This window comes from Dreissena polymorpha, chromosome 12, assembly GCF_020536995.1.
Source record: "Dreissena polymorpha isolate Duluth1 chromosome 12, UMN_Dpol_1.0, whole genome shotgun sequence".
Classification (NCBI taxonomy): Eukaryota; Metazoa; Mollusca; class Bivalvia; order Myida; family Dreissenidae; genus Dreissena; species Dreissena polymorpha.
In genome coordinates, this window is record NC_068366.1 from 5,605,768 (window position 1) to 5,894,125 (window position 288,358).

Genomic DNA, 288,358 nt, shown 5'->3' on the forward strand with positions numbered 1-288,358 from the left:
TTATTTATTTATTTATTTATTTATCTATTTATTTATGAATTTATTTATTTTTATTTATTTATTTATTTATTTATTTATTTATTTATTTATTTATTTATTTATTTATTTATTTATTTATTTATTTATGTATATATATATATGAAGAAATGACTTAAACTCGATACCATTTCAGTGGAAAACAATAATTTCCACACTCTTTGATTAAATCACATAAAGACAGTTCTGACATCACTGTATTTATTTGAAGCTCAAACCTCGTTTAAGCAATATAGTAAGGCTACATTGTACAACAGTTTACTTCCAAAGCCCATTTGGTATATCTTATGAAATATATTTGCCCCGATGCTTATATAACGGTATACCAGAAATGTGGAATACATAAACAAATAATCGATCTATCCCCCAGCAATTATTTGTTAAATGCTCGACGGTAGGAATGAAGTAAAACTATCATCTGTATAAATGTGCATGAAATAGTCCTTTTCACGTTTTGATTAGTTGACATAATTGGAAAACAAACATTTCATTTTTTTTTCTTGTAGTTATGTGCATGGAAACAATAATTTTGAACATTTACCATGCTTTAAAATATGTATTGAATACATCTTTTGACGATATAAAAACCTGAATAATATAAAGCGTTACAGACGCATAACGATTGCATAATTGTTAAGATCTGTTGTTATCGTTATCTTTTTTGACATTAAGATTATTGCTTTTATAAAGTATAAAATACGTAAATAATAAGTAAGCCCAGATGGCCGAGTGGTTGAAGCGCAAGCGTTTTACTCTAATGGCGGTGGTTCGAGCCATGTTGAGAATTTTTTTTCGGTCTTTAAATTTATTTTTATTTCTAAAGTACCTATATTGTTTGCATTCTTGTAGTAAGAATTCGCATTAAAAGCGATTAAATTATACTACATGTGAACATAAAGTTATACAGGTCTAAGACGTATAACAACCCAAAACAATGATCAATATCTGGTTCATGTGAATGTTTTATTTTTCAGTCATGTTTATCTTTTGTTTTGTTTATGTTTGTAAATTTAATGTCGTATACAACGCGCCATGTTGCTGCACTTAAGCACATTGCGTAAACAGTGATGTCTAAATGGCCCCTATACTGAAGTTGAGTTAGAGTCTAAATGAAAGTTTGATTATATTAAGGCATATGGTTTGTATCAGTATGATGGCTGTCCTTCTGTGGCAACTGAAATTAAAAGTATGTATGTATTGTTGTAAATGTTAGGGATAGAATTTGCTTGACAAGACTTCGCTTCTGCAGAACGCACACTAACTATTGAAGAAGGTAGATATAAACACCAGGAGGCGAACAAGAATGTACAAGGTGTAATATGGGTGTAATTGAGAATGAAAAACATATAAATGTGCCCAATATATATAGAGATTTAAGAAAACTGTTTTAGAGGATATGTGTTCATGTCAGTGTAAGATCGTTTGTTATTTCGCGAGTGATCATAGAAAAATATTATTTTTCTATGATCACGAGTGAAATAACAAACGATCTTACACTCCCATTAACACATTTTCTGTTTCTTTGAAGGCAAGCGTAGATAATACTTAGATTTCTTGTATACCTAATTTCTGCACTGAAATAACAGCAGTGAAAATAAACAAATTGTTATTTTCACCGATGAAAATAACACATTTTCGGAACTCCTTTTTCAATTTTTAGATTATCATTAATAATTTTATATATATTTTCTATGAGCACGAGGGAATTAAAATCGACATTCCACCGAATCGAACAAATTTTCTGTTTATTTTATGCTTTTTCGCTGTTAATTTACTTTGTCAAAGAGTTAACCTGGAGAATTGTGCTGGTATAATGACGTCATTTCGTCACACTAATTACGTCATTTTATGTTTTGAAATGTATTGTGGCACGCCACGGGAGAAAGCGTAACTTTTCGGCGAAAGGGAAACAGCTGTTAATTATTTTCTTTAAAAAGGGGCATACGATAAGGTAAACATTATTTAACCTAGCTTTATTTACTAGAATGGCCCTCGATCTAAGATCTAGTCACAATAAGTATTACGTATATATGAGCCATGTTTTGTGAAAACTTGGCTTAATGCATGTGCGTAAAGTGTCATCCCAGATAAGCCTATTCAACCCGCACAGGTTAATCAGGGACGACACTTTCCGCCTAAACTTGATTTTCGGTAAGGAAGGACTTCATTGGAACTACAAATTCCATAAAGGCGGAAAGTGTCGTCCCTGATTAGCCTGTGCGGACTGCTGTTGCTGCTCAGGTCGAATCTAAATGATCTTGCTTTAAAAGTTGAATCTGATGCGTTTGATGTGAAGGTGACACATCGGATTGTCCATTTTAAGAAACTCATTTTATCTTCAGATGCTTTATGCTAACAGGTTAACACCCCACCATATCAAACTCTATAATTTTTAATTTCGTAGATAGTGTGGTCAATATGAGTGGCATCCATGCTTTTGAACCATCAACCAATTCGTTGATTTTTCCAGCAATTGTGACAACGCGTTTGATAAGCGTTTTCTACTCGTTAGCTACATAGTCCGCCAATAAAACCAAGAAACCTTGCGTGACTTCATAGCGGACTGGGTAGCCTTTGAAAAGACTGTGCGGATGCGCAGGCTGGTCTGGAGCCATCATAGCCGAAAATGGCATTCAAAGATTAAATGTCGCATTTCGCGGCTCAAATTGGAAATGCAATACCTGTTTGGTTTACAATGGAAATATATTATGGTAAATGAACATACACAAACGATAAAAAATATTAGATTCCGGCTTTCCTGCAATTGCACAAGTTGATTTCATGTGTGCAATTTATAAATGTCAGAGCAATTTATTTATTACAGTGAGTGCGCAATTAGGAGAAATTGACATGAACAATCCTGATATCGGCAAATTCAGCAGGGGTATTGCATATCTAGTGACGTTATAAAACGTTTAACATTCGTTCAGCCAAAATTGAGTCGCATACGAATTGACATATAGAACATTGACCAGTAGCGTTTAATAGCAAATGAAAACATAATATTATGGTTGCCAAGGAACATTACAGTTGCCATGAAAAAATGAATGTGTCGTTAATATTGCATTCGGCATTTTGAATCATGTTACTACAGGCATTTTGAATAATAAGCAATATTTTCATCGAATAAGTAAGATGTAAAAAAAGCTGCAAAGTTAATCATGATTCCTGAAAACCGATGTCAATATAGTAACAATAAATTGAATGAGTTCGCTGCATTTAAAGGATATTAAAATCGAGACCCTTGGTTCGATTGGCTCGACAAGTTGAGTTTGTATGGATGAATTAGTGTCCGTCCGCGTTAATGACGCTTGTCATCCAGGTTGTAAATTGTATGATAAATAATGGCATAACATGATAAGTGTGTCTGTTTGTGTTAATTATTAATGATCATATTTGAGGCATTTACATTTAATGAAATATTATCAAAGCCTTGTGTGATAACAAAGACTATGAAATAGTCTGGTATTATTTGCTTAGATGAACATACCTATTCTTTGTATAAAACGGTTCTATATGCGGTTTTCTCAACCAATGCATAAGGAAATGCACGCACAATGCGAAATTCCACCACTGTACAGTTCAAGCAGACCGTGATGTGTACCTTAACCCTTTTATGCCTAGTGGACTCTCCCATCCATCTCAATTGGATCATTTTTTTTTCAAAAATTAGGGATGATTAGTATATTTATTTCTATATTTAGAATATTTCTTACAGAAATCCCTTAAAGCAAACAGCGCAGACCGTGATGAGACGCCGCATCATGCTGTTTGTCAATGCCTTTTTTCTAGACGCTAGGCATAAATGGGTCAATGTAAAACAATCTTCTCCTTTCATACTTGCAAATTTAAGAAAGCATTTTTTCAATAAAATGGTCAACATACTCTGCGCCAGAAATCCTAGTATTATGTCATGTTATTTATTACAATATGACAACATATGCTAATAAAGCTAATAGTTTTATCCGCTATAAATACATGGACTTTCAATATTTGCATTTGTTTTTTGTTTAAACAATATAATTTCGCCCACAAAACGGTATGAGTGTCGCAAAATTATTAGTATAATTCAACTGCATCATTGAGTCGGAGTCCCAGGGGCGTTCCTATGTATATGGCAGTACGCCCGTGCGTATAATTCAGTTTCAAACTTAAAAAATTGAAAACTCTTACAATTCGAAAAATGCAATAAAAAGTGAGTGCTAAGGGGGGTAGGGGTATAATTTTGTAAACAAGCAAACAAGACGTCCACTTTAAGAAATTAACAGTGGATACAAAACACAACTCAGTCTTAACTCCAAACATACGAAGTAAAGTCGTTTTTCACTGATGAGGGGAAGTCATCACTGTGTACACTTTACTCGCTTTACGACTGTGTTGTCGCCCTTCAATTTTTTGGGAACCAATATTCAGACACGGGTACCAGATTATGTATACAAGGCGCAATTTGTCAAAATGTCGGCGAATGCTCCGTTTTGTCGAGATGTTTTTAGAGATAGTGTCAGCGAAACATGTTCATTAGAAGATACTCAGAAGCTCGCTCTTTTGACAGATAAGTGGGGTAATGTTCACAGCTTTACATTTCCCTTAAGATAAATCGATTTATAGCTCTACCCGTTCTAAAATTTGAAATGTATATCTGAAATCTAGGATTTCTTTGAATTTTCACAATTCTGGACGTTCAAATCATGAAAGAATAATAGGGCGAAATTGTTCTCCACTATTTAGTTCATATATTAAATATCAATGACAATACGAAGTACTTTCCCCTATAGCGCAATCGGTTAGCACGTCGTCATTTTGTCCCATGATTGACCTGAAGGACAGTGGTTTGATCCCTACTTGAACCTTTCACTTTACTTTTTTTTCTTCTAATATAACCATTTACTAGTTTATTGTTCATTTTTAATCTCAGTAGAAAAATATAATTAACTTAACTATATACTTTTTCATGGTCGACAGTATATTTGCCGTTCACAATGTTTAATGAAATATTTGCATTTATCGGTCTTTTTCAAGCAAGACAGTGATGATTAAAATTGCCAAAACGTGGCTGAAAGATAACACCAAAACGCACAATCTAAAATGAACTTTCACAAATTCTAGACCCCAGATCATGAGGGGATGACCCCCTCCCGCACTTACCCCCCACTCGCAGCATCGCTGTTCGATCGTGCGTATAGCTGAAATAGCCTCAGGAACGCCCCGAATTCAACTTCTGGTATGTCACTTCTTCTGTAATGTTTTTTTCTAGTTTCAATATTAGTAAGGACAATTAACTACGCTGAATTAATAACCTGAGCATGATCCCGGTAAAAATGAATGCACACGCAGGTTCATAAAAAATATTGTTTATTATACAAGAACAGGCAATACATGTAGTAATAATGATCAATTTTGAATTACTTCATTGATTCATTATTTCGTATTGATAACCTGGAGTGGATATCTTCATTACCTTTTAACAAAAGTCAAATCAGTTGTGCAAAAAGCATACGTCAAAAATGAGGACATGACTAGCTTATATTGACGTATGAAATTAAATTATTTTGCAATTGAACAATTACCATTTCATTACCTAAATTATGTGTTCAGCATCGAATATTAGAAAACACACACAACACAAGACCGGACGTAAGTTTTGTCCTATTATAAACATTTGTTCTGGAACGCCTTGGTATATAACGTCACCAATGTAACCGTGACGTCATACGCAGTTGTCCTCTAACACGGGCATGCGGATGAACAGGCTACTGTGTGACCACTGAAATGCACGTATTAAGATATTTCAAAGTAATTTGAATTAAGATCGATATTACCAATTCCTTTGTACAATTTAGATATTCGTTGATTATTAATTTTGAGATTTCTTTAAAATAAAAATTCGTCGATGTATATCAATATTATATGGGTTGCACTCTGTGAAAAGGGGGTTTAATTAATGTGCGTATAGTGTCGTCCCGGATTAGCCTGTGCAGTCCGCACAGGCTAATCAGGGACGAAACTTTTCGCTCTTATGATATTTTCTGTTTAAAGAAAGTATCTTCTTAGAAGAAATGCAGTTAAGACGGAAAGTGTTGTCTCTGATAAGCCTGTTCGGACTGCACAGGCTTATCTGGGACGACACTATACGCACATGCATTAAACCCCCCCCCCTTTTTACAGAGCGAGGCTCATATGTAATGAATCATTAAATAATCCATATATTCGTATAAATTTGTATTTATATAACACACAACCGCGTACCATATAACACCCACAATGTCCCTGTTGTATAGTGATTTATCATCAACTAATACGCCAGTTATCAGTCCAGTAAATGCAAAGAGGCCACAGTTCCCAGTGATTTCCGATTAGATTTAAATATATAATTTACTAGAACTGCATCTTTTATGTCCTATTTATTCCATCTGACTTTTTTCGTTAATATAAAATGAACGAAGCAACATTTTACCACATAGAATATTAAAAATCCGTCGTCGTTCGTCCTTCTACACATTGGCGCATGTGCTGTGCTGACCACTAGTCGGTACTCCGATGTTAAAATGATAATCTCAACAAGACGTGCACAGCTACTTACAGACAGATTGCCTCGCATCCGTACCACAGCGTCCGTCCGTCCGTCGTGCAGACTGGGTCAATGTCAGTGCGCACGCATTCGCATGTGCTTAAGGGCTGGTTGCTAGGCTCCGTGTTGAAGTTCGCCGGATCGCCGGGGTTGTATCTCATCGTCGGTGTCTGTCGGTCACAGAGAAAGCACACGTCCGAATGAGCCTCGCTATGGTAAAACGGGGCTTAGAGCATGTGCGTAAGGTGTTGTCCCAGAATAGTCTGTGCAGTCCGCACAGGCTAATCAGGGACGACACTTTCCGCTTATTCTGGATTTCCGTTATGAAGAGACTTCATTTTAACGAGAAATCCCATAAAAGCGGAAACCATTGTCCCTGATTACTCTGTGCGAACTGCACGGGGTAATTTGGGACGGTCCTTTATGCACATGCATTTAAACCCCGTTTTCTCAGATCGAGGTACACATATCTTGCATTGAGCAATGACTTTATGTATACACTATGATATAACGTGATGGTATACAAAGAGGAACAACAATTATGTATACATATGTAATTTAGTAACGTTCGAGATTCAGCAATCAGTGTATGCTAAGACATAAAGTTAGGAGATACAAAGCCGAACACAGGTATTACAGTTACCTTGTTTTTTTAAGCTGAAAAGGGGTTTAATGCATGTGCGTAAAGTTCCGTACCAGATTTGCCTGTTCAGTCCGCAGATGCTAATCAGGGACGACACTTTCTGCCTAAACTGGATTTTTGCTAATAGGAGACTTTCTTTAAACAGAATATATCATAAAAGCGGAAAGTGTTGTCACTGATTAGCCTGTGCGAACTGCACAGGCTAATATGGGACGACACTTTACGCACATGCATTTAATCCCCTTTGCACAGAGCACGGTTCATATATAAACTGTCATTGCATATGTTATTAGATGCGTAGTTATTACGTTATATCGAAATAATTATCTACCCGTTAATTTCTACAAAAACGCCATGTATATAATATAATACTAAACATGTTCAGTAACATGTAATAAATTAAACTAAGATAATTATTAAAAAGCGCAGTTAAAGTCAGTTTTGTAACATATGTTTAAACACAACATTGCATTTCATTCCAACTTCCAGCCTCATTATATATATATATATAGAAGACATGAAAGAGCTATGGATAATTTAACTATCTAATGTCTAATTGTTTATTGATGTCTCCTTCAAACAGCTTAATTTAAACAATATAAAATACATACAGATTTTAAGTCTCAATACAAGATTGATAAAATTGCATAAATAACTGCTTTTCTCCCTAAATGACGAGGTAATTTCAGTAGCAAACGGTCAATGTTTTCTTCAAACAAATTAAAAGTCCAATTAAATCCTAATTGCTTCATGGCTTAATACTATTTTCATGTACCAACCTGTTGTTTTCCCTAGTCTGTATTGAAATCATGGAACTAAAATGAATTGTCTTCTTCGTCTTGATTTGCATTGTTATGCTTTGTGTTTAATGATTAATTTACACTATTTTTTTAGGAAAACGGGGCTAGTGCATGTGCGTAAATTGTCATCGTAGACCAGTCTGTGCAGTCCACGGAGACTAGTCAGGGAAAACACTTTGTAAACATCGTAGACCAGTCTGTGCAGTCCACGGAGAGTAGTCAGGGAAAACACTTTGTAAACAAAAATCCAGTCTAAGCGTAAAATGTCGTTTTCTATTCATATGTGCGGACTGCTTACATATACACGTTTATATCATAGTATGGGTGACGTGCTGTTTAATTAAACAAATAGTTTAACCCGTACTGTCAAAACAGCAATGATACAAGATTATTGTTATCGCTTTCTTAGTCAGATTTATGTTTTGTTTAAAAGGTTTAATATTTATTAAACATTTATTTGCAGATTTAAATAACAAGGCTTAAATAATGTTTTACAGGAGAAAATCCATCGATTTTTTCAACAATATGATAAAGGTCTTAATGTTTTATTTCTTGTATTTGTATTGGACTAAACACTCAGTATGCACTTATGAGTCGTTAATGATAACTAGAAAAGCGGATGATATTATCATTTCATAAAGTTTTGTTTAAAACTGCCAAATGAAGAAATAGAAAAATATTCAATAATCCTTTCGGTGATAAAGCGCATTATTTTATTCGAAGCAAAAACTATTTGAACATCGCACTTGGAAAACGGGGCTTCATGCATGACCGTAAAGTGTCGTCCCAGATTAGCCTGTGCAGTCGCCGATGCTTATCAGGGGAAACTCCTTAACGCCTAAATTGAATTTCTGCTAAGAAGAGACATCCTTTAAACAAAAAATACTATACAAGAGGAAAGTGTCGTCCCTGATCAGCCTGTGTTGACTGCAGGGGCTAATCTGTGCCGACATATTACGCACATGCATTAAACCCCGTCATTTATAATATTGGACTGGTGACGTATTTTGTAAAAATAACACTGAAACATCCGGCAAATGATCGAACTGTTGAAATGTAAGCGCTTTATGTATGGAAAAGTAAAAGTTGTTCAATATTAATATTTACTTTTGAATGTCAAATCGTGCATTTTTGCAACTGATGTTAATTGTGTCTAATATGTTGTAGTTGAAATTATCACTTTAAATATGATATTTTTAGAAAATGCGCATAGTTTTGCTAAACGAATTATTGAAATAAATTCTTAAACAACATTTGTCTCGCAATTAACATGTTTTACATGTCCTCGTTATATTTAACACAATGTCAAACTTGACAATTGTAATGAAAGACATGGCATTTTCGGCGTATCAAATGAGTTAATGTCATATCTGTACTATTAATTTGATCTTTAAAAATGTCGGTAAGACAATTAAATACTTATTAGAATAGTGAATGCAAATCAGACTCGATGCAAGCATTTATTACCTTTATTCTACACGACGGACGTCGAGAGTCGAATTTAAGGGGAAACGAGCAATTAACGATTCGTCATTTGAAATATATTGTGTAAATATAAATAAAAGTGCTTAAACAAAATCGAGTTTATGTTCAGATCACCTCAACCGTGTCGTCAATCGATTCATGTTCTAATCGACTTGAATAATTAATAATTATTGAAGTAAGTTATTTCAAACACAATCAAACACAATCAAATTTGTGTGGATGCCATGCAATCGCTTTGAGCCTCGCTCTGTGAAAAGGGGGTTAAATCCATGTGCCTCAAGTGTCGTCTCAGATTGGCCTGTGCAGTCCGCACTGCTAGTTAAGGACGACACATTCCGACTAAAATGGATTTTGCTGATAAAAGTCTTTCTTTAAACGAAAAATATCAAAAACGCGGAAAGTGTCTTCTCCGATTAGCCAATGCTTACCGTTCAGGGAAATCTGGGATGACACTTTAAATACATGCTTTAAACCCATTTTCACACAGCGCGGCCCTTATATTTGCGTCTCATCAATGTACACAATGTGTCTGACAATCGCGGCCATATGGGACTAGCACGGTGGAATTGATAATGCCCCTTGTTTTATAGTTGAAATCTTGGTTTATTAATTGGTACTGTATGATGCTTTGTTTAAAAAAGCTTTGTAAAGTAAAACGTTTAACAAAGAACAGAACAGTTAAACATGCATTGGTAAAACGCATACTTTTTAGCCGCGTCATGTGAAAAAGGGCCATATGCCATATGAAGCCAGTGTATCTCCTTACCGGACTGTTCTGATGCTAATCTGTTTTTAAATGAGACAACGCAACCATGTGTGCCTTTATAGCGGATAGGGCAGTCCTGACCAGACTAGGCAAACGGGCAGGTTGTTCGGGAGATACGCTTGATGTATATGATATAAGACTCATTTTCGCATGACGAAGCGTATTTTAAGCTAGATTCATCGTTTTGACGGTATTGCATATTAATGAGTATTAAATGCTCACAAAAACGCAGCTTTAATACCGATTATAATCATTATCAAATTGTTTTATTAATAACAAGTGATTGGGTCGTTCAAAATAGATACAATTAAGTAAAATGCTTATACAGTAAGATTTGACCTGCGTCATGCGAAATTATTCCTTAAGCCATATGCGAAGTCTAGTCAGGAGCTATAATGTACGCCATAAACTTACGAAAGGTTTCATATTCTCATTAGTTGACTTGGTATCTCAAGACTAGACTGCGCGGATGCGCTGGCTGGTCGCGAGCTACGTTAGCCGCATATCGCATTAGATTCATTTTCGCATGGCGGGTTCAAAATTTGAAACATTCCTATATATTTACATCCCAAAACTACAGATAACATATATACATAATAACCATACTATACAAGTTTCACAAATACTGGTTTTGAGAATGCATGATTCACTTTATAGCTCGCATCATCAACCTAACACTGGTCTGTTATTCCTGCATATATAAAATAAAGTTACCACATGTACCGTAATCGAATAAATATATGTATAATATTTCTGATAATGGTATGGATTCAATAAACCCATAAAACACGTCCAAAAGGGAACCGAGTACTGCGGTTTCTTTAAACATTTTTTTTCACCTAAATTGCATTTTAATTGTTTACTACTTATTTGAAACGCTCTCCAGTCCTTTTCCTGGCCGTAGAACCAGTACTTGTGGGAGATCTAAAGAACGCTCCTACAGTGGGAATTGAACCCGTGACCTTCCGATTGTAATGCGGAACAATATCCCTTACACCACGGCGACCTGACCTCATAGTACCTTTATCACAATAGGCAAAAAATGATAATATGGCGAAGTCACGTGACTTCGCAGAATTCCAGAACGAGGCTGAACGTGTATCCATTTCGAGGGTAGGGCTAAACCTTTTGCTTTATATCGGGTGAATGTTAATGAGCTAATGGTAAATGATGCATGAATTTGAGTAAATGTCACATGACACAAATGATATCGAGGAGCCAGTTATGTATGGCACGTCGAAGGTCCGTCGGTTGAGGATCCGTCAGTTGGTCGGAATGTTCAATGGCCGCTTTGAAAACCCTGAAGAGGTAACAATACAGTCCAGTCAAACGCGAGTGAGAAGCATGAATAAAGCTTCGTGAAAAACATGAGCCGCGGTCTAGGAAAACAGGCCCTAATGCATATGCGTTAAGTGTCTTCCCAGATTAGCATATGTAGTCCGCCCTGTAATCAAGGAAGACACTTTCTGCTTTTACGGAATTTTTCATTAAATGAAAGTTTCCTCTTAACGAAAATCCAGTTTTGGCGTAAAGCGACGTCCCGGATTAATATGTGCAGACTTAACGCAGATGCACTAAGCCCAACTTTTCCTATAACGAATGTTTCATTCTTAACTTCATTTAAAATTCAAAATATTGTGTTAGTACTCGTGTTCTTAATAATGTCATCAAACGCAATGCGTGTTTAAGCAAACCACAATATACCAGACAAAATACGGGATGAACATGGTCCTATATATCTCACCTGAGTTGCCAATAAACATATTGTTATCAAATATTTCACGACAAATAAGCTTTCACTTGTCTCTCTAAAGTGTTACTAACATGTTTCTTTATTTAGAGTGATAATAAATATGGACTTGTTTTGTAGTCGTTTGAGGTATAATTAGAAAAAAAATTCTTAGCAAGTTTGAGGATTTCCAGATACAAAATTTACTTTTAAGTGTCAACAAACTTTCACCATTTATACCTAGCGTCTAGATAAAATGCCTTGGCAAACAGCGTAGACCCAGATGAGACGCCGCATGATGCGGCGTCTCATCTGGATCTGCGCTGTTTGCTTAAAGGAATTTCTGTACGAAATATTCTAAATATAGAAATTTATATACTAGACATCCCTAAATTTGGAAATAAATTGATCCAATTTAGAAGTATGGGAGAGTCCACTAGGCATAAATGGGTTAAAGTTTATCTTCACTTATACCGTCAGAGCTCACTGTTTAACCTCACATGACCCTGCTTGAAACTGGTTGTAAAAGTTTAATGACGATAGAAAATATATGAGCCGCGTTCTAAGAAAACTGGGCTTAATGCATGTGCGTATAGTGTCATCCCAGATTAGCCTGTGCAGTCAGAACAGGCTAATCAGAGACGACGCTTTCCGCTTTTATGGTATTTTTTGTTTCAAGGAAGTCCCTCCTTACCGAAAATCAAGTTAAGGCGGAAAGTGTCGTCCCTGATTGCCTGTGCGGCCTGCACAGGCTAATCTGGGATGACACGTTACGCACATGCATTAAGCCCAGTTTTCTCAGAACGAGACTCATATAGTATAGAGTGTTAAGTGGTTAGTGTTGGCGACGAATGGCGGACAAAGGTGATCACAAAAACCATACCATATTTTCTAAAAACAAACCCCAAAAATCTAATCAACTTTATACAATGTCGGATTTCTGTTCAAGTAGGTCGGAAACCCTGAAGGTAGTGTACTTTTATTATCGGCCTGTGGTTACAGTCAATCTGTGTAACAATGCAATTATTCAGGACTAATTACATGATAGTTAACATAAACGTGATCATATCGAAAAAGTACTTTATAAGTAGAATATTAGTGTCTGCAATACTTCCGAAGCTCAATTAATTTCAAATGCGCATAACTTCACTGTCAATCAAATCAATAAATTGAATTGAAATCAAACAATGGCGCGTTTGTTACTAAAAGCTGTGCTTTGTGCGTTATATGTCTGTCTCATATTAATATACAAGAATCTAGACAATGTTGAGAATCACAAGTGATCAAACCAATACAGCCATGAAAGTAATCTTTATCACTATATTTATCTTCATTTCCTGAATTATAATGGTATTCCCACATTTTATTATATTTAAACTTATACATGCATGTCATATAAACTGACGACGTTGCAAGGACCATTGTATCGGCCATTGTGTTTAAGTTTACAATGTAAACGACATGACGACGAGGATGATAAATGAGGATGATGATGAGGAGGAGGAAGAGGAGGACACATAAAAGGATGTATATGAATATGATGGTGATGGTGATGATGATGATGCTGCTGCTGCTGCTGATGATGATGATGATACTGGTGATGATGATGATGATGATGATGATGGTGATGGTGATGATGATGATGATGATGATGATGATGATGATGATGATGATGATGATGATGATGATGATGATGATGGTGATGATGATGATGATGATGATGATGATGATGATGATGATGATGATGATGATGATGATGATGATGATGATGATGATGATGATGATGATGATGATGATGATAATGATGATGATGATGATGATGATGATGATAATGATGATGATGATGATGATGATGATGATGATGATGTTGATGATGTTGATGATGATTTCGTTACAAATTGAGTTCACATACCATTGACTGCTGGACGTACTGAGTGGAGAAGTGATGTACGCCTGTACATGGACATTCACCATTGCATGCCTTCTCCTCAAAACTGAAACGAAGAAATATTGTAAATGTTAAAATGTTCATTTATTTTGATAATATTTATTATTGTTAGTGTTTGTGGTCGTAGTTGTACTGGTAGTGGTAGAAGTGCAATAATAATAATAAAAATAAATTCTTATTAATAATAATATTATCATTATATTTTTTAGTATTACTTGATACATTACAAAAGTTCATTGTTGTTGGTGGTGGTGTTGCTGTTGCTGCTGTTTTTGTTGCCGTTAATGTTGTTTTAAGGCTGATCGAGCCGGTTTTTTTAGTAAAGTTATTGTGTTGAAGTTATTACTGATCGACTTGTATTTTTTTCTGTTTGTGTTATATGGCAATTAATATTCAATTTAATAAATTTAATGTATAGTCCATTTCTCTGCAACTCCTGTGATTGTTATGTTTGTTGATTATGGCTGAACACACAAAGCACTTTGAAATCACGTTGTTGTTGTTGTACATATAATTTTGTACATCCACATATATAGTAAAAGTTCTGTAATTGCCGAAGTGCTTTTCATCAAAATATAGACGACACGCATATTACATCCCTAACAGCAAATTATCAAAAATAAAATTAATGATTTAATTTTTTGCTCAAAAGGTCTGATTACTAGCGCACAGTAGCAAACTTCAATTATCACCACGCTCGCAAGTGACTGCATTCGAGTTGAAAGCTGACTTTACGAATATCGATCGCCGATTGGATAAGTTCGGAGGTTAGGAGAATCGGGGGCGGGGTTTACCTCAAATTACCTGTCGCTCAATTGCGACACGCTCCGGGCTGCGACAGTGTGTATTGGAAAATTGAATCAGACATTGACATCGAGAAAACTGGATGTTAACAAATCCCAGCAAGAGGGAGACTGAAAGTCGCTATTCATCTATAATTTCTCAAATTTAAGGCGCGTTTTGGCGTAAGAAAGCGATTTAGTCGCTGACCTCGCCCCCTAGCGCGAGCCTTAAGAATTGGAAAGACATGAGCCTACAAGACTTTCCACACATCACCACGATCATCAATCTTCTCCTCAGCTTGCCCCCAACAAGTGTGTCATGCAAGACTTCCTTCAGCAAATGAAGCTGATAAAGACCAGCAGGAGAAGTCGCATGAAAAGTGACACTCTGAACTCACTGATGACGGTCAAACTCCTGTCAGAGAGCATACAGAATTTTCAACCAGATGAGGCTGTTGAACAAGAGCTGTCAGAAGACAGCGCGCTCGACTATTCAAATGCTTGACAGTATAAAGTAAGCCATCATGGGGAAATTGTTCATATTCAATTAGGTCAAGGTAATATAGTCATATTCTTACTGAAAGAGGACCATAATTGAAATATATTGATCGCTTAGATTTTAAAGAAGTGGTACATTATAGACGATTCTGAGTTCAGGTATATTTTCCACAATCTATTGAACAGTTGTAAAGACATAAAACAAACTAATAAGATTTTTTCCACCATTTAGGGAATAGGGCCGGGTACCTTTGGATTTGGAAAAATCGCGGCTCTTTGACTAAAATTGGAAAAATAGTGTTGTTGTTGTTAACAAATTTTTGAAGCTAACAAATGCTTCAAAATTGAGAATAACAAGAGATGTGTTTTTCAGAAACACAATGCCCCCTACTGCGCCGCATTAAAATAAAATTTATATTTATCATTTGGCAGGTATAGAAATTATCTCCCTTTAAAGCTTGTTACTTCCATTGGATTTTGTTTTTTGACCTTTGACCTTGAAGGATGACCTTGACATTTCACTACTCAAAATGAGCAGTTCTATTAGATACACATGCATGCCAAATATCAAGTTGCTATCTTCGATATTGCAAAAGTAATGGCCAATGTTAAAGTTTTCGGACTGACGCACAGACTGACAGACGACTCACGGACAATTCAACTGCTATATGCCACCCTACCGGGGGCAAAACAAATGTTTTCAGTATTATATTAATCAAGGTTCAACATTAAGTACTGGATGTTAAATTTTAAGATCTTAAAATAAATTTGAACAAGAAATGTGTTTGTCATTAACACAATGACCCCTACTGCGCCGCTTTAAAATAAAATTTATATTTATCAATTGGGAGGTATAGAAATTATCTCCGTTTAAAGCTTGTTTCTTTTATCGGATTTTTTTTTATTTTTGACCTTGAAGGATGACCTTAACCTTGACCTTTAACCACCTTCAAAATGTGCAGCTCAATGAGATACACATGCATGCCAAATATCAAGTTGCTATCTTCGATATTGCAAAAGTTATGACCAAACTGTAACCAAGGTTACAGTTTTGGACAGACAGAATGACAGACAGGCCAAAAACAATAAGCCTAAACGCTAAGTGTTTTTTTCCACATTTTTCGAAACTAAACGCAAGTGTGACGGAATTTCAGACGGTTGATGGAACAGAGTAATGAATTGACAGACAAAAGGCACACATTTCGTCACAAGCCAAATGTGTGTTAACAGTTTTATCATGTACCTTCTTTACGTTCCCAAATAAAACAAGCTGTAACAATCGTTTAAATACAATGATATATAATAATATGTATTAATATGGTATAATATATAATAATATATATTATATATTATATATTATATAGTATATATATATATTATATATAATATATAATATATATTATATATTATATATTATATATTACATAATATTATATATAATATATAACATGTAATATATACTATATAATATATAACATATAATATATACTATATAATATATAATATATTATATAATATATATTATTAAAAGCTTCGCTCTAGTATGGTATGAAATTACTGAGGGTGTATATCCCATACACCATCAGTTACTAACAGTGTAACTAATAATACATAATACTGAAGATGACCATGCATGACACTGCGTGAGTTTATAAAGATTTTTATTAAAAGATGGTTACTGAAATTACGTTTCATTCTTTTGGTCTGTATTTTAAAACATTTGATATTACTTATCATATTAACTAAACAACAACAATCACTTGATAAAATATAAAAACTTAATTCATCCACTTAGCTGTACTGAATAACCACTATTAAACAGTTTACACGTCAGTCTTCTTCTCAAAGTGTATAGCGTAAATACTTCCGTTCTATGTCGCCATTATATTATTGACTTCACTTATTTATATGAAAATATTATATACCATACATATTTAATTCTTAAACTTCAGTAGCAGCACATTTATTGCACGATGCTCATCATATAATTACGTAATACAATTCAACTATTTTAAAATCGTCATCTATATTATACAATGTTTTGAAATGTTCTCAATAAAGCAGATTTCAGTTTCTGTGATTTCGCTGGTGGGTATACCTAATTGTGAAATACGAAGCGTTTGTTTTTATTAAAACTGAAGTCCTAAATACTGCACGCTTAACATGCATGGTATAACACACTGACGCACATGTATACCTAGTGTCAGTGTCAATGATGTTAATAAATTTTAAATGTTTTTAGCCTAGAGGGCTCATTAAACAAGTGATACATTTCGGTAAAAGCAAATTACATATTGCATATGTCATCATTTATAAAGCATACAACATAGTATTTGTTGTCACGTTACTACAAGTTTCTACCTTTCTGCGAACTATTGTAATAAACAGTTCTTCACCTTATTCAAATCTTCCTTCAAGACCTGTGAGAACCTTTTTCTGTTGTCATCCAACATGTTAAGCAGATACCTCATCTGTGCCCGCCTCAATTCCAGCGACTTGGTCCGGCCGCTACTGAACACGGCCCTGATATTTTGATTGATCTGAAATACAAGTATATATAATAGCTGCAGCTAAATATTAGCTACACAATGATAATTCCCAGATATTATGATAGGGCTGTAATGAATAAAATAGCTGCAGCTAAATATTTGTTAAACATTGATCATTCCCGCATATTTTGACTGAGCTGTAATATAATAATATAGCTGCAGCTAAATATTAGCTACACATTGATCATTCCCGCATATTTTGACTGAGCTGCAATATAATAATATAGCTACAGCTACATATTAGCTACACATTGATCATTCCCGGAAATTTTGACTGAGCTGCAATATAATAATATAGCTACAGCTACATATTAGCTACACATTGTTCATTCCCGGATATTTTGATTCAGCTGTAATATAATAATATAGCTACAGCTACATATTAGCTACACATTGTTCATTCCCGCATATTTTGACTGAGCTGTAATATAATAATATAGTTTGAGCTAAATATAAGCTACACATTGATCATTCCCTGATATTCTTACTGGGTTGCAATAGAATAATATAGCTGCAGCTAAATATTAGCTACGCATTGATCGTTCCTTTGATATTTTTACTGGGCTGCAATAGAATAATATAGCTGCAGCTAAAAATAAGCTACACATTGATCGTTCCTTTGATATTTTAAATGAGCTGTAATACAATGATTTAGCTGCAGCGCAGTATTATCTACACAGTTATTATTCCCTGATATTCTGACTGGGCTGGGAGTTAATAGACGGACATAGCTATATATAAATATTAGCTACACATTGAACATTCCCTGATATTCTGGATTGGCTTTAATAGAAGGATAAAGCTGCAGCAAAATATAAGCTACGCATTGATTATTCCCTGATAATCTGACTGGGCTGTAATGGGAGGATATAGCTACAGCTAAATATTAGCTACACATTGATCATCCCCTTATATTCTAACTGAGTAAATAGAATGATATAGCTGCAGCTACATATAAGTTACACATTAATCATTCCCTGAGTGTCTGACTGAGCTGTAATAGAATAATATAACTGCAGCTAAGTATTAGCTACACGGTGATTTTTCACATATATTTTGACTGGGCTGAAAAAGAAGGATATAGCTGCATATAAATATTACATGTAGCTACACAGTCATCATTCCCTGATATTCTGACTGGGCTTTAATAGACGGATAAAGCTGTTGCTAAATATAAGTTACACATTGATCATTCCCTTATATTATGACTTCGTGGTTATGGAAGGATATAGCTGCAGCTAAATAACAGCTACACAGTGAGTATTAACTGATTTTCTTACTGGGCTGTAATAGAATGGTAAAGCTGTGAACAGCTACATATTAGCTACACATTGATCATTTCCTTATATTTTGACTGAGTGAATAGAAAATATATACCGCAGCTACATACTAGTTACAGATTGATCATTCCCTTATTTTGCTGACTGGGCTATGATAGAAGGATATAGCTGCAGCTAAATCTTAGCTACACAGTGATTATTCACTGATGTTTTGACTGTGCTATAAACGAAGGATATAGCTGCATATAAATATTAGCCACACAGTCATTATTCCCTGATTTTCTGGCTGGGCTTTAATAGAAAAATATATCTGAAGCTTAATATTAGCTACACAGTGAGTATACCCTGATTTTCCGACTGGGCTGTAATAGAACGATATATCTGCAGCTAATTTTAGCTAAACATTGATCATTCCCTAATATTCTGACTGGGCTGTAAAAGACGGATATAGCTGCAGCTAAATATTATCTAAACATTGATCATTCCCTGATATTTTGACTGGGCTGTAATATAATGATATAGCTGCACATAAATATTAGCTACACGTTGATTATATCCAGATGTTCTGACTAAGCTGCTTTTAAAGGATATAGCTGATGCTAAATATTAGTTACACATTGATCATTCCCAAATATTCTGACTGCGTTGTAATAGAAGGATATAGTTGTAGCTAAATATTAGCTTTACAGTTATTATATCATGATGTTCTGACTAGGCTGTTATAGAAGGATATAGCTGCAGCTAAATATTAGCTACACATTGATCATTCCTGATTTTTCTGACTAGGCTATAATATAAGGACATAGTTGCAGCTAAATATTAGCTACACATTGATCATTCCTGATTTTTCTGACTAGGCTATAATATAAGGACATAGTTGCAGCTAAATATTAGTTACACATTGATAATTCCCTTATATTATGTCTGCCCTGTAATAGAAGGATATAGTTGAAGCTAAATAGTAGGTACACATTGATCATTACCTGATATTTAGACAGAGCTGTATATAATAATATAGCTGCAGCTAAATATTAGCTAAACATTGATCATTCCCTGATATTTTGACTCTTGCTGTAATAAAAAGATATAGCTGCAGCTAATCATTAGCTAGACAGTCCACACGGACGTGCGTCATACCATTAAATACCATTAAAATAAGCGTGACACTACGTGAACCTATGTGATCATTATTGTAGATAGTTCTTTTATTAGGCTCTCCGGAAGTGCAACTTTCTCTCTTTTCTGCGGCCGCTGATTACTTGGTTCAGAGGGGGTGTGGGGTGGGAGGAAATCATAAATGTTTCACTGTTTGCCTTCAAGATAGTGACGTGAAAAGATTAAATCTTAATACCAAGAAAACCAATTATTTTGTCGCACGCGGTTGCTTTTCAAAAATCGAGAACATGAATATATAAATAAATAATCAAATGAAAATCTGCAGCTTTTATAATTCACCGTACGATTACTTGATGATACAGTTTTCTGAGAACGGTTTCGCTTATATGCATAATTATGTTACACATCAGAGCATAAAATAAGTAATTTTAATTTGTTCAAATTTTGCCCCTGGGGTCAAACTTGACCCTGCCTCACGGGTCACAAAATTGAAAATTCGCTTATATAAGGCCTATTTTGTGAAAATTTTAAAAATCTTCTTGCCCATAACCATTGGACCTAGGGCTACCAAATTTGGTATGTAGTGAAAACTATTAGTCTTCTTCCAAATGTGTTCAAATTATGCCCCTGGGGTTAAATTTGACCCTGCCCCGGGGGGTCACAAAATTGAACATATGCTTATATCAGGCCTATTTTGTGAAAACTTTAAAAATCTTCTTGTCCATTACCATTAGGCCTAGGGCTACACAATTTGGTATGTAGTGAGATTGTATAGTCCCCTACTTAGTTTGTTCAAATTATGCCCCTTGGGTCACATTTGACCCTGCCCTGGGGTCACAAAATTGAACATACGCTTATATAGGGCCTATTTTGTGAAAACTTTAAAAAATCTTCTTGTCCATAACCATTTGACCTAGGGCTATCAAATTTGGTATGTAGTGACATCTAATAGTCCTCTTCCAAGTTTGTTCAAATTATGTCCCTGGGATCAAATTTGACCCTGCCCCGGGGGTCATAAAATGAACATATCCGTATATAGGGCCTATTTTGTGAAAACTTAAAAAAAAATCTTGTCCATTACCATTGGGCCTAGGGCTACACAATTGGTTATGTAGTGAGATTGTATAGTTCTCTACCTAGTGTGTTCAAATTATTCTCCAGGGGTCACATTTGACCCTGCCATGGGAGTCACAAAATTTATTATATGCTTATATAGTGCCTAATTTGTGAAATCTTTAAAACTCTTCTTGTCCTTAACCAATAGGCATAAGGCTACCAAAATTAGTATGTAGTGACATCTAATAACTCTCTACCAAGTTTGTTAGCTCCACTGGCCAGAGGACAGCGGGGCTTATGTCAAGGTCATGTGTCCTTCTTGCGTGCGTGCGTCCGTGCGCTAACGTTTTCTTTAAACATCTTCTTCTCCTAAACTGCAAGTCAAATGCTGATAAAAATTCTCACAAATATTGCTGGGTGAACCTCTTTCAAATTTGTTCAAATTATGCCCCTGGGGTCAAATTTGACACCGCCCCGGGGGTCAATAAATTGAACATATGCTTATATAAAGCCTATTTTGTGCAAACTTCAAAAATCTCCTTTGTCCATAACCATTGGGGCTAGTGCTACCACATTTGGTATGTAGTGACATTAACTAGTTTTCTACTTTGTTTGTTCAAATTATGCCCCTGGGGTCAAATTTGACCCTGCCCCGGGGGTCACAAAAATGAACATATGCTTATTTGAAGCCTATTTTGTGCAAACTTTAAAAATCCTATTGTCCATAACCGTATGGCATAGGGCTACCAAATTTGGTATTTAGTGACATCTAATAGTCCTCTACCAAGTTTGTTCAAATTATGCCCCTGGGATGAAATATGACCGTTCCTCCAGGGTAACATAATTTAACATATGCTTATATTGGGCCTATGTTGTGCAAACTTTAAAAATCTTCTTGTCAATAACCATTGAGCCTAATCCTACCAAAGTTGGTATGTATTAAAATCTCAAAGTTCTCTACCATGTTTTTTTTCAAAATATGCCCCTGAGTTCAAATTTGACCCTGCCCCGGGGGTCACAAAAATGAATATATGCTTAAATAAGGCCTTTTATGTGCAAACTTTAAAAACCTTCTTGTTCATAATTATAGAGGCTGAGCGCCTAGGGCTACTAAATTTGGTATGTAGTGACATATTATTTCCCTGGGCTCAAATTTGACCCTGCCCCGGGGTCACAAATTTGTACATATGCTTATATAAAGCCTCTTTTGTGCAAACTTTAGAAATCTTCCTGTCCATAACCATTTGGCCTAGGGCTACCAAATTTGGTATGTAGTGACATCTTAAAGTTCTCTACTAAGTTTGTTCAAATTATGTCAATGGGACCAAATTTATCCCTTGAAGGCTCCCATTAAAAAGTTGTTCAAGAAAATTTGATTCGTCAAAAAACATGGCCACAGGAAGTTGTTGAACTTTGCATGTGTCACAGGGTATAAATTCATATTTATCGTTAGTAAGTTATTTGTTATTCATGTCGAGTAGTTTTAGGTAGCTCTGATATAAAGTCTGTAGTCTTAGTTATTTTATAGTTAACATATAGTTGAATTTAACCTAATTTAGCACGTGCACGTAGCAACCAATCATACACTTTCCCTCCTTTATTCAGTTGTTTGCTGAAGGTTGCTTCAGACAGCCATTCAATCTTTGATTGAAACATTATATTATTTGTGTAGGACATTTTATATTCCTGCAGGTAACTTATTTGAATCTTTTATTTATTTTATCTGTCAATTGTTTGTATTGTTATTTAAGACATCTGGCGGTTACGTTTGTGTTTATTAGTTATTTATTAAAATAACTTATTGCGAGTAATATTCACACCGCCATGCAACGCTAGTCTTTATTAATGTGTATTTCATTTGAATGCATACATATATTATCTTGATTATATACCTAATTGCATGTATTAATTGTTTCTATTTTAGATACCTTTATCGATCTATTAAAACTTTAAACCTCGATTGATTCGATAGTTTGTCGTCGAACCCAAAGTACGCAAATTGCGCGTAGCTAGGCCGGCAACAATGGCGCCCAACGTTCTTTACTGATCGATCAAATAATATAATTTGGACAATCCGTGTGCACAATCCTTTTACGAGGATCTACACTTGATGACCACATAAGACGTCGTTTAATACCCGGGTTAACGTTAAAGCATGCTAAGGGCCCTCTTCAAGACCGTTACGTCACATCATCAGGACCAAGGACCATTCGTCGCTGGAAGTGTATAAACTGTGTGTGACTTGGTGTATAAACACTGACAATAGTGATTATTTCTCATGACGCATGGCGGTGTGGTGAGCTGTACATTTTATTATTGATTAGTTAGTTCATTTATTTGATAATATTTGATTTATACTATTGTTCACTTTATATTATTATTTTTTTAATTAATGTAAATGTAAATTTTTGTCCAACCTAGGTTAAAGATTTTTTGTTTCAATGCACTAACCATAGGTTGTCCCTTTTAACATACGCCTCTGCATTTGTGTAAACTGTGTTTTCACTGTCACTAATCCGGTTTCAATAACAATAGAAGTACATTAAGTAGTACAATACAGACAGGTAGGCACGTAGATAGCTCAGGTGCTAGCTTAAAGGTCATAATTTGGGATCAAGACAATCAATAAATTTGCTGCCCACTTATAAAAAAGTTTCAACCCATGTAAAATCAAAATTGTCTTTAGTTGTTTCAAACTTACAAAAATTTGAAACAACGCTCACTCATAGTACTTTTATAAATAGGAAATCGTTAAAATCGAGTTATTTCTTACTGAAATTAGACTGATCATCTAATTTCATTGGGAAATACTGGTTTGCGTTTAAGCCCTGTAAGGTAAAATAATCGCGTCGATTTACCGCGTATTCGAGCGAAGAAAAAATAAATCGATGTAGCAATTTAAAAGCGTACACATTCGGTTTGTGGACAGTGCTTTTAAATAATCGATTTATTTGATAACGGGAAAAGAAGTCGCGCAATAATTGATTGCGTATATACTATATTCGTTTGGTAGGAAAAATAGTAATTGCGTTGCGGGTTACACTTGACACTGCGTACACGTGACCAGTGTAATTTTCGGACCGGAAATAGGGTATCGAATCTGTACAGATAGCGATTTGGTTGTATGGTACATAGTATTCAATGATTGTGTGATTGAATATGTATAGATGTACGTGTGTGAGAGTGTATTTGTAAATAGTTGTACGTGTGTGAGAGTGTATTTGTAAATAGTTTAATCAAATTGTTGTGTTCAATTGTTTTATAAATACGCATCTATAGGTGTTATTATTATAATTAAATAAGATTAATTCATCAATTAAATCATAATTTGTGAATTAATTTCACTGAATTTATTTTATTTGTTTGTAGACATTTATTTAGATTTTTGTTGAGTTTGATAAAACTTGAACATTTATTTTGACTTTAGTTTAATCTAATTAACAGTAATTGTTTATTAATTAAGTGATTATTAAATAGAGAGCTAATAAAGAGAAATACATAGTTGAACATTTAATAATAATACCTATTTTTGGTATTCAATAATTGAATGAATGTGTACAAATTTGTGTTATTGTATTGTGTTATATGACATGTAAGGTTACTATTATACATAGGTGTTAAAATTGAATTAGATGTATTGGTCACTATTGAAGTTAATGATTAAGTGTTGTATTATATGTATTTTGTATTATTTTGAGTTGAAAAGAAAGGCAACTGTTGTAAACCGGAAGTTATGAATTGTGAATTTGAAGGTAGATGAAATTGAAGTGTGTGTTTTACAAAGTGTTATTAAAAAAAAGTGCGTACGACTGAAGTGAAATAGTCACTGGGAGAATAGTTTTAATTGTGAATTGTTGCATTGAAAGTAATATTAACGACAAGTGATCAATAGTACTGATTGACATTATGAAATTGAATCTAGAGTGAGTGAAGTTGAACAAATACTAATTACATACTAGTTTTGAATGAATTGTTTTGTGTTGTAAAGTGCAAAGAATACTGTGAGGAGAAATGAATTAAAGAAAAGACTTTGATATCTGCATATGATTCGGATCAATATCATAACTTAGTGCTTAGTGTGAAATTAGTGTGAGTGTGAATAAAACTATTTGAAAATGGATTCTGATAGAGAATTAAGGAGACAAAGAAGGGAGAAACATAAAGAACAACAAACATTAAAGGAACAAGAGTTGAAAAGTCAAAAGGACATTGAAATGCTGAATAAGATAAAGGAACGAGACTCAAAGATTCGTGAAATTCAGCGACAAAGAGATGAATTGATAAAGATGAGAATAGAAAACAAAACAGCCCAACATAGCGATGTGAATGATGCAAATGATGTTAAGCATAAACAATTAAGAAGAGAAACTGTTGGAGAAAGATTACAGCACAACTGTAAAGAAATGGAACATGAAAGGAGGACTGAACTTGACCATGATAATGATGTTGATGGTGCTGTTGGATTAACTGTTGGATTAAAGACTGATGATTACCATGGCAACGATTATGAAAGTGACATGGATTCAATAGATGAGGAACTTAGTTGGTTTACTAAGAAGATCGAGGAAACATTCCAGATACATGCTGATTCTGAGGACAGAATGTTTAAAGAGGGGGTGCGGTGCAGTACTGAAACACTTACACCATCTGAATGTCACGAATGTGAACATGACCACAAAAGTGACATTGATGAAATTACAAGTGATGAAGACGATGATGAAAAAGCACTTAAAGCTGACATAAAAGCAATGAAGCTTCAACAGATGAAATTAAAAAAGGAACTTCATCTGAAAGAGAAAGCAAAAAGATTCAAGGAACAAGAATTATTGAAAGAAACACGTCGTAAACAGAAGGAAGAAAGAATAAGGAAATTGAAATAGACAAAACAAGAATTGCAAGAACATATTATGGAGACACGGAGCACAATTACGTCATTAGACGAGGCATTGGAACATGAAGATATACATCACCGACACAAACATAAAAGAAATGCGGAACGAAGAGTGCTTCCTAATCCACCATTAATGATGAAACCGAGTGTTCCTAAATTTTCGGACCCAACTCAATTTAGAGTATGGAAAATAGAAATCGAAAGTATGATTCGGTCAGAAATTTACCAGAAAGACATACTGAAACAGTGCGTAATAAATGCGATATCTGGAGAATCAAGAAAAGTTTTATCAACATTGAAAGCCACAGCAAACTTAGAAAACATTTTGTCAACGATGGAAAGTAATTTCGGTGATGTAAAAAGCGGACAAAGTGTAATGGAAGAATTTTATCAAGCCAGACAAAATAAAGACGAAGACATAACATCATGGGGTATACGAATTGAAGAAATGATTCAAAGAGCTTTAGAAAAGGGCGAAATACAAGAAAACAAGAAGGATGAACTACTGAAAACAAAGTATTGGAATATTTGAGAAACTCTAAATTAAACAATGCCACCCGAGTGTTCTTTGAAAACTCTCTCACATTTGAAGAGTTACGGAAACGAGTGAGAAGAGAAGAACAGGAAATGACAGTATCACAAGAGAGAAAAGACCATACCAAACAGATCAATACAATGCAACTAGATCAACAATTTAGAATATTGAATGATCTAACAGAGAAATTACAAAGTATGCAAAAACAACTAGATATATTAACACAGGAGAAAGTAGCAAGGAAGGAAAATAGAAGTGAAAATGTGACAAGAGATTACAAGAGATATGATAATAGACCACAATCCGGAAATAGGAGAACGTTTTCACGAGGCAGAGGTTACTCCGGAAACAGAGGACCATATAGAGGCAGACGACCTTTTCCGCAAGATGTTTATCATAGAGACAGCAACTCTCAACATCATTTAAACGGGAATCAGCTCTAATTGATGGGGTCAATGAGGGCTGTAAAGATACCACTATCCCCAAACAGAAACCAGTGGAAAATATTTTTAGTAGAATGGTAGGAGATGCTAACCTATCTACAATTACCATTAACGGAAAAGAGACAACCGCGCTTATTGACAGTGGGTCGCATGTCAGTGTTGTAACTGAAAACTTTTACACCAAAATGACACCAAAGCCAGAACTGATGTCACTAAAAGAATTCGATCTTGAACTAAAAGCAGCTAATGGCACCAACATTCCATATTCTGGATATATACAGGCAACGATTAGAAGCGAAATTTTTGATATGGAAATGGAAACAATTCTTCTTGTTGCACCGGTTAGCGAGAGTCATGGTAGTGCTCATGTCATTATTGGCACAAACATTATTAGACATATGAAAGACATGTGCAGTGATGAATGTCCGGATGATAAATGGAAAGCGGCTTTTCATGCAATACATTTAAACATCGGCAAAGTACTTGCAACCAAATACATAATGTTGCAGCCAAATGAAACCAGGACAGTTGTAGGTCTTCTGCGAAAACTTCACAACACTGAAACAGCAGTAACCGAACAATGCCAAATTGACAGTCATGGGGCTTTGGTATGTCCAAGAGTTGTCTCCATAAATACTCGTGGAAGAACTGCGAGGGTACTTGTGAGATTGTGCAACATATCTGCAAGACCTGTAAAGATAAGAGCAAAACAAGAACTGTGTGAATTACAGGAAGTGAAAGTTCTGCGTGAAGCTCCAATACTGCAACCATCAAGCGCAACCATATCAACTGTCAATACTGAAACAGAAAACAAAACAAAACTAGAGGACATGAACAATGAATATGATGTTGATCTCGACGGAACTGATTTAAGTTCGGAACAAAGGCAAGAGGTATACAAGTTGTTTAGAAAATGGGATACAGTGTTTCCAAAATCAAAATTCGACATCGGACACACAACCGCAGTTAAGCACTCCATCAAACTGACAAATCCAGAACCTTTTAAAGAGCCTTTTCGACGAGTTCCCCCAGCTCTTTTCAATGAAGTCCGAGATCATCTCAAAGAAATGTTAGAAATGGGAGCTATACAAGAATCTCCAAGTTCATGGTCATCGAATTGTGTAATCGTCAGGAAAAAAGATGGAACAATACGATTTTGTACAGATTTTAGAAAACTAAATGCAAACACCAAGAAAGATAGTTATGCAATACCAAAAGTTGAGGACACACTTCATCTGTTAGCAGGATCACGGTACTTTTCAAAGGTGGACTTGAAATGTGGATACTGGCAGGTGGAGTTAGAAGAAAAGGACAAGGAAAAGACAGCGTTTCAAGTGGGTGGACTAGGGTTTTATCAATGTAACCTCCTTCCATATGGACTTTGCAACGCCCCCGCAACCTTTCAAAGATTGATGGAACGCTGTATGGGCGATTTAAATCTTAGAGATTGCCTCATTTATTTGGATGACATCATTATTTTTTCCAAAGATGTCAATACCATGATTGCAAGACTGGACCAAGTGTTCTGTCGTTTGGCTGAATATAACCTCAAGATCAAACCATCAAAATGTGAATTCTTCAAGACAAGAACCACTTACCTCGGCCTTGTTGTATCAGTAGATGGCATAGAAGCAGATCCGGTCAAAATAGAAGCAGTAAAAAATTGGCCAACCCCAAAGTCTGTGAAACAAGTACGCCAATTTCTCGGCTTCGTTGGCTATTATCGGCGATTCATCAAAGGGTTCGCTTCCATTGCAAGGCCATTAAATAACCTGCTGATAGGCCATCCGACTAAACGTACAACACAAAGAAACAACAAAACAATAAAACCAGTTCCATTTCAATGGGGATCCGACCAAAAGACTGCTTTTGAGGAGTTAAAGAAACAGCTTACCAATCCACCTATTTTAGGCTATGCAGACTAGTAATTGCCGTTTATTCTGCACACAGATGCCTCCTCAAAAGGATTGGGTGCTGTACTTTATCAACGCCAAGACGGCCACGAAAAGGTCATAGCCTATGCAAGCCGTTCACTTAAACCGTCAGAGAAGCATTATCCTGCGCACAAGTTGGAATTTTTAGCGCTGAAATGGTCAATGACGGAAAAGTTTCACGACTATCTTTACGGCGCGGAAGTTGAGGTTATAACGGACAATAACCCACTTACCTACGTGCTAACGAGTGCTAAGTTGGACGCGACAGGGCAACGATGGCTTGCTGCATTATCAAACTACACCTTTTCGACACGTTATCGGGCAGGTAAAAACAACGCCGACGCAGATGGGTTAAGCAGGGTGGTAGTGCAACCAGAAACAATAGCTGCTATTACCACTGCCGTAACAGCAGGGATTGAACAAGCGCCCTACTGTTTCAGTACATCCGCACCTGTAAAAGACAAACCTGAGGCTTGTGATCAAGTTCCAGAAGATGTCTTGCCAACATACGCCCTGAGTTCTCACAATTGGAGAAAGTCACAGCTGGCCGACCCAGTAATTTCCAAGGTTATTCATAAATTACAAGCTGGCACAAGACCTTCTGTATCATCTTCCTCAGACTCATGTACCGGTGTTTTGAAATATAGCAGACACTGGCCCAGTCTTGAGTTGAAGGATGGGGTTTTATACCGAAGAACTAAGATATGTGAGCAGGAGTACAGCCAATTAGTTTTGCCAGAAGCATTACGGGAGATAGTGTTTTCAAGCCTGCTTGATGACCTCGGCCACCAAGGACGTGATCGGACACTATCATTATTCAAACAAAGATTCTTTTGGCCTGGCATGGGAAGCTTTGTAAAATACAAGATCAGTAATTGCGCCCGATGCATAATAAGCAAAACTCCAGCCGAAATTAGTTCTCTTGTGAACATTACAACCTCATCACCAATGGAGCTTGTTTGCATAGACTTCTTGAGTTTAGAAAAATCAAAAGGTGGATACGAGCATATTTTAGTTATCACCGATTATTTTACGCGATATGCGCAGGCGTTCCCAACGACAAATCAGACAGCAAGAACAACAGCGAAAGTTTTGTTTGAGAAGTTTTTTGTGCATTACGGCTTTCCGGCGCGTTTACACAGTGATCAAGGTACCAATTTTATGTCTGGCCTTATAAGCGAACTGTGCAAGTTAGCTGGAATTGAACAATCAAGAACAACTCCATAGTACCCTATGGGTAATGGGATGACAGAGAGATTTAACCAGACACTGCTGCACATGTTGTCCACACTCGAGGAGGACAAGAAATCTGACTGGAAGTCGTATGTTGCACCGATGGTTCATGCGTACAACAGCACAATTCATACCAGTACTGGTTTTTCACCGTACTACTTAATGTTCGGACGTCACCCAAGGTTAGAGATCGACGCACTACTTGATTTACCGTCGAACGATAATGAGACGGTGTTCCAGAATGAGTACAGCCGCAAACTTCGCGACAGATTGGCGACTGCGTATAGTCGTGCGAAAGAGAACGCATTTCAAAATGCAGAGAAAAGTAAGAGGGTATATGACACTAAAGCTAGAGCCACTAAAATCATTCCAGGTGATTTGGTTTTAGTAAGAAAAGTGACTCAACGCGGGAAACAGAAAATCGCTGACAAGTGGGAAGATGTGCCATATGTGGTAATTGACCAGCCAAATACTGAAATTCCCGTGTATGACGTCAAGAAGGATCAACCTCACTCTAAACGTATACGTCGTGTCCACAGAAACTTGTTGCTGCCATTGGGAATAACGGAGCAACATCGAAATAAAGAGCAAAAAGCTCCGAGATACGTTATACCGCAACGACGGACACAATCACGTGACAACTATGACGACGGTAGTGTACTCATACGTCGCTCGAACCGCCAACGTAAAGCGCCGAACTTCTACGTTGCGGGTTCGTGTTATATATGAACGGTAAAGACTAACAGTGATATGATAATGTGAAGTGTTTGCTAATAGACAGATGTGTGGCATAAGTTATAGAGGTATTTTAAAAAATGATGTAAATATGTGTCTTTATGAAAATTGCCATATATTGTACTTAAATGTTTGTATAATAAAATTTATGATGGATACGTATCATTTGTTTATGTTATTATGAACAAAAATTTGCAAGTTATTGTACTTGAATGTTTTATAATAAAACTTATGATTGATACCATGTGTTTGTGTTATTGCAAACTTTGGAAGTAGTAAAGTGATGAACGTATATGTTTTATCACCGCGAGTTCTATAAATTTATAGAACATATATAGATTAATGTCGGGACGACATTTCTAAAGCAGGGGGAATATGTAACAGGGTATAAATTCATATTTATCGTTAGTAAGTTATTTGTTATTCATGTCGAGTCGTTTTAGGTAGCTCTGATATAAAGTCTGTAGTCTAAGTTATTTTATAGTTAACATATAGTTATATTTAACCTAATTTAGCACGTGCACGTAACAACCAATCATACACTTTCCCTCCTTTATTCAGTTGTTTGCTGAAGGTTGCTTCAGACAGCCATTCAATCTTTGATTGAAACATTATATTATTTGTGTAGGACATTTTATATTCCTGCAGGTAACTTATTTGAATCTTTTATTTATTTTATCTGTCAATTGTTTGTATTGTTATTTAAGACATCTGACGGTTACGGTTGTGTTTATTAGTTATTTATTAAAATAACTTATTGCGAGTAATATTCACACCGCCATGCAACGCTAGTCATTATTAATGTGTATTTCATTTGAATGCATACATATATTATCTTGATTATATACCTAATTGCATGTATTAATTGTTTCTATTTCAGATACCTTTATCGATCTATTAAAACTTTAAACCTCGATTAATTCGATAGTTTGTCGTCGAACCCAAAGTACGCAAATTGCGCGTAGCTAGGCCGGCAACAAATGTTTATGCGTTTTTGCTTTTTATTCATCATGGGATAAATAAACTATTTTCTTCTCAAACTAAACGTTCATCAAAATACACTTGGAATAACTTTTTTGTCATGATATCTCTTTTAAAGGGGCCTTTTCACAGATTTTGGCATTTTTTTTAACTTATTCATTAAATGCTTTATATTGATAAATGTAAACATTGGATCATAAAAGCTCCAGTAAAAAAATCAAGAAAAAAATTTAAAAAAGGAAAAGAACATTGCCCGGAGCAGGTTTCGAACCAGTGACCCCTGGAGTCCTGCCAGAGTCCTGAAGTAAAAACGCTTTAGCCTACTGAGCTATTCCGCCGAGTACACATTCTTGACGTATTTTATACCTTATATAAGCAATCTTCGTAGTTTCACAAAATTTAACGACAAAAACAGAACTCTCCAAATTATTCAATCGTTTTGCGTTGCAACGCTTTATAATTTTTAGGTTTTAAAATCGTCAAAAGATGCATATAATGGCTATATTAGAGCATGGTTAATGTTCAGTATTACTGTTTCCTCACAAATATCATAACTAAAACGAAAACTTACGAATCTGAAACAACTTTTTTCAATTTTGTCAATTTACCAAAGCGTGAAAAGATCCCTTTAACCTCACGCCATATGCAAGTAGTGTTGCCATGATCGCAACATCTTGATGAATTATCATTCAATTTTGTGTCTCATAAAAATTTACTTTGTTTAACAAACAAACTCTAAAAGTTATCATTCCTACTGCCTTTCGGCACCTCATGAACCTGAAAAACTGGTAACTTTATGTTTTCACAGGCAAATATCTTCTTTGTACAATAAACAATTTTTTCACCACGTTAACAATCCTTCTACACTCACTTATGCCTCAATAATGAAGTAAAGTTCAGGTGATCTACGTCATTAGGTATTTTGCATATGTCATGAACTCTATAAGTAACAGAAACTTTGAAACCTACAAACACTTTTTGGAATTTTGGAAAACGATTCATGATTGAATGAAGGAACTTTCATTAATCATGTAGAACATGCGTAGATTTAATCTTCAGCATATTAAAATATGTGAAATATAAAAAAACGGAAATATATTTTTGAGAGATAAATGTACCTACGTTATAAGCAAAAGACCTGTGCGACGATTCCCGGGCTTTTTAGTCTGTTTAGTTTACACCGTAGTAACGTTTTCCATATATATAAACCTTCACCCTTCCAACTTTAAGCGCCCAGTGGGACGAGGTATAGAATGAAAAAGTCACATGCTTGAGTACATTTCAACCCATGCGCATTGCATGTTTTTTTCGCATAAAAAACAGTGGTGCGATACAGGGCCATCATGGCCCTCTTGTTATTAAAGTTTCTGTCCTGCAAGTGGGATAGTACTCCCGCGTTAAATTTGTGCCTGATATTAATTGTGAACAATATTAAGCATATTGTGCTAAAAACGGTTAACAATATAAACATTTTGTGATTTATATTTTGGAACATGGCAGTGATAATATACCATATACCTCGAACTAACCAAGTTTACATATTTATATTTAGAAAACAAAATTGATACGAGATCTTTCTTGTGGAGGATTCCGGTGAAAGTCGATGTATCACGATTGATGATGTCCAAGAAATATATTGACAATTATTTAAAGGTTACAATTAAGTGTATCTTTTCAGTATTTTTAACAAACGCATATGACAAAATCTTCTTTCGAACGGGCCTGAAGTGTTTTAATCGAAACATGTCTCGAGATTTATAAAACAAAATATTATTTTTATACAGGCATACTTCTTTGGTGTAACACATTAAGTAAAGTTTAGCGTATGACCCGATGTTTGGATTGAATGTATACATGTACCTGAAGACAATTTATTGAATTGAAAACAAAAACCCTCATGCTACGTGGCTTTAATATTAGCAATTGATAAATTGTTATTATACTCAGTGTCCTCATGCACAATGAACAACACTATGCCATATAAGCCTTGACTTCAGATCTGCTCTTATACTCTTAGACATCGAGCTACTGTGCTGAAGATAACGACACCGGGTCAGGTAAACAAGACATCAAGACAAGACCTCAGGTCAAGAAGACGAGACACCGGATATTTAGTGAATACCTTTACATTAACAACGACCGTGTTGTATGCCAATTTATTGTAGCTGATATTAAGACTGTATCATCATATTTTAACCGTGTGAAATTAATATCTTCATCTAAGTGTGCGCTGACTTCTTACATGTATGCTAACGTTCTTCGTAACCTGCACCTTGACATTAAATGGGATTAGTGTTTAGGTCCTACTCCGAAGATGTGAGGTCACATTTTGCTTCAATGGTCCCTGGCGCTCCTGACTTAGCGACAGTATGCATGCATTACAGCAGCATTTTGCATCCGTTTAATTCACTAAGGCAGCATTTTGCATCAGTTTTATTTACTAAGGCAACTTTGATTGCACAACGCCTAGTATCAATGACGGTTATTTGAATCTACAAATAAGCATTTCATTTGGTTAATCGGTATGGACCATAATGGAAATTTTGCAATATAACAGCATTCCGTGACATAATGCAATCGGTTCACTTCAACTCTACAGACGAACAGAAAGATGGAGCTTTTTTAGAAAACACGAAAGACATTTAACGAAAAGGAAGTCGCACACGATTTGCGAAACTTTCTTGTTAAAATTACTGACATTGTGGAACAATAGTTTGATATAAGTAAGGTTCTTCCTTTTTTGTATAGTTTCTTGTAAAATAACTTTTCTTGCAAAATGGCCATACATTCCTACCCGCTGGTGATTCTTCTTACTCGTGCACATGCACCTCTTGCAACCGTACACAATTATTCAAATTAATCCATTATATCTTTTTTACTAAAACTCTGGTAATGCGGAATGGAGTGGATTGATTACTTTGGCACGTGTAGTTGTAATCATATAAAAACGGTTAAATATAATGTTTATTATGTAAAACCAGGAAACATATTAAATTATGGAAACATAATATCAAAAAATTGTTCAACGCATACACTTTTATTCCTTTGTGTTTAATGAATTTTCTTAAAATCAATCCCTATGCCTGATAATGGTACACAGCGTTGTGGTAAGTAAATATATTAAATAGACATTTCTTGAATGAGGTATCTTTTGATGGGTTAAACTGAAACAAAAGTGGACATTATACTCATATATTATTCAAGTACAACATATGTATTATAAGTAACTAATGACACGACTGCACTTCATGAAAATTAGAAAAAAGTTGAAAAATCCAGAGCGTAGTCAATATTAAACAAAAACATTATGAGTACAAATAAGCAATAAAAAGAATATTGTTAGTAATATTAATATATATATATATATATGTATATATTAAAGCAAGATTTTGTGGTATATTGTGTGATATGGTAAGATATCTACGCTTAAGTATATAGTATACCTAAAGTAAATCATCCTCGTTAGACTGGTATTAAACACACGATTCCTTTGAGCCCGACTCATAAGAGTGAGCAACAAAGCAACAATGCATATGCGATATTTTGGTGTCAAAAATTACATGCCACGGAAACCATCATTTATTTTGTTAAAACAACGGAAAACGTTTCCAGTCAGACCGGCCGTGTTCGTTGTACATAAAACACATGAGAAGCTAGGTTAGTAAGTATTTCCAGTTACAATCGTGTATAATTAGTAGCATGATAAGCACTTTGTAAGTAATCGTATCAACGTTACCGTGGACCTTACGTTGGATACATGCCATGCGAACTTTACAACCGTTCTGCCATGGAGGTAGTGCGACAGATTGTTATCTTGTTAGAGCACTTTTAACGCCTGTAAAATCCTTTCCAATGTGAACAATTCATAACTTCCGATTTACCAGATTTCTACGGAATGAAAATATTAATGAAGGAAAATATTTATACAGAAGGCATGCTACACATCACCCTAAACCAATCGAAAAGTAAGGCCGATACAGTGCTGGCGGAAGTGGAAGCTAGATTCAGAGCTTGGCGGAAAACAGTGGAACAGATATTCAACTGCAGAATCATAATTGCGAAAAACCTGCAACACCAACGCTCGTCCATAACTTCATCCACATTAAGAAAGATGTCGACCGCTTGTTGCATGGCAGGTTCTGAAGTGGTTCTACATTGACGAAAAACTGGTGCAAGTCATCCAAGAACTCTACGGAAACGCCAGCAGCCCAGTATTTCTCAATGATGGATGACTTCTTCAGAACATCAGTGGGCGTCCGTCTAGGATATCCGCTCTTCCCCGTTTCATTTATAATAGAATGCATGGTTCTCTCCCAGACAACTACACATCCATCTCCATCGGTGGCATACACATCTCGAACTTGAAATTAGCTGATACAATTGACCTGTTTGGTGGCACCAGCCGTGAACTACAAGACCTCACCAGCAGACTCTATGAAAATGGAGGAGCATACGGATTGGGGTCAGCGCGGAGATGTCTAAGACCATGCTAAATAGCACGAACAACACCAATGTATATATCACCATGAACGGTGAGACGCTAAAACAGGTGGTCAGCTTCAAGTTATTGGAAGCAACCCTGTCCAAGGATGGCACCAGTACCGCTGAGGTCCGAATAAGAATTGCAATGACCATCTCATCAATGTCTGGTTGTAAACACGCAGCTCCATCAGCTTCCCCGCCAGGTACAGGCTCTACAAGTCCCTCGTAGTCTCTATCCTGTTGTACGGATGTGAGACATGGCCGCTCCACGCGGACACAGAACGCAGGATACAGGTCTTTGTATACAAGTGTCTCCGAAGACTGCTCCGCATCTTCTAGCTGGAGCACAAGACCAACGAGTACGTCCGGAACATGACAGCAGCACTTTTTGGCCCACAAGAACCCTTAATGGCACCGTCAAACGGCAAAAGATAGCTTGGTGTGGACACGTCACCAGGCTTGACTCACTGTGTTTAAGGGTACGCTAGAGAGAGATCGCCGTCGCAGCCGTCAGAAGAAGAGCTGGATGGACAAGGTGAAAGAGTGGACGTCCCTGCATATGGATGAGTTATTTACAGCAGCCCACAACATACCGGTCTATCGGAGGATCTTTGTGGTGTCGTTTCTCATTTACTCCCAACGGCCAGACCGGTCATAATGATGATGATGATGTCTGCCATGGAAATTGAAAGACCCCCTTTACGTATAAATCTGAAGCCCAGGGGAAACATTATACATGATTTCATGAACAGGCTTTCATTCGAGTTTCTCGACTATTTGTACAATTGAACTAAGAAGTGTTTCTGTCGCTGGATTAAAATCTCCTTTACTAGCTCTTTTAGATCTTTGCTGTCCTTTGTTTAAACATTGTTCAGTTTTTTAGTTGTTTGCTTGCGAACGACTTAGGTTACTAGACCACGAATTCCGATTCGAAGTGTCTTAGCTACCCTTAACCAACGAACCTGTAAGCAAACGCGCAAAAAGGAGTTTGCGGCGCGGTTTCAGTTCTTGAACTATATTATTTTACCAATTGACACATAATATGAATATCGTGTTAAATGGAATAGTTTTGAACGGATTGTAAATAGTAGAAGTAAAAAAACACACTACATTTGTTCACTATACATGTCGCAGAGCGCTGAGTATGTTTATATTATGAATGGTAAAATAGTCCACTATGTGCTACGTAGTGTATTCTTGCGCACAGGTCATTCATAATCTAAGGCTATCAATAGGTCAGAGAACATGAAATTCACCAATGGGATGTCGAGATTGCAATACACTATCATGCGATAGTGCTTGTAGGAACTTCATCAATGGGATATCGAGATTGCAATACACTATCATGCGATAGTGCTAATTATTATTCGTCAAATATTTATTTTCGTTCCCAACTTATAATAATGTCCAATGTTTAAACAAAATTAAGTTTGATTTACCGAATGCATGAAAAACATGAATATCCAACGCAATCCACGCATACATATTTCGGCTGTTTCGAAATCAAGATAAATATGTTGTTATGACAAAAAGGAGAGTTTTATAGTACCGTGTACTTAACTGACACGTGTAATTTACACTATCATGCGATAGTGCTAATTATTATTCGTCAAATATTAATTTTCGTTTCTTACTAATAATAATGTCCAATGTTTAAACAAAATTAAGGTTGAATTATCGTATGCATGAATACATTAATATCCAACTCAATCCACGCATACATATATCGGCTGTTTCGAAATCAAGATAAATATGTTGTTATGACACAAAGGGGAGTTTTATAGTACCGTGTACTTAACTGACACATGACATTTCCTGTTAAACGCTAATGCATAAAGCTGTATCGAAAACTTCTGACTTCGTTTCGGTAGAATAGTAAGGATTAGCGATTTACTTACATAGTAGGTTCGTAAAAAATATTGGTGAGGGGGGGGGGGGGTGAGGAGTTACACGTTAATGTCAATGCATGAACATGAATGACGATGAAATGTAAAGAACTAAAACGAAGCATAAAATTTCTGGGGAAAAATTCGATAGTGCTAATACATGGAACATCACCAATGGGATGTCGAGATTGCAATACACTTTCACGCGATAGTGCTAATTATTATTCGTCAAATATTAATTTTTGTTCCTAACTAATAATACTGTCCAATGTTTAAACAAAATTAAGATTGAATTACCGTATGCATGAAATACATTAATATCCAACGTAATCCACGCATACATATTTCGTCTGTTTCGAAATCAAGATAAATGCTGTTATGACACAAAGAGGAGTATTATAGTATAACTGACACGTGACATGCCCTGTAAAACGCTAATGCAGTAAAGTTAAATCGATTGGCAATTGGCTTCAAACATTTGCTTACATGGTACGTTCGTAAAAAAATATTGGTGACGGGGGGAGGGGGATGAGACTTTAGACATTTATATGAAAATAAATGAAGATGAAATGGAAAGAAATGAAATAAAAATTAAATTTCTGTCGAATAATAATTAACAAAAAATTAATGTGGTTTGCCTGAGAATTTGTTTAAATGCTCGTTGATACCAATACAGTTATTGGTAGGTGCGGTGGTCGAGTGGTAACACTCTGGTCTACCATTCCAGAGGTCCCCGGTTCAAATCCCGACCGGGGCACTGGAAATTTCAGAAATGCTTCAAGTGTTTTCCACCCAACTAGAGATGTACTGGTATGAAACCCAGGTAATTCTCGCGTGTATCGGTGCTATACACTGAGCACGTACAAGAACCAATGTATCGATTCGCAAAGAGCTAGGGTATCGCACCCGGATTCCTTGTATCCTAATACTGTCTCTTCTGCTTGCTGTCTCTTCAGCAAAACCAAAGGACCCCATTGGAAATAAGTGCTTGCACTTTCATGGGTTATCCTTGACCGCAAGGTCAAAAATAAATACACTATTATTATAATTATGTTGTGATTCATTCTTTGTTAGACTCAAACACATCGACGGATACACTCACGCTAACCACCTGTGAATCAAAATGCAATGTTTGCGTCATGAAAATAGTCCACTGCGTGTTACGTTAAAATCGCATCACACAGCTCTCCTTAAAGGTCACAGGTGCAGGTCAGCCAATAGATGCATTCGCGAAGACGCAGAGTAAATGAAATACACACAGGCGCGCGCATCACAGCAGCTGATGCGGTGAATATGCGACTCGTGACGATTTCTCCTGTCTTCTAAATTGTACGGGTGATAACAATATTCGGCGTAAATGCTAACTTTGAAATAAAGTTAGAAAATTTACGTTTCTAAATAATCAGATTGAAAATTATTGTGTATTTTCCCACTTGTTAGTCACATATCCACCGCATGAACTATGTGTTATTATAGTCAAACCACACAATAGTGTACGTAGAAAAAAATTCTACAGCAGATTATGTGTGTCTTCACACGGCTTTTTATGAGTTTATTTCTTCTCCATCAAAATATTTAGTATGTCTTTGTTTGATTAACATGCAGTTTTCTTTCGCCACATTCAAATCAAACTTTCATAGTCTCGTCATGCGAAAATAGGTCTTATGGCGTTACGGCCAGCGTAGCTTAAGACCAGCTTGCGCAATTGGGAAATCTTGTCAAAGGCGACGCTGTTCGCTATAAAATCACACAAGGAGTAATGGTCTCATTATGCATCTCCGGACCAGACCGCGAGATGCGCATGCTGGGCTATAGCTATGAGGACCGCATATGGCATAAAACCCATTTTCGCATGACGCGGGTCTTTAAAAATATCATTGCGTATTGTAAATGACACATTTAAGAACAAAGCTTTTCAATATAAAATTGAATTTAAACTGTGTTATTAATAGCAATCTGACAAATTAGGGTAGCCTATTCGGGCGTTCAGGAACAATTTCCAGACGGGCTGACCGAGTATGGCAAACATGTGTGGTTAGACAATTAAACGATTTCCCTCTTATCGTGGCACTATACTATTTGTTTGTGTTCTCATCTTGAAAGCAAAACTGTGTGTATCGATAGTTAATTATATATTCCCCGGACGATTAAGTGAACAAGTACTGACCCTGAAATTCTGCGAGATGGATTGTAACGCGTAATTGTAACTGGGTCACAAAATGTGTCGTTTGAACATACAGAGATTAGTCCGGAATTCCTTACACTGAATAGTGATACATCCTTTGCGCTGAGCACAGACACATTGCTGTAGCTAAAGTTCAGAGGTTTTATCTCTTATCAGCCTATGAAATATTCGAATATATTCATGCGTGTCTGCTTGCGTAATATAAAAGTCATTTAAGGTGAAAAGGTGGGTAAAACAGCTACGCCGAAAAGCGCAGTAGTGCTCTATACCCATGTTTAGGTCAGAGTTGTTGACACCGTGTGAACTACAAGGGTAACAAGTAATGCATAAACAACAAAGTACGGGTCAACAGGGCTGTCTTTATGACTACCTGATTCGTGAGTAAAAAGTATTGCTCGCAGATTTATTTTCAGCAATTATGTTATTGTATATTTAGAATTTGTATATGGTGTCAAAAATTAAAAGTTTTGTACAGGGAATTTTCATAATGAAATTACATTCTTAATAAGATAGGTATTCGATATTCCAACAATATTCATTTAATATGATGGCGATTGCAAATTGTCTTAATATTCAGTTCTCATTACCATTTTTATCATACTTTCTATGCTCTCTGAACGTCAAAATGTTGTTGTTATTTTGTCTAAGTTATCTCTATAAAATAAACAGGATGATACAAAGTGCACACACATCTCGACCCGTGCGTTAAGACACACTCTTTATAAATTTGAATGGCTTGTTTTAGTGCGGACGAATACTTGCCTACGTAACGATATGTAGATCTAATTACATCGCCGCAAATGCAGTTACAATGGCTTGCACGGCACATACAATTTTGAGAAAAGTATTTATAGCGATGAGTAAGCAAATTTCCTTTGTTATTTAAAGCCGGGTTTCGTAGACCAAAAACAAGGAGAGTGGCCTTCACCAGTTTTGAAAAAAAGTATAACGATGAGAAAGCAAAATTTCTTTGTTATTTAAGTCGGTTTTCGTAGAACGAAACATGATGAGCGTCACGTTAACCTTTTTAAAACCAGAGACGAAGATTCTGTTATCTATGTCTCTGTTTAAACGATGCATTTGGAGCGAGCTGTACCTTAAAGAAATCGTATAAAATTACGTTATTTTCGGTTAAATTTAAGATTATGAAGTGCACACAGTAGTATGTTTTATTTTGCGACATAAATAAGTACCCAAAATTCTGCTCGCGGAGTGGAAATTGGAAGAGCAGTAAACTTGCACTGTCATCTGAAAGTTGAAAACACGTTTACAGTCATTGGATTGGTCATCAGCATGACAGTTGTTATTTTAAAATGTCATTAAGTGTTGATTGTCAAACAGAAAGGCAGACTAAAGTACTCAAACATATAATGAGAATATGTATAACATGTATATAAGACAGCTTAACAAGGCCCTCAAAAAGACAGCTAAAACCCACGCCACGATTCTTTTGACCTTCAAATGGTAAACTGGACCAGCGTAAATAAACTCTGACGTGCGCACCAGAATATCAAAGGCAAGCAAGCTTCAGGAGGATATTTAAAATGAGATATAAAGCGGACCTAAAGCTCAAACTGTAAACATTCACTTTTGACATTGACCTTTACCCGAATTCACTGATTTATGACTTTAGCACATCGTCTCATCGACCGTACCATATTATCATAGTTTCATGAAGTTATTCAAGGTATAGGAGATATGAAGTAGAAAAATATAGAGGACCGAATATTTTACCTTCAAGTGAAAGTTTGATCTTCCGCCGGTGTGACTTCATCATGCGCGGTGCACATTGTCGCGATGACAATAACAGTTACACACAGTTCATGAACATCCTTCAACGGGTATATGATATCTGAAGAGGACACGAAAATGGACTTTCAAACATTTAACCTTATGGTTTGAACCTTACCTTGAGGCGGCTTGCCATTTTATATATTTATGCACATCGTCTAAATTGCCTTTACATTAAGCAAATTTTAATGAAAATCTTTCAAATGTTCTAGGAGAAATTGCTTTGGCCAAAAAAATAGAGGCTTAATCTTTAAACCTTAAATAAATCCAATGACCGTGAGCAAACTTTTCACACATCGTCTAAAGGACCTCAACACTTAAGGCAAGTTTAACGATAATTTGTCACATTGGATACAAGATATGTACCACAAGAAAATATTATGGACACACTTACGATTTTACTTACTTACTGACCGACTAACGTACGGACGAAGGGCATTTCAGCGGGGGATTTAAAAACAACATACATGTATATTATGGTAGAAAATAACATAAAATTAATATTCGCAATCAAAATAATCCTTCATTAGCTTCGAGCAAGTATATGTGCCTGATGGGATATACAATGTTAGGAACTGTGTTAGCTTCTCCGGGTCACGTGCGATACCCTGGGGTGTAAGTGAATTTCGATTATGAAATCATCAACACATCTTTGTGTCTGGAACGAAGACCTGTTGATAACGTTTAGATCAGCAATCGAGTCACTTATCATTGTTCGAACATTTAGTTCAAATATTGGTACGTCTCCCCTCCGGTACAAATGTAATTTTAATGTGGTTGTAAATATTTGTCTAAAAATATTGTGTTACGATGATCCAGTCTTTTCACCAGACAAAGAGCGATCCAGTTTTATTCCGAAAACAGTTACAATATACTTGTATTCATCCGACCCTTCTTAATTACAATTTCAAGCAGAGAACATTTATTTTAAATAATGACACAGCAAAACTTAATTGGAATTTCATGGACAGGAATATGTGACAGTTTCATTTAACTAGTTGGACGATCGAATGAAACTTCATCTAGTTGAACTGGTTGAAAATCATGTTACCATGCAGGGTGATTTTTGTTAGACTGTTCATTCTGGTGGGGCAAGGGAGTAACGCAAAAATCGTTTTCTCGTAAAAAATAAAACTAGGTATGTCACATACACTCTTGTGTCAGCGACGCATGTTTAGGCTACGATTTATCCTTTAGTCAAAGTTAAGACTTTCTTCCAACCAAAACATCCTCGCTGTATATGCTCAATACTTAAAATTACAAAATGGGTCAGAATTTCACAAAAGTTAACCCAATTACAATTGTTTTCTTTAAAACACATACGCATGAAGGTAATTTAGCTTTCCAATGCTCACGCCACCCTGTTAAAAATTAGTTAATAACCAACAATTTCTGGTACTATGTGTTCTTTAGTGGGACACAGTCAAAAGGGAACAATTTTGGGACTAAAAAGCACACACACAAAACACACTCACACAAGTGGTCGCAGCCAAAATTTTGTCTTTTCTACTTTTATACACATGCATTCATTATTAGTTGACTGAAACATACATTAAAGGCACAACGTTGAAAGAAACTTTAAAATATAATCACACAATATATTTTTATAAACTTCTTTTTGCTTCGTTGCAATTTTCGGGTCTGTATGCTGAAAACCAAATAAACATGTAGGTAAGGCCTAAGTTGGTAACATGCTTTTTTCTGAAAATTGCACTGTAATTCGTCATACCTGAAATACAATCACATGTTATTGCTGCTTTTTCCCCCTAAAATACGTGGCAGGATGTACAAAGTACAGTTTCAGTATGTAAATTGGTTTCGTGATTAACCGGTTACAGACAAAATTTAATTTCATGGAAAAAATGCAGAAATTAAAATTAGTAAAACGAAACGTAATTCAATTCCTAGAGAGCTTAGTAAAAAAATAGTGTCATGGTTAAGCTGGTTATTAATAGACTATAGTAACCATTAACGGACACGTTATCATCAAAACAAAAATATCTAATTACGATAAGGTTGACAAGTTTGCAATCAATATAATGAAACATAGCATTTCATAGTTTTTGATTTTAATAAAATGCATACACTTGATAAAAGGAGCATGTTAGAATCATTATATATATATATATATATATATATATATATATATATATATATATATATATATATATATATATATATATATATATATATATATGTGTGTGTATATATTATTCGTTGAAATTTAAAGAACTGCAGACAGTGAGTGTATGAAATCAATAGTGTTAAACAGCTTGTTCTACGACATTGGCCAGTCATTGAAATCTGTACATATTGGCTGCTTTCAGGGAAAAGATTAGCCTGTGCACACTGATTAGCCTGTGCAATGCGCACAAGCTAATCAAGGAATACACTTTCTGATTTTATTGTGTTTTTCGTGTAAAGAGAGTCTCTGGTACTGGGATGACAAAAAATGCATATGCTTTAAGCCCTGTTTTCCCAAAATGAAGCTTAAATTATCTTTTGTCTTAACGATTTGAAAAAAAAGGATAAAAGTGATAATTAATTCAAAGTTACATCGCTGACAATGCAAATACACAAAATCACTTTTAAATCAAAAAACAACCAAGGAGTTCTAAATTTTTACCTTGTGGAATTTTTAGTAAAAATCTAAAAAGCGACATTTTCACAGTTTGTCATTAAATGCTTAATATTGATAAATGTAACCATTGGATCTTAAAAGCTCCATTAAAAAAAAACAACAGAAGATCACAATTAAAGAAACAAAAACAGTTACCCTCAACTGGGCTCGAACCACTGACCCCTGGAATAAAACTCTATCGTTTAGACACTTCGCCCATCCGTGCTCATACAATGAGGGATGTATTTTATACTTAATATAAGCAATCCTCGTAGTATGAAAAAATATAACGACAATAACAGAACTCTTCAAATTATTAAATCGTTTAATTTTGTCAATTTACCAAAATGTGAAAAGGTCCCTTTAATGTCTTCAGACTTGCAAATTAAATGAGTTCAATACACTGTCAGATCTTACATCATGAATAACTTACAGTTTTAGTGGTTGCCTGTTAGCCTGGGGCCAGTAGATTTATGCCCAGGAAACTCAATTTCAAAATTGGTTACATTTGGGCTAAAAAGCAGGGCAACTAGCTTTTTCAAAGCTTGAACAACTCAATCCAATTAAACATAGAATACAAATTGGCGACTGTGGATCAATTAGGCTTAGGAAATGATTCAATTCCGGCTCACAACAAGAAGTGATGCATTAAAAGTATGCCATGTAGGCAAAATTGTTGCTAAATAATTCAAAGAAAATAAATAAATTATTAGATACACATAACACAACATGTACATGAGTCTAGGCTTGTTATTCTTTAGCAAGGCAACCGAAATTCTGAAGATGGTTGCCAGTGCAGCAACCAATTGCGAAAAAAAGAAACATATTGTTGTTATTTTGTCTAAGTTATCTCTATAACATAAATATAATGATAAACAGTGCACACACATCTCGACCTGTGCTTTAAGACTTACTCTTTATAAATTTGATTGGGTTGTGTTCATTTCAAACTTGCAAAATAAAAAGCTATAACTTAATTATGAAAACTGAGTTGCGTCTAAGATTATGCAATAGCGAACACTTCAGTGCCTTCAGCGCTTTGATTATTGATGCATTTGAGTTATTTAGCAATCACTATATCCGTATCATCATCATAACGTGGCTCGCTTTGAACGTTGTGAACGTTTTGAATGTTTTTCTGCTTCTTTGTTTTGCTTATCATTAGTTTGTTCAAAAATGCTAATTAAATTACTTTTATTAACTTAAAAGGATATGTGTAGTTTATAAGTAATCGGACACTGTGGCCTGTTTTATACGGTTGAATTATATTTACAAACTACGCCAGGACTTTGTGGTCTTACGAAAAAGCACATGTGACATAAGTTTTCAATTAATTATATTTAAGTGTCCGAAAACATAGAGTTATAACGGTAATATAAAAACTATGGCCGAAAATAAACTTATTTATATTAGACTCTTTTGGCGATGTTCTCTTTATTTCCTAAACTGATATATTTCTTTACTAAATTTTCCAAATAAAGTGTAAATTTGAGCTTAAACTATAAAACAGCAAACAAAATATTGATTTTGCTTTCGTTTTTTTTCTGATAAATAATATTAGCAAGACAATAAACATTTTGAATACACATCTCTTCAAGGGAGACCACGTCCCCAATGTGGATTAATTATGTTAACTGTTGAGTCTGTGACACCACATGTCTGCGCATGTGTTGATAAGATTTACACGATAAGATGAATGAAATCTTGTCGCCGGGCGTGAAACCCAGTAACGCTTATCTTTGTTTATTGATAGATCTTTGATCTTCATCACACCTTTTTACTGTCAACAATTGGTGTAAACAAACTGTTCAAAATGATACCTTATGAACATTTAAATGCAAATGTAGTCCAACTTGTTGACGATCTCAAATATTAAGCTACTTTTAATATGGGTAATATTTGGAGCGTACAACGGGCGTAGGACCAAAATTGTGGTGGATAGTTTTCCTTCTTTGTCTATATTGTTGCGAAAGGATTTTGTGCACAACATTCAAGCCCCGATATCAGACAGTTAATATCAACGGATTGCAATAATATTAACATACCTGTGTAGATAATTCATTTCTTGATAATATTCCGCAAGAACAATGTAATGACAATGTCAATTTTGCCCGCCTAGGCAATTTAAATCAACACACTATTCACATTTTCCATTGCTATCGCTGTGCCCGTTGTAAACCGCAAGTAGGTTTTAATCGATAACGTAGCCTATTACATCGTAATGCCTTCTTCTGATTGGTTGATATTTAAATATTTCATAACATGACGAGAGGTCAGTGATTGTATTGCGTTTTTAGAAGTTTAACTGAAACAAATTATGCTTTTTAACTTCAATTCCACGATATTTGAGGTAAAAATGGACTTCTAAACTAAAACTTTATGAGTTGGTAATGTTATTTTGCAATTATAAGCATATTGATGAAAATTTAATTTTTTTCGTATCCACCACGTAAATGGTCGTTCGCCGATAAGACGTTCCAAAGAATTTCGCCCGTATAAAAAGTATCTCTAAATTCTTGGAAACGTCTTATAAATAAGACTAATGCAAAAGGTGAGCAATTAAATACTTATGACGAGTAAATTGTGAAAACAATAACCGTTAACGATATTAAACGGTAGCAATTTAATTTCAGTACATGTTTGTTTCATCATGTCCCTTTATAGAACTGATTTAGACCGTTTTTTTCCAGCAACGTGATACTATTTGCTGCCTTTGTAGACAGCTACAGCGTACATCATTGAATATACATGTTCGCCATGTTAAACCCGTGTTTTAATAGGAGCGCGAAATTGTTGCTGTCGTCTATCAATTTCCTTGCATGGAAAGCGTGCGTGTTGCAAACGACCATGTGCTGTAACTAAATAAAGACTCGCGATCAGAACATGTAGTATTTTAAAATGAAAAAAAAAACGGAATATATACAAACAACTAGAAAGTATTGATCTATTGAAACTTTAGACAAAACAAATACGTCCGATTACCAATCATGCATTGCAGTAGATGTATTTTTAAAGAGCCAGACTTCGTTGTTTGGCAAGTACGTTGGAAAATTACCAGATACGGTCAATACACAAAAATTAATAACAAATGAAATGAAAATACATTTAATTTAATTATATGCGAAAACTATACAGAAATTTACTTAAATGTGGTTCGCTTGATAATTTAATACAATGCTCGTTGATACCAATGCATTTATGATAATAATTATGTTGTACATTCTTTGTTAGTCTCACACACAAAGACACAGATACAGGTTTCTCTACTGAATATCTGCTGAACTAATTCATGTAAATTGAGTTTGACATTAAAAACTTTCAGGCCGTGATACACTTTTGTATAAAACAGTTCACATCTGCCTTTGCCTTAAACTGTAATTTTAATTATGTTTCTTAATCATGTTTTAATTTGAAATTAATATAAAAAACTAAAGGTTACAAAAACAAATTGATTCATTGGTATTTAACTGTTACGGCATTGTTCTCTTTATCAAAGACCTTTCAATATATACAAAGATAAGCGTCATCGGGTTATCGCGGATTTTCGCCCGGAGACGAGATTACAGTCACGTGATCAATGGCTAGGTACAACAAATATTTCGTCTGCATCGAGATCGTCAGTAAGGTGTCGATTGATTCGAAAAATATTAACGGTTATCAACTCAAATGAACGCAACTTGCTGGTGTATTATTCTTTGGTGGTACAGAACACTGATTTATATAATTAAATTAAATTCTTATTTGAAACAAATAAACTGTTACGTATTATTTAAATGAGAATGTATGCGGCATTATCACAAAAACTTCGATGTGTCAATTAAAATAAATCACAACCCAAATTGTTTTATTTAGCAATTTATTCAGGCTCCAGTTTATACAACAATTATTACCGGTATTTAAAGGATGCCTTTGAAATACGGTAAAGTATTTAAATAAAGGAGCGATCATAATCTTATGACAAACAATCAATAAACGGTAGTATTAATTCGATGTTTGTTTTTGAGAGTAATTGCATTGTTTTAATTTTACTTATTATAAGAGCCATTTAACTGTGATAATTTGAATATAGCTGTGAACAACATTTACTTATTTTATAGGGCATCTATTTTTGGTCTACTCTAATTGGATGTTTGTGTTCTTTGAACTCTTAATTGCTTCTAAATTCCAAGCACGATTTTACCAATTATAACACTTTACCACCTACAGAAGCACTTTATTCAAATAAAATTCTATGAGTTTTTAGCATAAGGACTATTTCGTCAGGACTCAAATTCGCCGATTTCTGATTTTGAAAATATAATGCGTCGGTCATTTTCCGATTTGCTTGTAATACTTTTCTGCGGGGGGGGGGGGGGGCTCACTTTGGAGTCATTTGCACGAGGAGGGCCCTGTTTATGATATGCCAATAACCTAGTCATTATTTAGTACTTTGAATTTAGACAGAAATATCGCGGGCAATATGTGGCTTGACAGTGTCCACCACATGCAGATCTTTATCGGTATCTGCCTCGGATTAGCGGTATTTCAATTAACACATGTTGATAAGACACTGCTGTTTGTGACGTTGACACATTTATGACCCTTATTTTCAAACAGATAATCGACAATCTGTTATTTAATTAATACACGTGTCATTCAAGCATAAAAAATGGTTCAGAACTTGCGTTTTAATGTTAAAACCTTACGTTGTACTTAGCTCAAAAACAAAAGAAACAACACGAATGAGATGAAAAAAAAACGAGTTAAATGTTTGAAATTGTTTACGTGATTATTTCGTAGACAAGATATGTCATTATTTTTCGATTTAACTGCCAGGTTTTATTACCATCTTCCGGTTGTAAATCCACTGGTGTCTTACAAGAAGAGATATTCTCAATGTGTAAATGCCCGAGACATTTAAGTATATGTCTTACAAGAAGAGATATTCAAGTGTGTACTAAATATAGTCCTATGTGTTTAGTCTGCGCCTGTAGCAATATGAAAATGAAACAAAATAAGTCCAAAATTAACCAAATCTATCCACAAAACACCACACATTTAGTAAAGTATTTGCGAAAACAACTTCAATGAAATAGATAGATAGATTTATTTCGGCATGGAAAGCATATACACAGTTCACAACATAACATAGAATAAAATAATAAGCAATTATTAAAAACTATATCATGTACAATAAACTAGGACATGCTCACCAAACCAAGGATAACACAAAAAAGAGCAAGCCCTTATTTCCATTGTGGTCCTTATTATTGGTGGCATGACAACAAGAGGCAGACCTTAAACATAACTGTGTTGACCTTAAACATAACTATGTTCATAGTAAAATAATTATTTAATGAAATAAAACATATATATCACCGTTTAAAAGAGATCAAACTAATTATCACAGTAGTGCTCAGAAAATATGACAGGAGCTGGAAACTAAGATCAATTGATAATGTTATCAATTATTGCAACACATAGATATTTTGACAGTTGTAATTTGATGATATGAGGTATCAAGAATTATCTAAATTAAAAATATTGCTAAAATGTATGTTATGAAGTATGAACTAATAATTATTAAAAATAAAAACCTGAGACGAAGTTAATATCTGCTTATTAAAAGTGAAAAGATACACATATATAAAAAATTAAATATTATTCATTAAATGACTTTTAATGGCAACCTTAAAGCCTTCTAACCTGTTGACCTCTGTGAGTGACTCAGGTAAAGAGTTCCAGAGTTTAATGCTGTTAAAAGAAAAGGATTTGGAACCATGACATTTGACCTTGGGTAAACAATACCCACCCTTTTTACTAAGCCTAGTGCTGTAATTATGCATAGAATCTTGGGAAACAAAGTGTTCACTCAAGTAATCTGGAAAAAGGCCATTTCTTATTTTGAAGACATGGCATAACATTTGATTTACTCTCATGTGAACTGGTAACCAGTTGAGGGACTTAAAGTGAGATTGGTCAATATCAAATCTAGAATCAAGGTCAAGAACAAACTTAATTAACTTATTTTGACAGGTTTGTAACTTATTTCTTAAAGACTGAGTTATACTATTATACCAAACAGAACAAGCAAACTCATAATGACACTGAATCAGTGACATTACAAGAAGTTTCTTCGTATGCAAAGTAAGGAAATCTTTCTTACGATAAAGGAATTTTAACCTAGAATTGGCCTTTTTCAAAAGAGACTCAGCCATTGAGCAGAAAGAAAGGTTTTGGTCAAGGGTAATTCCAAGATACTTAACGGATGATGTAGAAGCAATGGGTGTACCATTACAAGATATATCAATGTTAGATTGTGACCTAAGTTTTTGCTTGGACCCAAACACATTTGACTCAGTTTTACCTAAGTGCAATGACAACTTATTGTCGATCAACCATTGGCTAACCAAGTTCATATCATCTGCTAGTGCCTTTTCAACATCAAGTACACTTTTACCAGAAACAAGGATTCCAGAATCATCAGCATATAATAACAATTTATTTTTAACCACAGCTGACAGGTTATACTGGCCTTTGAAGAAAAGGTACCGGAGACATCAACAAGCTGGTTTCTATCCGACAAGTATGATTTGAACCAGTTTAAAACGCTATCACTAAGACCGGATGCACGAAGCTTCATGAGAAGAATTGAGTGGTCGAATGTATCAAACGCCTTCTGTAAATCTAACATAACCATGCCAACAATATTACCTTTATCATTTTCATACCTGATAAAATCTGTTAGGTGAATTAAACAAGTATCCGTGGAGAAGCCACTTCTAAAACCTGACTGAAATTTATACAATAATTTATTATCTTTAAAATAAGATTCAACCTGGTCATAAACTACCTTTTCAATGATTTTAGAAATAACATTTAAAATGGACACAGGTCGGTAATTACCTACAGACAATTTGTCATCTTTTTTATTGAGGGGAACAACTCTTGCCGTCTTAAGATCATCGGAGACTTGACATATATTTCCTTGGAAAAACGAATAGGAAACATATCTGTGAGCTTCACGTACGAATCCTTTAATAGCGTCAGGTAAATAGTGTCCTGAAACCGTTATACTAATTCAGCATTTTTTTCATGGAACGTGAATGCAGTTTTTGAGTTACTTGTTTCCAATTGAATTCACGGTAAAGTGTGTGTTTCAATTTTGACGATTTATAGTTCAGGGTATCGTTTTATCGCAAACTCGGTTACGGTAGTCGTACACAAATGGATGTAAACACATTTGCGAAGTAATGTGATAGTTATAATAGGAAGTGTCACCTTCAATGGTGTCATAGTTAATGTATTTTGCATACATAACACGCGATCGCACATTAGAAATTATAATGTCGTGAACGAAAATTTACTCAAATATTAAGTATCCGTAAATTCAGTTTCAATGTTATACAAAGGAAGATCCTCTGTTAAAGTAAATCAGCAACAGCTCCAACTTGCCCATAAGCACCACCTTCGCCGCCTACATCAACATCACCATCATGGTGTCACTAAAGCACCATAACTCTTATTAGCATTATGCAAGCAACACCAGCATACCAGCGACACAAGCATCTCAAACATTATGACACGTAGCATCTCTTTCATCATAGACAACGACATCACCACCATCTGCACCTCGTGAATCAAAATTAGCACAGTCATCAACAACACCGACATTAGCAGCTTCCTTTCAATTCATATCGACATTCTTACAAATATCAGCAAAATCAACAACAATCAGTAGCATCGCCACAACTGGCCTCATCATCACTACGACAACCTTCAGCATCATCAGCGGCATTAGCATCACAAACACGACATCAGCATCACCACCGTTAACATCAGTATCGCTAACAACAGCACTAGCATCACCACAACCGATATCATCTATAATACTAATTACATCAACATTACCACCAACGATATAAGCATCTCAACCGGCATAATTACCATCAACATCGAAATCAGCATTCCTTCCAACGGCTTCATCATTCCCAACACCGCTATCACCATCACATACACTGATATCATCATGAACACAATAAGCACCACCGGCAACAGAAGCACTTACTCTGGCAGTTTCACCATAGACTGAAGCGTCAACGCCATCGGCATCAGCATAACAACCACTGACTGCTTCATCAATACCACTGAAATCAGCTGCATTTCCATCATCAGCAACACCGCCATCGACAACAGCATCACTACGATTATCATCAGCAACCGCACCACCGATGTCGGTTTCACCATATCCGGCATTAGCACAACCAGTCTCAATAGCACCTCTACCGCAGACATAAACTTCAGGAAGGCATAAATTGGCCCCACTATCGCTAAAATCATTTGCACCACCAACGACACCACTAACCACACAAATCAGCAACACCACCAACCAACACTGTTATCAAAATCACCGCCATGATTATGACATAAACCTCCTTAAGCAGCACTTGTTTACGAATACAACATATAGCGCAAACAATTATGTCAAGTTGGGTTGAAGTATACCACGTGGATGTAGAAACGAAGACTGTAGAGATGTCCCAAAAATAATATTTTGAAATTAAGAACATGCCCCTAACAATCGACGATATGTTAATATGGCACAAACGTCGATGGACAAGAGAACTATTTTAATAAAATCGTGCGCCCTTGATGCATGCACTTGTAAACGTGTGCACTGTGTTTTCGTATGAAATTATTGTTGAGTTGATACGGTTTGGTTTCACACAGTTCACTGGACACGATGTTTTACACTAGCTGATTTATTATGGTTTATATTTGTATGATTAACATGATCCATTTGCCTCTAATTTGTTTTCCCAACATCCCGTCGTTCACTTTTATAGAACATATGATTACTAGAAAATGATAGGTTAACATGCATTAACTGTAATACTATTATAAGTACCTTATGTTGTTTTTATTATAATATGACCAGTATAAATATCGTGTACAGAACAGAAACAATATATGTTAAGCAAACATACAAATATTAATAGTATATTTTACCTATATATTAATATAGTACTTAGACGTATGTTTAATTCAAGAATCCTTAAAAAACAAATATATGTATTAAGTAAATAACAACGAGCTTGTTGTAGTTTAAATGCCCGCAACCAAAGGTTTGTGCAATACCGAACGAATAATTGTATCCATGCTTAACATATAAGTGCAAATAATTATTGTATTGAATTACCGATTGCGTTTGGATGCGTTAAAGATGACGAATTATACTTGAGGTGGTAGGAAAACGCTTGACTTACTTTAATGTCAACATGCGCTGACAACGTGAACCTTTACATTCTTTAAAGGGACCTGTTTACAGATTGTGGCATGTATTGAAGTTTTTCAATAAATGGTTTAAATGGATTTATGTAAACATTGGAACTAAATTGCTATTATAAAACAAAACCAAGAAAAAAAAGAAAGGCGAAAGTAATCCTTAACACGGCTCGAACCACTGACCCTTGGAGCAATCCCCGTAATGTCACAAAATATAACGATATCAACAGAACTCTCCAAATTATTCAATCGTTTCGCGTTGCAATGCTTTATAACTTTTAGGTTTTCAAATTGTAAAAAGATGCTTATAATGGATATTTAGAGCATGGTAAATGTTCAGTATTACTGTTTTTCGCAAATGTCATCACTACAATGAAACTATGCAAATCTGAAACATTTTTTTCAGTGGTTTAAATTTACCGAAACGTGCATAATAATCCCTTTTATACTGGTATACTGTTTTATATTTGCATTAAATTTACAAGGAGTTCTTCCTCATACAAACCATCTTATCAGGTAACGTTAAAATTTAGCTGACAATACGGATTATCTGCTTTTTTAAATATCATCTTAGGGGAAGTGTTAAGAAAAGCGTGTTAATACACTTGCGGTGTGTAACTTAAATATACAAGCTTTAACTGGTTTTCGCTTTAAGTTCGCCGTGGCGGATTGGATATGGTGTCCGCCCAGCAATCGAGAGATCATGGGTTCGAACCCCACTTGGAGCGTTCCTTTCATCTCCCCCAAAGACACCAAGTACTGGTTCTAGTCCCAGGAAACGGACTCGAGAGCGTTTATATTAGCCTACGGCTTTCGATGCAATCGAGTTAACATATATAGGTTTAAACTAACTGGCATATCGAGAACATTATTCTTATGAATCGACATGCATTAAACCTACGAAAAATCCATAATTGCAAGCAGACTTGTATCTGGTAATAATGTTATATTGATATCACGTCAAAACAAATGTTTCTCAATTTACGCCTCCGACGGGATTCAGGCCCATGAATTGAAAAACAGCCAGGTGCAATGAAAATCTTACTACTCTATCGATCAACGATGGGCATGCGTTGAGCGGTACTTGATGTACATGTAATGCATAACAATTTCACAACTACAAATGAGTTGCCCGCGGACGCTGCATTACCCCGGACACAACTATTTCATGACAGACATGTCTACCAATCCGTGATTTGTTCGCTCAATTCAAACACTGACATATGATTTTTTGTTTTGCGGTCATACAACTGATTAAATAGAAATATTGTTATTGTTATCAGTTTACTTGCTCTAGGAGTAGTTTTGCACTGAGGTATTTGTTAATGTCATAGCTTGTCCAGGTAAAGACAGTATATATTTTATGCAGTATTGTGTATAGCGACTACACACGCATCAAAATAAATCACATTAAACCACATCATATTGATGACATGTAAATTACACAGACTCTCTGAATTTATATGTTATGTTATGTTTCAACGTCAATACAAAGTAAGATTTAATCTAGAGGTGAACTGAGTTTATATCTTACGTTGTAGTAAATTTGTTTTCGTTTTTCGCTGCCTACAATTTAAAACCCGTGCAAATTTCGTTATGTGAATCTGGAAAGAGATGTTGATAGTCGGCAAAATAGTATGAACATGATACAATAGGTACGCTTTAATGTTGTATTTACTGTCAACTCTCCATACATAATCTTACTGCTTTATGTACAACCCGCAGGTGAAGAGTGTCATTTTACGTTGGCGTATTATCAATATAGTCATATTTTACCTTCGTGATGCCGAATCTCTTAATACATGTTGATAATCATCTCACATGGGAGCTAATAACAATAGTTGTTGTATCTTGAAAATTCGTTGTGCTGCAAACCTAAATAAAGGGGTAGTAAGTGGTTTTGTGATCGATAATACCATTGCCGCATATAGCGTGACAAAACTGATGGGCTTTAGCAGGTAATTGACTGTCAGCAATTACGGGTCGGCAACTTGATCAAAGTAACCGCCTGGTTAAAACTTGTCTTACTTAACCGGGAAATTAGATCACGATTATACCACGAAAAAATACATTTTCATTTTTATTGCTGTTATTCTTTTCGTACGATTTACTATTACGACGTGGTGTGCACATTCTATTTTCTTATCGATGCCTAGCCAATTTGTTAAAGCCACACAACTTATTCTGCATAGTAAATTTAAGTATAAATAAGAAACATATTTTATCTATGCCAATTAGAATATATCTGCGGATTACATGGTATAAATCCATCTTTTTTGCGCTTTAAAACTTAAAAATAATCGCGTTTGTCGAAATGGACGTATACGTCTACCAATCCTACTTTCGGTTTTAAAAGTGGTACCGCTTGAAAAATAATAAATTACTTGCTAACTAGGCTACATATTTAATTTTATCTATTCCAATTTAAATATATCTGGTGGTTTTAAGGTAAAAATCCGTCTTTTTTGCGCTTTAAAACTTGTAAAACAAAGTGGATATAACATAGTTCAGTTGTGTTCATGCTCCGTTTTGTTTGAGTCATGATGGTATACAGATGCAGTATATTTTACACATTGCTTCAGATGTCCCACTAGTGAGATCCACACCTTTTGTTTAAAAAAATGTCAATGTTAAGTACATCCTAAAGCTGTGTTTTTCGGAAAGGCCCGTTAACAATTACCTTTACCTGTAATGTGTTTATCCTTAAAAGGCTATATTATGTCAGCACGTAAACCCTTCTCTCATTACATTATCACATTAAAAACTGTCATGTCATTGTTATGTCCGCGGCATTTATATCAAGTTACTCAAGTCACGCTTTACAGATGCCAAGCCCGTATACATTTAGCGTTATCCTCAAACCACAGCGTAAGTGCCATTGAAGTTTAATCCTAAAGGGTCAGTATCAATAATATTATAGTTGCATCTTCAAGAGACAGTGTGAACACCAATGTAGTGACATCCTCAAGAGACAGTGTCGGTAACGAAACAGTATTCTTAATTACAAGTGAAGGTGTCAGTACCAGTGAGGTGGCATCATATATTTAATAAATATCATCTAGGATTTAAATTATTATTAATATCATGACTGTACAATTAACTAATCAATATTTAATATATCTGGTCTATTATTCTTTGGCCGCTTAGACAGCTACTGCGATACATTATGAATTCAAATTTGGCTTCATGCCAAGTTGTTTATATACTATGGTAAGTGCTAAATTTTTACTTATTTCGCTACGTATGCGGTCGATGAAAAATAATACTCGATATTTTCCTCTCCCCTTTTAAGAATTGCGGTAAACGATTTATTGTTACTTAGTAAGAAATATTTTATCCGTTTGCCCAAATTAATGTATCCGTTTAAAGACATGAATCAACATATTTTCAACCACGGTCATGATTCCATAACGCAGTGTTATTTGTCCAGTTTTAATTCAAAATTACTTTAATACAATGATTTTAATTCAATGATAGCCTATGAACAAGTTCATGTTTATGTTTGCATTTTATTCATAACAATACCAAACAATACAATTTGCAACAAAGCACTTATATTATCAATATTTGAAACACACAACCAATCAAAGTTTTTAAAAATTCATGCAATATTGATCTTAAACATCTTCATATAACTCAATGATCATGCACTTATGTATTATGACACTCTCAATGAACTGCTTAATGCAGGAATGACATAATAAATGTTTGAAACTGTTTAAACCGTCATGGTTGTTGTCATATTTTAGTTAAACGCCTTAATGAACATTGTAATTATCGAACCATTTGTAAATAAATTGTATTTAATATTTACATTCAGTCGAGAAAAGGGGTCTGGTGGAAAAGAGGGGAGGGAGTGGGCTGCCGTCCATCAGAGTCAATACACGTAGTCTGACCTGGGTAAAAGGGATAGGCATCAACAATCAACATTTATTTTAATGCTAATGGATTATACGTATTTTTCCCAACATAATATAACATACACACCTATGCTTTTACTTCTGTTATCAACAATTGATGTTGGTGGTTGTTAATGGTATTTCAGTACGGAGCAATTTCTTTTAACTTACATAACCTCAACAATTTCATATTTTACCTTATTTTTACATGTGTTCATGTCTTAACTTTGCTGATAGGGAATCCTAATGGTGCCTTTTTTCCATTATGCATAATTATTGAACATGTCGAGATACAAAATGTCTAAGCAAGCAACTCTTTAAATGTTGTTTATGGTAGTGGCGGTGGTTTTGCTGAAGAAAGTGGTTACGGGGGGTGGAAGGAGAAAGCGATAGTTACAGAGGTCGCCATACTGCAGTCGGTCCGGCGATGACGCACATACGTTGTGGTGCAAGTAGTCTCTGCGTATGTTGGTGATGATTGCGTTGGTGTAAGTAGCTTAATAACGAGTGTTATTACTGATTATTTCATATGTAATGTTCACACCTTTTGGGAAATCGATTTCCGTGGTGCTGCGTCTTTAAGGTAGCAATGAATCACCGAAACAGTATGTATTTCGTTGTACTTGAATTTGCGCAGTGGCCGTGTGCAAACATAATATTGCGCTACCATATTTGGATATGTCGCATTAAACGTTTCTATGAATTCTATATTTAGCAAATCAATTTGTTGTGTATTATCATGTATGGCGCTAAAATACTTATTTCGTTATACTTGAATTTGCGCAGTGGCCGTGTGCAAACATAATATTGCGCTACCATATTTGGATATGTCGCATTAAAATTTTCTATGAATTCTATATTAAGCAAAGCAATTAGTTTTGTATTACCATATATGGCGCTAACATATGTGGATATGTCTCATTTCACTTTTCTTTGTATGATTTATTTAGCAATTGTATGGCTATATATGGCGCTACCATATTTGGATGTGTCTAGGTATGCTTTATTCAGCAAAGAAATTATATAGCCATACATGGACTTGTTATAAATAACTTGAATTATGAACCGTGACACTAGGTATAAATTGCATGGACAATTACCGTGTGGATATGTCTGTGCTGACAAATACTCGACTGAAAACAGTGAATTAACGTATACCAGGAGAAATAAACAGTGCGTAACCAGCTAATACTCGTCATCAGAATATGTTTAAGTAAGTGAGTTGTTTAAATATCACAATTTTGTTATTAAAGTTTATTTTATTAAACATATCTATTTCATGGAACATTTAATTACTGGTTCAGGTAGTGATGTGAGCGATAGCCGCCATTCTTCATTTTCTAATGTAAACACAGTGTTGAAACTGTGTAAGAGATTATACTAAGTAACGAATTTTTCCGCGTTTAGTAAAACATGGGCTCAAATGTCGATTGTATGGGTAAGTAATTGTCATAAAAGCATGGGAAACATTGGCAATGTTTATTTAGTTCGTTGAAAAGTTGACTTTGGTGTGGTGTTTTTAATATTCATTTTCTCGCAAAAATCTCGTCTTATTCATAAGTTTATAGTAACGTTTTGGATAGGAACTAATGGCCTTGTAATTCAGGCGCCCATTTGAAGTAGAAAAAAGGCAAATGTTGGGGAAGGAAATTTTACATAAAAACGCTCTACCATAGGAATATCTATTATTCCATTGATAAAATGGTGTGCTATGTTCTAGTTATAAAGCCTGAACATTTTTGTGCAGTTTATTGAAACATTCGCTGTCCGCTATATTGTTTACGGTGTCAAATAATGTCATGACAGTGGAGTATAAACGAAGTTAAAGTTGTGGTCTAGAATAAAGCCCCGTGAATGGCGCGGCTTTGTTTATTAATTAGAATGAGGATTTTCACACAGCTTCATTAATTTCATTAACATTTGTAATTGTTACCTTCATAAGATAGACAATTCATTAGAAGATTTCTTACTCAGAATTGTTTTTATCAGAAGTCGAATTTTACAATATGTAATTTATTCAATAATTTGAAGTATTAAAAAAAGTACAAAATTAAATTCACACGAGAGGTTCCTGAAAACAAGCAAGTCAAATTATTAAGTTGATATTTATCTTTTGTCCTATAATGGTCTAATAATGTTCTTATCAATTATATTATTCAATTTTATTGGACGGCACAGTAGAATTGAAATGTTTTATTCCCTTAATATCAGGATTTCTAAATATGAACGTGATGTCTTTGAATGATTTACATTTTCATTTAACCGGGCTCCAAACTGTAAGCATGAAATACAAATAAAAATACTCCAAGTACAATTATTTCATAAAAATGTAAAATACTAGTCAGGAATAGTGCTGTTTTTCATGTTTTTGTTACATCTAATTAAACTATTGAATTGTTCTTTTGCTTTCGAGGCATTGTTTGTGGCTTAAAAAAGACCATGTAATCAAAAGAAATAATTATAATGAACAGAAATAATGATCAAGTATAATGCTATATAATAGAATATTTCAGTTATGTATGATAGTGATGTATCTGAAGACTTATTTATTTTTAATTTTTGTAAACAGAGTCTTAATTTACCTCGTCCATAGGTATGTGCAGGTCGAGGCCATTCTGGTCCATACCGTAGAAGCACAAATATGAGTTAATATTTTTAGAGAGACATACAAACACATACTTTTACTATGCTTTTATCTAGCTTTTAGGTTAATAAAGAATAACATCGATATTGTACAAATCCACTAAAAACTATAAAAAAAGGAGACAAATAAATAGACATGGCACCAGTGTACTGTAATTGTATATTTATTAGAACATACTTTTGCAACAATTAATTATATTGCGTTGGGTTAATTGTACAAATATTCTAACAACGGACCAATTTTGGAATTCATTGTTTTTGGTGCGTCGTCTGATTTTGGATTTGCCATGATACAAGAGGACTTCTTTTAAGTCCTGGAACACTCGGGATTTTTTTTACACATACAAATATATATATTTCAATTTCAATGAGCAATATATTGAAAGGATTCATTTTTTCTATAAAAATTCTACGAACCCTGTCCTGGCAAGAGAGGATAGGCATATTGACATTATTTATATTCAAAACATTTGTAACATGTTCAACAATTGTTTGGACATACAACCTCAGAAAAGATAAGTTACAAGTACAGTTATAACGATATTATGTCTGCGTTTGAAGGTTTAAGTGTGGTTTGCTGTCTCTTACAGATATATTGCGACAATGGGGTATTTATCTGTTTAGCGATCATAACTTAATTCCATTAAATGTAAAAACACGATAAATTATGTTTCCTTTATTCACGTTATATAGTATATGCAACCATGCTAGTATAAAGAATTGCTTTCCATTTCCAGATAGCAATGCATATCCAAATAATGAAGGCATTGGTGTTACTTGTGCTTATGTGTGTCATTTCTGATCGTGCCTTTGGAAATTCATTTTAACAATATTATTTCAATATTTACATTTTGTAAACTAAATAGAACAGTCACCAAAAATCTCGTATTCGGGGGGGGGGGATTTTAAATGGGAAACGCGTTTTGTTTGTAATCGGCGATATCGCGTTGCTACGGTGACACATTGGAGTTCACAATCACAATTTTATTGTTAACGGGAATTGTTCACAGATTTTGGCATGTTTTGAAGTTTGTTATTTAATGCTTTTGATTGATGAATGTAAACATCGGAACTAAATAGATCATGTATAAAATAAAAATAAAATTAAAAAAAAAAATGAAAAAAAGTAATCCACACCGGGGCTCGAAAACTAACCCTTGGTCCACTCCTCGTTATGTCACAAATTATCACGATAACAACAGAACTCACCAATTTATTCAATCGTTTCGCGTTTGCAACGCTTTATAGTTTTCAGGTTTTTAAATCGTCAAAAGAAGCATTTAATGGATATTTAAGAGCTTGGTAAATGTTCAGTATTAACGTGTCCTCGCAAATATTAAAATTACAACGACAATTTGAAATCTGAAACATGTTTTCAATTTTGTCAATTTACCACAACGTGAACAGGTCCCTTAAAGCAACAATACTAACATTATATGCGTTTACGTTGAACATATACCAGAAATCGATAAATACGTCCTATGGAAAGAATCGAAGGTTAGTCATTCGTTGGGAAGCTTCTAACTATTGTATTTTAGGCTGAGAACGATAAGCAGGCAGAAAGCGAGGCGTTCAATACGAATAAAATACAACTGGGGACCGAAGAGGTGTTAATAGTCACAGCTGCTGATGGAGAAAATCTGGCAACCATTGATGTCTTTGAGGAGGTTGTATCACTTTTCCTAACATTGTAAACAGTTCTTATTGTTTAAATCAAATTGTCAAAGACCTTTCCATGAATTTATACTTTATTTAACAACTTATGAAATTTGATATTGATCACATTGCATGCATTTGTATGTTACAAATGTACTATGTTTTTGAACATGTGTTCTCATGGACTGTATGTCTATTGTATATTGAATAAGGCTATATATCAAACAGAGTTGTATTCTATTTTGTTGTGCATTCGTGCTCTTGTATATTTCAATTAACAGTAATCAATGAACTAAGTAATTACATATTATTTCGTTTTATTTAAGGGATATGAAATCGTGCTAACTCCAGATGGCTCCAAATGTATCCTAAGCCAGGTAAAACTATTTAATAAGTACGACTATTAGATAAATGAATAAACAAATTGTGAAAGTTATTGCATTATTAAACTTCAAGTATTTACAAACCAAAGATTCATACAAATTAATCTAATCTAAATATAATATGTCAAGCAATGTAAATGTGACATGTAAGTTTTAAGATGAAGAAAACATAAAGATTTAAAATCTATAACATGACAAATACGGTGGAAACCATCTTAAACGTCTCCTTCCAATACTGAACTCTTATCCAAACCGGACTACTGTTCCGGTCCAGGTTTATTTCACAACATATGCATAGCAAGAAAATAACCGGAATCCCTAGTTTTACATTATTGTTTTTAATTAACAAACAGTAATTAATAGCTTAAAACCGATCAGGTTTTTGAGGCTCGTACCTTTATCATTGTGTCAAAAGTGGGCGTACTGCGAATTCAAGTGTAAGCAAATTAATAAACACTCTTGAAGTATATTAAAAGTAAACATCTGAAATATGTATGAAGAGAATAAGATATTCGAGAACACGTGTCGCTGTTACGTGTTTGTTATTGAGTTAATTGTTTAAATTTGTTATCTTTCAGCGTACAAAATAAATCATTGTTGTCAAAAACAATAGCGGATGTCAATTTGATTTGTACTTTGAAAATATGCAAGTATCCTAGTTTTGGAACATTTCGTAAGAAACATTATTCATTAAAACGTTGTAATTTATAATTATATGTTGCAACTGAAGCAAACATGAAATTTGTTTGATTTGACAGGACATTATCGTGAATGTTCATGCTGTTTAAGTTAGCAAGAACTTTAATTTAATATGACAACACATATGTTTATGAAGTAGTCTTGAAGTTGTATAAAATGGTGAGTCGGAAGGCATGCCACTGCTTGCCAATCAATTCTGCAATAAACAAAACAACAAATTAACAATGTTGAACAATTTCGTTATTCATAAATCAGCAAAAAAAGAAATCAATGCAGGGCCTTCCTCAGGCAATTTTAGTCTGACTTGGACAAACCTGAGGCAACAAAAAAAGAGTTGCGGTTACATTCCGCTTAGAAACAGGACCCGTACTTCTTTTTTCTCACCATTTTGGGAAAAACTTATTCAATTATGAATGTCAATTTTGGGTTTATAAGCATAGCCATTCCTATATGGTATAACCATTTATGCAATAATATTTTTTCAAATATTTTGCATATTCAAGGAACAAATGCATACACTTCATATATTTTAACCTATTTAAAATCGTAGAATAACAGTTTTACGTAGATTTGCAAACAGAGAAGCTGCATTGCATGTATATTTTTAAGAGCCTAAATGCAACAGATAACAATAAAATGTCATTTTGCTTGTGTTTCGTAAAACAATCACATGTGAGAGGGTGGTTCCCTTCCTAAGACCCATCACTTCAAGGACTGGGGCGCCTGAAAATCCTGGTGAAGCCCTTGTTGTAACAATTCACACAACTTAAAAAATTAAAACTTTTTACAGTGTCCTTTTTTGTCAAATTTGGGGCCCAATTCCGATTATCGTTTTCCCTAATTTTATAGTTATTGTAAGTAAAAAAACAACAATAACTAATTTTCACAATTTAAGTCAAAACTGTGCAATTTTATCCAATTCAACGGGTCCCGGCCCCATTTTGAATTAGTGAAAAACAACAATACTGATTTATGTTTTATGCAAACATAATAACCATAATGTCTGCCATAGTCAATCATATTTCATGATTTGTTACTAAATAAATGTGAAATGTAGGTTATGTTATATCAGGGGATATATAAAAACGTGCATTAACATTTTAGTTAAATACTAATCCCTGTGTATACTACATTTTGCCCAGTGTTTTTTTAATGCACATTATTTTAATTTCCCAAAAGCACCCACAACTATTATTGTGACACGATGTTCTGCAAACTGAATAATTTACAAAGGTACTTGCAGGCTTTGCTTTTGTTTACCAATTCCAAACACAATTTCTGTTTTTGCTTTCATTAACATGCATGAGTAGAATTTGCTTACGTTTGATGTTGTTTTCTTCTATCTCATTCCTGGTGGTCACCATAGATACCGAGTCCCTAGGTTGCCGTGGGGTGCTGGATTTATTGGATGCATGCAGGGAACTACTGTAGGCATGATGACTGACTGGTGTCCGCCAGGAAGTGCCTAGAAGGTGCAGTCAATATACATCTATGTCAGTTTTTATAATAATTTAAAGTCATGTTTTTTCCACAGGCGTAGTATGTCCTTCTACTCCAAACCATACAATATTATTCTGTAATGTTATTACTATAATAAGTTGGTCTTTATAAGATAAATGGAAACAATAACGTAAGTCACTTTTTTGTTCATATTACCAAATTGCAATAAATGAACTGAAAATGTCAATCATAAATGTGATATGTCAAAATACATAAAAACAATTAGTGTATTCACTTTAGTTTGGTAAATAACACTATCTTAACTGAAAATCATTAAATGCTATTCACTCCGCCATATCCTAAATCTCAAAATGCATACAATTTTCAGTTTATTCACTTCAATTAATAGGTAATATAAAATAATACTATTACATAAAACCTGTAAGTTATTTGCAGGCCTTTTTCTTTCTATTTGGGGAAAAAGTACCTAGCAAAATGGAGATTTTTCGAATCGTGAAATCTTCCAAATTGGGAAGAATTTACATCGACAAAAGCATTATTTGGGCAGGTTTTTTTTAAGTCATTTTGGATAAAAATCATATAAATTATGGTTATACATTTTGTAGGTTGTTTAAAAAATAAAATTGAGATATAGAGTCTAATAATCATAAGCCATAAGACACTTCTTTCTAAAAAAAAAAATAAAAAAAGGGATTTTTTTTTTGAGAATGGGGAAAAAATATCCACTTTTGGCAAGGGGAATGGGTCCGACTATCGGACCCGTAAGATAGGCAAAATAGGCCTGATTTGATAGTTTATAAGACTTAGTTTTTCCATGCCTTTAACCAATTGACAAAGTACACTGAGTGTTAAAGAAGATAAACAACAGGATTATTATACTCAAAGTGAGTATGCGTTTGCAATCTTACTGAATACAGTTCTGGTAGTAAGATACCAGTACATGTACTTAAAGTTACCAGTACATTTTTGGAAAAAAAAATCCCCAAATTTGCCCTTTGGGGAATACATATATGTCAACATTTTGTATTCATTTCTATTTTTGTTAAATTGCTTTGAGGCAAGACAAATCGATGTAATTGTATTATAATAAAAGAAAAAAAAATGAACAAATAGTAAGTTAAGACAAATGTTTTAATACTTTTGGTTTTATATAAATGTATGAGTTACCTACGTGACAAAAACATTTAATTATGCAATGACCAACCGATGTTTTTAAATTGCTGCAAAATATCCAAGTGGTCCAAATCGTCGAACATTTGATGTGCGATATGGTGTTCCGATTCTACTGGTACACAATGTATTGTGCCTGCCAGATACTGCGGAAAGTGGCGTCCGAACTACACTAGGAGTAGGAGTCTCCATGCCTGATCAAAAACATGTAGTTATCATACCATTTTCTGCAAAAGAAAGTCCTATATACAAAGCAAATAAATGTAATTTGACTGCCTGATTTCATAGACTAGGGGCAAATCAAATCTTATGTGAGTGATAGAGCAAAACATGAACAGCTGCAACTGAATTGAGGTAAGTGTTTCTCAGACAGAGAAATAAACTGTCAATTTACAGGCGAGACTGTTCTAAGAGGGAAACATTACAGGCCAGTTGTAAATTTCACTTGCCTGTGAGATAAATAGAAGGTTAAAATGTATGGAATATTTATAAATTTGGATTATTTTAAATGCAGTAAACCATGTTTTTTTCATCATTTTTGTTGTATTTTTTTATATTTTCTAATGTAGTTTTGATAGTAAAACAAAATACATTGAGCCCATGTGTGTGACTTCCTCACAAGATTCTTAAGATATTTTTCCATACCCCACCCACTTTTGAATGTTTGGTTTTTGTTTTTACCCACTTTAATAAAATCGAAATAAAGCATAAACATGACCGAAATTGAATCAAAGATACTAGGCTATTAACAAATTACAAAACATTCTACCATATAAGGTATGATGGGACGAGTCGTTATATATATGGGGCGAGTCGTTATAAAACACGGGGCGAGTCGTTATTGGGCGAGTCGTTAAGGGGGCGAGTCGTTACCAATTCGTTCCATGTACCCCGACTTGGTACCTAAACTAAAAAGTGGGTTTAGCAACAACACGATTCTGAATACGCTGTCAGCTCCAGTGTAATGACCCCTCATGAGTGTGCAAGTAGAGGTTAAAACCTGTTGTTGCGGCTACCATTGCCTTAGAGGCATGAGGGAGAAGGACGAAACGTTAACTATAAAGCTCTTCTTACTTTACTGTTTTTCACTCTTTAACCAACCCTCGCATAATAATCTTGTGTGATTGCAGCTAGGTACAATATAGATGTATCCTTCAGTGCCCTAACTCCTTGATAGACCTTATAAGAACAAAAATCGTGTAGAGGTTTGGGTAAATTACAAGTTCGGTAAATTGTATTTATATATCAGTGCTTTGCTCAGGATTTCTTTCACGCGCCCGGGGGTTGAAAGGGGTGGCTTTGGGAGGGGTGATTTTTTGTTTACTTGACGTGTAAATTGACGTTCTGTGGTGCGTTATAACTCTAAGAAAAACAGCGTCAAAAGACGTCATGTGATGCGCTATGACTCTTCATGAAAAACCCCTAGCTATAAAGTCATTAAAAAAGATATATTTTTTAATTGTTAAAACTTTCCCACATAGATAGTACAATCCTGACTTGAACGATTCCCCAATACATCGTATCAACCCGACTCTATTACTGCATACTCATTGACAAGTTTCTATGCATTACCCGATAATCCTGTTAACGTCATTTTTAAAAGCACTTTCTGGTTAATATTGACGATCAGTTGAAGTATCAACTAAATTTTGGCATAAGTGACTATTTATAGATAAAATTTGATGAAATAGTGCCACTAACCATGCGTAAATCCCCTGACGAAATGTGTGCGTGTTTATACAACGCTCAATACACCCACGCTTTCCCTACAAATGACGCGACGTTGTACATGCTGCATAATTTTTGCGCCCGTTTAATTGGTTCAACACACAATAAATTGACACTGCTTATTTGAAGCAAGAATATGCTTTTAATTGGTTCAACACACAATAAATTGACACTGCTTATTTGAAGCAAGAATATGCTAACGTCGCATTAAGATTTACATTTGGATGTGTGTTTCGGAGTACAAACGGGTAAACAACAACATTCGGGAGTGGGTTTCGGATTACAAATTTAATAACAAAACATTAACAGTCGCGTAATAAATTCAACGATAATTTGTTGAAACGCTTAACGAGTCGAATAAATGTTTTGACAGTGTTATTAGGAAATGCATGATTTCCATGAGAATTACAGCCGTTTGCCATTATCAGTCTTCTAAGTAACTGGCCAAGATTTATATGCCAATTACATGTACGTCACAAGTCGTCTGCATGATTTAACTGCAAGTATTACCTTCCTATGATCGCTGTCGCTCATACAGAGTGTGCGCTCTCATTGGCCAATATTAATTTTCCAATATAACAACGCTCCGCCTTTAGGCGGGCTTTAGTTGGGTAAAGCGACAAAGGATCGTACATCAGCTTTCAAAATTTTCGGCGAAGTCAAAATCGCTTTGATCTTAAGAATCAGCTGCAGTAACTGTCAAAATACACGTTAAATGGCCTGTGAAAAGCACTGTATAGTTAGTTGTGGAGGTTTCGGTAAAATGGATCTTTATAGAGGTATACCTACAATGAGGTGTTAATGACACCTATTATTGGCTTTCATCAGGGGCAAGTATTTGCAAAATGGTGATTAATTTTCAATTGATTAATTAATGCAATGCCTATAGTAAAGAATTAAGGGGCATGAATGATCAACCACTGAACTTTTTAAAAAGAATAATTTTAGGTACCAAACCCAAAAATGTAGATTGAATTTAAAATGTAACTTGATAGAAAGTGAATTTACGATTTTGATTAATTTAGGAAAATGTTTGATTTTTTCACAGTTTGAAAATTAAGGTATTTTCTCTAAACATGATTAAAGAAGGGAAAATTTGATTTTTTCACAGTTTGAAAATGAAGATCATTCTCTCTTTTCTTCAAAGTATCACATTTCAATTATACAATTGGAAATACAAACTAATACACAAAACTTGAGAACAAACAGCGTGTGGCAAGCCTGGGTAATTAATATTAACACTTAACAAATAAATCCCAATTGATTACATCAACTCCGTACATTTTAATCAGATAATTCAATCAGTACCAAACAACTCAATTAGTGTACACGCTTATTGATTAAAGCTGTGATTATCCCTATTTATACCAATTTACCGAAACCTCAAATTAGAAGTTCGATGAAATTTGTTAAAATGTATAATAAATGTACATACATTTATAATTGTTATCTGACAGAGTGATAACAAGAAAAAGCAGTTTTATATATGCTAAACAATGCTTCAAATACAAACAAAGTAGTGTACAAAGTTGACACACGACAATAACTAATTTAACTTCGCTTTTACGTTTTAGAAGTACTTGCATGTGTTACAACACTTAATGTGATGCCACCTTGAACAGTTGTCACATGCCACCGCTCTGGAGTTTTGGTAAACCCGTCGTAGACAAAACAAACAAGGAGGTGCAGGCATTGTGTTAGTCGACTTATCAATTTAAAATTATGGTATACTATAATCATGTATACATCTTTAACTACTAAACTCCGCAGTAACTATTACTCAATCAAAGTTATTACCATTGAAGTAATTAAACAAATCGTGGAATAAATTGATTTATCGCAAATGGTTTCTTGTTTATTTGAAACCATTGTAAACTTTTCGTGCTAATTGTTCACACCTACAAATTAAAAAAAACGCCATTTAATTATCATTTTAATGTTTATTTGCAACCATTGCAAATTTTCCCCACTAATTGTTCACACCTACAAATTAAAAGAAACGCCATTTAATTAGCATTTTAAAGTAAAGTTTGTGTGAAAATCACAAACAGACTAATATGCATATTTATAATATGAAATAAGATTTTTCATAGAAGCACCGCATTTATATTACATATATATAAAATAACATTTTCTTTTGATAGGGCGAGTCGTATAACAATAAATAAACAATAAACTATTCAATATTAACCTTAAAAACAGAAAAGTTATCTGTTTTAAAACTATATTCTTTTTTAAGAAAAGCATTTTAACATATTTCATCAAACTTCTTATTTGCCAAATCTTAAGATATTTGTCTAACCCCACCCGTTTTAACCAACTTAAAACACAATAAAATCGAAATAAAGCATAAACATGACCACAATTAATTGAAAAAAACTAGTCTATTAATAAATTACAAAAAAAATCATGATAGGGCGAGTCGTGATATATGTGGGGCGAGTCGTTATACATGTGGGGCGATTCGTTATAAAACACGAGGCGAGTCGTTATGGGGCGAGTCGGTAAGGGGGCGAGTCGTTACCAGTTCCATCTCTTGCATGGCTATTCAGTGTGCAAATAAACAAGTTTTACGTGGATTTCATGGAAATTAAATTTTTCTATGAAGGTAAACCGTTTGTTTATGATTTGTAAGCATTGGTTTAGAGATTTAGTCATTTGTTTTCTTATGTCACCGGAATAAGAATTTAGATCACAGGAGGTTATAGCTAAGGGTTCTTCTGTTATTGGTCCTCAACCGGCATGTGAACTCAATTTGCATTAAACGTCTTGTTTATTAGACAAAATGAAATTGTGGTCCTCACAATAAGACGTGTTAATAACAAATATAAGTGGTATGATAATGAAATCAGGATTTTTAACCAAGTGGAATCGATTGTTTACATTTCCCACAATTCGCAGTGACACAGACGCTTGTGAGCGAAAAAGAAATGAGTCAAAACGACCACAAAATCGAAACGGTCACCTTTGCACCAGAATGAAACCAGATTGCTCACACAAAAAGAAACACACAAAAACCATTACAACACCAATGCATTTATTTTCGATTGGGGTTCTGTAACCCAAAAGTGACTAAATCCCACGTTCTTTTATTTCAACTATTTTTCTTACAGAGTCGAGTTCTCGTCATACACCAGCAGTCCATTTTTGCAAAAAAAAAATTGTTTAAATGCATACACAACGATGCACATAAGAAGCATCTTTAAACAACTTTGGCAAAATGACAATGGGCTTCTCAGTAAATTTCAAATTATAGCTAAACAATATAGAATAATAGTAAAACTTTGTCATTCACTGGCAGTCATATTGAATATGGATTATCCAAAGAAACTTGTGTGGCATAACTGTGTAATCCGGCCTTTGGTTTAAATAAAAAAAATGTTCATTAATATATAGAAGGAATACACGCGTCTTCTGTTTGGTCTTTTATTTTTATGTATGGAAACACATTTTCCTATGTTAACTCTGCATTTCCAGACATGTGTATTGTTTTGTTCTTTATCCCAAACAATTCATTAAATTTCTTTGCACGTTAAGAACATTTGCTTAAAGGTATTTCTGTCCTTTTGAGCAATCTACCGTCATTCGGCTAGTTGCCCCCATAATAACTGAAAATATTCTCAGCACGCTTAGTAAATCTGACTGGATTTCAGCATTTACTGCTTATATCAGCAAACTAAGTTATGCAATCTAGAAAAAGACCGAGTTTGTTTCCACATTACTTTAACCTGCTGTTTTCATCAATTTTAGATATGGTTTTCCAGACAGTATACTGCAGCAATCTAAACGATCTTGCTCCTTAAAATGTTCTTCTGTCTGCAATATTTTAAAACGTCCCTCGTTCCAAAATCGACGAGTTGTCTATTTTGTATACTGCTGATATATTATGCTGTTTTAAAAACTGAATAATTTCTAAACGTTTTTTCTTAAACGCGAGAGTGCCTGCCTTCAACAGCATCTGTTATAAAGTGTTTTCTCTATTTTCTATTCTGTTCGTTCTGACCGGTTGTGCGTTTCCGAAATAAAATGGCGGCCTCCGCAAATATTCGTGTTGTCGCTGAAACTTTTATGAATGTTAATAAAATTAAGATAAAAAACGGTAAGAAGATTCCAAAAGGGGCCATCACAATTATTTATAAAGCCTCAAACAATGAAATTAAGCGGTTAAAATCAAGTAACAACGGAATCGTGAAGGATATTTCTGTTTCTGAAGGCGATTGTGTGCAAGAAGGGTAAATATAGGTTACAGACCACTATCGTGTACTGTACCACTTTACCTCTTAACAAAGATCTATCAATTAACAAAGATTCATTTTATCACGAGTTCCTGTTTATTATTGTGGATCCAAATAATTCAGTCACGAGACAAACCAGGTCATCCGTTCATCAACAAAAATGGTCAATATCTGCATTTTTGTTCTGAGCAGTCATTCACGCATCGATTGATTTGTACAAAAAGCAATAAATAAAAATGCACCCACACTTTCCCCCAAAAAATATATACAGGAATTTACACAATCATCGTTTCCTCCGGTCTTGTTTATTATCTAGTCTTGTTTATAGTGTTAGGACTTTTAACTATCAAACTCTTCTCACTTTACTTTTTTCTCATTCTTACTTTATCTTCTCACCACCCGTCGCATAATTGTCAAGCTTGACGGCAGCGACGTACGATGTACATGTAGATGTAGGTGCTTTTGCATATTGTGTGTTTTTCTTAAAAATGATTTTATTTTCAGGTTTGTATTGTATGCTAGGGAAGGATGCTCCCACCCGACTGTGATGAAGGACATGTGTGCAGATTGTGGGGCCAATCTCAGAGTGTATGGCATCTAAGTTAGCCCCGTTCTTGGAAAACGGGGCTTAATTCATGTGCTTAAAGTGTTGTCCCAGATAAGGGACACGTGTTTTACGAAAGTTGAGTCCAAATGTGCCGTAATTACTCGGCCTTAACTTGGAAACGACGAATAAATTTATTGTAGACGTACCTGTAAACTAAAACATGTATTAATTTTCTATACAATTATCTTAATTTTTGTAGCTATAGTATTCAAACCATTTTTTATTACAATGTTTTTATTATTTGGCATGTACAGTAGCACACTGCTACCGAGGTGTTGAGCGGTGGTGTCCTGATAAGAATGGAAATTGTCTGCATTTACCTACTAGGCTAAAGTAGTACACGCCGTGGGTATTAGCTAACTCGGCGGAACGCCAAGCGTTTTAGCGAGTACACCTTTTTTTGGGGAAAACTCGTGGACTGTACTGTATAAGCTGCATTTTGATCAAAGAAATACATACTAAAAGAATGGCCCACTTAAATCAATTGATATAGAATGGACTGAAAGCATGTTTTCTTTTTAATCCCATGTGTAGATGTTATCCCATGCATATGAATTCCATGCATACCAACCTAATAAACCTTGCCACTTCTTGTTGACTTGATAAAGGAAACATCTTCTGAAGGTTAATGTTATTGTTGTTGAAGGGAGAACTCAATGTCAGGTGACAGAAAGGAGCAGGTCAGTGCCTCCGTTGCCATGGTGCACAGCATTCCTGAGCTGGTCGTCAGTGAACAGGTAACACCACATTCACTGTAGTGCTCACACTGGCACAAAACATGACAATGAATTTACTAGGAGCTGTTCAAACAGACTTCTTAACAAATATCCCCTTGGCTCAAACTTTTCGTTAGCCAACTTTTTCAGTGAGTAAGAAACAATTAGCCTGACTTAATTATTGAGGAGGTAACATTGACTTCATAACATTGTTGTCCTGACTCAAACTTGCCTGACTCTATTATTGAGGAGGTAACATTTACTTAATAAAAACGTTGTCCTGACTCAAACTCAGCTGACTCTATTATTGAGGAGGTAACATTTACTTCCTAACAGAGTTGTCCTGACTCAAACTCGGCAGACTCTATCATTGATGAGGTAACATTAACTTCATAACAGAGTTGTCCTTGCTCAAACCTTTCTTTTGCCAAATTGACCAGTCTTTGTCAATCATCGTTTCCTAATACTAGTAGCTAAAAAGTTCTCATAGTTTACTGTTTAGATTATAACTATCAGTATAAGTTTGAATGTGTGAAAGAAGAGTTTATAAGTTTCCTTATATGGCTATAGTAAAATATTGTGGACACTCTAGAAGTGTTATTTTTTTTAACCAATCTTCATGTAACGTTCTCAGATCATTTGTTCTAAATATATCTTGACCTATTTCGAAAACGGCTTCAAAAACATCACAACAGTTGCTCAGAGCAGTTCAGTGTCCCAGAAGTCTTAGTTGAGCCACCTTGAGCATTAGACCCTCTTGTTCATGTCAGTATCTGACTTAATCTGTGGTATGCTGTTTTCAGCAAGCGAAGGAGATTGGGAAGGCTGATGAAGAGCGGCACGTAAAGACCAGGAAGCTAGTTCTGCTCATGGACCTCGATCAAGCCCTTGTGCACACCACAAACAACAACATTCCACCAAATCTCAAGGTACTTCTCATGAGCTATCTAATTAATTATTCAAGTTCTTGCAATGATTGTGTGGGATTTTGCCATAGAGGTCACTATTTTAATATTTTGTAGTGAATGGTTTGTTTTTTACATTCTTCCATATACAATTCTTTGTATTTACCAGTACCAGTGCTCAATTTACAAAACTATGTACAGTCGAAACTGACCTAACGGCCACCTGAATTTACCGGTCACCTGCAGACAACGGTCGGTCTGGAATCCCCCCGACGAAAAACACTCTATATTACACTTGAATTCAACGGCCACCTGTCCATAACGGCCAACGGCCACTACATTCCACTCCGAAATTCATGTTTGACCTGAAATCAACGGTCACGCGTCAGTCGTCTCGAGCCGCGAAAATTAAAAACACAGCACATCATGTGTCCGTCTATTTTGCGGTAAAAGCGTCTGATAGCGGTACTTGTCTTTGATATTATAAAAGCGGCCCGCTGCGAGTAAACAAACAATTTGTGCATCCATGACCGGTATGTAAAATTGTTTCACCATTATTATTGAATTTTCATTTTGATTGCATTAAAAGACCAATTGTCTGCAACTCATTTTGCAACCAGTTGTTTATTAAAAATATATTTTATATTCGTTACTTTACATGACTAATCCACTCCTCTAAGCCGAAATGATCCGTAAAACAAAATTGTGTCTTTGTGTCGTATGAACGAATCTGCACTAAAACTAAATTTAGGTTCACATCGTACATGCATGATCAGTTGTTTAACGAAAAGAAGGTTGATATTCAAATGCATTTTTTTTCTCTCTCCGGGATAGAGTTTTAGTATGTTGATGCTGAATTAACAAATATAAGTGTACATTGTATATGAAGTGAAAATACCAAAAATAAACAACGGTTGCGATAGCCAGCTATAAACTGTTAGATGCCCATAATATCACTTTAAACAGGTGACATTAACAATAACAATGTGTATTAATAGCAATTATCGTCTGCATGCATAACGCATTAGCGCGTGAGAAAGTCTATTGATCTGTATCGCTGATTAAGTGTTAAAAACAATATTAAGCTGGCGAGTGTTTTTATAAGAAGGCGATAAGAGGATAAGTGATCAGCTGTAATGGCAAAACATGGACTGATTTGCAACATTTAAAGCGTCTGAAAGCGGTAATTGTCTATGATATTATAAAAGCGGCCCGCTGCGAGTAAACAAATTATAAGGTGTTGAGAAGGGTTTTTTTCCGGGGATAATTGTGGGTGTATCTTCTAAAGAAAATTTATCAGAGTTTATGACTTGTTGAAAGTAATTATCGCTAAATTAAATGACCGCTATTTCTTTGAATTAGAACGGTACAATTACACCGTACTATCGGTTTATGACACCGAATCCGCTTTTTAGACTTTTACGGACGTTACGTCAACGGAACGTGACAAGCTTTATTTACTGAATGAATGAGATGCATGAGAAAACAATTATACCAGCGTTGATAAAGTCATTGTTTAATTGAACATTATGAAATAAAATCAATCTTAAAGATATTATTCTCTATTATTCAATGTACACGCGTAAGTTAATGCTGTTATTATGCTTTGTTAATGCAATGAGCATTTGTTTTACACTGTATGCAAACGACTGGGTGGGGTAACGACGTAGTAATACTACCAACTGACCAACCTTCTTAAAATTGTGATCCGAATTCAACGGTCACCTGTGGACAACGGTCACTTTGATCATTTCCCTTGACTGACCGCTGAATTCAGGTTTGACTGTATATCGAGTCTACTACTTTTCACCAAATTAAATTAGTAACAAAAAATGTGAGTGACGGCTATTTTAAGTTCTCAGTAAAATCATCTAGTAATCAATTATTTATATGATAATGGGGTAAAACTCAATGTATGTTGCTCTGCCGTTGTAACAGTGGCCTAGTGGTGTGACATCTTGTGGGTCAATATGTCTATGGATTGAATGCTGCTGAGACAAGGGCCCGTATTTACCAACCTTTTCTTAGACTTGAGTATAAAGAACAGACTTAGAACCAAGAAAATCTGTTAAGCACTTAAATATATACAGGCTTTAAATTTTGCTTATATCATAAATAAATTGTTCAGAGTGAAAAATTGTGTCATAAAAAGTATTAAATGTAGTGTCATATTGAACTTTATTACAGTATGAGAACGAAACAGTGTTTTTTTAGGCTTAAGTCTAAGAATGGGTTGGTGAATACGGACCCTGAACTGTATCAACTGAAAATCTACACAAAATAAACGTCACAATTAGACTGTTAACACTTCTTTTATCTTGTATGACCTTTCTGTTCTGCAGGATGTAGAGCATTTCCAACTCCCTCACGGCAACAGGATGCTGTGGTACCACACAAGGCTGCGGCCCGGCATCAAAGAGTTCCTGAAGAGAATATCTAAGCTGTACGAACTTCACATCGGCACGTTTGGCGTGAGACTGTACGTGCACACGATCGCTATGATTCTTGACCCCAGTCGGAGTCTGTTCTCCCATCGTATTTTGTCCAGGGACGAGAGCAAACCGCCAATTTGAAGTGAGTAAATGTACGGATATCGTCGCGGGAAATCAAATGGAATATATTGTTCCTCACAAAAATAAAAAAGAGCATTTAATATGTTGTTAAATCTATGTTACCAGACCACACCAAGCGTTGAAATTTTGGCTATTGCTATAAGGAACACTGATTGTGTTTGTGTTAAGTTTATTTTACTAAATATTTCGTTGATTTTGAGTGCTTATGGGGCTTTAAGGATTTGTTAACAAGTTTTTACTCTTGTTGTTTATGTTATTAACAAATCGTTTTAAGGAGTGGTTTCACTAAACTTTTAAGAAGGCAGAGGATTTCCTAAAGGAGGGGGAAATTTGAGTTTATTTTTACCAACCTTGAAAAATCTTTGTTAATGTTTGCTAAAAAAAGAACGGTCATTTGCCTTCCTCCCAGGTCGAAATAAACCCCCTTGTTCCAAGTTAATTGAAAAATATGGTAATGTATGTGAATACCAAGTAAGATGTAAATATACAGCTCTAGAATTATTTATTTATATTCTCTGTATGGGCTTGAAATGACTTGGTTAATTGGCTCATTCTGCCTATTACCCTATATGTTCATGGCTGTAGGCTTGTAACTTTTTATGCCCCTTCTTCGAAGAAGAGGGGGTATATTGTTTTTGGCCTGTCTGTCATTGTATGACGGTGTTTGTCTGTCTGTCTGTCTGTCTGTCTGTCTGTCCCAAAACTTAAACCTTGGTCATAACTTTTGCCACTTGATATTTGGCATGCATGTGTATATCATAGAGCTGCACATTTTGAGTGGTGAAATGTCAAGGTTAAGGTCATCCTTCAAGGTCAAAGGTCAAATATATGGGTCAAAATCGCTCAAAAGGGGGCATAGTGTTTGACAAACACAACACTTGTTGATTGATAAGTTTTCAGTTCAGCTTCACCTGTTCTCTTCCTTGAAACTGATTAATATTCAAAATAAGAAGAGATCAAACATGCATATGAATTTACAGTAGAGCATTATACATGCTGAGCATAATTTTTTTTTGGCTTCTGATATATTTTTTTACTTGTTTACTTATGATTTCGTGTTATCTCATCGGTATTGCAGATGTTAGAAACAATAATATCAGTTATACGTTTTATGTATTTTGAGGCGTAAAAAGGATTTCATAACATATACATTCTCCTTAATACATTGCCTGTCATTGTCTCCATATCAAATTTGTAAGGCCAGTTGATTTGATTGTCAGTTACGTAACAACAATCTGTTTCTTCGGTTTTTGTTCTCAAAAATGGCACAATAGCAGAATTGGTTGTTGGCGTGCACAACAATTGGTTTTGTAGCATCTTTGATTTCTTATGTAACAAGAAAGAGACAAATGTGAGATATTTAAGATCAATTTCAAAGTATATTAATTGATTGTTTGTTTTCACTTTGAACATGTGTCTTCTGTATGTCCTATATTTATGTGATTTACATGAAGTTAATGTTTAATTAACGATTATTGGGAGAGCGAAATATGTATATATATATATACACTATCGGAATAACCAAATAAGCATTTTAAAGCCTACTTGTATAGCAGAATAATTAGCAAGAAGGCAGTGTCATCCGTATTTTTTATCGTGGAGTAAACGGTGTACAAAACACGTTTCTTGAAGAGACAGAAGTCAGAATCACTCCATGTCGTTCATCTTTTTCGCTGCCTTCTGTTCAAGCGTTGATTATTGTTTTCTGCGCTTTATTGCTGATATTATTTGTACAACATCCTTGATGCATACTTCTTCAGTATTTAATTAATAAAATGTGCTATTTTTGATAACCAATGCGCCAATTGTCTAAATAATAAAAACGTGCCACGATATTGATGTAGAGTATATTTGATTACACAGAAACAAGTAAAAATATACTAGTACATTTTTTAATTTGCATTTTTTTGGTAACAATTGAATCAAAATTGATATTTAATTGCAACAACTCATTCAAGGGTGTTCTTTTGATTTTATACTTTAAACGTGTTTTTGATTTTGGTATTTTCCGTAAATCATGTGAAAACACTTCATTATGAAATTGGTAATTTACCAACGGTTTTGAACAATCCGTCATCACATTTTTTCGTTCAAACGGTTTCGACTTTGAATGCAAACTGGTAATACACATAATTCGCATAAATATTTTTTTAAAACACTGAAATAAGATTAATTAATTGTTGCCTGACTACTGAGTGTTGCATGCATTTGAAATTTCGTTTGCAGACAAACAGAAATAATGTGTAACTGGATTATCTCAGTGAAAACAATTATATTATATACCGAAGAAAGGATTCATAAAAACACGGAACACTCAATAAATACATTATATGGGTCGTTACCTTTGGTTTGTGTGCGGTTTTTGTTAAGCATCTAAAGTTGAATTTCATCGTCATCTTGTTCTTAAGTCCAAATAAAAACTTTTCAGCAGATCACATGGTTAAATGATATATTTTCTTGAAACCTGTTTAGACAAAAAACAAAAACAGCATGTTGATTTTTCAGTGAAATGTACATGTAAACTTAACAGAGAATCAATTTAAGCAAAACGAGTTTGTGTATTTCCAAGTTTGTGAGGTCCTTCCGCGCACCCCTAAATTATGGTTAAGAAATTTTCATTCAATGTGAGGCTATATTGTGTGATGCCCCAGAGTGGGTAATATTTAAATAATCAGAAAAGTATTGTGATTTTTTTTATTAAAATGTATTCCATTAATATAACTTACAAGTATCAAACAATAATACAAATTCAACAACAAAAGATGTTCTTCCTTGCAAAATTGATTAAACAGATCCAGAATAGTTATATTAAAATGTTAAAAACTGAAAATGTTAAATATTCAGTATTTAAATGGTGTTATCTGTACTGCAAGACAGTGTTGAAGAGGCATAAACATAAACGCTCACACTCAGCAAGACTTTTCAACAAATGCTTTATGTACCACTTGCTTAAGTGAGGAACACAATTGCTTCATGGTGTGATTTGAAAACATCACATTGCAAGAAGCTCAGAGTCTTTACAAAAACTCTTATTAGTTTTCATAGATCCTGAGAAGATTATAACCATTTTTAAAGCTCTCTTGACTTTATAAAGGAGGGCATCGCCTGTAAGGTGGAAAAATGACACCTTTAAATTGTAACGTTTATCATCATCTTTTTGGTTGCAACACTGGTACACTATGGACCACTCTTTTTACCAAGCCAGTCACACGTTTGAGGCTTATTATCCTGCCATGGTTACCTTTCTGAAATGGTTTCCTAGGTTCACTTGTCATGCATAAAACCCAATATCAGAGTTTAACTGATCAGACATCTAATATTGTGTCCAGGACAATAAAACCCAATTGGACCTATTTCATTCCAACAAATTCACTCAATAACTTAAGTTGTTTCATTTCATTATAAAACAGTTTCTGATTTCACTCGACACACATTTTACACAGACTCCGATTCCATCAATTGTACATCTGACCTAGTTCCAGACTGCATTCATCATAATTCTGAAATATCATTCAATTTCACCTGTGACACATATGATCTTGTTTCCAACTGCATTCGTTCCCAGTTCAACTTCTGTCATCCTGCCTTAATTCATAATTTTACAAATACTGCACCTGACTAGATTCAGTATTCACACATCACCCAAACATGACACCTTGACCCACTTTCAACGCTTCATTCGTCACTACTGGAACTACTTGAGGAGTCACTGGACATAATCTCCACCTCGTTCACGTCCTTGTGACTCTTGAACTCTGACCCCTGGTTGCCATGGAGATGGGAACTCATGGTAGACATCTGATCATCGCCGTGACCCTGCCAGGTCAGCGACCCAAGGTGGGACTGTGGTGTTGGCAGAGAGATTTCTAGAAATTACAATGCATTAATAATACTTGGCCTGTATTCACCAACCCATTCTTAGACCTAAGAATGAAGAATAGACCTCGAACCAAGAAAAAAAAGTCCAGAGTTTGAACATTTACATGCTACCACTGGTGATTATATCATTAATAAAATATTCTACATGAAGAATGATGTACCAGGGTAGATATGGGTGACTCACACCAAGTGTGACTCAAAAGTACAGCAATTTTTTAATATTCTGATTTGAAGTATATTCTTTATTCTGAGACATAAGTCTCAGAATTGTTTGGTGAATACCGGCCCGGGTAAGTTAAAGTGTGTATGTCACAAATTGTTGCGGTTAAAGGATGTTGTAATGTAGTTGATAGGGTGTCAGTCTAGCAGAGGTCCTTTGCTTGATACCCACAGTGGGTGCCTTCTTTAGATCTCTCCAGAGATGCCAAATAATGGTTCTACCAGGAACCAAACTCGATGGCATATTAATAAGCATTAGGTTTTGATGCAATATTGCTAAAATGCAGGCCTTTTTCTGCCTATCTTACCATTCCCCATGCCAAATATGCATATTTTTTCCCAATTCTCAAAAAAAAATCCCCCCCCCCAAAAAAAAAACAACAACAAAACATTTATTTAATAATTTGGAAGAAGTTTCTTTTGACTTATGATTATTACACTCTATATCTTAATTTTTTAAACAACTTACAAAATATATAATCATAATTTATATGATTTTTGTCCAAAATGGCTGGAAAAACCCCTGCCCAAATAATGATTTTGTCGATGAAAATTCTTCCCAATTTGGAAGATTTCCCGACTCAAAAAAACCCATTTTGCTAGGTACTTTTCCCCAAATATACAGAAAAAGGCCTGAAATGAATAGGTTTAAAACCGTTTGTGACACTGAAGATTTCTAAAAACAAGATAACATTAAACTGGTCAGAATCTTTGTTTGTTCAGCGTTTTTTTCCCCAATTGGGAAAGCTATCTGTACCCCTACAATTGGGAATTTTTCGCGTCGTGAAATCTTGGGAAAAAAACGAGTCGCGAAATCAATGAATTGGGTAAAATGATGAATTTGGAATCTTTTAAATTCATCATATCTATCATTAGGGGCTATATTCTGCATCAAAAAGCATTTTAAGCTCTAGGTTTTAACAGAAAAAATACTAGTGATGATATTTTGACAATCATATCATGTCATGTGAAAATTGTGTTATTGCCACTTTAGTAGAAATGTGCTGGTCAATGGATTTTTTTGTCCCATTCTTCGAAGAAGAGGGGGTACATTGTTTTTGGCTGTCTGTCTATCTGTCGGTCATTCTGGATGTCTGTCCAAAACTTTAACCTTGGTTAAAGTTTGGTCATAGTTTTTGCAATATTGAAGATATCATCTTCATATTTGGCATGCATGTGCGTCTCATGAAGCGGCACATTTTGAGTGGTGAAAGGTCATGGTCATCCTTCAAGGTCAAAGGTAAAAAAAACACATTCCAGGGGGAGAAATAATCTTAAAAGGGAGATAATTTCTAAACTTGCCAAATAATAAATAGAAATGTTATTTCAAAGCGGCCCAATAGGGGTCATTGTGTTTCTGACAAACACATCTCTTGTTTTATCTTCTAGTGATAGGCATTATCACTGAGGTTGCATAAAAAATAATATTCATAATTTTGTATAAGCCTTTAAAATCTCACAAGCGCTGGGCAGTCATTTTATGTGTGAACATTTTCAGTGATATCAATTAAAGATTTAAAATAAAAATAATAATAAATTATCAAATTATATGTTTAATTCCAAACAGGTGATAATCAGATCAAAGTCAAACATGTCTCTCCTCACAGTGACACAGGCACAAAATTATACTTAACTCAAAGCAACCTCTCAAACTCTATTGCAAGCGTCGGTACAGTCTGGTCTTCTTTCTTTAATCATTTCCGGTAGTATTTGGCGTTATGACTTATGATGATGTCAAATTAAGATTTGATTTGATGAAGTTAATGATAAAAATTAGTGTTTAGAAAGTTTATTTATGTAAGAAAGACTGGTCTTTAGAATGGAATTATTTCACTGGAAAATCGGAAAAATCAATCACTCGTCACGATTATGTAAACCAGTCACATTTTACACGATGGTTAGAGTTGCGCCCTTTTGAAAAGTTTTGTTTACTTTCTATGCGACCATTTCCGGCAAAAATAAAGGACCACAAAATGAAAGGCTCGATGATTTCAAAAGATATTTCCAGCGAAAATAAAAGGCACTGGCGATTGGGAATGGCATCTAGGATCGTTGGGAACAGTAGATATGAAGATTTCAGTGTTTTTTTCCTTCTGTGGACGGGTCCGATTAACAGAGCCATTCCCAATGACCTACAGACCCGTTTCCAAAATGAACCGGACCCATCCCAATTTTCGGATTTTTTTTTTAAACCTCTATTATAAAATTTTGAGTCAATTGAATCAGCAGATCTCCTAATGCACATCTTTTATTTAGCAATTTAAAAGGGTAAAATAATGTGTAACATAGTCCTATGGGATGACAATGCATACACAACTTCAAGAACACCGATGCAGTTTTCATTTCTGTATTAAACTGTGTTCACAAAGTATTCCTATCAATAAGAAACATTCATTAGTTTTAAGTTCGTAAAATATTCAAGTCCAATAATCAGACATACAGGCCTGCCCCGTAATTCACAACTTAAGCAGTCCAATGTATATCCTAGCTGAATACGAGCTGAACTGATGAAGTACATAAAATATGACCCTCTTTATATCTAAAAAGCAGAAACCAACGTTGCAAGTAAATAATACATATGTGACCCACAACATATGTATAATATCATGTTATAAGTATTATCATATGATAACATACAAATTGTCATGAAGTTGAAACTTATTCACCCAACTAATGTCAATTTCCCAATGGCTTTAACCGGTGGTTGCAACATTTTATCCTTGAATCTATTTCGGTTATTTAATCCGAGTGGAAACCTAAACATTTGTGACTCCTTTTATCATGAGCAACTTTGTAATGTTTCATAAACTATTCACTCATTTATAAAGGACCCATAATTTCGATGTTTATAGAAACCTTAACGGCTTGGTTGAGTGAATTTGATATTGTTACATTTGCCACTGATATACATCTGTTGAGTCTAGCATCTGTTTAACTTTTGTTATCCGAAACTATACCACTTATTTCAAATTCTTATCATAGATATTTGACCTGTTACGATACAAATACAACTAATGAAACACAATCTGTGTTCCGATATAGCATGTACGTTGTAGTTGTTTGTGCAAGGCTGTGAATAAAAGTTTATGTTGCTTTCCTGTGTCATTTAAGCTGACAAAAGTTAAACAAAGTCACTAAAATACCATTCTTCAATTGGTACAATTCACAACTTGATTTTTCCCGATTGGGAGATTTCCCGACTTGTTTTTTCCCCATTTTGGTTATTTCACGACGCAAAAAATTCCCAATGGCATGGGTACCGGACCCGTTCCCAATTGGGTGAAAACAATCATTGGATTTGGAAAGGTCCGGTGCTAAAATTTGGAAGCCTCCGTTAGGCTTTGGGAAAGGTACCGTTCCCCGGTACTAGTTAAAGAAGGAAAAAAACCGCTGATGTTAGTTAGATTGATAAGTTAGGGCCTCTTTTGTAAATCATTACATAAATTTCTAAAAGGGGCATATAGACAGTATGTATAGAGACATATTAAATCTATGCATATTCCTACTTTTCACACATATTTATCAAGAAGAAATATGTAACAGCATACACATACAATAACGCTGGGTAACATTTAATAAAATGAAAACAATGTGAATGTCCAAGTTGGACTTAAACTCATGTCTAATTTACTTTCTAGCTAACCAGCATGAATACAGCCGTTACCTGTGGGACCTGGGTTTCTATTGGTTGCCATGGGTTCCCCATAAGAGCCCTGGGACTGCACAGCAGGCACGTTGTTGGGCATGTCACTCATCTTAGCCAGCCTGCCCCCTCTCATCTCGTAGTCAGTCGGGTATGGCCGTCTCGGGTCACCTGAAACATAAAATGTATTACAATTAAAACGTTGAAAAAAATCATATGTCTAAATACAAAATTCCTCATTTTTTTAAGCTTTAGCATCAACCCATATCAACTGCTTCAGTAAGTATTGACCTAGGCTTACTCAGATTCTCAGTTGAGCATTATATGCTGGTCACATAGTTGTTCGTACTGGTCATGAGAAAAATGAAGTTCATTAGTCTAATATCTGAGTAAATAGCTAAGTAAAACAATATCAAGTTGTTCCAAAATGGGCCTGTGAACATACTCATGGCATAATTTAGCTCCCGTCTTTATTAACATATGAGCCTTGCTATGGGAAAACTAAATGCATGTGCATAAAGTGTCATCACAGATAAGCCTGAGCATTCAGCACAGGCTAATCTTGGGCAACACTTTATGCCTAAACTGGATTTTTGGTAATAAGATACTTTTTTTTTCAATACCATAAAAGCTGAAGGTGAACCCAACAACACACAATGGTGATTGCATTTAACCGTGCTTTTAATAAAGTGAGTTATTTGTCAGGTTAAGTCTCTCATTTAAGTCTTTCTGGCAAAGACACATTTCCATTTCAGGCCATTTTTACATTTATGGACGTGTTGTCGCAGCGGATAACGGTAACCTGAATCATTGTGCCAGTAGTCCAAACTGTTTTCACGAAAAACGATGAATAACAGTCTTGCATGCAGGGTGCTCGGAGGAAACCCTACTTTCAAATTTTGGTTACCCTAACCCAAACTAGGGTTCCTTCTTGTTTCGAAGCACAGCGTAAGGGCAAATAAGTACAAGAAACATACTAGCACACATTTTAATTTCCAATATTCAATTCAGTTGCCATTTAAAGGGGTGTACCTTGATTCGTCCCATCACTAATTCGCCCTATACTGGCTCGCCCCGCCTACAATTCAGTTCGCCCCACCAGGTTTTCACATCGTCTATCTGCGATAACCGATTCGCCCCTACATTAAATAATAGTGCCTTATATATTTACGACATTGATGAGAAGGTGTGAAAATACTATTCGAGTGCCTCGTTATCTTGAATGATTAACATTCGTATGTAACGTTACATATCTTGGAGTAAGAACGTGATAAGATCTTCCTGATTTAATGGATAATCAAATTAACGCAGGAAGCGTTGGCCTTTTATAACGGGGTTGATTTCGAGGTGTTCTTTTATAACCTTTTCATACATTGTTTTATGTTGAATTGAAGATATAGTGGTTAAAATTATATGATAAGCGGATAATCCACGGACGCTAAATGAGAATTATATTATATATGTCCCTGGACAATCCTAGTTAAAAAAATGTTCAAGAAAACAAATCCAATTATCAAGTCCCATTGGCAATAAGGTCGTTTAACGCCGTGTTCTATGAGACTTTCGTCATTAGAAAAAAAAACTTTTTTTAAATAAAAAAAGTCCGATTGCTATGGACATTGACACGTTATATATATATATATATATATATATATATATATATATATATATATATATAGTTGCATTGACACAAAGAAAACTGTTTATTTGTGGGCTGTATATTGATATATTAAGTCCATCCTTAGTAGATAGCCCCTGAGGAGCTGTCTGATCAGGTTGCACTTGATTTGAAAAAAAACGACTCAATGCGTCACTTGGGCAGAATGATTTAACTATTGCGATACATGTACAAGCAAGCATGAACAAACAACTCGATGCGTATATTCATCAGTGTACAAATATATGTGGCCAAAGCTGGGAAAATCAATCCTGTGTTCAAGAAATCACATTTTGCCTTTTGGCAATTTTGGATTCTCTGAACATTGTAGTTCACAAAAATGATATAGATTTTTATTTATCACATTCAAAACTAATTTTATGACCTTCCAAAGTGACCAACCCTACATTTTACCGTCACTCAAAGTTATCATTTAATACAAAAAACAACGAAAACATTCAAACAACAAGCACATTGTTTAATTAAAACAATAATCTTTCCTTTAGTCAAATACATAATTATAGTGCAATAAACTGACAACAGCATTATGGACATTTAAAATGTACCATGTGTGTTGCTATGGTAACCGATCTACATGTTAATAATCACCAGAGCACACAATCATGCCTTTTATAAATCTATGAATTGTATTTTCAATCAAGTGTTTGTTTAAAGGCAAACACAACATTAATTTCACTGTTTTGTAACTAGTTAAACAATAACAATCAATAATTCGTGTGTTCCATGAACAATTTCCTTTTTTTAGTCAGTTACATGTGTATTTATGTATAATGTAACCTCAAACACAACAGAATGGAAAAACACAGCATTGACAAGAGTTGGTTGAAAGTACACTTGGATACTAAATGTTTCAGTAAATGAAATAATCATTATTTATCATTATTTCTGATAGAGAAAAATAAACAAAATAAACAATAACTTAAAAATATTATTTTTTTGTTACTAGGGAAACAATGCAGCAAACAAACCAAAAATATAGGATTTTCATTGTAAAACATAAATAAATACAATATTCACACTGATTTTTTTCAAGTTTTTCGGAAAGGCAGTATGTGTCCATAAGGTGAAAACAATTGCATGGTTACATGGAAAAAATGATTTTTGTTTTGAAAATATGAGATATAGAAAACTTGAAAACAAGCTTGTGCAATTAGAACAACAAACGTTTGCATTGAACATTTCAAAACCTGTATCAACTGACACATTTAGCAATCGTATACATGTTTTAGCTTTCCTAGGAATAGAGGTTTTTTGCATTGTTTGGGGGAAAATATATCACCCAATACATTGGCCAAAATAAACATTGATACATGATGTATGTAATTGTTGTGGCACCATCAGAGAAGATCAGATGCGCATCTTAATGCATCTTCTTTTTTTTTTGGGGGGGGCACAGTCTGTTTTTTTGTTGCGCTTTTCGGACATGTCAAGTTTTTGGTTCATCTATGCGACCGAATTCACGAATGTTTTAAATAAATACCACTGATTGTCCAGATAAAGCCCTTTCGCAAACATTTCTTATGGCAGGTTGTCACAGCTCACATTAACATTCACTTTCCAGACCTTCCTGAGAGTGATTCTGACTACTGGTGAGTCACTAAATTCCCTGCATTCCACAACACCGGTGTGCTCCGCTGACACATGGAAATTGATGAAATTTGGTGACATTTTTTATGTGGTGAAAAAATGTCGTAAGGTAATCCTTCCCGTCTTAGATAACAACAGGATTGGAAGAGTCCCCCACAAGCTGGGGGATGTTGTGGCCCGTCCTTGACGATAACCCCACAGAAGCAGCGACATCAGACAATATTTCTGCGTTGAAGTTTCTGTATCAAGATTACCATTTAATTAAGAAACAATTGCAAAATACAGTTTTCCTATTATCAAATTACTATTTTGTTGTTGTTGTTGTAATAGAAAACTACAAAGTTTAAAGGATGATTTTGCATGGGATTTTGTTTGCCATATCAAGAATTTCATACCAATAAAACAGCTGAAACTATTAAAATGAATATTTATTTTCCTGTTACAAGACATAAAGTACCTACACACTATTTTTAATTGATTTATGTTTTATTATTTTTATATTATATTACATGGCAGAACTATACAACTGGATAGACCTATGGAAATGCAAACAAGGTTTATCAAGAAGGATCATGCAGGTCAAATTCACCATACTGTGATAAGGAATTTACCTCTTCTTTGACTTCCAGATGCCAAAGTGCCAGTCTGGTGTTAACTTTGTATGTCTTAGCAACATAAAGCTTAGTGTGATGATTTTGTGTAAACCTGAAATGTTAAAAAATAATTATTAAAAAAGGTCAGGCTACAATTTAGAATATGTATTTTGTAGTAATTGACTGACTTAAAAATGTTGACTCATTTCAATATATTATTTTAAGAGAATTTTCCTTTTGGGATTGATACCAGAGTAATTTTTTTAAACATATTTACTACATATCAACATGCTTTACCCTTTTGCAATTGCATTACTGCAAACAAATATTTTTAACAACAGGTTTAGCTAAATTAGTTTCTCAACATTAAAAAGAGCTATCAGAAACACAATATCTAAGGGCTTGTTATTACCTACAAGAACTCTCCACAGAAGGTATCAGATGATGTAACACTGGCAGCTCCAAAATGTGGGCAGAATCCCAACAAAGGCACTGACAGTTACAAGTTTATTGAGTGGATTTATAATAAATATACGAGCGTTAAAAATGATCTGTAACTGACCGTCCTGAAAATATTCAAATTATCAATACGCTTATTTAATAATAAGGTTACAAATTATAGATGGTTACCGTGGTAACCATACATACACATCAAACTCATATTCATCTTTAAAACATAACGGTATGCTGTGTGGTGGTTCCAATCAACATATTAACATACAAATGGCATATTAAGATAACATTAATTATCTTAAAACATAGGTATCCTGAAAACAACACAGTGACAATAACAATAGTGTTTATACATCGTTACTTTGACAAACTGCACATCTTACTTAAGGAGTATAAGCTACTCTCGACCTGGTCTCTCTCAGCCTTGGGGGAGGGTTAGCACTGTGACTGCTGTAATATTAATATTTCAAGGTGAAAGTGATGTGCAACAACCAATGTAAAAGTTATTGACAGCCCAAGAGTTTTATCAAAAAGGAAAGAAGAAAATAGAAGCGAGTTGGGCCATCAATGCAGGAAATACACAGGGACAGATACCTTTAAACAAAGATGACCATACCTGGCACAAAGATGTTATAAAACATGCAAGATTCCAATTGATATTTGAACCTTCAATCTCAAAACGTAAAACCAAGTATTATAAACCGGAACTTCTGCGTGTATAACTAGTCACAACCGATACACCACCTTACATACAAGAAATTGGTTACAAAACACTAATTTTATAGACCTGTTACAATGACTATGTTGTTTTTATTTTAGCCGCAACAGTTGTCACACTGAAAGTGAGCATGCTGTTCGCCAAGACCGTATGTGTTGAGGTAGTAGTGAACCTGGCTGACCACAGCATTTGCACCTTTACCATGTGACTGGCCTTCGTCTGCGAGGTAAAACACCTGCTTTCCTGTGAAACAGAAGACTAATAAATAAACTGTAATAACTTACTAGAGATACCCAAATAGTTTGTTTTTTCCAATTAATTAATAGGTGGTTTGAAACATTTAGATAATGCATGGTTATTGTCTGATCATAAAAGATTGATATTAGACGAGAATGATATCCTCCAGACCACACACGCACACAAACACGCACACACACACAACAATAAAAAGTAAATAATCAATTGGTAGTTGATTACATTTAGCCTGATTCAGTTTGTGGGTAGCAATGATATTAAATTAATTCAAATACCAGATCCTTCACAGCTGATTCCATACACCTCACACTTCATCGGGGTCTTGAAAAATAACTTTCCAACCTGTAGAATATCAAATTATTGGTTATTTATCTACATAACACTTTTTTTATTATAATAATTATTAATTAAATTTGTGTTTAAACATATTAAAAAGTCAACCTTAAATTTGTTTTGTTTATCAGCTTCTGACACATGAAGTTCAGACTTTTCAATAAACACAGTATCTGATGTTTTTTAGACAGCTTCTACATCAATATCAATATCAGACTCATCATGGTTTGACTCAAGGTCATTTTCATAATCATCTACCACATCAAACAAATCTTGAGTAGCGGGGTGAGAAGTTTGAATATAAAGTTCATTTACATTCGATAAATCATTTAAATTTAAAAACGAAGTGTCCTGGTCTTGTGAAATTTCACATGGAATAGTGTTGGTGTTAATAAATTGAGACATGATATTTTAAAGTCAAATTTAAATCTTTCACCATTTCATGTAAACAATTCAGTTGCTATCGTACAGTTTACTTCCGGGTCAAACTTGCGAGTCGCGAAAATTTATCACAAAGCCAAAATACACACTTACCTATTTTAAGCATGTGAAAATATCATTTTCGAACCTTCTTCGATTCAAGACATCCATTAGTACAAGATGTCATTTTGATTTCCAGCGTTTAATAGCCATTGAAAACGAACACTACGAGACAGGTTGCGCTACCTGTAAACTGCTCAAACGAAACAGTGTCTTTCAAGGGGAATAATTTGAATTAATTAAGCGGATTACAAACCACCAATTGTGCCAGTGTTTAAAGGACATATTCATGCTATAATGTGGACATTTTCAAAGCATGTCATAAATTATGAGCCGAGAAATTGTTTGAAAAAGACGAAATATCCAGCGCATTTTCGTACAAGATTTTTATCTCGCGATTTCCCGACATAAACATCAGCGTACACAAGACTGATTTTCGCTGACGACGTCACATATTTAAAAAAAATGAAAACATAAGATGATATAATACATACATATATTTACTAAGACTGGATATTACACGTGCAAGTCATCGAACTTGTTGCACCGATCTTCATTGGTCATTTATTTACTGGTCGAAATCCGCGCACGAACAACGACTATTTGAAGTCACTGAATTGGTCCCACTGTGGAGGAAACGTCGGACAGCAGTTCTGCTGTCGACATCTCACCCTCGTTATACAAGTCCCAGAGCCGGAGGTACCACTCGTTCTTTTGTTTAAACTTTAATTTCTCCCGGCGGTACATCGAACCCTCCGCCACCATGACCCGCGTGAGGGTAAACTTGTTGGCGTCGGCATTCAAGAAGGGAATCAGCTCGTAGAAGGGTGGGGTCGTCTCTCGGGCATGCGAGTTCATGCGACGATGCCACCCTTCACAGTCATTGTTCGTGCGCGTGTCGCGTCGGAACCCGTTCCACGTGACGGGTTGGAACGTCGTGGAGTTCACCCACTGATCGAAAATGTATTTCCGCAGCTGCAGAAGCCGCTCATCAGTCAAACTGCCGAAACATGAGTGGAGGACCGGCTCTATTTCCTCCACCGGCACGAATGGCAGCGACATCAGCTCGCGGACGATCTTGTGGATTTCTCCGTGAGGCTTCCTATTGTAGTCAGACTAAAACAAAAAATCAACGGACTATTCAATAGCCTATTAAAATCCTACGAGAGGGGTCTTTTAAAATCAGTGTCCCTACTTTTACTTCCAGCAAACTGCATACCGGTAATACCAGTTCAAGTATTGGACTTCTCACTCTATGTTTGAGTATTTAATGGTTGAGAGTACGGTATTGGAATGTGATTAAAATATGAATAATGGATTCCTCTGTACAAATGTCATGGCTTTAAGTATTTTCCTTTTAAAAAGTTTATACCTGTAAACCGAGACTTCGGGCTTTATTCCAAACAGCCTGTCCCATGTGAAAGTTGCAGCTTCTTATTGCCACTGTCGGCATAGCTTGCCGGAAACCGGACCAGATTGCTTTCTCGAAGTCCGCAACCAGTGTTGTTACTGCCGGAGTTTTTGTCATCAGGTTGAGAATTGTCTTGAATGCCTGCAAGAGTGATCAGAAGGAATTTCAAATATGATACATTGATGGGTAAACACAATGTTTGGAATATTCGTCACCAGGGCTGAATGAGTTAATGTGGCAATTTACAAAACTTGACTAAAATGTGAAATTTTAATATTAAGCAACCTTGAGATTTTTTCGCCAAACGATCTGGGCGATACGATACCCAACTTACCAGGGCATAGTCTTTGGTCATTCTCCTCGTCATTAGGACGAACACCAGAGGGACCTGCTTGACACTGGTTTCGTCAGCGCTGCACAGGAAGGCATGTATCGTAAATAGCTGGGCAAACGGGTCCTTGACAATCTTAAAGTACAGAACAAGAATATCGTAAATCATGTTTTTCTATTGGTAATTGTCTGCTTGTGCCCAAAGACAAAAATTTGTTCTAAGTGAATATTCAATTGAAAAAAATGCCAGTGCGATTCTTATTTCGTCAGTGATTTGTTTCAACCGGGCAAAAATATAGTTACCAGTGTGAAAATCATGCAGATGTTAAGTCTGTCGTGATTAATAAAGTACACTTTCAGTCTTCTTGCTGATATCATATTTATAATTTCAATACACGCCACTTTTCTTTTTCTCAATTAACATAAAATAGTGAAATTACATATAGGATTATGTCAATTGTTTGATGGTCATCAAAAACAGCATTTTAAAGAAAAATGATATTAAGAAAAACTTACCTTAAATGTTCCATCGACGTACCATGTTGGAACATCGGCCATATAGTTGATGGCCTCGTTCTTGCCAAAGACGAGCATTCTTTGCCCGTCCTCGGTTAAGTCTGCTTTAAGGAAACCCTCTGGACGGAAGTTAGTGGCCAACTGTAAAGTAAATGATAAGCTTTTTGTACAAAATCGTTAAGTGTTAAACAAGAATAGCATGACATACATTATAAGAAGTAAGAATGCCCCCTTTTGGACATCGTTTCGATATGGCTCCTTTGGTCGCTGTTGACTTCTTGCTCGGGACACGAGCCGCGTCAGATTGTGCAGTTTGGTTCTGCTGGTTGGCGGTAGGTTAGCATCTCCCAAGCTGAACAAAACATCTTCAGCTATACTGCCGCAAGAGCAAAAGACATTTTTTACAGCTTCGCTCTTGGCCTGAAATCAAAATTAAGAGTCGACCCTTTTCAACAAGAAATTATACACACTTAAAATGCATTGTTGAACATTGATGCCGATGACACTCCTAGATCATACAGTACAGTTTTATTTACCTTGGCAACTATACGCTTTGCCGTCGCCACTCCCTGTTCGCTTTCGTGACCATGAGATACACCCCCAAAGACGAATACACCTTCAGGCTTCTTCACAGTAGCCTTGCAGTACACCGTTTTGTTTCTGACAGAGCACTGCCACTCTCCAATTCTCTGCAACAGTATAAAAAGTTAGGATAAATAAAGATAAATAAAGAAATGATTTAAAAAAAATCTTTGCACAATTACGTATACGTATTTATCTAAATGTCGTAGAAAGTAAATGCTATTTCTTATTAATATGTCCATTATACAAAGATATAAGAAAAACATATTAAAAGTCATTATCAAGCATGACCAACATTAAATAAGTTTGATATGTTAATGAGAACACAAAATGAAAAAGAAATCATTTATCTTTCAAAATACATATAAAATGCGAACTGTTATGCATAGTTTTCATAATTATTACCTTATTTTCATAATTATTATGATCCATGTCTTTACACGTGTATAATATCATATATTATTATAATTGACTAAAAAGCAATTTTATGCTTAAGAGCTTATAAATGTTGTTGTTGTTGTATAAAACTTTCTGCAACATTTTGTGTGTTTGTATCTACATTAAAGTAGTCTACCCGTAAATATCGATGGTTATTAAGCTGGCTACTGATGTCTTGATCTATTTCAAAATTGCGCATTATGGGTGGACTACCTTAAGCCGAGATATATAGCGAAGAGTAAAAGCAATAATAGTATGTCGTTAGTCCCAATTTTAATGTCCAAATACAAAGCATCCTTCGAAAGGAAGCATAACCAGAAGCGTTCCGCATTGTTACTGTACCTTCAATGTCTATGTGTATCCGACATCGTCGACAAGCAAGTCCTTGCATATCTTCGTTGCCTTCTGCAACACCTCGAAAGTTGTCGGCACCTTCTTTGCTAGAGTAGGTTCTTTTTGCCTCGGCGCAGGGATCGGCTTAGACTGCCTCGGCGCAGGAATCGGCTTAGACTGCCTCGGCGCAGGGATCGGCTTAGACTGCCTCGGTGCAGGGATCGGTCTAGATGGTTGGCGCCCATTGATTTTGTCATCGAGAGATCTGAAGAAAAACATACTAAAAATAAATGTAGTAATATGTCCGGTAGACCTAAGTAAACGTCATTTGTTTTGTATGTCACATTTGACTTGAATTTTTTTTATATTGCACTGACAACTTTTCCATGCAATCATCGATTGGCTGAGTCGGCGATGCGGAGATGGGCGTCGTCGGTGGAGATTTTACCGGCGTCGACCGAGATGCGGAAATGGACGTCGTCGGGGGAGATTTTACCGGCATATGACACTTCGCCCATCCGTGCTCATACAATGAGGGATGTATTTTATACTTAATATAAGCAATCCTCGTAGTATGAAAAAATATAACGACAATAACAGAACTCTTCAAATTATTAATTATCAATGAGGGATGTATTTTATACTTAATATAAGCAATCCTCGTAGTATGAAAAAATATAACGACAATAACAGAACTCTTCAAATTATTAAATCGTTTAATTTTGTCAATTTACCAAAATGTGAAAAGGTCCCTTTAATGTCTTCAGACTTGCAAATTAAATGAGTTCAATACACTGTCAGATCTTACATCATGAATAACTTACAGTTTTAGTGGTTGCCTGTTAGCCTGGGGCCAGTAAATTTAAGCCCAGGAAACTCAATTTCAAAAGTTGGTTACATTTGGGCTAAAAAGCAGGGCAACTAGCTTTTTCAAAGCTTGAACAACTCAATCCAATTAAACATAGAATACAAATTGGCGACTGTGGATCAATTAGGCTTAGGAAATGATTCAATTCCGGCTCACAACAAGAAGTGATGCATTAAAAGTATGCCATCTAGGCAAAATTGTTGCTCAATAATTCAAAGAAAATAAATAAATTATTAGATACACATAACACAACATGTACATGAGTCTAGGCTTGTTATTCTTTAGCAAGGCAACCGAAATTCTGAAGATGGTTGCCAGTGCAGCAACCAATTGCGAAAAAAAGAAACATATTGTTGTTATTTTGTCTAAGTTATCTCTATAACATAAATATAATGATAAACAGTGCACACACATCTCGACCTGTGCTTTAAGACTTACTCTTTATAAATTTGATTGGGTTGTGTTCATTTCAAACTTGCAAAATAAAAAGCTATAACTTAATTATGAAAACTGAGTTGCGTCTAAGATTATGCAATAGCGAACACTTCAGTGCCTTCAGCGCTTTGATTATTGATGCATTTGAGTTATTTAGCAATCACTATATCCGTATTATCATCATAACGTGGCTCGCTTTGAACGTTGTGAACGTTTTGAATGTTTTTCTGCTTCTTTGTTTTGCTTATCATTAGTTTGTTCAAAAATGCTAATTAAATTACTTTTATTAACTTAAAAGGATATGTGTAGTTTATAAGTAATCGGACACTGTGGCCTGTTTTATACGGTTCAATTATATTTACAAACTACGCCAGGACTTTGTGGTCTTACGAAAAAGCGCATGTGACATAAGTTTTCAATTAATTATATTTAAGTGTCCGAAAACATAGAGTTATAACGGTAATATAAAAACTATGGCCGAAAATAAACTTATTTATATTAGACTCTTTTGGCGATGTTCTCTTTATTTCCTAAACTGATATATTTCTTTACTAAATTTTCCAAATAAAGTGTAAATTTGAGCTTAAACTATAAAACAGCAAACAAAATATTGATTTTGCTTTCGTTTTTTTCTGATAAATAAAATTAGCAAGACAATAAACATTTTGAATACACATCTCTTCAAGGGAGACCACGTCCCCAATGTGGATTAATTATGTTAACTGTTGAGTCTGTGACACCACATGTCTGCGCATGTGTTGATAAGATTTACACGATAAGATGAATGAAATCTTGTCGCCGGGCGTGAAACCCAGTAACGCTTATCTTTGTTTATTGATAGATCTTTGATCTTCATCACACCTTTTTACTGTCAACAATTGGTGTAAACAAACTGTTCAAAATGATACCTTATGAACATTTAAATGCAAATGTAGTCCAACTTGTTGACGATCTCAAATATTAAAGTCTCGTATAAGGTGGCAAATCCAATTATTATGCATAAAAACTGGTCTATTTTTTAACGCATTTCAGTTACTCTTGCATAAAAAATGATAATATCACAGCTTAGGTGCAACGTTGTCAAGAGTTATGGAAGATATATCCATTTCACAATTTGAAGAAATGTTTACATTTTTGCAATTTCCGTACATTTTCGCGATCTCCGCTTTTCCTCGGCTTCTTTCGTGAAGTACGCATATATTGATGACGTATGGCAAACAACACAATTTCCTCGTAAACAAAGAAAGCCAACATGAGTTCGGTAAGATATTTTTGTGTTACAATATTTTGTTTTACATGAAATTGCATCACGCATACTTGCTTTAGTTTATGTTTCATTTTCTTGACTTAACATTTGCCTTGATTGTAATTACGACTTTGCAGACAAACTAATTTTAAAGAAACTTATTGCAACTGTCAATTCCACGTCGGTGTCCATATATTTTCGGACATTGAATTAAAAAAACCCTGTTCTTATGTCTAGAAAAATGCTTCTTCATAGGCATCGTCTAATTTAGCGGTTGTATAAATCGTTTATATACCCGTAAAGTAGAGCAAGTTGGTAATTAATAAATATGGTTTCATGAATTTGGTGCATTTAAATATCTGTTTTGAAAAAGTATGTACATGTACAACTAGAAAAGCTGTCAGACGAAGCATGCATTCTACAAATACAAGTGCCACAAAGTTTGGTCACCTGATTCAAATGTTATTAAAATGTGTTATCTTTCTATATTCACTTTAGACGTCATCATCAAGCTCAAACAGCATTTTTGACAGTCCTGTGCGTCTAGGAAAAAGGAGAGCCTCCCAAAGAAGAGCATCCCCAAGCACAAGTGCCACAGAGAGCCCAATTCGACCAGGTATATATAGGAAGCTGCTTAAAAAAACTTGGCGGTGGTCCCTTTTTGTCAATTTTATGGACAATAATAGGGATTTCAACTGAAGCAGAAACCTGCGTTTTGATGCAAGTAAACTGCAGTTTTTTTCCGTTTTTAATCCTGCAAAAAAATAGCTTTACATCATTTTACTTCCAAAATGACAAGAAATGATCTTTGTTGCTACAAATAATGCTTTTTTGAAATTTTTTAACCATGAATATGACAAATAAGCTATAACAAAATATTAAACATTCAGAAAAGAACACATTTAAAATTACTTTAGTGTTTTGACCCTAAGAATTTTCATTTGGACCCCTTATATTTGGCAATGGCAGGTAATTTCGACTTCTGGTTTTCACCATATAAGGAAATTCGTGAACAAAATATTTTGTACACATGCCTTTTGACTTTTTCAAACTTTATTCAAAAGCAGTGAATTATAATTGCTACATGCATCATTTGTAAAAAAAATAATTAATATACAACTTAGTTTTTTTTGTAGGTGAAAACTTAAATTCAAAGAAAATTTAAGGTATTTTTAAATACATAGGACATACATAGTCGTATGTCAAATGGTACGAAAAAGAAAACACCACAAAATCAAGAAATATGTTCATCCATTTTTTTTTTAAATATAACAAAATGTTTCAGCTCGTGGCAGAGGAAGGGGCAGAGGAAAGGGCAAAGGTCCGGCTTCCCGAAAAGGCAAAAAATCTGTTCGGGAAGCTGATCCAAATAGGGATGAAGTTGCCCTTTCTGTCATTCAAACAAGGAAAGACAGATTTCGAGTAAGTATTAACTAGCACATAATATGTGCAGTTGATCTTCAAGTTTTGTGATAAGCATAACCTAAAAAACTGTGAATTATAGTGTCTATGAACTTTTTAGACTGAAAAATATCACTGAGAAGAAGTGCAATGCAAAGGAAACATACTATACCTCTTATAGATTTTTACCTATCGCCTTTTGCAAATTTGTATACTTTTAGTTTGCCTGAAGCATAACTTGAAAAATTACATTAACTTTTCACATCATAAGATAAACGAATTTATTAAAGAGAAGTTTCGTGCAAGAAAAACATAATATAACTACATTGTATTCTTTGAGTAAGTGCCATTTTAAAGTTTTAATACTGGCACTAGGATTTTGTCTGGAGCGTATCAGGAAAGTGTCTATTTCTGCTACCAATGGCAGTCAGCAAGGCATCCGTGTTCAATGAACGCATTTCTAGTTTTAAAAATGATATTCCAATTTTAATTACTATTTATAACATTATTGTTTATTTTCTAACAGTTTCTTTTCTTTTCTTTAGGAAGACATGAAGACCATGCCAAGAGAACAGCTTGAGGAAATAATATTGGGGGTCCTAGATGAGAACCCTGGTCTTATATTGGACTTTCATAAGCCAGTAGCCAGGGGTGAAGGTGGATACCATCCACCTGAGGGTGCTGAGTCACCAGACTGGTGTGTGTGTGGAAAATGCAGGGAAATGCCAACCCAGGCAGAGCGAATATGCTGCGAAAGGGAGCCAAGACACTGCTTTTCTCTACTGCCTGTAAGTGACAAATGTTATCTAAAGGTTTTAATGATAAAAGAACATGACCTCTATGTCAACTTGCCAGGTACAGATCGATCATGATAGTATGAAAGTATATGAAGTTTGAAAGCAATCGCCTTGATACTTTAGAATTAACCAAATATTCAAAGTTACTAAGTTGAAAAAGGGCAATAATTCCGTCCAAATGCCAACCAGAGTTATGAAACTTGTCATGTACAGTCCGCTTATGATAGTTAGCGAGTGTTGCAAGTCTGAAAGCAATAGCTATGATACTTTATGAGTAAAGTGGACCAAAATCAAAACTTAACAAAATGTTTAATTTTCTTTGTATAAAAAGGGCACATAATTCTGTCAAAATGCCAGCCAGTGTTGAATGCAAAAGCTTTGATTCTATATGATAAAAGTGGACCTAAACACAAAACTTAACCGGACGCCAACGCTCAGGTGATGACAATAGCTCATAATTTTTTTTCTCAAAAAATAATGAGCTAAAATGGCTACAAATTACCAATAACACTTGCATGTGTGTATGTTTACAAATCATGAGACAATAATGATTTTGAAATTAATTGTCAAGTTGTTAATTTAGGACTTCACAGTTCTTGTGCTGGACCCTGCAGTACTGAGACTGGCGAGACTGCAGCGAAGGGACATCCTTCTGCTGGATGATGCTGATGAAGAGGACCCGCACAAGGCCAACAGACATGCTGCCTACAGACAATATATACTGTGGGCACATGGAAGGCTTGGAGTAGGCAACAGAAGAGTTATTCCAGCATGCTGTGTTTGGGCGATCAGAGACAAGTACCCTAACCCCTTCCAAATTTATGTGGGTTTTGTTCCTGCCCGTCTTGTTTGAAAAGGTGTGACATTAACCCTACAGCTTTGAAAGGCATCAGCTTGAATTATGGTCATGCAGGGCTTGTTTTCCTTCTGCGTTTTACCCCAAATAATATGCTTACTTTGGGAAATGTGTTCCCCTTTTTCATTTTTGTTGAAAAAAATTTCCCCAAAATTGAAGGCCATGCCCTTTCCCAAATAAAAAAAAAAAGCCCTGTCATGTATTGCAAAACAACAAATCATCAACTTTTTATTTATGAAACATTATCATTTTGAATAAAACAATATAATAAAGTATTAATAATAGTGATTTTTGGTTAATTATAAAATTAATACAAATTTTCTGTGTTGTAAATGTGTCTCCCAATGTTTTAAAGTTAACCCTTTACATCCTGGGAAATTTGTCGTCTGCTAAAATGTGGTCTGCTGAATTTCTAAAATTAGCATTTTCATTGATTTTTTTAAAGAATACTATCAGCATAGCAAACAGTTTGGATCCTGATGAGACGCCACGTTCTGTGTCATATCATCTGTATCTAAACTGTTTGCAAAGGCCTTCAAAATTCGGTTCCCGCACTGAGTCAAAGTATTTTTATTTTATGTTTATTTAAGTTGACTTACTGTCTCTGGTAAGATTGTAAACTTGCAAACTATGTAATAAATTGGTCCATTAAGCTTTCACGTCGGTCAGTCTCTTTTGTTGTAAACCAAATTTCTTATTGCAACTTAATTATTGAATTTGGTGTAGTTGTTTTATACCGCTGGAACAAGACACTGATATTGGCATTGATACCTCATACGTTAAGGTCACAGGTTCATTGAAATAACTTTCTGTGACAGCCTTGTCCAAGTGTGGTCATTAGTTCTGTTGTCCCACTTCATAATTTGTATAGGTGTTGCATTCATCAATAAGACCCATATTGATTTTGGCGTTGATACCTTCAAGGTCAAGAAAAATTGTATTGTTAATGTGTATAACGGTGTTTATCGACATGATATATGACACCCTTGTATGAGTGATATTGCAAAGTTCTGTTTGACTTTCCGTCTTCACATTTTGTATAATTTTTGTTTATGACAAGACAAAAGTATCCATTTGTATTGATGCACCAAAGGTGAAAGTCATATTTTAATTTCAATATATATATGTATTGTGTCTAAGTGTGTGTCTTAGTGATAAATCTCAACTTTGGTATGGAAGTTGCATGTAACTAGTTCTGTTCAGAGGTCAAAGTCATATTTTAGCCTTTCAATTTTATAACACATAACATATAACAGCTGTATGGACATTTTAGGGGGAAGACATGTTTCACAAACATTCCTTGTTTATTTCGTATATCCATTTTACTTGTTTGTAATTTAATTAGTTACACTATTTTCTGTGTGAATAAGTCCACGTATGTTGTATTGTTTGCAGTTTGTTCAAACTGTGTTAACTTTTATGTAATTGATAAACATTTCTGCATAGAACAATTTATATATGCGTCGCATTCTGAGAAAACTGGGCATAATGCATGTGCGTAAGGTATCGTCCCATATTAGCCTGTGCAGTCGGCATAGGCTAATCTGGAAAAACACTCCGCTTTTATGGTATTTTTCGTTTAAAGGAAGTCCTTTCTTACCAAAAATCTTGTTTAGGGTTAAAGTGTCTTCCACGATTAGCCTGTGCGGACTGCACAGGCTAATATGGGACAACACTTTACACACAGGCATTTTGTCCAGTTTTCTCAAAACGCAACACATATGATGCATGTATATGATATTTGTTATAGAGTATTTTATATGCATTAAATGAAAAAACAGCATATAAATAAGTTTGTTTATTTTTATTGGCAGTAAGAATATCAACATGTTAACCACTACATAAGTATATATGCACAGTCATTACAAATAACATGCAATTTCAGTAACTTAAGACAGAAAATTCAAGTATCAAACTGCTTTGCAATTGCTTCTGACTTATTAAAGTAATTTTATCTAGTTTTGTTTGGAACGCTGCATACTAAGATTCAATGCTAAGAGCATGTTTGAAAAAATTACAACAAAGGTAACATGTATGTTATTTTTTTATAATGTCTACTACAAGGATATAAATATTACCTCGAGCTGAGTAGCCTTTGCCCCTAAAATTTGTGATGCGCTCAAATGTTTTTAGAACAAATATTTTATAATCTTTACAAAAAGTTTGGCTCATGTGTTCAAAATGTTAAGTGATATCCATGGTCTATGTAACTATGTTTGAACTTCGGTATTTTTACTTATATTTTGAATGAAATTATGTAAAAAAAAATAAACACATTTCCACAGAAACCAAAAGACAATGGTTGCAAAATATACATTGCAATTAATTCTGTATTCAGTCAGCAAGCAACAACAATAAAGGCTAACATAAATGATAAAATAGGAGTTGTTTTTAGAACAAAATAATTACTGTATATCATGTCAATTACAAGCAGAAATATTTAATAACATATTAAATCATTACACCAATGAATATCATTCACAACTCACCCGAGCTATTGCTAATCTGGGGGTCTGTCTAATCAAAGACAGTACTACAAGGTTAACTTACGATTGAATTTTGAAATATTAAAATATAAGTTATTTTGATCTGTTTGTTTCAAATATAAAGGATATTTGACAGCTAATTTGAAAATGTGCAACAAAAGTAATTATAAATGTGACGGTTACATATTTATGGCACTTTAAAAATTGCATCGCATGGTGCCAATGTTGTAGGATGTTTGATATGACTGGCCCTGGCTTCTTCCAATACCATATGCCTTTCGCAATGAACCTTATTCACAAAATAATTTATCCTCTGGTCTTGAAACCCCTTAACTCAAACACAAAAATGCACTGAAGGTACATCATCATTTGACACCATTTCATCAAATCGATCTTACTAATAGGGACTCCTTACAGCAACAATTAATTAAGGTTGCCACCAACTTTAAAACAGCCGTCTACTCCCAGCGTCTTTCACTTTTCCCAGTGTTAGATAAAAAAAGTAGCGACCATTAATTGTAGGGTTACCTAGCCTTGACAAATGTGTTCCCTTGTGTGGATAACATAATGTGAACCAAAGAACTTTAAAGTTGCCTAGACAGGGACCTTGGCTTAAACGTTCACAATGAAAAGTCCAAGTTAAAAAATGGCCATAACCATGTAAAAATCATTGATGGATACCTGCCTAATCAAGTTCCCCTGAACAAGCAATCCAAGTAAGTCTAAATATTTTTTATGATTTCAGATAAATAGATTTTTAACAACAAGAATGAAATTTCAAACTTGAGAATATTATATATTTCAACAAGAGCTGTGTTTGTGAAACACAATGCCCCCACCCATATATTCTACATTGATCTTTGACCTTGCAGGATGACCTTGACCTTTCACCACTCGAAATATGCAGCTATATGAGATAGACACGCATGCCAAATATCAAGTTGCTATCATCAATATTGCAAAAGTTATGGCAAAGTTTAACAAGGGCTGTTTGTAAAACATGCATGCCCCCCATATGGGCTCTCCGTTGTAGTGAGAGCCATTGTGTGAATATGTTTTTTGTCACCGTGACCTTGACCTTTGACCTAGTGACCTGAAAATCAATAGGGGTCCTGTGAGTCCTGATCAATCTACCTATCAAGTTTCATGATCCTAGGCCTAAGCGTTCTTGAGTTATCATCCGGAAACCATTTTACTATTTCGGGTCACTGTGACCTTGACCTTTGACCTAGTGACCTGAAAATCAATAGGGGTCCTCTGCGAGTCATGATCAATCTACCTATCAAGTTTCATGATCCTAGGCCTAAGCGTTCTTGAGTTATCATCTGGAAACCATTTTACTATTTTGGGTCACCGTGACCTTGACCTTTGACCTAGTGACCTCAAAATCAATAGGGGTCCTCTGCGAGTCATGATCAATCTACCTATCAAGTTTCATGATCCTAGGCCTAAGCGTTCTTGAGTTATCATCTGGAAACCATTTTACTATTTTGGGTCACCGTGACCTTGACCTTTGACCTAGTGACCTCAAAATCAATAGGGGTCATCTGCGAGTCATGATCAATGTACCTATGAAGTTTCATGATCCTAGGCCCAAGCGTTCTTGAGTTATCGTCTGACAACCACCTGGTGGACGGACCGACCGACCGACATGAGCAAAGCAATATACCCCCTCTTCTTCGAAGGGGGGCATAAAAATTTGGGACAGACACACACATACAATGACAGACACACACGTACAATAACAGACAGACACACACATACCATGATGGCAGACAGAAAGACAGGCCAAAAACATTATACCCCGATCATTCGATCTGAAGGCATAAAAAGGTGGTGCTTAAATCTATTAAATATACACTTTTTCACTCACATCATACTCCATGTAAATCAGAAAGACAATGCATGTGACATCAATGTTATTGAGAATTTATCATAAACAATACATCTAATATCAACATTATTGTTGCTCTGTTAAAACAATTATTGTACCAAGTACTTCTTTTTTCAGTTCAATTTCATTTTCTCTTGAACCTGGTCTGTTTGGCCTGAACAATTGCTGAGGTAGATGGAGGGGATTCTGGGGCCAAGTGTTTTGCCAGTCTTCTTGGATCACCTTCTTCCAAGACCATTTTTTTGCCCATTCCTACTTTATCCTTAATCCGTTTTTTGTACATCATTTCTGCAATCTCTGGAACGTAGCCATAGGTCTTGGCTACTTTCTCTGGAAAGACTGACCAGCGCTTGCTTTTTTTGTTGCAGCATCTGTGATACCTGTGTTAACAACAAAAAAGAATGTATTACCAAAAAATAATATGACAACTAACTAATTTGTATTAACAATATTATTGCATGAAACTGACACAGATGACCTATGTTCCCCCAATAGGCTTTTTCACAAATATCCGCCATCAGGGCAAAAAAAAGAGTATTTGTGTAAATACATAAAATCATGATTATTCTAAAACATAATTTACTGAATAAATTTAAAATTAAATGAGTGAAACAACTCATTTAATTTCTTGAATAATCAAATATTGCAAAAGGAATAAAGTACTTATGGTCAATATTTTATGTTCAACAGATAATACTGGTTTAAATAACCAACAGGTTTAGTACTTATTGCCTGTATTATATCTTTATTGTTTCATAATGCATTGTACAACTACAGTGACTGATAAATGAGTATAATTTGATAGTATGATATCAGTTTGAGGTTATTCAAAATAACACAAAATGTTTGTTTACTGCTGCTATAATTAAATGCAATTAAAGGGGCATATTGATATACAATGTGCATATTATTTCAAACAAGGTTCAAAAACTCTTTTTTCTATAGTTTCATAGAAAATCAATGAGTGTTCCTGAGGTTTGGAAAAGAAAGGGATAAGAAAATATAACAAAAGGGAATAAATACAAAACAAAGTATCATCTACTTTTCAACAATGAAATTTGAAGTAAACATGTTTAGTAGTTTTATGGGGAAGAGAGAGACGGACAAAACTAGAACTATATATTCTTGACTTGTTGACATATTTACATCTGCATTATGTTACATCTAAACAGACATAAAAAGCTATAATTAAATATAAACCAGTTAACCTTATTTCTCAATCTTTGTTGGTTTTCAGAGGTCTGTTGCTGTGGTAGTTGTGGTCGATAGCTGCCAATAGGTTGCGGATTCTGTACACAGGCGGTGTATATGCAAACCTCTTTGCACAGTACATCAAAATTAACTGGTGGAACACTTCTATGTCAGCAGTGGTTCTGAAATAATAGGACACAATTATAAACTTTTGAAAATGTTTCCATGTTGGCTTTATTGAATTCCTGATGAGCATCACATAAAGTTAAAAATACAAAAAAATATATTGAAAAACTAACATAAACAAATTACCTGTAATTCAGGTAATATGACACTTTGCTCAAGAATCTCTTGTCCAGGATCACAGCACTCAGGTCTTGTAAAACTCTTGCATGGTCTGAAGTTGAAAGCCAGGGTTTTTCACGCACTTCGTTTTTATCTAAAGGATCATGAAGACACCCATTTATTCCAGTTCCTTGAGACTGGATCCATTCGTGCTTGTTTGTGATGTGATGTAAAACTCCGCGCCATATGCTCTAGAAAAAATAAAGGTGACTTTTTATAAAAACAAGTATAAGAATGTATCAGCTAGATTCTGATTTATTTAATATGAAACTTTTGATGGCATGACACTATCAATAAGTTTATTGTCACTGATATACTTTGAATTTACCTTCTTCAGAAATATACACATCTCTAATGACACAAGAGATGTCACTGTAGTTCAGTATCAGATAATAATTTCCCCCAATTATTGTTTTATTATGTAAATATAAACAAAATGTTACACTGTTGTAGCAAGGCCTCCTTAGTCGCACTAATGCCCTCCAAAAAGTGCCTTAACTCAGTTTTAGTTTAAACAAAACTAACCAAACGAGTAAACCTTATCATATCAGTGAGACTTAGCAACTGAAATATGGGTCTTCTAGTTGTATATCGGAAACAAACTGGTCTACTGACTGATAAACAGACCGACCGACATCGAGAAAAACAATATACCCCTCCTATTCAGGGGGTGGGGTATGAAAATTTGATGGGGGAATTAACATCATAAGTGTAGGAGAAGATAAGAGAGAATAGTGAAAGACTCACAGGACACTTGGACAAGATGCACTATATGGAAAAAAAGCACCCACACAAATATTACATACCAGAAATTCTTCATAGGAGTCAGCCTTGCTGCAGGCAAACCAGAAGTGGTTTACAATGTCCTTCAGCCATGGTATTAAAATTTGGTTTGCTTTCTTCTTCACAATCTGAAAATAACAAAAGAATAAAAACACATTTAATTACATGTCAGTTAAAACTCCAAATAAATTTACAAACACTAGAATTTTGAATAAAATTGTTAATCCAGTACCGCATGTTGTCCTATTTCTACTTGTTGTCTACGGTTTCTCAAATATTTGATCTATAATGAAAATGAAAGCAAACAAAGGTAAATACATTAGATTTTTTACCTTTCCAAGACGTTTACCAAGGTTTTTGGCAGCATGCCAAATATCATGTGAATGCTTGATTTCTGGGTACTTTTTTTCTACAAAAGAAAACAAAAAAGTGTAACAAATATAAGTGGCTTTCAATTAAGTTGCATAACTATAGCACACAACACAATGTTTAATGCATTACACCTTTTGTACTATTGTATCAATGCATTTCAGCAATATAAACAATATATATATGGATACCTATTTACTGAGGCAATAAAATAAACATAATCATATAATAAGCATTCTTGAGGTATTTTCGGAAACCATTTTACTGTTTTGAGTCACTGTGACCTTGACTTTTGATCTAGTGACCTGAAAATCAATAGGGGTCATCTGCCAGGCATGATCAATGTACCTATGAAGGTTCAAGATCCTAGGCCTACACGTTCTTGGGTAATCATCCGGAAACCATATGGTGGGCGAACCTACCGACGGACTGACCGACATGTGCAAAACAATATGCTCCCTCTTCTTCGAGGGGGGGGGGGTGCATAAAAACACAAATCAAGTGCATTATTTTTAAAGCTGTTGAAATTGTGTTGAGAAGTTTAGCATATGATACATGTATCGCCTTTCCATAGCTAAAAAGGTAAAGACTTTTTGACAACTCTTATCAGTGATACACTTACTCATAATTGAGCCGATTCCTAGATGGGCATCTGTCACAACTTCCTCAACTGCAATGTTATTGTCAGTCAATTCCTGGATGGCCTGTTCGAATCCAACTTTCTCCATGTTTGTTGATTTTCGGTCCGTTGATCTTTTGTCCAGTGTTCTTAAGGTTAAAATTTTTTTGCTGTCATATTCCATCATGGTGTATGAACAATACTGAGCAGAATGGCCTGGAGAATCATTCCGTCCGTCTCCTAAATTAAAAAAAATGTTGTACTGATGTTATTCCACAATATATAATTTATCAACACAAAAACCTTAAAATTTCAAATAGAATAAACAATAATGTTATCAATGATCAAACACTTAAAAATTCCAGCATTCTTAAATTTCAAGAAACGCCAAAACAATGCAAATGTTGTGAATAATATAAAATACATTTAATGAAAGTTAAGTTCATAATGGAAAAGATACCAAGAAAACTAAACGCTGATATCCTATTAGTTAATTTGTCCTTCCTCTGAACAGGGTAGAAACACATCAAAGCGCTATTTTTAACATATGATAATCATTTTTCTTACCCATTACAATCAACTTGTGGCCTTCAAAGCTGCTGAGAACCTCTCTCTGCTGCTTCTCCCAATATTCGTCAACAGTAGAAATCAGGTATGTGCGCTGTATTTTGTGAAATGATGTGCTGGACATTATTTTAAAGTTCATATGCTTTGCCTATAAAGCAAGCTTTCCAAAGTTATTACCGGATGTTAAGGTTGATAGTGCAAACATCAGGTCTCCACCATGTAGCCTCCGGTTCAACACAGGCTGAGCACACCAGCGGTTTAGTATATGGCCACCGCCACACACCTGAGAAAAATTGTCAATACATTATAACACAAAATAACACAGCTGGTGTAAAAGAAATTGCACATTAAAGGAACATTTTTTAGGAGATACAATCTATATTCAGCTGAAGTTATAGATTTATGACAAGGGCAGTTAGTAAAATACCCATGCCCCCAAATGGGCTGTCAGTTGTAGTGGCAGCAATTGTGTGAATGTTAGAAACCATTTTACTGCTCCAGGTCACCTTGACCTTTGACCTAGTGACCTGAAAACCAATAGGGGTCATCTGCCAGTTCATAATAAATGTACCTATAAAGTTTCATGATTCTAGAACTAGGACTAAGCGTTCTTGAGCTATCATCCGGAAACCATTTGACTGTTTCGAGGCACTGTGACCTTTACCTACGACCTAGTGAACTGAACATCAATAGGGGTCATATGCCAGCAATGATCAATGTTCCTATGAACTTTCATGATCCTAGGCCTAAGCATTCTTGAGTTATCATCCGGAAACCATTTGGTGGACAGACCAAATAACGGACAAACATGTGCAAAACAATACATCTCTTCTTATTTGAAGGGGGGGGGCATAACAAGTCTGATTTCTGAATAGTTACAGGGACTCACTTTTTTTGCTGTACAGATGCATATAGCTTTGAAGGTTGTAATAAATTTACAACATGTAGCTAGCAATGACTTTTTTCCTTTTATATCTGTAATCCTTCTTTAATGCATGATTGATTTTTATCTTACCCTTTTTAGATACAACGCTGATCCAATGAAATAATCTGTGACACAGATATTGGTTGGATCTGTGCATCCTGTCACTGAACAGGACATCACTTTAATACGGGCTAGAGACAAGATTGCCGAGACATATGCAAAACAGACAGCGGAACCTATCAAGTGCACACTGTCTGCCTCAGTCTTTAGCCTTTGAATGCCAGGACAAGGGTCATCATCTGCAGACTCTTCTTCTGCATCAGCATCATCATCACAACCATCTTTTCCAAATGCCTCTTCTTCAAATACTGCTTCCTCATAGTTTTGGTTAACATCATCTGGTCTGAAAAAAAATCGGCATTAAACCTAAAAATTCATTTATCATTTTATCGAATCTGGAACTTAAGTTCTGCAGGAAAAGCCTATAAGATAACTAACATATTATACATGTTTGTATACATTTGTTAAATATGTAATGTTTAAGGTTTTACTCAATATTGAATTAGGCAAATACATTCCCTTTATTATACATTTGTTTTCAAAATCTCACAATCAATCTCATTTATTATTTTGAAAGTTTGTCTATATCATTTTAAACATTGATTGAGAAAAGTGTCTGCCAACCAGGAAGCATTGCTTTCACTTCAAACAACTCTGTAAATTCATAATGCAGCTTAAAAAATAATTAATGAAAGGAATATATATTAAACAGGTAATTAGAGGATTAAACTGTACAATTTATGTTATTTTGACTCCTAAATAGCTTTATGATTTGAATATGTGTACTCTGCAAATATATTTAACTATTCAACAGAGAAGCGTAATTAAACATGTAATCATTAAGCAATAAACAGTTTTTAATTTTATGTATCACTAAGTTTTAATTAAGTGTGCCTTTAAAAGGCTGTTTAAATATAACATATTGTATCATTCCCTACAATATATGATATTCAGCAAAAACTAAACTGTTAGAACTTACAAGACAGCTTCAAAGCTGAAACTAGGTTCATAGTCCGAGTCGTTTTCATCTTCATCCTCATCCTCAATATTTGTGACATCGATGGACAGGCTGTTAATAAGAGACACACACTCCAATTTTGTTTTCTGTCACTGTTCGTATATCCAAATCAAAATGCATGTTTGTTTAATTAATTTCGAGTTGATGAATCCAACCTAATGAACTGAATTATAGTTCTGATAACCATGTGTTTACATTTCATTGAGAAAGCTGGTATATGTAGAATTATTTATACTCATGATACAGTACCAGTTACTGGTAACAAGCCTTCTTGAAACAAAACAGAGGCGAATGAGGTATGCAACACATTTTGAAGAACAACTTTTATCTATGATAATTGTTCACAAAAACACTTTTTAACAATGATTTACTGTATAACATTTTGCTTACTTAAAAGGGTCTGTGAATGAGGCAAACTTTGGGTTGGATGTTATTCCATGGCCCTTTTTCCGCACTGAAGGAACCGTGGTACAAGTTCCTATCACCTCTGTACCACCGGCATGACTGATGTCAGTTCCAGGTGCTGTCATTGTGGTCTCATAATCTGAGGAGCTTTTGCCTTCTGTGGCAGTTATGGTTGTTACACTGAAATAATTATTTTTAAAAAATACATTTAATGCCCAGTTATTTTCCTATATTATAAGTGTAAACTTTAAAAGGTATACTTTTCAGCTTCAAATAACTTTTGATGATGTTATTATCTTGATAATTAAAAAAATCCAAATTCATTGTGTGGTTTTTTTCGGCTTATATTGGGGCAGAAAAGGGGCCAAAAAGAAGAAATTTTTCCCACATAGAAGTAAACAATTCCCAATATGGAGTTGTTTTTGAGCATTTTTTTATTGAATAATGGCTGATACAATTACAAATTAACAAACATTTTAATTGTAGATGGAAATTAGATGAAAATTTATAATATATCAAAAAAGCTCATGATTTCCCAAGTCAGGAAACATTTTCCCAATTCAATAGGCCCGGGCTCCATTCCCAAAATAAAAAAAAAATCAATGAAATATTAATTTTTAAAAATCTAAATAATTAAAGCAAGAAAAGAGATGTTCTTTAAATAAAAAAAAATTAACCGTTAAACAAAAGTTATGATTTATTATTCTGCTTGATTTGATGCACATGCTTTTTTGTTCAATCAAACATTCACAAGGAAATTAACTCTTCCAGTGCGGGAACCGAATTCTGAAGGCCTTTGCAAACAGTTTGGATCCAGATGAGACGCCACAGAATGTGGCGTCTCATCTGGATCCAAACTGTTTGCTATTCTGATAGTATTCTTTGAAAAACAAATCGAAGAAAATGCTTATTTTAGAAATTCAGCAGACAACATTTTAGCAGACGACAAATTTCCCAGTATGCAAAGGGTTAAAATTCATAAGCAATCTAAGTAAGTTTTATCTTGCCTCTCTGCTTCACTGGAAATGGAAGATATTCCAGATACTGGAGGTTCAAAAACAGATGGTCTTGTTTTGAATGGAGTGCTTGTTGTAGCTTTCTGTTCTACTTTCTTCCCACAGCTGGAAATACTGAAAACAAACATTATGACAAACATGAAAATTCTTGCAACACATGTTGTATTGAATAAATGAAAATTGCACACAGTATGCAACAAAATGGTTTGGAAGATTATCATCGTTATTCTTTGTTCGCTGTATATATTCAAACTATCTAATAATATGTAATATATACGTACAAATACATGGAAATAACATTTCTTCACCTAAAACAAGAATAATAGAAAAGTAAACAACACTAGATCTAGTCACTATTTTTATTCGTACTCGTACTCGTAGGCTACTCACTGATCTAAAAGAAAACGGGCGGTTTCCTCGTTCGATCGAAATTTGTGCTGCCTTTGAAAGTCTCTCCACCTTACAACTTCACTTCCAATAGTAATACGGCCAAGATTATACGATGTTTTCGCATCCTTTCTGCGTTTCGATTTTTCTTCAATCGATAGTGTACGCTTTCTCTTTGCAATTGACGCCATTTTTGTTTTGAATGTCTGGCCTCTTCACCTTTGACTTGCTCACGTGATACACAATGTCTTGTGCCGACCAATCAAAATTTGTTGCCGGAAAATCGGCCGGAATCGCTCGGCATGATTTAGTAAACAGCGATGTAAATAAACTGATTGTTTGTAAACACGATTGACTTGGAGGACACTGTATTTTGAGCTCAAAACAAGTTGTATTGCTCATATTTTTATGGTAATGTCCAATAGCATATATATATTGTTTTTTAATAACCTTTATAAATAAAATAAGGAAAAGATATTTAAAAATCGGTAAATAATTACGGATCGTCACCTTTATAGTGCCTTTAAGCTACTTTTAATATGGGTAATATTTGGAGCGTACAACGGGCGTAGGACCAAAATTGTGGTGGATAGTTTTCCTTCTTTGTCTATATTGTTGCGAAAGGATTTTGTGCACAACATTCAAGCCCCGATATCAGACAGTTAATATCAACGGATTGCAATAATATTAACATACCTGTGTAGATAATTCATTTCTTGATAATATTCCGCAAGAACAATGTAATGACAATGTCAATTTTGCCCGCCTAGGCAATTTAAATCAACACACTATTCACATTTTCCATTGCTATCGCTGTGCCCGTTGTAAACCGCAGGTAGATTTTAATCGATAACGTAGCCTATTACATCGTAATGCCTTCTTCTGATTGGTTGATATTTAAATATTTCATAACATGACGAGAGGTCAGTGATTGTATTGCGTTTTTAGAAGTTTAACTGAAACAAATTATGCTTTTTAACTTCAATTCCACGATATTTGAGGTAAAAATGGACTTCTAAACTAAAACTTTATGAGTTGGTAATGTTATTTTGCAATTATAAGCATATTGATGAAAATTTAATTTTTTTCGTATCCACCACGTAAATGGTCGTTCGCCGATAAGACGTTCCAAAGAATTTCGCCCGTATAAAAAGTATCTCTAAATTCTTGGAAACGTCTTATAGATAAGACTAATGCAAAAGGCGAGCAATTAAATACTTATGACGAGTAAATTGTGAAAACAATAACCGTTAACGATATTAAACGGTAGCAATTTAATTTCAGTACATGTTTGTTTCATCATGTCCCTTTATAGAACTGATTTAGACCGTTTTTTTCCAGCAACGTGATACTATTTGCTGCCTTTGTAGACAGCTACAGCGTACATCATTGAATATACATGTTCGCCATGTTAAACCCGTGTTTTAATAGGAGCGCGAAATTGTTGCTGTCGTCTATCAATTTCCTTGCATGGAAAGCGTGCGTGTTGCAAACGACCATGTGCTGTAACTAAATAAAGACTCGCGATCAGAACATGTAGTATTTTAAAATGAAAAAAAAAAACGGAATATATACAAACAACTAGAAAGTATTGATCTATTGAAACTTTAGACAAAACAAATACGTCCGATTACCAATCATGCATTGCAGTAGATGTATTTTTAAAGAGCCAGACTTCGTTGTTTGGCAAGTACGTTGGAAAATTACCAGATACGGTCAATACACAAAAATTAATAACAAATGAAATGAAAATACATTTAATTTAATTATATGCGAAAACTATACAGAAATTTACTTAAATGTGGTTCGCTTGATAATTTAATACAATGCTCGTTGATACCAATGCATTTATGATAATAATTATGTTGTACATTCTTTGTTAGTCTCACACACAAAGACACAGATACAGGTTTCTCTACTGAATATCTGCTGAACTAATTCATGTAAATTGAGTTTGACATATAAAACTTTCAGGCCGTGATACACTTTTGTATAAAACAGTTCACATCTGCCTTTGCCTTAAACTGTAATTTTAATTATGTTTCTTAATCATGTTTTAATTTGAAATTAATATAAAAAACTAAAGGTTACAAAAACAAATTGATTCATTGGTATTTAACTGTTACGGCATTGTTCTCTTTATCAAAGACCTTTCAATATACAAAGATAAGCGTCATCGGGTTATCGCGGATTTTTGCCCGGAGACGAGATTACAGTCACGTGATCAATGGCTAGGTACAACAAATATTTCGTCTGCATCGAGATCGTCAGTAAGGTGTCGATTGATTCGAAAACTATTAACGGTTATCAACTCAAATGAACGCAACTTGCTGGTGTATTATTCTTTGGTGGTACAGAACACTGATTTATATAATTAAATTAAATTCTTATTTGAAACAAATAAACTGTTACGTATTATTTAAATGAGAATGTATGCGGCATTATCACAAAAACTTCGATGTGTCAATTAAAATAAATCACAACCCAAATTGTTTTATTTAGCAATTTATTCAGGCTCCAGTTTATACAACAATTATTACCGGTATTTAAAGGATACCTTTGAAATACGGTAAAGTATTTAAATAAAGGAGCGATCAGAATCTTATGACAAACAATCAATAAACGGTAGTATTAATTCGATGTTTGTTTTTGAGAGAAATTGCATTGTTTTAATTTTACTTATTATAAGAGCCATTTAACTGTGATAATTTGAATATAGCTGTGAACAACATTTACTTATTTTATAGGGCATCTATTTTTGGTCTACTCTAATTGGATGTTTGTGTTCTTTGAACTCTTAATTGCTGCTAAATTCCAAGCACGATTTTACCAATTATAACACTTTACCACCTACAGAAGCACTTTATTCAAATAAAATTCTATGAGTTTTTAGCATAAGGACTATTTCGTCAGGACTCAAATTCGCCGATTTCTGATTTTGAAAATATAATGCGTCGGTCATTTTCCGATTTGCTTGTAATACTTTTCTGCGGGGGGGGGGGGGCTCACTTTGGAGTCATTTGCACGAGGAGGGCCCTGTTTATGATATGCCAATAACCTAGTCATTATTTAGTACTTTGAATTTAGACAGAAATATCGCGGGCAATATGTGGCTTGACAGTGTCCACCACATGCAGATCTTTATCGGTATCTGCCTCGGATTAGCGGTATTTCAATTAACACATGTTGATAAGACACTGCTGTTTGTGACGTTGACACATTTATGACCCTTATTTTCAAACAGATAATCGACAATCTGTTATTTAATTAATACACGTGTCATTCAAGCATAAAAAATGGTTCAGAACTTGCGTTTTAATGTTAAAACCTTACGTTGTACTTAGCTCAAAAACAAAAGAAACAACACGAATGAGATGAAAAAAAAACGAGTTAAATGTTTGAAATTGTTTACGTGATTATTTCGTAGACAAGATATGTCATTATTTTTCGATTTTACTGCCAGGTTTTATTACCATCTTCCGGTTGTAAATCCACTGGTGTCTTACAAGAAGAGATATTCTCAATGTGTAAATGCCCGAGACATTTAAGTATATGTCTTACAAGAAGAGATATTCAAGTGTGTACTAAATATAGTCCTATGTGTTTAGTCTGCGCCTGTAGCAATATGAAAATGAAACAAAATAAGTCCAAAATTAACCAAATCTATCCACAAAACACCACACATTTAGTAAAGTATTTGCGAAAACAACTTCAATAAAATAGCTAGATAGATTTATTTCGGCATGGAAAGCATATACACAGTTCACAACATAACATAGAATAAAATAATAAGCAATTATTAAAAACTATATCATGTACAATAAACTAGGACATGCTCACCAAACCAAGGATAACACAAAAAAGAGCAAGCCCTTATTTCCATTGTGGTCCTTATTATTGGTGGCATGACAACAAGAGGCAGACCTTAAACATAACTGTGTTGACCTTAAACATAACTATGTTCATTGTAAAATAATTATTTAATGAAATAAAACATATATATCACCGTTCAAAAGAGATCAAACTAATTATCACAGTAGTGCTCAGAAAATATGACAGGAGCTGCAAACTAAGATCAATTGATAATGTTATCAATTATTGCAACACATAGATATTTTGACAGTTGTAATTTGATGATATGAGGTATCAAGAATTATCTAAATTAAAAATATTGCTAAAATGTATGTTATGAAGTATGAACTAATAATTATTAAAAATAAAAACCTGAGACGAAGTTAATATCTGCTTATTAAAAGTGAAAAGATACACATATATAAAAAATTAAATATTATTCATTAAATGACTTTTAATGGCAACCTTAAAGCCTTCTAACCTGTTGACCTCTGTGAGTGACTCAGGTAAAGAGTTCCAGAGTTTAATGCTGTTAAAAGAAAAGGATTTGGAACCATGACATTTGACCTTGGGTAAACAATACCCACCCTTTTTACTAAGCCTAGTGCTGTAATTATGCATAGAATCTTGGGAAACAAAGTGTTCACTCAAGTAATCTGGAAAAAGGCCATTTCTTATTTTGAAGACATGGCATAACATTTGATTTACTCTCATGTGAACTGGTAACCAGTTGAGGGACTTAAAGTGAGATTGGTCAATATCAAATCTAGAATCAAGGTCAATAACAAACTTAATTAACTTATTTTGACAGGTTTGTAACTTATTTCTTAAAGACTGAGTTATACTATTATACCAAACAGAACAAGCATACTCATATTGACACTGAATCAGTGACATTACAAGAAGTTTCTTCGTATGCAAAGTAAGGAAATCTTTCTTACGATAAAGGAATTTTAACCTAGAATTGGCCTTTTTCAAAAGAGACTCAGCCATTGAGCAGAAAGAAAGGTTTTGGTCAAGGGTAATTCCAAGATACTTAACGGATGACGTAGAAGCAATGGGTGTACCATTACAAGATATATCAATGTTAGATTGTGACCTAAGTTTTTGCTTGGACCCAAACACAATTGACTCAGTTTTACCTAAGTGCAATGACAACTTATTGTCGATCAACCATTGGCTAACCAAGTTCATATCATCTGCTAGTGCCTTTTCAACATCAAGTACACTTTTACCAGAAACAAGGATTCCAGAATCATCAGCATATAATAACAATTTATTTTTAACCACAGCTGACAGGTTATACTGGTCTTTGAAGAAAAGGTACCGGAGACATCAACAAGCTGGTTTCTATCCGACAAGTATGATTTGAACCAGTTTAAAACGCTATCACTAAGACCGGATGCACGAAGCTTCATGAGAAGAATTGAGTGGTCGACTGTATCAAACGCCTTCTGTAAATCTAACATAACCATGCCAACAATATTACCTTTATCATTTTCATACCTGATAAAATCTGTTAGGTGAATTAAACAAGTATCCGTGGAGAAGCCACTTCTAAAACCTGACTGAAATTTATACAATAATTTATTTTATTTTATGCTTTCCGGTGGTTTATAGAGAAATATCAGTGAAATAAAAGTGGTATTTCACTGTTTCAAACAGTGAAACATAACAGTGAAAAATATCGTTATTTTTCACTGTTTCAGTTAGATACTGGAACTACTTCCCCAATAACCCCATGGTGAGCCTCAATTGCAATTTTCATTCAAGGGAGACTAGTCTACTTGAACCTGAAACACACATTTACCTCCCTTAAACATAATTATTTCGTCTGCTGCTTAACTCTTTAACAACAATGGATGAATTGGAAAACAATGAAATAAATCTTCTTTTCTCAAATATCTTTGACTTTGATGACTTTTTTAATGAAATGAATGAACAAGATGATGACAGCGCTTCAAAATCACAAGAAATAACATCAGCAGCACCAACAGCAGGAGCAGCAACATCAGCCCCACCACCACTGGTAACAACACCAACAAGGAATTTCAGATCTGTAAGTGTGGATAGCTTTCTGCTTGAAAACGAAAATTTAAATACAAAAAAGTAAACCGACAATGACATCAGACTTTTCAAAACTTTCCTAAAAAGTCACAAAAATGAGGCAAGAAATATTGAAAATATACCTCCTCATGAATTGAACCCTCTGGTCTGCGAGTTTTTGTTGGGTGTGACTAAAAAAGATGGATCAGAGTATGAACCCACATCTTTGAGGGCATTTTTAAGCTCAATCGACAGGCATTTAAGGCACATGAACTACAAGCACTCTTTGATAAATGACCCTAAATTTGCCAAAGTGAGGGAAGTATTAAAAAGTAAACAAAAAGCTCTGAAAAAAGAAGGTTATGGAAATAAACCGCATCAAGCCCAGGCATTAACAAATGAACATATTGAAGCTTTGTACGCAGCTAAAACTCTGGGAGAATCAAGCCCAAGAGCTCTATTACACTCACTGTGGCTTATATGTACAACCCATTTTGGGATGAGAACCGGCAAGGAAATTCACACCCTATGCTGGGGTGATGTCAGCCTTGGAATCGATTTTGAAACTGGTGAAGAATTCATCACCTTCGACACTGAGCGTCAGACAAAAACACGTACTGGTGAAAATCCTAGGGATATAAGGTGATTTTCCTACTTTAATATATTTGTACACAAATCTGAATTGATAATTTTTTATTTATATAAAAACTGGTACTGTTTATTAAATATTTAAATGGAATTTTTCTTTAGTAAAAATAATACAAACATGGAGGATATTTGTTGGTTAAAACTTAAGGTAGAATATCGATTTTATTTCACAAGTGATCATATAAATTATTATTTTTACGAGTGGCGAAGCCACAATTGAAAAAATATATTTTATATTATCACAAGTGAATTTATAGACCTTTTTTTACAATATAATTCTTATTTGTATTATTAATATACAGTAGACTTCACTTTTGGTGGAATAGTATTTAATTTAAACAAAACATTTAATGCAACACACATTTTAACTATTCATAGGAAAGTCAAGCCACGGGCATATGCAGTTCCCGAACAACCTGACAGAGATCCGGTGCATCTCTACAAGCTATATGCCGACAAACGCCCTGTTGACATGATGACACAAGACAGCCCCTTCTTCTTAACTCCTGGCAACATGACACAGCAATGCTGGTTCAGGAAGTCTGCCATGGGAATAAACAAGCTATACAGCATAATGACCGAGATGAAAACAGATGCTGGTATTCAAGAGCCAAGAATCACCCCATACAGGTCAAAACCCCATGGCATATTATATACACTACTTTCATAACAAGACTAAAATATATAATAAAAATCACTTACCTCCCATTTAGTAAATAGGTGTTGTTTGTCCAATTTACATGCTACAACACTCAACATTTTAATTCATAAAATCTCCTGTACTCTACTAGTACTATTCCTCTACTTTCCGGGTTCCATTACATCCAGTACTTGACAGACCACCATGTATTTATTGAAGTGTTTCAAGAGCACACATAACAATTACAACTTATATCTTATGTAATATGTCATGTGTACCGTTGAATATTGATTTTATTTTTACCATAGAAATAAACTTTTTTCAGTGCAAGAAAGCACTTGATTCAGAAGCTGAATGACGAGAATGTTCCTGCTCATCAAATAATACAGATTTCAGGGCACAGAAATATTAACAGCTTAAATAATTACAGCAGTTTGAACAAGGAACAGTCAAAAAATATTTCAAAAATACTTTCTCATTCAAACCAGTCAGTTGAAAAGCACAACCGCACAGCCACTGCCACTGCGTCAGCCACACCTGCATCAAGTGATTTTCCGATGGCCCGAGGATTTTTTGTCAACTCACATTTCCAGGGCAATGTAACATTTAATTTTCACAACTCTGAATCTTACATGGGCCTTTCCCAGACACAGAACGTAGTCAATCACCAGAGGCAATCTCCATCCCGTACACCGGCGGTAACCGCAGATTCCCCTGTACAGCGACACTACAAGCGAATCCGTCTTATTGCAGAGAGTGACAGTGATTGATATCGAAACCATTTAGCACAAAAACACTGTTGAAATATGTTTGCGTTCCTAGTTTAATCCAGTTATGTGTTATTAATGCAGCAAGTCGTAAAAGTGTTGTTCAACATGGCGAGCACTTTCGTAACTTTGAGATCAGTTGAATACACGAATTACTACGCCAGTATATGCAACACTATTAATTTCATAATAATTTAAATTAAACTATTGTTTGTAATAATATTGAATGTATAAAGTATGAAAAAGATATATGTTGAATAAAACATTGATTTTAATAGTAATACACTTTTTACAGATGTGAACTATTTTCTTGTGTAGTAAGTTCTTTGTGCGTTCTAAAAATTGAGGCACCCCACGGGGAAACTTAATGAGGCAAATTCGGAAAATTAACAAAACTACAAAAATAAGCATAAAATAAAAAGAAAATTTGTTGGTTTCGGTAGCATATCGAATTTAATTCACTCGTGATCATAGAAAAAAATATTTTCACTCGTGGCTACGCCACTCGTGAAAATATAAATTTCTATGATCACTCGTGAATTAAATTCGATATTCTACCGAAACCAACAAATATCCTCTATATCTTTAAAATAAGATTCAACCTGGTCATAAACTACCTTTTCAATGATTTTAGAAATAACATTTAAAACGGACACAGGTCGGTAATTACCTACAGACAATTTGTCATCTTTTTTATTGAGGGAAACAACTCTTGCCGTCTTAAGATCATCGGGGACTTGACATATATTTCCTTGGAAAAACGAATAGGAAACATATCTGTGAGCTTCACGTACGAATCCTTTAATAGCGTCAGGTAAATAGTGTCCTGAAACCGTTATACTAATTCAGCATTTTTTTCATGGAACGTGAATGCAGTTTTTGAGTTACTTGTTTCCAATTGAATTCACAGTAAAGTGTGTGTTTCAATTTTGACGATTTATAGTTCAGGGTATCGTTTTATCGCAAACTCGGTTACGGTAGTCGTACACAAATGGATGTAAACACATTTGCGAAGTAATGTGATAGTTATAATAGGAAGTGTCACCTTCAATGGTGTCATAGTTAATGTATTTTGCATACATAACACGCGATCGCACATTAGAAATTATAATGTCGTGAACGAAAATTTACTCAAATATTAAGTATCCGTAAATTCAGTTTCAATGTTATACAAAGGAAGATCCTCTGTTAAAGTAAATCAGCAACAGCTCCAACTTGCCCATAAGCACCACCTTCGCCGCCTACATCAACATCACCATCATGGTGTCACTAAAGCACCATAACTCTTATTAGCATTATGCAAGCAACACCAGCATACCAGCGACACAAGCATCTCAAACATTATGACACGTAGCATCTCTTTCATCATAGACAACGACATCACCACCATCTGCACCTCGTGAATCAAAATTAGCACAGTCATCAACAACACCGACATTAGCAGCTTCCTTTCAATTCATATCGACATTCTTACAAATATCAGCAAAATCAACAACAATCAGTAGCATCGCCACAACTGGCCTCATCATCACTACGACAACCTTCAGCATCATCAGCGGCATTAGCATCACAAACACGACATCAGCATCACCACCGTTAACATCAGTATCGCTAACAACAGCACTAGCATCACCACAACCGATATCATCTATAATACTAATTACATCAACATTACCACCAACGATATAGGCATCTCGACATAATTACCATCAACATCGAAATCAGCCTTCCTTCCAACGGCTTCATCATCCCCAACACCGCTATCACCATCACATACACTGATATCATCATGAACACAATAAGCACCACCGGCAACAGAAGCACTTACTCTGGCAGTTTCACCATAGACTGAAGCGTCAACGCCATCGGCATCAGCATAACAACCACTGACTGCTTCATCAATACCACTGAAATCAGCTGCATTTCCTACAACATATAGCGCAAACAATTATGTCAAGTTGCATTGAAGTATACCACGTGGATGTAGAAACGAAGACTGTAGAGATGTCCCAAAAATAATATTTTGAAATTAAGAACATGCCCCTAACAATCGACGATATGTTAATATGGCACAAACGTCGATGGACAAGAGAACTATTTTAATAAAATCGTGCGCCCTTGATGCATGCACTTGTAAACGTGTGCACTGTGTTTTCGTATGAAATTATTGTTGAGGTGATACGGTTTGGTTTCACATAGTTCACTGGACACGATGTTTTACACTAGCTGATTTATTATGGTTTATATTTGTATGATTAACATGATCCATTTGCCTCTAATTTGTTTTCCCAACATCCCGTCGTTCACTTTTATAGAACATATGATTACTAGAAAATGATAGGTTAACATGCATTAACTGTAATACTATTATAAGTACCTTATGTTGTTTTTATTATAATATGACCAGTATAAATATTGTGTACAGAACAGAAACAATATATGTTAAGCAAACATACAAATATTAATAGTATATTTTACCTATATATTAATATAGTACTTAGACGTTCTGTTTAATTCAAGAATCCTTAAAAAACAAATATATGTATTAAGTAAATAACAACGAGCTTGTTGTAGTTTAAATGCCCGCAACCAAAGGTTTGTGCAATACCGAACGTATAATTGTATCCATGCTTAACATATAAGTGCAAATAATTATTGTATTGAATTACCGATTGCGTTTGGATGCGTTAAAGATGACGAATTATACTTGAGGTGGTAGGAAAACGCTTGACTTACTTTAATGTCAACATGCGCTGACAACGTGAACCTTTACATTCTTTAAAGGGACCTGTTTACAGATTGTGGCATGTATTGAAGTTTTTCAATAAATGGTTTAAATGGATTTATGTAAACATTGGAACTAAATTGCTATTATAAAACAAAACCAAGAAAAAAAAGAAAGGCGAAAGTAATCCTTAACACGGCTCGAACCACTGACCCTTGGAGCAATCCCCGTAATGTCACAAAATATAACGATATCAACAGAACTCTCCAAATTATTCAATCGTTTCGCGTTGCAATGCTTTATAACTTTTAGGTTTTCAAATTGTAAAAAGATGCTTATAATGGATATTTAGAGCATGGTAAATGTTCAGTATTACTGTTTTTCGCAAATGTCATCACTACAATGAAACTATGCAAATCTGAAACATTTTTTTCAGTGGTTTAAATTTACCGAAACATGCATAATAATCCCTTTTATACTGGTATACTGTTTTATATTTGCATTAAATTTACAAGGAATTCTTCCTCATACAAACCATCTTATCAGGTAACGTTAAAATTTAGCTGACAATACGGATTATCTGCTTTTTTAAATAACATCTTAGGGGAAGTGTTAAGAAAAGCGTGTTAATACACTTGCGGTGTGTAACTTAAATATACAAGCTTTAACTGGTTTTCGCTTTAAGTTCGCCGTGGCGGATTGGATATGGTGTCCGCCCAGCAATCGAGAGATCATGGGTTCGAACCCCACTTGGAGCGTTCCTTTCATCTCCCCCAAAGACACCAAGTACTGGTTCTAGTCCCAGGAAACGGACTCGAGAGCGTTTATATTAGCCTACGGCTTTCGATGCAATCGAGTTAACATATATAGGTTGAAACTAACTGGCATATCGAGAACATTATTCTTATGAATCGACATGCATTAAACCTACGAAAAATCCATAATTGCAAGCAGACTTGTATCTGGTAATAATGTTATATTGATATCACGTCAAAACAAATGTTTCTCAATTTACGCCTCCGACGGGATTCAGGCCCATGAATTGAAAAACAGCCAGGTGCAATGAAAATCTTACTACTCTATCGATCAACGATGGGCATGCGTTGAGCGGTACTTCATGTACATGTAATGCATAACAATTTCACAACTACAAATGAGTTGCCCGCGGACGCTGCATTACCCCGGACACAACTATTTCATGACAGACATGTCTACCAATCCGTGATTTGTTCGCTCAATTCAAACACTGACATATGATTTTTTGTTTTGCGGTCATACAACTGATTAAATAGAAATATTGTTATTGTTATCAGTTTACTTGCTCTAGGAGTAGTTTTGCACTGAGGTATTTGTTAATGTCATAGCTTGTCCAGGTAAAGACAGTATATATTTTATGCAGTATTGTGTATAGCGACTACACACGCATCAAAATAAATCACATTAAACCACATCATATTGATGACATGTAAATTACACAGACTCTCTGAATTTATATGTTATGTTATGTTTCAACGTCAATACAAAGTAAGATTTAATCTAGAGGTGAACTGAGTTTATATCTTACGTTGTAGTAAATTTGTTTTCGTTTTTCGCTGCCTACAATTTAAAACCCGTGCATATTTCGTTATGTGAATCTGGAAAGAGATGTTGATAGTCGGCAAAATAGTATGAACATGATACAATAGGTACGCTTTAATGTTGTATTTACTGTCAACTCTCCATACATAATCTTACTGCTTTATGTACAACCCGCAGGTGAAGAGTGTCATTTTACGTTGGCGTATTATCAATATAGTCATATTTTACCTTCGTGATGCCGAATCTCTTAATACATGTTGATAATCATCTCACATGGGAGCTAATAACAATAGTTGTTGTATCTTGAAAATTCGTTGTGCTGCAAACCTAAATAAAGGGGTAGTAAGTGGTTTTGTGATCGATAATACCATTGCCGCATATAGCGTGACAAAACTGATGGGCTTTAGCAGGTAATTGACTGTCAGCAATTACGGGTCGGCAACTTGATCAAAGTAACCGCCTGGTTAAAACTTGTCTTACTTAACCGGGAAATTAGATCACGATTATACCACGAAAAAATACATTTTCATTTTTATTGCTGTTATTCTTTTCGTACGATTTACTATTACGACGTGGTGTGCACATTCTATTTTCTTATCGATGCCTAGCCAATTTGTTAAAGCCACACAACTTATTCTGCATAGTAAATTTAAGTATAAATAAGAAACATATTTTATCTATGCCAATTAGAATATATCTGCGGATTACATGGTATACATCCATCTTTTTTGCGCTTTAAAACTTAAAAATAATCGCGTTTGTCGAAATGGACGTATACGTCTACCAATCCTACTTTCGGTTTTAAAAGTGGTACCGCTTGAAAAATAATAAATTACTTGCTAACTAGGCTACAAATTTAATTTTATCTATTCCAATTTAAATATATCTGGTGGTTTTAAGGTAAAAATCCGTCTTTTTTTGCGCTTTAAAACTTGTAAAACAAAGTGGATATAACATAGTTCAGTTGTGTTCATGCTCCGTTTTGTTTGAGTCATGATGGTATACAGATGCAGTATATTTTACACATTGCTTCAGATGTCCCACTAGTGAGATCCACACCTTTTGTTTAAAAAAATGTCAATGTTAAGTACATCCTAAAGCTGTGTTTTTCGGAAAGGCCCGTTAACAATTACCTTTACCTGTAATGTGTTTATCCTTAAAAGGCTATATTATGTCAGCACGTAAACCCTTCTCTCATTACATTATCACATTAAAAACTGTCATGTCATTGTTATGTCCGCGGCATTTATATCAAGTTACTCAAGTCACGCTTTACAGATGCCAAGCCCGTATACATTTAGAGTTATCCTCAAACCACAGCGTATGTGCCATTGAAGTTTAATCCTAAAGGGTCAGTATCAATAATATTATAGTTGCATCTTCAAGAGACAGTGTGAACGCCAATGTAGTAACATCCTCAAGAGACAGTGTCGGTAACGAAACAGTATTCTTAATTACAAGTGAAGGTGTCAGTACCAGTGAGGTGGCATAATATATTTAATAAATATCATCTAGGATTTAAATTATTATTAATATCATGACTGTACAATTAACTAATCAATATTTAATATATCTGGTCTATTATTCTTTGGCCGCTTAGACAGCTACTGCGATACATTATGAATTCAAATTTGGCTTCATGCCAAGTTGTTTATATACTATGGTAAGTGCTAAATTTTTACTTATTTCGCTACGTATGCGGTCGATGAAAAATAATACTCGATATTTTCCTCTCCCCTTTTAAGAATTGCGGTAAACGATTTATTGTTACTTAGTAAGAAATATTTTATCCGTTTGCCCAAATTAATGTATCCGTTTAAAGACATGAATCAACATATTTTCAACCACGGTCATGATTCCATAACGCAGTGTTATTTGTCCAGTTTTAATTCAAAATTACTTTAATACAATGATTTTAATTCAATGATAGCCTATGAACAAGTTCATGTTTATGTTTGCATTTTATTCATAACAATACCAAACAATACAATTTGCAACAAAGCACTTATATTATCAATATTTGAAACACACAACCAATCAAAGTTTTAAAAATTCATGCAATATTGATCTTAAACATCTTCATATAACTCAATGATCATGCACTTATGTATTATGACACTCTCAATGAACTGCTTAATGCAGGAATGACATAATAAATGTTTGAAACTGTTTAAACCGTCATGGTTGTTGTCATATTTTAGTTAAACGCCTTAATGAACATTGTAATTATCGAACCATTTGTAAATAAATTGTATTTAATATTTACATTCAGTCGAGAAAAGGGGTCTGGCGGAAAAGAGGGGAGGGAGTGGGCTGCCGTCCATCAGAGTCAATACACGTAGTCTCACCTGGGTAAAAGGGATAGGCATCAACAATCAACATTTATTTTAATGCTAATGGATTATACGTATTTTTCCCAACATAACATAACATACACACCTATGCTTTTACTTCTGTTATCAACAATTGATGTTGGTGGTTGTTAATGGTATTTCAGTACGGAGCAATTTCTTTTAACTTATATAACCTCAACAATTTCATATTTTACCTTATTTGTACATGTGTTCATGTCTTAACTTTGCTGATAGGGAATCCTAATGGTGCCTTTTTTCCATTATGCATAATTATTGAACATGTCGAGATACAAAATGTCTAAGCAAGCAACTCTTTAAATGTTGTTTATGGTAGTGGCGGTGGTTTTGCTGAGGAAAGTGGTTACGGGGGGTGGAAGGAGAAAGCGATAGTTACAGAGGTCGCCATACTGCAGTCGGTCCGGCGATGACGCACATACGTTGTGGTGCAAGTAGTCTCTGCTTATGTTGGTGATGATTGCGTTGGTGTAAGTAGCTTAATAACGAGTGTTATTACTGATTATTTCATATGTAATGTTCACACCTTTTGGGAAATCGATTTCCGTGGTGCTGCGTCTTTAAGGTAGCAATGAATCACCGAAACAGTATGTATTTCGTTGTACTTGAATTTGCGCAGTGGCCGTGTGCAAACATAATATTGCGCTACCATATTTGGATATGTCGCATTAAACGTTTCTATGAATTCTATATTTAGCAAAGCAATTAGTTGTGTATTATCATGTATGGCGCTAAAATACTTATTTCGTTATACTTGAATTTGCGCAGTGGCCGTGTGCAAACATAATATTGCGCTACCATATTTGGATATGTCGCATTAAAATTTTCTATGAATTCTATATTAAGCAAAGCAATTAGTTTTGTATTACCATATATGGCGCTAACATATGTGGATATGTCTCATTTCACTTTTCTTTGTATGATTTATTTAGCAATTGTATGGCTATATATGGCGCTACCATATTTGGATGTGTCTAGGTATGCTTTATTCAGCAAAGAAATTATATAGCCATACATGGACTTGTTATAAATAACTTGAATTATGAACCGTGACACTAGGTATAAATTGCATGGACAATTACCGTGTGGATATGTCTGTGCTGACAAATACTCGACTGAAAACAGTGAATTAACGTATACCAGGAGAAATAAACAGTGCGTAACCAGCTAATACTCGTCATCAGAATATGTTTAAGTAAGTGAGTTGTTTAAATATCACCATTTTGTTATTAAAGTTTATTTTATAAAACATATCTATTTCATGGAACATTTAATTACTGGTTCTGGTAGTGATGTGAGCGATAGCCGCCATTCTTCATTTTCTAATGTAAACACAGTGTTGAAACTGTGTAAGAGATTATACTAAGTAACGAATTTGTCCGCGTTTAGTAAAACATGGGCTCAAATGTCGATTGTATGGGTAAGTAATTGTCATAAAAGCATGGGAAACATTGGCAATGTTTGTTTAGTTCGTTGAAAAGTTGACTTTGGTGTGGTGTTTTTAATATTCATTTTCTCGCAAAAATCTCGTCTTATTCATAAGTTTATAGTAACGTTTTGGATAGGAACTAATGGCCTTGTAATTCAGGCGCCCATTTGAAGTAGAAAAAAGGCAAATGTTGGGGAAGGAAATTTTACACAAAAACGCTCTACCATAGGAATATCTATTATTCCATTGATAAAATGGTGTGCTATGTTCTAGTTATAAAGCCTGAACATTTTTGTGCAGTTTATTGAAACATTCGCTGTCCGAGCCACCCGCTATATTGTTTACGGTGTCAAATAATGTCATGACAGTGGAGTATAAACGAAGTTAAAGTTGTGGTCTAGAATAAAGCCCCGTGAATGGCGCGGCTTTGTTTATTAATTAGAATGAGGATTTTCACACAGCTTCATTAATTTCATTAACATTTGTTATTGTTACCTTCATAAGATAGACAATTCATTAGAAGATTTCTTACTCAGAATTGTTTTTATCAGAAGTTGAATTTTACAATATGTAATTTATTCAATAATTTGAAGTATTAACAAAAGTACAAAATTAAATTCACACGAGAGGTTCATGAAAACAAGCAAGTCAAATTATTTAGTTGATATTTATCTTTTGTCCTATAGTGGTCTAATAATGTTCTTATCAATTATATTATTCAATTTTATTGGACGGCACAGTAAAATTGAAATGTTTTATTCCCTTAATATCAGGATTTCTACATATAAACGTACTGTCTTTGAATGATTTACATTTTCATTTAATCGGGCTCCAAACTGTAAGCATGAAATACAAATAAAAATACTCCAAGTACAATTATTTCATAAAAATGTAAAATACTAGTCAGGAATAGTGCTGTTTTTCATGTTTTTGTTACATCTAATTAAACTATTGAATTTTTCTTTTGCTTTCGAGGCATTGTTTGTGGCTTAAAAAAGACCATGTAATCAAAAGAAATAATTATAATGAACAGAAATAATGATCAAGTATAATGCTATATAATAGAATATTTCAGTTATGTATGATAGTGATGTATCTGAAGACTTATTTATTTTTAATTTTTGTAAACAGAGTCTTCATTTACCTCGTCCATAGGTATGTGCAGGTCGAGGCCATTCTGGTCCATACCGTAGAAGCACAAATATGAGTTAATATTTTTAGAGAGACAAACAAACACATACTTTTACTATGCTTTTATCTAGCTTTTAGGTTAATAAAGAATAACATCGATATTGTACAAATCCACTAAAAACTATAAAAAAGGACATAAATAAATAGACATGGCACCAGTGTACTGTAATTGTATATTTATTAGAACATACTTTTGTAACAATTAATTATATTGCGTTGGGTTAATTGTACAAATATTCTAACAACTGACCAATTTTGGAATTCATTGTTTTTGGTGCATCGTCTGATTTTGGATTTGCCATGATACAAGAAGACTTCTCTTAAGTCCTGGAACACTCGGGATTTTTTTTACACATACAAATATATATATTTCAATGTCAATGAGCAATATATTGAAAGGATTCATTTTTTCTATAAAAATTCTACGAACCATGTCCTGGCAAGAGAGGATAGGCATATTGACATTATTTATATTCAATACATTTGTAACATGTTCAACAATTGTTTGGACATACAACCTCAGAAAAGATAAGTTACAAGTACAGTTATAACGACATTATGTCTGCGTTTGAAGGTTTAAGTGTGGTTTGCTGTCTCTTACAGATATATTGCGACAATGGGGTATTTATCTGTTTAGCGATCATAATTTAATTACATTAAATGTAAAAACACGATAAATTATGTTTCCTTTATTCACGTTATATAGTATATGCAACTATGCTAGTATAAAGAATTGCTTTCCATTTCCAGATAGCAATGCATATCCAAATAATGAAGGCATTGGTGTTATTTGTGAGTTTGTGTGTGTCATTTCTGATCGTGCCTTTGGAACTTCATTTTAACAATATTATTTCAATATTTACATTTTGTAAACTAAATAGAACAGTCACCAAAAATCTCGTATTCGGGGGGGGGGGAATTTTTAATGGGAAACGCGTTTTGTTTGTAATCGGCGATATCACGTTGCTACGGTGACATATTGGAGTTCACAATCACAATTTTATTGTTAACGGGAATTGTTCACAGATTTTGGCATGTTTTGAAGTTTGTTATTTAATGCTTTTGATTGATGAATGTAAACATCGTAACTAAATAGATCCTGTATAAAATAAAAATAAAATTATAAAAAAAATGAAAAAAAAGTAATCCACACCGGGGCTCGAAAACTAACCCTTGGTCCACTCCTCGTTATGTCACAAATTATCACGATAACAACAGAACTCACCAATTTATTCAATCGTTTCGCGTTTGCAACGCTTTATAATTTCAGGTTTTTAAATCGTCAAAAGAAGCATTTAATGGATATTTAAGAGCTTGGTAAATGTTCAGTATTAACGTGTCCTCGCAAATATTAAAATTACAACGACAATTTGAAATCTGAAACATGTTTTCAATTTTGTCAATTTACCACAACGTGAACAGTTCCCTTAAAGCAACAATACTAACATTATATGCGTTTACGTTGAACATATACCAGAAATCGATAAATACGTCCTATGGAAAGAATCGAAGGTTAGTCATTCGTTGGGAAGCTCCTAACTATTGTATTTTAGGCTGAGAACGATAAGCAGGCAGAAAGCGAGGCGTTCAATACCAATAAAATACAACTGGGGACCGAAGAGGTGTTAATAGTCACAGCTGCTGATGGAGAAAATCTGGCAACCATTGATGTCTTTGAGGAGGTTGCAACACTTTTCTTAACATTGTAAAGAGTTCTTATTGTTTAAATCAAATTGTCCAAGACCTTTCCATGAATTTATACTTTATTTAACAACTTATGAAATTTGATATTGATCACATTGCATGCATTTGTATGTTACAAATGTACTATGTTTTTGAACATGTGTTCTCATGGACTGTATGTCTATTGTATATTGAATAAGGCTATATATCAAACAGAGTTTTATTCTATTTTGTTGTGCATTCGTGCTCTTGTATATTTCAATTAACAGTAATCAATGGACTAAGTAATTACATATTAGTTCGTTTTATTTAAGGGATATGAAATCGTGCTAACTCCAGATGGCTCCAAATGTATCCTAAGCCAGGTAAAACTATTTAATAAGTACGACTATTAGATAAATGAATAAACAAATTGTGAAAGTTATTGCATTATTAAACTTCAAGTATTTACAAACCAAAGATTCATACAAATTAATCTAATCTTAATATAATATGTCAAGCAATGTAAATGTGACATGTAAGTTTTAAGATGAAGAAAACATAAAGATTTAAAATCTATAACATGACAAATACGGTGGAAACCATCTTAAACGTCTCCTTCCAATACTGAACTCTTATCCAAACCGGACTACTGTTCCGGTACAGGTTTATTTCCCAACATATGCATAGCAAGAAAATAACCGGAATCCCTAGTTTTACATTATTGTTGTTAATTAACAAACAGTAATTAATAGCTTAAAACCGATCAGGTTTTTGAGGCTCGTACCTTTATCATAGTGTCAAAAGTGGGCGTACTGCGAATTCAAGTGTAAGCAAATTAATAAACACTCTTGAAGTATATTAAAAGTAAACATCTGAAATATGTATGAAGAGAATAAGATATTCGAGAACACGTGTCGCTGTTACGTGTTTGTTATTGAGTTAATTGTTTAAATTTGTTATCTTCCAGCGTACAAAATAAATCATTGTTGTCAAAAACAATAGCGGATGTCAATTTGATTTGGACTTTGAAAATATGCAAGTATCCTAGTTTTGGAACATTTCGTAAGAAACATTATTCATTAAAACGTTGTAATTTATAATTATATGTTGCAACTGAAGCAAACATGAAATTTGTTTGATTTGACAGGACATTATCGTGAATGTTCATGCTGTTTAAGTTAGCAAGAACTTTAATTTAATAGGACAACACATATGTTTATGAAGTAGTCTTGAAGTTGTATAAATGGTGAGTCGGAAGGCATGCCACTGCTTGCCAATCAATTCTGCAACAAACAAAACAACAAATTAACAATGTTGAACATTTCGTTATTCATAAATCAGCAAAAAAAGGAATCAATGCAGGGCCTTCCTCAGGCAATTTTAGTCTGACTTGGACAAACCTGAGGCAACAAAAAAAGAGTTGCGGTTACGTTTCGCTTAGAAACAGGACCCGTACTTCATTTTTCTCACCATTTTGGGAAACACTTATTGAATTATGAATGTCAATTTTGGGTTTATAAGCATAGCCATTCCTATATGGTATAACCATTTATGCAATAATATTTTTTCCAATATTGTGCATATTCAAGGAACAAATGCATACAGTTCATATATTTTAACCTATTTAAAGTCGTAGAATAACAGTTTTACGTAGATTTGCAAACAGAGAAGCTGCATTGCATGTATATTTTTAAGAGCCTAAATGCAACAGATAACAATAAAATGTCATTTTGCTTGTGTTTCGTAAAACAATCACATGTGAGAGGGTGGTTCCCTTCCTAAGACCCATCACTTCAAGGACTGGGGCGCCTGAAAATCCTGGTGAAGCCCTTGTTGTAACAATTCACACAACTTAAAAAATTAAAACTTGTTTCAGTGTCCTTTTTGGTCAAATTTGGGGCCCAATTCCGATTATCGTTTTCCCTAATTTTAGAGTTATTGTAAGTAAAAAAACAACAACAACTAATTTTCACAATTTAAGTCAAAACTGTGCAATTTTATCCAATTCAACGGGTCCCGGCCCCATTTTGAATTGGTGAAAAACAACAATACTGATTTATGTTTTATGCAAACATAATAACCATAATGTCTGCCATAGTCAATCATATTTCATGATTTGTTACTAAATAAATGTGAAATGTAGGTTATGTTATATCAGGGGATATATAAAAACGTGCATTAACATTTTAGTTAAATACTAATCCCTGTGTATACCACATTGTGTCCAGTGTTTTTTTAATGCACATTATTTTAATTTCCCAAAAGCACCCACACCTATTATTGTGACACGATGTTCTGCAAACTGAATAATTTACAAAGGTACTTGCAGGCTTTGCTTTTGTTTACCAAACACAATTTTTGTTTTTGCTTTCATTAACATGCATGAGTAGATTTTGCTTACGTTTGATGTTGTTTTCTTCTATCTCATTCCTGGTGGTCACCATAGATACCGAGTCCCTAGGTTGCCGTGGGGTGCTGGATTTATTGGATGCATGCAGGGAACTACTGTAGGCATGATGACTGACTGGTGTCCGCCAGGAAGTGCCTAGAAGGTGCAGTCAATATACATCTATGTCAGTTTTTATAATAATTTAAAGTCATGTTTTTTCCACAGGCGTAGTATGTCCTTCTACTCCAAACCATACAATATTATTCTGTAATGTTATTACTATAATAAGTTGGTCTTTATAAGATAAATGGAAACAATAACGTAAGTCACTTTTTTGTTCATATTACCAAATTGCAATAAATGAACTGAAAATGTCAATCATAAATGTGATATGTCAAAATACATAAAAACAATTAATGTATTCACTTTAGTTTGGTAAATAACACTATCTTAACTGAAAATCATTAAATGCTATTCACTCCGCCATATCCTAAATATCAAAATGCATACAATTTTCAGTTTATTCACTTCAATTAATAGGTAATATAAAATAATACTATTACATAAAACCTGTAAGTTATTTACAGGCCTTTTTCTTTCTATTTGGGGAAAAAGTACCTAGCACGATTTTTCGAGTCGTGAAATCTCCCAAATTGGGAAGAATTTACATCGACAAAAGCATTATTTGGGCAGGTTTTTTTTAAGTCATTTTGGATAAAAATCATATAAATTATGGTTATATATTTTGTAGGTTGTTTGAAAAAATAAAATTGAGATATAGAGTCTAATAATCATAAGTCAAAAGACACTTCTTTCTAAAAAAAAAATAAAAAAAAGGGATTTTTTGTTTGAGAATGGGGAAAAAATATCCACTTTTGGCAAGGGGAATGGGTCCGACTATCGGACCCGTAAGATAGGCAAAATAGGCCTGATTTGATAGTTTATAAGACTTAGTTTTTCCATGCCTTTAACCAATTGACAAAGTACACTGAGTGTTAAAGAAGATGAACAACAGGATTATTATACTCAAAGTGAGTATGCGTTTGCAATCTTACTGAATACATTTCTGGTAGTAAGATACCAGTACATGTACTTAAAGTTACCAGTACATTTTTGGAAAAAAATCCCCAAATTTGCCCTTTGGGGAATACATATATGTCAACATTTTGTATTCATTTCTATTTTTGTTAAATTGCTTTGAGGCAAGACAAATCGATGTAATTGTATTATAATAAAAGAAAAAAACATTGAACAAATAGTAAGTAAAGACAAATGTTTTAATACTTTTGGTTTTATATAAATGTATGAGTTACCTACTTGACAAAAACATTTAATTATGCAATGACCAAACGATGTTTTTAAATTGCTGCAAAATTACCAAGTGATCCAAATCGTCGAACATTTGATGTGCGATATGGTGTTCCGATTCTACTGGTACACAATGTATTGTGCCTGCCAGATACTGCGGAAAGTGGCGTCCGAACTACACTAGGAGTAGGAGTCTCCATGCCTGATCAAAAACATGTAGTTATCATACCATTTTCTGCAAAAGAAAGTCCTATTTACATAGCAAATAAATGTAATTTGACTGCCTGATTTCATAGACTAGGGGCAAATCAAATCTTATGTGAGTGATAGAGCAAAACATGAACAATTATTGTTCACAAATATTAGCCCTACTGGTTGAGGACCAATAGCCGAGAAAATATCACATACTTCTGATATTGTTAACATTCAGTTTAATGAAATACAGCTGCAACTGAATTGAGGTAAGTGTTTCTCAGACAGAGAAATAAACTGTCAATTTACAGGCGAGACTGTTCTAAGAGGGAAACATTACAGGCCAGTTGTAAATTTCACTTGCCTGTGAGATAAATAGAAGGTTAAAATGTATGGAATATTTATAAATTTGGGTTATTTTAAATGCAGTAAACCATGTTTTTTCATCATTTTTTTGTTTTTTTTATATATTTTCTTATGTAGTTTTGAAAGTAAAACAAAATACATTGAGCCCATGTGTGTGACTTCCTCACAAGATTATTGGTTTTATAGAGGTTTCGGTAAATATCAGGTTCGGTAAATTGTATTTATATAGTAAATGCTGCGGAGGTTTCGGTAAATTGGTATAAATAGGGATAATCACAGCTTTAATCAATAAGCGTGTACACTAATTGAGTTGTTTGGTACTGATTGAATTATCTGATTAAAATGTACGGAGTTGATGTAATCAATTGGGATTTATTTGTTAAGTGTTAATATTAATTACCCAGGCTTGCCACACGCTGTTTGTTCTCAAGTTTTGTGTATTAGTTTGTATTTCCAATTGTATAATTGAAATGTGATACTTTGAAGAAAAGAGAGAATGATCTTCATTTTCAAACTGTGAAAAAATCAAATTTTCCCTTCTTTAATCATGTTTAGAGAAAATACCTTAATTTTCAAACTGTGAAAAAATCAAACATTTTCCTAAATAAATCAAAATCGTAAATTCACTTTCTATCAAGTTACATTTTAAATTCAATCTACATTTTTGGGTTTGGTACCTAAAATTATTCTTTTTAAAAAGTTAAGTGGTTGCTCATTCATGCCCCTAAATTCTTAACTGTAGGCATTGCATTAATTAATCAATTGAAAATTAATCACCATTTTGCAAATACTTGCCCCTGATGAAAGCCAATAATAGGTGTCATTAACACCTCATTGTAGGTATACCTCTATAAAGATCCATTTTACCGAAACCTCCACAACTAACTATACAGTGCTTTTCACAGGCCATTTAACGTGTATTTTGACAGTTACTGAAGCTGATTCTTAAGATCAAAGCGATTTTGACTTCGCCGAAAATTTTGAAAGCTGATGTACGATCCTTTGTCGCTTTACCCAACTAAAGCCCGCCTAAAGGCGGAGCGTTGTTATATTGGAAAATCAATATTGGCCAATGAGAGCGCACACTCTGTATGAGCGACAGCGATCATAGGAAGGTAATACTTGCAGTTAAATCATGCAGACGACTTGTGGCGTACATGTTATTGGCACATAAATCTTGGCCAGTTACTTAGAAGACTGATAATGGCAAACGGCTGTAATTCTCATGGAAATCATGCATTTCCTGAATAACACTGTCAAAACATTTATTCGACTCGTTAAGCGTTTCAACAAATTATCGTTGAATTTATTACGCGACTGTTAATGTTTTGTTATTAAATTTGTAATCCGAAACCCACTCCCGAATGTTGTTGTTTACCCGTTTGTACTCCGAAACACACATCCAAATGTAAATCTTAATGCGACGTTAGCATATTCTTGCTTCAAATAAGCAGTGTCAATTTATTGTGTGTTGAACCAATTAAACGGGCGCAAAAATTATGCAGCATGTACAACGTCGCGTCATTTGTAGGGAAAGCGTGGGTGTATTGAGCGTTGTATAAACACGCACACATTTCGTCAGGGGATTAACGCATGGTTAGTGGCAATATTTCATCAAATTTTATCTATAAATAGTCACTTATGCCAAAATTTAGTTGATACTTCAACTGATCGTCAATATTAACCAGAAAGTGCTTTTAAAAATGACGTTAACAGGATTATCGGGTAATGCATAGAAACTTGTCAATGAGTATGCAGTAATAGAGTCGGGTTGATACGATGTATTGGGGAATCGTTCAAGTCAGGATTTTACTATCTATGTGGGAAAGTTTCAACAATTAAAAAATATATCTTTTTAAATGACTTTATAGCTAGGGGTTTTTCATGAAGAGTCATAGCGCATCACATGACGTCTTTTGACGCTGTTTTTCTTAGAGTTATAACGCACCACAGAACGTCAATTTACACGTCAAGTAAAAAAAAAATCACCCCTCCCAAAGCCACCCCTTTCAACCCCCGGGCGCGTGAAATAAATCCTGATGAAAGCACTTCTATATAAATACAATTTACCGAACTTGTCATTTACCCAAACCTCTACACGATTTTTGTTTTTATAAGGTCTATCAAGGAGTTAGGGCACTGAAGGATACATCTATATTGTACCTAGCTGCAATCACACAAGATTATTATGCGAGGGTTGGTTAAAGAGTGAAAAACAGTAAAGTAAGAAGTGCTTTATAGTTAACGTTTCGGCCTTCTCCCTCATGCCTCTAAGGCAATGGTAGCCGCAACAACAGGTTTTAACCTCTACTTGCACACTCATGAGGGGTCATTACACTGGAGCTGACAGCGTATTCAGAATCGTGTTGTTGCTAAACCCACCTTTTAGTTTAGGTACCAAGTCGGGGTACATGGAACGAATTGGTAACGACTCTCCCCCTTAACGACTCGCCCAATAACGACTCGCCCCGTGTTTTATATAACGACTCGTCCCATCATACCTTATATGGTAGAATGTTTTGTAATTTGTTAATAACCTAGTATCTTTGATTCAATTTCGGTCATGTTTATGCTTTATTTCGATTTTATTAAAGTGGGTAAAAACAAAAACCAAACATTCAAAAGTGGGTGGGGTATGGAAAAATATCTTAACATTTGGCAAATTAGAAGTTCGATGAAATTTGTTAAAATGTATAATAGATGTACATACATTTATAATTGTTATCTGACAGAGTGATAACAAGAAAAAGCAGTTTTATATATGCTAAACAATGCTTCAAATACAAACAAAGTAGTGTACAAAGTTGACACACGATAATACTACCACGCAATAACTAATTTAACTTCGCTTTTACGTTTTAGAAGTACTTGCATGTGTTACAACACTTAATGTGATGCCACCTTGAACAGTTGTCACATGCCACCGCTCTGGAGTTTTGGTAAACCCGTCGTAGACAAAACAAACAAGGAGGTGCAGGCATGGTGTTAGTCGACTTATCAATTTAAAATTATGGTAAACTATAATCATGTATACATCTTTAACTACTAAACCCCGCAGTAACTATTACTCAATCAAAGTTATTACCAATGAAGTAATTAAACAAATCGTGGAATAAATTGATTTATCGCAAATGGTTTCTTGTTTATTTGAAACCATTGTAAACTTTCCGTGCTAATTGTTCACACCGACAAATTAAAAAAACCGCCATTTAATTAGCATTTTAATGTTTATTTGAAACCATTGCAAATTTTCCCCACTAATTGTTCACACCTACAAATTAAAAGAAACGCCATTTAATTAGCATTTTAAAGTATAGTTTGTGTGAAAATCACAAAAAGACTAATATGCATATTTATAATATGAAATAAGATTTTTTTATAGAAGCACCGCATTTATATTACATATATATAAAATGACATTTTCTTTTGATAGGGCGAGTCGTATAACAATACATAAACAATAAACTATTCAATATTAACCTTAAAAACAGAAAAGTTATCTGTTTTAAAACGATATTCTTTTTTAAGAAAAGCATTTTAACATATTTCATCAAACTTCTTATTTGCCAAATCTTAAGATATTTGTCTTACCCCACCCGTTTTAACCAACTTAAAACACAATAAAATCGAAATAAAGCATAAACATGACCAAAATTGAATGAAAAAAACTAGTCTATTAATAAATTACAAAAAAATCATGATAGGGCGAGTCGTGATATATGTGGGGCGAGTCGTTATACATGTGGGGCGATTCGTTATAAAACACGAGGCGAGTCGTTATGGGGCGAGTCGGTAAGGGGGCGAGTCGTTACCAGTTCCATCTCTTGCATGGCTATCCAGTGTGCAAATAAACAAGTTTTACGTGGATTTCATGGAAATTAAATTTTTCTATGAAGGTAAACCGTTTGTTTATGATTTGTAAGCATTGGTTCAGAGATTTAGTCATTTGTTTTCTTATGTCACCGGAATAAGAATTTAGATCACAGGAGGTTATAGCTAAGGGTTCTTCTGTTATTGGTCCTCAACCGGCATGTGAACTCAATTTGCGTTAAACGTCTTGTTTATTAGACAAAATGAAATTGTGGTCCTCACAATAAGACGTGTTAATAACAAATATAAGTGGTATGATAATGAAATCAGGATTTTTAACCAAGTGGAATCGATTGTTTACATTTCCCACAATTCGCAGTGACACAGACGCTTGTGAGCGAAATAGAAATGAGTCAAAACGACCACAAAATCGAAACGGTCACCTTTGCACCAGAATGAAACCAGATTGATCACACAAAAAGAAACACACAAAAACCATTACAACACCAATGCATTTATTTTCGATTGGGGTTCTGTAACCCAAAAGTGACTAAATCCCACGTTCTTTTATTTCAACTATGTTTCTTACAGAGTCGAGTTCTCGTCATACACCAGCAGTCCATTTTTGCAAAAAAAAAATTTGTTTAAATGCATACACAATGATGCACATAAGAAGCATCTTTAAACAACTTTGGCAAAATGACAATGGGCTTCTCAGTAAATTTCAAATTATAGTTAAACAATATAGAATAATAGTAAAACTTTGTCATTCACTGGCAGTCATATTGAATATGGATTATCCAAAGAAACTTGTGTGGCATAACTGTGTAATCCGGCCTTTGGTTTAAATAAAAAAAATGTTCATTAATATATAGAAGGAATACACGCGTCTTCTGTTTGGTCTTTTATTTTTATGTATGGAAACACATTTTCCTATGTTAACTCTGCATGTCCAGACATGTGTATTGTTTTGTTATTTATCCCAAACAATTCATTAAATTTCTTTGCACGTTAAGAACATTTGCTTAAAGGTATTTCTGTCCTTTTGAGCAATCTACCGTCATTCGGCTAGTTGCACCCATAATAACTGAAAATATTCTCAGCACGCTTAGTAAATCTGACTGGATTTCAGCATTTACTGCTTATATCAGCAAACTAAGTTATGCAATCTAGAAAAAGACCGAGTTTGTTTCCACATTACTTTAACCTGCTGTTTTCATCAATTTTAGATATGGTTTTCCAGACAGTATACTGCAGCAATCTAAACGATCGTGCTCCTTAAAATGTTCTTCTGTCTGCAATATTTTAAAACGTCCCTCGTTCCAAAATCGACGAGTTGTCTATTTTGTATACTGCTGATATATTATGCTGTTTTAAAAACTGAATAATTTCTAAACGTTTTTTCTTAAACGCGAGAGTGCCTGCCTTCAACAGCATCTGTTATAAAGTGTTTTCTCTATTTTCTATTCTGCCTGTTCTGACCGGTTGTGCGTTTCCGAAATAAAATGGCGGCCTCCGCAAATATTCGAGTTGTCGCTGAAACTTTTATGAATGTTAATAAAGTTATGATAAAAAACGGTAAGAAGATTCCAAAAGGGGCCATCACAATTATTTATAAAGCCTCAAACAATGAAATTAAGCGGTTAAAATCAAGTGACAACGGAATCGTGAAGGATATTTCTGTTTCTGAAGGCGATTGTGTGCAAGAAGGGTAAATATAGGTTACAGACCACTATCATGTACTGTACCACTTTACCTCTTAACAAAGATCTATCAATTAACAAAGATTCATGTTATCACGAGTTCCTGTTTATTATTGTGGATCCAAATAATTCAGTCACGAGACAAACCAGGTCAACAAAAATGGTCAATATCTGCATTTTTGTTCTGAGCAGTCATTCACGCATCGATTGATTTGTACAAAAAGCAATAAATAAAAATGCACCCACACTTTTCCCCCAAAAATATATACAGGAATTTACACAATCATCGTTTCCTCCGGTCTTGTTTATTATCTAGTCTTGTTTATAGTCTTAGGACTTTTAACTATCAAACTCTTCTCACTTTACTTTTTTCTCATTCTTACTTTATCTTCTCACCACCCGTCGCATAATTGTCAAGCTTGACGGCAGCGACGTACGATGTACATGTAGATGTAGGTGCTTTTGCATATTTGCATATTGTGTGTTTTTCTTAAAAATGATTTTATTTTCAGGTTTGTATTGTATGCTAGGGAAGGATGCTCCCACCCGACTGTGATGAAGGACATGTGTGCAGATTGTGGGGCCAATCTCAGAGTGTATGGCATCTAAGTTAGCCCCGTTCTTGGAAGACGGGGCTTAATTCATGTGCTTAAAGTGTTGTCCCAGATAAGGGACACGTGTTTTACGAAAGTTGAGTCCAAATGTGCCGTAATTACTCGGCCTTAACTTGGAAACGACGAATAAATTTATTGTAGACGTACCTGTAAACTTAAACATGTATTAATTTTCTATACAATTATCTTATTTTTTGTAGCTATTGTATTTAAACCATTTTTTATTACAATGTTTGTATTATTTGGCATGTACAGTAGCACACTGCTACCGAGGTGTTGAGCGGTGGTGTCCTGATAAGAATGGAAATTGTCTGCATTTACCTACTAGGCTAAAGTAGTACACGCCGTGGGTATTAGCTAACTCGGTGGAACGCCAAGCGTTTTAGCGAGTACACCTTTTTTGGGGGAAAACTCGTGGACTGTACTGTATAAGCTGCATTTTGATCAAAGAAATACATACTAAAAGAATGGCTCACTTAAATCAATTGATATAAAATGGACTGAAAGCATGTTTTCTTTTTAATCCCATGTGTAGATGTTATCCCATGCATATGAATTCCATGCATACCAACCTAATAAACCTTGCCACTTCTTGTTGACTTGATAAAGGAAACATCTTCTGAAGGTTAATGTTATTGTTGTTGAAGGGAGAACTCAATGTCAGGTGACAGAAAGGAGCAGGTCAGTGCCTCCGTTGCCATGGTGCACAGCATTCCTGAGCTGGTCGTCAGTGAACAGGTAACACCACCTTCACTGTAGTGCTTACACTGGCACAAACATGACAATGAATTTACTATGAGCTGTTCAAACAGACTTCTTAACAAATATCCCCTTGGCTCAAACTTTTCGTTAGCCATCTTTTTCAGTGAGTAAGTAACAATTAGCCTGACTTAATTATTGAGGAGGTAACATTTACTTAATAAAAACGTTGTCCTGACTCAAACTCAGCTGACTCTATTATTGAGGAGGTAACATTTACTTCCTAACAGAGTTGTACTGACTCAAACTCGGCAGACTCTATCATTGATGAGGTAACATTAACTTCATAACAGAGTTGTCCTGGCTCAAACTTGTCTTTTGCCAAATTGACCAGTCTTTGTCAATCATCGTTTCCTAATACTAGTAGCTAAAAGTTCTCATAGTTTACTGTTTAGATTATAACTATCAGTATAAGTTTGAATGTGTGAAAGAAGAGTTTATAAGTTTCCTTATATAGCTATAGTATAATATTGTGAACACTCTAGAAGTGTTATTTTTTTTAACCAATCTTTATGTAACGTTCTCAGATCATTTGTTCCAAATATATCTTGACCTATTTCGAAAACGGCTTCAAAAACATCACAACAGTTGCTCAGAGCAGTTCAGTGTCCCAGAAGTCTTAGTTGAGCCACCTTGAGCATTAGACCCTCTTGTTCATGTCAGTATCTGACTTAATCTGTGGTATGCTGTTTTCAGCAAGCGAAGGAGATTGGGAAGGCTGATGAAGAGCGGCTCGTAAAGACCAGGAAGCTAGTTCTGCTCGTGGACCTCGATCAAGCCCTTGTGCACACCACAAACAACAACATTCCACCAAATCTCAAGGTACTTCTCATGAGCTATCTAATTAATTATTCAAATTCTTGCAATGATTGGGTGGGATTTTGCCATAGAGGTCACTATTTTAATACCTTGTAGTGAATGGTTTGTTTTTTACATTCTTCCATATACAATTCTTTGTATTTACCAGTACCAGTGCTCAATTTACAAAACTATGTATATCGAGTTTACTACTTTAACATTTCACCAAATTAAATTAGTAACAAAAAATGTGAGTGACGGCTATTTTAAGTTCTCAGTAAAATCATCTAGTAATCAATTATTTATATGATAATGGGGTAAAACTCAATGTATGTTGCTCTGCCGTTGTAACAGTGGCCTAGTGGTGTGACATCTTGTGGGTCCATATGTCAATGGATTGAATGCTGCTGAGACAAGGGCCCGTATTTACCAACCTTTTCTTAGACTTGAGTATAAAGAACAGACTTAGAACCAAGAAAATCTGTTAAGCACTTAAATATATACAGGCTTTAAATTTTGCTTATATCATAAATAAATTGTTCAGAATGAAAAATTGTGTCATAAAAAGTATTAAATGTAGTGTCATATTGAACTTTATTACAGTATGAGAACGAAACAGTTTTGTTTGTTAGGCTTAAGTCTAAGAGTGGGTTGGTGAATACGGACCCTGAACTGTATCAACTGAAAATCTACACAAAATAAACGTCACAATTAGACTGTTAACACTTCTTGTATCTTGTATGACCTTTCTGTTCTGCAGGATGTAGAGCATTTCCAACTCCCTCACGGCAACAGGATGCTGTGGTACCACACAAGGCTGCGGCCCGGCACCAAAGAGTTCCTGAAGAGAATATCTAAGCTGTACGAACTTCACATCTGCACGTTTGGCGTGAGACTGTACGTGCACACGATCGCCATGATTCTTGACCCCAGTCGGAGTCTGTTCTCCCATCGTATTTTGTCCAGGGACGAGAGCAAACCGCCAATTTGAAGTGAGTAAATGTACGGATATCGTCGCGGGAAATCAAATGGAATATATTGTTCCTCACAAAAATAAAAAAGAGCATTTAATATGTTGTTAAATCTATGTTACCAGACCACACCAAGCGTTGAAATTTGGCTATTGCTATAAGGAACACTGATTGTGTTTGTGTTAACTTATTTACTAAATATTTCGTTGATTTTGAGTGTTTATGGGGCTTTAAGGATTTGTGAACAAGTTTTTACTCTTGTTGTTTATGTTATTAACAAATCGTTTTAAGGAGTGGTTTCACTAAACTTTTAAGAATGCAGAGGATTTCCTAAAGGAGGGGGAAATTTGAGTTTATTTTTACCAACCGTATAAAAATCTTTGTTAATGTTTGCTAAAAAAAGAACGGTCATTTGTCCTTCCTCCCAGGTCGAAATAAACCCCCTTGTTCCAAGTTAATTGAAAAATATGGTAATGTATGTGAATACCAAGTAAGATTTAAATATACAGCTCTAGAATTATTTATTTATGTTCTCTGTATGGGCTTGAAATGACTTGGTTAATTGGCTCATTCTGCCTATTACCCTATATGTTCATGGCTGTAGGCTTGTGACTTTTTATGCCCCTTCTTCGAAGAAGAGGGGGTATATTGTTTTTGGCCTATCTGTCATTGTATGACGGTGTTTGTCTGTCTGTCTGTCTGTCTGTCTGTCTGTCCCAAATCTTAAACCTTGGTCATAACTTTTGCCACTTGATATTTGGCATGCATGTGTATATCATAGAGCTGCACATTTTGAGTGGTAAAATGTCAAGGTTAAGGTCATCCTTCAAGGTCAAAGGTCAAATATATGGGTCAAAATCGCGCAAAAGGGGGCATAGTGTTTGACAAACACAACACTTGTTGATTGATAAGTTTTCAGTTCAGCTTCACATGTTCTCTTCCTAAAAACTGATTAATATCCAAAATAAGAAGAGATCAAACATGCATATGAATTTACAGTAGAGCATTATACATGCTGAGCATAATTTTTTTTTGGCTTCTGATATATTGTTTTACTTGTTTACTTATGATTTCGTGTTATCTCATCGGTATTGCAGATATTAGAAACAATAATGTCAGTTATACGTTTTATGTATTTTGAGGCGTAAAAAGGATTTCATAACATATACATTCTCCTTAATACATTGCCTGTCATTGTCTCCATATTAAATTTGTAAGGCCAGTTGATTTGATTGTCAGTTACGTAACAACAATCTGTTTCTTCGGTTTTTGTTCTCAAAAATGGCACAATAGCAGAATTGGTTGTTGGCGTGCACAACAATTGGTTTTGTAGCATCTTTGATTTCTTATGTAACAAGAAAGAGACAAATGTGAGATATTTAAGATCAATTTCAAAGTATATTTATTGATTGTTTGTTTTCACTTTGAACATGTGTCTTCTGTATGTCCTATATTTATGTGATTTACATGAAGTTAATGTTTAATTAACGATTATTGGGAGAGCAAAATATGTATATATATATACACTATCGGAATAACCAAATAAGCATTTTAAAGCCTACTTGTATAGCAGAATAATTAGCAAGAAGGCAGTGTCATCCGTATTTTATATCGTGGAGTAAACGGTGTACAAAACACGTTTCTTGAAGAGACAGAAGTCAGAATCACTCCATGTCGTTCATCTTTTTCGCTGCCTTCTGTTCAAGCGTTAGTTATTGTTTTCTGCGCTTTATTGCTGATATTATTTGTACAACATCCTTGATGCATACTTCTTCAGTATTTAATTAATAAAATGTGCTATTTTTGATAACCAATGCGCCAATTGTCTAAATAATAAAAACGTGCCACGATATTGATGTAGAGTATATTTGTTTACACAGAAACAAGTAAAAATATACTAGTACATTTTTTAATTTGCATTTTTTTGGTAACAATTGAATCAAAATTGATATTTAATTGCAACAACTCATTCAATGCTGTTCTTTTGATTTTATACTTTAAACATGTTTTTGATTTTGGTATTTTCCGTAAATCATGTGAAAACACTTCATTATGAAATTGGTAATTTACCAACGGTTTTGAACAATCCGTCATCACATTTTTTCGTTCAAACGGTTTCGACTTTGAATGCAAACTGGTAATACACATAATTCGCATAAACATTTTTTTAAACACTGAAATACGATTAATTAATTGTTGCCTGACTACTGAGTGTTGCATGCATTTGAAATTTCGTTTGCAGACAAACAGAAATAATGTGTAACTGGATTATCTCAGTGAAAACAATTATATTATATACCTAAGAAAGGATTCATAAAAACACGGAACACTCAATAAATACATTATATGGGTCGTTACCTTTGGTTTGTGTGCGGTTTTTGTTAAGCATCTAAAGTTGAATTTCATCGTCATCTTGTTCTTAAGTCCAAATAAAAACTTTTCAGCAGATCACATGGTTAATTGATATATTTTCTTGAAACCTGTTTAGACAAAAAACAAAAACAGCATGTTGATTTTTCAGTGAAATGTACATGTAAACCTAACAGAGAATCAATTTAAGCAAAAAGAGTTTGTGTATTTCCAAGTGTGTGAGGTCCTTCCGCGCACCCCTAAATTATGGTTAAGAAATTTTCATTTAATGTGAGGCTATATTGTGTGATGCCCCAGAGTGGGTAATATTTAAATAATCAGAAAAGTCTTGTGATTTTTTTATTAAAATGTATTCCATTAATATAACTTACAAGTATCAAACAATAATACAAATTCAACAACAAAAGAAGATGTTCTTCCTTGCAAAATTGATTAAACAGATCCAGAATAGTTATATTAAAATGTTAAAAACTGAAAATGTTAAATATTCAGTATTTAAATGGTTTAAGCTGTACTGCAAGACAGTGTTGAAGAGGCATAAACATAAACGCTCACACTCAGCAAGACTTTTCAACAAATGCTTTATGTACCACTTGCTTAAGTGAGGAAAACAATTGCTTCATGGTGTGATTTGAAAACATCACATTGCAAGAAGCTCAGAGTCTTTACAAAAACTCTTATTAGTTTTCATAGATCCTGAGAAGATTATAACCATTTTTAAAGCTCTCTTGACTTTATAAAGGAGGGCATCGCCTGTAAGGTGGAAAAATGACACCTTTAACTTGTAACGTTTATCATCATCTTTTTGGTTGCAAAACTGGTACACTATGGACCACTCTTTTTACCAAGCCAGTCACACGTTTGAGGCTTATTATCCTGCCATGGTTACCTTTCTGAAATGGTTTCCTAGGTTCACTTGTCATGCATAAAACCCAATATCAGAGTTTAACTGATCAGACATCTAATATTGTGTCCAGGGACAATAAAACCCAATTGGACCTATTTCATTCCAACAAATTCACTCAATAACACAAGTTGTTTCATTTCATTATAAAACAGTTTCTGATTTCACTCGTCACACATTTTACACAGACTCCGATTCCATCAATTGTACAGTCTGACCTAGTTCCAGACTGCATTCATCATAATTCTGAAATATCATTCAATTTCACCTGTGACACATATGATCTTGTTTCCAACTGCATTCGTTCCCAGTTCAACTTCTGTCATCCTGCCTTAATTCATAATTTTACAAATACTGCACCTGACTAGATTCAGTATTCACACATCACCCAAACATGACACCTTGACCCACTTTCCACGCTTCATTCGTCACTACTGGAACTACTTAAGGAGTCACTGGACATAATCTCCACCTCGTTCACGTCCTTGTGACTCTTGAACTCTGACCCCTGGTTGCCATGGAGATGGGAACTCATGGTAGACATCTGATCATCGCCGTGACCCTGCCAGGTCAGCGACCCAAGGTGGGAACTGTGGTGTTGGCAGAGAGATTTCTAGAAATTACAATGCATTAATACTACTTGGCCTGTATTCACCAACCCATTCTTAGACTTAAGAATGAAGAATAGACCTCGAACCAAGAAAAAAAAGTCCAGAGTTTGAACATTTACATGCTTCCACTGGTGATTATGTCATTAATAAAATATTCTACATGAAGAATGATGTACCAGGGTAGATATGGGTGACTCACACCAAGTGTGACTCAAAAGTACAGCAATTTTTTAATATTCTGATTTGAAGTATATTCTTTATTCTTAGACATAAGTCTCAGAATTGTTTGGTGAATACCGGCCCGGGTTAGTTAAAGTGTGTATGTCACAAATTGTTGCGGTTAAAGGATGTTGTAACGTAGTTGATAGGGTGTCAGTCTAGCAGAGGTCCTTTGCTTGATACCCACAGTGGGTGCCTTCTTTAGATCTCTCCAGAGATGCCAAATAATGGTTCTACCAGGAACCAAACTCGATGGCATATTAATAAGCATTAGGTTTTGATGCAATATAGCTAAAATGCAGGCCTTTTTCTGCCTATCTTACCATTCCCCATGCCAAATATGCATATTTTTTTCCCAATTCTCAAAAAAAATCCCCCCCCCAAAAAAAAAAACAACAACAAAACATTTATTTAATAAATTGGAAGAAGTTTCCTTTGACTTATGATTATTACACTCTATATATTAATTTTTTAAACAACTTACAAAATATATAACCATAATTTATATGATTTTTATCCAAAATGGCTGGAAAAACCCCTGCCCAAATAATGCTTTTGTCGATGAAAATTCTTCCCAATTTGGAAGATTTCCCGACTCAAAAAAAACCCATTTTGCTAGGTACTTTTCCCCAAATAAACAGAAAAAGGCCTGAAATGAATAGGTTTAAAACCGTTTGTTACACTGAAGATTTCTAAAAACAAGATAACATTAAACTGGTCAGAATCTTTGTTTGTTCAGCGTTTTTTTCCCCAATTGGGAAAGCTACCTGTACCCCTACAATTGGGAATTATTCGCGTCGTGAAATCTTCAAATTGGGAAAAAAACGAGTCGCGAAATCAATGAATTGGGTAAAATGATGAATTTGGAATCTTTTAAATGCATCATATCTATCATTAGGGGCTATATTCTGCATCAAAAAGCATTTTAAGCTCTAGGTTTTACCAGAAAAAATACTAGTGATGATATTTTGACAATCATATCATGTCATGTGAAAATTGTGTTATTGCCACTTTAGTAGAAATGTGCTGGTCAATGGATTTTTTTGTCCCATTCTTCGAAGAAGAGGGGGTACATTGTTTTTGGCTGTCTGTCTGTCTGTCGGTCATTCTGGATGTCTGTCCAAAACTTTAACCTTGGTTAAAGTTTGGTCATAGTTTTTGCAATATTGAAGATATCATCTTCATATTTGGCATGCATGTGCGTCTCATGAAGCGGCACATTTTGAGTGGTGAAAGGTCATGGTCATCCTTCAAGGTCAAGGGTAAAAAAACACAATCCAGGGGGAGTAATAATCTTAAAAGGGAGATAATTTCTAAACTTGCCAAATAATAAATAGAAATGTTATTTCAAAGCGGCCCAATAGGGGTCATTGTGTTTCTGACAAACACATCTCTTGTTTTATCTTCTAGTGATAGGCATTATCACTGAGGTTGCATAAAAAATAATATTCATAATTTTGTATAAGCCTTTGAAATCTCACAAGCGCTGGGCAGTCATTTTATGTGTGAACATTTTCAGTGATATCAATTAAAGATTTAAAATAAAAATAATAATAAATTATCAAATTATATGTTTAATTCCAAACAGGTGATAATCAGATCAAAGTCAAACATGTCTCTCCTCACAGTGACACAGGCACAAAATTATACTTAACTCAAAGCAACCTCTCAAACTCTATTGCAAGCGTCGGTACAGTCTGATCTTCTTTCTTTAATCATTTCCGGTAGTATTCGGCGTTATGACTTATGATGATGTCAAATTAAGATTTGATTTGATGAAGTTAATGATAAAAATTAGTGTTTAGAAAGTTTATTTATGTAAGAAAGACTGGTCTTTAGAATGGAATTATTTCACTGGAAAATCGGAAAAATCAATCACTCGTCACGATTATGTAAACCAGTCACATTTTACACGATGGTTAGAGTTGTGCCCTTTTGAAAAGGTTTGTTTACTTTCTATGCGACCATTTCCGGCAAAAATAAAGGACCAAAAAATGAAAGGCTCGATGATTTCAAAAGATATTTCCAGCGAAAATAAAAGGCACTGGCGATTGGGAATGGCATCTAGGATCGTTGGGAACAGTAGATATGAAGATTTCTTTTTTTTTTCCTTCTGTGGACGGGTCCGATTAACAGAACCATTCCCAATGACCTACAGACCCGTTTCCAAAATGAACCGGACCCGTCCCAATTTTCGGAATTTTTTTTTAAACCTCTATTATGAAATTTTGAGTCAATTGAATCAGCAGATCTCCTAATGCACATCTTTTATTTAGCAATTTAAAAGGGTAAAATAATGTGTAACATAGTCCTATGGGATGACAATGCATACACAACTTCAAGAACACCGATGCAGTTTTCATTTCTGTATTAAACTGTGTTCACAAAGTATTCCTATCAATAAGAAACATTCATTAGTTTTAAGTTCGTAAAATATTCAAGTCCAATAATCAGACATACAGGCCTGCCCCGTAATTCACAACTTAAGCAGTCCAATGTATATCCTAGCTGAATACGAGCTGAACTGATGAAGTACATAAAATATGACCCTCTTTATATCTAAAAAGCAGAAACCAACGTTGCAAGTAAATAATACATATGTGACCCACAACATATGTATAATATCATGATATAAGTATTATCATATGATAACATACAAATTGTCATGAAGTTGAAACTTATTCACCCAACTAATGTCAATTTCCCAATGGCTTTAACCGGTGGTTGCAACACTTCATCCTTGAATCTATTTCGGTTATTTAATCCGAGTGGAAACCTAAACATTTGTGACTCCTTTTATCATGAGCAACTTTGTAATGTTTCATAAACTATTCACTCATTTATAAAGGACCCATAATTTTGATGTTTATACAAAACCTTAACGGCTTGGTTGAGCGAATTTGATATTGTTCCATTTGCCACTGATATACATCTGTTGAGTCTAGCATCTGTTTAACTTTTGTTATCCGAAACTATACCACTTATTTCAAATTCTTATCATAGATATTTGACCTGTTACGATACAAATACAACTAATGAAACACAATCTGTGTTCCGATATAGCATGTACGTTGTAGTTGTTTGTGCAAGACTGTGAATAAAAGTTTATGTTGCTTTCCTGTGTCATTTAAGCTGACAAAAGTTAAACAAAAATACCATTCTTCAATTGGTACAATTCACAACTTGATTTTTCCCGATTGGGAGATTTCCCGACTTGTTTTTTTCCCCAATTTGGTTATTTCACGACGCAAAAAATTCCCAATGGCATGGGTACCGGACCCGTTCCCAATTGGGTGAAAACAATCATTTGATTTGGAAAGGTCCGGTGCTAAAATTAAGAAGCCTCCGTTAGGCTTTGGGAAAGGTACCGTTCCCCGGTACTAGTTAAAGAAGGAAAAAAACCGCTGATGAAAACAATGTGAATGTCCAAGTTGGAGTTAAACTCATGTCTAATTTACTTTCTAGCTAACCAGCATGAATACAGCCGTTACCTGTGGGACCTGGGTTTCTTTTGGTTGCCATGGGTTCCCCATAAGAGCCGTGAGACTGCACAGCAGGCACGTTGTTGGGCATGTCACTCATCTTAGCCAGCCAGCCCCCTCTCATCTCGTAGTCAGTCGGGTATGGCCGTCTCGGGTCACCTGAAACATAAAATGTATTACAATTAAAACGTTGAAAGAAATCATATGTCTAAATACAAAATTCCTCATTTTTTTAAGCTTTAGCATCAACCCATATCAACTGCTTCAGTAAGTATTGACCTAGGCTTACTCAGATTCTCAGTTGAGCATTATATGCTGGTCACATAGTTGTTCGTACTGGTCATGAGAAAAATGAAGTTCATTAGTCTAATATCTGAGTAAATAGCTAAGTAAAACAATATCAAAATGTTCCAAAATGGGCCTGTGAACATACTCATGGCATAATTTAGCTTTCGTCTTTATTAACATATGAGCCTTGCTATGGGAAAACTAAATGCATGTGCATAAAGTGTCATCACAGATAAGCCTGAGCATTCAGCACAGGCTAATCTTGGGCAACACTTTATGCCTACACTGGATTTTTGGTGATAAGAGAATTTTTTTTCAATACCATAAAAGCTGAAGGTGAACCCAACAACACACAATGGTGATTGCATTTAACTGTGCTTTTAATTAAGTGAGTTATTTGTCAGGTTAAGTCTCTCATTTAAGTCTTTCTGGCAAAGACACATTTCCATTTCAGGCCATTTTTACATTTATGGACGTGTTGTCGCAGCGGATAACGGTAACCTGAATCATTGTGCCAGTAGTCCAAACTGTTTTCACGAAAAACGATGAATAACAGTCTTGCATGCAGGGTGCTCGGAGGAAACCCTACTTTCAAATTTTGGTTACCCTAACCCAAACTAGGGTTCCTTCTTGTTTCGAAGCACAGCGTAAGGGCAAATAAGTACAAGAAACATACTAGTACACATTTTAATTTCCAATATTCAATTCAGTTGCCATTTAAAGGGGTGTACCTTGATTCGTCCCATCACTAATTCGCCCTATACTGGCTCGCCCCGCCTATTATTCAGTTCGCCCCACCAGGTTTTCACATCGTCTATCTGCGATAACAGTTCGCCCCCTACATTAAATAATAGTGCCTTATATATTTACGACATTGATGAGAAGGTGTGAAAATACTAGTGCCTCGTTATCTTGAATGATTAACATTCGTATGTAACGTTACATATCTTGGAGTAAGAACGTGATAAGATCTTCCTGATTTAATGGATAATCAAATTAACGCAGGAAGCGTTGGCCTTTTATAACGGGGTTGGTTTCGAGGTGTTCTTTTATAACCTTTTCATACATTGTTTTATGTTGAATTGAAGATATAGTGGTTAAAATTATATGATAAGCGGATAATCCACGGACGCTAAATGAGAATTATATTATATATGTCCCTGGACAATCCTACTTAAAAAAATGTTCAAGAAAACAAATCCAATTATCAAGTCCCATTGGCAATAAGGTCGTTTAACGCCGTGTTCTATGAGACTTTCGTCATTAGAAAAAAAAACTTTTTTTAAATAAAAAAAGTCCGATTGCTATGGACATTGACACGTTATATATATATATATATATATATATATATATATATATATATATATATATATATATATTTGCATTGACACAAAGAAAACTGTTTATTTGTGGGCTGTATATTGATATATTAAGTCCATCCTAAGTAGATAGCCCCTGAGGAGCTGTCTGATCAGGTTGGACATGATTTGAAAAAAACGACTCAATGCGTCACTTGGGCAGAATGATTTAACTATTGCGATACATGTACAAGCAAGCATGAACAAACAACTCGATGCGTATATTCATCAGTGTACAAATATATGTGGCCGAAGCTGGGAAAATCAGTCCTGTGTTCAAGAAATCACATTTTGACTTTTTGGCAATTTTGGATTCTCTGAACATTGTAGTTCACAAAAATGATATAGATTTTTATTTATCACATTCAAAACTAATTTTATGACCTTCCAAAGTGACCAACCCTACATTTTACCGCCACTTAAAGTTATCATTTAATACAAAAAAACAATGAAAACATTCAAACAACAAGCACATTGTTTAATTAAAACAATAATCTTTCCTTTAGTCAAATACATAATTATAGTGCAATAAACTGACAACAGCATTATGGACATTTAAAATGTACCATGTGTGTTGCTATGGTAACCGATCTACATGTTAATAATCACCAGAGCACACAATCATGCCTTTTATAAATCTATGAATTGTATTTTCAATCAAGTGTTTGTTTAAAGGCAAACACAACATTAATTTCACTGTTTTGTAACTAGTTAAACAATAACAATCAATAATTCGTGTGTTCCATGAACAATTTCCTTTTTTTAGTCAGTTACATGTGTATTTATGTATAATGTAACCTCAAACACAACAGAATGGAAAAACACAGCATTGACAAGAGTTGGTTGAAAGTACACTTGGATACTAAATGTTTCAGTAAATGAAATAATCATTATTTATCATTATTTCTGATAGAGAAAAATAGACAAAATAAACAATAACTTAAAAATATTATTTTTTTGTTACTAGGGAAACAATGCAGCAAACAAACCAAAAATATAGGATTTTCATTGTAAAACATAAATAAATACAATATTCACACTGATTTTTTTCAAGTTTTTCGGAAAGGCAGATTGTGTCCATAAGGTGACAACAATTGCATGGTTACATGAAAAAAATGATTTTTGTTTTGAAAATATGAGATATAGAAAACTTGAAAACAAGCTTGTGCAATTAGAACAACAAACGTTTGCATTGAACATTTCAAAACCTGTATCAACTGACACATTTAGCAATCGTATACATGTTTTAGCTTTCCTAGGAATAGAGGTTTTTTGCATTGTTTGGGGGAAAATATATCACCCAATACATTGGCCAAAATAAACATTGATACATGATGTATGTAATTGTTGTGGCACCATCAGAGAAGATCAGATGCGCATCTTAATGCATCTTCTTTTTTTTTTTGGGTGGGGGGGCACAGTCTGTTTTTTTGTTGCTCACCAGTAGCGCTTTTCGGACATGTCAAGTTTTTGGTTCATCTATGCGACAGAATTCACGAATGTTTTAAATAAATACCACTGATTGTCCAGATAAAGCCCTTTCGCAAACATTTCTTATTGCAGGTTGTCACAGCTCACATTAACATTCACTTTCCAGACCTTCCTGAGAGTGATTCTGACTACTGGTGAGTCACTAAATTCCCTGCATTCCACAACACCGGTATGCTCCGCTGACACATGGAAATTGATAAAATTTGGTGACATTTTTTATGTGGTGAAAAAATGTCGTAAGGTAATCCTTCCCGTCTTAGATAACAACAGGATTGGAAGAGTCCCCCACAAGCTGGGGGATGTTGTGGCCCGTCCTTGACGATAACCCCACAGAAGCAGCGACACCAGACAATATTTCTGCGTTGAAGTTTCTGTATCAAGATTACCATTTAATTAAGAAACAATTGCAAAATACAGTTTTCCTATTATCAAATTACTATTTTGTTGTTGTTGTTGTAATAGAAAACTACAAAGTTTAAAGGATGATTTTGCATGGGATTTTGTTTGCCATATCAAAAATTTCATACCAATAAAACAGCTGAAACTATTAAAATGAATATTTATTTTCCTGTTACAAGACATAAAGTACCTACACACTATTTTTAATTGATTTATCTTTTATTATTTTTATATTTTATTACATGGCAGAACTATACAACTGGATAGACCTATGGAAATGCAAACAATGTTTATCAAGAAGGATCATGCAGGTCACATTCACCATACTGTGGTAAGGAATTTACCTCTTCTTTGACTTCCAGATGCCAAAGTGCCAGTCTGGTGTAAACTTTGTATGTCTTATCAACATAAAGCTTAGTGTGATGATTTTGTGTAAACCTGAAATGTTAAAAAATAATTATTAAAAAAGGTCAGGCTACAATTTAGAATATGTATTTTGTAGTAATTGACTGACTTAAAAATGTTGACTCATTTCAATATATTATTTTAAGAGAATTTTCCTTTTGGGATTGATACCAGAGTAATTTTTTTAAACATATTTACTACATATCAACATGCTTTACCCCTTTGCAATTGCATTACTGCAAACAAATATTTTAACAACAGGTTTAGCTAAATTAATTTCTCAACATTAAAAAGAGCTATCAGAAACACAATAACTAAGGGCTTGTTATTACCTACCTACAAGAACTCTCCACAGAAGGTATCAGATGATGTAACACTGGCAGCTCCAAAATGTGGGCAGAATCCCAACAAAGGCACTGACAGTTACAAGTTTATTGAGTGGATTTATAATAAATATACGAGCGTTAAAAATGATCTGTAACTGACCGTCCTGAAAATATTCAAATTATCAATACGCTTATTTAATAATAAGGTTACAAATTATAGATGGTTACCGTGGTAACCATACTCAATAATTATACATACACATCAAACTCATATTCATCTTTAAAACATAACGGTATGCTGTGTGGTGGTTCCAATCAACATATTAACATACAAATGGCATATTAAGATAACATTTATTATCTTAAAACATAGGTATCCTGAAAACAACACAGTGACAATAACAATAGTGTATATACATCGTTACTTTGACAAACTGCACATCTTACTTAAGGAGTATAAGCTACTCTCGACCTGGTCTCTCTCAGCCTTGGGGGAGGGTTAGCACTGTGACTGCTGTAATATTAATATTTCAAGGTGAAAGTGATGTGCAACAACCAATGTAAAAGTTATTGACAGCCCTAGAGTTTTATCAAAAAGGAAAGAAGAAAATAGAAGCGAGTTGGGCCATAAATGCAGGAAATACACAGGGACAGATACCTTTAAACAAAGATGACCATACCTGGCACAAAAATGTTATAAAACATGCAAGATTCCAATTGATATTTGAACCTTCAATCTCAAAACGTAAAACCAAGTATTATAAACCGGAACTTCTGCGTGTCTAACTAGTCACAACCGATACACCACCTTACATACAAGAAATTGGTTACAAAACACTAATTTTATAGACCTGTTACAATGACTATGTTGTTTTTATTTTAGCCGCAACAGTTGTCACACTGAAAGTGAGCATGCTGTTCGCCAAGACCGTATGTGTTGAGGTAGTAGTGAACCTGGCTGACCACAGCATTTGCACCTTTACCATGTGACTGGCCTTCGTCTGCGAGGTAAAACACCTGCTTTCCTGTGAAACAGAAGACTAATAAATAAACTGTAATAACTTACTAGAGATACCCAAATAGTTTGTTTTTTCCAATTAATTAATAGGTGGTTTGAAACATTTAGATAATGCATGGTTATTGTCTTATCATAAAAGATTGATATTAGACGAGAATGATATCCTCCAGACCACACACGCACACAAACACGCACACACACACACACAACAATAAAAAGTAAATAATCAATTGGTAGTTGATTACATTTAGACTGATTCAGTTTGTGGGTAGCAATGATATTAAATTAATTCAAATACCAGATCCTTCACAGCTGATTCCATACACCTCACACTTCCTCGGGGTCTTGAAAAATAACTTCCCAACCTGTAGAATATCAAATTATTGGTTATTTATCTACATAACACTTTTTTTTATTATAATAATTATTAATTAAATTTGTGTTTAAACATATTAAAAAGTCAACCTTAAATTTGTTTTGTTTATAAGCTTCTGCCACATGAAGTTCAGACTTTTCAATAAACACAGTATCTGATGTTTTTTAGACAGCTTCTACATCAATATCAATATCAGACTCATCATGGTTTGACTCAAGGTCATTTTCATAATCATCTATCACATCAAACAAATCTTGAGTAGCGGGGTGAGAAGTTTGAATATAAAGTTCATTTACATTCGATAAATCATTTAAATTTAAAAACGAAGTGTCCTGGTCTTGTGAAATTTCACATGGAATAGTGTTGGTGTTAATAAATTGAGACATGATATTTTAAAGTCAAATTTAAATCTTCCACCATTTCATGTAAACAATTCAGTTGCTATCGTACAGTTTACTTCCGGGTCAAACTTGCGAGTCGCGAAAATTAATCACAAAGCCAAAATACACACTTACCTATTTTAAGCATGTGAAAATATCATTTCCGAACCTTCTTCGATTCAAGACATCCATTAGTACAAGATGTCATTTTGATTTCCAGCGTTTAATAGCCATTGAAAACGAACACTACGAGACAGGTTGCGCTACCTGTAAACTGCTCAAACGAAACAGTGTCTTTCAAGGGGAATAATTTGAATAAATAAGCGGATTACAAACCACCAATTGTGCCAGTGTTTAAAGGACATATTAATGCTATAATGTGGACATTTTCAAAGCATGTCATAAATTATGAGCCGAGAAATTGTTTGAAAAAGACGAAATATCCAGCGCATTTTCGTACAAGAATTTTATCTCGCGATTTCCCGACATAAACATCAGCGTACACAAGACTGATTTTCGCTGACGACGTCACATATTAAAAAAAAAAATGAAAACATAAGATGATATAATTCATACATATATTTACTAAGACTGGATATTACACGTGCAAGTCATCGAACTTGTTGCACCGATCTTCATTGGTCATTTATTTACTGGTCGAAATCAGCGAACGAACAACGACTATTTGAAGTCACTGAATTGGTCCCACTGTGGAGGAAACGTCGGACAGCAGTTCTGCTGCCGACATCTCACCCTCGTTATACAAGTCCCAGAGCCGGAGGTACCACTCGTTCTTTTGTTTAAACTTCAATTTCTCCCGGCGGTACATCGAACCCTCCGCCACCATGACCCGCGTGAGGGTAAACTTGTTGGCGTCGGCATTCAAGAAGGGAATCAGCTCGTAGAAGGGTGGGGTCGTCTCTCGGGCATGCGAGTTCATGCGACGATGCCACCCTTCACAGTCGTTGCTCGTGCGCGTGTCGCGTCGGAACCCGTTCCACGTGACGGGTTGGAACGTCGTGGAGTTCACCCACTGATCGAAAATGTATTTCCGCAGCTGCAGAAGCCGCTCATCAGTCAAGCTGCCGAAACATGAGTGGAGGACCGGCTCTATTTCCTCCACCGGCACGAATGGCAGCGACATCAGCTCGCGGACGATCTTGTGGATTTCTCCGTGAGGCTTCCTATTGTAGTCAGACTAAAACAAAAAATCAACGGACTATTCAATAGCCTATTAAAATCCTACGAGAGGGGTCTTTTAAAATCAGTGTCCCTACTTTTACTTCCAGCAAACTGCATACCGGTAATACACGTTCAAGTATTGGACTTCTCACTCTATGATTGAGTATTTAATGGTTGAGAGTACGGTATTGGAATGTGATTAAAATATGAATAATGGATTCCTCTGTACAAATGTCATGGCTTTAAGTATTTTCCTTTTAAAAAGTTTATACCTGTAAACCGAGACTTCGGGCTTTATTCCAAACAGCCTGTCCCATGTGAAAGTTGCAGCTTCTTATTGCCACTGTCGGCATAGCTTGCCGGAAACCGGACCAGATTGCTTTCTCGAAGTCCGCAACCATTATTGTTACTGCCGGAGTTTTTGTCATCAGGTTGAGAATTGTCTTGAATGCCTGCAAGAGTGATCAGAAGGAATTTCAAATATGATACATTGATGGGTAAACACAATGTTTGGAATATTCGTCACCAGGGCTGAATGAGTTAATGTGGCAATTTACAAAACTTGACTAAAATGTGAAATTTTAATATTAAGCAACCTTGAGATTTTTTCGCCAAACGATCTGGGCGATACGATACCCAACTTACCAGGGCATAGTATTTGGTCATTCTCCTCGTCATTAGGACGAACACCAGAGGGACCTGCTTGACACTGGTTTCGTCAGCGCTGCACAGGAAGGCATGTATCGTAAATAGCTGGGCAAACGGGTCCTTGACAATCTTAAAGTACAGAACAAGAATATCGTAAATCATGTTTTTCTATTGGTAATTGTCTGCTTGTGCCCAAAGACAAAAATTTGTTCTAAATGAATATTCAATTGAAAAAAAATGCCAGTGCGATTCTTATTTCGTCAGTGATTTGTTTCAACCGGGCAAAAATATAGTTACCAGTGTGAAAATCATGCAGATGTTAAGTCTGTCGTGATTAATAAAGTACACTTTCAGTCTTCTCGCTGATATTATATTTATAATTTCAATACACGCCACTTTTCTTTTTCTCAATTAACATAAAATAGTGAAATTACATATAGGATTATGTCAATTGTTTGATGGTCATTAAAAACAGCATTTTAAAGAAAAATGATATTAAGAAAAACTTACCTTAACTGTTCCATCGACGTACCATGTTGGAACATCGGCCATATAGTTGATGGCCTCGTTCTTGCCAAAGACGAGCATTCTTTGCCCGTCCTTGGTTAAGTGTGCTTTAAGGAAACCCTCTGGACGGAAGTTAGTGGCCAGCTGTAAAGTAAATGATAAGCTTTTTGTACAAAATCGTTAAGTGTTAAACAAGAATAGCATGACATACATTATATGAAGTAAGAATGCCCCCTTTTGAATTAACAAACGTACCTTGAAGTGGACATCGTTTCGATATGGCTCCTTTGGTCGCTGTTGACTTCTTGCTCGGGACACGAGCCGCGTCAGATTGTGCAGTTTGGTTCTGCTGGTTGGCGGTAGGTTAGCATCTCCCAAGCTGAACAAAACATCTTCAGCTATACTGCCGCAAGAGCGAAAGACATTTTTTACAGCTTCGCTCTTGGCCTGAAATCAAAATTAAGAGTCGACCCTTTTCAACAAGAAATTATACACACTTAAAATGCATTGTTGAACATTGATGCCGATGACACTCCTAGATCATACAGTACAGTTTTATTTACCTTGGCAAATATACGCTTTGCCGTCGCCACTCCCTGTTCGCTTTCGTGACCATGAGATACACCCCCAAAGACGAATACACCTTCAGGCTTCTTCACAGTAGCCTTGCAGTACACCGTTTTGTTTCTGACAGAGCACTGCCACTCTCCAATTCTCTGCAACAGTATACAAAGTTAGGATAAATAAAGATAAATAAAGAAATGATTTTAAAAAGTCTTTGCACAATTACGTATACGTATTTATCTAAATGTCGTAGAGAGTAAATGCTATTTCTTATTAATATGTCCATTATACAAAGATATAAGAAAAACATATTAAAAGTCATTATCAAGCATGACCAACATTAAATAAGTTTGATATGTTAATGATATACAATGCGAACTGTTATGCATAGTTTTCATAATTATTACCTTATTTTCATAATTATTATGATCCATGTCTTTACACGTGTATATTATTCATTTGACTAAAAAGCAATTTTATGCTTAAGAGCTTATAAATGTTGTTGTTGTTGTTGTTGTATAAAACTTTCTGCAACAGTTTGTGTGTTTGTATCTACATTAAAGTAGTCTACCCGTAAATATCGATGGTTATTAAGCTGGCTACTGATGCCTTGATCTATTTCAAAATTGCGCATTATGGGTGGACTACCTTAAGCCGAGATATATAGCGAAGAGTAAAAGCAATAATAGTATGTCGTTAGTCCCATTTTTAATGTCCAAATACAAAGCATCCTTCGAAAGGAAGCATAACCAGAAGCGTTCCGCATTGTTACTGTACCTTCAATGTGTATGTGTATCCGACATCGTCGACAAGCAAGTCCTTGCATATCTTCGTTGCCTTCTGCAACACCTCGAAAGTTGTCGGCACCTTCTTTGCCAGAGTAGGTTCTTTTTGCCTCGGCGCAGGGATCGGCTTAGACTGCCTCGGCGCAGGGATCGGCTTAGACTGCCTCGGCGCAGGGATCGGCTTAGACTGCCTCAGTGCAGGGATCGGTCTAGATGGTTGGCGCCCATTGATTTTGTCATCGAGAGATCTGAAGAAAAACATACTAAAAATAAATGTAGTAATATGTCCGGTAGACCTAAGTAAACGTCATTTGTTTTGTCTGTCACATTTGACTAGAATTTTTTTTATATTGCACTTACAACTTTTCCATGCAATCATCGATTGGCTGAGTCGGCGATGCGGAGATGGGCGTCGTCGGTGGAGATTTTACCGGCGTCGACCGAGATGCGGAAATGGACGTCGTCGGGGGAGATTTTACCGGCGTCGACGGAGATGCGGAAATGGACGTCGTCCGTGTAGATTTTATCGGCGTCGACGATGATGCGGAGATGGACGTCGCCGGTGGAGATTTTACCGGCGTAGACGGCGATGCGGAGATGGACGTTGCCGGTGGAGATGTGCATTCCGGACAGGTGAACCGAATATCCATCTGCTCCCGAACAGCCACCATATACTCTGCCGCAGTTATCCCTAAAATGTTTCAATTTCATATTACATGTATATAGTGCTTTACATGCAAATATAAAGTTTCCTCACATTCCACTTGTCAATTTAATAAGTTGCATTACTTTACACAAGCAATATCAATTTAGCCTGCATTAAGCAAATTTAATGAAAACCACTTACCTGTAGCACTGGACTTGTGCGTAAGACGGCAACATGCAACGCAGGCAATTCCATGTTGCCGGCGTCGGATGTCACGGGAACACGCTACACACACATTCATTGGATAAATACTTAGAAATTAATTTTCAAGTTGCATGTAATATATTCAAATTATCACAGTATGAAAAATGTTTTAATGGCTTGATATAACATAAATCGTTAGCTAGTGAATTAGTTTTAACATATAATTCAACAGTACATGCATATTTATACACCTTCTTAAAGTAGACAACATAAAAATGAATCTGATTGGCGTTTACAAATTTGCCAATTGCAAACTCGCTTTCTTGTCTGATAAGAGGCATACTAATTAAATGCATTACATGTATTTGACAATTCCGTCAATTCTATTTTCATTGCATATGAGCGGAAGAATCCTGCAGAGACTGGGGCATATGTTATACACGTGTCACTGATAAATCCATAAATACCATAAACCTGCAAAGTATCTCCCGGGGTTGTAGCCAAATTCCTGTTCGTGTTATCAAGGCGTATGTGAATGTTTTACAAATACTTACGTAATCTGGAAATCTGTTATTGTGTGGCTTAATTAGCATATTTCGGAAAACAATAGAAAAATATATTCAATAGTAAATGTATTTGTAAAAGTTAGTTTTCTGTATCTTCATTTGAGTTTAAAAAATGTCGTTGTATTTTACTAAAAAATTGTTTTAAAATATCAAACTTAATAACAATTTATTCGTGGAAATTTCTACGCTAATTAAAATAGTCAACACGTTATAAATTTAATTTAAAGTATGATATGGTTTCTTGCAATGCTTACATTCATCTAGTCACACAATTCAAATGTAACTTTAAGACTATACAACCACCATTTTAATCACAACTTTAGCAATTAAAGGGGAGGTTCTACTAATGTTGTTAAAACTTGTTATCCAACCCTTTTGCTTGTATATTCACATGTGACATTTGTAACTTGTGCACTTCAACACCGTTATTTCGAACACCGATTAACCGAAATCACTGTTAAATCGAAGTATTTCTTGGGTCCCGATTGTGTTTCTTCTTTGTTTAATGTAAAATTTCATGGTAAAACCGAACTTCGTTAAACCGAAGTAGTAGTTCATTCGAGTTGATTCTGTCGGTCCCAATACTATAATTCGCACCTAATTATCAATCATTAATCCGATGTTAAAACTGCAGACACCAATTAAAACCAGCTGCTAATTGAGCGTAATTTCGCACGTTTGTTGTCTGCGCGTGGCGTGTTAATTTTTGTAATGTCGTCAAAAGCCGATAATTTCTTATTTGTGTATTTGTGCATTCTTTAATCACAAACAAACGTGTCAAGTTAGGTCTGAGTAAATGTTGTCAAATGAAACGCACCATATATAAACTCTACGTTTTTAAGATGATATCATTACAAAATGTATGATACGAAAATGTCGACGCCGAAACTATTTTCCCAACCGTATGTCGAGAAATCAGGAGAAGGGCCCGGTACCAAAACCGGGAGGATATCCGGATTGGCAGTTTATAAAAAAGGGGGTGAAGCGGTGTCATAGACAAAAACGAGGAAGTCGAGAAGGGAGCGAAGTCAAAGCTTCAAATAGCAGATAAATTTTTTAGTAAAACAATTATTTGCAGTAGCGTGCAACAAAACAACGTTAATTTTACAACTTTTTTTTACAGAAACATAGAAGTCTTCTGTCAAGTATTTATTTCGAAATATCGTTTTTAAAGGTCCCGAAAACTTCGGAATAATAATGTTAAAATGTATATGTAATTGTATTCTGGAAATGGACACCTAAACACACATAAATTGACCCCTCGCCAGCTGTCAATCAAACTTCATAATAATCAATCATATTTCGTTTATTGCGGCCATATGGTCCGACAACAAAGATAGCGGAGTAATGGAATAAGCGTTTTATGAAAACACAACTTAGTGGGCGGAGCGATCGCGTACTGGTCAGTTCAGAATGGGGCGATCTAATAGGGATCGGGGGCGATAATAAATATTGGACGGGGCGGATCGGTGGGCGGGTCGGTATTTTCAGCATGGGGCGATAGTGTGTCGGGGCGAATCGTCTGGCACCCATTTAAAGTTAGACCTAATAATAGCTTATAAGCCGTGTTTTTGTAAACTTTGGATATCATGTCTTTCATCATCATCATCATCATCAAATGGCCCCTCATTGTCATATGTATCATGGCAAATCGTGCATACCACAGTTTTTTTTTTCTACTTCAAGACCAAATTTTTGCCGAATCATCTTCAAATTGCAGATTTCGTATTTCTTTCTGGTAAGACCTTAGTGTTTCTAACAGCTCTGCATTAGTTTTTTTTGGTGCGGGCTCTTAAACACCCTTGAGGTATCTCCACATTTTTGTTTAAATTATCAAATTTATAACCGAATTTTGTTTTTGCTGTGGGGTAGTGAAATCGTTTTAGTAATCGACCATTAGTTACTTCCCTTTGCCTAATCGGAATACTTCGAGCATTGGCCACAAAGTAACTGGTCTGAGATATGAAAACTACACTACTTACCGTTTCGGAAGTTCTTCTTATAAACAAAGCAAGAAATAAAAGATAATAACGCTGATTTAAATGGTCAATCAATACAAAGTGGTTCTTTAAATTTAGGGTTCCCGGAGGATCACCCAGCTTGAAAGAACTGGTGAACCTCGTCAAAATCTGGTGTCCTCGGGTTCCCGGGACACCGTTAGTGTCGAGGCCTGGCATGGGATATTTTTTGCATACCGATTGCAGAGTACACATACAGCTGTTCTACACTGCACTGTACTATAATTTACTATACTTTGTCCGAAAGCCATCATTGTCCGAACAAGGCAGACAATAACAAAGCTTTACTTAGACTTACATATACAAACAACATATCTCCCAGTAAGCAAAACAAAAGTATGACATTAAGTTTATTTGTACGTTTGCTTCCTTATTATACCTTGTTTCTATTTCAACATCCTCAATAAATGTCAAAAGTCGCTGCTTTGTGCTACCGGTTGATGCACCCGCCATTGTTGTTGTTGTTGTAGTTGTAAAATTCCCCCGTTGACTTTGCGGAGTACCCAAGGTGTAGAGCTGTAGTTCTGCCCTTGGTAGTTTGAGGTTGGCGGCCTCTGTTAGTGTCTGATGCTGTCGCACAGAATGAATCCTCACAACGAATCACATAATTATATACGCTCGCGATAAAACATGCCTATGTACGTTGTATTAGGTAGCCGGATGTAAAAATGAGTGTCCATCACGATACAATGTACGAAAAACCGGTACACCGACTTAAACGTTAATACGGAATGGCACAATTAAAAGATATGTACAGAAATCGTCGCCAAGTGTGTGTCCGTTAAGTACAGTATAAAGAAAAAGGCGATCTTTGTTTAAAAGCATAGTAGTGGCTAACGCATATGAGGTAAAAATTCAAGCGTATACATTAAAATATAAAATCGCGGGTAGCGACAGATAATTAATTATGCGTTAGCATTACCCTTAAAGTGATTATGACCCCTTTGCTAGTTCACGACACCGAAGGAGTTGGATACACCGAATGTACTCTCTGGACAGCATCTCTATGGATTGTATTTCCTTCTCTGAGGGAATTTTTATTAAAACATAATTTTAAAAAACTTACACGCTGTTTTCCAGACAAGCGCCTGTCAGTTATAATCGAGCACGATTGTAAACAGTATCAAGGTGAAGTTGAAAGTTGAAGTTAAAGGAAGGTGCCCGCTGTTGAAACTTGGATGTGTGCTGTCAAGGATCAGCTGTGCGTAGCTATCTGCATTATTCACAAGCTCCAGCGGATCTTCTCTCCCGTGGAGGCGCAGGCACTCAAGGAGACGGGCTTTGCATTTGTCTCTCACAGCATCGGAAGTGGGGCACTTGGCTATACACTGCACTCTGCATTCAGGTTCTGTGTAACAAAGTGTGCAAGTTGGATTTACAGCGTATGGATTGAAAACAGCTCTATTAGCTTGTAGGGTGTAGGTTCCAGTCAGCAGCTTTGCTTTGGTTTCTGCTCTTAGGATGTCAATTTTGTTTTGCCTCACATAGGTGTACAGGTTTTTCCAACAGAGAGAGCCTCTGTATGAATGTACCTTAAGGAAGATTTATCTTGGATTTCTTCTCGCCAGGTCGCAATGGTATGCTGTTCCACAGCACTATTAAGTTTGGCCTTCCACACCTATTAGCCAGGCGGGCTGTCGAGGAGTTGGTACGCTGTCGGTAGATTATATGTATGGAGTAGTTTGCAAATACTAGAGAAGAAACTATGATCTGTTGGCAATTTCATGGCCAGTTGTCTCTCAGCCACCTTGTATTCAACTGTCCCTGTCCATTTTGGATGTAGTGATTTGTGACCTAGTCAAATTTAACAACAACAAAAAGTGTTCGACTAAACAGCAACATACTTTTTAAATAAAATGAACAACAAATTCGAAGCGTAAGAACTTTTTGATATAAAAGCCATAGGTTTAACCAAATTATTATTTTTGTTCGCCTTTTACTCCCGTTCGATTGCTCTTGGTCGATTTATTCTAACGTTCTCATATCTCACTGTATTTCGGAACAAATAATTCGGATTTTAATTTCAGTCTCAAAGGAGAGGACAGCAGTGGATCCGGGGAAGAAGAAATTGAAAGACAAGAACCAGAATCACCACCAAGACCTCCCCATTAATAGAAATACTGTCAAATATTTCTTATTATCACTTGATAAAGAATCTTTGGCAAACAGGTTTTGCACGTTAAGGACTGTCTAGACATGTTTACAATTTTAGAACTATGTAGAGCGTTCAGTTGCAGCGAACGTTTGCCAATGATTGTTCATTTCCAATTCAGTCTTATTTAACTATAAGTTCGGCGCGAACCTTTCAAGATGGCGGCTCCCACAGAATTGATTGCGATTTTGATGGAGAAATCGCTTAAAACACAGAAAGTACTTAACCAACACAATGCGCTGTGGTTATAATTCAATTCATTTTATATACTACCAAAAAAAAAAGAAAAATACCGAAGTTACACTGAAGTTACGCTGAACAACAACAACAACTTACTCATCCGCCATCTTGGTTTTGTTAGCGAACTAAAGCGAACTACCTCCCGAGACGGGTCGCGATGGGTCGCTTCTGTTCGCGGCTAACCGAGCGTTCAATAGCGAACAGTCGCGAACGTTTGCTTCGGTTCTTGAACATTCGCTGTAACTGAACGCACTAATGTTCTCTGCAAATGTATTTGTGGTGGTCATAAATTCCCTTAGTGGAGCTTAAGCAGAAATTATTTATGACATCACATGCTATGCTTAAATGCAAACAGCTTGAAAAATAGTGTTTAATAAATAAATATATCATTTTTAGCTTGACTATTTACAAAAATAGCTATACTGCTTACACAAATCTCAACACCTCATCATCTGCATTATGCGAAGGTAAACTACATCTCCATATCACTGTTTCTTCTATAGGTATTAAACTGAATTGTCACTTAAAAGTATGTGTTCTCGGTCATTGTGTACGGTCACTGACCAAGTGCCACAACTCTCTCCAGCAATTTAGTTTAATTATGACCCTTTTTCATTTTTCATTTTAACTTTTTGTACAAAGTTGGTGAAGGTTAACAAGCAACATCTCCACATTACTGTTTCTACTACCAGTGATTTTTTCTGCTTTACATTTTACAGCCTGTGCCTTTTTGATTGGGAAAAAAAGTGCGATAAACATTGAAATTGGAAAAAAATAAACATTATTAATAGGATTATAAATAAAAGTATACCAAATGTTAATAAGTGCATGTTTAACTGCTTTCAAAAAATTATATTATAAAGTGCTATGCAATGAAATTGCTGGTTTATAACTCAATAAACCAATTATTGAGTTTTTGGAAAAGTTTGGCATCTCTTTTGGAAAATTTTGGTCTGATTTTCGTAAAAATTGTTTTGCCATTGGGAACAGCCTTTTTTTACTTTTTGCCATTGGGAAACAGCCTGTAAGAGGCTGTTATTTTGGGGATTTTTTATTGTTTTTGGCCTGTCTGTCTGTCATTATGTCCCAAAACTTTAACCTTGGTTAAAGTTTGGTCATAACTTTTGCAATATTCAAGATAGCAACTTCATACTTGGCATGCATGTGTATCTCATAGAGCTGCACATTTAGAGTGGTGAACATTCAAGGTCAATCTCATCCTTCAAAGTCAAAGTTCAAACAAGAAATGGCGCGGCAGAGGCCGACGCGTATCCCCACACTGAATGTTTGACCTAGGTGTGCCCCAGGGTTGGTAATAGGGCCATGAATAGTCGATATTGACCGTATTGTCATAGAGAAGTCCAGTATCAATTAGAAGTGAATTGGTGTAGAAATGAAAAGGTTATAGTAAAGGCAATTTTGGGTGGGTGTGACCTATGTTAGCAGGGCGCTCCAGGGTTGGTTATGGGGCCATGCATAGTTGAGATTGACCGTATTGTCATAAGAGAAGTTCAGTATCAATTTGAAGTGAATCGGTGTAGAAATGAAGAAATTATAATAAAGGCAGTTTTGGGTGGGTGTTGTCTATGTGGGTGGGGCGCCCCAGGGTTGGTTATGGGGCCATGCATAGTTGAGATTGACCCTAATGTCATAAGAGAAGTTCAGTATCAATTTGAAGTGAATCCGCGTAGAAATGAAAAAAATATAGTAAATGGAAATTTTTGGTGGGTGTGGCCTATGTGGGCGGGGCGCCCCAGGGTTGGGATTGGAGCCATGCATAGTTGAGATTGACCCTAATGTCATAAGAGAAGTTCAGTATCAATTTGAAGTGAATCCGTGTAGAAAAGAAAAAAAATATAGCAAATGGAAATTTGTGATGGGTGTGGCCTATGTTGGCGGGGCGCCCCAGGGTTGGGAATGTGGCCATGAATGGTTGAGATTGACCGTATTGTCATAAGAGAGGTCCAGTATCAATTTGAAGTGAATCGGTGTAGAAATAAAGAAGTAAATATAAAAATAGCCTAAAAAAATGAGTGATAATTTCTGACGCGGCCCCACCTCAACCCCTTTAACTTTTGACCCAGGGGTCAGATCAAAATTCCAAATAGTGAAGGGTCGCACATATGCTCATAGCTACTATGTGTGTAAGTTTCAAGGTTCTAGTGCTAATAGTGTAGGAGGAGATATTGGCAAGGACGAACGGACGGACGGACAGACGGACGGACAGACGGACGGCGGAGATCACCACAATATCCCCACTTTTTTTCAAAAAGTGTGAGGATAAAAACAAAAGCCAAGCGAAGTAATAAGCTTTTTAAGGGATATAATTTCTAAACCTGCCAAATGATATATAGAAATTTTATATCAAAGTGGCGCTGTATGGGGCATTGTGTTTCTGACAAACACATCTCTTGTTTTTACTTTGAATTGAAACTTCAGGTCTGAGTTCACTGACCATGATCCATAAATCTGATTAGCAATTTATTACAAAAAAAACCCAAAAAACTCTGGTCAAAGTTTTTCGTGCAACTTCTCCTTGTCTCTATATTTACTAAAGATATTGAAATAAAATGATACATATGTGTTCAGGATCTTTATGAACATTCACTTACCAAGACCTATAACTGTGACCAGTCTTTAAGCCTATTTATTTTGTACTAAGAGTTTGGTTTATGTTTTCGTTTTAAAATGCCTGTGCAACAAGTACATATCTCTGTAACTACTACAGATATTCGATTGAAACTTTACACATGACGTCACCAGACCAAGGCCCATAGCTCTGACCAAAAATTTAGCAGTATTATGCTGTTTATTGTACTTTTTGTACTTCAAAAGTTCAGGTATACGTTTGTGTCAAATCAATCCTATCTCTAGCTGACATTCTGATCTAGTTCAGAATTGCATTTGGGGCCAGATTGGTTAAGGTCACAATGGCTATAAAACGATAAAAAGTTTGCACTCAATCGCTTCAGTAAGGATGGATGTATTGTGCTGAAATTGTTTGTGTAGTTAAATTAAAGGCTTATCCAGCAAGGGATTTCATTTAGGATCAAGGCTACTGTTATTAGACAGTGTATTTGTTTTCGTTCAATTTTTGGTCTGATTGTGGGACCCATTCCCAATGGAAAAAAAATATATATTTTGCCCAAATGGGACCTTAAAATTCCTAATAGCACAGGCTAATCAGGGACTACACATTCCGCTTAAACTGGATTTTTGTTAAGAAGAGACTTCCTTTAAACGAAAATTCCATTTAAGCAGAAAGTGTCATCCCTGCCTAGACTACACAGGCTAATCTGGAATGAAACTTTATGCACATGAATTAAGCCCAGTTTTCCCAGAAGGCAGCTCAATTACTTAATAGAGAAACCAGGCCCAGGAGAGCACGCCCTGCACTACGGCTTCTTGTACTCAAGGAAGTCCCGGGGAAACAAGTCAATTAAAATGATGAATCAAATAAATAACATGTTGAAGAAGTGTGCATGTTTGTTTTCAACTAAAGTGTTAACAATATCATCATCATTATACTTGACCTACCTGCTTTACTTATCTAAAAAAAAAATAAAGAAAAATATTTACTTATGTTATGCAAAAATGACTGAGGTTTTTAACAGTAGCAATTGCTTTTAGTCTAAACATTTTAAACAATCTTATCAGTTGACATTCGTATGCACTGTAATAAGTTTATTTAAAAAAAGCAATACGGCTGCCGAACTGCACTTTTTCAATTTTTTCACAACATTTGTTTGAACTTTGATGTTCTTTCCTAAATTTGATTTGTCTTCATAGAACAAGTCTTGTTTACAAGTGATTGGCATTACTTAACTCAGAAACCAGGCCCAGGAGAGCACCCCCTGCAGTACAACTATGGATTCTGGTACTCAAGAAAGTCCCAGGGAAACAAGTCGGCCAGTTACGATGCTATCCTGAAGCTGATAGGGACGTTTGCCTCGGTGGAGCAGTTCTGGAGGCATTACTGCCGCATCGCCCGTCCCAGCGATCTCACCGGCAACACGGATTATCACCTGTTTAAAGAAGGGATACGTCCAACGTGGGAGGTATTTTTTAGAATGGTGATACTCCACCGTAAATAAGTTGAGTCTGAATTTTGATGTTTAAAATGAACCATTAATTTAGTATATATTGCATAAGGTCCAAGTGGATTTTATGTCATGTTGAAATTTGTTTGAATGGATTTTGGGTTAGGTAACTCAAAGCCAAATATCTTACGCTAGCTAGATATTGAAAATTTGAACTTATATGTAGGTATGTTATGTAATATGTTGCTCCTAGATACAAATGTGTCAGCATATTGGAACATTACGCTCATTTGATAGTAGTATTTATATATTTGGAAGAAAGTAATCATTTAAACATGCAAGTATATAACTACTCCTCACCGAACTACATCATAATATTCCAACAATTTCCACTTAAAAAATTATCATACTTGAATATGAGCTGCGTCTTGCAAAAATGGGTCTTATGTCATATGCACTAGGGCAGTCTGGTCAAAGCTACCCTGTCCGCTATAAAGTCACACATAGTTTCGCGGTCTCATCAGGGGACAGGATAGCTCCTGACTGGTGTGTGCAAATGGAAGGCTGGTCTGGACCTACCCTGGCTGCATAAGGCATAAGACCCATTTTGTCATAACGCGGTCATATCATAAATAAGGAAACTTATTTCCAGGACAAGGAAAATAAGAACGGTGGTAAATGGATCATCCGTCTAAAGAAAGGTCTGGCCTCACGCTGCTGGGAGAACCTGATCATGGCAATGTTGGGAGATCAGTTCATGGCTGGGGAGGAGATATGTGGGGCAGTGATCTCTATCAGATATGTTGTAAGTGGATTTTACATAGGGCTGATAACAAAATCACGACATTTTGTGTGGAGTCATCAACCTAAGGATTATTTGTTGTAGTTTTTTGATCTCGCGGGGTATAACTAGTGCACCAAGCTTGATGAAAAGGTTTCGTTTAAACCTATTTAGTTTAGCCCGATTGCATTGAAAGTCAAAGGCGTATTGAAAGGTTCTCGAGTCTGTTTCCTGGGTAGAACCAGTACTTTTTGTCGTTTTGGGGGAGGATCTTAAGAATGCTCCCACAGTGGGGATCGAACCCGTGACCTGGTGGCTAGGCGGATACCATATTGAGTGCGCCATGGCGACTTTAATTGAATCATTCTGGAAGTATTTACTGCATGGGGCTGATAACACAATCACCAGATTGTGTGAGGAGTCATAAACCTAAGGAATTTTTGTTTCATCTCGCGCAATGAAACTGTTCTGCACCAAGCTTTATAAAAATGTTTGAGGGAATTATATATCAGTCATGTTCAATTAGCAAACAAATGGCCTCAGGAACTGCAGAGTTATGTCTCTTTATTAATATAAAATTGCGTTTAATTTACTTTTGTCTACATTTTTAAGTTTTTTTTTACACCATATTTTATGTTTTAAAGAATGCTTTATATCTTGCGTTTCTGAAGTATTACGATTTGATTTTATGATTTTAACTGACAATAAAACATTACTGATCATTTTTTGAAAGTTCAGGGTAAGTTATTACGTTGTGATTTGTTATTGTTTATTTGTCCATGTCCATTTCTAATAAGTATATGACACAGCATGACCAAATATTTTTAATTTTTTTAGGAGGATATTTTATCATTATGAAATCGCATGGCACATGACGGTGTAACAACTTCAAGAATTAGAGACACATTAAAACGTGTTTTAAATCTGCTTCCAAACACAATCATGGAGTACAAAACAAACGTTGACAGTAAGAAGTAGTAGGCAAATCAGCAGTGATGTTTTGCTTTAAACCCCTTTTATTGAGGTTTATTGTTATTGAAAGCCAGACGTATTAGAAAAGGTGGGGGCAGCAGGAGCCGTGGACAATAATATTTGAAAAACGGGGTTTAATGCATGTGCATAAAGTATCGTCTCAGATAAGCCTGTGCAGTATGCACAGGCTCATCAGGGATCACACTTTCCGCCTAGACTGGATTTTCATTAAGAAGAGACTTCCTTGACAGGAAAAATTCCGTAAAAGCGGAGAGTGTTGTACTTAATTAGTCTGTGCGGACTGCTTATGCTAATCTGTGACGACACTTTACACACATGCATTAAGCTCTGTTTTCCCAGAGGGAGGGTCATACAATATAAAGTTTCTAAAACGACTTAGAAGGGATGCCCCTCCCAAGCACACCCCAAAGGGGCCAAACTTGGGTTCAGGGTATTCTGGGGGATACACTGAATACATTTAATGATAATTTTCATAAATATGGAACAAATATGAACAAGTCCCTTTAGAGAGCTAAGCAAAGTGGTTGCCCAATTTAAAAGGCATTGTTTTGCATATTATATTATTATACATGTGTAAGTCGGTAGGTGTCAGAATTTGTCAGTGTTATCCTCTCTCTATATATGGTTTCCTTTTTCATGCCCTGCTTTGTCATTTAAACTTTTATGTTTTTTATTCAGGGATAACTCAAGTTTTTGAAACACAGATGTCTTCATGAGATAGCGGAAATCGGATGGTTGTCATGAAGAATGGCTTTCATTGACAAATGGAACTGAAGTGAGGCCTACTGTGTGGTGTGCATCAGATATGAGGCATTGGAGGATATCACATGTGATGGTGGAAGTCCTTTCATTGTGTTCAATGCTTTTATTATAATAAATTTGAAGTGGAATTTTTAAAGTTTTATAAAGTAACGTGTCATATGCCTCTGAATGATTTTAAATATACATGACCCGAACATTTGTTTAAGTTATAACTTATAATTGGTATAGTCAGGGATGTAATTTTCCTTGTAGCAGCTATTTTCCTGTCGTCAGTGTCAAGCTTTACTTACAATAGTTTAATCCATGTATGCCTAGCGTCTAGAAAAATTACCTTGGCAAAAAGCGTAGACCCAGACTCAAGGTCTGCGCTGTTTGCTTTTAGGAATTTCTGTAAGAAGTATTCTAAATATAGAAATAAATATACTAGACATTCCTAATTTTGGAAATAAATTGATCGAATTTAGAAAAATGGGCGAGTTCACTAGGCATAAATGGGTTAAACATCACTTTATGTAAAAAAAAAAGGTAAGCTTTATAGGTGAACCCATTAGGTAGACTCTTTTTGCAGTCCTAAACAATTGTGAAGTCATAATAAGACTTTTATCTTCTCACTGAACTGTGAATGTTGTTTTAGACTCAAATATTCTACAGGTTACAATTCTGCATTCAGATTAGTGAAGCTTGATATCATGTCTTGAAAATGAGTTTAGATGTGTATGTTGAAATAAAGTTAACACATCACAATTGCCATATATGTAATTCTTTGACATAGCTGATTACATCATGTTATGTTTAACATACAGGTGTGAGTATCACCGGCATGGCCACATTACTTGTGTGGTGATTGGTTTCAACATTATTTATATTGCTATTCTCTCCCTTCCACTGATTCAAGAAGGACAGTTGTCAGTTACTGGCATAAGTAGTTTCACCTAGTAGCTGGTACACCAGCTAGCTTTGGAAAAGTGTGAGTTGCAACTAGCCCTGTATGGTCTAGTAGTAAGTGCGAAGACTGAGTCAGCAAACGGAACTTTTCTTTACTAGCGTAACTTATTTACATGTCACCTTATAATGGACGGTTAAAGGCCACAACGAACATTATTTGATTCCTGAAAGTAGCAGTCCATTTATTACTTATTTATTTACAGTTGAAATATTTAAAATCATGGAAACATAGTTATCATTATAATAAGTCTTTATGCTGAAATGGACTTAAATAGCATTAAAAAGATAAGACACAACAGAAACATCAGTCATCATCATGATGTAAGCTTAACTTTAGTCGGTTCCTGTCCTAATGCAAAAGATAGTTGACGTTTATCAGTTTCTCTAAAAATCCTTGCCGCCTAGTAGATAAATTTAAAATGTACTTTAAAACTGGTTCATGAAATGAAGTCATTAATACAGTCATATTTATTTTAAGTCAATATTTTGTTGGAATCTAAAGCCACTCCATTAAAAAAGATATCACCACATCAATAATTATTAAGGTCAATCACTTGGTATTGTGATTCTAACAAGCAATACTTATCATAATATCACTTATTATCTCCAATGTATGAATATTAAGGCATACCCGTAAATATTTATTTCTTCGCACCACCATCATCAATAATTTTGTGGATATGATGTTATGAAAATTGTAATAATTAGAGTACCTTTAAATATTTGTAATTGCAAACATGCTTTTATGTTACGTTGGAATAAGACATCAATATTGGATCAAACTTTTGTTTTCCATAACTCATGGTGTTTAGTTTTCGTGTTGATCAATTAATTTTTACAAATTGTAAGTAATATATTTCATAAATAAATTAATCATATACATTTCTTTTATTTCAAAACAGGATGTTTAATTGGATTTTTGTTTAATCCAAAAAAAAAGTCCATGTATGCATGAACACAGTTTTAAAATACAGTAAAAGGGATAAAAATAAATCTTACCCTTCTCGAAATTAAACGCACTTTTTAACAAAATACGCTTTAAAAAGTGTATTTTCCCTGCATTTTTTACAAAAAGTGTATTTATTCTGCACTTTTTTCATAAGAAAGTGCGCTTAAGGGCATTTTTTCTGCTTTTTCATTTTCTTTCAGCGTATTTTTCTGTACTTTTTCATGTAAGAAGTGCATTTTTTTCAAACAAAGTGTATCTTCTGTAGACAAAGTGTATCTTTTTATGCAAGCAGCATTTTTTTTTGGTGAAGTGCATTTTTTTTGCAAATAAGTGTATCTTCTGATTTTCAAAAAATATGCTTTCTGGACAAGTCTTTTTTAAATTGCATCTTCATAAAAATAAGTTCAACTCTAATATTCAGTATGTTTTAATCATTTGATTAAAAAAGGACACTATAGCAAATAACTGCAGTTTAAGGACAGATATATAGTGTTTTATAGGAGGATTGTACTGAATCCTTTTTTATCTTCACATACTGTGAATGGTCTTATTGTTGCATTTTGTCTCCTCATAAAATATGTGAATCATTTAACAGCGTTAAACTAAATCAAGCTGTGGATCACTTATTAAAAATATTGAAAGTGTCAAAAATATTATGTGGGCTTCCGGCAAGCCCACATAATATTTTTGACACTTTCAGTATTTTTAATATTTAAATTATATTTTCTCATTTTTCTTATACTGATATTTAACCCAAATACAATTAATGTCTACAACATACACTACTAAACCATTTTTCTAAAAAGGCAATTAAAATAATATTTACAATAGAATTATAATTTTCTAACACCATTCAGTGTGTTAAATTGAAATATTCACAATTAAATATAATATGCTAAGGGTTGTGTGCATGTTTTGCAATTTGTGATTTCATAAACAATGAACAGATTGTAATTTCTCAGTAATGATATTCAGTTTAAGGTAACAAAGAGTAGAATTGTAATCAGTGATGTGTATTATTCCATAAATATTTTGGTGTTGAAATTTGCCTTATCAGTAGATATATCTCAAGCTTACACAGCAGATAAGAGATCAGCTCTCCCCCAATTAAATCAAATATGCATCATAAACATTAATCTCTTATCAGTGATGCAGCAATACCTAACAAAGGGGTGTATATCATCTGCATACTTTTGATTGGTTAATAGTTTTTGTTTTGAAAACAAGCCACTTATGATTGGTTAAGGGCACAGGAAGCAAAGTTGTTTAAACAAGCAGATGTCAGCAATTGATAATGAGCTACATTTAAGGCATAATTGAGCAAATTAAGATTTTAAATTGTACTTGTAGTGTCAAATGTCTTGAAATACTTTCAGCATGAAGTATTGTGTGATGAAAACAATGTGTATTTACTACAATGTAGTAAATCAAAGGAGGTCCAAAGTGGCTCGATACTGAAGAACAGTTGTAACAGGTTTGTATTTTCATTTCTGCATCACTTTTTTAATTAAGTTTTATTTAATTAATTATGATCATTATCATATTTATGTTTTGTCTCTGGTATATGGATAAGTAAATGCATTGTAATTTTAAGGAAAAATAACACCAATTGAAACAAAAATTGATACATATACAAATTAAAAAGTGTAAATGTTGTGTACAGTGAATTACTAAGGCTGTGTTTTATGGTTATTGTCATCTTAAATTTTATTTATAGCTAAGTCCGGTCATTACTGAATGGATTTATTTCCCTCATATTTAATGAGAACTTTTATATTTTGATTTTGATGGTAAAACTCTTGCCCCAAGGAAAGAATGTGCATTATCACCTGCCAAAAAAAGGAAGAAACAGGGGGATACTGACTGATGTATGGACTTTAACACCAGGTTTTTACCCTTCAAGAGTTGGCCAACTAGAGTGGAGCAGGAGAATGGGCTGTGCTTGACCAATAAAAGCTGGATTTGTTGAGAGGTAAAACTATACAGGTTATTGCATTTAAAAGGCATCACACTTCCAGCCAGTCCAGACAGTCAAATGAGACCACGCTTCTTGGTACATTGTCAAACTGTATTTTCTACAAAACACTATTTCTTTGATGAAAAGAGTTTAGTCACATGTGATCACAGGATTAAAATTGCAAAAATAAACAAACAAAAACAACAAGCAAACAAACTTGCATTGATTTAAATTTCTAATTATTATCGCAACAAGATTACCATTACTGCAATATTTCACAGTTAAGTGAAACAAAAACCTTACACATTAACAAGTTTGAAGAATGCCTCACCCTTTTGATAGTGTGTGATATCATGTTTATCTTTTGCAGATCAATACGCATTCCAGATCCTCAAAAAGAGAAGGACACAAGCAACATCAGTGGTAGATGTCACTCAAGCCGCTGCTTTCCCAGTCTCTCCTGCTGCTTTCCAGGTCCCTCCACCCGCCAAGATCAGGTCTAGGCACTGGCTGCCATCCAGGTCCCCCTAGCGGTTGTGGTTGTGTTCCCTAATTGCTGTTGTACTGGACTACTGGTCCCACCACCATATGCAGTCAATGTCTCTCCAACTGCTGAAGTCCAGGTTCCTCCGGACACTGCGGTTCAGGTACCTCCAACAGCTGTGATCGAGTTCTCTGCAGCAGCTGCGATCTAAATATATTGACCCACTGTGGAACACTGCGGTTTATCGTTTTTTCCATGCAATCTTCCACATATGTCTCATTTTATAATGAAGTGTACAATTCTTATGTTCATATTTTTTTGTGTTGTACTTTTTTGACTTACAAAGATGATTTTCCTGCACATTGTGTTTTTTTTTCCCTTTAAACTGCATGGGGCTAATACTTTTTTTACTGAAACATATAAGCACAATATCGTATAAGACTTTAACATACTTTGGTACAAAAAAGCGCTTAAACCCACAAAAAACCACCTTGCCAAAAACCCACAAAAACTAACAGAGCAGGTTATTGTTTGCGAAAACCTAGCGAGTGTGTGTTTCATTGTCCATAGTGCTTATAAATTTTATAATTAGAATGAATTATCTTAAATGTAATTTTGTGTAAATATAAACTCGAGAAACTTACATTATTTTTGCGACACATTACAAGTTTATTTAAATTTGTGTCACTCCTAAGATTTTCTACGGCCTCCGAATGTCTCTCATACCCTCTGAAAGTGTTTGTTTTAAGAAATTATTTATCACGTTAATTTTAATAAATATATTTATTTCAGATTATAAAATACTGTTCTAGCTGTTGATATGTCCCCTTTATAGTTAAAACTGAGATAACTTGTGTGTAAATAATTGTAAATGGTTGTATATATTTCCAAGTTTGGAAAGTTATGTAGATATCAAATGTGCTTCAATGTCCATAGTGCTTATATATTAAATAATAAGAATTAATTATCTTTGATGTAATTTTAGTTTTTTTTTATATCAACTCGAGAAACTTACATTATTTGTGTGCCACATTTCAAGTTTGGCAAGAAAAAACCTCTAACAATATTAAAAACCATGTGAGGATTGAGAAAGATTTTTTCATATTTTATTTGCTGTTGTTCTTTCGGATCATTTTTAAACTGGCCACTTTTCATATCCAAACGAATGTTTTTGTAATAGACATTTTTCAAAGATACACTTAAATGCACTTATACACTAAAAAAATACACTAGAGCGTATTAAAAAAAAATACACTAGAGCGTATTTTTTTCAAAAAATACACTAGAGCGTATTTTTTTTCAAAAAATACACTAGAGCGTATTTTTTTCAAAAAATACACTTGAGCGTATTTTTTTCAAAATACGCTTGAAGTATACTTTTGGGGTACAAAAAAAAAACGGTAAGCGAATAAATACACTTAAATGTACTTAAGCGTATTATTTCACCTAAAAAACACTTAAATACGCTTTAAAATACACACAAAGGTGCATTTATACACTAAAAAAGTGTATTATTTGAACAGAAAAATGCACATTTCATTTACAGTGATACCCTTCTTTAAAAAGTGCACTTAATGCGCATTTAATGCGCATTAAATGCGCTTTAAAGCGCATGTTATTGGCACATTTTTTGCAAAAAAACGGTGCAAATAACATGCGTTTTTATGCGCATTAAAAGCGCATTTAATGCGCATTAAATGCGCATGAAGTGCACTTTTTCAAGAAGGGTATCACTGTTAATGAAATGTTATCAATAATTGCTTTTTATACAAAAAGTAAAGACAGAATATTAAAACAAACATGCAGAAAATGAAATGAAAGTCACCTAAATAAACTCCAATTTAAATTTGATGGCTTATTTCAAGCGCATAGTACAGTATTTTGCTCTATGTATGACTAGTATAATCATTTACCCTTTTGATGTACTCTCTGGGGAGATTTTCGGAACACATACTAGGTACTAGTACTTCTATTTTCAGAAATTAATTGCAAAGAAGGATTTTATAAATATTTTTCGGACTTTACTGATTATACGAGCCCAAAACATTTCCTGCTAGCAATAACAATATTTCGGCAATAACAAAACAACACATATTGATGATATACTCTTGGTTTATTAAGACATCAATAATAATGAACATGTACACAATAGCACATATAATAAATATGATTCTTATTAGCTTGGCTGTTTTCATATGAAATCACAATTTCCCAACAAAACACATCAAAAGTTAATAGAAGCCAAGTGAGATACATCAAGTGAGTCACTAAGCAATAAATTAAACAAGAAGGCCATGGTGGAACTGGTCGCTCAACTGAGTAGAAGAAATGTGAAGAAAGGGTAGTAAACATTTTTTTGTGAAAAGGAAGGGTTTCTTGTTTCGGCAGATATATAAATATATGCATCAAAAGTTAATTTTGTGTGTGTGTGTGTTTATGTTGTTTGAAATATACATGTGTAACTGATTGTAACAAAGCTTTATTTGAGACTTGTTTTTTCTAAAAGCATATAAGGAAAAATGCCCCACCCCAGGCGGCCATGTTTTCCACAGACCGGAACCATTTTTGGACTCATCCAAGATATCATTAGAACACATGTTCTGACTAAGTTTCATGAAGAGTGGACAATACATGTTACCTTCCAGCTCACCTGATTGCTCAGGTGAGCTTTATGGATCGGACTTTGTCCGTCGTCCGTCCGTCCACATTTGGTTTGTAAACACTCTAGCATTCACATTTCTCAATCATTCTTTATCAAAATGGCTGAGAAGCTATATGGCCACATGATCTCAGTCAAGTTTGATAATGAGCAAAATTGCATGATAAATGTCAGAATTATTGCTCTTAGATTGTCACTTTTTAATATTATACAAAATCATTGTTTATCCACAAAGCATGCAGCTTTGATATTTGATATGTGACAAAGATTGTTCAAATCATGCCACTGTGTAAGCTCATTTCATAGGTGAGCGATCTAGCGCCCTTTTGTTAAGTGTTAACAAGGTATATCCATATACGGAAAACTGCCACTTCCCCTGGTGGCCATGTTTTTCAACCAACTGAAACTATTTTTGAACTCACTTGTACAAGGTATCTTTGGGACACATGTTCTGACCAAGTTTCATGAAGATTGGACTTATACTGTGACTTCTAGAGTGTTAACAAGGTAAATGTTGATGACGCACGACGGACAAAAGGCGATCACAAAAGCTTACCATGAGCATCTTTACATCTTTACATCTTTACATTCAAAATTATTGTATAAAAAATTGCGTCATCTTAAAATCAGTATTAATATAAGCTAAAAATTAAGAAATGTTTAGTAAGATTGACATTTACATGTTCAACAAAAATTATTCGTTGCCCAAAAACCAGCGAGTAAAAAATATACATAGCAATACTATTAACCAGGGATTCAACATTTTTCTTGGTTGTTCTATAATTTAATTAAATGTGCAATCCCAAATTATGTATGCAGGTAAGCTTTGCATAATATCAGCCTCAATCAAAACTTAAGTTTTTATTTTATGTTTAGTAATAGTGAGCTTGTTATACCGGTAATTCTAAAGCTTGGTTTCCTTACATGTCAATTATATTATGCGTTACAAATATCACACACAAACCAATCTTCCAATGAAGGGTTGTAGATTCAGACCTCATGGAGCGACTTTTGCAAACGTCTCATGAAATTTCCCATTGTACTTGTACTGTGAGGATCTTTGAGTCAAAGACACAGGTTTTACGGACTCCATGAACAAGAAGTCTTTGCCTCAAATACTCCCGAAATTTTGGAAACTTGTGGTTTTCTCAATATTGTAGGTTGCGTTTTTCCGGCCGTCTGGAAATAAAGTGATTCATATTAGAAATTTATTGAAAAGCTTTTTTGGTAAATTTCCTGATGAATGATAACTGTCCAAAAAAGCTCAAGTATCCCTAAATTAGACCTTTGGACTCTTATAAACATGCATGTGCTGAAGCTTCTCCACACGGTGAAAATTTGTGCAAAGCTTTATTAAATGTGCATAATTAATGATCATTTTGCAGTTCCGACAAGCTCAGACAGACGCACTTATTAATGCACATACACCACCTGAAATTGTGACAGCTTTATAAAACAAGCAAATTTGTTGACTTGATATCTCCGCAAAATGCTTCCAACGCAAAACTCTGTACACGACTATTGATAGAATCAATGATTGGAACACTTTGATAAAGATTTATTCTTATAAAAGCATTGATTAATACATTTTTATAATGAAATCTATGAAAGCAGTTCAAAAATAAAACTCAGCGTTAAACTATCCTCAATGAAGTAGATTTATTTAGTAAAAACGATTAAGTGGTTATTACAAGAAGGTGTGTAACTACAAGTCAGCTGTCTGTGTATTTATTTAATCTGCAAACTAGCTTATATAATGATATTTGTACTGAAGAAATGGTGATAACTCTGATATTATAAGGCAGTGTGCAACACAATTTATGTAACCTTGACCTTGGCCATAGGGACATCGGTCTTGCATGTGCCTCACTGCCTGATAACGATAAACAATTACGTCAGGGCATTTAAAAATCCCATACTGTATGGTTCAATCCTCAAAACATAAGGCTTATTTTATCAAAGTATGTAACATTTGACCTCAGTGTGTAATCCTTATCTTGACCCTATAGACCTGAGTCTTACCTGTGACACACAGCCAGATACTGGGGGAGCAATTGTAAAAAGTTATTGCACAGTCCCTTGATGCATAATGAAGTAATGGCTGAATAAAGGGCAATCTGCATCCTGAAAATCGGCTCCCTGCGGTTTTTGTTGCACTCCAGGAAAATCGGCACCTTATAAACTTGTCCGCCTGGATTGTCAGGGTACGGTTTGTCTCAATAAATTCTTGGCTAAATAATGGATAATTCATCAAATTTGTGTTTGACCACAATAACTTTGACTTTGCCTCTAGGGTTATGGGTCTTGCATGTGACTCAGCCCCAGATGATTGAGAACAACTGTAGTAAGTTTCGTGGATGGGGCTTATATTTTATTAGAGATAAAGCTCAAGACAGAGAAATATCATTCACAAACAGGGTATTTTGACGTAAAAATTGGCTATAACTCTGTTATTGACAAATGGTTTGCGTCACAGTTTGACGTGCATTATCATCTTATCCATGTATACACTCATACATAGTTTCAATAAAATTTGCAAAAGCAGTTCAAAGATGTGGCTCCAGATTCTAGTTTACAATATTGTTGGACTACTAAAGGAGTATTGTTAACATATCTATTGATTCCCTTATATGGAGTCAATATTTTATCTTCTATTATTTATTTTCCAGAAAAATATTCTCAAATGTTTAAGATACATATTCCCAAAATCGTTTAAAATTATATATGTTTGATTAAAGCAGTTTCAATGTTATGTCAAACAAAATTATTATAAACAAATTTAAGTCTGAATGAAAACAATAAATTCAACCTTTCCATCATACAAATGTACTTCCTTGGAGTCATTTGAGCAAGCCAATTCCATCTTGCCTCATTGTTAAGTTATGTATACATTGTATGATGTACTTTATAAATTCACAATATGTAGATGGACTTCAATATGTATGATCTCCTTATGCTGCCTGACTATAGAGAAAAAAATCACAGGGTTTTGTTGGATGCAAGTGTCAACTCTATGACTGATACCGTGTGCGACCAAATGGGTGGTAACAAGGCCTTGTTTGATTTGGTTTGTTAAGGTTAAAAGCTGTAATTCATGTTTTGCCTTATCTGATTTGTATCCCTCGCCGTAGTCGAAGGGATATAATTTTGGCCTTATCCGTCTGTCCCGAGCACTTTTGTTTCCGGAGCCATATTTCCGAACTGCTTGGGCCAATTTCATTGACACTTGGTATATATGGATAAGAGGATGATGCAAGTCAAATGCCGTCACATGCCATTGCTATAAACTGAGTTATGGCCCTTTTAAACGTTTGTGTTTTAAAAATTTATGTATATCACATGTTTATGCTAACAAAACGAATCTTGTTAAAAATGTATAATTAAAGTGTGAATTTGTATCTACTAAACGTGTATCTCATATATAGCCCACACACATTAACCTGAACCATTACGATGCATACACAGGGGTCGGCCTAAGATAAAAGACAATTTCACTTCTCCCATGGCTTGGATTTATATGTAAACAGTCAAAAGCGGATTTATTAGTCTTTTGGTTATGCAATCATCATCATTATTATCTATCCCTTGACCGGTTTGGCCGTTGGGTGGATATGAGGGACGACGACACAGAAATCTTTCTCTGTTGTAAGGTCTGTTGTGTGCTGCTAAGAGTAATTCATTAATATGAAGGGATGTCCACACTTTTACATTGTCCATCCAACTTTTCCACTGACGGCCTCGACGTCGACCTCCCTCTAGCGTGCCCTACATATTTTATATATATACCATAGTTTCTGTAGTCTACTCAAGTGAGTTAAGTCAATGACATTATATCAAACTGAAAATACTGTTATTTATGGTATTAGCGTAACGTGAGTTACATGTGCATATGCCAAACCAAACCGATAATCTACAATGTATTTTATTATTATCTACCGACCGATTTGTCGATTCCAGTATACCCACAAAACTGTTGTGCGAGGGAATTGATATTCTTAGTTTTGTTCCAGGTTTATTAAAAACTTGTCAACTTTTTTTTCCGGCTAAGTTTAAGTTGATTGTTACCCGCCGTCGCGCTATTTTCACGCTGTAGTTTCCGATTTGTAATACAGCGCTTTAATAACTGAGCTAGCCAGTCCGTTCATTTTATGAAAATGACAAATATGTATGACAAGGTTTCACACAGAAATGTTTAAGAACCAAAACAGTTGAATATTTAAGATGACAAATACCACATTGGTCATTTCAAGAAGGTTAATTGAGTATGAGTATTACTTATTTTCAAAAGATTGAGGTTCTCTAATCAGAATTGATCACACACACATACAAAACGTGCCATGTTGATTTATTAAATCCATCGCCTAAGTTCAAGGGCACATACAAGTGCAACAAACAGCGTTATACCCACAAAAATCGTCTTGAATTTCTACATAGTATAAACAACGCTCATATAAAGTTTCCGTTCAATACACAAAAACCTATTCACGAAACAATGAACGTATGTACAATTAAATAAGTGCTAGCTCAGTTATTAAAGCGCTGGATTTCAAATCGGAGACTACAGTGTGAAACTAGCGCGAAGTTGGTTTTCAATCAAGTAAGACTTAGCCGGAAAAAATGTTGACAAAACAGAAATGTTTAATCCTGTCAAGTTCTTTCTTACATAGCATGCCATACATTTATTTGTTTCTTTCAGTCTAGAATGCACTTTAATAAAATGCATGGCTATGGGGTCCCTACCAGCAAAATGGTTGACTTTAATATTTATTTTTTAAGTTGAAGGTTTTACGTTAAATTACACGAGGATTTGAGTTAGTATATTGTACATACTTTCACCTTTAACGTCATGATTAAAAGCCTCTGATTGGTTTTAGTTGTTCTTAGACGTTTAATGTTTGAGTTTTTATTAGAAAATAATAGGTCATTATTCATTCATACTGCAATTGATTTTGATCTAACACCAAGCCAGACAACATTGAACAAGAAGACAGAGCGGTCTACATAATAATCAAAACAAGTTTTTTTCTTGAAACCAATTATGCCTAGTGGCCTCTTCCATCTATCTAAATTGGATCACTTTATTTCCAAAAATAGGAATGTCTAGTATATTTATTTCTATATTTAGAATATTTCTTACAGAAGATCTTTTAAGCAAACAGCGCAGACCCTGATGAGACGCCGCATCATGCGGCGTCTCATCTGGGTCTACACTGTTTGCCAAGGCCTTTTTTTCTAGACGCTATGCATAAATGGGTAAAGTGCTGTACTGAAAGTATATCACTGTATTTTGTTAATAGTAATTTAAGAACATATAAATTAATATGCTGTATATGACTACTGATTGACCATTTACATTATTCACATATCATTTACCTATAATTGCAATGCACATGTTTTGAAGTTATCTAGATTTTGGATATGCTATCTATGTATGGTTGACACATGGTCTTGGTTTTACATATAAATGATACAAAACATGTGTTCCTTTAAAAGTATTTTGACAAGCTTCACAAATCTTACAGTGTATCACGTTGTGTATTAATTTTAATATGGACTTTTTGAATAAATGAGTGTGTATTGCTTTGCACCTTACATTCAGTAAGAGAGGATGTTTTATACCAGACAGGCATTCAGTCTGATTGTTGTTTTGCACATGAAGGTCATTCAGTGATATTTTTTTCTTTTATACCTGACAGTAAGTCAGTGAGAGTATTGCTTTGTACCTGACAGTAAGTCAGTGAGGGTGTATTGCTTTGCACCTTACATTTTGTCAGTGAGAGTGTATTGCTTTTCACCTGACATTTACTCAGTGAGGGTGTATTGCTTTGCATTTGACAGTAAGTCAGTGAGAGTGTATTGCTGTGCACCTGACATTTACTCAGTGAGTGTGTATTGCTATGAACCTGCCATTCACTCAGTGAGGTTATTGCTTTGCACTTGACAGTAAGTCAGTGAGGGTGTATTATTTTGCACCTGATATTCACTCAGTGAGGATGTATTGCCATGAACCTGCCATTCACTCAGAAAGGGTGTATTGCTTCGCACGTGACAGTAGGTCAGTAAGGGTGTATTGATTTGCACCAGACAGTAAGTAAATGAGGATGTATTGCTTTAAACCTGACATTTACTCAGTGAGGGTGTATTGCTTTACACCTGACAGTATGTAAGCGAGGGTGTATTGCGTTGCACATGACATTTAGTCAGTGAGTGTGTATTACTTTGTACCTGACATTTACTCAGTGAGGATGTATTGCTATGAACCTGACATTCACTCAGTGAGGGTTTATTGCTTTACACCTGACATTTAGTCGGTGAGGGTGTATTGCTTTGCACCAGACAGTAAGTAAATAAAGATGTATTGCTTTAAACCTGATATTTAGTCAGTGAGGGTGTATTGCTTTGCACTTGTCAGTAAGTCAGTGAGGGTATATTGCTATGTACCTCACAGTCAGTCAGTGAGGGTGTATTGCTTGCACCTGACAGTAAGTCAGTGAGGGTGTATTGCTTTGCACCTGACATTTACTCAGTGAGGATGTATTGCTATGAACCTGACATTTACTCAATGACGATTTATTGCTTTGCTCCAGACATTTAGTCAGTGAGGGTGTATTGTATTGTACCTGACAGTCAGTCAGTGTGGGTGTATTGCTTGCACCTGACATTTAGTCAGTGAGGGTGTATTGCTATGTACCTGACAGTCAGTCAGTGAGGGTGTATTGCTTTGCACCTGACGTTTAGTCAGTGAGGGTATATTGATTTGTACCTGACAGTCAGTTTGTAAGGGTGTATTGCTTGCACCTGACAGTCAGTCAGTGAGGGTGTATTGCTTTGCACCTGACCTTTACTCAGTGAGGATACATTTCTATGAACCTGACATTCACTCAGTGAGGGTTTATTGCTTTTCACCTGACAGTAAGTAAATAAGGATGTATTGCTTTAAACCTGACATTTACTCAGTGATGGTGTATTCCTTTGCACTTGACAGTAAGTCAGTGAGGGTATATTGCTTTGTACCTAACAGTCAGTCAGTGAAGGTGTATTGCTTGCACCTGACAGTAAGTCAGTGAGGGTGTATTGCTTTACACCTGACAGTAAGTCAGTGAGGGTGTATTGCTTTGCACCTGACAGTAAGTCAGTGAGGGTGCATTGCTTTGCACCAGACAGTAAGTAAATAAGGATGTATTGCTTTAAACCTTACATTTACTCAGTGAGGTTGTATTGCTTTGCACTTGACAGTAAGTCAGTGAGGGTGTATTGCTTTGCACCTGACAGTAAGCCAGTGAGGCTGTATTGCTTTGCACCTGACATTCTGTCGGCTAGGGTGTATTGCTTTGCACCTGACAGCAAGTCAGTGAGGATGTATTTCTTTGCACCTGACATTTAGTCAGTGGTTTGCATCTGACAGTAAGTCAGTGGGGATTTATTTATTTGTACCTGACATTCAGTCAGTGGGGATGTATTGCTTTGCACCTGACATTTAGTCAGTGAGGTTGTATTGCTTTGCAATTGCCAGTAAGTCAGTGAGGGTATATTGCTTTGTACCAGACACCCAGTCAGTGGGGATGTATTGCTTTCTACCTGACAGTAAGTCAGTGAGGGTGTATTGCTTTGCATTTGCAGTAAGTAAGTGAGGGTATAAAGCTTTGTACCTAACAGTCAGTCAGTGGGGATGTATTGCTTTGCATCTGACATTTAGTCAGTGAGGGTATATTGATTTGTACCTGGTAGTCAGTCAGTGAAAATGTATTGCTTTGCACCTAAAATTTAGTCAGTGAGAGTGTATTGATTTTCACCTGACAGTCAGTCAGTGAGGATGTATCGATTAGCATCTGACAGTCACTCAGTGGGGTGTATTACTTTGCACCTTACATTTAGTCAGTGAGGGTGTATTTCATTGCACCTGACAGTAAGTCAGTGAGGGTGTTTTGCTTTGTACCTGACAGTCAATCAGTGCGGATATGTTGCTTTTCACCTGACAGAAAGTCAGTGAGGGTATATAACTTCGCACCAGACATTTAGTCGATGAGGCTGTATTGCTTTGCACCTGACAGTCAGTCTGTGAAGGTGTATTGCTTTGCACTTGAATGTAAGTCAGTGAGGGTTTATTGCTTTGTACCTGACATTCAGTCAGTGGGGATGTATATCTTTGCATATGACATTTAGTCAGTGAGGGTGTATTGATTTGCTCCTGGCAGTCAGTCAGTGGGGATGTATTGCTTTGCACCTGACATTTAGTCAATAAGGATTTATTAATTTTCACATGACATTCACTCAGTGAGGGTGTATTACTTTGCACCTGACAGTTAGTCAGTTAGGATGTATTGCTTTGTTCCTGACATTTAGTCGGTGAGGATGTATTGATTTGCACATAACAGTAAATCAATGAGGGTATAATACCATAAACCAAACATCCAGTCAGTGAGGGTGTATTGCTTTGAACCTGACAGTCAGTCAATGAGGGTGTATTGCTTTGCACCTGACAGTCAGTCAGTGAGAGTGTATTGCTTTGTACCTAAAATTCATTCAGTGAGGGTGCATTGGTTTGCAACTGGCAGTAAGTCAATGAGGGTGTATTACTTTACACCAGACATCCAGTCAATGCGGGTGTATTGCTTTGCACGTTTCAGCAAGTCAGTGAGGGTGTATTGCTTTGCACGTGTCAGCAAGTCAATGAGGGTGCTTTGCTTTGCACTTGAAAGTAAGTCAGTAAGGGTGTATTGCTTTGCACCTGACAGTAAGTCAGTGAAGGTGTATTGATTTGCACCTAACCTTAAGTCAGTGAGGGTGTATTGCTTTGCACCTGACAGTAAGTCAGTGAGGGTGAATTGCTTTGCACCTGACAGTAAGTCAGTGAGGATGTATTACTTTGCACCTGAAAGTCAGTCAGTGCAGATGTATTGATTTGCACCTGACAGTCAGTCGGTGATGGTGTATTTCTGTGCACCTGACAGTAAGTCAATTAGGTTATATTACTTTGCACCTGGCAGTAAGTCAGTCAGTGAGTTTTGCTCTGTACCTGACAGTCAGTCAGTGAGGGTGTATTGCTTTGCACTTGATAGTAAGTCAGTGAATGTATATTGATTTGTACCTGACAGTCAGTCAGTGGGGATGTTTTTCTATGCATATGACATTTAGTCAGTGAGGGTGTATTGGTTTGCACCTGGCAGTCAGTCAGTGAAGATGTATTGCTTTGCACCTGACATTGTGTCAATGAGGATGTATTGATTTTCACCTGACAGTCAGTCAGTGCGGATGTAATGATTTGCACCTGACATTTAGTCAGTGAGGGTGTATTGATTTTCATCTTACATTCAGTCAATGAGGATGTATCGATTAGCATCTGACAGTCAGTCAGTGCGGATGTATTGCTTTGCACCAAACATTTAGTCAGTGAGGGTGTATTGATTTTCACCTGACAGTCAGTCAGTGGGAGTGTATTGATTTTCACCTGACATTCAGTCAGTGAGGATGTATTGATTAGCATCTGACAGTCAGTCAATCAGTGCGGATGTATTGCTTTGCACCAGAAATGTAGTCAGTGAGGATGTATTGATTTGCACCTGACATTTAGTCAGTGAGGGTGTATTGATTTGCACCTGACAGTAAGTCAGTGAGGGTGTATTGCTTTGCACCTGACAATAAGTCATCGAGGGTGTATATCTTTGCACCTGACATTTAGTCATTTAGGATGTATTGCTTTGTTCCTGACATTTCAAAGGTCGCCTTGGCGTAGTGGCTATGGTGTCCGCCTAGCGATCGGGAAGTCACGGGTTCGATCCCCTTTGTTCTTTCGATCTCCATTGAAGAAACCAAGTACTGTTTCTAGTCCCAGGAAACGGCCTCGAGAGCTTTTTAAATAATCATTCGGCTTTGGATGAAATCGAGCTTACATAAACAGTTTTAAATTATTTGCCAATTAACCTTAATTTACTGTTGGCACCTGTAAAATCTTAATTGGATTCTACAATCACTGACTCATGTTTTGTGAGATCGGAACATAAGTTATTAGTGGTGTGGGCGTATGTCACATTATGAAAACGTTCAAGTTACAACTCTGAAATTATAGTCATACTAGTGATACAATTGTGGGTTTTGGAGTATGGTTAAGCAGTTTGTGCGAAGTCATGCGGATGGTAAATCCGCTTTTCATGCGCTATTCAAATCCTGAATACGCGAGGTATACGCTAGGTTTAGTGCGCTATTCATAGGCTAGACATAAACTAACTGTGATGTATACTATAAGGTATGCCAAACATTTGTAACATACGTGTTTTGGACATGTGCTTTGTAACATACGTGTTTGGACATATGCTTTGCAACATACGTGTTTGGATATGTGCTTTGACCCATACGTGTTTGATCAAGTGCTTCGTAACATACGTTTGTCATGTATCCTTATTATGCTTATCGACTTCAAATTAGGTAAGGCTGAGCGGAGGAAGGATATTGCGATTAAATTTCAATATTTTAGCTAGTGTATGTCATCACATACAACTGTTTCGATAAAACATTTGAATGTTTGAACAGTTGCATTTATACAAACAAGAGGTTAAGTCAAGGACAGTTCAAAGCAGTTTATTGCGAATTTATTGCCATAGGATTTTATATCGACAAACAGCTCATTCAGAACAAAAAAAGTGAAATAGTGTTTATATTTATATAATACAATTGTGGAATTTATGTGGTTTGTAGGAAACGAAGATAAAGCAAAGTCCTTATGAATCAAGTATTGTGTCCACGTCAAATAGTGAGTAGAAAATATCATTATAATGTCAGAAAACAATCAACAGAAATGTGAAAACCACGCTATAGTATAATTATTATAAATTATACGCACTACAGGCATAAATATAGAATTAAAACTATTTTAAATCGTTCAGAAATTGTGTTATTAAGCAAATAAATGGATTATATTTGTATCCTGGTATCAGTTGTCCGAGGTTGTGGATTAACAGTAGTAACTAACGTAGCAAGATTGCACGCTGCAAGAGTTGTACCACCAATCATACCGGCAAACCTGGTGATAGGAGTAATACGTGCACCAACCTCTTTTTCCAAAGCGTTTGTCTGAAAAATAAATTAGTAAGTATGATATACGTTTTGTTTTTCAAAATGCATTTTTAGAATCGTAGGCGTACTTTTGTTTTATTTAATAAAATCAAATTTTGCAAAAATCATTCGTCCATTTAGTATCATCGTCAACACTACTCATTACTGAGTCATTAGTGAGTTATTTGGATATACCGGACAGTATTCACCTCCATTGAGACCATCATTGGCGTCGCAATCCACTGGCTTCAAGGTCACGATCTCTCTGTCCTTGCAAAGGTCAGCAATACGCGCAGACATCGCCTCATTGTCCTCAAGCGTATCCTCATCGAATGGAACCTCATCGAAACACGAACTGTTGTCCCGAACCTTTTAACAAAGCAGGTTTCTATATATTGTATCCATTTCCAACAGATAGCTGCCACGTTACATTAACTCACACTTGCGTAAATGAATCTGAACTGACTGTTTATTATCTTAATTTAACAATAGCTTTGAACTTAAAGCGGTTAGTTTCAGATCGATACTGGATTAGTGGAATAGAATGCCATAATTTTTATACTGTACAATAATTTATATTCGTCGGCATGAACTTTCGTGTTTTTTGTGACTTTTTTATGGACACGTACATTCTTGGATTTCTGATTTTATAAAATAATGAGAAATTTGCTGCGTTGCTCATTTTCCGTTGTGCTTGTGTTAAACTCGTGGATCGGTCAAACCCGCGAAATCAAAAAAATAAAATGTAACACGAATAATGATTTTACAGTATTACTTAATATTCAGTTATTTTCTTGTTCAGAAGTTGTGCATTATTGAAAATGATGTGTATGCTATACTGACTGTAAGCATGCATATAAGTGTAGTACCCTCTGCATCGGAAACCCTCAACACCGGACATCCTCGAAACCATGACAGAAGTCTTGTTTAGAGGGGATTTAGGTTTAGAAAAGAGCTAGATTATCTGAATGTCCGATTAGTCTCTGTATAGTGAACAGTTGAAACAAACATGAGTACGAGTTACAGTATCTATGATTATTTCATCCTTGATAAACATATGTGTTGTCATATTAAATTAAAATTCTTGCTAACTAAAACAGCATGAACATTCACGATAATGTCCTGTCAAATCAAACAAATTTCATGTTTGCTTCAGTTGCAACATATAAATTACAACGTTTTAATGAATAATGTTTCTTACGAAATGTTCCAAAACTAGGATACTTGCATATTTTCAAAGTCCAAATCAAATGGACATCCGCTATTGTTTTTGACAACAATGATTTATTTTGTGCTCTGGAAGATAACAAATTTAAACAATTAACTCAATAACAAACACGTTACAGCGACACGTGTTCTCGAATATCTTATTCGCTTCATAAATATTTCAGATGTTTACTTTTAATATACTTCAAGAGTGTATATTAATTTGATTACACTTGAATTCGCAGTACGCCCACTTTTGACACTATGATAAAGGTACGAGCCTTAAAAACCTGATCGGTTTTAAGGTATTAATTATTGTTTGTTAATTAACAACAATAATGTAAAAATAGGGATACCGGTTATTTTCTTGCTATGCATATATTGTGAAATAAACCTGGACCGGAACAGTAGTCCGGTTTGGATAAAAGTTCAGTATTGGAAGGAGACGTTTAAGATGGTTTCCACCGTATTTGTCATGTTATAGATTTTAAATCTTTGTGTTTTCTTCATCTGAAAACTTACATGTCACATTTACATTGCTTGACATATTATATTACGATTACATTAATTTGTATGAATCTTTGGTTTGTAAATACTTGAAGTTTAATAATGCAATAACTTTATCACACTTTGTTTATTCATTTATCTAATAGTCGTACTTATTAAATAGTTTTACCTGGCTTAGGAGACATTTGGAGCCATCTGGAGTTAGCGTGATTTCATATCCCTTAAATAAAACGAAATAATATGTAATTACTAAGTTCATTGATTACTGTTAATTGAAATATACAAGAGCACGCATGCAAAACAAAATAGAATAAAACTCTGTTTGATATATATGCTTATTCAATATACAATAGACATACAGTCCATGAGAACACATGTTCAAAAACATAGTACATTTGTAACATATACAAATGCATGCAATGTGATCAGTATCAAATTTTATAAGTTGTTAAATAAAGTATAAATCATGGAAAGGTCTTGGACAATTTGATTTTAACAATAAGAACTTTTTAAAAATGTTAAGAAAAGTGATACAACCTCCTCAAAGACATCAATGGTTGCCAGATTTTCTCCATCCGCAGCTGTGACTATCAACACCTCTTCGCTCCCCAGTTGTATTTTATTGGTATTGAACTCCTCGCTTTCTGCGCGCTTATCGTTCTCAGCCTAAAGTACAATAGTTAGGAGCTGCACAACGAATGACTAACCTTCGATTCTTTCCATAGGACGTATTTATCGATTTCTGGTATATGTTCAACGTAAACGCATATAATGTTAGTATTGTTGCTTTAAGGGACCTGTTCACGTTGTGGTAAATTGACAAAATTGAAAAACTGTTTCAGATTTCAAATCGTCGTTGTAGTTTTGATATTTGCGAGGACACGTTAATACTGAACATTTACCAAGCTCTTAAATATCCATTAAATGCTTCTTTTGACGATTTAAAAACCTGAAAATTATAAAGCGTTGCAAACGGTAGACGATTGAATAAATTGGAGAGTTCTGTTGTTATCGTGATAATTTGTGACATAACGAGGAGTGCACCAAGGGTTAGTTTTCGAGCCCCGGTGTGGATTACTCTTTTTTTCATTTTTTTTTTAATTTTATTTTTATTTTATACATGATCTATTTAGTTTCGATGTTTACATTCAACAATAAAAAGCATTTAATAACAAACTTCAAAACATGCCAAAATGTGTGAACAAGTCCCATTAACAATAAAATTGTGATTGTGAACTCCAACGCCGATTACAAACACAACGCGTTTCCCATTTAAAATCCCCCCCAATACGCGATTTTTGGTGACGGTTCTATTTAGTTTACAACATGTTTACAACATGTAAATATGGAAATAATATTGTTAAAATGAAGTTCCAAAGGCACGATCAGAAATGATATATTATTTATTTTATTTCACATAAAAAATTACATGAATGCATTATTTTTTACCACGTAACAGTATTACACATGCAGCTAACGTTTTTCATGAAGTTAAGAGTACATTAAGAAGAATCTAAAGTAGCTTACCACATGTTTAGCTGAGCAGTGTCCGACACACACAAGCACAAATAACACCAATGCCTTCATTATTTGCATATGAATTGCTATCTGGAAATGGAAAGCAATGCTTTATACTAGCATGGTTGCATATACTATATAACGTGAATAAAGGAAACATAATTTATCGTGTTTTTACATTTAATGGAATTAAGTTATGATCGCTAAACAGATAAATACCCCATTGTCGCAATATATCTGTAAGGGACAGCAAACCACACTGAAACCTTCAAACGCAGACATAATGTCGTTATAATTGTACTTGTTATTTATCTTTTCTGAGGTTGTATGTCCAAACAATTGTTGAACATGTTACAAATGTATTGAATATAAATAATGTCAATATGCCTAACCTTCTCTTGCCAGGACATGATTCGTAGAATTTTTATTTAAAAAAAGAATCCTTTCAATATATTGCTCATTGAAATTGAAATATATATATTTGTATGTGTAAAAAAAATCCCGGAGTGTTCCAGGACTTAAGAGAAGTTTACTTGTATCATGGAAAATCCAAAAACAGACGACGCACCAAAACAATGAATTCCAAAATTGGTCAGTTGTTAGAATATTTGTACAATTAACCCAATTCAATATAATTAATTGTTACAAAAATATGTTCTAATAAATATACAATTACAATACACTGGTGCCATGCCTATTTATTTATCTCCTTTTTTTATAGTTTTTAGTGGATTTGTACAATATCGATGTTATTGTTTATTAACCTAAAAGCTAGATAAAAGCATAGTAAAAGTATGTGTTTGTATGTCTCTCTGAAAATATGAACTGATATTTGTGCTACTACGGTATGGGCCTGACTAGCCTCTACCTGCACATACCTATGGACGAGGTAAATTAAGACTCTGTTTACAAAAAACAAAAAAATAAATAAGTCTTAGGATGCATACATCACTATCATACATAACTGAAATATTCTATTATATAGCATTATAGTTGATTATAATTTCTTTTCATTATAATTATTTCTTTTGATTACATGGTCATTTTTTAAGCCACAAACAATGTCTCGAAGCAAAAGAAAAATTCAATAGTTTAATTAGATGTAACAAAAACATGAAAAAACAGCACTATTCCTGACTAGTATTTTACATTTTTATGAAATAAATGTACTTGGAGTATTTTTATTTGTATTTCATGCTTACAGTTTGGAGCCCGGTTAAATGAAAATGTAAATCATTCAAAGACATCACGTTTATATGTAGAAATCCTGATATTAAGGGAATATAACATTTCAATTCTACTGTGCCGTCCAATAAAATTGAATAATATAATTGATAAGAACATTATTAGACCACTATATGACAAAAGATAAATATCAACTAAATAATTTGACTTGCTCGTTTTCAGGAATCTCTCGTGTGAATTTAAGTTTGTACATTTTTTAATACTTAAAATTATTGAATAAATTACATATTGTAAAATTTAACTTCTGATAAAAACAATTCTGAGTAAGAAATCTTCTAATGAATTGTCTATCTTATGAAGGTAACAATAACAAATGTTAATGAAATTAATGAAGCTGTGTGAAAATCCTCATACTAATTAATAAACAAAGCCGCGCCATTCACGGGGCTTTATTCTAGACCACAACATTAACTTCGTTTATACTCCCCTTATATGACATTATTTGACACAGTAAACAATATAGCGGGTGGCTCGGACAGCGAATGTTTCGATAAACTGCACAACATGTTCAGGCTTATAACTAGAACATAGCACACCATTTTATCAATGTAATAATAAATATTCCTATGGTAGAGCGTTTTTGTGTAAAATTTCCTTCCCCAACATTTGCCTTTTTTCTACTTCAAATGGGCGCCTGAATTACAAAGCCATTAGTTCCTATCCAAAACGTTACTATCAACTTATGAATAAGACGAGATTTTTGCGAGAAAATGAGTATTAAAAAACACCACACAAAAGTCAACTTTTCAACGAAATAAACAAACTTTGCCAATGTTTCCCATGCTTTTATGACAATTACCTACCCATACAATCGACATTTGAGCCCATGTTTTACTAAACGCGGAAAAATTCGTTTCTTAGTATAATCTCTTACACAGTTTCAACAATGTGTTTACATTAGAAAATGAAGAATGGCGGCTATCGCTAACATCACTACCTGAACCAGTAATTAAATGTTCCCTGAAATAGATATTTTTAATTAAAATAAACTTTAATAACAAAATTGTGATATTAGAACAACTCACTTACTTGAACAATTTCTGATGACGAGTATTAGCTGGTTACGCACTGTTTATTTCTCCTAGTATACGTTAATTCACTGTTTTCAATCGAGTATTTGTCAGCACAGACCTATCCACATGGTAATTGTCCATGCAATTTATACCTAGTGTCACGGTTCATAATTCAAGTTATTTATATTAAGTCCATGTATGGCTATATAATTTCTTTGCTGAATAAAGCATACCTTGACACATCCAAATATGGTAGCGCCATATATAGCCATACAATTGATAATTAAATCATACAAAGAAAAGTGAAATGAGACATATCCATTATGTTAGCGCCATATATAATAATACAAAACTAATTGCTTTCCTAAATATAGAATTCATAGAAAAGTTTAATGCGACATATCCAAATATGGTAACGCAATATTATAGTTTTGCACACGGCCACTGCGCGAACTCAAGTATATCGAAATACGTATTTTAGCGCCATACATGATAATACACAACAAATTGCTTTGCTAAATATAGAATTCATAGAAACGTTGAATGCGACATATCCAAATATGGTAGCGCAATATTATGTTTGCACACGGCCACTGCGCAAATTCAAGTACAACGAAATACATACAGTTTCGGTGATTCATTGCTACATTAATGACGCAGCACCACGGAAATCGATTTCCCAAAAGGTGTGAAAATTACATATGAAATAATTAGTTATAACACTCGTTATTAGGCTACTAACACCAATGCAATCATCACCAACATAAGCAGAGACTACTTGCACCACAACGTATGTGCGTCATCGCCGGACCGACTGCAGTATGGCGACCCCTGTAACTATCGCTTTCTCCACCCACCCCCCGTAACCACTTTCCTCAGCAAAACCACCGCCACTACCATAAACAACATTTTAAGAGTTGCTTGCTTAGACATTTTGTATCTCGACATGTTCAATATTAATTATAATGGAAAAAGGCTCCATTAGGATTCCCTATCAGCAAAATTAAGACATAAACACATGTAAGAATAAGGTAAAATATGAAATTGTTGAGGTTATGTAAGTTAGAAGAAATTGCTCTGTACTGAAATACCATTAACAACCATCAACATCAATTGTTGATAACAGAAGTAAAAGCATAGGTGTGTATGTATGTTATTTTGTGAAAAATACGTATAATCCATTAGCATTAAAATGAATGTTGATTGTTAATGCCAATCCCTTTTACCCAGGTCAGACTACGTGTAATTGACTCTGATGGACGGCAAGCCCACTCCCTTCTCCTCTTTTTCGCCAGACCCCTTCTCTCGACTGAATGTAAATATTAAAAACACTTTATTTACGAATGGCGAATGCCAATACTTATCAACGTTCCTAATTGTACCGAAATGTCGAGGTGATTTTAAGATAGAAAGCTAAGTGTCATGAAGTGTACGATAATTACAATGTTCATTAAGGCGTTTAACTAAAATATGACAACAACCATGACGGTTTTAAACAGTTTCAAACATTTATTATGTCATTCCTGCATTAAACAGTTCATTGAGAGCGTCATAATACATAAGTGCATGATCATTGAGTTATATGAAGATGTTTAAGATCAATATTGCATGAATTTTTAAAACTTTGATTGGTTGTGTGTTTGCAAATATTGATAATATAAGTGCTTTGTTGCAAATTGTATTGGTTGGTCTTGTTATGAATTTAATGCAAACATAAACATGAACTTGTTCACAGGCTATCAATGAATTAAAATCATTGTATTAAAGTAATTTTAAATTAAAACTGGACAAATAACACTGCGTTATGGAATCATGACAGTGGTTGAATATATGTTGATTCATGTCTTTAAACGGATACACTAATTTGGGCAAACGGATAAAATATTTCTTACTAAGTAACAATAAATCGTTTACCGCATTTCTTAAAAGGGAAGAGGAAAAGTATCGAGTATTATTTTTCATCGATCGCATACGTAGCGAAATAAGTAAAAATCTAGCACTTACCATAGTATATAAACAACTTGGCATGAAGCCAAATTTGAATTCATAATGTATCGCAGTAGCTGTCTAAGCGGTCAAAGAACAATAGACCAGATATATTAACTATTGATTAGTTAATTGTACAGTCATGATATTAATAATAATTTAAATCCTAGATGATATTTATTAAATATATGATGCCACCTCACTGGTACTGATACCTTCACTTGTAATTAAGAATACTGTTTCGTTACCGACACTGTCTCTTGTGGATTTCACTACATTGGTGTTCACACTGTCTCTTGAAGATGCAAATATAATATTATTGATACTGACCCTTTAGGATTAACTTCAATGGCACTCACGCTGTGGTTTGAGGATAACTCTAAATGTATTACGGGCGTTGCATTTGTAAAGCGTGACTTGAGTAACTGGATATAAATGCCGCGGACATAACAATGACATGACAGTTTTAAATGTGATAATGTAATGAGAGAAGGGTTTACGTGCTGACATAATATAGCCTTTAAAGGATAAACACATTACAGGTAAAGGTCATTGTTAACGGGCCCTTTCCGGAAAAACACAGCTTTAGGATGTACTTAACATTGACATTTTTTTAAACAAAAGGTGTGGATCTCACTAGTGGGACATCTGAAGCAATGTGTAAAATATACTGCATCTGTATACCATTCTGACTTAAACAAAACGGAGCATGAACACAACTGAACTATGTTATATCCACTTTGTGATGGAAGCAAATTCACATTGTATCGGGTCTTTCCAATAATGTTTATTGACGTCCTGGCAGGTGTTACTTAGGGATAGCTCAGGCGACATTTAGGAATGCACTGGAATGTTGATTTCTTAAAGCAACACACCTTGAAATGAAGTACATGTCAATCAAAACATATAGATGCATTTTGAAAGTGTGCAAAATTTTCATTAAATCTACAGCCTAGTTAGCAAGTAATTTATTTTTTTACAACCGGGAATTACCGCTTTCAAAACCGCTTTCAAAACCGAAAGTACGATTTCTATACGTGTACCTCAATTTCGACAAACGCGATTATTTTTAAGTTTTAAAGCGCAAAAAAGATTTCTACCTTGTAACCACCAGAGATATTTTAATTGGAATAGATAAAAATTAAATCTGTAGCCTAGTTAGCAAGTAATTTATTATTCTTTTAAAACCGAAAGAAGGATTTGTAGACGTATACGTCCATTTCGACAAACGCGATTATTTTTAAGTTTTAAAGCGCAAAAAAAGATGGATTTCTACCTTGTAATCCCCAGATATATTCTAATTGGCATAGATACAATATGTTTCTTATTTATACTTAAATTAACTATGCAGAATAAGATTGTGTGGCTTTAACAAATTGGCTAGGCATCGATAATAAAATATAATGTGCACACCACGTCGTAATAGTAAATCGTACGAAAAGAATAACAGCAATAAAAATGAAAATGTATTTTTTGTGGTATAATCGTGATCTAATTTCCCGGTTAAGTAAGACAAGTTTTAAGCAGGCGGTTACTTTGATCAAGTTTCCGACCCGTAATTGCTGACCATCAGTTTTATCAGTTTATATGCGGCAAATGGTATTATCGATCACAATACCACTTACTACCCCTTTATTTAGGTTTGCAGCACAACGAATTTTCAAGATACATCAACTATTGTTATTAGCTCCCATGTGAGATGATTATCAACATGTATTAAGCGATTCGGCATCACGAAGGTAAAATATGACTATATTGATAATACGCCAACGTAAAATGACACTCTACACCTGCGGGTTGTACATAAAGCAGTAAGATTATGTATGGAGAGTTGAGAGTAAATACAACATTAAAGCGTACCCATTGTATCATGTTCATACTATTTTGCCGACTATCAACATCTCTTTCCAGATTCACAGAACGAAATAGGCACGGATTTTAAATTGTAGGCAGCGAAAAACGAAAACAAATTTACTACAACGTAAGATATAAACTCAATTCACCTCTAGATTAAATATTTCTTTGTATTGACGTTTTTAACATAACTTAACATATAAATTCAGAGAGTCTGTGTAATTTACATGTCATCAATATGATGTGGTTTAATGCGATTTATTTTGATGCGTGTGTAGTCGCTATACACAATACTGCATAAAAATGTATATGTCTTTACCTGGACAAGCTATGACATTAACAAATACATCAGTGCAAAACTACTCCTAGAGCAAGTAAACTGATAACAATAACAATATTTCTATTTAATCAGTTGTATGACCGCAAAAAAAAACATATGTCAGTGTTTGAATTGAGCGAACAAATCACGGATGTCTGTCATGAAATAGTTGTGTCCGGGGTAATGTAGCGTCCGCGGGCAACTCATTTGTAGTTGTGAAATTGTTATGCATAACATGTACATGAAGTACCGTTAAACGCATGCCCATCGTCGATCGATAGAGTAGTAAGATTTTCATTGCACCTGGCTGTTTTTCAATTCATGGGCCCGAATCCCGTCGGAGGCGTAAATTGAGAAAAATTTGTTTTGACGTGATATCAATATAACATTGATAACATAAACAAGTCTGCTTGCAATTAGGGATTTTTCGTTGGTTTAATGCATGTCGATTCATAAGAATAATGATCTCGATATGCCAGTAAGTTTAAACCTATTTATTTTAAGTCGATTGCATCGAAAGCCGTAGGCTAATACAAACGGTCTCAAGTCCGTTTCCTGGGACTAGAACCAGTACTTGGTGTCTTTGGGGGAGATGAAAGGAACGCTCCATGTGGGGTTCGAACCCATGATCTCCAGATCGCTGGGCGGACACCACTACGCCACGGCGAACTTAAAGCGAAAACCAGTTAAAGCTAGTATATATAAGTTACACACCGCAAGTGTATTAACACGCTTTTCTTAACATTTCCCCTAAGATGTTATTTAAAAAAGCAGATTATCCGTATTGTCAGCTAAATTTTAACGTTACCTGATAAGATGGTTTGTATGAGGAAGACTTCCTTGTAAATTTAATGCAAATATAAAACAGTATACCAGTATAAAAGGGATTATTATGCACGTTTCGGTAAATTAAAACCATTGAAAAAAATGTTTCAGATTGGCATAGTTTCATTGTAGTGATGAAATTTACGAAATACAGTAATACTGAACATTTACCATGCTCTAAATATCCATTATAAGCATCTTTTTACGATTTGAAAACCTAAAAGTTATAAAGCGTTGCAACGCGAAACGATTGAATAATTTGAAGAGTTCTGTTGATATTATTATATTTTGTGACATTACGGGGATTGCTCCAAGGGTCAGTGGTTTGAGCCGTGTTAAGGAATACTTTCGCCTTTCTTTTTTTTCTTGGTTTTGTTTTATAAGAGCTATTTAGTTCCAATGTTTACATAAATCCATTTAAACCATTTAATGAAAAACTTCAATACATGCCACAATCTGTAAATAGGTCCCTTTAAAGAATGTAAAGGTTCACGTTGACATTAAAGTAAGTCAAGCGTTTTCCTACAACCTCAAGTATAATTCGTCATCTTTAACGCATCCAAACGCAATCGGTAATTCAATACAATAATTATTTGCACTTATATGTTAAGCATGGATACAATTACATGTTCGGTATTGCACAAACCTTTGGTTGCGTGCATTTAAACTACAACAAGCTCGTTGTTATTTACTTAATACATCTATTTGTTTTTTAAGGATTCTTGAATCAAACAGAACGTCTAAGTACTATATTAATATATAGGTAAAAAAATACCATTAATATTTGTATGTTTGCTAAACATATATTGTTTCTGTTCTGTACACAATATTTATACTGGTCATATTATAATAAAAACAACATAAGATACTTATAATAGTATTACAGTTAATGCATGTTAACCTATCATTTTCGAGTAATCATATGTTCTATAAAAGTGAATGACGGGATGTTGGGAAAACAAATTAAAGGCAAATGGATCATGTTAATCATACACATATAAACCATAATAAATCAGCTAGTGTAAAACCTCGTGTCCAGTGAACTGTGTGAAACCAAACCGTATCAACTCAACAATAATTTCATACGAAAACACAGTGCACACGTTTACAAGTGCATGCATCAAGGGCGCACGATTTTATTAAAATAGTTCTCTTGTCCATTGACGTTTGTGCCATATAAACATATTGTCGATTGTTAGGTGCATGTTCTTAATTTCAAAATATTATTTTTGGGACATCTCCACCGTCTTCGTTTCTACATCCACGTGGTATACTTCAATGCAACTTGACATAATTGTTTGCGCTATATGTTGTATTCGTAAACAAGTGCTGCTTAAGGAGGTTAATGTCATAATCATGTAAATGGCGGTGATTTTGATAAACAGTGTTGGTTGGTGGTGTTGCTGATTTGTCTGGTTAGTGGTGTCGTTAGTGGTGCAAATGATTTGAGCGAGAGTGGGGCCAATTTATGCCTTCCTGCAGTTTATGTCTGCGGTAGTGGTGCTGATGAGACTGGTTGTGCTAATGTCGGATATGGTGACACCGACATCGGTGGTGCGGTTGCTGATGATAATCGTAGTGATGCTGTTGTCGATGGTGGTGTTGCTGATGATGGAAATGCAGCTGATTTCAGTGGTATTGATGAGGCAGTCAGTGGTTGTTATGCTGATGCCGATGGCGTTGACGCTTGAGTCTTTAGTGAAACTGCTAGAGTAAGTGCTTCTGTTGCCGGTGGTGATTATGATTGTGTTCATGATGATATCAGTGTATGTGATGGTGATAGCGGTGTTGGGGATCATGAAGCCGTTGGAAGGAATGCTGATTTCGATGTTGATGGTAATTATGCCGGTTGAGATGCTTATATAGTTGGTGGTAATGTTGATGTAATTAGTATTATAGATGATATCAGTTGTGGTGATGCTAGTGCTGTTGTTAGCGATACTGATGTTAACGGTGGTGATGCTGATGTCGTGTTTGTGATGCTAATGCCGCTGATGATGCTGAAGGTTGTCGTAGTGATGATTAGGCAAGTTGTGGCGATGCTACTGATTGTTGTTGATTTTGCTGATATTTGTAAGAATGTCGATATGAATTGAAAGGAAGCTGCTAATGTCGGTGTTGTTGATGGCTGTGCTAATTTTGATTCATGAGGTGCAGATGATGGCGATGTCGTTGTCTATGATGAAAGAGATGCTGCGTGTCATAATGTTTGAGATGCGTGTGTCGCTGCTATGCTGGTGTTGCTTGCATAATGCTAATAAGAGTTATGGTGCTTTAGTGACACCATGATGGTGATGTTGATGTAGGCGGCGAAGGTGATGCTTATGGGCAAGTTGGAGCTGTTGCTGATTTACTTTAACAGAGGATCTTCCTTTGTATAACATTGAAACTGAATTTACGGATACTTAATATTTAAGTAAATTTTCGTTCACGACATTATAATTTATGATGTGCGATCGCGTGTCCATTATCATATTATTAGGTTATGTATGCAAAATACATGAACTATGACACCATTGAAGGTGACACTTCCTATTATAACTATCACATTACTTCGCAAATGTGTTTACATCCATGTGTGTACGACTGCCGTAACCGAGTTTGCGATAAAAAGATACCCTGAACTATAAATCGTCAAAAATAGAAACACACACTTTACCGTGAATTCAATTGGAAACAAGTAACTAAAAAACTGCATTCACGTTTCATGAAAAACATGCTGAATTAGTGTAACGGTTTCAGAACACTATTTACCTGACGCTATTAAAGGATTCGTACGTGAAGCTCACCGATATGTTTTCTTTTTGTTTTTCCAAGGAAATATATGTATTGCATTGAAGTTGTTTTCGCAAATACTTTACTAAATGTGTGGTGTTTTACTATTCTTTACAATATATTGTGTTATGTTATGATAAGCGTTCTTTTATATACCATTACTTCAATCATCACCATACTAATTTTCAGTATTTCCAAGAGTTTCACATCGAGTATTAATAAGACCAACTATATTGTAACAAATACTTTTATTTACAACATCACACACATCTTCACCATTATTTACACAATTAACACGTACACAACTTTCATCATTACACAACTAACATGTTTCATCATTACCACGACTTTCACGCCCCACCATCACAATTATTATCACATCCATCACAAAGACAATCAAAGTCATAAACACCAATAATATCGAATCCATCACCACGACGATCAACTACATCAACACCAGTAATATCTCATACATCACCACGACAATCAACTACATCATCACCATTTATATCCCATCCATCACCCCGACTTTCAACTGCATCATCACCATTAATACCACATCCATCACCTCTACAATGAACTACATCATCATCATTAATATCACATCCGTCACCACGACAAACAACTACATCATCACCATTAATATCACATCCATCACCACGATAAACAACTACAGTATCACCATATCACATATCACATCCATCACCACGACTATCAACGTCATCATCACCATTAATATCGCATACATAACCACGACATTCAACTACATCATCACCATTAATATCCCATCCATCACCACGACTATCAACTACATCATCATCATTAATATCACATACATAACCACGATAATCAACTACATTATAACCTTTAGTATCACATTCATATCCACGACAATCACCTACATCATCATCGTTAATATCACGTCCAATACAACGACAATCAACTACAATATTACCATAAATATCACACCCATCACCATGACAATCAACTACATCATCACCATTAATATCACAACCCTTCACCATGAAAATCGACTAAATCACCACCATTAATATCACATCCATCACCACGACAAACAACAACATCATCACCATTAATATCACATCCCTTTACCACGGCAATCAACTACAACATCACCATTATTATCACATCCATCACAACGACACTAAACTACACCATCACCCTCAATATCACATCCATCACCACGACAATCAACTACATCATCACCATTAATATTACATCCATCACCACGACAATCAACTTCATCATTACCATTAATATCAAATTCATCACCACGACAATCAACTACAGCTTCGCCATTAATATCACATCAATCACTACGACTATCAACTACATTATTACCAATAATATCAGCGCCATCACCACGACAATCAACTTCATCATCACCAATACTATCATATCAATCACCACGACAATCAACTACATCATCACAATTAATATCACATTTATCATCACAACAATCAACTACATCATCGCCATTAATATCAAATCCATCACCACGACAAACAACTACAATATCACCATTAATACAGTGGGGTTAAGGGTTTTGTTCAAAGGTTAATCTCGTAAGAATTCCAAAAAAATAACCCTCATTAAACCGATTTTTAGAGATTAATCCGTTTTAACTTCGTTTCATCCGAATTCATCTGTATTTAACCTTTTTCCGGCGGTTGTTAGAGATGAATTGCGATTAATAAATCCCTTTTAGAGGTGAATTCATCGCAAGGGGTGAATTCATCCCTACAAGAGGTGAATTCACCGCAATTTAGCGCAAGCGGTGAATTAACCCCTTCAAGGGTTAATTAAACTCTACTCATGCGCAGTCGATTTCAGCGGTGAATTGGGATAAAAAGGCGGCGTAAAATCAGTGACGTAAACAAGTAGGCGGGACGTAAAAACCTATTTTTAGATGAGGATTTATTTTCGTCGGTTTCATGCACAATACAATTTAAATTATTATGCTGCATACAGCATAGTGTCTAACGGCCGAAAATAAACGTCATTTGTGAAACCAACAAAAAATGATTTGCATTAACACCCAGGATTCGAAAACGAAACTGTGCGTGTTTTTAACACGGTACAGGTAGGATTATTAGTGATATTAGCCGTGCTGCAACAAAGATTCGAGTCATTGCGGCAACCGATATTTCAGTCAAGTGATAAAGATGAATTGCGCATCTTATCGTGATAATCTTATCTACACACGTGCCGGCATGTGGTGTCATAAGCATACCAGTAAACGCTCTTTATCCCAAATGGGGACATCCACCTTGAAGAAAATGCATTTGTGCCTCTGTCGCAGATTTGTATTTAAAATGTGTATTGTCTTGCTAATAGTATTTATCCGTTATAAGTGAAAGCAGAATAAACGTATATATGTTTTCTGTTTACAGTTCAATCAAAAAATGACAGTTATTTAGAAAATTTAAAAAGAAATAGATCAGTTTAGGAATAAAGACAAAGACCTATCAATATACATAGATAAGAAACATCCATTCAGACCAATAGAAAGTATCGGAAATTCAAGCGGCGGAACCGAGATCTATATCACGTGACATTGATATGCCCATTCGGATTCTGGGTCGGAGTGGTCTATCCCAATTTCTCCAAACGCCGTTACACGCTCTGACCGCAGCAACCTTTGTAGATGCTCCACTGCTTCATCCAGTAACCGGTGAGACTTCCGTGCATGATGTGGGTGGAGGCCCAATGCGACAACGATGTTGCTGGGTAGTGCATTCTGCTGACTGATGGTAGGGTAAATAGATGGGTCACAAAATACCGTTACCGACCCTCCTAGGCGTACTCAGTTGTTAGGTTCCACGGGTCCAGCATAGAGAAGATTGGTTATATTCTCTTCCCATGGGATGGAGGTCATCTAGGACAACCTATCTGGATGAAAATGACTATCCACCGCCATGGGGAACTCTACTTCCTGACATTCGTTCGGATGTATTATTTCCATACTGCCAGTATCCCCCTCTTGGCGTTTGGACAATGGGTCCCGTGTAGAAGTTCTTCCAGAAAGTACAACGCTCGACCTGGAGACTGGCGCTAATGAGATATAATACTCTCCAGTGGAGTAATACAGCAACAGAATTTGGCGGCACTATCTGAAACTTATCCGAAACAGGACGACCAAGGTACTGGCAAACATTCTTCATTATTTCCGATTGTCTTAGAGTTACTTCATGTTCTTTGAGTAGAATATGCATCTTTACAAACTCTAGAAGTTCATCCAAGGTACCCGGACGTCCTCTCAGTCACGAGAGGTTAGAGTTAGGGTTAGATTTTAGGGTTAGATTTTAGGGTTAGAGTTTAGGGTTAGGGTTAGGGTTAGGGGTTAGGGTTAGGGTTAGGGTCAAATACACCGATTCCCCAAGCTGAAGACTAATCAACACAGATTTTCCCAATTTTAGCTTTGTCATGCTAATTTTTCCCAAATGACCTGGTACCAGTACTTTTCCAAAAAGGGCAAACACATTGCTGTTTCAATTAAAAAATGGCAATAACTCTGTTATTGCCAAAATGGTTAGAGTAGCGCTTTGTCCTGAACCATCCTCAATATATACACACATGCCAAGTTTTTCAATGAAATCTGCACCAGCAGTTCCAAGATGCTGCTCCAAACGCACAGTTGTGCTTATTTGCAAGTAAAACAAAGGCCATTACTCTGCTATGTGCTCATAGATTGCAACTGCATTTGATGCACATCATTCTCTTACGATATGTCAACTTGTATCAAGTTTCAATGAAATCAGTCCAAGCAGTTCTGAGATATTAACACTTTCCAGACACTAAAGTGTTTCGGACAGAAAATGCCAAAACTATATCATTCTGCCTATTGCGATGGATAATAACATTAAGACAAGAGAACCTAGTTGTTAAATTTTAATTTCAATAATATTATGTGAACAAACTATTATAATAACATGCTAGATCAACACCTGGCCATGTATAAAAGAATATGCATAGTTTAAAACCCCAACATCAAAAAATATAACCTTAAACTGCATCATGATTCAAAAGTTAAAGAGCATTTAGACCTCTATAACATTAATAAGAATTTGCTAAGATTGCTTGGGTCTTCACACATAAAATCTATTTTCAGAGGAACATTGAGTAAAACACTTTTATTTCAAAGCAGGCACAGGAAAGTACATGTACGTTGTACTTTAAGTATACTTATTCATGACATGCCCATGAAGTTCCACGCTTATTTTCACAACTTTATAAATGAGTATAACTTTAATAGAGGTTTGAATTGGTATTTTTAACAAAAAGTACTATTAATATTGTTGCTGGATAAAACTGTTGCACAATTTGGAATATACGTTGTTTAAATACATGTATACAGAGCTCCAGATGAGAGGCGTATCTGCGTATTTACGCATTGAAAAAATAAAAAAACGCATTAAAAATCGGCCCAGTACGTAACGAAACGCAAAACAAATATTGGTACGTATTTTAAATCGATTAAGGTGCGTAACCGGTTTAACCAATAATCCAGTTGAGTTTTTATTGTAAGTTAACCTTTGAATCAAAAGTAAGTCAATCAAAATACGCTTGCAATAAAATTGCGGCCCATCATGTTTGTGGATCAAAAAAAGGGACGTTTTAAGCGACCATTTACTTTGTCAGTTTTCCACGGAAATGGAAAATTCCCCCTCAATATTCCTAAATACCCTTTATGGCTGAAACAAAGGAGTAAAATACGCTTTAACAATAATATCAGGGGGTGAAATACCCTTTAGACTAAATCCTTATCTGGAGCTCTGCATGTCTATATTGAAACTGCCCTTTTTATGTGAGAATAACTGTAAAATGCCCATTTCATAGTTCTTACAAAAGAACAATATAAATAAATAATGATTAATAAAACAGTTCATTTGGATTTCATTTTGTATATACAGGATAATTTTGCTCTATGTTAATATTATTTACATAATAATTCAATAAATTAGTTTACATCATTAAATAAAGTAATAAATTTGTAACAACCATTTATTCACTTAAATGTCCAACAGTTTTCAACAATATGGCTTAAAAAGCTCTGTTAATAATAACTTTTTTTCTGATTTTTGTGTAGAATACAGACTGAAAAATTCAACAAACATATAATTCTTGACGATTATACACTTATGATGCTATGTTCACCGACGATGATTCTACTCCTCGTCCTGGAACAAATAGTTGCCAGTAAGACTTGGATATCTAATACTGATCGCCTTCACACAACAGGCAGGTACAGTTTTGCGGTCATCACGTTGAAGGCGTCCATGTATCCCAAAGACGTTCTGGCGATAGGCAGCATGTCGCTTATCTCCACAAATACCACCGGATCATGGGACAATTCTACTTTGTTATAAAGCATAAATAAAATGCTTCGCCTAAAACATTTTTTGATACAGTGGTTTATGATTTTGAGTTATTAATAAAGCATTAAAAGAGATCCATGTATGACTTTTTGCCCAAACCTGCTTACCTTATAGGAGAACATTTTATGCCTGAACAGGTGGTCTACTTAGTACTCCTAGAACAAAACAGATTTCTTTGCAAATAATGTTATTTACACAAGTTAGATCATTTAGCTCATTCATGTTTGTTTGTTCACAGTTGATGTACAGAAGACACACTGGTCAGCCAAGGAATCATGTTCTGTGAATAGCAAGAATGTTACTTGAGCCAGGGAATCATGTGCTGTGAATAGCAAGAATGTTACTTGAGCCAGACACTGAAACTGTACTAGCCTCATTGTTGTCTAGGTGGAAGTGACTGGGGTTGAAATAGTTGTCTAGTGGGCAGCAGAAATGGAACCCTAGCCGGACGCTGGACATGTGCTGACATCCAATTTGTCAAGGTGGAAGTGACTGGTTGGAATAGGTGTCTAGTGAACAATAACAATGGAACTCAAGTCAGACACTTAACATGTACTTACCTCCCTCCTGTTGAGGTGGAACTGACTGTGCCTTTAATAGTTGTCTAGTGAGCAACATAAATGGAACTCTAGCCAGACGCTAAACAAGTACTGACATCCAATTTGTCTAGATGGAAAAACTGTGGTTTTAATATTGTTTAGTGTGTAGTGGAAACAGAACTTAAGTTAAACAGTGGACCTGTATTGACCTCACTCCAGTTTGGGCGGAAGTGCCTGTGCTTGGGATAGCTGTCCAGTCAAGAATTACACGCCAAATCTTGTCAGGTAAGATTACATAGATATCAATAACAGCCGCAGCCTCAGTGGCATGCAGCCCAATCACAGACTGCGTGCTCAACTCCAGTGTGTGTTGTAAATTTATGTTGAACATTGTAATTTTAGACAAATATTCATTGAAGTGTTGTTAGTTGCAAGTTGGTCTTATCAATTATCAAGTCATTAAGAAGCCTGTTAATTATTACTTGTATGAACAGGGTTAAATTATTGTAAATGAATATTTCATTTATTTCATAAATTTAACACTAACATTAAAGCAAGCTAAAGACATGTTCATGTCTTAAGTTCATGTCTAAAAGCGTATGCCGTATGTATTTCAGTTTTATATAGACATTAAGAACTTCTAAAATTCCATAAAGTGATTGCAAATCTCAATTTAACTTATAATTCCTGGACAAACAGAGTGTGGTACAATATTTTAATTTTGAGTGGTCTCCCTTGGAATTGCTTTACTGGGTCAACTCGTATATGTCACTTCCATTTCGTTAACCAATCCCTGAATAATGTGAATATGCCATGAGGTTGGATTAAATGGACAGTCAACCAGATTGAGGAAAAAAAAGTTTTAAAATACCGTATTTTTACAACTATTAGTTTATATTGATTTAAATATAACGACTAGTATATTCCATTACTTGAAAAATGTTGTTATGTTTTCATATTTTCAGTATATTCGGTAATAAAATTTTACTGAGTTTGTCTCTCAGGTAACTACCAGTTAACAATGAATAACGCAAGTAGATTAATCATCATCGTCACGTGGTAAAACCAGGAATGCAAATTGCGCATGCGTATATTGTATATATTGTATCTCATAATTATTGTATATATTTCATATACAAAATGATCAATCTACTTGCGTTATTTATAGTTAACTGCTTACATCTTCCTCTGCTATATTGCTTAAGTGCTAGATGGTAACACAATTGCAGGGCATATACCTTATTTTTTTAGGTTAATACATGCCATTTACCCACAATCTATTTGATTACATTTCTATTTGGTTTATTATATGAACAACAAAAAATACATCTGGAGCAGTATGGCAAAACTTCCGTGTCAAACAAATATAAATAATCAATAAGAAACATCCTTAAGTGAATTGCAATTTTAAGACAGTGTTATGTTTCAGATGCTATTATAACATGTATTGCATGGTGCCTTTCTAAGGTTTGCTTGTCAGCATGATTGTGGCAGTCCAACTATTTTTTTCCTGTCAAACTTAGCAATGTTTGTATGAATCCGGAGCGATATATACATAGGACAATTGTTAATGACTATCTGATATATCTGTTAAGTTGTTAACTCTTATCGCGTTTAATTTGGTTGTTATTGTTTATACATTGTATGAACTAGGATATAGTGTACATAATAGCAATACTTAGCTATCGGTCCTCCACAGTCAACATTTAAGTATGCCCTTAGGTTTACCAGATCTTATTGGCGCTCCTCACAAGTGGTTATTTCCGTGGATCTCGATTGTGACATCCGATTGTGTGTGGTACTAATATAAATATATTTAAGAGTAGACACAATCCAAAAATATTGTGTATGCCCCGGGATTGACTGATGAGGGGGAATACATATAGATTGACCCGTCCTTCTATCTCTTCACGGTTAACACAAAATGACACATTCCATATAATATCAATAATGTTCCTACAAAGATTTCATACTTGCATGGATGTTGTCCTTGAACACTATCAACACACTCACTCTAACTTTACCTCATGTTGCTTTTGACGCTGACCTACATTTGGCTCAGACTAATGCAGAGTTAAATCTCTTGTTTTACCCTTTACCACTTAGATACATATTTTGACGCATCTGTAGTCTCTTAGAAAGTTAAATTTAAATACAGACCTATCTTACTACATTCAAGTTTTAAACGCTTCAATTCCAACCCTAAGATACTGATTAGCAGCAAACAGCATAAAGCCTGAACAGCCTGCGATTTACTCTCACGCTGTTCTGGTTTTATGCTGTTTGCACAAAGCCATTTTCACTTTGCTTTGAGTGGGAAAGAGTTTACTAAACTAAAATTTATGCACTCTAACATCTTGACCATTAAGTTGACCAACTTCAAGACTTAATCTCATTTAGAAGGTCTTGTTACACCCAATTTATCAATCTTTATTTTCACCTTGAAATTTTCCTCATTGTGTCGCCTGACTATGGACAGGGGACATATAGGTGCTACTTTTTGGCGAATCGGCAGCGGCGTCACACTTTTCGAAAAAGGCACATAACTTCTGTGTCCCTTCAGATATTACTTTCATATTTGGTATGCATGTGTATCTGGACAACACCTTTCAATGCGCATGTAATTTTGTAACTTGTGGTCCGCGTTCAGGTTTCGAAATCTGCAACCGCGATTAAAAAAAGAGCTCATAACGTCATATAGGTGCTACTTTTTTGGCGTTGTCGGCGGCGTCACATTTTTTGAAAAAGGCTCATAACTTCTGTGTCCCTTCAGATATTGCTTTCACATGTGTATCTGGGCAAGACCTTTCCAAGCGCATACAAGTTTTGCCTCTGTGACTTCGACCTTGAACTTAGGGGCCGCGTTTAGATTTTAAAATCTGCGACTGCGACCCAAAACAGGTTTATAACTACTATGTCTTGAGTTTTACTCTAAACATTTTTAATAATATTACTTATAATAAACGATTTGATATTTGTGAACTTTGACAGTTAAAAAGATGTTGGTTAACTAGAAACGTACTTCAACCACCACAAACCTGTGTGGATAGCAGTTTAAAATTGAAAAGAATGCACAAATTATAGCACAAAGAAGGGAATATTGAGTTTGATCTATCTGTTTGTTATTAGATTTACAATATTCATAGAAAATTATTTTGGTCTTTCATTAACAATGTTGTGCTTGTTCAATATAATACTGAATAGGACAAACCATGGTTAAAATTTGATTGTACAACATTAAGAGTTAATGTCCCATCCCCGATATACTAGTACACAAGTAACACAGGTATGCTTCAATCAGGCGACACATCAAACTCGCGGAGATCTAGTTGTGTACTTAGATTTTTCACTCCGACAAATTTCTTTTAATTATAATTGTCATTTCCCATGTTCCTGACATTGCCTTACATGTATGTTTTATTTCCAATTGCTGTCCATTCATTGTCTGTCTGTTTGAGAGTAACCATCAATGATAAATTTATGCCCCCCTTCGAAGAAGAGGGGGTATATTGTTTTGCACATGTCTGTCGGTCGGTCGGTCTTTCCGCAAGATAGTTTCCGGATGATAACTCAAGAACGCTTAAGCCTAGGATCATGAAACTTCATAGGTACATTGATCATGACTGGTAGATGACCCATATTGATTTTCAGGTCACTAGGTCAAGGGTCAAGGTCACAGTGACTCGAAATAGTAAAATGGTTATAGGATGATAACTCAAGAATGCTTAGGTCTAGGATCATGAAACTTCTTAGGTACATTGACCATGACTCGCTGATGAACCCTATTGATTTTCAGGTCACTAGGTCAAAGTTCAAGGTCAAAGTGACTTGAAATAGTAAAATGGTTTCCGGATGATAACTCAAGAATGCTAACGCCTAGGATCACGAAACTTCATAGGAACATTGATCATGACTCGCAGATGACGCCTATTGATTGTCAGGTCACTTGGTCAAAGGTCAAGGTCAAAGTGACTCGAAACAGTAAAATGGTTTCCGGATGATAACTCAAGAATGCTTACGCCTATGATCATGAAACTTCATAGGAACAATAATCATGACTGGCAGATGACCAGTATTGATTTTCAGGTCACTAGGTTAAGGGTCAATGTCACAGTGACTCGAAATAGTAAAATGGTTTCCGGATGATAACTCAAGAATGCTTACGCCTTTGATCATGAAACTTCATAGGAACATTGATCATGACTGGCAGATGAAGCCTATTGATTTTCAGGTCATTTGGACAAAGGTCAAGGTCATGGTGAGCTGAAATAGTAAAATGGTTTCCGGATAATAACTCAAGAACGCTTATGCCTAGGATCATGAAACTTCAAAGGAACATTGATCATGATTCTCTGATGAACCCTATTGATTTTCAGGTCACTAGGTCAAAGGTCAATGTCACGGTGACCTGAAATAGTAAAATGGTTTCTGGATGAAAATTCAAGAACGCTTATGCCTAGGATCATGAAACTTCATAGTTACAATGATCATGACTCGTAGATGACCCCTATTGATTTTCAGGTCACTAGATCAAAGGTCAAGGTGAAGGTGACCTGAAATAGTAAAATGATTTCTGGATGATAACTCAAGAACGCTTATGCCAAGGATCATGAAACTTCATAGGTACAATGATCCTGACTGGCAGATGACCCCTATTGATTTTCAGGTCACTAGATCAAAGGTCAAGGTCACAGTGACTCGAAACAATAAAATGGTTTCCGGATGATAACTCAAGAATGTTTACGCCTATGATCATGAAACTTAATAGGAACATTGGTCATGACTGGCAGATGACCCCTATTGATTTTCAGGTCACTAGGTCAAAGGTCAAGGTCACGGTGACTCAACTTAGAAAAATGGTTTCCGGATGAAAACTCAAGAACGTTTACGCCTAGGATCATGAAACTTCATTGGTACATTGATCATGACTGGCAGATGACCCCTATTGACATTCAGGTCACTAGGTCAAAGGTCAAGGTCAAGGTGACTTAACACAGTAAAATGGTTTCCGGATGATATTAACTCAAGAAAGCTTACGCCTAGGATCATGAAACTTCATAGGTACATTGCTCATGACTCGCAGATGACCCCTATTAATTTTCATGTCACTAGGTCAAAGGTCAAGGTCACAGTGCCAAAAAACGTGTTCACACAATGGCTGCCACTACAACTGACAGCCCATATGGGGGGCATGCATGTTTTACAAACAGCCCTTGTTTCCATTGGTAACGGGGCCGATACCAGACCCAATTTTGAATGAATAAAAAACCTGATGTCTGTCTCGAAGATATTCCATGTACTCATGTTTAATAACTACTTGGTGGATCTATATCAAGCTTAAACAGTTGAATAACTTAAATATGTAGATGATTGTTAAGATTTTTAACTGAAACACTTTTTGGAAGAATCATGGTCCTTGCTATCCCCCGCCAAGGCAGATGGATATTGAAATGGCGTTTTCCGTCCGTCTGTCGTCTGCCAGTCCTTCAGTTCGTCAATCCGTCTGTCCCAAAACTTGTTAGGGCTCTATCTCAGAAACTATATAAGATATCAACAAGAAACTTGGTTTATAGATATCAATGAGGAAAAGTGCCATGCACAGTAACCATAACTCGAACGTTCTTTAATAAGAGTTGTTGCCCTTTGTTTGTTTTCGTATCAAGGAACATGTCAGCGCTATATCGCAGATACCATGCAAGACTTCAACATGAAACTTCACAGGTGTATCAATATTATTTTGGAAAAGTGCTATGACCTTCACTCTCGTAAATAAGAGTTATTGTCCTTTGTTGCTTTTGTACTATGGAACTTTTCAGGGTTATATCTCAGATACGATAATTCGTGGATGTGTGGAACTCATAGTTATTGTCCCTTGTTGCTTTTGTACTATGGAACTTTTCAGGGTTATATCTCAGATACGATAATTCATGGATGTGTGGAAATCATAGTTATTGTCCTTTGTTGCTTTTGTACTATGGAACTTTTCAGGGTTATATTTCAGTTATGATAATTCATGGATGTGTGGAACTCATAGTTATTGTCCTTTGTTGCTTTTGTACTATGGAACTTTTCAGGGTTATATCTCAGATACGATAATTCATGGATGTGTGAAACTCATAGTTATTGTCCTTTGTTGCTTTTGTACTATGGAGCTTTTCAGGGTTATATCTCATATACGATATTTCATGGATGTGTGGAACTCATAGTTATGGTCCTTTTTTTGTGTATGATGTAACTTTTCAAGGCTATATCTCAGATACAATACAATTTTTCAACATGAAAAGTCATGGTTGTAAATATATCAATGAGGAGAATTAATAAAACAATTACCCTACACTTAATTATTATTTATGGGTATACCTTTATATCCAATGATTTGCATTCATCCACAACACAATTTATTTTGCGGGGTATATGAGTTCAACGAATGTGCTGGTTCATTTTTAACTCACCTGAGAACAAAATGCGATGAGCTCTGGTAGTAGCTGGCCCAGCGGCGTGTCGTCTGTTGTCACTTGTGAGAGGTCACTTGTCAATTAGTTCCAAACCGCCAATCATATTTAAACCAAATAGCACAGATTTAATAGTTGTTATGTTACACATCATCAATCGTCCTTTATTGTATTTTGTTCAAATCTAACTCAGCAACCACTTTATATACCTGCTTTGACCAGACTGTCAGAACGATCTCAGACCAGGAATCGGTTGACGATAGTCCATGCTTACTGAGGTGGAAGAGCAAGTGCCCAGTCTGAAGGTAGAGAAATCTTCGGGAGTGGACAACTTCCCTTCTGAACTGATTAAGCACTGATGAGAAGCCTTATGTGTAAATGACATTAAAGAAAGGAATTTTGATGAGTGAAGTGTTGACAAAAGTATGGCATTTTGTCTGTTTTTTTCCACCAAAGAATATATATTATTGAAAAGAATGTGTTTTATTAGCTCCACTGGCCAGAGGCCAGCGAGGCATATGGCATGGTCCTGTGTCCGTCGTGCGTGCGTCCGTGCGTGCGTGCGTTAACTTTTCCTTAAAACATCTTCTTCTCCTAAAATACTGGTCCAATTCTGATGAAATTTCACAGGAATGTTCCTGGGGAGACCCTCTTTTCTGTGTTTTTCAAATAATGCCCCTGGGGTCAAATTTGACCCTGCCCTGGGGGTAACAAAATTGAACATATGCTTAAATAAGGCCTATTTTGTGAAAAATTTCAAAATCTTCTCATCCGTAACCATTGGGCCTAGGGTTTTCAATTTGGAATGAAGAGACATCTAATAGTCCTCTACCAAATTTCTCAAATTATGCCCCTGAGGTCAAATTTGACCCTGCCCCGGGGGTCACAAAATTGAAAAATTGTTTATATAAGGCCTATTTTGTGAAAACTTTTAGAATCTTCTCGTCCATAACCATTGGGCCTAGGTCTATCAAATTTGGTATGTAGAGACATCTAATAGTCCTCTACCAAATTTCTTCAAATTATGACCCTGGGGTCAAATTTGACCCTGCCCCGGGGGTCACAAATTGAACATATACTTATATAAGGCCTATTTTGTGAAAACTTTCAAAATCTTCATGTCAATAACCATTAGGCCTAGGGCTATCAAATTTGGTATGTAGAGACATCTAATAGTCCTCTATCAAATTTCTTCAAATTATGCCCCTGGGGTCAAATTTGACCCTGCTCTGTGGGTCACAACATGGAACATATGCTTATATAAGTCCTATTTTGTGAACACTTTCAAAATCTTCTCGTCCATAACAATTGGGCCTAGGGCTATCAAATTTGGTATGTAGAGACATCTAATAGTCCTCTACCAAATATCTTCAAATAATGCCTCTGGGGGTCAAAATTGACCCTGCCACGAGGGTCACAAAATTTAGCATATGCTTATATAAGGCCTATTTTGTGAAAACTTTCAAAATCTCCTCATCCATAACCATTAGGCCTAGGGCTATCAAATTTGGTATGTACAGACATCTAATAGTCCTCTACCAAATTTTTTCAAATTATGCCCCTGGGGTCAAATTTGACCCTGCCCCGGGGGTCACAAAATTGAACATATGCTTATATTATGCCTATTTTGTGAAAACTTTCAAAAACTTCTAGTCCATAACCATTTGGCCTAGGGCTATCAAATTTGGTATATAGAGAAATTATGCCCCTGGGGTCAAATTTGACCCAGCCCCAGGGGTCACAAAATTGAACATATGCTTTTATAAGGCCTATTTTGTGAAAACTTTCAAAATATTCTCGTCCGTAACAATTGGGCCTAGGTCTATCAAATTTGGTATGTAGACACATCTAATAGTCTTCTACCAAATTTCTTCAAAGTATGCCCCTGGGGTCAAATTTGACCCTGACACGGGGGTCACAAAATTGAACATATGCTTATATATGGCCTATTTTGTGAAAACTTTCAAAACCTTTTTGTCCATAACCATTGGGCCTAGGGCTATCAAATGTGGTATGTAGAGACATCTAATAGTCCTCTACCAAATTTCTTCCAATTATGCCCCTGGGGTCAAATTTGACCCTGCCCCGGGAGTCACAAAATTGCACAAATGCTTATATAAGACCTATTTTGTGAAAACTTTCAAAATCTTCTCGTCCATAACCATTGGGCCTAGGTCTATCAAATTTGGTATGTAGAGACATCTAATAGTCCTTTACCAAATTTCTTCAAATTATGCCCCTGGGGTCAAATTTGATCCTGCCCTGGGGGTCACAAAATTAAACATATGCTTATATAAGGCCTATTTTGTGAAAACTTTCAAATTATCTCGTCCATAACCATTGGACCTAGGGCTATCAAATTTGGTATGTAGAGACATCTAATATTCCTCTACCAAATTTCTTCAAATTATGCCCCTGGATTTAAATTTGACCCTGCCCGGGGTCACAAAATTGAACATATGCTTATATAAGGCCTATTTTGTGAAAACTTTCAAAATCTTCTCGTCCATAACCACTGGGTCTAGGGCTAATAAATTTAGTATGTAGATACGTCTTATAGGCATCTACCAAATTTATTCAAATTATGCCCCTGGGGTCAAATTTGACCCTGCCCCAGGGGTCACAAAATTGATCATATGCTTATATAAGGCCTATTTTGTGAAAACTTTTCACAACCTTTTTGTCCATAACCATTGGGTCTAGGGCTACCAAATTTGGTATGTAGTGACATCTTATAGTCCTCTACCAATTTTTTTCAAATTATGACCCTGGGATCAAATTTGACCCTGCCCCTAGGGTCACAAAATTGAACATATGCTTATATAAGGCCTATTTTGTGAAAATTTTTAAAATATTCTCGTCCATAACTGTATGGCAAAGGGCTACCAAATTTGGTATGTAGTGACATGTAATAGTTCTCTTCTTAGTTTGTTCAAATTATGCCCCTGGGGTCAAATTTGAAACTGCCCCGGGGGTCAAAAAATTGAATATATGCTTATAAAGGTCTTATTTGTTGAAAACTTTCAAAATCTTCTTGTCCATAAACATATGGGGTAGGGCTACCAAATTTGGTATGTAGTGACATCTTTTAGACCTCTACCAAGTTTGTTCAAATTATGCCCCTTTGGTCAACTTTGACCCTGCCTCGAGGGTCACAAATTGAACATATGCTTATATAAGGCCTATTTTGTGAAATATTTAAAAATCTTCTTGTCCATAACCATTGGGCCTAGGGCTATCAAATTTGGTATGTAGTGAAATCTTATAGTTCTGTACCAAGTTTGTTCAAATTATGCCCCTGGGGTCAAATTTGACCCTGCCCCAGGGGATCAAACAATGGAACATATGCTTATATAAGGCCTATTTTGTGAAAACTTCAAAAATCTTTCTGTCCATAACCATCCAGCCTAGGGCTATCAAATTTGGTATGTAGTGACATCTTATAGTCATCTACTAAATTTGTTCAAATTTTAACCCTGGGGGTCAAATTTGAAACGGCCCCGGTGGTCACAAAATTGAACATATGCTTATATATTGCCTATTTTGTGAAAATTTAAAAAAAAATTCTTTTCCATAACCATTATGCCTAGGGCTACACAATTTGGTATGCAGTGACATTGTATAGTCCTCCACTTATTTTGTACAAATTATGCCCCAGGAGTCAAATTTGACCCTGCCCTGGGGGCAACAAAGTCGATTATATGCTTATATAGTACCTATTTTGTGAAAATTTTAAAAATGTTCTTGCCCTTAACCTGTAAGGCATAGGGCTACTAAATTTGGTAAGTAGTGACATCTAACAGTTCACTACCAAGTTTTTTCAAATTATGCCCTGGGGTCAAATTTGACCCTGCCCGGGGGGTCACAAAACTGAACATACGCTTACATGTATATAGGGTCTATTTTGTGAAAACTTTAAATATCTTCTTGTCCATAACCATTGGGCCTAGGGCTACCAAATTTGGTATGTAGTGATATCTGATGGTTCTCTACCAAATTTGTTCAAATAATGCCTCTGTGGTCAACTTTGACCCTGCCCTGGGGGGGTCACAAAATTGAATAAACGCTTATAAAGCCTCTATTTTGTGAAATATTTAAAAAATCTTCTTGTTAAAAACCATTCAGACTATGGCTACCAAATTTGGTATGCAGTAACATCTTATAGTCCTCTACCAAGTTTGTTCAAATTATGCCCTTTGAGTCAAATTTGACCCCGACCCGCGGGTCACAAAATTGAACATTATAAACGCTTATATCTTGCTTATTTTGTGAAAACTTTTAAAATATTCTTGTCCTTAACTCTAGGACCTAGGGCTACCATATTTTGTATGTACATATAGTGAGATATAGTAGTCCTCTACAAACTTTGCTCAAATTATGCCCCTGGGGTTAAATTTGACCAAGCCCAGGGGGTCAAAAAAGTGTACATGTGCTTAAATAGGGCCTATATTTGAGTAGTTGCACATGCAGAGATAATTTGTTTCAGCCTTTTTTCAGCAGTGGAGATATACAGGGCCTTCATGGCCCTCTTGTTATTTCCCCTTTTACTTTTGTGTGAATCTTTCCCTAACTTCATAGTTTAATTACATCAATGATCGTAAAGAACAGAATTTTGACAGCCACCCATTTGAGCTGAGTTATGGCCCTTTGTGTTTTTGACATTTGTAGAATATAATAGTCGATCTGTGTGTGTCCAAACATGTACCATGGGGGCATCAGTGTCTGTGACGCATTTCTAGTTTCTTTGGAAGAATATATTAATTCAAAAACATATGTGTTTAACTCAACTTTTCTTTAAATGCTGGCAAATTTCACTCAAAAGCCCAAGAAAGATCATATTTAAGTGATCTTAAAGGGAGGCATTTTTTGTGCAATCAATTATTGCAAAATTATGTCTGTCATTTTACATGTGTTTAGATATATATATATATATATATATATATATATATATATATATATATATATATATATATATATATATATATATATATTTATATATATATATATATATATATATATATATATATATGTGTGTGTGTGTGTGTGCGCTTCATAAAATTATGAATGTTTGTAGTATTTTGCTCAAGTATTAAGTATATTAAGAATATTTTTGTGTTTGGTTATAATTTTATTAGATTAAATTAAAATTATAATTTGACTGTGTCCAATCATGTAGCATGAGGGATCAGTGTCTGTGACATATCTAGTTCTGTATGATATGGACTGAAAGCAACACATACATAAATATTTGTTCTCTTTTTTGTGTATGAATTTTTTATTATACCCCCGTTTCCATTGGTAATGGGGGCTATATAGGAGTCACTTTGTCTGTTTTTCGGTCGGTCTGTTGGTTTGTCGATCCGTCGGTTTGTCCCGAAACTTCATCCGATCTCACCAAACTTGGTCACAAGTTGTATCTAGATGATGTCTAGGTTATGTTTAAACATGGGTCATGCCGGGTCAAAAACTAGGTCGCGGGGTCACTTATTGTGTTTTAAACAGAAAGTTTAACCAAACCAATTTATCGTTAGAATTTAAAATTACTTCGCACATTTGTTAACCATCATAGGACGGTGTGTCGTGTGAGAAAAGTACGTCAATATCTCCAAGGTCAAGGTCACACTTGGAGTTCAAAGGTCAAATGCTTTTCCGGGCCATACCTTTATAATTTATTGTGAGATTTTTAAATCATTTGGCAAATGTGTTCACCATCATTAGACAGTGTGTCGCGCGAAAGAATTACGTCGATATCTCCAAGGTTAAGGTCAAACTTTGAGTTCAAAGATCAAAAATGGCCTTAAACGAGCTTGTCCAGGCAATAACTATATCATTCATTGTGAGATTTTAAAATCATTTGGCAGTTTTGCTCACCATCAACGGACGGTGTGTCGTGCTAAAGAATTACGTCAATATCTCCAAGGTCAAGGTCACACTTTGAGCTCAAAGGTCAAACATGGCCACAAATGAGCTTGTCCGGGCCATAATTATGTCATTGATTGTGAGATTTAAAAATAATTCAACACATTTGTTCACCATCATTGCAAGGTGTGTAATGCAAAAGAATTATGTCGATATCTCCAAGGTCAAGGTCACTATTTTGGTTCAAAGGTAAAACATGGCAAAAAATTATCTTGTCTGGGCCAGAACTATGTCATTCATTGTGAGATTTTAACATGACTCTGTACATTAATTTTGCTCATAGTCATTGGATGGCGTGTCATGTGAAAGAATTCAAGAGTTCAAAGATCAAAATGGCTTTAAATGACAATGGCATAATAATTCTTACAAATTGCCATAAATTAGATTCTCTTGTTTTGTGAAGACAGCATGCAAAATAGTCTGTGTCAATGCGGCACATGGGGGTACACGTCACGTCTGTGACAAAGCTCTTGTTTTGTTTGCAGATTTCAGTCTGGATACCAACTTTTCTTTTACAGCATTTATGCCTGAAATTTTTTAATCTATTAAAACACACCTTTAGTTGGAAATGTTGTTATTGCCTCTTTTAAAAAGCACTTTTAATATTTAAATATTCAGTCTGGATGAGGATCTATGGTACATTGTTCTTTAGTGGTTCAATACAGAGTCAAGAATGCACACTCCAACCACTAGTTAATTACAATCAATGTTCTCAGTAACAAGGACGATTTTAGGCTGGCAAGTTTATTCATAATGACAAATTTTAAACTGAAACTGAAAGACACAATCAACTAAACAATGCTTCCATAGTGACTACTTACTTGAAAAAGTATTTTTAGTATTACTCATAATTGGTTAAAGAGGTTTGTTTTTAGAAGATTCAATTCGTACTCTGATTATGCAATTTTAAACGAGCTCCACATGATAATTTGCAAATTATTTGTAAATGACAGACATGTTAATATTTTAACATAGAATATATCAATGTGCTATGTTTCTCCTAGACCATCTATGACAGTATAGTACTTGCATATTACTGCTTATAATATTTTGTATCATTTATTTCAATGGTTTTCATACCTTGATTATGTAACAAGCAATAATTTGCCTTTAATGCCTTATACAAATGTCTTGAGCAAACGTTTTGATTCAAATTGTAGTCTTAAGTGAATTTTAACAAGTTTAAAATTCCACTGCAATTTATATTATATTTTTTAACTTTGCTTCAATCAATTATCATTCTACAACCACCCGCGACCTATTTGTGTAGACAGAGTATGAAATAAAAGGGTGTTTTGCAATAAATCATGTGGTTACACTGCAATAAATCCTGGAGGTATTCTGCAATCAAAACCGTGAAAATGTTGTAGGGCTTTCTTTCTTCTTTGAGTGTGGTCTTGGTCAGCCATCTCATTATTTTGATGCAAGCATTTTACAGATAAAATATATCAGCGCCCTCACACTACTTCGGGGAAAGGGGTCCGCAGCCCTTAGGAGGGGGATTTGTTTGTACTTTATAACAAGAAACAAGAACTGTGTTTAACTGTTATAAACATAAATTTCTATATATTTGACTGTCTATAGAAAAGAAAGGTGGACTTTTACTCAATCTATATAACAGTAATCTTATTTTAAAGTCCACCATTATGTCTTTTTTGTGTCCTGTTGCATGCAAAGTTTGTCTTAAACTTGTATTCACACTGCAATTCCAATATATCGCGGTTGAAGGGGTCCAAAGATCGCAACCGTGATATATCCGGTGCGCATTAAAAATTGTCAGGTTATTCATGCATGTTTTTGTATGCATTAGCATAGTTTGGCAATCTCAAAACACGCTTTTTACCTACCTTATTGAAGTATGTGTTTTATCCATATATTGTTCATTGGTTTATCACAAAACATTATTCCATGTAAGTATTTTTAAATGCGTATAATTTGTCCCCTACCGATTTCACCGGAGGGGACTTATGGTTTTCGCTCTGTGCATCTGTGAGTCTGTGAGTCTGTCACACTTTTCTGGATCCTGCGAAAACTTTAAAAGTTCTTAATATTTTTTCATGAAACTTGGAACATGGATAGATGGCAATACGGATATTATGAACGTCATTTCATTTTGTTCCTACGCCTAAAATTATGGTTGCTATGGCAACAAATATTTTTATTTTTTTAATCTGAAAATGTTGAAATTTCTGACAATGGTGGAGCCGGTAGGGGACTTATATTGCTTGACAATAGTCTTGTTAAATGTGTAATCCAAAAACAATTGCCAAGTTTTATTGTTCAAGAAAGTAGACCCATGTACAAAATGATGGCATTTTCCTCTTGGAAAGCATGGGCTTTATTATTAGTTCATCTGGAAAAACTGAGGGATATTTACCTCTAAATTAAAAGCAAGTTGTTTACACTGTATCCTACGCGCAAAGATTGTTGAGATAGGTCAGTATTGACATGTGACATTTACAGTTATAATTGTATACACCTTCATGTGTGGTGTTTTCGGCAGTTCAAAGCAAATTCAAGAGAGAAGGGTAACACCCTAAATGACCTGTGGTGTTTGGCAAGTGGAGTTATTGTTTATTGCAGTACACGAGGTTAAAGTGATGTACAATGAAAGCAAACAATCTGGTCAAAACTGGATTATGAATGTCGGATTATACAGAAAATTAAAGTGGGTGAAATAGGGTAAAATACTATGTTGAAACTGATTTTATCTGAGCGAATTCTCAGATTAAAACATGTTATTTGGGTATTATGCACGTCAGATTTTTGGGAGCCATAGTCGATTCACGATATATTGGAAAACGCGATATAACGGACCTTGATATATTGGAGTCAATTGTCAAATATAAGTCAGTTTTTTTTTCATTTTCTGAGGGGGAAAAAAGCAGTTATGGGGTAAAAAAAAACATTTTCAGGCGGGGGACTGCCGCCAAAATTCGGCGGCAGATTTGATAGATTGAGGGCCCTGTATATCCACAGTATTTTAAGCTCAACACTGTCGAAAACAAACACTTCACATTCAAAAGTACAATATGTGTTTCTGTATTTTGTTTGTATTTCTGATTAAGCAAACTGTGTTTCCTACTCAGGTAACGGGCTATACTTGTTTAAATGCCAAAGGCGGAGGGATATAGCTTTGTCATTGTCTCTGTGTCAGTCTATCAGTCCGCCTATCAGTCCGTCCATCCGTCTGTCTGTCACTAACGTTTTAGGGCTGTATATCAGACACTATATAAGTGTTCAATATGAAACTTCATAGGGTTTAAACTTGGAAACAATATTTGGCTCACATTTTTCACAAGATTACTAAATTCAATGTATTACTAATGTGTCAAACCAAACAATAGACACAACATAGACAACATGTTAGTGTTTGTCAAAAGTATTGACTATGGATCATTGACGATACAGTTAACCTGTCAGAATAATGTTGCTCATATGATATATGATTTTATTTATTGAACGCAAAAGTGCCCAGCCAAAGAAAATATAATAATATTGTACTATATCTATGCATAGAAACATAATTTTACAATTTCTATGTGACTATTGTTTGTAACATTTTGAGGAGATTGTGACTAAATTTTTCACAATTTTGATATTTTGGGGACTTTTTTCATGATCTTGCATAAATGAATGTGTTTTCATGACAACAACACACCCTTAATTGCAACAAAAATTGTCGAAGTTGACAGTAGCCAAATGCAGATTGACGACAAACATGACGAAGCTACACGTCCTATGATACTTTAAACTGTTGATGACAAAGTCTATGCACCGAGAACTAGTGCTCATGAAACACCGGAAACAGTGGGACAAGTTAGAGATGGTAAAAGCAAGGTCATTGAAGTACCATTCTTCATTTGGTACAATTCACAACTTTTTTTTTCCAATTGGAAGATTTCGCGACTCGTTTTTTTCCCAATCTGATGATTTTACGACGCGAAAAATTCCCAAGGGCATGTGTACGGGACCCGTTCCCAATTGGGTAAAAAAAATGACTAAAAGTAGATCACAGTTACAGTACAGATCTAGTAAAGCAAACTCTATTACTCTAGTAATTTTACTATAGAAATAAAAATGTTTATCGGAACAATATTTAGGTCGAGGTAAAATTTGGGTCAATGGATATAAAAAAACCTGGTCAACAGGTTAAAGGTTACGCAAACATTGTTGAAACTGTAGAAGCTACCCTTATGATTCAATGTCGATGAAATTCGGTCCGAATTTGTATCATCACGATATCACAACAACGGTCAATTCCAAGTGAAGTGTATTAAACACTTAGGTTACCATTTAATTGCTTAGAAAAACTTATAGACACTATAAATGCTATATTTTGTTTTAGTCAAATGAAAATTGGTCTGAATAGTTAAGGGGCACATGTTTTATGTAGATTTTATAAATATTAACATACTAAGCACCATCAGCGCCCTCAACATGCAAAGCTAATAGGTTTACTATTTTGTATGTTGACTAACATCCTTAATGATAGTTATGATCCTGGAGTCTATATTACATTCCGCACTCCATGGACGACATCCTTTTAAACACTTAGATAGACCAAAAACTACTTATACATGCTATATTCTAAACGGGCTTGTCACTTAGGTTTTGTAAATTTATATCTAATGTTGTAAATGCATAGCGATTCTCTACAACAGCGGTTTAAATTTGAATGCAGTTGTACAAGCTGGTCACAAAAAGAGGTTCACACAATTTGTATAACAAAATGACTGTTAAATATTCTTTGCTTTAGTATAGTCCTTGCATCTTGTATTTTGGTCCTCTAAAAATAGTTTTAACTAATGTGGTTATTTGCTTGTCAGCTTACCGATGGAAGAGATCGACTTATTTTTCGTGGGAATGTTACAAGTTAGCTATGTCGTGGGAACCGCTTACTAAGTATAGGGAAAAAATCGAGATAGGAAACAGAGAAGTGCAAAACTAAATAAAAGAGGAGTGCAGTATATTGTATTATGCAATCATCCTTAATTTAATGCACTGCTCTTTTTTCATTCCATCACTCATGCATTTAGTTTTGCATCCCTCTTTATTTCTCGCGTTTTCTCGACTCAGTAAGTCATTCCCACGACATAGCTTACTCGTTCCATCGAGTTATTATGTCGTGGGAACGAGATAGAAAAAGAGGATTGCATTTAAAACAAAAGAGGAGTAAATGTCACCTCTATGGCAACGTTCATCAGAGATCTTGATAATATATGTTTATGTCCCCCACCACTATAGTGGGGGACATATTGTTTTTGCCCTGTCTGTTGGTTTGTTTGTACAGTGTTTGTTTGTATGCTCCAACTTTAACATTTGCAATAACTTTTTCAATATTCAAGATAGCAACTTGATATTTGGCATGCATGTGTATCTCATGGAGCTGCACATTTTGAGTGGTGAAAGGTCAAGGTCATCCTTCAAGGTCAGAGGTCAAATATATGGGCCAAAATGGCTCATTTTATGAATACTTTTGCAATATTGAAGATAGCAACTTGATATTTGGCATGCATGTGTATCTCATGGAGCTGCACATTTTGATCGGTGAAAGGTCAAGGTCATCCTTGAAGGTCAATGATCAAATATATAGATTCAAAGCGGTGCAAATCGGGACATTGTGTTTCTGACAAACACATATCTTGTTTAAACCTAAATCAAGTGTTTTAATATCATGCCACTTGCAATAAAAGAGCCCTTGTTGATACAGTTTTATATACCATTTATTGACGTAATATATTTAAAATGTGCTGACACCATTATAATATTGATAGTATACTACATCATTTATTTTTCTGGTATAATAATCAAACAATGAACTTGTTATTTAATTATAATTCCGATTGGTTATGTATTTGTAATGTTCTTGGCTAACCCTTTCCCCAGAAGAAGCAAAGTGGAAATGGCTTTTTGCAACCATCATAAAACCAGAACATCCTGCGAGTAACTCGCATGCTCTTCAGGTTTTATGTTGTTTGCTGCTCATCAGTGGCTCATGATTGGAAATGAAGCCTTTAAACTTAAAACTAGTAAGAAAGTTATTGTATTAAATTAAACTTTCTAAGGGACTTCAAATGAGTCAAAATGTGCATCAAAGTGGTAAAGGGTTACTACATTCGGAAGCAATCATCTATACACAACATGTAGTACTTTTTAACGTAATATATTATTTGATAAAATTCTAAATTGCTGACACACATGGAAATTACATTTAATATAAATAAATTTTAATTTATTCATCAATAGTAACTTAGCATAAAACAGGGATACTACATTATGAAGTTATCATTGACTTATCAACGAAAATTCGAAGTTTAAAACACTGAACTTGTCAAATATATAGAAGCTTTTAGTTGAATTTGCTATGATAACATTACCATTATAAGAATTTAATATTCACTCTCTACATACACACATACTCTCTACATACTGCAAAAGGAAGATTTTAATACTTAGTCATGCCAGCACACTTAAATCGCTGCTTCAAAACCATTAGTGTTCTTCTTAACAAGGAAGATTAAGCTGGTCTGTTGATAGTGAGAAGTGTTCAATCCTAACTAAGTGATGTCGGAAGCATATACAGACTAGAACAATACCCTCATTGTGAGTATGCACTAGAAAAAGTATTTTGCTTTTATCGAATGAAAACCCCAGTCAGGTCAACAACTTTGTTTTCAGAAGATTCAATGTGTACATTATTGTATTATTATGATAAAACACTTTTATAGTCAAGTTTATAGTTAATGTAAGCAGAAAAAAATAGATTCCATTAACCAGTTTCAGTCAAACGCATAGCAACACAAAGGACCCCATCCTATTTACAAACTTGTTGAATGCAAAACCTGTTCACAGTGCTTTGTCAATTCTAATACAGGTTGTTTTCTTCTTTGCTAACATTAGCACGATGTGTTTACGAAGTGATTTTGTGATGACATTTATTCCCATTGTTAAACATGCATTGTCCGTTATCAAAAATTACACTGTTAACACACTAGAGATTATATTTATTTCAAATATTCACGAAACTCTGTCAGAACATTGGTCTAAATAAAAAATATGTCTATTACAAAACTAGGTCCAAAAGCTAGATTGCTACGTCAAATGAAAAAGGACAAAAAGAGCATTCTAGAAGTACAATGATAACCCAATTAACCCTTGATGATCTTGTCTTCAACCATGTCATACGAATATTCTCATGGTTTTCCATTGTGGTTCTTTCCTGCTTACTACTCAGTACTGATTCCCGGCTCTTTCATGCTTACTACTCAGTACTGCTTCCCGATATTCTCATGGCTTTCCATTGTGGTTATTTCATGCTCAGTACTCAGTACTGATTCCCTGCTTACTACTCAGTACTGATTCCCTGCTAACTACTCAGTACTGATTCCCGGCTCTTTCCTGCTTATTACTCAGTACTGATTCCCGGCTCTTTCATGCTTTCTACTCAGTACTGATTCCCGGCTCTTTCAAGCTTAGTACTCAGTACTGATTCCCTGCTTTTTACTCAGTACTGATTTTCTGCTCACTACTCAGTACTATTTCCTGGCTCTTCCATGTTTACTACTCAGTTCTGATTCCCGGCTCTGTCAAGCTTACTACACAGTACTGATTCCCGATATTCTCTTGTTTTTCCATAGTGGCTCTTTCATTCTTACTACTCGGTACTGATTTCCAATATTCTCATGGTTTTCCAGTGTGGTTCGTTCATGCTTACTACTCAGTACTGATTCTCTTCTCTTTCATGCTTACTACTCATTACTGCTTCCCAGCTTACATCTCAGTACTGCTTCCCGGCTCTTGTATGCTTGCTACACAGTACTGCTTCCCAAAAGAAAAGTTATGCTGGTCCGAAAGTGCAAGTTTTTTAAATTGTACATGTTGAATATACATATATATTTATAATAAATAATATGAACAAATATAATTGCTTAATACATCAGCCAATAATACAGACACTCAATTAATCTGATACATTATTAAAATATTATTAATATGATTTAATAAATTATAACAGTGATAGAAAACTGAATTAGAATTGGAATACATTTTAAAGCAATAACTAGTTTTGTAAACTTGATTTCTGTGCGTGTCCCTTTTTTGTATTGTTATTGTTTTTTAGCTCGACTATTATATATGAAATATATATGGTGGAGCTATCCTACTCACCCCGGCGTCGGCGTTAGCGTTTGCGTGCAAATGTTAAAGTTTGCGTACTACCCCAAATAGTTTCATTGTCCCTTGGCATATTGCTTTCATATTTTGCATACTTATTTACCAACATGACCACAACCTATAAACAAAAGCAGACAACTGAATCAAGCATTTTGACAAAATTATTGCCCCTTTTATACTTAGAATATGCATATTATTGATAAAAATATGTTAAAGTTTGCGTACTACCCCAAATATTCCCTATGTCCTTTGACGTATTGCTTTTATATTTTGCATACTTGTTTACCAACATGACTCCAACCTATAAACAAGAGCAGACCACTGTATCAAGCATTTTGGCAGAATTAGTGCCCCTTTTATACTTAGAATATGCATATTATTGATAAATCTATGTTAAAGTTTGCGTACTACCCCAAATATTTCCTATGTCCCTTGACATCTTGCTTTAATATATTGTGCATACTTGTTTACCAACATGACCCTAACCTATAAACAAGAGCAGACAACTGTATCAAGAATTTTTACAGAATTATGGCCCCTTTTATACTTAGATAATTAAACATGTTGCTTAAATTAATTGCCATAACTTCTTTATTTATGATCAGATTGTATTAATACTTTTACAAAACAACACTTACCTGAATACCACAATGGATTCCACCCAAACAATACCCCACGCCCAAACCCAGAATCCGAGCCCCCCTCCCCCCACCTCCCCCCACCCCATTTTGTTTTCCTTTTTTTATTTTTGAAAGATTTATAAATGACCACACCCCACATTATACCCCCTCTCAACCCCCCTACCCCCCTCCCCGCCAACAAAAAATAAGATTTTTTTTCCTTTTTTTATTGTTGAAAGATCGTCTAATAAATTACCCCACCCCACATTATACCCCCCTCTAAACCCCCCTACCTCCCCCCCAATTTTTTTTTAATTGTTTTCCTTCTTTTATTTTTTATCTTCCATTAGAAATTATTGAATATGAACAATATCCCCATGATGGCTTACGTTATACTGTCAAGCACACGAATAGTCGAGCCGCTGTCAAACAGGTCTTGTTTATAATTCTGATATGTATAACTTGTGCATAATGTTTTTTTTTAAAGAAGTTATATTCCACACAAATATCTCTGAAACTTGATCATGATCCCTATATGGTGAAACTGATCACAGTGTCCTGTCAGGTTTTTCCTTTACAATTTGTCTCAATGCAGATATAACTAATTGTTCGTGCTCATTGATTTGCACATATATTGCCTTTTTCTGGAACTTATTCTTCACATAAACCCATATATTAACTTAGCGCATTATTGGGGAGCATTGATAAGTTTTACTTTAATATTATTGTTTTATTTATATGATAAGGACTGTAAGCAACACTTAATTAAGAGTATTGTAGAATCAGTTTAATGAATCTATTTTGTTAAATATTATCATTGTTGTGCTTTTACTTGCACTTTCCACATTTGCATTAATATAAATACAGTGACCCCGCGTTTATCCGCATCTTGATAGTCCGGAAATCTCGCGATGCGGACGAAAGTCAAGGGGAACAGATTTATTATGCAGTATTTTGCCCCGTTAAGTCCGGAATCTTGCGTTCCGGATCCGGATGTAGATTTCGCGACACCGATCTGTGTATTTAGCTGTAATTATGTCTCGTTAATCCGGATGCTTCCCAACATGGGGGCTTAATCGCTCACCCGCCGTATAAACAAAAGCGCAATCACCGAGGCGTGAAGTATTGTTGTTTTAGGCTTTATCGCCATCCCGTCGTTTAAACAAAAGCGCCTTCACTGAGGCGTGAAATATTGTGTTTTGGCGTAATAGCTAATAGGCATGACTAAACATGGTTCGACTCCGACTTTAAACGTAAACTGATGTCGGCATTACACAATGCATAATAAATGACACAATGTCTTTAATGAGCTGAACACGCGACCAATTAAGACACTGATTACAATCGGACCGTCATCGTGTGTGAAAAGTTGTGCTAGGATTATACAAGCAGTCCATTTAAAACGCATCAAACGTTACGTGTCGCTATTTTAATTATTTCAATATTCTGTTGTATGAGACGGGTTATAAATGAGGATATTAAAACAGTATAGCAGTTTTATATTGTATTGTCATTTGCCTTCAACACCCTTGATTTGTGACTCTGTGACACCACCAGCTTACAGCTCGCATTCCACCCATGGCAACGTCTTTTCACTGCGGCAGTATCACACGAGATACACGCAGTCCTCATGGAAAGTGTATACAGCAACGAAATATCGATTCAATACTACGCTATCAATGCTAAACAGTGTGATTGTAACATTTACAAAGCTTTACGTCATGTGTGCACATGTACATGATTGTTCGAATATTCGGTTACACGTTTTTGTATTTACATTGTTTAACAAATATTTTATTTTTTAAATAAATAAATGTTTCAGTAACAAGAAAATATCATTCTTGATGCAAAATAAGTATGTAAATGTACATACACATAAGGTTTATGTCATAAGGTAAATATTTAACTCTTAAAACGGCACTGGTTCGATAATCCGGAAGATTTGTTAATTCCGAAATTTTGTACCGGAACGGACGCGTGTGGATAAATGCGTGGTCACTGTACTACATTATAAAGTGTGTGATGTTTTCTCAGACTTAATAACGCCATTTCGAAGTTTAAAGCACATACGATGTAAATTATATTTAAATATTTAATTGAACAATTTGTATGGTCACATTAAATTCTTGTAATTTAATATTCGCCCTCTAAATACTGGTTTTTAATACCAAGTCATAAACGCACACTTCAACCACTGCTTGAGAAGATAGCCACTTGATATTTTGCATGCATGTGTATCTCATGGAGCTGCACATTTTGAGAGGTGAAAGGTAAAGGTTAAGGTCATCCTTCAAGATCAAAGGTCAAATATATGGGGACATAGTTTTTCACAAACAAATTGCTTGTTGTCCCCTAACGATTTCACCGGAGGGGACTTATGGTTTGCGCTCTGTGAGTCGCTCAGTCCGTTTGTCAGTCACACTTTTCTGGATCCTGCAATAACTTTGAGAGTTCTTAATATTTTTTCATGAAACTTGAAACATTGGTAGATGGCAATAAGGGTATTATGCACGTCATTTCATTTTGTTCATACGTCAAAAATTATGGTTGCTATGGCAACAAATAAAAAACAAATATTTCTGACAATGGTGGAGCCGGTAGGGGACATGTATTGCTTGGCAATAGTCTTGTTATTAATATTTTCAAATTAAATTGCGATAGCTTTATTTAATAATTCACTTTTAATTTTACTCAGAATAAAACTATTCACATTTACTTAAATGAACCTTGCTCTGTGAAAAGGGGTTTTAATGCATGTGCGTAAAGTGTAACCCAGATAATCCTGTGCAGTCCGCACAGGCTATTCGAGAGATGAAACTTTTTCTTTATGGTATGTGTCGTTTACAGAGAGTATCTTACAGCAAAAATCTGCACAGGCTAATATGGAACAACACTTTACGCACATGCATTAAACCCGCTTTTCACAGAGCACGGCTCATTTAAATTAATTAACAACAATTTGAGTTAAATATATCAAGCGGTTAATCATTGACTATTTAAAGCAATACTTGTTTCTGCAAATGCATACCTGTCTCACAGAATTGTCCCTGGAAACGGGCTATGCTTGTTTTTATGGATTATAATTATTCCCCGCCAAAGGCGGAGAGATATACGTTTGTATCAGTCCGCCTTTATAATCAGTCCATCCCTCCGGCTGTTTGTCACAAACATTTTTGGGCTTTATCTCAGCCTGAAATTTCATGCACGTAGGTGTATAGATATAAATTATGAGAAGGTGGGGGATATCAATTATACGATTTTGCTTGTTGTTACGGAATTAAAAGTATGAAACTGGTGAAAACAGTTTTGTAAAGTAACCTGAACTAATAAACCACACCATTGCATTTTAAAATTAGTAAAGTGTATAGTAAACCTTGAGATCCTTTGTTAAAAAAAGTCAACATAGGGTTGCAGATGCAGATTCGTTCAAGTCTATAGTCACTTTAATGAAATCACAGTAAGATTTTAGCAGTCACTTTTACAACGGCAATGGCTTGAATAAGAAAGATCATGGGACAAAAGTCAAAACAATTGAGTCATTAAGTGATGGGCTAATTGCGAGACAAGTGCAGCAATCTGGAGTTGATTATTGTATTTGTATCCATGTATATGCGTTAACATTAATTAAAGTTCGATTCATTTCTAATCAAATTAATTAAATTGCATCTTTATGAAATACATTACACTTTCAAACAGTGTAAATATGTGTTATGTGTAGGGAATCCTATGTGGTATAACACAATTGTTATTGACAAAGGTTTTAAACTTGGTAAATAATATGACATACAAAGGAACACAAATTCAATGTATAACTTATGTGTACAGCCAAACAACAGACAACACAATCATATACATACATTTTAATATTTGTCAAATATATTTACTATTGAATTTGATATGATTGACAATAGTTAACCTGTCTGAATTTTTGTAATTTATAGAAAATGTTATTTGTTGAAAGCAAAAGTGTCCAGCAAATGAAAATATTTTAATATGTTACTATGTTCGTGAACACAAAAACATACTTTCATAATTTCTACAAGTTTGTGACTAGTTTTCATAAAGAAAACACTTTTATGGAGTTTGAAATGTTTGTGTTTTTTTCATTAATTGATCGGTTTACTTCTGCTATACAAAAGTAGGAAAAAAGCCCTGTGTTGCGATGGTAGTTCGACAAATCCCAAAAAGTTCAGTTCAGCAAAATGGGCCTCCTTAAATTTGCAATATAGGAAACATTTAAAAAACATAATTTTTGCTCTCAGGACAGTAAAACTTTCCAAGTAGTAGTCACTTTATATATATTAGTTCCCAAACACGTTTTCTTTGTGTTTATTTTGTATTAAATTTGCATTATACAGTAAGCAATAATATCTTATTTAATGTAATTATCTCAAATAATGTTAACGGACCCGATATAATTTATGATTGTTTTGGTGTGTAGACATCACGAAAACACATTTATGTATTGTTTGGTGGAAAACGTTCCAATTATATAACAAAAAATCATGTTAGATTCAAATGTTTATAGGGATATAGAATTGGCGTTGTCCGTCCGTCTGTCAGTCCGTTCGTCCGTCTGTCACAAAACCTGTTTGGGCTACCTAAATCTTAGAAACTATATCAATATACCTTCATAGTTATATAGATATCAATGCAGAGACATGTAATGCACAAGAACCATAATCCTACACTTTATTTAATAAGAGATAATTGCCCTTTTTTGTATTATGCAACTTTTCAGGGCTAATTTTATCTCAGATACGATACAAAAGTTCAACATGTAACTTAATGGGTGTGTAGAAATAAATGGGAAGAATTGTCATGCACAAAATCCATAACCCGCCACTTTTTTAATTAAAAGTTATTACCCTTTGTTTTTGTTGTATGATGTGACGTTTCAAGGCTATATCTCAGATACGCTACAAGATTTCAGCATGAAACTTCTTGGGTGTGTAGATATCAATGAGGAGAATTGCAATTCATAACTAGAAATGGCAAGCAGAAGCCGACGCGTATACCCACGCAGCATGTTTGACCTAGTGGCGCCCCAGGGTTGGTAATGGGGCCATGCATAGTTGAGATTGACCGTATTATCATAAGATATGTTCAGTATCAATTTGAAGTAGATTGGTGCAGAAATGAAGAATTTAATGTAAAATTACCTAAAAAATAAGTGAAAATATTTGACCCGGCCCCACCCCAACCTCCATTACTTTTGACCCAGGGTTCAGATCAAAATTCAAAATTGTGGACTGTCGCACATATGCTCATAGCTGCCATGTGTGTAAGTTTCAAGGTTCTAGTGCTAATAGTGTATTAGGCGATAGTGGCCAGGAGGGACGAACAGACCGCGGAGATAACCACATAATAGATTTCAAAATTTTAAAATGCGGACCCTTAGTTCAAGGTGAAGGTTACAGGGGTCAACACTTTTATGCGCATGGAAAGGTCTTGTCTAGATACACATGCGTATCAAATATGAAAGCAATATCTGAAGGGACACTGAAGTTAGTAGCTATTTTTGAATCGCGGTCGCAGATTTTTAAACAAACCTGAACGCAAACCCCAAATTCATGCGCATGGAAAGGTGTTGTCCAGATGCACATGCGTACCAAATATGAAAGTAATATTTGAAGGGACACAGTAGGTATGAGCCTTTTCAAATCGCGGTCGCAGATTACGAAACCTGAACGCTGACCTCAAGTTCAAGGTCAAGGTCACAGGGGTCAACAATTGTATGCGCATGGAAAGGTGTTGTCCAGATAAACATGCATACCAAATATGAAAGCAGTATCTGAAGGGGCACACTAGTTATGGGCCTTTTTCAAATCGTGGTCGCAGATTTCGAAACCTGAACGCTGACTTCAAATTCAAAGTCAAGGTCACAGCGGTACAAATTTGTATGCGCGTGGAAAGGTTTTGTCTACATACACATGCCTACCAAATATGAAAGCAATATCTGAAGGGACACAGTAGTTGTGAGCCTTTTTCGAATCGCAATCGCAGGAAAAACTCTGACCCAGTCCAACCCCAACCCCCATAACTTTTGACCCAGTGGTCAGATCAAAGTTCCGTCGCTGTCGCACTTATGCTCATATATACCATGAGTGTAAGTTTCCAGGTTCTAGTGCTAAAAGTGTAGGAGGAGATAGTCACCAGGACGGACAGACAGCGGAGATAACCACATAATCGTTATTAGATCTCTCTATCTTTCAATATCAGCTAAAATGTCACTGCTGAGATATAGCAGACATTTTCTAGCAATTTTCAGTATTTTTGAACAAATTAATCCAGCAATAAGAAAAGAATAAAAACCTTATTTTACTCCAATATAGATTTTCTTGAAGCCTGTTGGTTTAAGTTGAACACTTTCTATGTTCCTTGTGGCATGACAGGGATGGAAACTAACGTTTTACAATTGGTTGCCCACACGGGCAACCATCTTTACTATTTTGGTTGCCCAGCTAAAGACTAACGAGCCCAGTACAATGTACATGTATTGTCATGTGTATCTAATACTTTCTTTAAATAAAAGATAACTGAACACAATTGCTTACATTACACTCTTTCTGTGTATAATGTCTTAATATTAGTCTGAGTTAAATAATTTCCTTGGCCTTTATGAATAAATATTATTAAAATTATTAATCAACAGTCGCCAATTTTATTAAATGTTTATTTGTACTTAAATGTTTCAAGCTTAAAAAAGCTAGTTGCCCGGCTTGACTACCCACTTTTGAATTTAAGTTACCCAGGCTAAAATCAACTTGCCCCGGGCTCACGGGCAACCACTAATTTCCATCCCTGCATGAACAAGACTGCTGTATTTTGTGTTGCTAATAATATGCTGTATTTGTTTATCATTTTAACTATTGTATGCATTTAGCATTAATGTTTGTTTTCGGTGAATACAGAATTGTGTCCTGCAATAAACAATTAGAAACTGAAATCATTAGTATGTTTCTTAAATTATACAAGTCCCATTTTGAAATTTTGTATCAGATTTTTTTCTAAGTCCAACATTCTGCCTAATTTTTCTACCAAGAACAAAAATTCTGCCTTGCTTAAATGCAAAGTGATAAGAATCTGTCTTGTAAAGAATTATAAGTGTTCAAATTCTGTCTGGTGTAAGAATCTGTACAGATACAATTCTGCTTCATTGTAATTCTGCATAGAAAATCTGTACAGATTTCAAGGTATATTCTGGGTATGTGTCCTCTCTGCACAGACAAAATACATTATGTCTTGATTCTGGGCAGATTTTGTACAGACTCTGTACAGAATTTGCATAGAATTTTCGTACAAGCCTACAACGATTGTTAGCTAATGTGGTTATTGGTCAGTCTTTGTGTGTCTTCTACAACGATTGTTAGCTAATATGGTCATTGGTCAGTCTGTGTGTGTCCTCTACAATGATTGATAGCTAATGTGGTTATTGGTCAGTCTTTAAGTGTCTTCTACAATCTGCTTCAAATCTCCACCTCAACCGCTAAGCAGATTCAATGAACCTTCCAATAAATGATCATTGGGTGATCCTCTATCAACCACTAAGCAGATTCTAATGAACCTTCCAATAAATGATCTTTAAGTGATCCTGTATCAACCACTAAGCAGATTCTAATGAACCTTCCAATAAATGATCTTTGGGTGATCCTCTATCAACCACTATAAAGCAGATTCTAATGAACCTTCCAATAAATTATTATTGGGTGATCCTCTATCAACCACTAAGCAGATTCTAATGAACCTTCCAATAAATGATCTTTGGGTGATCCTCTATCAACATTTTTCAAAATATATAGGCAGCTGTTTTACCTGTATTGGTCATCAGGGATAATATATTAGAATGTCTTAATATCATGCCCCTGGAATAAAACACATCTATAAAATAAGTGGACACATTTTTATATGCACTTTATTAATGCAATATACATGGATTAACAATGGTCTGAAACAACAAAGTTTAAAGTTACTGTGTAATTAGTTTTTATATCACTGATGCCCATGGTGTAAAAGCTGAACTAGCCGTTGGGATCACATTGGTAACGAAATATGTGATAATAATTGCAAAATGAATTTGTTCTGTAAAATTTTCCGATAGCTTATGAATTTGCAATGTTTTTGTCCCCTACCGGTTTCACAGGAGGGGACATAATGGTTTGCGCCCCAGTGGGCATCCAACGTTGCTGCAACGTTGTATTTAGGTTGCATTCGAACGTTGCAGTTTTGTTGTACCAATGGTCTTTATGAAAGTTTTCCCGACGTTTTTTCCCAACGCTGATGCAACGTTGTATTTAGGTCGCATTAAAACGCAATAGTTTTAAATTCTATTTTTTGGAAACTTTTAACACAAAGTTACTTTATTATGGAGTATTAAGAATGCCTACATTACTATGTGAAGAAGTCAGTCATATGGTGTTATGAATTGTAATTATATATTGTCGAAACTGACTTTATACCATATATATATTATGTTGGATATAAACAGAATCGAAATAATACATTTAAAAAAAAGTCGAAATGACACTACTGCGGCGTTGATAAGTTTAAAAAAACAACTCAACATTCACTCAGATAATACTGACATGATATAAAACAAGAAATGAGATTCTATGCGTCCGTACTTATCGGAATTTAAAACATCTCGAAATACATTTCTCAAAGATAAAACTAATGCAGGTAAAAGACGGGCATTCTTATACTCAAAAACTAAATACACACGTACAAAGCGCAGAGCAAAATGTAAATTTCAGACCCACGAAAAGAAATATCTTTCGAAATTGGTAAATCAAACCCTAAAGAGTTTTGGAAAAAAGTAAATAAACAGTACAAAAAGGTACAAAACAAAGCAAATAATTTATGTACGTCTAGCCTGTACGAGCACTTTAAGAACCTTTACTCCACTGAAGAAAGCCCCGAAAATGCCTTACCCGAACACTCCAGAAACACCCAAGATATCGAACTAGATAGAGAATTGAGCCTAGAGGAAATCGTTAAAGCAATACGTTTACAAAAACAAAATGGTGGTATTGATAAGCTATGTGCAGACGTTTACAAATGCGAAGTCAGCAAACTAGCTCCGTTCCATTCTTAAGTTATTTAATAGACTATTAGACAATGGGGAATAACCGGAGTCATGGGGAGAGGGCATAATTGTACCTATCGTCAAAAGCGGAAACATAGCAGATGAACAGAATTACATAAGAATCACTTTATTTAATATCCTTCCAAAAATATACTCAACTTTACTTTTAAATCGTTTGACGGAATGGTCCGAAAAACATGAAACTATCACAAAAAACTAATTTGGTTTCCAAAAGGGTAAATCAACAATAGATTGTATCTTCGTTCTGCATTCTATAATTACAAAAACAATTATTAAAAAAAAAGAAATTGCGCCTTCGTGGACTTTGAGAAATGTTTTGATAAATTGGAGAAAACATTTATTTTCCAGAAACTTATTAATGAAAATGTCAGCTCCAAATTCGTTTACGCGGTCAAAAGTATGTACAGTATCGTGAAAGCATGCGTGCGATATAATTCTACGTACTCGCCGTTTTTCGAGTCAAACATATTAACAAAACAAGGTGATCAAAGCTCAACGTTACTATTTCTCTTCTTCGTAAACGATATTCTCACTAACATTAATGAAAACATAGACGGACTATTCACGATAGAAAATCAAAAGCTATTCCTGTTACTTTTTGCCAACGATGCCGTTTTGTTCGCACATACTCCGCAAGCGCTCAATTTCTTGCTTAAAGACCTCGAAAATTACTGCCAACAATGGCGCCTATCTGTCAATACTCAAAAGACTCAGATCATTATTTTCGAAAGTGGAAGGCATACGAATTATGATTTTGTATTTAACAATGTTACACTAAAAACTGTCACTACATTCAAATATCTCGGTGTGCAGCTCTTCAAAAACGGCAATTGGAATAGAAAACAGAAAACTATTGCAAAACATTCACAGTCAGCGCTTCATAACCTATTTATCTTTTTTAATCAGTTAGGACTAAGCACTAAATAAAAAAGGCAACTTATTTGATAGTCTAGTAGGTACAAAATTAACATATTCATCGAAAATATGGGGTTTAAAAGAAAGTAACGATATAAAACTAGTACACCGAAAATTTCTCATGAAAATCCTTACAGTTAGAAAATCAACAAATTTAGATGGTCTTTATGGAGAATTAGGAAGGTACCCTATGATTATTAAACAAAAACTAAAAGTACTTTAATACTGGAAAAAACAATAAACCCGAATAATAAATTGTTAACAAGAAATATTTATCAGATGTTAAAAGAGGACGCTGATGAAAGTATCACACACGGAAATAAAAACTGGGCGTTTGAAATAAAATCCCTGTTAGAAAATATTGGATTAGCACATATCTGGTGGAATCAAAACGAAGTTTTACCAAATGATTACGACCTGAAAATTATATCAGATCGAATATATGATGTCTTTAAATAGTCGTGGTACTCAAACATAAATATTTCGAATCGACTAGCCTCCTATAGCACCTATAAGGACGAGTTTGAATTTGAGGCATATCTTAATCGCATAAACGTAACATAATATAGAATCGCCCTAACTCAGTTTAGAATATCCGCACACAATATTGCGATTGAGAATGGACGACATGAACATATTCCAAGAGAAAATAGATAGTGTACATATTGTAATATGAAAGTAATCGAAAGTGAATACCACTTCTTTCTTGTATGTCCAGCTTATACCACAATCAGAAAACAATATTTGAAACCATATTACTGTCACTGGCCCCAATAAACAAATGTCTCTTATGTCGTCAAAATCCAGTAAAGTAGTAAACAATTTATCGAAGTATATATATTATGCAACAATATCACGAGCTCTTTTTACTTCGATTGTACCCTAGTAAATAACACATTATTGTCTCTTGCATCATGTATAAGAAGATAGTTTAAAGCACGCTAAATCAAAATGTATTTATTTAAAATAATGCCGTCATCGATATGTGCAACTAACTTACATATTTTTTTTAAGATCATATTGTCTTTAACGCAAAAAATAACTATTATAGATATATGTGAAGTGAACCTTTTGTAACTCATTTTATATGTATACTGCATCATTTTGTCTCCATAAATATTGCTAATAGATATATGTGTAATGAACTATTTGTAACATTTTATATAAATACTGCAACATTTTGTCTCCATAAATATTGCTTTAATTTATCTGATTTGTTCTCCATCTAAATTCTAACCTTACAAAGAACGTTTAAGCCTATGTTTGACCAATATATAAAGTTGTATACGTATATTATTTCACACGAGAATACATACTGTTAAAATGTTTGAAGTTCGAAGTCACCTACATGGAAATAAATGTTTGCTGTTATTGTTGTAAATAAATATATGTTCTGTGCAAATTATGTTTGCACGGCACTTACATCTCTGTTAATCCCTCTCAGATAAATGTTTATAATATTTCATATTTTTTTAACTTGTCACACTATAATTCTTTTGTTGGCAATAAGTAAGCATTGTGCTATTTTATGCCGGAATAAAGATATGTTATGTTATGTTATGTTATCGGGATAATTAAATATAACTGCTTGTATGTGTGCAATGAAGTTGGTTCGGTTATATCCTTCGTCAGTTAATGGTGTTGTATTTTAATAAAATGTGTACTGATGCCCATTAGCAAGTGTTTACAGTGTTTCCTGTCCTGTATTTACATGGTTATATTAATTTTTTTGTCTTTGAAACTTGATTCAATTTATGTTAAACATAGTTCGTATACGTGTTTTTAATATAAATAAATTATTGGAATTTATCAACCAAACAATTATAAAGAAACTATAATTTCGTCTGCACTACAATACCAGACACTCATGTATGCGAATGTCATTACACAAACCAGACATTGTCTAGCTTAAGATGTAATTTGGATGGTATCTTAATCACTGTATGTACATCTTTTTTATCATTCATTCCATGATTCTTTACACATATATCAAAATTATATAAATATATACCATGAAATATAATTTAAAAAGGCAAACATCAAATCCTACTTATCCGACCGCCTTTCGCATAGTATAAAGACGTTAATGTTATGTATCGCTTCATCTATAATAAAACCATTCATTAATATGTCAACTACAAATGCTTCATCACTAACCAACGACAGTTTCACATGCATTCACAATTTATTACATGCTGCATGCAAACAAATCTGTTACTTTGAAGTACCAAACAGCAGTCCAACATGCAACAAACTGTATTTCCAGATTTGCAAATAATACAGTTAACGTTTTCATAGTTCTGTCTATATGCAACTGTATAGAAAGTAAAACGTTGTGCGTATGGTCGTCTTACGACAGTATAGTCAGCTGTGTTGTACATATCACATAATCGTGCTATTTTCCGATTAACAAGCTCAGTGTTATGTTAAAATACCATTTATTTTGAAATACTACGTCCTATAGATTTTTCAACGGGTGTACAATACGTCCAGGAATAATCAGACATGAATAGCCCCCTAGAAACAGGCATAACATGTGTGTTCATATCCTATGCAACAATACGTAGGGAGCGTACGTTCATTTATCTAATTTGATATGTGTATTATGCTGGTAAAATGCATATTTGAACAATAAAGTAACACATGATTGGACGTAATTGATTAAAATATGCAGGTTAAACAATCTATACTTCGGAAATGTTATAATTGACGATTGTCCATTGCAATATTTAGTGTACATAATCTTAGTTACACTAGAGAGAAACAATTAAGGGTTGGAATCGCTTCACTTATACCTATCGAAAGATGCTTCAGAAGGATTTTGAATCTGTATGTATGATTTCGAAGTCAAAAAGCAGATGACATAAAGAGGTTTTAAATGTGTGGACATGAAAACCACGGGAATGTATTACGTACATACATTTAAGACAATTAATACCAATATCTAGATATAATAAAACTTAAGAAACATAATTAGTGAAGAATTTCTTGTCCTCAAGTCTTATAAACAAGGTAAATTACCGATTGTATATACAAAACAATACATAAACTACGATATAAAAGAAAATAAATAAATAAATAAATGAAGCTTGGCTCACCGCTGCGGAACAACAACAGTAAATCATAAATATAAATGTCTTGCTATTTCTTTACGTGTTAATCCATATGACTTGCAATTTATAAATGAAGTTAATGCATGTTTGTTTTTAATTATGAAAGCAGATGCGCATGGAGTGTATATGCAATGATGCAAACCGAGCTGTAATTGCAAGTAAATTATCGTGTGTGACAGAAAGAGCTCTTTTGGTAAATCCACGTTTCAACGCATTAAACCCAAGAGAGAAAATGAACTTCTCGCTGTCAGATGATCGCATCATAACATCCAGTTCCAGGGCCTGTCATGACATGTTAATGAAGCGACACAATCACATGATTGTATGATCCATTCAATGTGTGCGCATAGTTAATTGCGTATCAAATAGTAATATACCTTGTAATTTGTAACTACAAGACTGTTTATAATGCACACAGTGCAGAGTCCCCTATTGTATATGTGTGTTAATCTATTTTTGTATTTATTTTAAGAAAATTAATCATTTTAAATCGAATGTTCTTAACGATCTTTTGTGTTTTTATGTATAAACTTGATACTCTTATTATTTATTATGTATGTAATTGTACATCAGGTATAGTCCTTTGTGGGTTATTACTGTTGTATATTGTATGTTGGAATACGTCTGCATTAGTTAACAATGTACTTTTCACAGAAATGTTTACAATTCTCTCATTGAAAAATATCGTGGGAGTTATATACAAATAATACGAAATGAATACAAACAACGTCGTCACATCTCTAACAACAATACGTAAACCATATCCGACAAACTCAATTAAATACCCAAGGGTTGGAAAATTGTAGGGCTAGTAGCGTAACTTTAATTCTTACACGATATTTATGTTCAATGTACTTTAAAGAGACTAAATAAAGAAACATCGTAAAATACGACGTCCGTAATGATATTAATAGCGCAATTATGTGGAAAGCTTCGCATTTTTAAAATGTACTTAGGTGTCATAATGTTTATAGTGAGAGTGAATGCCTGTGTTGAATAGATTTATTACTCCACATTCACATAATTTATACGATAATTGACTCGCTGATAATAAATCCAAAATGTATTACTTCTGAAATGCGTACTTATTAAATACAACATAGTAATTTTTCTCGGTAGCTTTGTTAATGCAAAAAACACGAAGAGGAACACGGAATTGTAATAGTTGTATCACCTATCCCCCGCCAGATATCATCCTCTTATAAAAGTCTTCAATGTCTATTATGTCTTTTATAAAGTTGAAAGGTCATTTAATGTCTCATTTCTTCAGTGTTGTTACATTTTAGTGAGCGTCTGATTTGATTTATAAAATATATCGCAGGAGCGCAACATTTGCGTGGATGCTTTGATGATGCTATTTGGTATTTGTTTCAATACTTAAACAGTGCATTTTGATTTTATATATTAGTGAAATATTGGGTTTGATATAAATGTTCAATGAAATTACTTCAAACTAATTGCCGTTTAAATCAAACGCGGCGTGACAAATCAAATACCACCAAATACCAAAACCATTGCGAGATTTCATTTGGTACCTTAAATATTGCAGAAAACGTGCATATCACACCACAGGAATCTCGGTTAATTAAATGTGTCTAAAGAGTAGATTATATATAATGCGCATGAACCTTTTCTTATAAGTTGTGAAAATGTTTTTGTCAAGACAGAGCATGCTGTACTACATATATGATATTGGATAAAATGAGAATTAAATGGAAATGGAAGTATTTGAAACTTTGTTGACTAAAAAATGCTATGCAACATACGCCGAAAATGGCAAAACAACATCATATTATGTGAATCAACTGTTGAGATAGCCTATATATTGTAAGGAAATATATTCATAAATAAGAAAAGGTGCTAACATTCATAATGATATAATATAACCAAAAAAGGCGAGATTCGATGCATTCGTGCAGTAAGCATAGTACTGAATGTCTATCGGCCAGCTTGTGTGTACTTTACTTCCTTCGTAAGACGATTTGTGTCTGCATGTTTGTGTTTATAATGTATGCATTAGAAGTAGACAAAAACATTTAATTTACATGTACGAAATGTGCCAGCGTTTCTTTAGTCAGGATTCCATATTGAATCATATGGTTGGTCAATTAGTCACTTTTATTGATATTTTGGAAAAGACAATTCGTAAACTTCAATATATTATACATACTTACAATGAATCACATAAAAATGAAACCATTTAAAAGAATATTATGCTATCCAAGCGTAAAAATGTATCGCAAACATTTATGAAAAGCATTACAAAAGCAGAGATGCTGCTAAGAGCATTGTCCTTCGTGTGGTACCAACATCTATGTTTGAAGGTTTGTTTTTCAACATTTATAACATGAATTTGTTTACACATATAGCAAACTTGCCTGGACGTTAAATAACTGAAAGTTGGCAGACATCCAAATGCTTTAAAACTGCAATATACACGGCAGATGCACTGCACATATTTTCGATCATTTAAGGAAGGCAAGGGTATACAACAGTTGTATACGGCCTTGTACTTAGGGTTACGACGTTTATTATTTGTATTGCCTTGTTTTTCTTTGTTCAAATCAACTATAAAGTTGTCAATAAATATGTTAAAACATAAACTTTGCCAATAACAATGTACAAATAGTGCATGGAAACAAAACAATACTGCTTAGGTTAAGTACCAAACGACAGTCGAACCTTCAACAAAAGCAGCTGCATGTTGTCATTTTAATTTATATACATGTTTGTGAATTTCAATACGTTAAAATATATAATTATTGATTTAACCTATTACTGAAACAATGTTTTGTTTGAACTATATTATCCATAACAATAAACGTGTATTGCAATTTGATTTCGAAAATTACAATAATTTACAGTAACCATTTAAAATGTTTATAATGTGTACGTGAAAGACTGTCTATGCTTTACTGTGGCGTTTAGTTTGAACGAATCCGTGCGATTTTTAAACGAGATCATACGGATGTACGGATAAATGTAACCTATGTTGATTTTTTCATAGGTTATTCATTTTTCCTTTTTTATCATCGTTGGTCGGCAGCCAGTAAATATGTTATAAGGTAGCGCCAACAAAGTCCAATTGTTTAAGACCACGAGGACATTAGACCGCTTCAAGGATCCTGATTCGATAAGATTTCCGCAACAAACGCGCTAACAATCAGAACTATCGCACGAAAAACATGTGAACGGCCGGCTTGTCAACGTACAAATTTGCTCTGACCTGCAAACACAAGTGCAAACATAAGCATTCCACAATAATTGCGCACCATGTAAGTTCAGACGTCGATGCATAAAATTGAACAAACAACAGAACGCCAGGCACAAGTTTGTTTATCCACACAAGTGCCACGAACATAAAACAGTTGATATGGTATACGGTAATTCTACGGAACATCTTAAGTGTGCATCTATCTAATTGAGTGATTTCAAGGCATCTGCGTCATATAAAAACATCATTTTCCACTCTTATTCTTATATTAAGAACAATAGTGGCAAGTGCATGTCTTACAACATTTAGCAAATGTAAAACCGACCAACATGTTCCATAGTATTTAAATTGTACCTGTATGTGTGTACGTTTGTTACTACCTTGTGTCGATGCTTGAAAAGGATATCGCTTATTTCCTACCTACATTTAACTTTTTCTGTATGAAATGATTCTATATATCTTTTACACAGAAACGAACAACACCTAAAAAGGGTGCAATGCATATATCAATCACATCAATTCTAAATGAGTATCAATCACATCAATTTAAAATGAGTTGTTTAACATTTGACAGTTTAGTCAATAATTTAAAACTAATACATTTAAATAACATTCTCAAGATACAGACTGTTATTTGTTCTACACCATATTTCGGTGTAATCATTTAATCTATTAATTAAGTAATTGCATAATAACAAATCATTATATCAATATCGAGATTGAAATGATTTTTAATGTGTTTAAATGTATTCTGTGTAGATTCAAACTATTTATATTTATTTTCTTCTTAAGAAATAGAAACATCTGCTTTGGACGAATTACAAACCCATTGATACACGGAAAGAATCGATAGTTGTGCTAAACACCGTTGCCGTTCTACGATATTCTAATCAAATCGAACCTTGAAATGTTTTATATAACCTGATTAAATCTTATCACCTGTGCGATGTCTGTCCTAGCTCCCGTTTATTTTGCGTTTTGAATGTTATCCAGAGAACATAGGCCATAATCACAAGCACGGTCGTCACAATACTAAAAAGGCTTATAAACACAGAACACGTTGCTTTTCGCTCGCCTCGTTTCGGGTCGCCGTCCCTGTAGAATCTCGCAGCAGATATGGAAAAGTACATTGCAACAAATCCGAGGGGTATGATGAAGCACAGGCAAACAAGGCACGCGAATGTCAGGTTGGTATCTGGAACGTACGTGGTTACATAATATTGCTCCCCAGTTGGATTTACGATGTTGGTTTTCTTTTTGTCATTGAAACTCGATGCTAGTTTCTTGGGGTATTTTGTCTGAATGCGCTGGTCTTTATTGACACTTGGGCAATTTCTTACATTAGATCTATCTGTCATTTTGGGTATTTCAGGAGAGTCCATTTTTGCGACCGACTGTGAATTTGTGTTGAAGTTTTATTTTTAGAGTATCCAAGGACGTCATCAGTCTTCAGGTCTCTGAAAAAGTAAATATATATATATGTATATATATATATATATATTTATATATATATATATATTTAAATATATATATACACACTTATTCCAATAAAATAAATATGAATGTAATGCATAATAACAAAACACCATTCTGTATATTTTATCACATGCTTAACCTTGTTTTCAATGTACTACAGACATTACGTATTTTTTATGTGTAATACAACATTTTTAACCGTTTTCATTTGCTTCAGAATCAATAACTAACCAATCGCATAGCTTTATTTTGATGAAATGACGTCGTCAACATGAAATGACGTCACGATAGTAAACAACTTTTAGATCTATCAGCATTTGTTTGGTCAATTAAGATGTATTTTATTTAGTTTAAAAGCATGTGATCAAAAAAATCTGACACTCGTTGTCATATCATACCATATTTTATTAAAGTCGTCCAGGAAATTCGTTAGTAAGCTCGCCAAAGGCTCGCTCAATAACAAAATTCCTGAACTCGTTTAATATAATATGGTATGATATGACAACTCTTGTCAGATCCTATATGTATTATCTTGTTTTCAATGTACTACAGACATTACGTATTTTTTTATGTGTAATACAACATTTTAAAGCGTTTTCATTTGCTTCAGAATCAATGACTAACCAATCGCATAGCTTTATTTTGATGAAATGACGTCGTCAACATGAAATGACGTCACGATAGTAAACAACTTTTAGATCTATCAGCATTTGTTTGGTCAATTAAGATGTATTTTATTTAGTTTAAAAGCATGTGATCAAAAAGATCTGACACTTGTTGTCATATCATACCATATTTTATTAAAGTCGTCCAGGAAATTCGTTAGTAAGCTCGCCAAAGGCTCGCTTACTAACAAAATTCCTGAACTCGTTTAATATAATATGGTATGATATGACAACTCATGTCAAATCCTATATGTATTACCTTGTGTTGGAAATCCCTCGTATCGTTATTTCTTGATTCCTGAAATATAATTACGATAACTTTTACCTTTGGGGCTTTTTATTTCAGACCCTGTGGACGAATTATCGTATTATTATTTGTTGCTTATATTGCAGGTTTTTCCAGCTTCACCAGAGAATTAATTCATTGGGGAGTTCCAATTAAAATATGGTGTTACTTGTTGTATTACCTTTGCAAGGCTAACAACATAAACAAACAGAGCAGTGAACTATTTAAAACAGTGTTGGTAATTTTTTTAATATTAACAATCTCATTTACTTTACTTTTATCAGTGTATATATATATATATATATATTATGATACATTATTAGATAAAAAGTAAATCTCTACCTTCAATGATTGAAAATATGGAACAAGTCGTTTATTTTCGATGTGCATACCTCACAAAATATCCTGTTTAAATGATCGCTTTCAACTCCAAACATGGACATGACAATTAAACATTGTCCAACATTAATATATCATAGTCCATTTATACTGTAATCCACAATACTCTTACACACACAACTTCATTTCCAACATTATATTACACAATGATGTCCATACCTAACCGCAGTTGCATCGGACAGCACACATATGATCCAATAACCCAACGGGAAAAACGGAATCTGCAAGACGATTTTTCAAAACGCAGTAAATGCACAAAACTATTTATGTTTGGCTATGAAACAAATATGTCCACACACATTCATGACTGGTTGATATTTTCCACATGGATTCTTGCTTACGTCATCGTGTGTTATCATTTAAGTTATTATGTCACAGATGAACAATAGCAATGCACCGTTGGCGCTGAATAATGTGAACAACGATCGTTTTTAGTTCCTTTACAATAACCCTAACCCTTACACTTCAATAACTGGAACAAAGTTAGGTATCGCAATTAACACACACAAATGCGCGTTGGTAAAACGTTGATTATTGTTTATATTACACTTTCCAGGGATATACTAATAATTAACTTAATTGATATCACATGCTATTTTTTTGGTATTTTAGTCTACACGTTAGAGAACAAACATAACAACGTATACATCAACAAAAAGTGTATATTAAAAAAAATGAACACAACAGAAGTAACACAATGTCGTCTGCATCGAACATTATATGTGTAGGTTCCTAATATATATGTGTAGGTTTCTATATATATATATATATATATATATATATATATATATATATATATATACATGCATTTAATTCATATCATGCAAGGCATGTTTATGAATGCATGGCAATTTACACATACGGATACGAACAGAAAGAAATCATCACTAGCAATCATTATATAAAGAGATGCCTACAGTTGTTTTGTTTCTTGAAATTTATTAAACAAAAAATTGTGTCCATATACATAATCGTTGAATGAAAAGACATTATTTGAGTATATTAAAACTGAGCTGGAAGTAATAATTGAGTGCGGATAAATAATTTCCTTTAAACTTTGGGCTTTTTTAATGATAACTGTTGATGATATTTTCAGAAGAATTTCAGACTGACTCTCAATGTACCTACTTTTGTTTTCAAAATGATCAATGCCCTATATTTTATATAGAACGGTACTTTTAGTTATGCAAATAGTAAGCTCACAAACATAAATACAATAAAACCAGTATATATTTATCATAGCTTAGGATGTTTGCAAAGGAAATGAGCAAATGTAAAAATGATGTTTTGTGATTTAAAGTTCTTGAAATACAAATACCATCTTTAATGAAAAGACTGACTGGGATTTGGTAGACGACATCATGCTGAGTCACGCAGCGCCAAAAAGTTTGTTTCTATTATAAATACATCAAATAAAACTATTTAAAGACGAGACATTTTTTATTCGTAGAACTATTAAGCAAATATGTTTATGAAAGACAATACAAAAATAGTCATGATATATACGACTTTCTTGTTGTATCACCATTTATGTTTGCATGATTGCTGTACATAATACTATTAATTCTCTAAAACATATATCAAACTTGGCAATTGCCAGACAACCTGATGCTTTGAACCCGCCATAAAAACGGCAATAACACTGAAGATATTGTCGGCCATTCAAGGCAGATTGAAGTGTGTTACAAGTGTGTATGGCCTTGTAATGAGTATTACGACGTTCATTGTATTTATAGCCTCTACTTTGATCACACCGACTGTCGAAATTTTACTACATAATGTTAAAACACAAACCAATGCCATTACAACATACTATCGGGACTAATCGCACGTGACATGACAACAAAACTGCTTCATTGAAGTACCAAACAACAGTCAAACATGCAACAAAAGCAGCTTCCAGAATTGAACAAAAGTAACATTTCAGTAGTATAAATAATGGATGTTACTAACTATTACTGATATGAACGTTTATTGAGTTTTTATTTACATTTTCATAAATTTAAATTTTCATTTTTTCTCATTGCTTTTTTTTAAATGTGGTGTGTGTTTGTGTTTTGTTCCTGCTGTTCTGAGGCTCAGTGCTCTTTTCAACCGGATTTCTTTCACCTTTTTCAGGCGATAAACCCATCTTCTATCATTTTTGTGTTTCTGTGGTCGTTAACTGGAAGCTTCGTAATGGCTGGTTGTCTTATTTTAATATGTGAGTGTCATCTAAGCGGATTATGATTATCCCAAAACGTAAGTAAACATCCCACAATCTTGATGTAATTATCTTTTTCGCAGCAGATCGCATGCGTGTGTGTCAATTTTAGCCTAATTAACGAGGCAATTGAACCCTTAATTTGTATAATTTGGCATACTGCATTTTGTAATTTTAAATAAAATACGTAAATTTTAACTTATTACTCAAACACGTATTAATATGCAAGGCAGTTTGGTTTCGAAAAATATCTTAATTGCAATACTTCCTAGCTAGCGATTTAAGTATTAATAATACGTTTTGAAATATAAAAGGTACCTTTTTATTATATTCAAACGTTCAACTATATGGTTGTATTGACCGCTATTCAGAGTGTTTGCCAAATCATTTCGAAGAACTGACCTACATGCACGCAGTGAAAACAATAAGGTTTGTATTATGTCTGAAAATATCCGCCCTCTTTCGCTCACTAATGTTGCAAACTATGTTTTAATTAGCCGGTCTTAAATGTAAAACCTGCGATGCATTATAACTTCTCTTAATCGGGATTTTACTGTCTGCTAGAAGCAGATATTATCTTACGAATCGTAATATTTATCATTACTTTGTGTGGCCATGTGATGTGCGAGGAATAATATGACGCTTATAAGTTTATTAAATATCTTCACTCAATTTTGTTCCAATTATATTTCCGGATCTAATTTATTATTGATCTTTTTTTTTACATTTTAATGATACTTACACTATGTAATAAATAAATATAACTGCAACGAATCACTTGTTAGCAATGCCTTTTTTCAATGTTTACAGCAAGGCTATGAACACAAACACACGTGAACAAGCAAACAAGTGAATTATTAAATAGAGCGTGTGTATTATATTTTACATTAATATCATCTTGTACTTCTCTTATCAATATCAGCGTCTTTTAGGTTCATAGTTATAAATCTGTGAATGATAGTCAACGTAAAATATAGATAGAATGATAAATTAGCAGGTTAAAATAAATGACAACTACTTTCAATAACGCTTGTCGAATATATATAACAATTCATTATAAACAACTTGCATACCTCATACACAAGTATGTGAAATATCCTGTTTAATTGGTCACTTCAAAGCCCATACATTGACATTAAAATTGAAAATCGTCAAACATCACTATATTATATTTGACTCTAATCCACATACAGTTGCTTTTCTTACCATTACAACTTTGTTATCCAAGCAAACATTTCATACCACTCTGACAAAAACTAACTGCAGTTGCATTTGACAGCACACTCATGATCCAATAACCCCAAAACGGAATCTGCAATACCATTTATTCAACACTCAGCATATGTACAAGCTATATACGTGTGGCTATTTTACAAATATGTTCACAGACATTCATGACTGTAAGTTATTGTCCACATTTTTAATCTTGCTCACGCCATCGTGTGTAACCATTTCACGTATATGACCAATTAACGATAGCAATGCACTATTTGCGTTGAATAATTAGAAAATTGATTGTTTAAGCTCTTTTTACACGTGTTTCTTTTCTACAATAACTGAACTTTATTTCGTACTCGCAATTTGCATACACAAATGCGCGCTAAAAAACGTGTATTGTTGTGTATATGACATCTCCCCTGGTAAACCTTAATAACCTAAATAAATACCTTATGCCTAAAACATCAAACATTAAACATATATATTTCATTTATAATATTTCAAAGAATGTTTCAGTTCATGTTCAAGTGAGTTGTTTTTGTTAAAAATGACTGCAAGGCATAACACATATACGGACTCATTACTAGCAATCATTATATATTGAAACAACATACCTGGTGGTATAAAAAAGATTAAAGTACGTGTGCAAAATAAAATTATTTAAGTATTATAAAATTGAGTTGGGTCTGGAGTTTCACTTCTTTACATTGGAAGTTATAAGTAGGTAAATCTTAAAAATTTCTTTTTAACTAATGGCTATTTAATGACAACGTGTTAGGATATTTTTAGAATAATTTCAACATGACTTTCAATGTTTCTACTATTGTTTTCAAATTGATCAAGGTCCTGTATTGGTTATCTAACGTTACTTTTTAATTCTGTGAATATAAGCTAACACACATAAATATAATAAAACCAGTAAATATATTTATCATCGATTTTAATGTCTGCAGCGGGAATGAACATGATGTTTTATATATACATATAATTATTGTAATTTTTAATGAAAACACTGACTGGGATTCGGCAGACGACTGGAGGCTTTGCATCACGTAGTGCCGACAAAGAACAGTCATCTACACATCTTACATGTATTGAGATGATGCGTATTCAATGTTTACTGTTTCTGCAGTTATTCGCTATTATAAATGCGTTATGGAATATTCTACTTTATTCAGAAGAATCGAATAAATAAAAAAAGAACTTTGCAGTTATGCATGGTATTATTTAGTTGCATACACGCGTGTAATGCATTCGTTCTTTTTGTATTGTTGTTACAGTTCCACACGTTATTTGGATGTGACGCAAAGTTTGAAATTAAAGATCAATGCTCAGTTTGTACGTGTTCAGTTATTTCCAAATTCAATCTCAACTTGCGAGATTAAGTTGACCCGTTTTATTTATTTATTAGGTACTAATGTTATCGGTAGATATAAACATAAAGACAAATACATCTTGAATTTGGATTGATTGCAAAGAAATCTGTGTTTAGAACTTAACCATGCAATGTTGATTGAAAAGATAAACTACACCCAAGTGATTGGGATACTTTAAAGTGAGTATGAACGGTTTTTATATGGGTTAAATTGTAATATATTGATAAAAAAAATATGCAGCAAATACAAGTTAGCGCTGGTTAAAGCCGATGCCGACACATTAACTCGTATTTGTTAGGAAACAAAATTATGTCTTTGTGTCGTATGAACGAATCTGCACTAAAACTAAATTTAGATTCACATCGTACATGCATGATATACATGCTGGCGAATTCGACTGTAACGACATTTTCGATTTCAGATTTAAATATCTGGCTTATTCCGAACTGTTCGACACATGTTCTTCTTAACTTTTATTTTAATTTATATAGAAATATATGTTTAATAAGTTTTTTTGCACATTTTATATGAATTCATAAATATTCGACAAAATCATGCATATTCTCTTTAAATTTATAGTAATACATTACGAACTAAATAACGCGATTTGTTCTATATCTCGTGCATAATTTGCTAGTTCTTTAGAGTAAAAAGCTTAATGTTATAACACATACACTTGCAATTAATACATACTTAGGAAGTAAATTATTGCATAATATGCAAACCTTTTACTATTGTTGAATGGTTTTATTAAAAATAATATAACCAAAAGTATATGGAACTTATTGTAATTTCTGTGTTTTCTCCAAATGGAATGGAACATTTTCGCAAGAGCACACACTACTATCCATATGATTTATGTTATCAGAAGACATTTTCCAAGTTATAAGGAGACATTATCCATGATATTAGAAGACATGATCCGTGTTATAAAGAGACATTATCCAGGTTATTAAGAGACGTGATCCGTGTTATTAGGATACATGATCCATGTTATTAGGAGACATGATTTATTTTATAAGGATACATAATCCATGTTATAAGGAGACATGATCCATGTTATCAGAAATAAAGATCCATGTTATCAGTAGACATGACACATGTTCTTAGGAGACATGACCCATGTTATTATGAGACATGATTCATGTCATCAAGAGACATTATCCATGTTATTAGGAGACATAACCCATGTTATCAGGAGACTTCATCCGTGTAATTTGTAGACATGATCCATGTCATTAGGAAACATGATCCGTGTTATTAGGAGACAGGATCGATGTTATTAGGAGACATGGTCCAGATTATTATAAGACATTGTACATGCTATTAGGAGACATGATCGATAATTAGAAGACATGCTCTTGATCTATGTTATCAAGAGACATAATCTTTGTTATTTAGAGATATGATCCATGTTATCAGGAGACATGATCCATGGTATCAGGAGGCATGGTCAATGTTATTATAAGACGTGATCGATGTTATCAGTTGACATAATCGATGTTATTAGGAGACATAATCTATGTTATCAGGAGACATAATCCATGTTATCAGGAGACATGATCATCGGTATCAGGATACACGACCAATGTTATTAGGAGACATGATCCATGTGTTCAGGAGACATGTTCCATGCTATCAACGAGACATGTTCCATGTTATTAGAAGAAATAACCCAAGTTATTAGGAAACATGATCCATGTTATAAGAAGACATGAGCCATAATATCAGGAGACATGATCCATGTTATTAGGAGACATAATAAATGTTATCAGGCGATATTATCCATGTTATTAAGAGACATGATCTATTTCATCAGGAGACATGATGCAAGTTATTTGGAGACATGATCCATGGTATCAGGAGACATGACCCATGTTATTAGGAGGCATGATATTTGTTATTAAGAGACATGCTTCATGTAATATGGAGACATGATCTAAGTTATGTGGACACATGGTCCATGTTATCATGGGACATGATCCATGTTATCAGGAGATATGATCCATGTTTTCAGGAGACATTATCCAAGTTATAAGGAGTCACGATCCGTGTTATTATGAGACATGATCTATGTTATCGGGAAACATTATCCAGAGTATAAGGAGACATGATCCATGCTATCAGGGGCATGATTCATGTTATCAGGAGACATGATCTATGTTATCAGGTGACATGGTCCATGTTATTAGGAGACATGATCCATGTTTTACGAGAAATGATCCATGTTATCAGGAGGCATGATCCATGTTATCAGGAGACATGATCAATGTTATCAGGAGACATGATCCGTGTTATTAGGAAACATTATACGTGTTTTAAGGAGACACGATCTTAGTTATGAGGAGACATTATCTATATATCCAGGATACATAATTGATGTTATAAGGAGACATGATATATGTTATCAGGAGATATTATCCATCTTATTATGAGACATGATCCATGTTATCAGGAGACATGATCATTGGTATCAAGATACATGACCAATGTTATTAGGAGACATGACCCATGTTATCAGGAGACATGTCCCATGCTATCAAACAGACATGATCCATGTTATTAGAAGAAATGACCCATGTTATAAGGAGACATGATCCATGTTATAAGGAGACATGATCCATGTTATTAGGAGACATAATCCATAATATCAGGAGACATGATCCATGTTATTAGGAGACATGATCATTGGTATCAAGATACATGACCAATGTTATTAGGAGACATGATCCATGTTATTTGGAGACATGATCCATGGTAGCAGGAGACATGACCCATGTTATTAGGAGACAGACGTCTTGTGGATCTCTATATATATAATATTCATGTAAATTATGGTTTATGTAAATAGTACTTGATTCTATATTCATATATGTGAATGTATTTGCTGCTTTTTTATATTGTATGTTTCAAAATCACTGAAAAGTGGAAATAAAGAGAATATATACATCAGCAGAAATACTCAGTAATGGAAAAGTAATACTCAGTAATGGAAAAGTATAGCCTTTTGAACCATTATTCAGTTTATCGCGATTCCAGTATTATCCCTCCTAAACTGATGTGGAAACGTATTGTAAACAAAACGATCCGCAACTATCACACGGAGTTGTGGACAGTGCGCGTCACAGGGAACCCAGAATTTGCGCGATTTAGTGTCGTCCATCCTCACATCAGGGCCGCCCGCATCTGGACCGCGGCGAGGACACCTCGCGAAACACCGGAAGCCTCGGCAGCTGTGCGTGTCCTAGTAAACACGCGGGAACAACCTTCCGGAAACAATTGCTGACACTGTGGTCACATAACCCTAGACAGCGACACTCATGCCATCGCCTCGTGTCAAAGATTAATAGACTATAGACTGACAATCCTACGAGCGTGTAACATTCTACCCAATACAAACTCATATGATATGGTGACACTATTGCTATCAGCGGCAAACACCCTCGATGACGAGACAACCAGGAGTATATGTAACTTCATTCATATGTGTGTTACGAACAATTAACTGTAATGCGCTTTAAAACAAACAGACGTCTTGTGGATCTCTTTATATATAATATTCATATGTAAATTATGGTTTATGTAAATAGTACTTGATTCTATATTCATATATGTGAATGTATATTTGCTGCTTTTTTATATTGTATGTTTCAAAATCACTGAAAAGTGGAAATAAAGATATATATATGTCATCAGCAGAAATACTCCATGTTATTAGAAGACATGACCCATGTTATTAGGAGACATGCTCCATGTTATATGGAGATATGATCACAGTTATCAGGAAACATTTTCCATGTTATCACATGACATGACTCATGTTATTAGAAGACATGATTCAAGTTATCAGGAGACATGATCCATGTTATTAAGAGACATAATCCATATTATTAGGACACATGATCCTTATACAAAGTAGACATGATCCATATATCCAGGATACATAATCGATGTTATTAGGAGACATGATGCATGTAATCAGGAGACATGGTCCATGTCATCAGCAGAAATACTCCATGTTATTAGAAGACATGACCCATGTTATTATGAGACATCACCCATGTCATAAGAAGAACTATTCCATTATATCAGAAGATATGATCCATGTCATCAGGAGACATGATCAATGTTATCAGGAAACATGATCCGCGTTATAAGGAGAAATGATCTATGTTATTATGATATATGATACATGTTTTTTAAAGACATGACCCGTTTTATTAGAAGATATTATCCATGTTATTAGGAGACATGGTCCATGTTATTAGGAGACATGATTTATGTTATCAAAAGACATTTTCCAAGTTATATGGAGGCATTATCCATGATATTAGTTTATGTTATCAGACATAATCGATGTTATTAGGAGACATTTTCTATGTTATCAGGAGACATAATCCATGTTATTAGGAGACATGGTCCATGTTATTAGGAGACATGATTTATGTTATCAGAAGACACTTTCCAAGTTTTAAGGAGACATTATCCATGATATGATGAGACATGATCCGTGTTATAAGGAGACAATATCCAGGTTATTAAATGACATGATCCATATTATTAGGAGACATGATCTATATATCCAGGAGACATGATCAATGTTATCAGTTGACAGTATTCGTGTTATTAGGAAACATGATTCGTGTTATTAGGAGACATGATCAATGATTTCAGAAGACATGATCCATGTTATCAGAAGACATGATCCATGTTATTAGGAGAAATGATTCGTGTTATCAGAAGACATGATCCATGTTATTAAGAGATATGATCCGTATTATTAGGACACATGATCCATATACCCATGAGAAATGGTCCATGTTATTAGAAGACATGATCCATGTTATCAGGAGACATGATTCATGTATTAGGAGACATGATCCATGTTTAAGCAGACACGATCCATATATCCAGTTGACATGACCCATGTTATGAGGAGACATGATCCATGTTATCAGGAGACATGATCCACGTTATCAGGAGACATGATCCATGTTATTAGGAAACATGATTCGTATTATTAGGATACATGATCCATGTTATCAGGAGACATTATCCATGTTTATTGAAATAGTTAGTATATTTTTGGAGAAATTTTGGTCAGATGTTTGGGGAATAATCTTAATTTTTGTCATTTGCATACATTCTTTTGTTCATTGTTTGCAATTTGCAAACAACCTGTAAGAGGCTGTGTTTTGGGGCAATAAATAATCACTGGATGTTTACCTTGAGAGTTTGTATTTATTTTAACCTTGTTTAATTGTACCATAAAAATAGTGTGATCATGTTTTAACTGATAGTCAGTGCTGGTATAAATAATAGTTATTGCAAAGCCATAAGAGTGTAAAAACAGTTCTGTAGTTCAATGACCTGTCTTTATTAAGATAAGGATACCTGATTTCAAGTCTCAGCAGAAAGTTTACACTTGACTTTGCAACACATCAGTTAACTATAATATTTAATTAATTATTATCCCCACGCTTTTAAAAGTGTGGGGATATTGTATTGATCTCCGCTTTCTGTCCGTCTGTCCTGGCCACTATCTCCTCCTACCTTATTAGCACTAGAACCTTGAAACTTGCACACATGGTAGCTATGAGCATATGTGCGACGGTGACGGTGACGGTATTTTGATCTGATCCCTGGGTCAAAAGTTATGGGTAAATACGTGTGTAAAATGGGTAAAAAACTCATTTTACGTACAATATGCGACGAACATGATAATTACTTTTGACCCAGGGTTCAGATAACAGTCCCAATCATTGCGCCGTCGCACATATGCGCATAGCTACCATATGTGTAACTTTCAAGGTTCAAGTGCTAATAGTGTAGAAGGAGATAGTGGAGAATTGGGGTTTGGGTGGGGCCGGGTCAGAGATTTTTACTCATTTTTTTAGGTTATTTTACATTTACTTCTTCATTTCTACACCGATTTACTTCAAATCGATACTGAACATCTCTTATGACAATAAAGTCATTCTCAACTAAGCATGGCCCAATAACCAACCATGGGGCGCCCCGCCCACATAGACTACACCCACCTAAAAGTGTGTTTAAACATAACTTCTTCATCTATTCACCAATTGACTTCAAATTAATACTGAACATCTCTTATTACAACACGGTCTTTCTCGACCATCCATATCCACATTACCCACCCCAGGGCCATTGATAAAGGTAAAGGCAGCTTGGTTCCCGTCCTCTTACAAATTTATCGAGAGGTGCACGGGTACTACTTCCCCGTACCCCCAATTTTTTTTTGCCCAAAATTGTTCGTACCCAATTTTTTCCCTACCCAATTTTATTTCGTACCCAATTTGGTTTTTAGTACCCAATTCTTTTTCGTACCCAAATTTGTTCGTATACAATTTTTTTTTCGAACTCAAATTTGTTTTCGTACCCAATTTTTTTTTGACCCAATTTTTGTTCGTACCCAAATTTTTTTTCGTACGCAAATTGTTTTTCGTACCCTATTTTTTGGCATAATTTGTTCGTACCTAAAATTTTAGTACCTAATTTGTGTTCCTACCCGAAATTGCCTTTTACTTTAACTTCTTAATTTCTACACCGATTTACTTCTAATTCACACTGAACTTCTCTTATGACAATACGGTCAATTTCAACTATGCATGGCCCCATTATCAACCCTGGGGCGCCCCGCCCACATAGACCACGCCCACCCAAAATTTTATTTTAACATGACTTCTTCATTTATTCACCAATTGACTTCAAATTAAAACTGGACTACTCTTATGACAACACGGTCTATCTCGACCATACATGTCCAATTTACCCTTCTTGGAGCCCCACCAACATAGGCCTTGCCCACCCAAAATTGCCATTAAATATAACATCTAGGCGGCGTAGAGATACGCGTCGGCCTTTGCCGCGCAAGCTCTAGTTATTGTCTGTTTTGTGCATTATTACCTCAATTTATAATTCTCGGTGGTTCCTCTTAAACCAAGTGACACACAATTGTTGAAGGTCTTTGGCGATGTACCCCTTAGCGTTCCACGGGCATACAGCATTTCAATATCTTCGTCACTAACCGGATTTTTGGCATTTGGTTTGTTGCCCTTTCCTATTTTTTTAGAGTTCTTTGTTTTTCCTTTAAAGCATCTATTGTAAGCTGAAAGTGATTTATGTTGTTTTATTGCATAATTTGTATAGGATATTTGTTGCGTTTAAGTTTCCGGTCGACGCTTAAAATCATGTTCCTGATTGTGCTTGGTTCATATTCAGAACCATCCCATGTTCTAACTAAAAGCACATTATTTTCCAAGTATTTGTCCAATATAACTGGGTCTATGTCATGTATTTCCATTTTCTCTTGTTTTGTCAATAAAAATCGTTTAAACTTGTAAACATCAACCAATGTTTTATTTTTTAAGTAATATTGTTTTCAGCTTCACATATGTGTTGTTTTACTTATTCGTGTGTAAGTTGTTTAAAACAGTCCTTTACATTGGGGATTAAGGGTTTGTTAACCTGAGAAGTACTAAGTTGATCAATTTCAGACGGTTCATGACAGTCAAAGTCGTTAAAATCAATGTCATACAAAGTTTGAAAATCTGAAAGACTTATTTCAGTGACATTTGTTTTCAAGTTTTTTACAGGTTAAATACCTACATTTTCAAAGTAACCATCCCTTCAGATTTGTCCTTATTGTTTACATTCTTTCTCATTGTTTCAACCTCTTGCTCCTTATTTTTGACTGTTACATCTTTATGTTCTTTACTTTCAGCCACTAAATCTTCCCAAATTACATTTCAAACAATTGGATCCATATAGTCCGACATTTTGAATTCAAATATATTGTTATTTTGTTCGATTTAATAATATTTCATTAAAAAATAAAATCAAATGCAGACGACCAAAACTATATAAAATGTATTAGTGGATTGTAACATTTCTATTTATATAAACAAACGCCGCATGTTAAAGGTTATTGGTAAACAAATTTAAAGGCAAAATTGATTACTAAATTGCCATATGGTTGCTTAAATTAAATACACATATATTTCTTTTACTAAGATTTTGTTTTGACAGAACCTTTATCAGGAACTTCGCATTTACATTTTGTAAAAGGTCAAATATTAGACGAGTTAATCGGCGCGTAGGGATACGTACTGACGGTAGATCACGGTAGCGCGAGGTACTGACGAAGATCAACTAAGTTTTTCGTCCCTTCTTTATTAGGTCAATGTTTGCAACAGACACAGGATAAATAATTATACAAGAAAAGATTCCACTCATTATTCCATTATATTCAAGACATTTGGATCCAAAATGTGAATACCTAATATGTGTTATGCCGCTGCGGAGATTTAGTGTTTGAGACGCAGTTTGTTGTTTGGAAAACACGAAAAGCATGTCACAAAGTGTCATTTATTTAAGTGTTTATTTTCACAACATCCTCAGTTAACATCAATAATAACGATTATCCTTTGATTATACAGTATTGTTAATTGTTCATTTTAATGAAGTTTTGTTTAATATATTGTGTTCTTATGACTTTTAAAGAAACTTAGATACATCACACAGAAAATCCCGGGTCAAGTATTACTACGTACACTTCGTCTAGCGCGTGATTTCTGCCTTAAACACAGTCCTACCGTGGACAATTTTTCGCAAGCGTGGACAATCACCGCGATCTGAAGGTGTTCCCATGATGATTAAATCGCGTTGGACCACCGCGGCCTCGGTGGTTCACGGTGAAATACAGATAAATGTGATTGGACAAAAAACTCAGTTATGCCTCTACCCACTTATATGTCGGGGGTAAAACATGTTACGGAATTTGCAATTTAGTGTATGTGCATATCAGATTAAAGTCGGGTAAAAATTACAAATTCAAAAATGAAAATCAGCTTCAGTAAAATTCTGACCCCATCAAATTCATTGTCCGATTTTTTTCTCATATATCTTGTTTAATATTTTAATTGTATAAAAAAATCCAGATATAAGAGCATTTAAAAACATCGAGACCTTGCAAGTTGATAACGTATAATGATCCAATAAACGGCTGTTGCCATTGTGGACGATAAATGGGTTTAAGAATTTCATAAACACAAAACGTACGTCATTGTTTAGAATTGTACAGGAAATTGGTAAATCTGAACAACTCGGTCTTTCTCGTAAAATCAGAAATAAACTTCTTTGTCGTGTCCAAGCTTAGGACGAGTAATTACAACTGCCAATCGGGACTCAACATGCGTAAATCACGCGTTCAATGAACCTTTAAACTCCTCATTCTTCCTTCATTAAAGATTCAAACGGCGGAGCTATGCATGTGCGGTTACATATTTGAACGATTTCCATAAAGTAACAATCACCGATTGGTTTAGCTTATTAATCGCTTAACAAAGGAAGCCATTTTATATCGACAAGAAAGGTGTTGCTTTATGGCTGCTTGACAGGAAGAGGCTCTCCTTTGATGTCGTCATTCTGTAAATTTATTATTTGCACAATTTCGCGAGACTTTTCATAATTCCATTGACCATCTGTTAACAATTCAAATTCCAAAAAACACTTGCTAACACGAAACTTTGGATTAAATTATCAAAATACAAACATGCGGGAAGTTGCAAACTACTGTTTTATTATTTATGTCCGCTCTGTTATTGTTTAATTCCTGAGAGGATTTCATGACTAATTCGGAGTTTTATTGCCCATGGCCAGACGAAATGTCACGTGCAATATACATAGGCATCGGTAAAATGTCAGAAACATCACAGAATGTAGCGGATCAATGTATCCGCTCATTTAATGAATGGGATAATATTTAATATATATTCGAATTTGTATTCCCCATGCTCCTAGGTGAAAGGTCAAGGTCAGGAATTTTCGTTTTCTCATTGTTACTTCTTATTTCTCATGACCAGGCGATATGACACATACAACTCCCATTCTCCTCGATGGAAAATTTCTTTAACAGTTCCTCTTTCAGTCATAAATGTATTGTCTGAATAATAAGCATATGCTTCGAGTTGAAATGTTTCATCCTGTAATGATGCTAGTATTAGTACTACACCCGTATTACACAGACTTTAACAAAAACATGCTAGATATAATTGACATGTATTTCTAAATGCGACCACAACATCAGTGAACGAACGAGTAAAATGTGCATTCAGATAAAACTTTTATTCCGAGTACATTTGATATGAGTAGCTAATAATGCTTTTAACTTATATATTAGGTTATAATACACACATACAGCATTCACAGTATGAATTTTGTACATACATAAAGAAATTATTTTTGAAAACAGCAACAGTACATATAAACAATATCCAATATCACAAATGAATCATTCAACAATAATTAAATTTAACAAAAAGCAACACACAGAAGTGTTTTTACATTAAATAGACCATCCAATAAAAGAGACGAAACAACATATTATATCACAATACAAATAAGAAAACGTAACCAGATATCGAAATTCGACTTGAGCACGAAAATAATTACACATCTTTGTAAAATTCATCTTTAATTTAAAGAAATGTTCTTTACATTGTTATAATTAATTCCAAACACGTTATTTATAGTAGTGTCTTCTGTGTTACGACAGTTTTATGCATTTGTTCATCGTAATTTTAATGACTGAGACTGAAAGAAGTTTATACTATCTCTTGATATTAGAGAGGTGTACATGGGTGTTATAAAGCATTAAAACCATTTTGACAGAAACCATTTGCTAGTTTTCAAAATAGTTTCACTGATAATAGTAAATAGGACCACACATTTTATATTATTATACTATAACCATGCAGCCAAATATGTATTCCCGTGACTTTCACACAGCAAATGTGTGTCGCTTTAAGTTAATTACAATCCACATGTGCAAGGACCGGCTAGTATAAAAAAATAATTACATTATTCGATACGACAAAAGTAACACAAGTACACATGTAACAGATAATTGAAATTATTTATGTTTACAATTACAACAATGAAAAAACATAAACAAATCATGGGAGAGTAGCGAAGCGGTATTTGAAGTCTTTAAAAGTAGCGATCCCAAGAAAGCTACCTTAGTTGCGTTTGAGCCAAGGTCTCCTTGAAATAAAGCGGACACAATATACATAACATAAGTGCGTGTCATTGAATCATAGAAAGTGATAAAATAGAATCGGTTATTTTAAAGAATATTTAAACCAATTTAGTATGCGACAGTGATCATCAGAGCGTAAATGTTCGTTTGACAATACACAGTGTGCGCCAATATCATTTGCTTCGACAATCCTCTATTCCTTTAAAGAGGATACGTTCACCCCTCATGGCAGGAATGAGCCCTTTCCGGAACGTCACGTCCAGAAGCTCGTTTGCGTCCTCAACATACGGGTACTGGCGGAATGCCCATTTCAGGTACACCAAGAATTCCTTCCATTCGACATATCCGTTGGCGTCCATGTCGATGGCCTGCAAGGCCTGTTTAGTGTCATGACTACGGCAGCTAGAGAAGTACGGCGCCAAGAAGCCGTTGTAAAAGGAGTCGTATTGCAGCTTTTCGTCGTTTTGTTCGGCATCAAGGAGGTCCCATTCGTTCCAGCGCTGCCGGATATCTTCTAGAAGTCGCTTCTCGTACGGGTTCTTCGTCTCGTCGGCAGCGATGATGACACAAATTTCTTCATTCAGTGACCCACCTGAACTGTCAAACAAGAGAGCTAGCCCCACTTTGCTCATGTACTCCTCTTTCCTGCAAGTTTGAACAATATAAAACGAATTAAAACAATTAAATTACTTAGTAAATATCTACGAGCTCACAAATATAATGATCTGGTTTATAGACATTGCATTTCATAAGAAACCCATTCACAGTCGTACTTTGCAGTTTAACTTACAATTACAACAAAAACGTGTTTATTAATTTGAACAGTTTCATAAAGAAGATCGCAATAATTGCAAGATGAATACACAAAAACATTGGTTTTCAATGGTTTAGATATTAACTAAAAATATTATTATTATTTAAATAATTTGCAATCCAAGCTGTGTCTACATGTAAGCTACCTACAAATTAATCACAGAACAATACCTACATCGAAACATACGCTATTCACCTTTAAATAGTTGTTGTTTTTTTTGGCAGAAACAGTTACCGTGATCTTGAGCCTACTGCTCTGAGATAGAACCCCATGCTAGGAATATATGTTAGACACCTACACACACAATTTCAGTTCAATACTTCGATCCAAACTAAATTAATTGAGCGTATGTCTTTTTTCAATGTGAAGTATAATTGACCTTGACCTTTACCTGCCACGACAGATATATAATCCAAAGCTGAGACTCCATTCAAGCTAATCTCTGTCCTAAGTGTTATCAAAATTTGTCAATGCAAACTTAAGTAATTGACCGAGAACCGCCTGTTTTAACTTGGTATTTTGTAATAACATGGTTTGTACACTTTGAACTTGACGTTAAAAAGACTGGCCCGAAATGCAATCCCCGAGATAATTTGGTATGTGAGCTACCTACACACACAACTTAAAAGCAATATCTCCATCCAAATTCAAATTATTAAGCAGATATTGTTTTGATATTGTTAGCGTCAGTGACTTTGATCTGGACCCGATACGCTACGGTTACGATCACAAGCTAGGTCTTCCTACAAAACTGCTTTATTCAAAGTTTCATCATTATTGGTCAATGAAAACTAAAGTTATTTACCTGAGACCACCTGTTTGACACCGCCTGCAATAACCCCGCACGTTCGACCACCCTCCTACTCCACCGCCTATTGCCATACCACAATCTAATTACCAGGAGTTTTCGTTGACCTGGCAAATGAAATACTTGTATTTGAATAGGCACTGAAATTCATCACTACCTTCCGCTCCGAAGATCCTCCCCAAATCATTTCCTTCATCTTGGATGCAATCTCCAGCGTAAATGCAGTACTGTTTCCAAACAACTCCGAAAGTCTAGAAAGAATCATTTGCGGTGAGGCCAATGATGTGATTCTAACAGGAGCCTTTTCGCCGAAGAAACTAGCAAGATCGAAGTCTTCTGGTTTTAAATCGAGCATGAAATCTGTCGCTCGACTACCAAATATCGGTTGATTTTTGTGCGGTGGAGACCCCGTGGTTATTTCCGTTACTCTGATGGCAGCTTTTCGCAGGTAGGAGCAGTTGTACATCTTGAGGACTTTCTTGTTTCCGAGACGAACCAGGTTGATGATCGTCACGCAAGAGGAAGCGTTCCCTATAGACGCTCCTTCCGTGCACACACTCGCCCATATGCCATTTGCGCCAGCCATAAGTGACTGCAATGTGAAAAAGTGACTCACGTTGTATTTATACAAAGTATATTTTCTTTTCAAAATCATAGAGTGTAATCATCACATTTGTTAACAATTCTTATGGGACAATAGGGCATTCTAACTTTCAAATAACGATATTTTCTGTGAATTAGATTGTTTTACATTAACATAACTTGTCCTTGAACGGGAAAAAGTACAATTGATTTAAAAACAACAATGTCTAACAACAAAATCGATGTACTATTAATTTCTTAGTGTTTATTGTATAGCAAGTAATAGTAATGCTTTGTTTTATCTACTCGTGTTAATGCCACCCACGGCGTCTTTACAAATGAGTCGAACACAGACGTATTATGTTCGCCTTCTGAGCATATCAGTTAACGTTTAGACGGTGTAATGGTAGGCCTTACCGCTAAGGCAGTTGCATCCATGTAACCAAACTTTTCATGCACTTGAACCAGCAGATGTCCTTTCCAGTTGACACTGTCCATCACCTTGCAAATGAACTTTGCCCAAGTAGCGCATTCTTTTGGCAGCGATTTTCCTCGTTGGTCTTCAAACATTATTCCAAACAACAGGTTCAGTCTGGCTAAGAAGTCGACAGCGTGAAACACACGCTTGGATTGTGTTTGCATTACATCAGGTATATCCCTGAAATTAACCAGGACCTTGGAACTCGAACCTCAATTGGTTTTTACCCATTTTACCCACTTCTCTACAAGGCGACACATGTCGTCTACGGTGAACTTCTCAAAGTTGTAGGTAGAGTTCCCAAGATCTATCTCAAAGATTACATTTTGAAGTCCAGCTTCCTTCATTTTCAGGAGGCCGACTGGAATTGATGTTTGGTCCGGCAACTTTTTACTGATGCCTGGAAAAGAGTCAAACCAACATTTGTTCATGGTGATGTTATATACCCTTTGAATATTTTATAAGAAGGAAATAGTGTTAGAATGAAGACAGATGACGCACGACACATACGTTCAGAATGAGAAGGTTTAAGACAATGACAGGTATACAGCTTGAAAAGGTTACCTTCGGTGACTTCACTGAACGCCCAGAGAAATTCTGGATTTTTTAACGGTAATGTTAAAACAGGAGTATTACTGAGATGGTGCCTACATACATGTAGATTGTATGTGTGGGTTTAAGTAGAGTATTAATTGTAGTAAAAATATTAATGGTTTCTCAGTGGCGCACAATTGTTTTGTTTTAAGCTCATTTGAACTCGAGACAATGTGTAATTTCCTAATAATGGGTAGATTTGGGAAGATTTGGGTAGATTTGGGTAATTTGTGTCGCCCCTTACGGCTGGTAAACCTATGTCTGTCCATTTTATACCTGGACATACCGAAGTTCAAATAATCTTCACCCATAAAATCAGACAAATAAGCGAGTAGGGTGTTCTCTTGCAATGTAAAGTTGGGCGCTCGTTGTTTCGCCCTTTTCTTTCTAACTATCGTCTGCATTCACTTCCGTGTTTTTTTTTCCAAATATGTGTACATGTTTGTTGTTGATTAAGAGATCGACGACAACAGCATAAAATCGATACTGATATTTATTGACAGCTGCTTCGACAGATGCCGGAAGCGTAAACCTCTTACATTATGCACTTTTTATACTATTTAATCATCATCTACAAGTAATATTAAGATTTTTCTTAACAACACATTTGTCCGCTAATAACATTCCGCCATTTTGCGAGCACTTTTCAACGTCATGTTCAAAATATAGTAATATTTGTGGCTTGACGATTCAAGTTATATAATTATTTTTAAACGAAAACGCATTTATTTTACCTAAGTATTTAAGGACAAATCTTACCTTAGGTTCTACCTAAGGGACTTACTTAGTAAGAAAGTTAAGGAAATTTTTGCCTCATGTAAATTCTTAGATAATTAAGGAAATTTTATCCATAATACTTAGGTGGTTTGTGAATACGGGCCCTGGTTGCCAATCTGACCCATTACCCATCCTCTTTCTTATATATATAAATGGCATTGTACGAGATAGTCACTGTCCAATTCGCCTATTTGCAGACGACACCACGCTATATATCATCGTCGACAACCCTGTTGATGCGTCTAATCATCTTAATTCTGATCTTGCAAAAAATCATTCTTGGGCTGATAAGTGGTTGGTTACCTTCAATCCATCCAAAACCGACTCCTTAGTTATATATAGGTTCTGTTTACCTGTTCCGAAGCATGTAAGATTTGGACACTTGCCAATAAGGAGCAGTCTACTGCCAAACATGAAAGTTTATTCGCAAGCATTTTATGGCTATGCATTGTGAATTGCATTTAACGTTTTAACTCTTAAACATATATCTTATATCGATTAAGCGTGGTAAACAGAAAAACTTCGCCGTGTTTAGCGCTACGAGTTAACACTATATACTTTTTACTCGATGAGATAGTAAAGAAGTACACATCCTTGATCCAAGTACATTATTTAATTTAATTTAAAGCCCGCAAACACATAAACAGTGTGAAAACATCGCCAAAATATTGCATTGTAACGCAACGGCTAATAATTCAAAGTACATGTTTGGAAAGCATAAAACTCGCTTCGTTTAATATAATTAAAGGTCTGTATGTAGTTTAAATTTTATTTGTTAATCACAAACATTAATAATTATATAACTAGAAGAAAATAAATCCTTGTTCCTTAAAACATTTCCAAAATACGTTTTAAGTAGGGACAACACTATAAGCCAGATTTACCCATTTATGCCTAGTGGACTCTCCCATCCTTCTAAATTGGATCAATTTATTTCCAAAATTAGGGATGTCGATTATATTTATTTCTATATTTATAATATTTCTTACACAAATTCCTTTAAGCAAACAACGCAGACCCTAACGAGACGCCGCATCATGCGGCGTCTCATCTGGGTCTACGCTGTTTACCAAGGCCTTTGTTCTAGGCGCTAAGCATAAATGGATTAAGAAGAGCGAGCAGCCTAATACATCTGAATACATATGTTGTATTTACCGCACAAATATTTCATAATATTTTAACGGCACATTGTTCTTCTAGTTTTATTTGCAATTCGTAAGTACGTAAAAGGATGCAACAAGTCCGCTTTTATTTACAATAAAAATACAACATTATGTTCAGCAATTGGTCAATTTTTAAGTATGGCACAAACACATATCATATTAGACATATAAACATGATTGCAATCGCATATGGTTTAGTCTATATGCATCCACAATCAAAATCCGTATTTAAATACAGCTATTATATCCCTAAATTGTTAATAGCAACACAATATATATATATATATATATATATATATATATATATACATATATATATCGTGTCATATGATTTGTAGAAAGCTGAGAGATCCGGGAAAGGCCGCACGGTAATATGAGGATTCGTAATGGGTGTTTATCGAAAGGTAAAATCTAATTTATTATTGAATGGCATGTAAACATAGTTTCGGTTTTCGAGACATTTTTTGTGTTTGTGCACGTACCGTAATGCTTGATTTACAGGCCTTTGCAAGGTATGGCTAGTAAACAGAGCACACATGCAGAGGCGTGCAATACCGGCAATACGTATCAGGTAAACTGTTTACGAGGACGTTACCAAATTTCATCAATACACCCCATACAATTTGTATGGCAGTTGATTAATTCTAAATTAAATCCAGCATACAAAACCCTGAATCTTTTTATATATATTTACGTTTCATTATGGCGCCAATCTGTTGAATGTAGAGCATTATTTAACAGCGCAAAATCATAAATATATATGCTATTTCTAAATGACTTTTTGTTTGTGCAAATATCGGAACGCTGAGCACGCAATAAGTGTCCATGCAAGCTATTCAATAGAAAAAAATGTTAATTTGTTTTGCCAGAAAACAAAGCCTCGTTAGCAAAAAACAATAATTTTGAATGATATTTTAAAGAAGGTGTTAGAAAACTTAAACAATCGGACGGTGTATATAAATACAATATTTTAAACAATAATGAACATTGTAATTATTATAAACTTAACATTTTAAGAGCAAATGATTGCACCCACATGTAATATTTCCTTTTGAATGTATGTGAAAAGTTGATGCAATTTTATACAATATATGAGTTGATAAGTTTATTTCAATAGTTGGGTAATTACATTTACGCTAGTGTTTTGGGCATTTAAAAAAAATCGGTAAGTGGAACCGCACAGCAAATAACAAGCACACACCTTTTTGCATCCTACGTGTGCTATTCAAAATAATTTGATAAATCTTTACAAAACATAACGTACCTACGCCCAGATAATAGGACACTAGCAATTTGCGTTACGTGTCAGATTCGACAAATACAATGACATAGCCGAAACAGAAATAAATATAAACTGGCAGTTTCAGTATATTGAATACACTATTTTTGCGACAATTATATATAACGCATATAACGAATATCAATTTAAAAGCAGTGCAATAAAGCCAAGATTCGTATAGTATAATTGGGTTGGCACACTGAAATGATCTCTATATACTCTATAGATACATATCATAACCACTACTACGCATCCGTTTAAGCCTTAGTTATGCATTCGCATTTTATTCTAACCATCAAACGGCCATGCTCGTTTAAAGGGAGCCAACTTTAACTACATTAAATATGTATTGGCCTTCATTATCTACATCAACGACACAAAAGAAAAACAAAACAAACATTGGAAAAATGGTCCCAAATAAGAACCTTTTCATCTTTTTTTCTAATGGATTTATATGTAATTGTTTCACTTTCTTCCTTCCTCAATGAGTAGTAAACGCTTCTTTCAGAATGATGCAAAATTACCATGCAGAACCAGATTCTTTTTCCCATGTATCGAATCATGAATTAATAATCAACATAAAACTTATTTTTTACAGAATGATCTAAACATATTTTTTTTAAGAAAATACTATCGCTGTCTGGTCTACCAATTAAAAACGACATATATTAAACAGGAAGGCGTTTGTGTTATTCATTGAATTATGAAAATGTCACGATTGTTTAAATATTACAAATCATTCAATTGAAACGCCGTGGTCTTATCCATAGGTAATTTTAGCCCTGAAAAGAAGGTGTGATGGATATGCAAGTGGACAAATAGGCGACAATATACTCTCACGATTTTGTTCTTGTAAAATTCATTTTTATTTAGCACGCGTAACAGATACATGTGTCTAAAAATTTAGGCGGATCTTCGTGACCAATCAACTTCCAAAAAATACATTTGAGGAGGCGCTAATAAAAAAAATACGAATTCCATAACACCATCGCATAATCAAAGTTCGCTAAGAGCTTTTGGGTAAGATTTAAAACCAATATTCAATAAAATTACTTTTACCTTGATTTGCAATAATGAATACGTTCAAACAGTGATATCGTCAGTTCAGTGAAGCTCAGATCAATACGCACTACTTGCCACCCACAACTAGGGTGGTGCGGTGGTCGAGTGGTAACACTTTGTATATCATTTCAGAGGTCCCCGGTTCAATATCCGGCCGGGGCACTGGACATTTCAGAAATGCTTCAAATGTTTCCCACCCAACTAGAGATGTACTGGTATAAAAAACCCATGTAATTCTCGCGTGTATCGGTGCTATACACTGAGTTCGCAAAAGAACCAAGGGATCCATTTGCAAAGAGCTAGGGCATCGCACCCGGATTCCTTGTGTCATACTACTGTCTCTTCTGCTTCTTTCTCTTCAGCAAAAACCAAAGGACCCCATTGGAAATAAGTGCTTTAACTTTCACGGCTTATCCGTGACTGCAAGGTAAAAAGAAATAAATACAAACACAACTTAAAGAAAATTACTTTAATCGTTGACAAAGCAAATGTTTTGTTGAGTTTAAGTTTCTTTGTTGAAAATATCGCAGACAGTGGCCTACACAGTTTCCGTTTCAGAAATATATAGATAATACTAGGTTAGCGTTGAATAGAGAGAAGTTTATGTTGCGAGGCTCAGAACACCTGGCGGCAGGCGAGCCCTTTCGGTGTTTGAGCAGAGCAACACTGCTCTGTGAGTGAGTGCAGACAATAATTTGATGAGACGATCAACCCTTATCTCTCCTGCGTCTTATGCAGTATAATTTAACCGCCGTTACGATAGTGAATATAGGTAAACAAAAATGTAATTTTTAATTCCCAAAGTATGCATCGGTTATTAGTGGACATTACATTGCTGTACGATAGCATTCCCTAACACTGTTATCTTATTTTACAAGGGCGACACGAATTACCTAAATCTACCGAAATCTTCCCAGATCTACCCATTATTAGGTAATTACACATTGTCTCGTGCAAAGATGAAGCATAAAACAAAACAATAGTACCCATCACACAAACATGATGCAAGATAATTCTTTTTACAAAGACTTATATAGATTTCGGTAGATTTTGGAAGGTTTCGGTAGATTTGGGAAGATTTAGGTAATTCGTGTCGCCGGCCGTAAGTGTTATTATAATTTGTTATCGTACCGGTATATGCATAGCACGAAACAGTGACGTGTGTGCATGTAATATTAATTACTCTCGATAAGTTTATTCCTAAACATCCAAACACTTTAATTGCAGATATTTTTAATGACTGCCTTTTAAAGTATGAACATAATTAAGTATTTTATTGCAGCGATTTTTCCCTTCTTTATAAAGTACCTCTAAAAGGTACTTTCCCAAATGAAGAAAAACTACAATTGCTGTCTGAAAATTTCCAAAAAGGAAGGCAAATGCCATCAATTTTGTTCCATAAAAGAGCATTATCTGCAAGTTAACTAATACAATTATCACTTTTCTTTTGAAATTATTGAGCAATTAAAAAAAAACTATCATTCCCAAATGGAAGATTTCATGACGCGAAATTTCCCAATTTCAGGATTTATCGCACTAATTTCTCCAAATGGGTAAGGTACTTTTCCTAATTGGGGAAGACAAATCGCTGTATTGACATTTATGTATTAACTATTAAGCCATTGTTTTTATTCAATTTATGAAAGTTTATTGAGATCATCAATGTCTAATTGCATTTGATACAATTGTTTGAATATCATTTAGTGCACAGTAACTAACAATTAGAATGTTTGCTTGCAATGCGTTTCACACAAGTATATTACCCTGAATCTAATTTGATATTTATACCCCCGGATTGATGATCGGGATATATTGTTTTTTTGCATGTCTGTCTGTCATTCTGTCTGTCTGTCATTCTGTCTGTCTGTCATTCTGTCCCAAAACTTTAACCTTGGTCAAAGCTTTTGCGATATTGACGATAGCCACTTGATATTTTTGGCATGCATGTATATCTCAAGAAGCTGCACATTTTGAGTGGTGAAAGGTCAATGTCATCCTTCAATGTCAAAGGTCAAATATATGGCTTCAAAGCGGCGCAGTAGGGGGCATTGTGTTTCACAACAACAGCAATTGTTTTTTATTGTGTTGACACAGTATAATGTTATGTATCCCATATAAAAGGCAATACTTAAATTAAATTTAAATAATTTTTGATAATATTATTGATTAGGATAAGCATCTAATCAAAGTGAATATATAACTGAAAAAAGGATGAAATATATCCTCCAATTAAACATAAAAAACACAGTATAGAGTGAACATTAACATGACATTGAAATCAGAGAAAGCCCACTACAATGTATATATTTTAAGTTCTGTGTTGTTTTGTATTCAGAAATTTCTAGCTCTGTAAGAAAGAAAATGTGGAGACTACATTTAACGCCAATAGTACAGGTCCCCACAGAAAAGGGAGTGACCTCGAGAAAAATGGGAGAACCTCACATCTACACAAAGAGGGATCTACCAGGATTTTCAGCGTATGCTGACATTGACTGGTATAAATCTTTAACTAGGGTTTTTTTCTTTTACCAAGAATAAACGAAACAACTTTATTTATTGTTGTGGAAGTTGATGTATTTGTTAAATAATTTATATAAAACGACATTACAAGCATAACATGGAAACTATACAACTTGCAAGGACCATATTAACCCATGTATGCCTAGCGTCTAGAAAAAGGACTTGGCAAACAGCGTAGACCTCTAAATATAGAAATTAATATACTAGACATCCCTAATTTTGGAAATAAATTGATCCAATTTAGAAGGATGGGAGACTCCACTAGGCATAAACGGGTTAATTTGTCAGAATCATTCAGCAATGTCAAAAGTAATATTATTCAACATAAACTTGTTTAATTATTTGAATATTAACTTCTATAAACATAACTTATTAATGCAGTTTGTCAAAACAATATTTTTTAAAATGGCAATAAATAATATATAGGCATTTCTTTGTGACCATAATTGAAAAAAGCTTACTAGAACTGTTAAATTTAAACAATGATAACATTATTTTGCTGTTCATTTTTGTTATTGTTATGTATGTTTGCCGCTATTATAGTACAATTTTTGTGTGTTCACAGACAATTCAATATTTTTGTTCCAATACACAAAGGATCACAGGCTATATTAAAAGTTCTCTCCTAATGGTGCACCTGTCAAAGTATGACTTAGTAGTGTTTATTTTTTGCTTTTTATTATGTTTTGTTGAGTGCATATTATTGTTTAATACTCAAAATATTACAGGCAGTCCACCGTTTAATTCAAAATGCACAATCCTCACTGAGGCTGTGATGAACGTGATCGGAAAAGAGGGAATGGACATAATGGGCATTGGGCCCAGCAGCCTAGACACGTCTATTTTGCAATTGACCTATATGCGGTAATTTGTTTAAAGTAACATTAAAATGCATACAAAAAGTAGAACATTTACTCTTACAATAAGTTCTTTCTGTGACGTATTGACATAGTGTCAATTTAACAAACCATAATTGAATTGCTTTGATGTTAGCCTTAAAATAATGCTATAATAATTTTGTGTAAATACAGTATAATAATGATATTTGCTTAATATAAATACAAGTGTTAATAACAAAATAAGTACTGTTGTCTTGTGTTTAAACAATTTATTTGTTTTGTTTTTAAATTCATTAATTTAAAATAAGTAAATTATGACAGTGACTCATTCAACATATATGCATAACCACAAATGATGTAATTACTTAATAAATGGAACAATTAAGAAAACCAATACACTTCAATTTATAAATAAGAGTATCTCATATCTAAACGTGTCAACAGGTAAAGTAATGAACGTGCATGTTAAACACAATATTTTGACAATTCATATAAAAGTAACAATTGCATACATAAACAATTACAATGTAAAAACAAATGTGAATTAATGAAAAAAATTATGTTGATTTAAAAAAAAACTATTGTCAATATGCTTACAGTGATGATGATCAGCAAGATGCTGAAAACAACATGATCATGTGTACCTCAAGGTAATCATTCAAATACACAATTGATGAAAGCTTGGACAATTAATCAAGAGATGTGTTTGTCAGAAACACAATGCCGACCATGCATGTGTATCGCATGGAGCTGCTCATTTTGAGTGGTGAAAAGTCAATATTCAAATAATTAAACAAATTTATGTTGAATATTATTACTTCGAACATTGCTGAATGATTCTGACAAATTAATATGGTCCCTGCAAGGATCACCACTCAAAATGAGCAGCTCCATGCATGGTTAATATCAAGTTGCTATGTTCAATATTGCAAAAGTTATCAAACTTTACCCAAGGTGAAAGTTTTGGGACAGAATGACAGACAGACAGGACAAAAACAATATACCCCTGATCTATCGATCCGGGGCCATACAAAATGAAATAATGCACAAATGATTTTTTTACATGTATAAAAGTGAACTTACATTTTGAATAGGTCTATAATTGATATTTAATATTATTTAATTTAGTGCTGCGATGTCAAAATCAGTTTAATCAGAAAAGAAGGTGAGGCATGAATTATGAAAACATTATTATTGCAATTAACTTACATGCAATTTCATAAACATAAATTTTATATATATACATGTACATGCATATACTTTGCAAAAAACACACTCGCTATCAGACAAATGCATTATTTACATTTTAATATTATACAAACATATCTTGAATATCAAATATTATAATGGTAAATACATCTGACTTTAGACATGATGCACTTATTTCAGATATACAGCATCGATGGCTGAGAATGGCTCTAGAAGCTCAACTATTTCTCCTCCAGACAAACCATCACCTTCATGGTATGTATGTTATGTATTTTCAAATATAATAAATTATTCTACACAAGGATCTAGATAACAGAAACATGTTCATAATATGGATGACTGAACCTGAAGTGTTATCATTTGACTGAACCTGAAGTGTTATCATTATTTACCATTTTTCATTATAAAAAAAAGAAGCCATTAAAATATTTACTGTTTTTGAAAATGAAATAAAAATTAAATAATTATACCATGTTTTTAATATCCATTGAGTTGCAGTCATTGCAGTCTACATGAACTTAATGCCTTGAAGAAGAGGAAGCTGGAGCTTCAAATACAATTGTTTGAGGCCCAGTTGGCGCGATTTGATGAGGAATAGATTATTTTGTTATTTGTTATTATTTTGTTATGAAGATAAAGTTAAGTTATATTAAAGAGATTTATGAAATTCATCTACATTGTGTATTTCTTAAGATTTTTGGAAAAATTGTATACAGTAACTTTAGTAAGTTTAAAATGCTCTAAAAGGTAAAATAGTTGTTTCAATTAAAATGCAAGTCATTTGCATTAACAACTCTGAAAACATGACACATTAAATGTGAATATGAGTCGCGTTCTGACAAAACTGGGCATAATGCATGTGAGTAAAGTGTCGTCCCAGATAAGCCTGTGCAGTCCACACAGGCTAATCAGGGACGACACTTATCGCTTTGACATTTTTCGTTTAAATGAAGTCTCTTCTTAGCAAAAATCCAATTTAGGCGTAAAGTGTCGTCCCTGATTAGCCTCTGTGGACTGCACATGCATTATGCCCAGTTTTCTCAGAACACGACACATATGATCTAAAAAAATGTATTTGCTACTACATTCCTGTAACGAAGGCCATCTTCATTTCCATGGTAATTTTCAGGATGATCTGGTAAGGCGTCTATGTCCAAAGGATCCATTGGCAGATTTCGCATGTTGCAAATATTATGCAGTACAGCGCATGACAAAATCACCCTGTTAATAAAAATGTTAATAAAGTGACACAAGTTGCATTAAAATGTCAGAAAAAAAACATAAAATATATATTAAAACATGTAATTATAACATAAATAATACTTATTAATAAGCATTTTTAATTCATATTAGTCACATTAATTCAGATGCTGTGTAAAGTCTTGTTTTCTTTTCAAGGCAGACACAGAGGCAAAAATTAATCATTAATGTTACTTAAAAAATTATTACATTACAATTGTAAGTTAGCTGTAGAGTCATACACGCACATTTTTTAAAGAAATACTTCTTTTGAAGCTTTATTGTGTTAATATAAAATTTTATCTTCATGTAGAGAACAAAACTATATCTCTCAGTGACTAACACAATCAAATTGGTCATAGTGACTGCTCACTGTGTTTCGAAGTTACATGATTACATGTTCTTATAATGAACTAACTTGCATGACTTTAATGGATGCAATCTAATTTCATTGTGAAGTATTGCCTATCTCCTTTTCGAAATCCCAATGAAACGCTCAACTACAGATCTCGTACGTTTGTGTGCCTTTTAATACAAAAGTAATGATTAAATTCTTCTGATGATTGATTTTATCTTTTGTAGTAAAAGCATTATTGCGTGGTCATGAAAAAGTGAGTAATTTCCCCCTGATAAAAGCAACAGTCTTTTATATTTATTGAGTACCCAGAATTGCACATCACTATTGTATAACTTGGTACTTTTTTATGAAGTGTAAAACATTTCATGAGAGTTACACACAATATGAAATTATAGTATTTAAATAAATCAGACATTCACATATAAGCACCAAGGGTGCTTTACATTTTGCTCAGGAATGAGATGGGGTGGGGGAGCATTTATTTGAGGTCAACGTAATGACATTCTTTCATAAGTAAATCGTAGAAACTTGACTGTCGCTCATAAATTTATTCAAACATTGCAGTGAAAAATTTATATTGAGCACGGGGGGTGCTTTTATATGAGCTATGATGTTTATTATGGAATATCTGTTACAATTTAGTAGAATTTACAATGTATTTTTTCTAACCGGTTGTAAATCAGCTGATGCTCATCAGCCGGATTCATGAATGGAGTCAGAAGCCATCTCTTGCACGGATAACCTGAATCTCCAAGGAGATATTGATGTTGGTCATGGACAAGGTTCTGCTCCATGATTTGATGTAGGCCACTTTGCCTTAGGTTTCTGGCATCATGGACAGCACCAGGCCATCGCGGTACAATGTCTTTAATGAGACAATTGGCATCAAACATGATCTGTCAAAAAAACATTATATGGCGATACAAAAATAGTATTAATATTATTTTCCACTTGTATATTTTTTTACCACTTTTGTGACGATTTTGGCCGGTATTTTATCCTTTAGGTTCATTATTCTTTGAGTTCTTTCCTATTGTTTACATCAAAACGAAAGTACATTTCCCGCGAACAAGCATTCGACTATTCGGTACGTTCCACGCAAATAGCGTGTGTATTTTGGATTGATCATTGTATTTTTATGTATATAATTGGATGATTTAATTATACAAGTCGATTATTAAGATGCACAATATGTATTTCATAATATAGCCACAGTATTATACAATTTCTGTTTGAAACGGTAGGGTTGTGTTTACATGAAATAGTAGGGTGAGGTCTTTAGCAAGTGGGCCACGTGGTATATATATCAGTATATAAAGCACTGCTCTTATGGGGAGCGAGCAGTCTGCGTTCGATCGTCGAACAGAACACAACGTTTAATACGTTATAGTAATTAGAGACCAAATACCATTGGAAGTATCTGTGACTTTGGATGCCTATTGAGTGGGGGTGACCCAGGCAACTTTGCGCATAACATACCATAGCTTGCTGGGTAAGCTTGAGACTCATATATTAGTCCGGGCACAGGTCTCCTTTGGTAATATAAGACAATGCACGTTTCTGGTCTCTTAGGTCAGCCTGAGCAAGGGTCATCTCTGTGACGTTGGATACTTTCGAGTGGAGGTGACCCTGGCAACTTTGCGCACAACATACCATAGCTTGCTGGGTAGCCTAGAGACTCGTATATAAGTCCGGGTCAAAGGTTTCCATTCCAGTTAGTGCACGTGTCAGGTCTCGTAGGTCAGCCTGAGTCTGTCAAGCTACTGATTGTCGCTTGTACAACACTGACCGATTGTCTTCCTTGCATAACGCAGAGGGGGGACATTGATTGTCTTCCTTGCGTAACGCAGAGGGGAGACACTTCAGACTCGTTGCTATAGGTGTAAGACACCCGAGGTGACCCAAGTCACCCAAGACACCCGAGGTGACCCAAGTCACCCAAAACACCCCAAGTCGACCCAAGTCGACCCAAGTCAACCCAAGTCAACCCAAGTCGACCCAAGTCGACATAAGTCAACCCAAGTCGACCCAAGTCGACCCAAGTCAACTCAAGTAGACTCAAGCAAACCCAAGTCGACCCAAGTCGACCCAAGTCAACTCAAATCGACCCAAGTCGACCCAAGTCGACCCAAGTCGACCCAAGTCGACCCAAGTCGACCCAAGTCGACCCAAGTCGACCCAAGTCAACCTAAGTTGACCCAAGTCAACCCAAGTCGACCCAAGTCAACCCAAGTGATCAAAGCAATCCAAGTCGCACAGGGCATACGGAACCGGCTTGTATAGAGGCAAATTATATTATTTGTTTATCAAATCACACGGCTAAGGAAAGCCAGAAGAAAAGCCATTATATATATATATATCCCGAAGGAACGGTAGACACGTTACACTTTTATATTTGTAGTATGGTACACGATACCGTATTAGAAAAACATATGATTAACAAATAAGAAGTTATATTAAAATATCATTCACAATCCATGCATTTCAGTATAAATAGAGAATATAAGAAAGAAGAATGTTAAATTGGCTCCCAATTATTTATTGGATTTTTTTAGGAATTTTAAATCAAATAAGCATGTTTATTGTGCACATTAGAAAAGGTTATCAGAATAAATCATAAACTGTATGCATATATTAAAAATGTGTTTATATAAATGATTAAACCTTCAAAAAAACATTGAACACCAATTTACAAAGTTAAAGAATCAAATATTTTATATAGCTATGTTTACAATAGTTCTAAAATAACAACATTACCTGAGTGTTTATAGAATGGTATCCCATCCGGTTCACATAAGCCGGTTTATCCACATGTGGGGCTTGAATTTGGACATGTGTGCCATCGATTACCCCTATTACATTTGGGAATCTGGCAATATTGTAAAAGTCCTCCTTTATTTTGGCGGATTTCTCCAGGAGCAGTTTGCAAACTTATAAACTGTCTAACAATTTCAGGTTCAGTCAATGCATCTGCAAACTGTGTTATAACCCGCGAAACTGTGGGTTGTGAAACCTCATGGACATCTCCATCATTTAGTTGAATGGTAGATGTAGCAAAATATCTTAAAGAAATGATAATTTGTTCAATACTGTTTAAACTATTGTTCCTGTTGTTTGTTGGTGCAATTAAAGGAGTAAGTATGTCGTAAAGAAATAAAATCCCCTGTGTGTCCAAACGGTAGCGTTCAATAAGTTCTGGATTTTGTAGACTGTCTAGTAAATCTACCCTGTGAATAAAATGTCTGGCCATTCTGAAAAAGCAAATAAATTATTTAAGCAAATTAACAGAAAAATAGTTTGCACTACTTCATAATTCCGAGTTGATACACACATTCGTACATTGCAAAAGGGAAAGATAAACACAATCTGACATGCGATACAGTATTACCAAAATGTCAGATATGTAAACACATCCCAGGCACAAGAACATAAGCCTGCTAGTGTCCTATTATTTCCATTTCTTTAAATATATGATGCACACAAAGAAATGACGTTAAATGATACAAAAATCTAATTATTATTGTAATCATGAAATTCGCGTTAGATGACAACAATTTTACTTCCGGTAGACTGTATAAAAACCGGACTTTGAAAGTAAATGGAATACATATCGGTCTCTGTTTAGAACTGTGATACATTTCAAAGAAAAAACATACCTTTGGGATGGAGTTTGGTAAAAAAATGACGAAAACCACTGAAACTCGTCTGCTACGACGCCATTTTTAAGGTGATTTCGTTGGACTTAAGGGAGGTGTATGTGTCTCTTAACTTTGAGGAAAAAAAACGGTCAACCTACGGCGTATTTCTAAGGTTAGGAGTTTTTTTAATATGACTTTAATAAGGCATTTCCTCAAATTTAAGGGGAAAGCATAAAAAACTTAGGCAAAATGAAAACCTTAGGTTATTTTTTTCTCCCTTAGGTGGTTGGTGAATACGGGCCCAGAGCTTACAACACACTGGGTCCTCTCATGTAGATAGTCTATTAACCAAGATAGAAGATTGCCCGAGATAGCACTTAGTCGGAGCTTGTGCCATACTCTGTCAAAGGCCTTGGAAATGTCGCAAAAAACGGTTCGAACCTCTTTACCTTCGCCAAGGGCTTTACAAAAGGAGTGATATACAGATACTAATTGGTTGACAGTGAAATCTTTTGAATGAAGCCTGATTGAAATGGGGTTATAAATTCAATAGCCATTAAATGGATAAAAATATATTTGTGGAGAATTCTCTCGAGACATTTACTTAAATCACTTAAGAGGGTGATCGGTCTATAATTTTCAACATCCTGAGGATCAGACTTTTTGTGAAGTGCACAAACAATTGCTTCTTTCCAGCTCCGTGGGACCCTACCAGCACTAATAGAAAAATTAAAACGATTTTGAAGTGGACCTGCAATCTCAGATGCTATTTGCTTTAGAACTTGACTATTTATTTGGTCTGGACCTGATGCCTTTCCAATTTTCATAACTTTTATGGAGTCCAAGACATCTTGACGTGAAATAATGAGGTCTTCAAAGACGGGGAAATCTGGCTCTTGGGAATGTAGGTTGTGCATATGCGTACTGGGTGTAGTTAAAGTAGATTGAGATTGGAAGAATGAATTAAGAATATTTGCTTTCTCAAGGGGTGACTCATATATGGTACCATTATGAATTAAGGGAGGCAACTAGTTATGTGATGTGTTTTTATTTGTGAATTTTTTTATTATTTTCCAGAAGTCGGATGATGAGTGTTGATTTTCACGTATTAGCTTAGCGAGATTTTCAAAGTGAACTTTTTTCGCTGATCTGACAAGATTATTAACAATATTGCGTTGTTGGCGAAAGATGTTCCAGTGTCGGTCTAAATTGGTAGCCTTGGCTTTTTTGTATGCTCGTTTGCGGCGTCGAACTTCCTTGCGAATATTAATATGTAGTCATGGAGGGTCAGCTGTTTTCATTGTAACTATTTTGTGTGGAATTGTAGTTTCGCAGAAACTGATAATTTTACGTGTGAAGATTGAAGTAAATATGTCAATATTATTATCACAGCAACTGTTCCAATCGAAGTTCTGCACAAGTTGTCTTTGATTAGTGTAGTCCCCATCTTTATATTGCCATATTTTACGTTTAAAATTAGACACTGCTGTTCTATTGAAGTGTATGGCGCATTAGACCGGACAATGAAATCGAAGTTGCTGGATAAGAAAAGATTCTCCAACACCACTTTTCAGCACTTTCAATGAAGATGTTATTATAAAAAGGTCAAGAATGGACTTCGAGGTTTCAGTAAAATGAGTAGGTTCTTTTATAATCTGTGTGAGGTTATACTGTAAAAGAAGGGAGTCAATTTTGATCCTACACTGTGTTTTATTCATCTCGAGATTAAAATCACCTGTGATAACAATGTTCTCAATACCGGTGTCACCGGTTAGTGAGATCGAATCGATTATGCATTCTAGTAGATAAGGACAAGAGTTTGGTGGTCTGTAGAAAGAGCCAGATAAAAGACGCCTTCCCTTGATACGTAGTTCGACCCATAGACATTCTAGATCGTCAATTTGTAGGTCAGGTCGCTCAATGGCAAAGAGATCAGATTTTATGTATACTAGAATACCTCCATGGCGATCGTTTCTTCTATCCCGTCTGAACGGCTTATGATAAGAAGGGAAAAGTAAGTCGGCAGTGTCAATTGTTGAGCTGAGCCAAGTTTCAGTGAAGACTATAATATCAAAATTGTTAAGATCAGCATACAGAATATCTTTCTTGGAAAGGAAGCTCTGAACATTGTAATGAACAATTTTTAGATAATGTGCAAATGCATCATTTATTGAAGATGAGAAAGATGTACCCAAAGATGAGGAGGAGATATCAAGGGAGCTGTCGGGTCCAGGATTTGGATGGACATCGCCTCCTCTAAGTAGAAGAATTGCCAGCCAGCAAACTAACTCGAACATATTCATTTGTTGAAGCCCTTTACTTTTTATAGTAAGAGAGTAGAACAACCCTATCTGGTTTATTGAACGTGAGTTCGAAAAAATTTCTTCCGGAAGCTGTAAAACACGTAAGTATTTAGTCAATATGCGTAACATTTACATACATAACACATTTATTGTAAATAATTGTATTAATTAACTTATATTTCGCTTGCACAACCTGACCATATCATATACACAACATACTCATGTAACCCTTTTATCTTTGTTTTAGTTAAACAATGTGTATTGCGAATAAATCTTTATAGGCTCATATAAATGGTGACCGACTAATGATTGTCATGGGAATATGCAGCCGTTTTGTGGTACTGGTCAGTGACCGAATTATGGACGCATAACATTAACACCCATGGGAACAAGTTTATAGTCTTGGACAAAGAAGGTTGTATAACAATTACACACCCGACCTCTCTTTTAAAACATAAAACCATTATAGTATTAATCGGTGGTATTTCCCGAAAGACAGACATTTATTTAAACATTTCTTAACATTCTCAAAGTACTTTCCATTCATAACGATGCAATTATAAATAGGGAATTTTCCGAATCCGCGCAATGTCCCTGTGATAACTGTTTATAACGATGACTATAATTATTTACTAGAAATGTTACGAAAAGAGACCTGTGTGACGAGCAATTTTTCTTTTTTAAATGGAGGAGGACATTTTGACGTAGGAACCTTAGACACGATGTTCAATTGCCATTTTAAGACGGTTCATACAATCAGTACATGTCACGCAGGAGGAGCATTTGAAGATGCTAAATTTATGGAGTTTATAGCAACACAACTTGGTTCAGAACGTTTTGATGAGTTTTCAAAAACCAACGAATCAGAAATAAGAAAGCTTTTACAGATATTCCGTGTTCATAAAGCATTTTTAACGGGGCAAATGCATTTTCTTCTAAATGCCTCTCTGATATATATGGCGTTTTAAACAAGTCGAACCACGCAGAATATGAATGAAGACGACACAGCCGGGTAATAATCGAAGACACTTTTCTAAAATAATGGTGTCAAGTGATTGATGGATTAACTAAATGCCCATATGTTAAAAAATGATACTCGATGAATACTCCAAACAAGCGCTATTGATTGTTCCCAGTCAATCGAACACGGATGTTCTTCATGGAGCTTTGATCAGTGTTATGTCAGAATATGAGCAGTTTGCTAACAAGGTAATACAATCTACATCATCTGCATGTGTATTTTTTTCGATAATATGGTAACCTTTCAAGTTTAAATTGCAAATGCTCTAATAAACAATTGAAATATTCGCATAATTGTGTTTGAAGATTTGAAAATAACCGTTTCTCGATTTCTTTATTTATGTTATATTTCATAATATAAGACACTCGGAACAAATGATGCTTTTGGTATTTGAATTTTAAATAGTACTTTCATTACATGTGTCCTTATCAGCCTCGTGTAGTAACTTCCTTTGATTTTGGTACGACATACAGCGGCTTTGCCTGTTCCTTGATACAAACGCAAATAAAGGTCCAAATTCCCGAATGGTTTGCTCGTGATCCTTCAGCAACTTTAGTAACCCATAAAGCTCCGACAAGTGTTCTTCTTAAACCAAGAGACAAATTCCATTCATTTGGATTCGAAGCTGAACAGCATTTTTAAACCTTACATCGGCAAACGGATTGAGCTTGTTTATTCTCCGTAACA

The 288,358-nt window shown here is 34.9% G+C and overlaps 7 protein-coding genes and 4 long non-coding RNA genes across 35 annotated transcripts; 6 read left to right on the forward strand and 5 right to left on the reverse strand.

The window, feature by feature from the left end:
• The first annotated feature begins 64,858 nt into the window (after window positions 1–64,858).
• Window positions 64,859–88,038, forward strand: LOC127852861 (RNA polymerase II subunit A C-terminal domain phosphatase-like). The gene is made up of 6 exons (XM_052386873.1): window positions 64,859–64,988; window positions 72,615–72,698; window positions 73,364–73,454; window positions 74,237–74,362; window positions 76,681–76,912; window positions 87,892–88,038. The coding sequence occupies exons 2-5, from the start codon at window positions 72,658–72,660 to the stop codon at window positions 76,909–76,911; spliced, it is 489 nt and encodes a 162-aa protein (XP_052242833.1). The 5' UTR covers window positions 64,859–64,988; window positions 72,615–72,657; the 3' UTR covers window position 76,912; window positions 87,892–88,038.
• Window positions 79,592–157,767, reverse strand: LOC127852864 (uncharacterized). Of its 23 annotated transcripts, none has more exons than XR_008036303.1 (8): window positions 90,804–90,983; window positions 90,212–90,278; window positions 89,751–89,924; window positions 89,347–89,413; window positions 88,529–89,076; window positions 85,685–88,156; window positions 84,674–84,823; window positions 79,592–80,777 (listed from the first exon to the last, which is right to left on the reverse strand). XR_008036303.1 is itself a non-coding variant. In XM_052386875.1 (4 exons), the coding sequence occupies exons 3-4, from the start codon at window positions 84,786–84,788 to the stop codon at window positions 80,587–80,589; spliced, it is 306 nt and encodes a 101-aa protein (XP_052242835.1). In that variant the 5' UTR covers window positions 84,789–84,823; window positions 85,685–85,791; window positions 156,148–156,496; the 3' UTR covers window positions 79,592–80,586. The 23 variants fall into 23 exon arrangements, 5 of the variants coding, with proteins under 5 accessions (XP_052242835.1, XP_052242838.1, XP_052242840.1 ...); XR_008036301.1 differs by having other exon boundaries at window positions 88,529–88,622; window positions 88,923–89,413; XR_008036305.1 differs by lacking the exons at window positions 90,212–90,278; window positions 90,804–90,983 and adding exons at window positions 157,017–157,083; window positions 157,644–157,767 and having other exon boundaries at window positions 88,529–89,413.
• On the forward strand, window positions 96,629–100,227 carry LOC127852859 (uncharacterized). Its single transcript, XM_052386870.1, has 5 exons — window positions 96,629–96,923; window positions 97,407–97,524; window positions 98,194–98,330; window positions 98,855–99,097; window positions 99,690–100,227. Exons 1-5 carry the CDS (start codon window positions 96,915–96,917, stop codon window positions 99,957–99,959), a joined length of 777 nt encoding a protein of 258 aa, XP_052242830.1. The 5' UTR covers window positions 96,629–96,914; the 3' UTR covers window positions 99,960–100,227.
• LOC127852867 (uncharacterized) lies at window positions 103,516–104,431 on the reverse strand. The gene is made up of 2 exons (XR_008036319.1): window positions 103,954–104,431; window positions 103,516–103,663 (listed from the first exon to the last, which is right to left on the reverse strand). It is a non-coding gene; the product is annotated as an uncharacterized LOC127852867 (long non-coding RNA).
• On the reverse strand, window positions 104,561–110,803 carry LOC127852858 (uncharacterized). 2 transcript variants are annotated; one of them, XM_052386869.1, is made up of 8 exons: window positions 110,610–110,803; window positions 108,217–108,499; window positions 107,653–107,889; window positions 106,994–107,070; window positions 106,685–106,789; window positions 105,846–106,069; window positions 105,551–105,715; window positions 104,561–104,722 (listed from the first exon to the last, which is right to left on the reverse strand). In XM_052386869.1, the coding sequence occupies exons 2-7, from the start codon at window positions 108,353–108,355 to the stop codon at window positions 105,559–105,561; spliced, it is 939 nt and encodes a 312-aa protein (XP_052242829.1). In that variant the 5' UTR covers window positions 108,356–108,499; window positions 110,610–110,803; the 3' UTR covers window positions 104,561–104,722; window positions 105,551–105,558. The 2 variants fall into 2 exon arrangements, with proteins under 2 accessions (XP_052242829.1, XP_052242828.1); XM_052386868.1 differs by having other exon boundaries at window positions 106,670–106,789.
• LOC127852857 (uncharacterized) lies at window positions 117,460–120,091 on the forward strand. Its single transcript, XM_052386867.1, has 3 exons — window positions 117,460–118,567; window positions 118,952–119,203; window positions 119,539–120,091. The coding sequence occupies exons 1-3, from the start codon at window positions 118,194–118,196 to the stop codon at window positions 119,981–119,983; spliced, it is 1,071 nt and encodes a 356-aa protein (XP_052242827.1). The 5' UTR covers window positions 117,460–118,193; the 3' UTR covers window positions 119,984–120,091.
• Window positions 130,878–139,390, reverse strand: LOC127852866 (uncharacterized). The gene is made up of 4 exons (XR_008036318.1): window positions 139,364–139,390; window positions 134,705–134,836; window positions 133,339–133,482; window positions 130,878–132,220 (listed from the first exon to the last, which is right to left on the reverse strand). It is a non-coding gene; the product is annotated as an uncharacterized LOC127852866 (long non-coding RNA).
• On the forward strand, window positions 141,242–167,381 carry LOC127852860 (RNA polymerase II subunit A C-terminal domain phosphatase-like). 2 transcript variants are annotated; one of them, XM_052386872.1, is made up of 6 exons: window positions 141,242–141,301; window positions 141,967–142,057; window positions 142,775–142,900; window positions 143,637–143,868; window positions 156,584–156,708; window positions 166,622–167,381. In XM_052386872.1, the coding sequence occupies exons 1-4, from the start codon at window positions 141,261–141,263 to the stop codon at window positions 143,865–143,867; spliced, it is 489 nt and encodes a 162-aa protein (XP_052242832.1). In that variant the 5' UTR covers window positions 141,242–141,260; the 3' UTR covers window position 143,868; window positions 156,584–156,708; window positions 166,622–167,381. The 2 variants fall into 2 exon arrangements, with proteins under 2 accessions (XP_052242832.1, XP_052242831.1); XM_052386871.1 differs by lacking the exons at window positions 156,584–156,708; window positions 166,622–167,381 and adding an exon at window positions 154,677–154,839 and having other exon boundaries at window positions 141,246–141,301.
• Window positions 167,382–172,643: 5,262 nt separating this feature from the next.
• On the forward strand, window positions 172,644–178,750 carry LOC127852868 (uncharacterized). Its single transcript, XR_008036320.1, has 5 exons — window positions 172,644–172,774; window positions 173,479–173,575; window positions 176,833–176,930; window positions 177,266–177,509; window positions 177,784–178,750. It is a non-coding gene; the product is annotated as an uncharacterized LOC127852868 (long non-coding RNA).
• A 12,366-nt stretch (window positions 178,751–191,116) lies between these two features.
• LOC127854165 (uncharacterized) lies at window positions 191,117–197,280 on the reverse strand. The gene is made up of 6 exons (XM_052389160.1): window positions 197,111–197,280; window positions 194,846–194,926; window positions 193,856–193,984; window positions 193,488–193,538; window positions 191,815–191,974; window positions 191,117–191,623 (listed from the first exon to the last, which is right to left on the reverse strand). Exons 2-6 carry the CDS (start codon window positions 194,912–194,914, stop codon window positions 191,505–191,507), a joined length of 528 nt encoding a protein of 175 aa, XP_052245120.1. The 5' UTR covers window positions 194,915–194,926; window positions 197,111–197,280; the 3' UTR covers window positions 191,117–191,504.
• Window positions 197,281–278,478: 81,198 nt separating this feature from the next.
• On the forward strand, window positions 278,479–279,745 carry LOC127853887 (uncharacterized). The gene is made up of 3 exons (XR_008036784.1): window positions 278,479–278,553; window positions 279,293–279,367; window positions 279,611–279,745. It is a non-coding gene; the product is annotated as an uncharacterized LOC127853887 (long non-coding RNA).
• Window positions 279,746–288,358: the final 8,613 nt, after the last annotated feature.

Bases quoted from the DNA above. Each gene is read 5' to 3' on its own strand.
- LOC127852859 (XM_052386870.1), top strand. The intron at 98,331-98,854 runs GTAAGTATTAAC...TCTTTTCTTTAG, and splicing joins CAAGGAAAGACAGATTTCGA to GAAGACATGAAGACCATGCC. The intron at 99,098-99,689 runs GTAAGTGACAAA...TTGTTAATTTAG, and splicing joins ACTGCTTTTCTCTACTGCCT to GACTTCACAGTTCTTGTGCT.
- LOC127852861 (XM_052386873.1), top strand. From the start codon at position 72,658: ATGAAGGACATGTGTGCAGATTGTGGGGCCAATCTCAGAGT. The intron at 72,699-73,363 runs GTATGGCATCTA...TTGTTGTTGAAG, and splicing joins TGTGGGGCCAATCTCAGAGT to GGAGAACTCAATGTCAGGTG. The intron at 74,363-76,680 runs GTACTTCTCATG...TCTGTTCTGCAG, and splicing joins ACATTCCACCAAATCTCAAG to GATGTAGAGCATTTCCAACT.
- LOC127854165 (XM_052389160.1), bottom strand. From the start codon at position 194,914: ATGCAAATAATGAAGGCATTGGTGTTATTTGTGCTTGTGTGTGTCGGA. The intron at 193,985-194,845 runs GTAAGCTACTTT...ATTGTACTTTAG, and splicing joins ACTGCTCAGCTAAACATGTG to GCTGAGAACGATAAGCGCGC. The intron at 193,539-193,855 runs GTTGTATCACTT...GTTTTATTTAAG, and splicing joins CCATTGATGTCTTTGAGGAG to GGATATGAAATCACGCTAAC.
- LOC127852864 (XM_052386875.1), bottom strand. From the start codon at position 84,788: ATGAGAGGGGGCAGGCTGGCTAAGATGAGTGACATGCCCAACAACGTG. The intron at 80,778-84,673 runs GTAACGGCTGTA...TGTAATTTCTAG, and splicing joins TAGAAACCCAGGTCCCACAG to AAATCTCTCTGCCAACACCA.
- LOC127852858 (XM_052386868.1), bottom strand. From the start codon at position 108,355: ATGAACTTTAAAATAATGTCCAGCACATCATTTCACAAAATACAGCGC. The intron at 107,071-107,652 runs GTAAGTGTATCA...TTTCTTTTGTAG, and splicing joins AGGAATCGGCTCAATTATGA to AAAAAAAGTACCCAGAAATC. The intron at 105,716-105,845 runs GTAATTTGTTTA...CTATTATTTCAG, and splicing joins TCATATTACCTGAATTACAG to AACCACTGCTGACATAGAAG.
- LOC127852857 (XM_052386867.1), top strand. From the start codon at position 118,194: ATGAACTACAAGCACTCTTTGATAAATGACCCTAAATTTGCCAAAGTG. The intron at 118,568-118,951 runs GTGATTTTCCTA...AACTATTCATAG, and splicing joins GAAAATCCTAGGGATATAAG to GAAAGTCAAGCCACGGGCAT. The intron at 119,204-119,538 runs GTCAAAACCCCA...AACTTTTTTCAG, and splicing joins CCAAGAATCACCCCATACAG to TGCAAGAAAGCACTTGATTC.
- LOC127852860 (XM_052386872.1), top strand. From the start codon at position 141,261: ATGAAGGACATGTGTGCAGATTGTGGGGCCAATCTCAGAGT. The intron at 141,302-141,966 runs GTATGGCATCTA...TTGTTGTTGAAG, and splicing joins TGTGGGGCCAATCTCAGAGT to GGAGAACTCAATGTCAGGTG. The intron at 142,058-142,774 runs GTAACACCACCT...TGCTGTTTTCAG, and splicing joins AGCTGGTCGTCAGTGAACAG to CAAGCGAAGGAGATTGGGAA.